The following is a 273624-nucleotide window of genomic DNA, read 5'->3' as shown; positions in this document are numbered from 1 at the left end:
GACCTTCACCCCGTTTGCTTAAAGTGAACTCTTCAGTGGAATTCATAAGTTTTGATTTCTAATTTTTGTTTACAGCATGCATGGCTAAGACTCAGGTTCTCAAGTTAGTAAACCTAAATTCTTATCCTGTCACTGCCACTTACTAGTTATGTGGCCTTGGGCAAATCACTCTATCTCAGCCACTTCATTCGTCAAATGGGAGTGAGAATAGTGCCCACTTCACAGTTACGAGAAGCAAATGAATTCGTGCTTAGGATCATGCCTGAAACACGTAAGCAGTTAATTATTTCAGTTGTTTTGGAATAAAATTGAGGTCCGGAAATAAACCGTGATATGTATGGTCAACTGATCTTTAGCAAGGGTGCAAGACCATTCAATGGGAAAAGAATCGTCTTCAACAGATGAGGAGGCAACTGGATATACAAATTCAAAACAATGCAGTTAGACCCTTACCTCACAACATATACAAAAATTTAAATGTATCAAAGACATAAACTTAGGAGCTAAAACTCTAAAACTCGTCAAAGAAACTGTTGGTGTAAATCTTTATGACCTTGAATTACAATTCTGAGAATCTTTGATGGATTCTTAGATATGACACCAAAAGCATTAGCAAAAAAAGAAAAAAGAGCCTGGGCACGGAGGCTCATGCCTGTAATCCCAGCACTTTGGGAGGCAGAGGCGAATGGATCACCTGAGGTTGGGAGTTCAAGACCAGCCTGACCAACATGGAGAAACCCTGCCACTACTTAAAAAAAAAAAAAAAAAAAAAAAAAAATTAGCCGGGTATGGTGGCTCATGCCTGTAATCCCAGCTACTCGGGAGGCTGAGGCAGGAGAATCGCTTGAACCTGGGAGGCAGAGGTTGCAGTGAGCTGAGATCACATTCCAACCTGGACAAGAGTGAAATTCTGTCTCAAGAAAAAAACAAAAAATAAAAATAGATGAACTAGACATTATCAAAACTAAAAACTTTTTGTTTCAAAAGATACCATAAATAAAGTAAGACCACAGGAAGGGAGGAAATTCTTGCAAATTATATATCTGATAAATAACTTGTGTCTGGACTATAGAAAAAACTATTAAAATTCAAAAATAGGTGAGTGCAGTGGCTCATGCCTGTAATCTCAGCACTTTGAAGGCTAAGTCAGGAGGATCACTTGAGCCCAGGAGTTCCAGACCAGTCAAGCCAACACAGTGAGACCCCATCTCTACAAAAAAAAAGGAAACAGATAAATAAAAATTAGCTGGGTCCAGTGGTACATACCTGTAGTCCCAACTACTAGGAGACTGAATTGGGAGGATCGCTTGAGCCAGGGAGATCAAGGCTGCAAAGAGCCATGGTCACACCACTGCACTCTAGCCTGGGTGACAGAGTGAGACCCTGTCTCAAAAAAAAAATTTTTTTTTAAAGACAACCCAAGTTAAAAATGGGCAAAGAATCTTCAATAGGGACTTCTCCAAAGAACATATACAAGTAGCCAAAAAGCACATGAAAAGATGCTCAATTTGTCTTCAGGGAAATGAAAATTAAAACCAAAATGAAATGCCACTTGACACCCACTAGAATGGCTATAATCAAAAGGATGGACAGCTAGACGCAGTGGCTCCCACCTGTAATCCCAGCACTTTGGGACGCTAAGGCGAGCAGATCACCAGAGGTCAGGAGTTTGAGACCAGCCTGGCCAACATGGTGAAACTCCATCTCTACTAAAAGTACAAAAAATTAGCCAGTGGTGGTGGTGCATGCTTGTAATCCCAGGTACTCAGGAGGCCGAAGCTGGAGAATCGCTTGAACCCAGGAGGTGGAGGTTGCAGTGAGCCATGATCGTGTCACTGCACTCCAGCCTGGGTGACAGAGGGAGACTCCGTCTCAAAAAAAAAAAAAAGGATGAACAGTAACATATGTAGAGGAGGATGTAAAGAAACTTGAACCCTCATAAACTGTTAATGGGAATGGGAAAATTGTGCAGCCACTGTGGAAAATGGTCTAGCAATTTCTCAAAAGTTTATACACAGAGTTACCACACAATCCAGCAACCAGCAGCCACTGCTAGGTATACCCCACGCAAAATGAAAACACACCCACATGAAAAGTATATATATAAATGTTTGTATCAGGATTATTCAAAGCAGCCAAAATGCAAAACGAACCCATAATGGTCATAAACCAATAAGTGGTTGAATAAAAAGTGGTATATTCATACAATGGAATATTATTCAGAAACAAGAAAGAATGAAGTACATATATACCACAATATGGATGAACCTTGAATATATTATGCTAAGTGAAAGAAGCCATTCACAAACGACCAAGTATTATCTAATTTCATTAACAAAAGATCACATACTATAGGATTCTATTTCAATATGACTACATATTGTAGAAAATGTCCAGAATAGGCAAATCCATAGGGACAGAAGTAGATTAGTAGTTGTCTAGGCTTGGCAGATGATGGAGGGTTAGCTAAGGAGTTGCAGGGTTTGGGGGGTGCTAGTGAAAATATTCTAAAATCAATTGTGTTGATGGTGTACATGTCTGTGAATACATTTAAAGCCAATAAGTAGTACACTTTATATGGGTAAACATAGATATGTGAAATGAATCACTCAAGCTGTTAAAACATCTTAAAAATAACAATTATTTACAACATCAAGGGATAAAGAAAGGAATACTATGCTAGCACTAATCAAAAGGAAGCTGGAGTAGCTATATTAATTTCAAACAAAGATGACATCAGAACAAGTAAAATTATCAGGGATGAAGAGGAGCATTAATGATAGAGGTCAGTTCTCCAAGGGGATAGAACAATCCTGGTGTATATGCTCCTAACAATAGTGTCAAAATGCATGAGGCAAAAACTGATAGGACTTGCAAAGAGAAATAGACAAATCCATCATTATATTTGGAAACTTCAACATTACTCCTTCAGTAATTAACAGGTTAAGCAGGCAGAAAATCAGCAAGAGTTGCTCTGGACAGCACCATCAATCAACTTGATCTCATTGACATTTATAGAATACTCATTTCAATAACAGCAGAATACACATTTTTCTCAAGGTCATATGGAACAGTCACCAAGCTAGAAAACATTGTACCTATAACACACTTTAATAAATTTAAAAGAATAGAAATTATATAGTTTAGGGTAGCTGTAACAAAGTACCACCAAGTGAGTGGCTTAAAACAACAGAAATTTATTGTTCCATGGGTCTGGAGGCTAGAAGTACAAAACCACAGTATCACCAGGACTATGTTTTGCTTGAAACCTGAAGGGGAGACTCTTTCTTTGCCTCTAGCTTCTGATGGTAACTGTCACTTCTTGACATTCCTTGGCTTGCAGCTGCATCACTACAACCTCTCTTTGCCTCTAATCATGTAGCATTTCCCTTGTGTGTTTCTGTCTTTGCATGGCATTCCTGCTTTTCATAAAGACTCCAGTAGTATTGGATTTGGGCCACCCTAATGACCTCATCCTAATGTAATTATATCTGTAAAGATCATATTCACAGGTACTAGGGGTTAGGAATTCAATATATGGTAGGGAGGGGGAGGTGGCACACTTTAACCTATAACAGAAATTATACAAACTGTGGTCCCAGACCACAATAAAGCTAAACTAAAAATCAATAACAAAACAGCTGGAAACCCACAAAATATTTGCAAATTAAATTCATACTTCTAAATAATACATGGATCAAGTAAATATCTAGAGGAATTAAAAAAACATTTTGGGCTGGGCGCGGTGGCTCATGCCTGTAATCCCAGTACTTTGGGAGGCTGAGGAGGGAGGATCACGAGGTCAGGAGATCGAGACCATCCTGGCTAACACAGTGAAACACCATCTCTATTTAAAAAATACAAAATATTAGCTGGGCATGGCGGTGGGCACCTGTAGTCCCAGCTACTCGGGAGGCTGAGGCAGGGGAATGGCATGAACCCAGGAGGCACAGCTTGCAGTGAGCCAAGATCACGCCACCGCACTCCAGCCTGGGTGACAGAGCGTGACTCCGTCTCAAAAAAAAAAAAAAAAAGAAAAGAAAAAAGAAACATTTTGAACTAAATAAAATTTGAAATATAACTTATCAAAACCTGTGGAATGCTATGAAAGCAGAGCTTGGAGTGCTTAGCATTCAATGCATGTATTAGAAAAGAAGAAAAATCTAAACTCAATCTAAATGTCTACCTTCAGCAGCTAAAGGAAAAATATTAAACTTAAAGAAAGCAAAAAAAAGTAACAATAAACATTAGAACATAAATCAATGGAACTGAAACAGGGAAACAATAGAGAAAATCACGGAAACCAGAATCTAGTTAAAATCGATAAACTTATAGCTATGCTAACCAAGAAAAAGAGAAGATCCAAATAACCTGTTCTGTGTTCTTTTCTGTGATGGTCAGGTGTGGCCATGAGAGGAAAACAACGTTTGTTATACTCACAGGTTCTAGAAATAGAAAGCATGCCATGTCATATAGGGTTACATGGGGAAGCCTTGGGGTAGTCAGGAGACAGAAAACAGGAGCAAGAGAAAAGCCTGGACTAGAGCCTCTATTGGAGTTTCCACAGGAAAAGCAAGGTAGGGCAGAGTAAACCAATTAGGATTGGCTAGTATGAATAATTTCAGATGGCCTCGTAGTATACAGGTTGTCCTTAGTTATCTGGTACATAGCTCTGCAACGGCTAAGACAGAAGAAAGCCTGTTGTATATGGGCCAGACAGAGGAGGTAAGGCTTCGTATTAGTTTTTTATATATCAAAGCCATGCTCCCTGGCTAAGCCCTTTTGCTTAGCTAAGAATTGGCTTGCCCCAGGAGGGAGCAGTTTTTCCCAAGCCAGAAAGGATTTTTTTTAAGATGTCAAAACATCATAATATACAGAAAATTTAAAAATCTAAACAATACAGTACCAATATTAGAAATGGAATATAAGTCATCATCAGTTGTCCCACGAAAATAAAAAGGATAATAAAGGAATACTATGAACTCTGTACCCCAACATTTAATAAATTAGATGAAATGGACCAATTACTTGAAAGATACAAACTACCAAAACTCATGCAAGGAGAAATAGATAATCTGAGTAGGCAAGGACATTGAGTCAATAACCTTCCAAGAAAGAAATCACCAGTTCCAGATGGTTTCTCTGGTGAATTCTAACATACATTTAAGGAAGAAATACCAATTCTACATAATCTTTTTCTGGAAAATAGAGGCAGAAGGAACACTTCCCAACTCATTCTATGAATCTAGCATTACCCTAATACTAAGAGCAGTTAAAGACATTATAGGAAAACTACAGACTGATATCCCTCATGAATATAGATTTTTAATACCTTAACAAAATTTTAGCCAATATAATCCAAAAATGTCTAAAAAGGATTATGCAACACAATGGAGTGGGATTTATTCTCAGTATACAAGGATGGTTCAATATTCTAAAATCAATGAATTCAGCACATCAAGAGGATAAAGAAGAAAAATTATATGATCATATAAATTCATGCAGCAAAAGTGTTTGACGAAATCTAGCACCCTTGAAGGTACAAACTCTCAGGAAACTAGGACTAGAGGGAAATATTCTCAAGTTGATAAAGAACTTCCACAAAATATCTACAGCTTAATGGTGAGAAACTAGATTTCTCCCTAAGATCAGGAACAACACAAACATGTCCTTTATCATCATTATTATTTAATATTACATCTGAAGTTCTAGCTAGTGCAATAAGACAATAAAAGGGAATAAAGAGTATACAGATAAGGAAGGAAGAAATAAACCATCTTTGTGTAGAGATGACATGAATGTCTATAAAGGAAATTTTTTTAAAAAGGAAAATCCAAAAGAAGAAATAAAACTCTCCTGTAACTAATAAAATGATAAAAATAAAATTTGTGGATTCATAGAATGGACAATACAATAGTATTCAACCTTAAAAAGGAATGAAATTCTGAGACATGCTACTACATAAATGAACCTTGAAAGCATTTTGCTAAGTGAAATAAGCCAGACACAAAAGGACAAACATTGTGTAATTCCACTTATTCAAGGTGCCTAGAAATGGTTAATTCACAGAGACAGAAAATAGAGTTTACAAGGGACTAGGGAGAGAGGAAGTTAGGGAGTTATTTTTTCATGTACAGAGTTTCTGTTTGAGATGATGAAAAAGTTCTGAAAATGGATAATGATTATTAAATTATTGCACAACTTTGTGAATATATTACACTTAATACCACCAAATTGCATATTAAAACATGGTTGACATGGTAAATTTTATGTATATTTTACCACAATAAAAATTTCCAGTAGAGGGGTATCCTATAAAATATCCAACCAGTTCTCCTCAAAATTGTCAAGGTTATCCAAAACAAGGCTGTGAAACTGTCACAGCCAAGAGGAGTTTAAAGAGCCATAACAGCTTTGTAAAGTGATTATATTAGTCTGTTCTCACACTGCTGTAAAAAATACCTGAGACTGGTAATTTATAAAGGAAAGAGGTTTAATGGACTCAAAGTTCTGCTTGACTGGGGAGGCCTCAGGAAACTTACAATCATGGTGGAAGGGGAAGCAGGCATGTCTTACATGGCGGCAGGAGAGAGCAAGTATGTGAAAGAGGAAATGTCAGACACTTATAAAACCATCAGATCTCATGACAGATCACTCACTATCACGAGAACAGCATGGGGGACACAACTCCCATGATCCAATCACCTCCTACCAGGTCTCTCCCTCAACACGTGGGGATTATGGAGATTACAATTTAAGATGAAGTTTGGGTGGGAATACAAAGCCTATCAGCATATCAATGATATACTGGACCAAACCCTAGAATAGGAAAAGACATAGTAAAAAACAAGGAATTCTGAATAAACTTTGGACTTCAGTTAATGTATTAGTAATGTACTAATTTCAACAATTTAACCATATTAATGTAAGATCTTAATAACAGGGAAAACTAGGTGCAGGGTGCATGCGAACTCTCTGTATGATATTCTTAGTTTTTCTGCAAATGTAACACTTCTAAAAAAAAAATCTTTTTTAAAAAAAAAAGTTAAAAGGGGTTTTTTTCTTCAACAAAATTGTGAGCTAGATGATCTGGGACACCCTTCCACTGCACAACAACCAGATTCTGGAAAAAAAAAAAAAATCCTTATCTATGCATTACTGAACTTGAAGAAAGCAGGAGAAATTTCCATGTGTCCTCCTGACATCTCATTCTCCAGATCTCTTCCCCACAAATAAACAAAACCTTCTGATAGTATGCAGTTAGGAATAAAAACATTAAGCTGAGAAAATGCCCAGGGAATTGTATTCAGAAAACAAGGTTTACACCAACAGCAACATGGAAGAGCTGAATCTGAGACCTCTGTGCTAAGTTAAAAACCAAAAGAAGGTACAAGTTGTTTAGACTGGTAGTGCCCCAATGGTCGTAGGAGATTCAAACACAAATCTTCTTCAAGGAAATGTTTCTAGTTAAGCCCACTAGATTCCCAGGTTAAGATTAAGAAAATGTGAGTTCACCATCAAAAATCACCAGACATAAAGGAAGTAAGTCACCATAAGTGCAAAATTAGAAGAAATAACAAATATTCGGACTTTCAAGAAATTCAGATATTAAAATTTTGTCAGCTGTGAAATACAGAAAATCTATTTAAAAAAAATAGAAATAAGGGACAGAATCACAACAATGAGCAAGCAACAAGAGACCATCAGGAATGACCAGGTAAATGTGATAAATAATCAAATAGTTTTTAGATATTAAACATATATTTGTTGAAATGAAAATACTCAGTGAATAGCAGTGAAATACTCAGTGAAAATACTCAGTGAAAATACTCAGGTCGAATAGCAGATTATAAATAGATAATTAGTAAACCATAACGTATCTGAAAAAATTATTCAGAATGAACAGAGAATGGTTAAACAGTACTAAAGTTCGACTGAAAAGATCTGACATATAAAAAATCGAATTTCAAGAAGGACAGGCTTGAAAAATTGAGAAGCAATATTACAAAAGTTAATTCCTTAGAATTTTCCAGAATTTAGGAAAATACAAATATAAGCTCAAGAAGCACAGTGCATCACAAAAAGGATAAATTTTTAAATATATTCCTGGAGCTGTCATATATGCCAAAACACCAAAGAAAAAAGAGATCTTTAAAGCAGCCAAGAGGAAAAAAAGACAAATAACCTACAAAGAAGCAATTAGATTAAAGTAGGTGTTTTAATAGCTACAATGAAAGCCAGAAAGACAGTAAGATAATTAGCAGAATTTGATAATAGGCCCCATTATAATGAAAATTTGGATGGTTATAAATGACCAATTACTCACTCATAATTGGCAGCCTTCTGTCTAGTTCTATTCTCAAACTGGGTAGGATAAACTTCTATCTTCTGAATTGACAGGGTGGGGGATATAGTAAGGCTCGGTGGGAAAAGTCAGCAGTCTATCTCAGGAAACAGGGAGCCTGAGGATGACTCCTTTATTGCCAGTATTCTTATAGCCCTATCTCTTTTGATTAGACCAACTAAATGGGACCCAGCTAAATACGAGATCACTACAGTTGCTGCAACTGTTCTGGAACTGGAAGTCCTAGCCAGTGAGACAGGATCCAGAATTGGCACCATTTGACATTTATTTTGGAGCAGATAGTCACCATCACCACCATGTGATGCCAAACCACAACCAGGATGAGCAAATACTTTAATTATAGAGCCAGACCACTGGAACTTCTAGTCAATCAGCTAGACAGGCTCAGGTGACTCATTTCTTTAATTATCACAATAATCCCGCTCTTCTTTTTATGAAGTTAAAAATATTCATCCTCACTAATCTCATTATGAGGGGATTTTATTGTGTCTTAAAAGTGATCAAAGAAAATAATTTCAGTTTAGAACTGCGCATTCATTCACCAATACTGTATTGCAAGATGAGAGTGAAATAAAGATATCTTTAGATAAATAAAGCCTAAGAAAATTGGGCACACACATATGCCTACCAAAGGCACCTCTAAAGCACGTGCTTTAGGAAGAAAAAATAATACTAGTGAAGTATTGTGAAACACCATAAGAATGGTGAGCAAACAAGATGGTAAACATGCATGTAGGTCTAAATAAATAATTTATCTAAAGGTCCTAGTAATAATAATGTCTAGTTTGTGGAGTTTATCAGAAAAAGAAGACTAAAACATTGGATTCTCATCCAACTGAGAATAGAAGGGAACTTCTTCAACCTAATAAAGGGCATCTCAAAAAACCCTACATCTAACATTATTTAATGATTTAAAAATCAAATATCTTCCTCTTATTGTCAGAAACAAGACAGGCATTTCCACTGTCATCACTATTTATAATTATACTGAAGAACTGAAGTTTCCACCTTATATGACAAGGTCAATCAATTGATAATCTTAGAAATGAAGAAATAAAACTTTCTATTCATAGATGACATGATACGTACTTAGAAAATACCAAAGACTCTACAAAAAATTCATGAAACTAGTTGGCGAGTTTAGCAAAGTTTTAGGATGCAAGGTCAATATACAAAAATTAATTATACTTCTATATACTATACTATCAAATTATATTCTATAAAATTAATTACAGTTTTATATACTACAAAATTTGATTTCCAATTATTCATAATTAGTATGTTCATTATAGTATGAACAATTGGAAATCAAATTTTAACATATAGTACTATTTGTAATATGAAAAGTTTATATGAAATATGAAATGTTTAGGTATAAATCTATCAAAACATGTACAAAATTTGTATGCTGAAAACTGCAAAACATCATCAGAAAATATAAAAGATAACTAAACAGAAAGATATACTGTGTTCATGGATTGGTAGATTCAACATTGTTAAGATGTCAGTTCTCTCCAATCAACATCCCAGAAAACTTTTGTAGAAATTTATCAGCTGATTCCAAAATTAGATGGAAAGACAATAGAATGACTAGCTGAAACAATTTTGAGAAAGAATAAGAATAGCAATGTTGAAGAATTAACAATAACTGATTTCAAGACTACAGTAATTAAGATGGTTTAGTGCTGATAAAAAATGCAGACACATAAAACAATGGAAAAGAAGAGACAGTCCAGATGTAGACCCACAAATTTTAATAAAATGAAATACAGAAAGGATAATTTTTAAACAAATACTGCTGGGATAATTGTAAATCCATATTTTAAAAAAGTTAATCTTGATCCATATGTCATACCATATAGAAAGTAATTTGACAGAGTCTCATAAAGTTAGACATATACTTACAGTACAACACAGCAATCTGAGTAATTACCCAAACAAATGTAAGCTTGTGTCAAACACAAAAGCACATATACTGAATTATTTCACTAATATTAAATTATGGAAAAGGTAAAACTATACTGACTGAAACTAGATAGATGTTTGCCTAGAATTGGGAATGGGAGGAAGGTGCTGACTGCAAGGGGCCACGAGGAACTTCTGGTCATGTTCTATATATTGATTGTGGTCACGAATACATGACTGTATATAAATGCCAAAGCTTACTACACTATACACTTAAAATAGGTAAATTTTACTGTATGTAAATTATTTCTCAATCAAACTAGGGAAAAATAAGTTGGCTAAATTATTCTTCAACCTTCCTCGAATTCAGTTTGACTTACTTGCGTCACTTTTTGACTAAAAGTCATCCATGTCCACCCTTCTTCATACAGTACTGCCTTCTGTATAATCAACTGCTGTTCAGCCTTTATTAAGCGTGCACCACTATTTTCTCCAGAATTTTCTTCCATGCCTCTAAATAACACCCATTCTACAAGTTTTGATGTAAATGTTCAAGCAATTATAATCATATTACTTTTGCTGCTTGCCTGACTGTAAGATGCCTTCTGACTTCAGATATATTAAAATGTGAAAAAAAATGTACATCTTGGAACTGAAATGTGATAGAAAGAACAAGGTTTAAATGCTGGTGAAATAAACTTTGTTATTATTATGTAATAATCTCTTTATCTCCAGTAATGCTTTCTGGTTGTTCACTTTTACCTGATATAAATATAACTAACATGACATTCTTTTGATTTTCCTGGTGTATCTTTCCCCCACCTTTTTACTCTGAGAGATCAACCATACTTTTACAATTAAAGGACTCTAGAGACCTAGTGTTGGTGTTCAGCAGTGTCCATGATGACTGGTGGAGGCAGATAATTAGAGCAGTAACAGTAACTTTAAGATAAGACTTGTATACAAGATACACCTCCAGGGACCCCCAGAAATACTTGGGGGAACATTGCCGAAGTGGCTAATGGCTCTGCAAGCACATGGAGCAAAAGCCAGTGACATCTGAGTATTAATGTAATAATGATTCCTGTCTCTGTCTTCAGTTGACTTAATTCAGAATATATGTATACAACATATGAAATGTACTTAAAAGCCAGGAAGGAGTCTACTAACATGTTAGCCTGGATTATTATAAATAATCAAATCTGCATGTTCTATTTCACTACAAATAACAAATATTATCTTTGGAATATTTAGAACACTAGAAGTAAAATGGGAGAAAAATAAGATAACCCATCTAAAATATAATGGAAAGACTGAGCAATAGGCAGACTGGGAAAAAGGCCTCTAAATTTGGCAAGAAAGAAGTCACTGATGGCCTCAGGAAAGATGTTTATAGTAAAGTACAAAAACTAGGAGCCATATTAGAGGGAAATTAGTGGAAAGCAATTACTCTCAACAATATATTTGAGGAATTTGGTGCCAAGGGGTGTTGTATATTTCTTTTGAATCAGTCCATATCCAAAAATCTAAGGCATAGGCCTGACCAACTAAATTGCCTCATGCTGATTTATTTCTGTATGTCACTTTAAATTTTTACCATGTCATCTCTTTTTATTAGATTTTTTTCACTTTTTGTTAGATTTCATTTCAAATAAGTAATTTTAAATCACAATTTTAATCATGGTCAAAAATTGCTTTTAATATTATTTGATTCCCTTTAAATTAATATAACCTTAAAAGAAGCTCTTATTCACAACTCAGAAGGCTGTAATTCTGAAAAGTATACACTATTAATTCAGAGTACTAAGATGATTTTATATTTTTCCCCAATGGTTTTATAAAAGTATCAGAAATTGTGGTTTTATAAAAATACTGGAAATTGAGTAATAAATGCTATTTTTATTTTTTACTTAAAAATATTCAAAGCTAAATATTTTTTGTAGCATCCTTAGAAACTGACTATTCATTTTTTAACAGACTAGTCACGGCTGTTTTGGGAAGTAATCAAAATCAAAACAACAGCATGTACATTAATTTAATTAAAACAAGCTTATATTTTTATTTTTTCTGGACAAACTTTGGGTTCAATCAGCTGTGGTCATGGTATTGACATCCTAGAAACCTCAGTAGGGCTCCCCGTACTTAAGGGGTGCTTCTGATCTATTTGTACCCTACCTCATGGGAATTCAAATATTTGCTTATCAGTTTTACATAATTCCTCTAAGAATAGGAAAGTCAGGGAAAGACAATTTAGATAGTGCACCAAGTGGGAGAGAAGATGGAGAAGAGAAAATAGCAATTTAAAGATATTTAGAAATGTGTTTTCCAAAGAACTCTCATATAGTATGAAACTACGTATCAGAGCTCAATTTTCATTAACTGACCAAACATCTTATTTCAGAGTTTGGGGGGAGTAACTAAAATTTGCTGCATTAAAAGGTAATTTCTAAAATGTTAAAATAATATATCTCTGATGTGACAACAAATATGTTTGCTGCTTTCCAGTAACCTGATATAAAATATCATCTGGTAAAAATACTGAAAATAACAGAGAAAATAAACAAAAACAGAGGTGCCATCAGCCATTGCACTGTCAAACGAAGAGTAAATTATTTAAATAGGTTTATACTAATTGTAGACAAATGGCAATGCTTGAAATAGAAATACAGGGCCAGGCATGGTGGCTCACACCTGTAATCCCAACACTTAGGGAGGCCAAGGCAGGTGGATCACCTGAGGTCAGGAGTTCGAGACCAGCCTGGCCAACATGGTGAAAACCCATCTCTACTAAAAATATGAAAAATAAAATTAGCTGGGCATGGTAGCGGGCATCTGTAATCCCAGCTACTGGGAAGGCTGAGGTAGTAGAATTGCTTGAACCCAGGAGGCGAGGATTGCAGCCAGTCAAGATCGTGCCATTGCGCTCCAGCCTGGGTGATAGGGCGAGACTCTGTCTCAAAAAAAAAAGAAAAAGAAAGAAAAAGAAATACAGCAATTAACTTCTGGGTGTGCCTTTATCTAACACTTCATTACTCAACACTTTCCAACCCACTCCTGTCTGGGATTCCTTCTAAAATTGCACATGCCAAATTCCTAGAAATGAAGTTCATCCCATAAAGTGTTAAAGTTGTGAGGTTTTTTTTTATTCTTGTTCATTTTAGAATAGCTTTAAGCTCACTTACAGGGATGTCCTTAGACCAAGAGGTTTCTTATGTAATTATCTTGCATCCTCTTCCCACCCAATCTCAAATACTAAAGAGGATCATAATAACATCTAAAATGCCTTGTTAACAAAGTTATGTACTGGGACTTAGAGAAATCAAAAGAAAGAATTTTTGTAGAGAACTCAACTTGATACTTTCTTTGAAATAACATTTTGAATTAAAGAAATACACAATGACAAAAAGTTAGAAGTTTTCTCTTTCACATAGAGGATATTAATCCAATCTTTGTGTCTACATTGAAGATGATTTTTTGAAAGTAGAATTTTTTTTTTTGAGTTCAATATTATGGTAACTGCTAAGTCTGATTATTTATGACATTTGCAAAAACTATAGGTAATGACCTGTAGCTAGGCCTTTTTCTTGCCTAATTAAAGACACAGAGATCAGTCAGGGATTTTCCTGCTGTTCTCCTGCCACACTGGCTGCACTCCAGCTCTTGGGTGGTTTCAGTCCTCTGCATGTGACATAACTTTTTTTATATTCAAGTGGAACTACATACCCTAACTTTTTGAGGGCAAACTGAGAGATTTTTGCCTGCAATAAGATATCTTCTTTAAAGAAGGACGGCATTCTAACTCCCTTGTAATTGCATTTTGTGCTGAAATGTTCAACAGTGATGATTTCCTATCATGACTTCATTATCTTATTTGAGACAGGTTTATTAGATAGGTCTTTCTTTGTCCTTTCCTAGAAACAATAAACAGAAACCTAGCACAAATTTTGGAACAACATTACTTTGGATCTACACATCCCTTGTGTATTGTTATAATGTGAGATTTAACTTTCTTAGAAAGGTACACAAAATCGAGGTAAGACTTACTCTTGAATTATGATTAACATCCACAAATCATCATCTTTTCCTCAAGAGAGGGAAAACATTATTTGTTGTATCTTAAGTGTCTGGGGTTTGGCAGCCTATGAAGGGAAAATTGACCACTGGTCTTTAAAACAGTGACTCTCAGTGAAGCTATGGAAATATTTTGCCATTGCCATTCTTCCACTCCATTGTCTTACCAACTCCATTGCCACACATACTAAAAATACCTTTCTTTAAGCACTCATCATATGTCACATTCTTGCTTGGTCTTGGCTTCAGCTACCTATCAGTTAATTGATTATCTTCTAAAGTAAATTATGTAAATAGGTTTATACTAATGGAAGACACAACAAACCCCTTCCATGACCATTGTCACTTTAGTCAGGGACCTTTTAAAGATCAATACAAGCTCAAGGCCTAGTGAAATGAATTTAAAAAGTATGGTATTTATGGGACCAGGATTGCTGTATTCCCCAGCAGAATGAAACTAATGGTTGAAACTCTAAATTAGGCTAAATTAAAGTTCAGACTCACCAGGTCACAAGGCTATTCTAGATTAAGTGAGTAGAATCTAAAGTTAGTTGGTGTGAAAGGCATTAGAACGTTCCAGGCATCTGTGGGCTCACAATATGGCTGCCTTCTTCTGTAGCCCCTTACCACTAGTGCCTACTCAGCACGACATAAATTTTATCTTAGTTACTAACTTCAAATGCCTTTCCCATTGCTGTTTCTGGAATCCTTAATAGGAATCCAGTCTACTTGGTTGTACTCCAAAATCATCCTATCATTAACAGGCCAAAGGTTATGTTGGACATGTGCCCTTGAACACTGTAATTTGAATATCTGGACATTACACACTTGCCAACAGGGCATCATAAAAAATAACGTATGTATATATTTTGCATATTAATGCAGACATAATATTTAGCAACAAAATATTTAGCATCTATATACCAGACCTTGTACTAAGCATTGGGGATACAAAGACAAATAAACTAGGGTCCCTGGGCTCAGATTCTTGAAAAAGAAATCTACACATAAGTAATTTCACTACAATATAAGTACTATAAGCAAACATGGCATTGGGACCTATGCGAGCACAAGGGAGGGACACCTCACTTTCAACCTAAAGGAGAGGGGAGTAAGGGAGGGTTTCTCCGAGAAGGTAAAGTCTTAACCAATTCTTGACAAATGAGCAGATGTTCTTTAGGTTAAAAAGAGAGAAATGAGAAATGGGGTTCAATTTCTGGTATAGCTTAGTAATTTACTGGACCAACCTATTTGCAGATAACTATAAATCTGGGCACACACACACATATATATATGCACTCACAAGTATATACATGTGTGTGTATATACATACATATACATATATACATGTGTATATGTGCTTATATACATACACACATGTGTGTATACACACACATATGCACAGAAAGCCACCTGTAAGCACTGGAGAATGACTAAGAACAGGCAATTTATGAAAGGAAAATGATACTTGGGTGAAGGGAATAGCATGGGGTGGGTTTCCTATTTTAATAGCTTTAGTCTATTCTAAAGGATAGACTGAGGGAAAGCTGCAGTTGTTACAACAGAGGGTTGCTAAAACACTTATAGAAAACCCATAGTCTTTCAGACCTAAAGAACATGAGAGTAAATTTGGAGCAACTAGACAAGAGAGCATCAGAGAGGGAAATCCCCAAATTATGTATTTTTTTATGTAAAGTCTGCCCAAATCTCTAGCTAACCCCTGAATTACACATGCATGGGCAGATTTCAAGCAGCCTAGTTAATGATGAATATCAGATTTGAGCTGTTTCCCAAGAGATAAATTTTGCAGGTTGAGTCTGACCAAGTTAATTCCATGCTATAACAACTCTTCGGAAGAATACAAGACAATTCATAGTCTCTACAACACAAGCATTCATATTATCTAAGATACAATCCAAATTTACTTGACATACAAAGAAATAATGAAATGTGATTTATTCTCAAAATAAAAAATCATCAACAGAGACTGACCTTGAGAAGGCCTAGATATTGGAATTAACCAACAAGGAATTTAAAGCAGTTACTATAACTACTCGTGGAAACACTGAAAAATTCACTAGATGCGCTGAACAGCAGAATAGGGGTGACAAGGAAATGGTTACTGCACCTGAAGATAGATCAGTAGAAATTACTCAATCTGAACCAAAAATAAAACGAGAAAATGGTTAAAATATGAACTCAGGGACTTCTGAGGCAGTATCAGTAATTCTAATATATGTGATATATGAGTTATTGTAAAAATCACAGGAGGAAGGAAAAGATAGAATGAGGCAGAAGAAACATTTAAATAAATAACAGAAAGAAATTTCCCAGATATGGTGAAATAAGAAGCTAAGTGAACACCAAGCAGTACAAATACAAAGGAAAGAAGCCATGCCCACATGCCATAGTTGTATTTCTGAAAACAAAAGATGAGAAAATCTTGAAGGTGGTTGAAGAAAATTGGCACATAATATACATGGCAACAGTGATTTGAATCATAACTGACCTGTCTTCAGAAATAATAGAAGTGAGCAGACAATAGAACATCTCTAAAGTACTGAGAGGAAAAACCATCAACCCTGAGTTGTTTAACAAAAATTTATGTCAATAACGAAGGAAAAATAGACATTTTTGCATCAAAGGAAACTATGTAAATTTTTCATCAAGTCACTTATACTACAAAGAATGCTATAGAAGTTCTTCAGGCTGAAATGAAATCGACTGTTTCTCTCTGGATGTCCAGGAGTTGGAATCTCAATTATCCTGATTCCTATGATGCAATTTCCATCCCTAACAAACCACTTCCAGGAGTAGGAGCACTTCACAAACTTTCCATGACATAACAGATGTCAATGCAAATTATCTTAATCCCCTCCTTTTATATGAAAAACTCTTAACATTTTAAGATAATTTTATATTCACATTGAGTTCTAAGAAATAATACAGAGATTCTATGCATCTTCACTTAGTTTCCTCCAATGGTGATATCTTGTAAAATTATAATACATTATCGCAATCAGGATATTGACATCGATACAGACAAGGTACAGAACATTTCCACTACCAACATGGATGTCTCACGTTGATTTCTATAAATACATGCTCTGTTCTAACATCCTCTATCTTCTTTAGTGAAATGTCTCTTAAAGTTTTTTGCCATATTTAAATTGGATTGATTTTTTTTACTGTTGGGTTCTATATACTAAGCCTTTATAAAAAGTGTTGTTCGTAAATATTTTCTGCCATTCTACAGCTTGTATTTTCACCCTCTTAACAGGTTCTTTCATGAAGCAAATGTCTTTAATTTTGATAAAGTCCAGTTTATCAGTTTTTCTTTTTGTAGATCATGCTTTTGCTAATAAATCTAAGAACACTTTGCCTGGCCCTAATTCCTGAAGATTCTCACCTGTGGTATTCCTAAAAGTTTTATACTCTTATACTTTATGTTCAAGTCTGCAGTCCAGTTTGAATTACTTTTGTAAAAGGTATGGAACTTAGATCAAAGTTTTTGTTTTGTTTTATTTTTTGTTAGTTTATTGTCTTCCTTTTTTTGCCTATGGGTTTCCAATTGCTCTGGAGCTGTTTGTTGAAAAGGCTATATTTATCCCATTTAATTGCTTTTGCATCTTTATCAAAAAATCAATTAGGCATATTTTTGTGGCTCTCTGGGTTCTCCGTTATATTCCACTAATCTATGTGTCTATCCCTCTGGCAATAGGACATATCCTGATTACTATATATACATAATAAGCATTGAAACTAAGTAGACTTACCCTCAATTTATTTTCCTTTATAAAAAAGTTTTAACCTGTTTTAGTTCCCTTGGATTTTCATTCAAATTTTAGAGTAATATCACTCATATCCACAAAACAACTTGCTGGGATTGTGATAGGAATTGTATTAAATCTGTATATTAATTTGAGAAGAAATGTCTTTATTATGTTGTTTTTCAATTCATGAACACAATATGACTTTTCATTTATTTTGTTCCTCTTTGAAATCTTTCATCAGTGTTTGTACAGATTTCACCATACAAGTCCTACGCATATTTGGTTAAATGTACACCTAAGTATTTTTTTTTCTGAAATACAGAGATTGTAAATGGTACCATATTTTTACTCATGGAACCCAAGTATTCATTGCTAGTATACAGAAATAGAATTTCTTTTGTATGTTTATCTTGTATTTTTTGAGACTTGCTTGTCTCAGTTATTAGATGGAGATTTCTGGTAGATTTCTTAGGATTTTCTATGCAGACAAATGTCATCTACAAATAGTGACAGTTTTATTTTTTCCTGTAAGATTTTTATGCTTTTAATTTCCTTTGCTTGGCTTATTGTGCTGTCTAGAACTTTCCACATTATATTGAATAAGAGTGTATAGAATGGGTGGGGTTGGTTTCTTCTACCTGCAAATGTCCTAAAGAAAAACGTGTGGTTGAGTCATAAAGCATATCCCAAATGTGTTATCAATCAAGATGATTCACTTTGGGACTAAGATGGTAGAGAAATGGGTTAGAAGACTCAAGACTTTGGAGAGGATATCAGAACAGCAAATGGAAGTTGGGCTGACTTAATTCTGGGGCTTTAAGTGTTTCTCTGTGTGCAGAGGTTAGACTTATTTAAAAGATTTGGAAAAGGATAGATGCCATCCTGGGCTCCAGGAAACACCATTTGCAATCCTGCCTCAGCCCATCCCTAGTAAGAGCCAAACACCCATCTTAGCTCAGTCACAGCTAAATTCTGGCAAACTCATAACCTACCTCCTCCTCTGAAGAATGAACTGAGATACCCCAAATCATACTTGAGCTCACTCCCTGCTTCTCTCCTACCTCTCTCAGGCGTCTTCTTCCAATCTCAATTGAAAAATTCACTTTCATTTGGACTTCTTCTTGTCAATTGAGGAACTTCACTATATCTGTTTTCCTGAAGAAACTCTGAGTATTTATGGTGGTTGGTTAAATCTCAAAATATATTAAACTCTATGAGAAGCAAGCATGCAATGTTTATATTAAGTACTCCCAAATTTGTATTTGGCACTGCCATGTATCCTGATTCTCACTTATGGTAGGCACTCCACTCAGCTTAACTGACCAATTGTCCTTCCCAAGTTGTAACCCTGTTGTATTATGAATGCTTTCATATTATGAATCAGAAAGGATGGGGCCCAGAATCCAGCCACGGACATCCAGTGGTTCCTGCAACAACATGCTGTCCAGCTGAATGTCTTTAGAGCAGCACTTCTGACTCCAAGTTGTTCCTTGCCTCAAAGTTATTACTAGCTTATCCACAGTCTGCTCTGTGCTTGGTTCCCTTGTGACAACGATCACCATAATCTGGGTCACGCTATCTCAACCTTTTCCTTATCTTGGTGGTTGCTTTGTCCAGGTTTTTCTTCCACCCACAAACCGGCAACTCTTGCTCTAAAAACCTCTCCTGAAGGGATGGGACTTGGCTGACACCTTCTCTTTAAAAAGCTGGGAAAGAAGCTGGGTGCAGTGGCACATGCCTGTAGTTCCAGCCTATTTGGGAGGGTGAGGTGGGAGGATCACCTGGGCCCATGAGTTTGAGTGTCATTTGGGCAACACAGCAAGACCCCATCTCTTAGGGGGAAAAAGACCAGAAAACACTTTCACTTGAACCTGGGATGCAGGCTTAGAAGCCTCAACACAGTTCTTTAGGCACACATTATGAGTTGCTTGCCATTAGCAATTCCTGCCTTTTAACCTTCCCCTCTTAGGGTTACAGGATTCTCCCCCACCACACAACTATGTCAGAAAATTGCCCTTCATGAAAATTGTCCATTCATGTCTATGCTTCCAAAATATCCATCCTTTTAACCCTCAATCCTTTCCCCACCCCCAATTTCTATTCATTCAGTGGAGGTCTCTTAATCTGGGAGGAAATATGCTCTCCCAGAATATCTGCATTTAGAAGATTATCACTAATGTGTGGAAGAAAGTCAAACAATTCAAATTATATATATATATCCAGATAGATAGATAGAAAAATGAGTAAGTAAATCAATAAACAAAACAAGCAAACAAACAAGGTGAAGATACTGAGTAGACTGAGTTGGGGTAATAGTAACAGTCATTGTGGATGGAGTCTAGGTATTGTGTTAAACAGGGGCAAATAGTTCTGCTAACAAAGACGGATCTAACTTTCCTGTAATTCTGCTTTTTATGATACAAGTGTATTCTTAATTTTTTTAAAAAAGAAGAAAATAAACAAAAATTTTCTCATTAGACTTTGTATACATTGTATAATAGAAGCAAGTGTTTTCCTAATGATTTTTTTTCTCATTTCTCATTTGGCCAAATATCCAAATATGATGATGTCCTACCTAATATGGCATCATTGGAGTATATAATATGCAATTCACCCATTTAAAGTGAACAATTCAGCGGTTTTTCACAGAGTTTTGCAACCATCACCACAATCAATTTTAGAACATTTTTATTACCCAAAAAGAAACCCCGTGCCCATTAAGACTCACTTCCCATTTCCCTCCACCCACCTAGCTGTAAGCAACCACTAATTTCTGTCTCTATGGATTTGCCTATTCTGGAAATTTTATATAAATGGAATTATACAACATAGTCCTTTGTGATTGGCTTCTTTCATTTAGCACAGTGTTTTCAAGGTTCACTTTTGTTGTAGCATTTATCAATCCTTCATTCATTTTTATGGTAAATAATATTCCATTATATAGATATATCACATGTAGTTATCCATTCATTACTTGGCAGAAATTTGGATTATTTCCATTTTTTGGCAATTATGGATAATGCTGTTATGAACATACATGTACAAGCTTTAGAGTGAATATATATTTCCAGTTCTCTTGGGTATATATCTAGGAGCAGAACTGCTGTGTCATATAACTCTGTGCTTAACCATTTCAAGAACTATCAAACTGTTTTCCAAAGTGATTGCATCATTATACATTCTCCCCAGCAGTGTAAGAGAGTTCCAGTTTCTCCACATCCTTGCTAACATTTGTTATTGTACATCTTATGTAGATAGCCATCTCATGGGTGTGAAGTGGTATCTCATTGTAGTTTGGATTTGCATTTCCTGATGGCTAAAGATGTTAAAAGGTTTTTCATATGCTTATTGTCCATTTTTACATTTTCTTTGGATCTAATCCTTTGATCCCTTTTAAATATAGGTTATTTATTTTCTTATTTATTGGGTTGTAGGAGTTTTTGTATATTCTAGATACAAGTTCTTTATCAGATAGATATATGATTTAAAATAATTTTCTCTGACTCTGTGGGTTGTCTTTTCACTATCTTGATGGCAAAATGTGTTTCTAAGGTGTCAGTTCCTTTCATCTAAATTGTAAAATTTATTGATGTGAAGTTGTTCATAATATTCTCTTACTATACTTCTAATTAATACAGGATCATAGTGAAATCCTCTTTTTCTGCTCATATTGGTAATTTTGCCATTTCTTCTTTTTTACTTGATTAGTCCTGCTTGGAGTCTATCAACTTCATTAATTTTTTCAAAATACCAACTTTTAGCATGTTAATTATTCTCTACAATATATTTATCTTCTGTTTTATTGATTTCTGTTCTTAGCTTTATTATTACCTTCTACTTTCTTTAGGTTTGATTTGCTATTCTTCTAATAGTTTATTTGAAAGTTAAAAAATTGGTTTGTAGCATTTCTTTTCTGAATATCTAGATATATTTAAGGCTAACAATTTTCTCTAGGTACTACTTTAGCGTCCTCTGACAATTTTAGGTGATATGTTCAATATCAGTCAGTTCACATATTTTCTAATTTCTATAGTAACTTCTTCTTTGATTTATGAATTGTTTTATTTTTATAAACCCCCTCGGATTTTTCTTTCCTAATCATATGTTTTCTTTTTCATGGCCTTAACTCCTTTCTCCTGCTATGTTACTGTTCTATTTTTCTTGCTTCAGTAGCCTTTTGAAAAGGCAAGTTGGAGCATTATACAGCATCTGAAGCCTTGCAAGATAAATTGTTGCCCTTAGGAAAAGATTAAAATCATCTCTCTGGAGAGCTATGATTAATATTCTCTTCTTTCTCATCTGGCTAACGATGACTTAGGTAACACGGGAGTTTACCCCATTAGGAAAGCATACGTCCTACTGACTGTTGGGAAACAACAGCTGAGAGATTCCATTTTCTTTCTCCAGGAGCTGCCACTTTGGGTACAGCTGCAGGAAGTTTCTTGAATAGACTCCTTAACTAAACCACATTTGTCCTTGTGGGTTGTGTTTCAATCCAACATAACCTTTCCTTATTTTCTTCCATGAAGGCTTTTTTAAAAAGGTCTTTACTGTTCTTTAGTGTAGGGACTCACTGCACTGAGCCAATGTTTAAGTGTGTTTATTTCTGCCACTCCCTGATAATACCAACTTTTCTGCTGCACACAAGAGCTTTTCTTTCTTTTAAATTAAATGTTAAATGCCCTGAACCGTAATGCTTGCTCTTCTTCTTTTTTTTTTCTTGACCACACACAGGTGGATAGAAGTTTATTATTGCAAGCGGCAATAGAAAGGACAATTATTCTTAAGGTTTGATTTTTCAGTAGCCAGTTGTGTTGGGGCTGAATTTTCAAAAAATGAGTAGAGGTAGCCATGTGGCTCATTTATTTACTGGCTATGTGTTCTTTTCACTTAACCTCTCTGAGCCTTAGCTCCCTAATCTGAAAAAGAGGGATAATAACATTTCCTACCTCACAAGCTTATTGTGAAATATAAGAGTAATGAATATGAAGTATTAGGAGAGTGCCTGGCATAGATTAGTTACTATTTTTATGGGACCACAAGAGAAGTACCAACTGATGACGGTGTTAAGTGAAAAGGAAGGAGTGATATTTTAGTTCTTAGCTGGATGGTCATGTCTGAACTTTCAAATTCCACACCCTAGGCTTCATCAAAGGGATTAGCAAGAAATTTAAACTATATCAATGTAATAGAAAAAGTTAACTTATCAAAAAAAAATAGCTGACAAGAAAATTTGAGAACAGCCACATAATATGATAAATTGGGGAAACCAATACAAACTCATTACTTAAACAAAGAACTATCTTTTCCACCTCTATCTCTAAAATCATCAGCATTTTTGCCCATCATCAACTCTTATGTGCACCTAGAACTGACATTAAAAATCTATTAAAGTCAATTTTTTGTATTTATGAGTACATTTTTATATTTTATATCAATGTTTTCGCATATTTATATCCACTCATGACCTTTCATGGATTCAACTTTTTAAATCAGTTATTTAAATAATAATTACTGTTATTTTTCTGCTCAAATGATCATAATCGACCAAGGGAAATATTGCATGGTTTTTTCCCTTCCTTACCTTCCTTCTTTCTTTCTTTTTAGGGTTTCCCCTGAAGTACACTCCCTGAATTCCCTTCTACCTGAATCCCTGTGTCAGCTTCTGTTTCTAGAAAATCCAACCAATGGCACAACCATATTAGGTATGGGGTAGAAGCAGACCCTAAGGGTGGTATTCAGGAGTTGAATCACCCCTGGCCAGCTGTCAAGAATACCCTATTGCTACTAATAGGTTGAGCATTGATAATTCAAGATACGTTAAAGCAGTAAAATTGTTAACACTTTTCAACTGTGGTTGAGTGCAATGGGATCTACTAGAAGGAGATGCACTGGCCTGTGTAATATCTCTGACATTTAAGAAGTATGGGAGGAGGAGTAATCTTAAGGATTGTGGAATTGCATAACTGTTGCTAAGCGCCATGAATGCTTTGAAGAGAAGAAAAGGCTAAAGGTGATTGCTCATCAATTAAAAGCCAGGTATAAAAACTAAATCTCTTCATTGGTATTATTTAGAGAAACCCTCGTCTTCACAGAACCTACTCTTTAACAGTAGCAGAACTTTAGAAAATATAGCATTCCCAACCCTAGCAAGCCCCCTATGCCAAAATCAGGGCCCCAAGATGGGAGTAATAAAACTCCAAGACTTGGGTTAAGAATTCTAAATAGACCTACTTCAGAATGTTGAATCCCAGGTGTGCCTGAAATCCTATGGGCCTGCAGAAATGGCCCACTTTTTTGTTAAAAGATGCATGCTGCTTTGCTTGAAGAATATGCAGATGTTTTAAATAGGCAGATGACTTATAAAACAGTGTTTGACCATTTCAGGATCTGTCATCCACTCCTGTCTTGGCAACCAGATTTGACTAGGGTCAAATCTCAGCATGATAAAGGAGAGGCAGGTCTGATAAGGAAGGAGATGGATGAGCTACAAATGAGCTGCAGGAGTTCAGTAACATATATGAGCAAGAACTAGGAAGTATATCCTGAGGATGTAGAATCAAGGGAAGTAGAGCATAGAGTGGAATAAAAAAGTCTGTTGATCTAGGGGCTCTCCCATGGTATTGGGCTTAACACCCTGGCAAGGATCTTGTTGTCCAGTTCTCATAAGCTGAGATGGATTTTAGGAGCTTGAAAAAAGCAATGGCTTATTTTAAATGAAATGGAAAATTCAACAGCTAACTAATTATGTTCCTTAAAAGGGGAATAACTTTTGAAAGATGTTGAACAAAAGTTCTGATTGAATACTGATAACCAATGATGTATTATGATGATTGTTAGAATAAAAGAGGATGTCAGGTAATAAATAGAGTATTGGCCCAAGTCTACCTCACAGTGAGCCCATTATGTTTATTGACCCACCTAATGGTCATTTTCATGATACCTAAATATATAACTGAAATGGACATACTTAGCAATTGGCAGAATCCTCAATTGGTTTCTTGAACTGTGAACAAAGCTATTACAGCAGAAAACCCCTTAAATTTCCCTTACCATCCCTGGAAGATTGTAAAATAAAAAACAATGCTGATTCTAGGGGGAATGGCAAAGATTAGTACCATACTTAACATGAATGATACAGGCTTAGGGGTACCCATTATATCCCTAAGTAATTATCCACTTTGGCCCGTAAAATACAAGGTGAAGGTCTTAATCTACTTGAGCTGCTACAACAAAATACCACAGACTGGGTGTCTTATAAACAACAGAAATGAACTGCTTGTAGTTCAGGAGGCTGCCAGCAGATTCAGTATCTGGTGAGAATCCACTTCCTGGTTTAGAGACAGTCATCTTTTCACTATGTCCTCACAAGTCAGAAGGGGTGAGGGAGCTCTCTGGAATCTCTTTTATAAGGGCACTAATCCCATTCATGAAGACTCTGCCATGATGACCTAATCACCTAATAATGGCCCCACCTCCTAATACCATCACACTGGGGAGTAGGTTTCAACATATAAATTGGTGGGGAGATGTAAGTATTGAGTCTATACCTGCGAATAATGTCTCAAACTTAACTAAGTAGTAACCCTAATTGCAGCTACTCTACTGAATGTGGTATTTTTATCACAATAGACTAACACAGCCCCTGATAAATGATATGGGGCTATTAATATGGCATACATGTTGTTTTCCATACCTTACAGGCATGAAGAGTATAAACAGTTGGCCTTATATGGGATGGAAAACAGTACAAATGAATGGTTTTGCTCAGGGGCTAAGTTATTCTCCTATTGTGTTTTTTGTTTTTTTTTTTTTTTTTTTTTTTTTTGAAGACAGGGTCTTGCTCTGTCACCCAGGCTGAATTGCAGTGGCATGATCAGGGCTCACTGCAACCTCCGCCTCCTGGGTTCAAGTGATTCTCCTGCCTCAGCCTCCTGAGTAGCTGGGATTACAGGCACACACCACCACACCCGGCTAATTTTTGTATTTTTAGTAGAGTCAGGGTTTCACCATGTTGGCCAGACTGGTATCAAACTCCTGACCTCAGGTGATCCACCTACCTTGGCCCCCCAAAGTGCTGGAATTACAGATGTGAGCCACCACACCAGGCCTGTATTCTCCTATTCTTTTTCATAACATAGTTTGAAAATACCAGGACTATCAGACCCTCCCACAGAACATCATGAGTAAGAAATGACAAGTATTCAGGATGCTTTTATAAAACATATGCACACCAGAGCATAGGGGACACCCCTATAAAGATTCAGGCCTACCACATCAGTGATTTTTTTTTTTTTTTTTTTGAGACAAAGTTTTGCTCTTGTTGCCCAGGCTGGAGTGCAATAGCGTGATCTCGGCTCACTGCAACCTCTGCCTCCCAGGTTCAAGTGATTATCCTGCCTCAACTTCCCAAGTAGCTGGGATTACAGGCACCCACCACCATGCTTAGCTAATTTCTCGTATTTTTAGTAGAGATGGGGTTTCACTATGTTGGCCATTCTGGTCTCAAACTCCTGACCTCAGGTGATCCACCCGCCTTGGCCTCCCAAAGTGCTGGGATTACAGGCCAGAGCCACCATGCCTGGCCAACATTTTTAACAGTCCAGTGGTCTGGGACTTGCTGAAACATCCCCTCCAAAATAAATAATAACAACCATTTCAAATATAGGTTTACAGTTCTCGCGCAAAGCGCCTCAGCCTACACCACTATACAAGGGATCACTGTCTCAGACCGAGTGAGCTATTGTACAAATAAGTTGTGGCAGTGGATCCATGACTACGAGATTCACTAGTCCTGTCATATACTGCACCACCCAAAACCTGCAGGTCTGATAGACAGGTGGAACAGACTTTTGAAAGAACAGCATCATGTGAAGATGGGGAATTACCCTTTAGGATAGGCTTGGCATCTTTAGTCAATGAACATTGAATGGTACTATTTTTCCAAAGAGGAGAATCCAAGTGGCAAAAGTCTTATTAAACTTTAAGCTATGGCTGCCACCTGTTCATTTCAGATTCCTTGTGCCAAAGGACTAGCATGGAAGGAAAAGAGTCTCCATACTGGTGGGAAAATTAACTTGAAAGAAACAGGGTTACTGTTACAAAATGGGAAGGAAAAACCATTTAGGATGTAGCTCATCTACTGGAACGTCTTATCAACCTGAAATAAGCAAAAGGATCAGAATCCAGTTTTAAAGAATTTATTTAAGCAAAAAACTAGGACTAGCCACTTGGGAAACACAGACTTCTGAAATGAGGTCAGTGCTCCAAAATTAAAAGTTAAGGTTTTGTTTATATATGAAGAAAACCAAAAAATTTAACAGGATTACAACATTTTCTACACAGGGCTTGTTTATGAGTTACAGTAAATTAATGAATTAGTTTGTTTTATTTTCCTTTCCAATTTAAAAGGGTGTTAGACAATGTAATAGCCACGAAGTCTTTCTGTGACAGGGGTGAGAGGGAAGTTCATCTATAATGAAGATGAACAGTAAGAAGGAAGGGGTCTTCCCTGGTGCCTTTTAGTCATTTACAACATTTTACAAAATACGGCAAGTAAAAAGGCTAATCTTTAACCACAAAAACCAAAGGTTACACCTGTCTCCGTTACAGTTGCTTGCACAGACTCAGGCCCTATAATCACATTCATTTTTAAGGCTCAAAATAATTTAGTTCCAACAGCTTATACTTTGAATTACTTATTTTCACAGTCTCTTGATAACTCCCCTACCCAGTTTTGATGCCAAATGAATACATGCAGTATCCACAGCCTATGACAGATACGGTAACCAGAGGGTCAGACCCCTCAAGGATAAGCATCTGAATAGCCCCACCAGACAAGCCACTTAGCCCAGCAGAAGTGCAAGTTGAATGTGAAGGGGATATAGAATGTGTGGAAGAGTAGGGAAATAATGAATTATCAGTTACAGCCTCAGGATGAAGTGTAATGTCAGGATTTGGAATTTTTCCCACTAATCTTTTTCTTGCAAATTTTTCCAGGAAAAAAAGACTAACCAGATCCAGGGTAAGTTATTTCCAGATGTGAAATAACTATTACATGAAGCAAGAGAATACAAGCTGTACAAGCGGTAGACTATAGAAGATGTTGTCATGCATTGTTCAGATATCCTCTTCAGGGTTAAAGTTCTTACACCCCTAGCTGCTGGGAGTGTCAAACGCTTGCACTTCACAGCTGAGTCCTCTCCTGGGAATTGCCCTACGCTGAAAGGTAATGCCTTGCCCCAGTTTTCACTCCCCTCTCCAAGGTGCAGCCAACAACCAAAGACTGGCTGATGTAGGAGTATAAGGGCCCAATTCCCTTGCCCGAATTCAGGATAATTCTGAAGGGCCATACCAGCTCCTTGTAGTATCACCTGAGGCTGTTGTTGCACCTGCATTGCAACTCAACTTCTCCAGCTGCCCAATCATTCTCAGATAGGTAATGCTTATCAGACTACTCCCCATTAAATCTCCTGCATTCTAATTTCCATCTATCAGCTCAGGCTGCTATAACAAAGTACCATACACCGGGTGGTGTATAAACAATAGAACCTTATTTCTCGCAGTTCTGGAGGCTGGAAGTCTGAAATCGGTGTGCCAACATGGTGGGGTTCTGGTGAGGGCCCTCTTCTGAACTGCAGATTACCAGCTGGTAATCTGGGAGGTATTACCAGAGAAATATTGGGAGATATTATAACAGGGGAGAAAGAGAACTAGCTAGTTCTCTGATTTCTTACAAGGAAATCTCATTTATGCAGGGACCACCCTCATGATCTAATTACCTTCCAAAGGCCCCACCTTCAAATACCTCATATTGGGATTAGGGATTCAACATGAATGGGGGGTGGGGAATACAAACATTCAGTCTATTGCACCATCTCAGAGTCTATTTCCCAGAAAACCAACCTAAGACAATCACACCCACTGAACAAGTTGAGATTATGGGGATATGATACATAATTTGCCACTGCTACAAACTAACAAATAACAAGTACTCTGAGAAGAAATAAAAGTATTTCAGTGCTACAACTGCACATAGGAGGCCATGATGGTACTGAACTGGACTTTATGCAGGTAAAATCCAAATCAATATTCATAAATGTAAATAAATGCATCCTAAGTTGAGGTAGCAGCAGTATATGAAACACATGAAGTTGAATCCCTGTAACCTAAATGGCTGTAATTTATGATACAATCATATAATATTTTGCATTTAAACTTACATAATATTTCTAAACTACAAAAAAATATGAAACATTTGTGTTTAAATACATGGTACACTGTAACAAATTTTTTTTATTTTTAATTTTTGTGGGTATATAGTAGGTATAAATATTTATGGGTTACATGAGATACTTTGATACAGATATGCACAGTGTAATGATTATATTAGGGTAAACGGGGTGTCCATCATTTCAAACATTTGTCCTTTATGTTACAAAAATCCAACTATATTCTTTTAGTTATTTTTAAATGTACAACTAAATTATTTTTTACTATAGTCCCCTGTTATGCTAGCAAATATTGTCTTATTTAATCTTTCTAACTATTTTTTGTACCCATTAACCATCCCCACTTCCCCCATCCCCATACCCTTCCCAGCCCCTGGTAACCACCCTTCTATTCTCTATCTCCATGAGTTCAATTGTTTTAATTTTTGGCTCCCACAAATGAGTGAAAACATGTGATGTTTGTCTTTCTGTGCCTGGTTTATTTCACTTAATATAATGACCTCAAGTTCCATCCATTTTGTTGCTGCAAATGGCAAGATCTCATTCTTTTTTATGGCTGAATAGTGCTCCCTTGTGTATATGTACCACATTTTCTTCATCCGTTCATCTGTTGATGGACAGTTAGGTTGCTTGTATATCCTTGCTATTGTAAACAGTGCTGCAACAAATATAAGTATGTAGATACCTGTCGAACATAGTGATTTCCTTTCCTTTGGCTCTATTCCTAGCAGTAGGATTGCTGGATCATATATTATCTTTATTTTAATTTTTGAGGAACCTCCAAACTGTTCTGCATAGTGGTTGTACTAATATACACTCTCGCCAACAGTGTACCAGGATTCCCTTTTCTCCCCATCCTCACTAGTATTTGTTATTGTCTGTCTTTTGGATAAAAGTCATTTTAATGGTGTCAGATGACATATTACTCTCCCTATCTCCACAGCTCTGGAGGGAATAGGTAACTGAAGTTAAATGAGGTCATAAGGATTGGACCCTGATCTGACAGCAATAGTGTCCTTAGAAGAAACAACATCAGGGTGAGTCCTATTTCTCTCATGCACATGCTCGCTCTCTCTCTCTCTCTCTCTCTCCTTTCTCTCTCTCCCCACACACAGAGAAAAAAGGTCACATAAGGACATAGTAAAAAGGAAGCCCTCTGCAAGCCAGGAAGAGAGCCCTTACCAGAAACTAAATTGACTAGAACCTTGATCTGAGACTTTCCAGCCTCCAGAACTGTGAGAAAATAAATTTTTGTTGTCTAAGCTACTAAGTCTATTGTATTTTATTATGGTAGCTGGAGCTGACTAATAGAGAGGTATAACAAAAATTATTGCCCTAAAGAAGCTTACACTTCAGCAGAGAATACACTCTGATTGCTTTCTAGAGAATAACTCCATTGCAGCGGAAGTGAGCACCTAAATACTACCTTATCCTAGACAAAATAAAATGATAGTTAAAAAGGTGTTGCAATAAAAATGCCTATGAGGGTCCTGAACCTGTAGCTGTAGCATCAGGTACAGGGCTCAGGGGAGAGTAGTTAATTACAAGAATATGACACAGGTTTTAGAGAGGACATAGCAGAAAGAGTTTTGTCTCTGTTCATCCTGATATACTTCCTTAAATAGGTGATCCTGGCTCCACATTATACACCATGTTTTGACATGGACCACCTACCTCATATTCAACAAACCTATGCTTTGAATTGAACCTACCCATCCTCCAGTCTTCTGACCACTGACTTTAATACTTGTCTTCCAACTTCTCCCCATCTGAAAGATACGATTCACAATAATATTTTCTTGGCCATAACACTGGCTCATACAAACTGGGCTTTTGCCTCCTTATCCTGGGAATTGATCTTAGGACCAATTTTGACTGTGCTCTCACCTGCTGACTCTCTCATTTGGTGCTACCATTTCCCTAAGTTTCTGCTGGGCCCAGACAATTTGATTTTGAGGATGAGAAATAAATTAACAGGAAAAACTGAAGTTTCAACATTAAAACTGAAATAAACATTCAAACCTGAGGAACAGCAAAAGCAAACATGAAAATCTTGAAAGGGTACCTTTTTATTATGGAAAGAAGAATGTGTGATTGAAATTTTTGCACGCTTTGTTCTCTGTGTTCTGAAATCTGCAATCAGAGCATCAGAAGTGGTTGAAATGCCCACTATGATCTGTGATTTGTATTACATAGCTATATTTCTTATTTTGTTGACACAGTTGGTAAGAGTCTTCTGCTTGTGTATCATGGAAAGCATTATCATTAAAAACCCTTTGTTTGATATCTGAATCACTTAGTAATACAGTCTTAGTAATGAGAAACTTTAACTTAGCCATTCAAATGGTCAAGACATTTTGAAAGGGTTTATTGTGGCCAATACAAAGGGGTTGGTCCTGCCTTATGACCTAAGAAATTCTCAAATTTATAGTGATAACAGGGTAATACAGATCGATGATATAGATTTTTAAAATTTCATTTGCGAAACTTCCTCTCTGAGCAATACCGGTGGGATTTTTAAATACTGCTTTAAGCAATTAAATAATTTTCTTTTATGTTCTAAACCTAGGCAAACAGAGACACTGAAGACCTTTAATACAGTATGGATTTGGGCATGTTATGTTATTAGGGTTGTAATAGTGTAGAGTTCTTTAATCTCATTTGTTGAGTAGTCTTTTAACAACTGCATAAATTATTAATTATAAAACTGCACTAATGGGTTTATAACATAATGACATGTGTGACAATAATAGCACAAAGGAGGGAGGAAGAAATGGAACAATATCAGGGCAAATTTTTATATACTATTAAAATTACAGTGGTATTAATCTGAACTTGATTGCTTAAGTTAAGATGTTAATTGCAATCTCCAAGAAAACCACTGAGTATTTCTCAAAAAAAAAGTAAAAGAAACAATAAGAGAATTAAAATTATATGCTAGATACTATTTATTTAACACAAAAGAAGGAAGTAATAAAGGAATAAAGAAACAAAAAAGACGAAAGACATACAGAAAACAAACTGAAAATAGCAGACGTAAATCCTACCTAATCAGTAATTTTATTAAATGTAAGCTAAACACTAATCAAATTTAGTGGACAAAACACTCTAATCAAAAGGCCAAGAACTGTAGAATAAATAAAAACATGATCCAACTATATGCTTCCTATAATATGATGCACTTTAGATTCAAATGTGCAAATAGGTTGAAAGAAAAAGATGATAAAACATATAGCATGCAAACAGTAAACAAAAAAGAATAGGAGTAGCTATATTCATATCAGATGAAAAAAGCTTTAAAGCAAAAAGTGTTAACAGAGACAACGAAGGACTTTTTTAATAATAAAAGGATCAACACATTAGGAACATAAATAAAAGGGTCAATTCAACAAACACGAAACAATTACAAATATATGTGCACCTAACAACAGAGCTCCAAAATACATGAAGTAAAACTTGAGAGAATTGAAAGAGAAATAAGACAATTCAACAATAATAGAGATTTCAATAGCCCACTTTCAATGATGGATAGAACAAATAGACTATCAACAAGAAAGCAGAAGATTTGAAAAATGCTATAAACCAAGTAGACCTAATAGACATCTATGAACACTCTACTTCAAACAGTGATATACACATTCTTCTTAAGTGCACATGATATATTCTCCAGAAAAGATCATATGTTAGACCATAAACAAGCCTCAATAAATGTGTCCTCCAACAAAAATGTAATAAAATTAAAAATCAATATGAGAAAGAAATTTAGAAAATTCTCAGATATGTGTAAATTGAATGACATAATCCAAAATAATCAATTGGTCAAAGATGAAATCACAAGGGAAATTAGGAAATACCTTGAGATGAATGAAAATGGAAGTACAATATATGGAACACAATTAAGCTATACTTAGAAATGTCTAGCTATAAAGGCCTATATTTTTAAAAAATCTCAAATAGAAAGCCTAAATGTCTGCCTTGATAAACTAGAAAAAGGATAGTAAACTAAATTCAAAGCAAGTAGAAGAAGAAAAATAATAAAGATTAGAGTAGAAATAAATAAAACAGAAAATAGAAAAACAATAGAGAAAATCAACAATGCTAAACATTAGTTCTTTGATATGATTCACAAAACTGACAAACCTTCAGCTAGACTGAAAAGGAAAAGAGAGGGGAAGACTTAAATTGCTAACATAAAGAATAAAGAAAGGGGCGGATATCTGCTTACCTTACAGAAACTAAAAGGACTATAAGGGAATGAATAATTGTTTGCCAATGAACTCAGCAGCTTAGATGAAATGAGAATATTCCTAGAAAGACAAACTAGTCAATTTGACTTGAAAATAAAGAGAAAATCTGAATAGATTCATAACAAGATATTGAGTTTGTAATAATAATTAAAAACTTCCCACAAAAATCCCAAGCCCAGATGCTTTACCAATAAATTCCACTCAACTTTTAAAGAATTAACACCAACGTTTCTCAAGCTTTTCCATTAAAAAATAGAAAAGGAGAGAATACTTCCCAATTCATTCATTACCACCATACCAAAACCAAAGATTTCACAAGAGAAAAAAATCTGCAGACCAGTATTCCTTATGAATGTGGATGTTACAACCATCAACAAAATATTAGCAAAACCACATCTGACCATATAAAATATCCAGTATTTGACACCATGACAAACTGGGATTTATTCTAAGAATGCAATGTCAGGTAAACATCTGAAAATCAACTAATATAATACCAATAGAATTTAAGAAAAAACACAGAATCATCTCGATAAACACAGAAAAAATGGACAAATTCCAACAACCTTTCTTAATAAAAAAAACCTCAGCAAATTAGGAATAGAAGGGAATTTCCTCAACCTAATGAAAAACCATCCATAAAAACCCTACAGCTAGTATCAAACTTGATAGTGAAAGTCCTAATGTTGTTAAGATGGTAACACTCCCCCAAATGATCTGCAGATTCAAAATAATTTCTGTCAGAATTCCAGCTGGCATGTTTTATGTAGATTGACAAGCTTATCATAAAATTCATATGGCAATACAAGGAATCCAGAATAATCAAAATAATCTTGAAAAAGGACAAAGTTGAAGGACTCACAGTTTCTGATTTCGAAACTTACTACAAAGCCACACTAATGACAGTGCAGTACTGGCATAAGATTAAATATATAGATCAATGGTAAAGAACTGGGAATATAGGAAAGAAAGTCCTTCTACTTATGGTCAACTGATTTTCAGCAATGGTATAAAATAATTCAATGGCAAAGGTAATCATTTCAATGAATCATCCTGGGACCACTGGATGCCCTTACACAAAAAATAAAGTTGGACCCTTTCCTCATACACTATACAAAAATTAATTCAAAATGAATCATAGGCCTAAATGTAAGAGCTAAAACCATAAAACTATTAGAAGAAAACAAGAGTAAAAAATTCCTTGGATCAGGAATGATTTTTTAGATATGATACCAAAAACACATGCAACAGAAGAAAAAAATAAACTGGACATTATCAAAATTAAAAGCTTTTGTGTTTCGAAGGACATCATCAAGAAAGTGAAAAGACAACCCACAGAATGAGAAAAACATTTGCAAATCATATATCTAATACAGATCTAATATCCAGAATAAAGCACTCTTACAACTCAACAAAACACCAATAATTCAATTAAAGAATGGGCAAAGGATTTGAATAGACATTTCTCCAAAGAAGACAAATAGTCAATAAGCATATGAAAAGATGCTCAACACCATTAGTCATCAGCAAATGCAAACTGAATGACAATGAGATACCATTTCACACCCAATAGGATGACTATAATAAAAAGATGGAAATAACAAGTATTGGCAAGGATGTGCAGAAATTGGAACCCTATACACTGCTGGTAAAATGTAAAATACTGCAGCTGTTTTGGAAAACAGTTTGGCAGTTCCTCAAGAGTTAAATGTGGTTACCTAAAGACCCATCATTTTCACTCCTAGATATATACTGATGAAAACTGAAAATATGTCCATGGACAAACTTGCACAGATGTTCACAGTAGCATTATTCATAATAGCTAAAAGGTAGAGACAACTCAATTGTCCATCAACTAATGAATGGATAAACAAAATATGATATAACCAGTCAACGAAATATTACTAGGCTATAAAAATAAGTGTACTGATCCAAACTACAACACGGATGTACTTGGAAATATTAGACTAAGTTAAAGACGCCAGACACAAAAGGCTATATATAATTCCATTTCTATGAAATGTCCAGAATAGGCAAATCCATAAAGACAGAAAGTAGATTACTGGTTTCCAGAGACTCAGAGACTGGGGGCAGGGGAGAATTACGAGTATATGTTAATGAGTATGAGGTTTCTTTTGGGGGTGATTAAAATGTCCTAAAATTAGACCTTGGTGATTGCACAACCCTGCAAATACACTAAAAACCACTGCACTGTATGATTTAAAAGGGTGAATTTTATGGTATGTAATTTATGTCAACAAAGCTGTTATATTTTAAATGCCTGGCAAACACTGGACATTTAATAAATGTAGGTTGGTTTTATTCCCATCAACCTCAATTCAAATCACAGAGCTGAGGCTATTTCCTGCCCAGAGTTTTACAAACCTTTTATCTCTTCTGTCCTGGCAGTGGCCAGGTGGTACCACCTGGGGATAGCCAGTGAGGGAAATTGGAAACAGCTGTCCAGATTGGTGGGCCAGGGAGAGGAGCTGCAGTAAAGCATGGGGAATCCAAAATTGGGGAACAGATGCAGGCTCTCGTTAGAGGCTGTTTAGACAATAAGCTTGGGGAAAGGGTAGAGGATAAACGTTGAGACAAGAGACCAGTGGCCTGTGATCTGAGGCACCTTAATTCAGTTAACAGCTTCTTATATCCCTCTTTCTGAGTTTCATTAGGCTGCCAACTTGATTTCTTAGAAAGCTAGGGCAGGTGTCCTACTGCCGGTACTCACAGATATTTAGTCATTTTCCTCCCAGGAAGCTGTATTTTAGATAAATACTTATGTTACTGAGCACAGCCAGGAAGAACAAAGAGAGCTGAGATTTTAAACTACCCTGGATAAGAGTGAAAAAAGACTGTTGAAATTTATTGGGCATATTAGCAACGGGTAAACTAAATATAACTGTATTAATGGCCGGTATAATTTTCTTTTAATTTTTAATGTTTCATGGGTACATAGTAGGAGTATATATTTATGGGGTACATGAGATATTTTGATACAAGTATGCAATGCATAATAATCACATCAGAGTAAATGGAGTATCTATCACCTCAAGCATTTATCCTTTCTTTATGTTACAAACATTCCAATTATAGTCTTTTAGTTACTTTTAAAATGTACAATAAATTATTGTTGACTGTAATCACCTTGTTGTAGTATAAAATACTAGATCTTAGTCTAACCATATTTTTGTATCCATTAAATATCCCCACTTCCCCCAACTCTAAACCCCTTCCCAGCCTCTGGTAACCATTATTCTACTCTCCATATCCATTTGTTCAATCGTTTTAAATTTAGCTCCCACAAATGAGTGATAATATGCAAAATTTGTCTTTCTGCACCTGGCTTATTTCACTTAACATAATGACCCTCATTTCCATCCATGTTGTTGCAAATGACAGAATCTTGTTCATTTTTATGGCTGAATAGTACTCTACCATGTATAGGTACCACATTTTCTTTATCTGTTCATTTATTGATGGACACTTAGGTTTCTTCCAAATCATGGCTATTGTGAATAGTACTGCGATGCACATGGAAGTGCAGATATCTCTTTGATATACTGATTTCCGGGTTTTGGGTTTGTTTGTTTGTTTGTTTGTTTGTTTTTGGCTATGTACCTATCAGCCTAGCAGTGGCATTGCTGGTAGTTTTATTTCTAGTTTTCTGAGAAACCTCCATACTGTTCTGCATAGTGGCTGTACTGATTTACATTTCCACCAACAGTGTACAAGGGTTACCTTTTCTCTGCATCCTCACCAGCATTTGTTATTGCCTGGCTTTTGCATAAAAGCCATCTTAACTGGTGTTATCTCATTTTAGTTTTGATTTGCATTTCTATTGAGCATCTTTTTATATGTCTGTTTGCAATTTGTATGTATTCTCTTGAGAAAAGCCTGTTGACATCTTTTGCCTATTTTTAAATCAGATTATTACATTTTTTCTCTTTGACTTATTTGAGCTTCTTATATATTCTGGTTAGTAATCCCTTGTCAGATAGATAGTTTGTGAATATTTTCTACTATTCTGTGAGTTATCTCTTCACTTTGTTGATTCCTTACTTTGCTACAAGAAGCTTTTTAACTTGATGTGATCCCATTTGTCCATTTTTGCTTTGACTGCCTGTGCTCATGGGGTATTACTCAAGAAATCATTGCCCAGTTCAATGTCCTGGAGCGCTTTCCCAATCTTTTCTAGTAATAGTTTTATATTTTGAGGTCTTAGGCTTAAGTGTTTACTCCATTTTGATTTGGTTTTTGGGTATGGCGAGAGATAAGGGTCTAATTTCTTTTTTTTTTTTTCTTCATTTTTCAACATTTTATTATGGAAATTTAAAAGCATACATAAAGCTGAAAGAATTTTACAATGAAGAATTTTACAATGAAGACCTATATATCCACTACCCAGGTTCTGCCATTAGCAATTTATTTATTTATTTATTTATTTATTTACTTTTACTGTTATTTGGTCTGCTTTCTTTAAAAAAATGTTTTTATTATACTTTTAAGTTCTAGGGTACGTGTGTACAACATGCAGGTTTGTTCATATGTATACATGTGCCATGTTGGTGTGCTGTACCCATTAACTCATCATTTACATTAGGTATATCTCCTAATGCTATCCCTCCCCGCTCCCCACACCCCACAACAGGCCCCGGTGTGTGATGTTCCCCTTCCTGTGTCCAAGTGTTCTCATTGTTCAATTCCCACTTATGAGTGAGAACATGTGGTGTTTGGTTTTTTGTCCTTGCGATAGTTTGCTGAGAATGATGGTTTCCAGCTTCATCCATGTCCCTACAAAGGACATGAACTCATCTGACAAGGGTTTAATTTCTTTCTTCTGCACATAGATACTCAGTTTTCCCAGCACCTTTTATTGAAAAGACTATCTTTTCCCCCGTGTATGTTCTTGGCATTTTTGTCAAAAATGAGTTCACTATAGATTTATAAATTTATTTCTGGGTTCTCTGTTCTGTTCCTTTGGTCTATTTGTCTGTTTGCAGGTACCATGCTGCTTTGATTACAATAGCTCTATAATATAATTTGAAGTCTGGTAATGAGATTCCTCCAATTTTGTTCATTTTGCTCAAGGTGGCCTTGGCTATTCTGGGTCTTCTGTGGTTCCATATAAATTTTAGGATCTTTTTTTCTATTTATGTGAAGAATGCCAGTGGTGTTTTCATAGGAATTGCAATGAATCTGTAGATTGTTTTGGATAATGTGGACATTTAAACAATATTGACTCTTCCAATCTATGAACATAGAATATTTTTCCATGTTTTGCGTCTTCTCAATTTCTTGCATCAGTATTTTATAGTTTTTATTGTAGAGATCTTTTACTACTTTAGTCTATTCCTAGGTATTTAATTGTATTTGTAGCTAATGTAAATGGGGTTACATTCTCGATTTCTTTTTCAGATTGTTCACTGTTGGCATATAGAAATGCTACTGATTTGCTTGAGCCACAGGAGTTCCAGACCAACCTGGGCAACATGGCAACACTCCATTTCTACAAAAAAAAAAAAAAAAAAATTAACCAGGCATGGTGGTGTATGCCTGTGGTCTCAGCTACTCAGGAGGCTGAGGCGGGAGGATGGTTTGAGCCCAGGAGGATGAGGATGCAGTCAGCCATAATTGCACCACCACACTCTAGCCTGAGCGACAGAGTGAAACCAAAACCAGACAAAGACACATGAAAGAAAGAAAATTACAGGCCCATATCTCTGATGAAAATTGATGGGAAAATTGTCAACAAAATACTAGAAAACTAAATTAAATGAAACATTAAAAAGATCATTCATCATGACTATGACCATCATGGGATAAAGTGGGATTTATCCCATGAATGCAAGGATGGTTCTACACACACAGATCAATCAGTGTGATACATCACAGCAACAGAATGAAGGACAAAAACCATATTATCATCTTAATACATGCTGAAAAAAATTTGATAAAATTCAACATCATTTCATAAAAACCCTCACAAAACTGGATACAGAAGGAAGCTACCTCAACAAAATAAAAACCTTATATGACAGACCCATAGCTAGTATCATACTGAATGGGGACTGAAAGCCTTTCCTCCAAGATCTGGAACAAGACAAGGATGTCCACTTTGACCACTGTTATTCAGCACAGTACTGGAAGTCCTAGCTAGAGCAAACAGACAAGAGAAATAAATAAAGGGCGTCCAAATTGGAAAGGAAGAAGTCAAAATAACCTTGTTTTCATAATGATTGCACCACTGCACTCCAGAGTAATGCTGGCCTCGTAGAACGGGTTTGGAAGTATTCTCTCTCCTTCTATTTTCTAGAATAGTTTAAGTAAAATTGGTATTAGTTCTTTAAGTGTTTGCTAGAATTCAACACTAAAGCCATAAAATCCCATGCTTTTCTTTGCTGGGAAACTTTTTATTACAGCTTTGATCTCATGACTTGTTATTGGTTTGTTCATGTTTTGGATTTCTTCATAGTTCAATCTTAGTAGGCTGTATGTGACTAGAAAGTTATTCATTTCTTCTAGGTTTTCCAATTTATTGGCATATACTTGCTCATGATAGTCTCTAATGATCCTTTGAATTTGTGTGGTATTGGTTGAAATGTTTCCTTTTTCATCTGTGATTTTATTTGGGTCTTCTCACTTTTCTTATTCTTGATAAAGTTTCATAAATTTTCTTTTCAAAAAATCAACTTTTCCTTTCCCTGAATTTTGTATTGTCTTCATTTCCATTTCATGTATTTCTGCGACTCATATTGTGTTTTGTTCACTTTTGCTTTTCTAGTTCTTTATGACGCATCACTGCGGTGTTTTTGAAATATTTCTTCTATTTTGATGTAGGTACTCATTGCTATAAATTTTTGTCTTAGTACTTATTTTGCTGTATCTCATAGGTTTTGATATGGTGTGTTTCCATTTGTTTCAAGAAATTTTTAAGTTTCTCTCTTAATTTCTTAATTGATCTGTTGGTTATTCAGGAGCACACTATATAATTTCCATGTATCTGTATAGTTTCCAAATTTCTTATTACTAATTTCTAGTTGTATTCTATTGTGGTCAGATACTTGACATTATTTCAATTTTTCTGAATTTTTAAAGACGTGTTTTGTGGCCTAACATATGGTCTACCCTTGAGAACGATCTGTATGCTGAGGAGAAGAATGTATATTCTGTAGCTATGGATTAAGTGTTCTATAAACTTTCATTAGGTGTATTTGGTCTATAGTACAGATAAAGTCCAATGTTTCTTTGCTGATTTTCTAACTGGGTGATCTGTCCAATGCTGTAAGTGGTGAAGTCCCCAACTATTACTGTATTGGGGTCTATCGCTCTCTTTAGCTCTAATAATATTTGCTTTCTATATCTGGATGCTCAAGTTTTAGGTGTGTACCTGTTAACAATTGTTTTATCCTGTTGTTGAACTGACCTCTTTATAATTATACAATGACTTTCATCCCTTTTTATAGTTTTTGGCCTGAAATAGATTTTGTCTGATGTAAGTATAGTGACTCCTACTCTTTCCTGGTTTCCATTTACATGAAACATCTTTTTCTATCCCTGTATTTTCATTCTATGTATGTCTTTATAGGTGAAGTGTGTTTCTTGGAATAGGCAACCAATTATTGGGTCTTCTTTTTTAATCCATTCAGCCACTCCATGTCTTTTGATTAAAGACTTTAGTCCATCTACATTAAATGTTATTATTGATAAGTAAGAACTTACTCCTGCCATTTTTGTTATTTGTTTTCTGGTTGTTTTGTAGTCTTCATTTCCTTCCTTCTTTTCTTTCTTTTATTTTGTGAAAGTGATTTTTTTTTTCTGGCAGTATGTTTTACTTTCTTGCTTTTTATTTTTTGTGTATCTTTTGTAGGTTTGTTTTGTTTTATTTTGCTTTTGAGACAGGGTCTGGCTCTGTTATCAAAACTGGACTGCAGTGGTGCAATCATGGCTCACTACAGCCTTGATCTCCTGGGCTCAAGTGATCCTCCCACCTCAGCTTCTTGAGTAGCTGGGATCACAGGTGCATGCCAGCACACATAGCTATTTTATGTTCACGCGTGTGTGTGTGTGTCTGTGTGTGTGTGTGTGTGTGTGTATGTGTAGACAGTGTCTTGCTCTGTTGCCCAGGCTGGTCTTGAACTCCTGGGCCCAAGCAATCCTCCTGTCTTGGCCTCACAAAGTGGTGGGATTACAGGCATGAGCCACTGTGCCCAGACTGTTGGAGGTTTTCTGAGGTTACCACGGGACTTGGAAATAACATCTTATAACCCATGATTTTAAACTAATGAAAACTTAACACTGATAGCAAAAGCAAAGTAACTAACAAATAAGCAAATAGAAAACTAATAAAAACTCTACAATTTTATCCCCCTGCTTTTTAACTTCTTTCTATTTCTATTTTATTATACTATGTCTTTTAAAGTTGTAATTATTCGTTTTGATTGGTTCTTCTTTTAGTCTTTCTACTCAAGATATGAGTGCTTTGCACATAATTACAATGTTACAATATGCTGTGTTTGTCCATGTACTTACAGCTACCAGTGAGTTTTCTACCTTTAGATAATTTCTTATTGTTCACTAATGTCCTTTTCTTTCAGATTGAAGAACTTCCTTTAGCATTTCTTGTAGGACAAGTCTGGTGTTGATGAAGTTCCTCAGTTTTTGTCTAGGAAAGTCTTTATTTCTCCTTAATGTTTGAAGGATACTTTCACTGGATATAGTATTCTAGGGTAAAAGTTGTTTTTTTATTTTTTTTTTCCTTCAGCACTTTAATGTCATTCCACTCTCTCCTGGTTTATAAGGTTTAGAACGAGAAGTCTGCTGCCAGATGTATTGCAGCTCTTTTTTACGTTATTTTTTTCTCTTGCTGCTTTTAGCATCCTTTTTTCATCCTTGACCATTGGGAGTTTGATTATTAAACGCCTTTTGGTAGTCTTCTTTGGGTTACATCTGCTTAATATTGTATAACCTTCTTATACTTGAATATTGATATCTTTCTCTGAGTCTGGAAATTTTTCTGTTATTCTTCAAGGGTAATAGCTCTTATATTTGCCCTTTCGAGCCTATTTTCTAGACCTTGTAGGCATGCTTCATTCATTTTTCTTTTGTCTTCTAGCCTGTCTTCAAGCTCACTAATTCTTTCTTCTGCTTCGCCAATTCTGCTGTGGAGAGACTAACACTTTCTTTAATATACCCATTGCATTTTTCAGCTCTAGAATTTCTGCTTCTTTTTAATTATTAAATCTCTTCATTAAATTAACCTGACGGAATCTGAATTCCTTCTCTGTGTTATCTTAAATTTCACTGAGCTTTCTCAAAAAAGCTATTTTGAATTCTCTGTCTGTAAGGTCACATATTCTTTTCACTCTGTGTGTGATTTGTCAACCAGGTGCCTTATTTAATTCATTTGGTAAGGTCACATTTTCCTGAATGGTCTTGATGCTTGTGGATATTCTTCAGTGTCTGGGCACTGAAGAGTTATTTGCTGTAGTCTTCACAGCCTAGGCTTGTTTGTACCTGTTCTTCTTAGGAAAACTTTCCAAGTATTCAAAGGGAATTGAGTTTTGTGATCTAAGTATTTGGTCACTGCAGCTATAGCTTCACTAGGGCCAGGTAGAGACTTTTGCTTTACTTTTCCCCAAACAAATGAAGTCTCTCTCTCTCTCTTTCTCTCTCTCTCTCTCTCCCTTTCTTTCTTTCTCTCTCTCTCTCTCTCTATCTCTCTCTCTCTCTCTCTATGCTGAGCTGCTTGGAGCTGGAGGAGGGATGACACAAGCACCCCTGTGGCCACCACTGGGACTCTGCTGGGTGAGACCCAAAGCCAGCACAAAACTGGGTCTCACACAGAGCCCACAGCAACCACTGCCTGGCTTCTGTTTATGTTCCCTTGAGGTCTAAGGGCTCTACAATCAGCAAATGGCAAATCCAGCCAGGCTTCTGTCTAGAAGGCAAATCCAGTCATGCATGGCAACTTCAGGGCAGCAAGCTCCATCTGAGCCCAGGGTGGGTCCAGAAATGTCATATAGGAGCCAGGGCCTGGAGTCATGAACCTTATGAACCTATTTGGTATTCCATTATAGGTTCATCATCCTTATGAACCTATTTGGTGTGTCTGAACTGGCACCCAAGCCACAAAACAATGTCCTTCTCACTCTTTCCTTTCCTTCAATCAAGTAGAAGGAGTCTCTCCTCATGGCCATCATCACCCCAGGGCCCATAGTAAGTACTGCCTGGCTACTGCCGATGATCAAGGCCCAAGGGCTCTTCAACTTGTGGTGAATGCTGCCAGTCCTAGATCTCTACCTTCAGGGAAGTAGGCTCCCTTCTGGTCCAGGGTGGGTCAAAAAATGCCCTCCAGGAGTGAACGACTGGAACTAGGGACCCCAGGAGCCCCCTTGGTGCTGTACCTCCTTGTCGCCAAGTCAATATTTAAGCTGAAAGACAAAGTCTCCTTTACTCTTTTCTCTCCTTTCCACAAGCAGAGTCTCTCCTCATGGCCACTGAAAGCCAACATGATACTGTGTCTCACTCAAGGCTCCTGGTGAGTATGCCTGGCTACCACTGATTATTCAGGGCCCAGGGTCTCTTTGTCAACAGGTGATTAATCCTGCCAGAACTGCGTCCTTTCCTTCAAGGCAGCAGGTTCTCTTCTGGCTCAGGGTGTGTCTAGAAATGTCATTTTGGAGTAAGGGCCTGGAATGGGGGCCTCATGACTCTGCCCAGTACCCCATTGTACTGTGGTTTAACTGGTATCCAAGTTGTAAGACAAAGTCCTCTTTACTCTTCTCTCTTCTTCTCAAATGGAAGTAAGGGGTATCTCCTGGAGCTTCGAGTTGAGCTACCTGGGTTTAGAGGAGAGGTGACACAAGCACTCCCTTGGCCACCCAGCTGGTATCTTGCTAGGTCATGTGTACCCCAAGTCCACTGGCTCTGAGCCTAGAACAGCACCAGGATTTGACCAGGAATTCCAGTCCTTGTGGCCTAGACTGCTTTTCGTGGTTATTTAGGGACCCTGAGTGTTTTCGCCAATGGTAGTAGAGCTAGCCAGAACTCAGGTTCTGACCACTGGCTACATTCTGCACTGTGTTGCTTCTTCTGCGACGGGGCAGTACTGAGTTCCAATGCAAAGTTCTACAATCACTGTGTTCTCCCTTCTGCAAGCGCACAAATTCTATTTCTGTGGCACAGGGCCATTGCTACTGCTGGGGCATGGTGGAGGAGTGGTGTCAGCAATTACAGACTCTCTTTCCTTCTCTCTTCAGTACTTCTTTCATTGATATAATATTAAAACTAGGTACTGTGATCACTCACCTGATTTTTGGCTCTTATGAAGGTGTTTTTTGGATGGATAGTTGCTCAATATGGCATTCCTTGAGGGGGTTTGGGGGGAACAATTGCTGGAACATTCTATTTGGTCATCTTCCTACATAACTTTTAATTGTGATGCAACAATTTATTCAGATAAAAAATGTAATGATGTAATCAATAATGGTAAGCAATTCTTGTAGGAACAGAACTAAAATATATTAATAATTGATTGTTTATTGGACACTGTGTTAAGTACTTTTTCAAACAAGATTGAGAAAGATAAAGCCTAAGAGAGAGCCTAATCTTATGATTGGACAACAGTGGCCTTTGAAAAGCAGTTTCATTAGAGAGGTAAACCAGAGTTGGTAGGATTAAAGAATGAGTGAACATTGAAAAAGTGAAAGTAATGTGTATGGGCTCCTTCTTCAAGTTCAGCAATAAACGAATGGACAGATGAGGCAGCTTGAGGAAATGGCAGAGTAAAAAAATTATAGTAACTTATTTTTCTATTATATAATATGGGCCCAGTGTAGATACTTTGGAAGAACAGAGAATTATAAAGAAAAAATAAAATGGTTTATGAGCTTTAAATAAAAATAAACAAACTACAAGTCTATACTTCCTACATAAGTTCATATCAAAGAAACCTGAATACTAAGCTATTTAAAAGCTAGTATACAATTTAGATTTCTAACTAATCAAAGTATATTTCTATTAAGAATAAAAAAAGGAGAAGTCAAAAAGTGACTTTTTAAAGGGAGAGATTTATTTGAAGAAAAATTGTGGAAGTGGCTAAAGGTACCTGATACTGCTCAAATATTATTTTCCTTGTTAATATCAAGAAACTTTTGTTGCTAGAAGTGGTCTAGAAATTTAGAATGAAAACAGGGTGGTACCGTCTCAAATACTTTTTTTGTAAAGGAGATGTAGTATAAATAAAATAAATTACAATAGCCATAATTGTTCCATGCAGATCATATAATCAACAAGGCAGAAGCAACTTGGTGGGATATTAAAATAGCTGAGCCAATCAGATTGCATGTTCTTGTTATTTGGAACATCCAGACCTAACCAGCGATAAGCATACATTCAGTATTCACGCTTTCATTCATTTTTTAAAAAGTGCCTACTATGTGCAAAATGTTTTCCTAGAGCCTGTGATAGACATAAAGAACTACGGCACAGTAGTTGGCCTCAGGATAGGTACAGTCTAGTTGGAGAAGACAAGACATTACCAAATGCTGTCTTTTAATTTAGAAATTTTGTAGCGGCCAGGCACGGTGGCTCACGCCTGGTATCCCAGCACTGCGGGAGGCCAAGGCGGGTGGATTGCCTGATGTCAGGCGTTTGAGACCATTCTGGCCAACATGGTAAAACTCTATCTCTACTAAAACTACAAAACTTAGCCGGCCGTGGTGGCTCACATGTGTAATCCCAGCTATTCAGGAGGCTGAGGCAGGAGAATCGCTTGAACCAGGGAGGCGGAGGTTGCAGTGAGCTGAGATCGCGCCACTGCACTCTAGCCTGGGCAACAGAGTGGGGAAAAAACCAAAAGAAATTTTGTAGAAAACTAAGCCACCTGGGTAGAGTGTGAGGTACTTATTGTTAGGAGAATATTTGCTGTTATTGTCAAATTCTATAGATTTTCAATTTCAAGGCATATATTTTCAAGTTTGTTGTTGGGTAATAGATAAAAGATGCTTATAGTAAAAATTTATTCAAAATGACACAAAAAAGCATTTGTTTTTATATATCATATATTTGTATATCTTACCAGGACATAAGAGATGCCCTCTTTTTTAAGATATTAGTTTTTACTTCATTAGCTTATTATTTCATTTCCTTCTCAATTTTACCTCTATCCCATGACATGCAATATGCAGCTCTTGGTAGGTACATTCCAAGTCAGCATAATGCTTGGCCAGTTGCCATTTCCTGTTCTCTTTATATAATTTCTACAGTATTTTTTCTAAACATTTTTTCTATGATATAATCTATCTTCCTCTTTTGTTTGTTGTATTTCTTTTGTTGTTGTTGTTTTAGCTTAATCACATAACCCAACAGGGATCAAAAAATTCTTATTTCAACAGCTTCTAATCTTCTATGGAATTCTTCCTAGACCTATGGATTAACATCTATGTTCAATATTCTAATCTACCAAAGAGGAATTACACTGAGCTTAACTTGCTTCTTTCAACCTAGGAGAGCAACTCAAAACAAAAAAAACAAAAGAGAAAAAGAAAAAAAAGTAGAATAATTGAACTCACCAGCTTCTTGATTTAAAATCTTCATAATATAGCTTCCTTATTTTGACAAGAATTCCCTAGATGTTAGACTCACCGATATTCAAATTTAAGGGCAAAAGCATCCCAAAGACAAATATAAGTTACTTTTGAATTACTCAACCTCTGCTTTTCCCAATATAGACAATTGAGTTGACATTATATTTTACACAGTGAAAAGTGAAACCTTCGGCTAGCAATTAACTTTTTATATAACTTTGAGATATTGTAGCCGAAAGAGATAGAGTACAGACATTAATACTTCTTTTTAAATGTTACATTTAAAATACCTTTAAAATTGGGTCATAATGAGTAATTCTTGAAAAATCCCCAGCTAATTTGAATGCCCTAGCTTTAAATAATGCTGAAACACAATGTCTTCATCTTGAAAAGTTGACAACCAAAATGATACTAATTAAAGAAACTTGAGCAATTTTCCTAGGGCTCTAAAATAAAATGGAATCTGAAATTCAGTAACAAACTAAAATGAATGTCACAGAATTAGATAATTAGATTTTAAAAGAAGCATACATGTAATACAGGTAGTTTTACAAGGTATTATATGGAATGTAATTTATGTGAATTTTTAAAAAGATACAATACTGGGGTGCATTTAGCAGCTGATGCTTGTATAACCTGGGCCATGGGGTATACTGAGAGTTGAATTTAAGATGGAATAGAAGGAGGAACTGATCCAGTTATAGGACTGGGTCACAGGGTAGCAAGCTAGTATTCAAATGGCAAATTCACCACCAGTTCAGACCGCATTGAAATTTGGCTCATTCCAGTAGGCAGAGGTATACAGTAGAAAATATGAAGCCAGGAGAGGCAGCAGTTTGGAATTTTAGGAGTAGAAGCGTAACAAAGCCTTTGGTTTATGGGAAAAAAGATTCAGCCCCTCAAGAGCAGGCTGTTAGGATCTCATTCACATGGATTTGGTTCAGTGCTCCTGTTCCACTGGGGAGCTTGAATTCTGAACAGTTAACTAAGGGAAAAATCAAGTCAAATGGCCTGGGATAACACAGAGGAATGAGCAGAAGACTATGGCTTTATGAGACATATGAGAAGCCAGGACTCTCCCTAGGCATACAAAGTAGTAAAATTAATCCCATACTCCAATGGCTCTGGTTTGAATCTGGTAAAATATTGCCTCCTGTAGGTACAAAGGCAAAAGCAATAGCTATGAGATGTCAGGAACCTGGTGAGACTAAATATCAGGTGGAGGTGAACATGCCTTTAAAGGAGCAGGGCCAGTGAAGGCAGAAATTAGTAAGCAGTCTAGTCCTCAAGAAGTTATTCAAGATATAGAAAGGATGGAATACCCAAAATTGAATGGTTTCTACTTGGACACCAGTTTAGCTGGTATATCCAGTTAGAACATCAGAGTGATACCTCCATAAGGATACTTGCTGAGTTATTGTTTTTAAAACCCAGAATGTTATAATAGCTATTAGTAATAGCCACATTCACAAAGCAGCTCTGTGGGCCAAGCACTTTTTGTAAATTATCTATAATGCTCTCAACAATCCTACAAGGTGATTATATTTATAGCTATTTTTACAGATAAGGAAACTAAGACTCAGAAAGGTACAATAAATGGTCCCAGTCACTCAGTTAATAAGGTCAGAACTGTGTCTGTTTCTGGATTCTGTACTTGTTCCATAAAGCAATTGAGAAGAAATATGCTTATATTATAGAATTTAAAACATATAGTTTATTACTGGTTAAGGAAAAAAGTATATTTACATATATATTTAGGCTTACTTTAACATATATATATATAAATGAAAAAAATATACAGGCTTCACAACTGTGATGTTCTCATGTTAACTGGTCCTTTTAAGTTTAGGTATTAGTGAAAGCTTTAGATAATGTCTACCCTTGTCCATCTCTGCCTTGGTCTCTTAGTGTCTGCCTTTTTACCTCCCTAATTGGTGTATAGATACATTACCCCAGTTCCTAAGCTAACCCTAAGTGAAACAGAATTTGTGTTTGAAATCTGCTGATATTCAAATTCCAATTTATATTTCCTTTGTTTGGGTTATACCCAAGGATTACCATGGTATTTCCTCCCAGCTACTCTCAAACCCCTCACATCAACGAACACAGGAAGAGCCAAGGAATGAGGTAATATTATTAGCTAGGATAATAAAAATTAAATGAAAATTATCAAAGGTTCCTTGAGATAGTAAAGAAGTTGATATGGATGCCATACTATTTCTGTTAACAAAGAAGCTTCTTTGTAAAGGAATATTTTAACATTAGAAAATCATTGGCCAGAGATAAAAATAGTACAGGAGATGTAAATATGTGCATTAGATGAGAAGGCTACAGGCTAATATATAACTGATTTCCAAGTAAAATAATGTCAGATGTGCCAACAAACAAAAAACATACATTGGTCATCTGAAGGAAGAAGAGTCAAGGTTAGGAATGAGAGAAAAGTGTTTCTCCCTGATGCTAGAAAGAAAAGGAAGGAAAAGAAAAGAAGCAGGATCAGCTACAATCTGAATGGACAAGCAGACTTTTTTTGTCAGGGCAGGGCAGATAACAGGTCTTAGAAAATGCTCGTGAAAGTGAAACATCTTTTTGACAGTCCATCCCTCCAGCTCCCCTCCCTCCCAGCTCCAATCATATGTACTAGTGGACTGCACTTTACCCAGATGGTCCTAGTCATGGCACCAGGGGTAGTAGAGATAAGACCCAAGCCAGGTGTGAGAGTTTATCCAACTACAAGGAGCAGTGTCTACACAAGACTGCCCTCACTTATGATACCAACTGCAAATTTGGGGGTTCCCCAAACACCCTCATGCTTGATAATTCACTAGAAGGATTCATGGAACTCATAGAAAGTTACTATATTCACAGCTATGGTTTAATAAAGGGATTAATAAATCCAAGGGAAGAGACATGTAGAGTCCAGGAGGGATCCAAATTTGGAGCTTCTGGTCATTCTCCCTGCATGAAGTCATGGATGGTGTTAACTCCTTCCAGCCACACACATGCCTGGCCAGGGAAGCTCACACAAACCTTTGGTAACCAGAGTTTTTACTAGGGCTTGATCACATACTGCCTGCATGGCTGACCTTTTGAGATCAGGCTGATACCTGTAATCTCCAGTCCCTTCTGGAGGCAAAACTGATACTGTGTGGCCCAAAGTCCCACCATAAATTAAATTTGTAGGCCATGTGGTGGCCAAACTACAACCCCCATCCCAAAACATTCTAGAATAGAATTTCTGTTAGGCAGAATATTCATGTTCTAAAGATTCATGTTCTGAACATCACCTCCTGGTAGTTGGGCAAAGGCCAGACCTCTCTGGGAAATTCTTTACTACATACCAAGTCTGTCGGAATTCTTCCCCAGGATTTTTCTTTTTTTTTTTTTTCCTTCTTGTTATTTTTTTATTTTTGGGATGGCAAAGAAGGGACTGTCTTTTTTGTGCGTCTGATGGGGTCTCACTCTGTCGCCCATGCTGGAGTGCAGTGGTGCAATCATGGCTTACTGTGGCTGCAAACTCTTGGTTCAAGGGGTCCTCCCTCCTCAACCTCCTGAGTACCTGAGACTACAGGAATGTGCCACTATGCCATGCTCATTTTTTGTTTTCATATTGTAGAGACAAGGTCTCACTATCTTGGTCACACTGGCCTCGAACTCCTGGGCTCAAGTGATCCTCCTGCCTTGGCCTCCCAAATTGCTGGGGTCACAGGAGTGAGCCACTGCACCTGGCCAAGAAGGAAATGTCTTTGTCATGATCGCTTAGAAGTACAACTTGAGACAGGATTCTTGTGCAAATGACTTATTGAAGGGGTATTCTCAGAAGAAAGCTAACAGGATATGAGGGAAGCAGGATAGCACAGGGAAAGAAACTAAGCAGAAAAATGAGTTTGAAAAGTTGAGATGTAGCCACAGTCTGATCCTACAGGAAGATCTTGGCATGACTACACCTCAAAATTGACCCACCTTGAGGCAAGGGGCTTAGTACCACCATATCAGTCAGCTATTGGGTATCGGCCACCACTGCTTGTATGTCAGGAATAGTGGATTACTTCTCAGGCATTTCTAGGTCAGGCAGCTTCTAGTGGCCCAAAGCATTTTTCCAGAGTTGGGTATGGCTGTGAGTTAATATCAGCCACATTGGCAGCAGCTCAGAGATAGGGACATCTCCTTCTTCCACCACCCATTCTAGATTCCCCTCCCCATTGACAAACATTTCCAGTGGCCTAGGTTTTCCCCGGTAGAGTAGCTCAGACCCTCGTTGCCAAAAGATCTAAGGCCCTTCCCAGGCTGTAGTTGCTATTTTTGCCTGTATACTATTAAAATCAGGCATAGAAACACTAAGAGATGCCCTAGTGGATCACCTGAACACCAAAACCATTTCTTCCTTCCCCTATATATATCAATAGTCCTTCCTCTTCATGATGCTCTCTGCCAGTGTGTTCATTACTCTCTCTGCCTTCCAACTGCCACAGAGGAACAAGAAGCCCAAAGTAACCAGGAAGCAGCTATAGCTTTAAGTTTATAGGTACTCTATGTTCCTCGGTAAGAGGACGCCACCTCTGGAAATACAGACCTGTAGACCCACAGATCCTAAATCTCGAAGAACATGATGCTGCGTGAGGATACTATTTCTGCCCCTTCATTCCTGAACCCATGGGGAACATAGCACCATATAATAATCATCACTTTGACATGTATACAGCATTATGAAGAATAGTGCTCCTTTCTCAGATGGAAGTCATTTCCATGCTAGCACCTCAGCTGAAGCATCTTGAAGCCATGGCACCACATTAGCAAGCTAACAGCTCTGGGTTGTGCTGTTATGTGATAGGACTAAAGGATGCCACAGTCATGTGCCAATTGCTTCATCTCCTTTGCTATGAAGTGGGTCCTTTGTTATAGGACACGTTATGGGGGATCTCATATTAGTAAATTAAATGCTCCATGAGCCCTCTGAGAGTAGAACTGGCTGAAGCACCATCAAAAACAAAGACATACCCATACCCAAGAAAATCACAGTCAGAAAGAATCTTTGCTCTTTCAAATGTAGAAGTTGGGGGGAGTGGGGAAATTGGAGAGATGTTGGTTAAAGGATACAAAATTTCAGTTAGACAAGAGATATAAGTTCAAGAGAGATCTATTGGACATCTTGGTGACTAGAGTTAATAACAATATTGCTAAGAGAGTAGGCTTTAAGTGTTCTTACCACAAAGAAATGCTAAGTATGTGAGGCAATCCATGTGTTAATTAGGTTGATTTAACCATTCCATAATGTATACATATATCAAAACATCATGCTGTATACCAGAAATATATACAATTTTTGTCAATTAAAAATATAAACAAATATAATAAATAGGGGGGAGGAAGTTGTCTTATGTTACCAACTTGCCACCAAGTAATAAGTCTCCCCAAAGTAGTGTAAATGATCCTCTCAACCATCCAAAGTGAAAACAAGCATCGCTGGTCCTTCAGTTTCAAATCCATCCTATGGTCATAATGTAGGTTAATAGCATCCCTTTTTCTCCTACTCAGACTTGCAACATCTCTGATCTAGATCTTTCACATATGTATTTAGAAAAGGGTCTCAATCTACATTACAATCTGTATCAATGAATAACTAAATTAATCTAAAACATCTAGGTGCATCAGGATCATTTCCTTACTTATCAGAAGCTTTACTTCTCCTTATATTTCAACTGAGACTTGGTTTACATTCACCACATGTGCAAAATCTACCTGATCTCACCTTCATATCATCCCCCATGGAAACCAGGTGATAAAGGGAAACATAAAAGCGTATGCTGTCTGCTCTGCCATGACCAAAATGTCCTCTGTCAACCAAGATGGCAGAGTAGAAGATACAGGCCTTCATTCTCCCACAAAAAAATAATGACAGCTAGTCACAAACCAAAATAGCCCAGAGAGGGCTCAAGAGCCTATTAAAGAATCTGCAGCAAGAAAAAGAAAAAAAATGGAGAATAACCACATAGAAATGATTGATGGTTGCTAGGTGTAGTGGCTCACGTCTGTAATTCCAGCACTTTGGGAGGCTAAGGTGGGGGTATCACCTGAGCCCAGGAGTTTAAGACCACCCTGGGCAACATAGTAAGAACCCATCTCTATAAAACATTTAAAAAATTGGCTGGTATTGATTGTGGTGTATGCCTATAGTCCCAGCAACCTGGGAGGCTGAAGTAAGAGGGCTGTTTGAGCCTAGGAGGTCAAGGTTGCAGTGAGCCATGATTGCACCACTATACTTCAGCCTGGGTGACAGAGCAAGACCTGTATTCAAAAAAATTGGGGAGCAGGGCTTGCTGATGAAATCAACATACCTGAGACACCAAGAGATGGCTAGGAGCAAAAAAGAAAGGTAGAGGCTATTGGTATCAGCCATGCGGCAACAATCACCATAATCCCTAACAGTCTGTTCTACAGAAGACACCGGCATCTCTTGCCACTGAGGTAATCAACAGCCATTCCACAGAGGAACCTGAGAGAGGGAGATGTGAGTACATGACCCTCCCTGCACCCCCTCCACCCCCCAACAGACACACAAGAAGCAACTGTTTTTGAACTACATTGGGATAAAAGTTGATACCTTTCCTGAACCCAGGTGTGCTCTGATCCTAGAGGCATAGCAGCTCCATGTGCACCCACTCTCCAGAGCCAGGCACCGTGGCTGTATCAAGTCTGCCCACATCTCAGACACCAGAGACACTGCAATAGTTAGCTAATTCACACTCCAGAGCCAAGCCCTTGCTTCCCATGGCCACACTCCAGAACTGGCTCAGCTACCATAGAGAGCTAGACATCAGCCTGAGGCCAAAGCCTCTGTAACTCTGAGCATGGCTGTGCTCCCATTATTGGCTCCTCAGCTGCTTTACAACCATCTGTGCCTCACATTCTGTTACCAGTGAGGTGGCAGGGGTGCCTGCTCCCTGGGCACCAATGCCATTATCACCCTAGATCCCAGAGCTGCAGTCCATGCATGTCTGTGCTTCAGGTCTCAGCTCCATGACTACTCTATAGGGGTCACTCATCAGACACCAGTGCCACTGCCACTGCAAGTGAGCCCACACATGAGACCCAGTGCCAAGAGAAACCTCCTCAGCCACAACTTCCCCTATGAGAGAAAAAGAAACCAGGAGAACCTTAGCAGCCATTAATTACTACTTAAGAACTGAGCAACCCTCACTGCCACTGTGAATAGCCACAGTGTTAGCTGCTAAGGATTCCTGCAATCTTCATCAACACAACCCTCAGCTGACAGAGCTACACAGACACTATACATTTGGAACCCTCAATGGTGCCAGAACTGCCACACCCTACCCAGCAAGTGCCTTTATATTCCCCCTTCTTGTAGGGGAAGATCTTTCCACAGCAAAACTAACTTATAGAGTCTGAAAGAGGTGACTGCTCCACCAAGTGAACAGACATCAACATAAAACAATAAGAAACATGAAAAAACAAGACCTAACACCAAAAGCACACAACAATCTCCCAGTAGCTGACTCCAAAGAAATGGAGATATACAAGCTATCTGACAAAGAATTCAAAATAATTGTTTAAAGGAAGATCAGAAAACCTCGAGAAAATACAGAGAAATAATTCAATAGAATCAGAGAAACAATAAATGACCAAAATGAGAAATTAAACAATGAGATTGAAATTATATTTTAAAAATCAGAGGAGAATTCTGGAGTTGAAAATACAATGAATGAAATGACAAAAGCAATAGAGAACATCAACAGCAGAATTAAGCAAAAGAATGAATCGGTGAACTGAAACAAAGGTTATTTGAAAATATGCAGTAAGGGGGGAAATGAATAAAAAGGAATGAAGAAAGCTTATAGGATTTATGGGATAGCATCAAAAAAGCAAACATTAGAGTTATAGGAGTTAAGAAGAAGAGAGAGACAAAAGTGTAGAGAGCTTATTTAAAGAAATAACAGAAAGCTTTCCAAATCTGGGGAAATATATACATACGCAGGTACAGAAAGTTAAAAGTCTCCAATCAGATTCAATACAAACAAGACTACACCAAGACATTATAATCAAACTGCCAAAAATCAAAGACAAAGAAAGGATCCTGAAAGCAGCAAGAGAAAAGAAGCAAATTGTATACAAGGGATTTCTGAAAAGACTAGCAATGGGTTCCTCAGCAGAAACCTTACAGGCCAAGAGAGAGTGAGAAAATATATTCAAAGTTTTGAAGGGAAAAAACTCCCAAAAATCCTGTATCTGGTAGACGTATCTTTCAGCAATAAAGCAGAGATAAAGACTTCCCCAGAGAAACAAAACCTGAGGGAGTTCATCACCCCCAGACCTGCCTTCTAAGAAATGCTAAAAGGAGTCCTTCAAGCTGAAAGAAAAAGATGCTTATTAGTAACCCAAAAAACATGTGAAAGTAGAAAACTAATTAGTAAAAAAAAATTCTAGTGAAAGCTAGTAAAAAGAAAGCCAGTAAAAAAATCATCAAAGAAATGCAAATTAAAAGCACAATGAGATATCACCTCACACTTCTTAGAATGGTTATTATCAAAAGGACAAAAGATAAGTGTGGGCAAGAATGTGGAGGAAAGGGAACCCTTGTACACTGTCACTGTTGGTGAGACTATGAATTAGTGCAACCATTATGGAAAATAGTACGGAGATTGCTTTAAAAATTAAAAATACAACTATCATATGATCTAGCAATCTCACTACCGTGTATCCAAAGGATATGAAATCAATATGTCAAAGAGATATCTGTACTGTCATGTTCATGTCATGTTCACAATTGCCACAATATTGAATCTACCTAAGTGTTTATCAATGAACGGATGGATAAAGAAAATATATATATACACACAATGGAATACTATTTAATCTTAAAAAGGAAGGAAACCCTGTCATTTGTGACAACATGGATGGCCCCGGAGGACATTAAGTTAAGTGAAATAAGCCAAGCACAGAAGAACAAACACTGTATGATCTCATTTATATGTAGAACTTTTAGAAGTTGAACTTATAGAAACAGAGAGAAAATGGTCACTACATGAGGCTGATGGGGTTATATAGATTGAGAAGATATTGGTCAAAAGATAAAAAATTTCAGTTAGGAAGAATAAGTTTAAGAGATCTACAAATAACAACATATTGTATATTTGAAAATTGCTAAGTATATTTGAAGTGTTCTCACCACAAAAATTAAGTATATGAGGTACTACGATATTAAATAGCTTTGTTTGGCCATTGTATGATGTATACATATATTAAAACATCATGTTATATGCCACAAGTATATATACATATTTTTTCACTTGTCTATTAAAATAAATAAATTTTTTTAAAAAGTTAAGTTCTTTGCTTTTCACCCAGGAGTCTTGTGTCTTCTGCCAGCATCCCTGAAACTATGTCAGGCTAAGATGTTAGCATGCAAGTAGGGTTAAATATCAGATCCCATAAAAAGTGGGAGAAAGAATGATGGTAGGAAGTTTCTACTCTAGTTGTGGCTAGTATTTAAGTAATTATTATAGCATCCATCCACCTTGAAATTTAATTTTCTTTAACATAATCTTTCTATAAAAAATTCATATTTCTCCTATTGACATAACGTTGATTTCATTGATTGAAAACTTGGGCCAGTGTGTCAAATAAAGAGCATCCTCCTAAGCTACATTACAAAGCATTCTGACATTAAGTAACAGTAAAAACCACTCTGTTCAAATTGGATTTCCCCTATCCCTGAGTTTCTCCCCGCACTATACGAAGGGGATTATATAAATAATTGTCTCATCTGCCTCTGCCTCAGTAGAAATATTAGTGAAATAGTTATAAATATGCCAAATTACATGCAAAACCCAACTAGAAATTTCTAGTAAGCACTTGGGGAAAATGTGAGAACTAAAGATGCAGTAATTTGAACATCAGTCACAAGATTGGCTAAGACATATCACTTTATTTTTCCACATTTCAGCTTTCTAATCCTGAGCTCCCATTGCACTGGGCTGACAGGAAAAGTGATCTCTGCCATTCTTGGGGATATTCTTCTTCTTGGGTTGTACTATAATTTCAGTGTCTTACACAGTGCGAGGGTAAGAAAGGGAACTTAAACAGTTCTCACTGAAGTCTATTCTCCTATATCTAATGGTCTCTACAATTCTAGAAGTGCTCTGCTGCTTTTATGCCAGTTTAGTACCTGGGGATCTTTTTTTAGACTGCCTATGTCTTGTCTGCCTAGATATTCCAAGAGTCATTTTTCTCTGGTTGCTCTCTTTCTCTCTGCTGCTGCCCTAGTGGCACCAGATGATACGTCAATGCCTCATCTCTGGACACCACAGATCTCATTTTCATCCCCTATCCCCAGTCTAAAAAGCTGTTATTTTAGTCTGAGGTAGATCTTTGTACTTTCATGTCTCTTTTGAAACATACCATTTATGCCTAGGAAACATCTCCCTTTCTTTTAACTTTCCATGTAAGTTTTCCTGAGGGCTTACACTTTTGGAATGCAACAACCAAGAATTGTGTACTATTTCTGCTTTTTGTTCATCTGCATACCTCCTCTAAGGTAATGATCACAGGAGAGGGGAAATACAGAGATGAAAACACCATAGATTCATATCTCAAAATAGTTTCCAGACACACAGACTTTATCAGAAGCTGAATAAAGGTGAAGTCATAAAAATTAATCAAATATTTTAAAATCTATTTCATAAAAATCCAGTGGCCTATCTTGCACTTTAAACTGTACTCCTGCCACAAAACTTTTCAAATTATTTCAACCCATGGTGATTTTATTTACTTCTAAACTCACAGGAACTAATTGCCACTATTTTCATTTTGTAGTAATAATCATGTACTACCTTGTCATTTAGTTTGTTCTCCAAGTATACTGAGGTTTCACCTATAATTTTTTACGTTGCCAAACATAAAAATGTAGTCACTACAAAGAATTTGGGGATTTAACTTTGTGCCATGGCAGGCAACTTATTTAAACTAATGCTCACACCGAAAACATCAAAAAATACTGAATAAAATATGTTTTAATTTCCTTAAGAGCACTGGAGAACTGAAAAGATTTTAAGGAACTAGCAGGCCAAAATCCAAGGGAAGGCTGAAATCCAAAGAAAAAAGCTACAACATCAAAGCCACTTTTGGCCTGAAGGCTCCGTCATTCCTGTAAAACTTGAATTTGGTTTTGGCAAACTTGCAGGGTGGTGGAGATAGAAGTCAAATCCCAAACGGGAGGAGAGAGTTTAGTAGAAGATTTTCCCAAATTAAATTGTGGTGCAAAAAGCTATACCCTTAGGGTATAAGGTGTGTACCCAGATGTGATTAAGTTAAGGATCTTGAGATGTAGAGATTATCTCAAATTATCTACTTCCTCTGTTTCCCGCAACACCAGGAGATATCTTTGACTGTTCTCAAAGGCAGTAATTGCCAACCTGGAATTCTATGTACCATAAGAAAATATTTTTGAGAGTGAAGGTAAAGTAAAAATGTTGAGAGACATGAAAATCGAGAGAGTGCAACTAGCACTCCCACACTAACGAAAATTCTAGAGGATGTACTGCAGGCAAAGGAAAGTAATCTCATAGAAGGTGTGAGATACGAAAGGCATAAAGAGCAAAAAAAGTGAATATGGTTGAATTTAAATGAATGATGATTTAAAAGAGATATAATAACATCTTATGAGATAAAGTTATAATATAGAATTAAAATATTCAATAACGTATAAGTGAAGACAGAACATTATACAAAATTGAACTATAAAGCAAGTCTCAACAAATCTAACATGATTAAAATCATATAGCCAATACTCTCTTGCCACAGTAAAATTAAGCTAGAAATCAATAACAAATAAATGGTTAAAACAGACAGACCAAATGGGGGCACTACTTAAGTCCTGTTGGAGAAGATCAGAACTTGGGAAAAAAGGTAAAGCCAGTGGCAGTGAGGATAGAGGGGGAAAAAAATAAAGATATATTTAGAAAGTGAAATAGCTACAGCAATTTAGGATGCATAGTGGATAGTAAGGCCATCAAGTAGGACTGGAAATACTGGTAAAGAGGCACGTTTGCAGAGAGAAATGAGTTTGATTTGTCTACAAGACTAGTCAACAATTATGTTTCCTTCCAGTCTTATTCCTATATATTTCCTTCTTTAACATAATAATAATTATTATTATATTATTTAATATAATTTATATTCCTTATTTTTACTTAATATTATATTACACAGGCATTTTTACATGCTATCACATACACTTGATAAAATGGTAACATAATATTCTTTCCAGATAGTATCATAGTTTACTTAGCCAGTATCTTATTGCTGGACATCCTTTGAAAGGATATTTTGATTAAGTTTTTATACACAAAGTTTTAATAAAATATTTAGGATTACTCCTTTAGGATAGAGTTAAGGAAATTAAGCTGGGCATTGTGGCTCATGCCTGTAATCCTAGCACTGTGGAAGGCTGAGGTAGGAGGATCACTTGAGGTCAGTAGTTCAAATGCCAGCCAGGGCCCCATAGCAAGATCCTGACTCTCTTTAGAAAAACAAAAAAAAATCCCTGGACCTGAACCCAGGCGCACATCTGGATTGAAACATGCCAGGCTCAGAAGATCTTCGTAAAGGCAAGGACCAGACGCGTTCACACAGGAAACGAACCATGTTCACTAAGAAGCAACTGGAAGATCTGAACATCTTGTTCAATGAGAACCCATACCCAAACCCCAGCCTTCAGAAAGAAATGGCCTCGAAAATAGACATACACCCAACAGTACTGCAGGTCTGGTTCAAGAATCGCAGAGCAAAACTCAAGAAAGCCAAAAGCAAGCCTATTCATCAAAAACAAGAACCTCCACAACCGCCAGTACCAGAGGGTGAGGTTACCACCAGAGTCAGCCTGAGAAACGCAGACACACTACCCAGATTGCCCAGTGCTGCTCACCCGATCGGCCTGGTGTACACGGGTCAACGAGTCCCCTCATTCCAGCTCATCCTGTACCCCAGCCTCAAGGTCCCTGCCGATGACTTCGTTGGCCACAGAATAGTCCATTTTGGCTGCTGCCAAGATCCTAACATATATTGCCTCTACCCCATTTTGGAATCCCAAGTTTGCGCTCCAAGCTTCCATGCTGGGTCTTCTGCCTGTTCATCTCTCCAAAGTCGAGAGAGATGATAAATACAAAAAAAATAGATGATAATTACAACACAAAAAAAAAAAAAAAAAAAAAAAACAGAAGAAGAGTAATTACTACATCAAAAGACATAAACATTTTTAGGGCACTTGACACATTGCCAAAATGTCTTCTAAAAGATTTGTATTGATTTACATTTCCACCAGCAATGAATGAAGTCTCATTAATAATATTAGAAATTGCATTATTGATTGTTAAAAATCTGTGTAAGTCATAGGTGAAAAATAGAAAGTTGCCTTAATTTGCAGTTTTCTGATTACTGTGAGGTTAGATATTTTCCATATTTGCTGGAGACATATTTTCTTTTCTGTGAATTCATCCCTTTGTATATCAATTTAAGTCTTAGTGTTTTAGCAAATTTATATCAGCGTTACCAAATTAATTGTGATATTTTTTCTTCCAGGTTTATGTTTGTCCCTTAATTTTAACTGTGGTTTTTTTTTTTTTTTGGAAGGGGATAAATAGAAGTTTTACATATTCACACAGTTAAATATTTATTTTTTTCATTACTTTTTGGCTGTCTCCTAAAAACTTGATAAATATTAACTTTTATTTTTCCTATGTTTTGATTTGTTTCTAGATATTTAACTCCAACCATCTGGAATTTATTTTGATGCTAGTTGTGAAGTGAGAATCTACAGGATTTTTCCCCCAAATTGCTAAACAATTTCTCCAACATAATTTATTGAATAACTCTGTCCTGTTCCATTGATTAAATATATTTTATGTACATTGGATTCATATTATATTCAAGTTTATTTCAGGGCTTTGTTGCACCAAAAGGTATAAAAGGTATTTATAACTGCACAGTTACAATATGCTTTAGTATCTAGTAGATATTTTTGAATACCATATGATAGGATATTATTTTGTTGCTTTCCTTCTAGAAATATTTTTAGTGAGGATTATTCATTGATTGCATGCATTTTAAAACACCAATATAAAGAACTTAAAAAAATTTACAACATGATAACATGGTCGTAGAAATAATGCAAATAGTATAAAGGATATAAGGCAAAAAGAAAACAGCTTTCCCTGTGTCCCTTCGAACTCTCAGTTCTGCTCGTTGGGGACTATTGTTAACATTTTGTTGTATTTTTCCAGAAATTGTATATATATGTATATGTACACACACACACACACACACCACGCAATGCACACACTATAAATAAAAATATATGTTTATTCTCCCCCTCTATTTTTACAAATTGGATCATATTATACATTCAGCCCTCAAATTTATTTTTTTAGCTCACTTTTTATAATAGTAGCAGTTTCTTTATCCAGAATAAACTTTAAAATAACTAGCGCAGTTCCAAAATATCCCACCAAAGTTTTGTCTGGAATTGTATCAACTCTCATACAAATTAACAGGCATATTGAATTTCCTTCACTTTGCAATATTAAGGAAGTGCTTCCTCTGGCCCCTAGGTCTTTGCTAAGGAATTTTCCACATCTACTTCAGTCCCACTTTTCTCCCTTTCAACTATCTAACTCTAAACCACCCTTCAGGTATTATTAATAGCTTAGGATATTTTTTCCCATAAGCCTTTCTATATGTATTTTTCTTGGACTTAGTGTTTTAATAAAAATCATAGTAATTTTAGTGGGTTTTGGAGATTCTAATGGGATTTCTTGATATCTAAGAATATAATGTGCAAATAATAAGAGTTTATTTCTGGTTCACCTTTATTGCACTGACCAGAACTTCCTATGCAATATTAAGTAATAATGGTGATGGTAGACACCCTAGTATTATGTCTACTTTTGATGAATATGCCATTTGGGTCTCACTTTAAAATATGTTATCTACTGGGGGTTTGAAACAAGTACTCTTTACCATGTTAAGAAGGTGACTGTTTACTTCTCTTCTTGCAGAGAATATATTAGGAATGACTTTGATTTTATTAAATATCCTTTTGGCATCTGTTGAGATGATTGTGATGTTTTAAGTGACTTATTTATATTAAGAAATATAAATAATTTTCTACAAATAGAAAAATATTTCCTATTACAGCATCTTGATTACATGCCTAGAATAAAATCCCTTCGGTTCTGGTGGATTAAAAATACATATTGTTGCTTTCTTTTTCTCACAGTTTGTTTAGAAGTTTTTCACCTATGTTAAACAAGAAGGGTTAGTAAAATCTTTTTTATTTGAAAGAAGCATTTAGAATGAGAGAACATCAACATTTAAGAGGTAGGTATTCTCCACTCAGGGTAGAAATGAGAAAGTTATAAATGAAGAATTTGATGTTCTGATTCATGAAAACAGTATCTTGTGAATTTGATTAGCATGAACCAATATAATCTAATCATCCCTGGATGAATCAAGGTCCTCAAACTGCAGATCTTAGGAATGGATGCTATATTTGGGTAGAGCTATAAAGCATAATAATAACCATGAGAACTGAGTGAAAGCAGTCACCCATACCAATTCTCATTACTAAATCCCAGGTCAAAGACCGTTTATAAGGTACAAAAATATTACAAAATTACTTCACAGGGTAGATAATGTAGATTTCTTATATTTTTCAATTATTTGAAATTATATTTTTCAAATATTTCATAATAATATTCAATTATCTGAGGGCTTAAACCAGTGGTACCCAAACTTTTTGCCACCAGGGACCAGCTTCATGGAAGATAATTTTTCCATGGACTGAAGAGTGGGGCAGGGGGTGAGGGATGGTTTTAGGATGAAATTGTTCCACCTCAGATCATCAGACATTAGATTCATAAGGAGCACACAATCTAGATCCCTGGCAGGTGCAGTTCACAGTAGGGTTCAGGCTCCTATGAGAATCTAATGCCATGGCTGATCTGACAGGAGGCAGAGCTTAGGCAGTAATGCTAGCTTACTGCTCCCCTCCTGCTGTGCAGCCCAGTTCCTAACAGACCATGATCACTACCCATCTGCAGCCTGGGGGTTAGGGACTCCTGGCTTAAACTATATACTAACCCCTGTTAACCAGTATCTTTGAAGGAATTTTATTTTCATTTAACTTTAAAAGGGTTCTACTTTTCCCCTCGCCATTCTGCAATCCAAATATATTTTAAAGCACTGCAAATGTATAGGAACGCTTATATTCAAAACTACCAGCAAGTTTCCTAATGCTGAAGACAATATGCAAGTAATTCAGATGTCATTTAACCTTTTCAATACAAGATTTATATCACAGACAATACCTTTCTTACCCATTAGTGAAAAAAAATCCTGTAGCACCTCTTAATTCAAAAGAAAGAAACTTAAACTCATTAAATCCCTCTGAAGTTATGAAGGTCAACTTTGCTTTGGCTTCTGGTTTAAGTCATTTACTGATACCCCAGCACATGGTTGAAATTACTTTAGCAGATCTATGTTAGGCATAACTTATTCATCTGGCTTTACAATAACATTGGTTTTTCTAATTAATACTCAGTCTTAGGCATAAAATCTGGCATGAGAATTTAAATGATTTAGCCAAGGACTGACAGATGTGGGAATCATTCCCAGTTTCAACGATTCTGTTATATACCTCTTCACATAACTTTCTTCAGTATAGCCAATTCTCTGAGATTAAAAATACTATGACAGTTACGTTCTTTTCTATTTTTCTTATGGATAAAGTTTCATTTCCCTATAAACCTATTGGAAACTTGTTAGAATAGGCATAATCTTGACTTCATTTGTAGCAACCACATTTATACATTATTTAACTTGGCTCATGAAATTTATTCCTTATGCAGAGAAGTTATATCTATCATTATCCCTCCAATCTTGGCCTTTGGGTAGAATGTTCAGAAGATACAAGGAAGGGTACCCCTCTCCTAAGGTCATTCTTGATTAATGTACTTATTTTTCGAGGCTTACACAATGTGAAGGTTTAACACTAAAATCAGTAATATCCTTCATTTCCCTAGACCAAAGGCTCTTGTCACATGGCAGCTTAAGCTGTCATCAGCGATCATGGCTGGGGGTGGGGTGGTTGGAGAGTCTCTAGGTCTTCTCTCAATATTTATATAGATGTTCCTCAATTTATGATAGGGTTATGTACAGATAAACCCATCACAAGTTAAAAATGCCATAAGTTAAAATGCATTTAATACAATTAACTTACTGAATATCATAGCTTAGCATTGCCTGCCTTAAATGGCTTATAACACTTACATTATCCTATGTTTGAGCAAAATCCTCTGGCAAAACAGTACACTGTAGAGTATCAGTTGTTTGCTCTTGTGATCATGCGGCTGACTGGGAGCTACAGCATGCTGCAAGCTGTCCAATATTGCAAGAGTCTCATACCCATTTCTACTGAATGCATAGTGCTTTCAAACCATTGTACAGTTGAAAACTTGTAAGTCAAAGCATTGTAAGTTGGGAGACTATATGTAGATATGATGCATTTTTGAAATTTTCTGAACATAAACAATATTTCTGAGTAGTTTGCTTCACTTTAGTAAATTATGCTAAGAAAATTTGTCTGTACTTTGGAGTAAGGCAAAAATATGAATATATACCTTCGTAATGTCGCTCTAAATTACTGTGCAACAGCCCTTTCCAAGAATTACTGAATTATTTAGAGGATTTTATTTTTGCTTGACTTACTCTTTACTCTTGATTAGGGCTTAAATTCCGTAAAATTAGGTGTTAACTTTTAGATTTCTCTCTGGAAGTAAAGGTAATGCCAGTGGTTGTGGTTTATTAAACACTGTATCTATTAGCAAGCTCATTTTAGCTTTCCTTTGACTGATAACTATATACCTTAGGCTCCTCAAATTCTGGTTTGAACCAGTTTCACCATCTTGTTGATTCCTTGATAATGAGTTAAAAAATGTTTGACACATATTCACTACAGCGTCGAGACAAGAGATAAGTCTTAATTTTTAAAAATTTTTCCTTAACTGGTATCCTGTTTAACACAGTTCACTTTTATGGCCAAAGCCTCCTATATGTCATTCTCTTCCCTAGCTCTTCTCAACAAAGTATAAAGGTTGGTGGTTTCCAATAGTTTAAAAAATGAGAAAACTATAAACTCCTGAGGTACATTTCTGTATGCAAACACCAAGTAAAGCAAAAATCCTTGTCACTGGCAAGTACATGCATGCTTTTTTCCCCTTAAAATTAAAAAATACATATATATGTATGTATGTTATCAGCAAATTTAAAATGTCATATCAAACCAATGCTCCAAATGCAGCAATTGGAGGAAAAATAAATAAATGACAAATATCGTATTTTTAAAGACATCAGAGTAATGCAGAAGCAAGGACTAGATAATATTCCAGAGGAGGAAGACTCCTTTTTAATAAGATTTTGCTAGCAATCAATTTTCTTACCCCTAGGATATTTGCTAATTCTAAGCTTGGATTAAGAACTGAACTTGATGTGGATAGAGGGAGGGAAAAAGAAACAGTGGATCTCTTGGTAGTTGAGGTTGTCATGATAGATTGAAATTTTGAGGAACCCAAAACATATGACAAACTTTCCTCATGAGATATTTACTGAATTTTGGGCCTGTGGGGAAAGTGGAAAAGTTCAGCCATAAGCTTCTAAAAGGCAGAATAAATATAGTGTTTAAGAGAGAAAGTCCCATAAGGAAGAACTGCTACAAAAATACTAGCCATATCCCCATAAAGACATTTTCTAGAAAGCAGACACTAAAAAGCTAATCTCAAAATTTCTTAAGGAAAGAAATGAATCTCCCACAGTACCCAAGCTGGGGAGACAAAATATGGCAAACTCAGTCAAAATGGATGATAGGCCCAAAGACACTCCACTGGTACACTGTAATTTACTAAAACTGCAGCCCGCAACTAACCTAATCTTTTTTGGATTGAGGGAATCAGCCTTTCACATTACTTGCCTTGCAGAGAAAAGATGAAACACTTGCTAGTGGAATATACATCATCTCCTTCTCTATGATACTTTCATGCACTATATCTGGCATTACAAGACATACAAGGAGTAAGGATAATATTTGCAATAATCAGGTTTAAAAACAGACAATAGAAGCAGGCCCACAAATGCTATACATATTAATGTTTATCATACAAAGAGATAAAAATGACAATAATAAATATTGTAAAGAACATATACGAAAAAATAGACAGATCGAATAAAAATATTGAAAATTTTAAAGCAGTACCAGAATCTATAATAAAGAGATGAGCATCAGGATTTTAAGGGTGAGCAAAAATGACTAAAGAAGCTTCGTGGAAAGGGGAAACTGAAGAAAGGAAAAGGGAAAAGAGAGAAAAAAAAAAAAAGAAATAGTGTTGGTCCCTCAAGAGGGAGAATTTCTTCCTCAGTGGCAGAGAGCAGAAAGAGCATTTACTGTCTTTCCACATATTGGAGGAATGTCATCTTCCTAAATGAAGGTTATTTGGAGGAATACAGTCATCTCCTTGTTGAAATCTAATCTGGTTAAATTGAGGCTGGTTTCTTTTTTTTTTTTTTTTTTTTTTTTTTTGAGACGGGGTCTCGCTGTGTCGCCCAGGGTGGAGTGCAGTGGCCGGATCTCAGCTCACTGCAAGCTCCAATTGAGGCTGGTTTCTTCAACACATTCTAACTGTGCAAAATTTTTTGGCCTTGGCAATGTAATGTGAGATTTACCTAATTCTCTAATGAAATGAATACATAAGAAAAAAACAACTACTTCGAATTTCATATGGAACCAAAAAAGCCCATATAGCCAAGACAATCCTAAGCAAAAAGAACAAAGCTGGAGGTATCACACTACCTGACTTCAAACTATACTACAAGGCTACAGTAACCAAAGCAGCATGGTACTGGTACCCAAACAGAGATATAGACCAACGGAATAGAACAGAGGCCTCAGAAATAACACCACACATCGACAACCATCTGATCTTCAACAAACCTGATAAAAACAACCAATGGGGAAAGGATTTCCTATTTAATAAATGGTGCTGGGAAAACTGGCTAGCCATATGCAGAAAACAGAAACTGTACCCCTTCCTTAAACCTTACACAAAAATTAACTCAAGATGGATTAAAGGCTTAAACGTAAAACCTAAAAACCCTAGAAGAAAACCTAGGTAATACCATTCAGAACATAGGCATGGGCAAAGACTTCATAACTAAAATACCACAAGCAATCGCAACAAAAGCCAAAATTGACAAATGGGATTTAATTAAACTAAAGAGTTTCTACGCAGCAAAAACAAAACAACTGTCATCAGAGGAACAGGCAACCTACAGAATGGGAGAAAATTGTTGCAATCCATCCATCTGACAAAGGTCTAATATCCAGAATCTACAAGGATCTTAAACAAATTTACAAGAAAAAAAAACAAACAACCCCATCAAAAAGTGGGTGAAGAATACGAGCAGACAAGTCTCACAAGAAGACATTTATGCAGCCAACAAACATGAAAAAAGGCTCATCATCACTGGTCATTAGAGAAATGCAAATCAAAACCACAATGAGATACCATTTGATACCAGTTAGAACGGCTATCAGGAAGCAACAGATGCTGGCGAGGATGCAGAGAAATAGGAATGCTTTTACACTGTTGGTGGGAGTGTAAATTAGTTCAACCATTGTGGAAGACAGTGCAGTGATTCCTCAAGGATCTAGAACCAGAAATACAATTTGACCCAGCAATCCCATTATTGGGTATATACTCACAGGATTATAAATCATTCTAGTATAAAGACACATGCACACGTATGTTTACTGCAGCACCCTTTACAATAGCAAAGACTTGGACCAACCCAAATGCCCATCAGTGATAGACTAGATAAAGAAAATATGGCACATATTCACCATGGAATACTATTCAGCCATAAAATAGAATGGGTTCATGTCCTTTGCAGGGACATGGATGAAGCTGGAAACCATCATCCTCAGCAAACTAACATGGGAACAGAAAACCAAACACTGCCTGTTCTCACTCATAAGTGGGAGCTGAACTATGAGAACACATGGACACAGGGAGGGGAACATCACACACTGGGGCCTGTCGGGGCGTGGGGGGCAAGAGGAGGGAGAGCCTTAGAACAAATACCTAATACATGCAGGGTTTAAAACCTAGATGACAGGTTGATAGGTGCAGCAAACCACCATGGCCCATGTATACCTATGTAACAAACCTGCACATTCAGCACATGTGTTCCAGAACTTAAAGTAAAATAAAATAAAAAATTAAAATTAAAAAAAAGAAGTTTAGAGAAGTCCAAGAAAAATACAAAGGAGACCACACCCAAGAATGTAGTCAAATAGCTGAAAACTAATGAAAAAGAGAAAATTGTAAAAACATTGAAAAGAGACATGTTGCCTTCAAAGAAGCAACAGGACATAAGACTGACTTTTCAACAAAATTTTTGGAAGCCAAAGGCAATAGAATGGCATATGTAAAGTGCTAAAGGAAAATATAACTGCCAACTATAAAAGTGAGTATAGAGTTCTATACTCAGTTAGAACCTCTTTGAAAAATGAAGGCAATTTATTGCAAGCAGAACTACACCATAAGAAAAAAGATACAATTTTTTAAAGCTAAACAAGAATGAATGGAAGCACAGTACTACATGAAGGAATTTAGAAAAGGTACAGTTCAGAAAAGTTAAATCTATTGGTAATACAAGGGAATGTTGAGCACTTAAAAAAATGATAATAAAATCATGTGGGTTAATAAAATATAGACAAACAAAATATACAACAAAAATAGCACAATGGGCAAGAGGCTGACTCACCTAGGTAGAACCAGGAAGACAGGGCCACTAAAAAGTGTGTAAGATTAATTCAGCTAAAAATTCTAAACAAATTGCTAAAGGCTGATGTGAGCTAAAATAAGAGTATAAAATCCTTTGGAGCCATGTACATGACATGAATTAGCGCCTATTCATAGGCTCTTCTCCCTAGGGCTCATGAAGTGTTCATTAGAAAGATTGGGGACAGAGCAAGAGACCAGAAGAAGCATCCAACGAAGATGAGCCTTAGAAAATGGTAGTAGCCAAGTTGTGGGAAAGATATCACGCTATGCTTGGTCCTTTCTCCACTAAGAACAAAAGACCTAAACAACTGGGGTATGGGGTTTGGAGGGGTGGATAGCAAACCATGTCATCCCTAGACCACAAGTGAGCTGGAAGCTGGGGAGGAAAAAACTTCCAACCGCTGGGGGAGGAGCCATGAAACCATTCTGGATCTAGACCATTAGAAATTTTTTGCTAGTACTGGAGTAAAAGGACTAAGAAAGCACCATCCTTAGACACAGGGACACAGGATCTACTGAAGAATGAGGCTAAACTAAGACAACAGGGAATTCCCCTGGCCTTATCAGCAGGAAAATTAAACACCAATAGTTTGCTGTTGGCAAGTAAGATACTTTGGAGAGTGACCTATTCTGAAACTCAGGAACACAGGGAAGGCTAAAACCTGAGGGTGGGATTAGGAACCTCAAGAAAAACTATCCAGCAAACTAACCCTCACCCTAATGATAAAGTAATAGCAGAGGAATGAAGCCAGTAGTACACTGAAGACAAACCCAGCAACAGGAAAACATAAACCAGCTCCACTCCTGACAAGTTTGACACAACCTTCTCCAACATACACAATAATGGAAGAAAAAAAAAAAAAAAAAAAAAACCTGCCTGCCCATTTTCAGGCATAAATATGACTTACCTGAATCTTACTGTTCTACACACTCTCTGGCAATTAGAACATTAGGAAAGTGCTCACTTTGGCAGTACATACTCTTAAAATTAGAATGATACAGAGAAGATTAGCATGGCTCCTATGCAAGGATGACAGACAAATTCATGAAGCATTTCATTAAAAAAGAGAGAAAGAGACATATAAAAGCAAGAAAAAATGAACTCACCGTCAAAAAACAATGCAACAAAAGAACAAGATTCAAGAGATAATGTAGACATTAAAATTATCTGACAAGTAACTTAAAATAACTACAATTAATATGGTTCTAGTGGGAAAAAAATTAACAACATGCACAAAAAGACAGCATTTCAGCAGAGAAATGGAAATTATAAGAAATTAATGAAAATACTAGAAATGAAACATGGTAACAGAGATAAAGATTACTTTCAATGCACTCATAACATCAAGGAAAGTCAGTGAAATTGAACGTAGGTCAATAGAAATTATCCAAATTGAAGAACAAAAAGAAAAATGTGGGAAATTAAAAACGGCTCATAGCACCCAAGAGCTGTGGTATCATATCAAATGGTCTACCCTATGTAGAATGGTAATCCCAGTGGCTGGGGCTGGGGGTGGAAATGACAGATAAAAGAGAGAAACCAAATAAATATTTGGAGAGTTGACATTGGTTGAAGATGGTTAACATTTTTCCAAAATAATGTAAGACATGAAGCCACAGATCTGAGAAGGTCAGAGAACCATAACCAGGATAAATAAGAGTGACAAAAATAAAACCACCTGGATACATCATATTCAAAGTGCTAAAAGTGAAAGATAAAGGGATAATCTTAGAGACAACCAGATGTAAAAAGACATGTTGCATACAGAGCAACAAATATAAGAATTAGAGTAGACTATTCATCAGGAATTATGCAAGCTAGAAAATAATGGAAAGAAATATTTAAAGTGCTGAAAAAATTGTCAAACCAGAATTTTATATGTTATGGAACTATCTTTCATACATAAAAAAGAAATAAAGACTTTCAGACAAATATAAACAGAGGTGTTAGAAAAATTTCTTCAGAAAGAATCAGAGCTAGACAGAAATTTAAATTACACAAAGAAATGATGAAGATAAAAGACTTTTTTCCTTGTTTTAATTGCTCTAAAACATAGCCAACTCTTTAAAGCAAAAAATGGAAAGACTACTTTGGGTTTACAACATGTGTAAAGGTGAAATATAAGAAAATGATACAACAACAGATAGGAGGAGGGAGGAACTGGAGTGTACTATTGTAAAGTTCTAACATTCCATGTGAGTGATGTTATTTGAAGGCAAACTGTGATTAATTAAGGCATGCATTATAAATTCTATGTCAACCACTAAAAAGTCAAAAAGAAGTATAAGTAAACCAATGGTAGAGATAATATTGAGTTTAGAAATAAAAAAAAAACCAATTCGGCCCGGCATGGTACTGTAATCCCAACACTTTTGGAGGCCGAGGTGGGCAGAACACAAGGTCAGGAGTTCAAGACCAGCCTGGCCAGTATGGTGAAACCCTGTGTCTACTTAAAAATACAAAAATTAGCCGGTCGTGGTGGTGCGTGTCTGTAGTCCCAGCTACTCGGGAGGCAGAGGCAGGAGAATTGCTCGAACTTGAGAGGCAGAGGTTGCAATGAGTTGAGATTGCACCACTGCACTCCAGCCTCCAGCCTGGGCGACAGAGTGAGACTCTGTCTCAACAATAACAACAACAACAACAACAAAAACAAAACAACAACCAAAAAAACCCCACCAATTCAAGAGTAGGCAGAAAAAGACAGAAAGAGAATAAAGGACAAATTAAATAAATAGCAGACAACTAGCAAGATGATAGATTTAAATCTGACAATATCAATAATTTCATTTAATGTAAATAATATAAACACAACTAAATAAAAGAGTATGTTATACATTTTTTTAAGTGAAATCTATTGGGAAAACAAAATGGTGCAGCCACTGTGAGAAACAGTTTGGCAGTTCCTCAAAAAGTTAAAAATAGAGTTACCACATGACTCAGCTGTTCTACTCCTATGTATATGCCTAAGAGAAGGGAAAACATACGTTCACACAAAGAGCTGTACATGAATGTTCATAGCAGCATTATTCAAAACAGCCAGAAAGTGAAAACAACCCAAGTGCCTATCAACTGATGAACTGGATAATTTATGTAATACAGTCATACAATGAAATCTTGTTCAACCATAAGGAGTGAAAGTAAGATACATTCTACAACATAGATGAACCCTCAAAACATGCTGAAAGAAGACAGACACAATAGGCCACATATTGCATATTGCATTTATATGAAATATCCATAATATGAAAATCCATAGAGAAATAAAGTAAATTAGTGATTGCCAGGGGTTGGAGCAAGGAGAGAATTGGAATTGACTGCTAACAGGTATGAATTTCTTCTTGGGGGGATGGAAATGTTCTGGGATTAAACAGAGATGACAGCTGTACAACATTGTGAATAGTCTAAAAACCACTAAATTGTACATTTTTTTTTTTTTTTTTGAGATGGAATCTCGCTCTATCGCTCAGGCTGGACTGCAGTGGCACAATCTTGGCTCAATGCAAGATCTGCCTCCTGGGTTCCGGCCATTCTCCTGCCTCAGCCTCCCAAGTAGCTGGGACTACAGGCGCCCACCACTACGCCCAGCTAATTTTGTTTTTGTAGTTTTTAGTAGAGACAGGATTTCACCATGTTAGCCAGGATGGTCTCAATCTCCTGACCTCATGATCTGCCCGCCTCGGCATCTCAAAGGGCTTCCATTACAGGTGTGAGCTACCATGCCTGGCCTAAATTGTATATTTTTAAAATGTTTTAAATCGTGAATTTTATGTGAATTTTTTCTCAATTTTAATAATTAAAAAGAGACCTGACTACATCCTGTCTACAAGAAACTTACTTTAAATGACAAAACAAAAATAGTTCAAAATAAAAGGGTAGAAAGTCGTATGCCATGCAAACACTAATCATAAGAAAACTGGTGTTGCAATATTAATATCAGAAAACACGACTTCAGTGTAGGAACATTTCTGGAGACAAACAGGAAAATTAGCCAGGTGCGGTGACTCATGCCTGTTATCCCAGCACTTTGGGAAGCCAAGGTGGGTTGATCACCTGAGGTCACGAGTTCGAGACCAGCCTGACCAACATGATGAAACCCCATCTTGAGTTGAAAACCATGGCACGAGAACTGTGTGACACATGCACAAGCTTCAGTAGCTGATTCGATCAAGTAAAAGAAAGGGTATGAAGATCAAATGAATGAAATGAAGCGAAAAGAGAACTTTAGAGAAAAAAGAGTAAAAAGAAATGAACAAAGCCTCCAAGAAATATGGGACTATGTGAAAAGACCAAATCTACATTTGATTGGCTTACCTGAAAGTGATGGGGAGAATGGAACCAAGCTGGAAAACACTCTTCAGGATATTATCCAGGACAACTTCCACAATCTAGTAAGGCAGGTCAACATTCAAATCCAGGAAATACAGAGAACACCGCAAAGATACTCCTCTAGAAGAGCAACTCCAAGACACATAACTTTCAGATTCACCAAGGTTAAAATGAAGGGAAAAATGTTAAGGGCAGCCAGAGAGAAAGATCAGGTTACCCACAAAGGGAAGCCCATCAGACTAACGGCGGATCTCTTGGCAGAAACTCTACAAGCCAGAAGAGAGTGGGGGCCAATATTCTACATTCTTACAGAAAAGAATTTTCAACCCAGAATTTCATATCCAGCCACACTAAGTTTCATAAGTGAAGGAGAAATAAAATCCTTTACGACAAGCAAATGCTGAGATATTTTGTCACCACCAGGCCTGCCTTACAAGAGCTCCTGAAGGAAGCACTAAACATGGAAAGGAACAACTGGCACCAGCCACTGCAAAAACGTGTCAAATTGTGAACACCATCAATGCTAGGAAGAAACTGCATCAACTAACGAGCAAAATAACCAGCTAACATCATAATGACAGGATCAAATTCACACATAACAATATTAACCTTAAATGTAAATGGGCTAAATGCCCCCAATTAAAAGACACAGACTGGCAAATTGGATAGAGTCAAGACCCACCAGTGTGCTGTATTCAGGAGACCCATCTCATGTGCAGAGACACAGATAGTGTCAAAATAAAGGGATGGAGGAAGATCTACCAAGCAAATGGAAAACAAAAACAAGCAGGGGTTGCAATCTTAGTCTCTGATAAAACAGACTTTAAACCAACAAAGATCAAAAGAGACAAGGAAGGCCATTACATAATGGTTAAGGGATCAATTCAAGAAGAAGAGCTAACTATCCCGAATATATATGCGCCCAATACAGGAGCACCCAGATTCATAAAGCAAGTCCTAAGAGACCTATAAAGAGACTTAGACTCCCACACAATAATAATGGGAGACTTTAACACCCCACCGTCAATATTAGATCAACGAGACAGAAGATAACAAGGATATCCAGGACTTGAACTCAGCTCTGCACGAAGCAGACCTAATAGACAGCTACAGAACTCTCTACCTTTAATCAACAGAATATACATTCTTCTCAGCACCACATCACACTTATTCCAAAATTGACCACATAGTTGGAAGTAAAGCATTCCTCAGCAAATGTAAAAGAACAGAAATTGTAACAAACTGTCTCTCAGACCACAGTGCAATCAAATTAGAACTCAAGATTAAGAAACTCACACAGAACTGCACAACTCCATGGAAACTGAAAAACCTGCTCCTGAATGACTACTGGGTACATAACAAAATGAAGGCAGAAATAAAGACGTTCTTTGAAACCAATGAGAACAAAGGCATGATGTACCAGCATCTCTGGGATACATTTAAAGCAGTGTGTAGAGGGAAACTTATAGCACTAAATGCCCACAAGAGAAAGCAAGAAAGATCTAAAATTGACACCCTAACATCACAATTAAAAGAACTAGAGAAGCAAGAGCAAACAAATTTAAAAGTTAGGAGAAGGCAAGAAATAACTAACATCAAAGCAGAACTGCAGGAGATAGAGACACCAAAAAACCCTTCAAAAAATCAATGAATCCAGGAGCTGGTGTTTTGAAAAGATCAACAAAGTTGATAGACCGCTAGCAAGACTAATGAAGAAGACAAGAGAACGATCAAATATATGCAATAAAAAATGATAAAGGGGATATCACCATGGATCCCACAGAAATACAAACTACCATCAGAGAATACTACAAACACCTCCACCAAATAAACTAGAAAATCTAGAAGAAATGGATAAATTCCTGGACACATACACCCTCCCAAGAGTAAATCAGGAAGAAATCGAATCTCTGAATAGACAAATAACAGGCTCTGAAATTGAGGCAATCATTAACAGCCTACCAACCAAAAAAAGTCCAGGACCAGACAGATTCACAGCCGAATTCTACCAGAGGTACAAAGAGGAGCTGGTACCATTCCTTCTGAAAATATTCCAATCAATAGAAATAGAGGGAATCCTCCCTAACTCATTTTATGAGGCCAACATCATCCTAATACCAAAGCCTGGTAGAGACACAACAAAAAAGGAGAATTTTAGACTAATATCTCTGATGAACATCGATGCAAAAATCCTCAATAAAATACTGGCAAACTGAATCCGACAGCATATCGAAAAGCTTATCCACCAAGATCAAGTTGGCTTCATCCCTGGGATGCAAGGCTGCTTCAACATATGCAAATCAATAAACATAATCCATCACATAAACAGAACCAAAGACAAAACCACATGATTATCTCAATAGATGCAGAAAAGGCCTTTGACAAAATTCAACAGCGCTTCATGCTAAAAATTCTCAATAAATTAGGTATTGATGGGAAGTATCTCAAAATAATAAGAGCTATTTATGACAAACCCATAGTCAGTATCATACTCAATGGGCAAAAACTGGAAGCATTCCCTTTGAAAACTGGCACAAGATAGGGATGCCCTCTCTCACCACTATTACTCAACATAGTTTTGGAAGTTTTGGCCAGGGCAATCAGGCAAGAGAAAGAAATAAAGAGTATTCAATTAGGAAAAGAGGAAGTCAAACTGTCCCTGTTTGCAGATGACATGATTGTATATGTAGAAAACCCCATCGTCTCAGCCCAAAATCTCCTTAAGCTGATAAGCAACTTCAGCAATCTCAGGATACAAAATCAATGGGCAAAAATCACAAGCATTCCAAAACATCAATAACAGACAAACAGAGAGCCAAATCATGAATGAACTCCCATTCACAATTGCTACAAAGAGAATAAAATACCCAGGAATCCAACTTACAAGGGATATGAAGGACCTCTTCAAGTAGAACTACAAACCACTGCTCAACAAAATAAAAGAGGACACAAACAAATGGAAGAACATACCATGCTCATGTACAGGAAGAATCAATATCGTGAAAATGGCCATACTGCCTAAGGTAATTTATAAATTCAATGCCATCCCCATTAAGCTACCAATGACTTTCTTCACAGAATTGGAAAAAACTACTTTAAAGTTCATGTGGAACCAAAGAAGAGCCCACATTGCCAAGCAAGAAGAACAAAGCTGGAGGCATCACGCTACCTGACTTCAAACTATACTACAAGGCTACAGTAACCAAAACAGCATGGTATTGGTACCAAAACAGAGATATAGACCAATGGAATAGAACAAAGGCCTCAGAAATAACACCACACATCTACAAACATCTGATCTTTGACAAACCTGACAAAAACAAGAAATAGGGAAAGGATTCCCTGTTTAATAAATGGTGCTGGGAAAACTGGCTAGCCATATGGAGAAAGCTGAAACTGGATCCCTTCCTTACACCTTACACAAAAATTAATTCAAGATGGATTAAAGACTTAAATGTTGGACCTAAAAACCATAAAAACCCTAAAAGAAAACTTAGGCAATACCATTTAGGACATAGGCATGAGCAACGACTTCATGACTAAAACACCAAAAGCAATGGGAACAAAAGCCAAAATAGACAAATGGGATCTAATTAAACTAAAGAGCTTCTGCACAGCAAAACAAACTACCATCAGAGTGAACAGGCAACCTACAGAATGGGAGAAAATTTTTGCAATCTACCCATCTGACAAAGGGCTAATATCCAGAATCTACAAAGAACTTAAACAAATTTACAAGAAGAAAATCAAACAACCCCATCAAAAAGTGGGCAAAGGATATGAATCACTTTTCAAAGGAAGACATTTATGCAGCCAACAGACACATGAAAAAATGCTCATCATCACTGGCCATCAGAGAAATGCAAATCAAAACCACAATGAGATACCATCTCACACCACTTAGAATGGCGATCATTAAAAAGTCAGGAAACAACAGGTGCTAGAGAGGATGTGGAGAAATAGGAATGCTTTTACACTGTTGGTGGAACTGTAAACTAGTTCAACCATTGTTCAAGACAGTGTGGCGATTCCTCAAGCATCTAGAACTAGAAATACCATTTGACCCAGCCATCCCATTACTGGGCATATACCCCAAGGATTATAAATCATGCTGCTATAAAGACACATGCACACATATGTTTATTGCAGCACTATTCACAATAGCAAAGACTTGGAACCAACCCAAATGTCCATCAATGATAGACTGGATTAAGAAAATGTGGCACATATACACCATGGAATACTATGCAGTCATAAAAAAGGATGAGTTCATGTCCTTTGTAGCAACATGGATGAAGCTGGAAATCATCATTCTGAGCAAACTATCACAAGGACAGAAAACCAAACACTGCATGTTCTCACTCATAGGTGGGAACTGAACAATGAGAACACTGGGACACAGAGTGGGGAACATCACACACCAGGCCTGTCGTTGGGTGGGGGGATGGGGGAGGGATAGCATTAGGAAAAATACCTAAAGTAAACGACGAGTTAATGGGTGCAGCAAACCAACATGGCACATGTATACATATGTAACAAACCCGCACATTGTGCACATGTACCCTAGAACTTAAAGTACTAGAAAAAGAAACCCCATCTCTACTAAAAATACAAAATTAGCCAGGCATGGTGGTGCACACCTGTAGCTCCAACTAATGGGGAGGCTGAGGCAGGAGAATCGCTTAAACCCAGGCAGTAGAGGTTGCAGTAAGCCAAGATCATACCACTGCACTCCAGTCTGGGCAACAGAGTGAGACTCTGTCTCAAAATAAAAAAAAAAAAGAGGAAAATTACATAATGACAAGCAACCAATTCACCAAGAATATACAAAAAAATGCATAATAATCACACATTTAACAAAAGATTTGCAGAATATAGGAAGTAAAATCTGACAGAATAAAAGGTATTAGGTAAGTCCAAAATTATGCTTGGTGTCTCAGAGCACCCAAGAACTGTGGTATCATATCAAAAGGTCTTTTGAATCAACACTTTTCTCACTGTAATCAATAAAGCAGTATGACTTAAAATCAGTAAGGGATTAAAAAGCCTGAACAACATCATCAATCACCTTGACCCAATTGATATTCATATAATAGGCCACCCACACAAGAGAATATTCTTTTCCAAAAATATGAAACTTTCACCAAGATAGACGATATTCTGGGCCTTAAAACAAACAACAATACATTTAAAAGAGTTCAAAATCATATGAAGTACAACAGAATTAAAGTACAAATAAAGATTTCTGAAAAAATTCCTATTTGGAAATTTTTATAAAATCTCTTCTAAATAATTAATGGGTCACAGAAGAACTTACAAAGAAAATTAGAAAATAGTTGCAATTGAATGAACATGAAAAAATATTGTATCAAAATTATTGGGATGTAGACAAAGCTGTCCTCATAGTAAAAGTTTTAGCATTAATGCTTATATTTAAAAATTATAAAAAGGGCATGGTAGCTCATACCTGCAATCCTATCACTTTAGGAGGCCAAGGCAGAAAAATCACTTGAGGCCAGGAGTTCGAGACCAGCCTGGGCAAGAGGGGGAGACCCCCGTCTCTACAAAAAATAAAAAATAAAAAAAAGCTGGGCCTGGTACCACATTCCTGTAGTTTCAGCAACTCAGGGAGGCTGAGGCAGGAGGATTGCTCCCATCCAGGAGTTCAAGGTTACAGTGAGCTATAGTTGTACCACTCTACTCCATGCTGGACAACAGAGTATGACCCTGTAAAAAAAAAAAAAAAAAAGAAAGAACGAACGAAAGAAAAGGAAATCAAAAATTTCTCACATCAATGATCTGAGCTTTTATCTTAAGAAAGTAGAAAATTTTTAAGGAAAAGTGAAAGGAAAGAGCTAGTACACAAAAAACTGAAAATGACAAAATTGGAGGACTTACTGCAAGATTTCAAGATTTACTATAATCAAGTAACCAAGAGAGAGGGTGATATTGGTGAAAGGACAGACATAAAGATCAGTGGAACCAAGCAGTCCAAATACAGACCCTTATATATATAACCAACTGATTTTTAACAGAATTGCAAAGGCAATTCCATAGAGAAAAGATTGATCATCTTTCTAAACCATAGTGTGGAAAAGAACAACTATTGGAAAAAGAAAACAAAAACTCAACCCATGCCTCATAACATATACAAAAAAATAAGTCAAAATGGATAATAAATATAAATGAAATATTCGAATCTATAAAACTACTACAGTATAATGTAGGATAAAGTCTTTGTGACATTAGGTCATATAAATGTCTCAGAGATTGCTTAGTCAATAATTTTTGTGGACTGTGAACCATAAAAGCAAAATTGATAAATATTTATCCATCAAAATCTTTGGAAACTTTTAAACTTCAGCTCTTCAAAAACCATGTAAGAAAATTAAAGACAAGCAACAGACTGAGAAAAAAAATCTGAAAAACTCTTATCATTTAAAGGTCTCCTATTCCAATATATAAAGCATTCTAAAAACTCAATATGAAGAAATCAAACAACCCAGAGAAAAAACTTTGTGGAAGATTGAGCAGATACTGTATGAAAACAAGGCATGTGGATGACATATAGGCACATAAAAAAGTGTTCTACATGAGTAGTGCTTGGAGAAATACAAACTAAAACCACAGTGAAATTCCACCACACACCTATTAGAATGGCAAACAAAAAACCTGACAATACCAAGGGCTGATGAAGATGTGGCACAAACTGGAATCCTTATTCATTATTGCTGGGAATTCAAAAATGGTGTGACTATTTTGGAAATGAGTTTTCAGTTTCTTAATTTAAATGTATACTTACATGGCACAGCAACTCAACTCAATTTACACAAGAAAAAGGAATATGGGTTCACATTAAAAGTGTATGGGAATGTTTACAGCAACTTTTTTCAAAGTCACCAAAGACTGGCAACAAGTCAAATGTATTATTCATAGTTGCCCAAAAGTGGAAATAACCCCAAAAATGTCTTTCAACTGGTGAATGGATAAACAAATTGGCATATCCATGCAGTGATAAACTACTCATTAATTAAAAACAAATGGCAGAAACAATAACATAAATGAACTGAGATGTATAATTCTACATAAAAGAAGCCAAACACAAAATGCTTCATATTATATGGTTCCACTTATATGATATTTTATAAAGGTAAAACTAGAGGGATAGAAAAGAAGTCAGTAGTTGTCAGGATCTGAGGATATCGGGAAGGACTGATTGCAAAAGGGCACAAACCAACTTGAGGGAAAGATGGAACTGCTCTATACATTGATTGCAGTGGTAGTTACATAACTATGTATTTCTCAAAACTCATGGAATCATCTAGTAAAAATGGTGAACTTTACTCTATGGAAGTTGTACCTCAAGAAACCTGAATTAAAGAAAAACTAATAAAGAAAGAAACTTGAAATAACAATATAATTAACCCCAAGAAAATTAGGAAAGGAAAAAGAACAGATGAGATAAATAATTTAAAAACAGAAGCAAAATGGCAAACGTAAAGTCAATTACATAAATAATTACATGAAGCACAAACGGACTAAGCACACCAGTGAAAAGGCAAAGATTTTCAGACTGTATTTTAAAAAAAAAACCCGTGGCCAGGCGCGGTGGCTCATTTCTGTAATCCCAGCACTTTGGGAGGCCGAGGCAGGTGGATCACCTGAGGTCTGCAGTTGGTGACCAGCCTGACCAACATGGAGAAACCCTGTCTCTACTAAAAATACAAAATTAGTCGGGTGTGGTAGCATGACTGTAATCCCAGTTACTCGGGGGGCTAAGGCAGGAGAATCACTTGAACTCAGGAGGCGGAGGTTGCAGTGAGTCATGATCGCGCCACTGCACTCCAGCCTGGGCAACAAGAGCAAAACTCTGTCTCAAAAAACAAAAACAAAAACAAAAAACATGTGCGTTGTTATCCTTTAAATATAAATACAGAGACTGAGTGAAAGCAAAAGAATGGTAAAGATATTATCATGCAAACAGTAACCTAAAGAAAGTTTGTGGTTATATTAATATCAGACAAAGTCAACTTTAAGGCCAGAAATGTACTAGAGATAAAGGATGGCATTTTATAAAGATCAAGGGGTCAATTCAACAGGAAAACATAACAATCCTAAATTTTATATCCATAATAACCTAGTATCAAGTAATATAAGCAAACATTAGTAGAAGTAAAGGAGAAACAGACAAACCCTTAATCAGTTTAATATACTTATCTCTGGTGTGTTAGATGCAAGAGGATAGATAACAAAAATTAGAAATTATATAGAATATTTGAACAAAATGATTAACCAATTTGACCTACTTGATATATCAATAGGACACTACACCTAACAACTGTAAAATACAATTCTTTTCAAGCACACATAAAATGTTTGTCAAAATAGGCTATATGCTGTGCATAAAACAAGCCTGAACAAGCTTCAAAAGTATTGAAATCACATAGGATATGTTCTCAGACCATGGTGGAATTAGCCTGAAAACCAACTAATAGAAACATGACTAGAAGATCTGAAAATGTCTGGAAATTAAACAAAGCTTTTCTAAATAAACCAGTAGTCAAGATAATGGAAATGAAAATGCAACTCATCAAAATTTATGTGGTGTAGCTAAAGCAGTGTGTGCTGGTTACTGAATTATTGCCTCTCTGCTCCAAATTCCTTGTTTGCCTGTTGTGTGAAAATGGGTTTTGGCCCTTTAAATATTTGTCCTTGCCAGCTGGAACTTTGTCATTAGAGGGCACTAGAAATATACTGCAGGAGGAAAAGGGTGTTTGCTTCCTGGTTCTGGTGTGCTTGCTTCTCCAGGATGCATAGTTTTCCCTAGTACCAAGTTTCTGCAGTTCACAGTGGCCAGCAACACCCAGCAATCAGCATGCAGTTTTGCAGCAGAATGCCTTCACTGAGACATATCCCCATGAATGTCTTTCACTGGCACCCCAGAAGGTGGATTTCCAGCACATTTCGTCAGTACAGCACCATGGCAACTTCTCTGCCATCCAATGAGCCACAGCAGTGCCCTCTACAACAGGGTGTTGATCTTAGGCCTGGGTGGCATCTTCCTTGGGTCGGCTATCTCAGCTCTAAGGGGAGAGGCTGTAACCTACATCTACTATTCTTATATCCTTTGGGATCCTCTTCTTGCTAGCAAATCTCTCATTATGTTAATTACCTGGTACGGTTAATAATTCTTTTTTTTTTTTTTTTTTTTTAAGACAGTCTCTCACTCTATTGCCCAGGCTGGAGTGCAATGGTATGAGCTTAGCTCACTGCAACCTCCCCTTCCCAGGTTCAAGTGATTCCCATGCCTCATCTTCCCAAATAGCAGGACCACAGGTACGTGCTACTGCACCTGGCTAATTTTTGTATTTTTAGTAGAGATGAGACTTTGCCATGTTGGCCAGGCTGTTCTCGAACTCCTGACCTTAAGTGATCCACCTGCCTTGGCCTCCCAAAGTGCTAGGATTACAGGCATGAGCCACAGCACCTGGCCTAATAATTATTTATATTATTATTTTTTGTTGTTAAAATTACTGTGTGGGTTCTCTCTGATTGGATTTCTTTAATTCACAGTGATTAGAAGAAAGTTGACTTTACATGCCTATATCAGAAAAGAAAAAAAATTAAAAATTAATTTTTAAGTTACTATCTCAAGAAGTTAGAAAAAGAACAGAAAATAGAGGGAAATTAATAAAAATGAAAACAGTAATTGATGAAATAGCTGACATAAAATTGAGAAAAATCAACAAACCCAAAGCTTTCTTTTTAAAAGAATATCAGTAGATTTGATAAACTCTTAGCAAGACCAATCAAGAGCAAAAGTATAAATTACCAATATCAGAATGAAAGGGCAATATCCCTACAGATCCTACAAAACTAAAAAAAAAAATCAGAAATATTTAGCATAATTTTATATAAATACATTCGACAATCTATATAAAATGAATAATTTTATATAAAAACATGTCATCTATACTGATAAAAGAAAAATTAAAATAAAAATCAATGTTAAATATATTCTGTCTATAATTTAAAACTTACCCTCAAAGAAAATTTGAGCTGGATATATTTAGTGGTGAATTCTCCAAAACGTTTAAGAAAAAAATATCAATCCTATATAACCTCTTTTAGGGAAGAAAGAAAAAACACTTCCTAATTCATTTTTTTGAAGCTAGAACAACCCTAATACAAAAATACGACAAAGATATTATAATACAAGAAAGTTACAAGCTAATAATTCTTATGAACATAGGGACAAAAATTAGAACAAAGTATTAAATAACCAAATCCAAAGAATATATAACAAGGATAACATATCATAACCAATTTGGTTTATTCTAGGAATAAAAATTGGTTTAAAAAGTTAATCAATATGACTCACTTCACTAAATTATATTCGCTTTTATTTTGTAAATAATAAAATAATAATAAAAGTAAAAATAACTGATCACCTCAATAGATGCAAAAAGGCCTCCAATTAACCACTAGTTCATAATAAAAGTTCTCAGCAAATTTGAAATATAAGTGAACTTTTTAATATGATAAAGTTTATGTACAAAAGGCCTGCTGCTAACATATTTAGTGGTGAAATGTGGAATGCTTTCTTCCTGAATTCATAAACCACTCAAGTATATTTATTTTCATTACTTCTATTAATCATTGCACTGCAGGTCCTAGTTAGTGCAACAAAGCATGAAAGAAGAGTCATGAAGTTGGAAAGAAGTAAGTAAAACTGTCATTTCAGATGACATGGTTGTAAATATAGAAAAATCCAAAAGAATATATACACAATTAGAATTAATCAATTTAGATAAGTCACTGAATACAAAATCAATACATAAAAATCTATTGTATTTGTATGTGTTTGCAAAAACAATTGGTAAATAAAAACTGTTATACAATACTATTAACAATATCATTGGAAAACCTCAAATATCTGGAAATAAATTTTATAAAAGACACGTAAAATCACTAAAGTAAAAATGGCGAAGCATTTCAAAGAAAAATTACATAAGATCTAACTAGATGAATAGATATACCATGTTCATGGATTTGGAGACTTAATATCATAAATTAATTTTATAACTTAAAATCTATTCTTCAAAAGTAACTTTATTGATTCAATGTAATCCCAATCAAGATCCTAATCATTTTTGTGGAAATTTATTAGGGATTTCTAAAAGTTATATGGAAATGCAAATGACCTACAGCAGCCAAGAAATGAAGAAGAATAAATTGTTGGAAGATTTATCATATCAGATAGCATAACTTACCATAAAGCTACAATATTTAATGCAGTGTGGTATTAGTACAATAATAAATACATACACCAAAAGGGAGAGTCTAGAAATAGGCTCATACATATACTTGATGTACAACAATGGTGCCACTGCAATTTTGTAATAATAAGATTTTTTTTTCAATAAATGATGCTGGAGCAATTAGATAATTCACATGAAACAGACTTTAACCTTAATTTACACTACCTACAAAAATTAATACTGATTAAATTATAAACCTTCATGTGAAAGATAAACAGTAATATCCGAGAAGAGAAGTCGATAAATTTTTTCTGTAAAGGGACGGATAGTAAATATTTTCAGCTTTGTAGGTCATACAGTCTCTCTTGCAACTACTTAACTCTGCTGTTGTAGTCCAAAGGCAGCCAGAGACAATACATAAATGAACGAATGAGAATGGGCTGTGTACCAACAAAAATTTATTTACAAAAACAAATGGCAGGTCACATGGGCCATAAATTTTTGATCCCTGCTCTAGAAGATAACAGAATAATTTCATGACATTGGGTAAGCAGTGATTTCTCAAATAAGATTCCCCAAAAACATAAAACATAAAAGATGGATTAATTCAAGTTCTGAGATTCTGTTTATTGAAAGACATCATTGAGAGGATAAAACAGCAAAACATAGTTTAGTAGAAGATATTTGCTATATATGCATATTTATATATGTATTACATATGTTTTATATATACATATAGATGTGTATGTATTTATATATACATATATACTGCATATATATCCAACAAATAACATATCTATAATATCTAAAGAACATCTACAAATCAATAAGAAAAAGGCAAATCAATAAACAAAATGAGCAAAAACTTGAGTAGGCATTTTACAAAAGAGACTATCAATATGAATATAAGCACATGAAAAGATGTTCCATATAATTAGTAATCAGAGAAATCCAAATAAGAATAAACCATAATCAGATATTAGTACATCCCCAGCAAAATGGAGGAAAGGAAAAAGAATGACACAAAAATCAATGTGCAAAAATCGCTAGCATTCCTATACACCAAAAACAGGCAAGCCAAGAGCCAAATCATGAATGAACTTCCATTCACAATTGCTACAAAAAGAATAAAAAACCTAGGAATACAGCTAACAAGGGAAGTGAAGGACCTCTTCAGAAGAACTACAAATCACTGCTCAAATAAATCAGAGATGACACAAACAAATGGAAAAACATTCCATGCTCATGGATTGGAAGAATCAATATTGTGAAAATGGCCATACTGCCCAAAGCAATTTAAAGATTCTATGCTACTCCCATTAAACTACCATCGGCTTCTTCACAGAACTAGAAAACACAATTTTAAAATTCATATGGAACCAAAATAGAGCTTGAATAGCTAAAGCAATACTAGGCAAAAAGAACAAAGCTAGGGGCACCATGCTACCCAACTTCAAACTATACTAAAGGGCTACAGTAACTAAAACAGCATGGTACCAGTACAAGAACAGACACAAAGACCAATGGAACAGAATAGAACACCCAGAAATAAGACCACACACTTAAAACCATCTGATCTTTGACAAACCTGACAAAAACAAGCAATGGGGAACACATTCTCTATTTAATAAGTGGTGCTGGGAGAACAGGCTAGCCATATGAAGAAAACTGAAAGTGGACCCCTTCCTTATACCATACACAAAAATCAACTCAAGATGGATTAAAGACTTAAATGTAAAACCCAAAACTATAAAAACCCTGGAAGAAAACCTAAGCAATACCATTCAGGACATAGGCATAGGCAAAGATTTCATGAAGATGCCAAAAGCAATCACAACATAAGCCAAAACTGACAAATGGGATCTAATTAAACTAAAGAGCCTCTGCACAGCAAAAGAAACTATCAACAGAATAAACAGAAAACTGGCAGAATGGGAGAAAATTTTGCAATCTGTGCATCTAACAAAGATCTAATATTCAGCATCTACAAGGAACTTAAACAAATATACAAGAAAAAACAACCCCATTAAAAAGTGGGCAAAGGACATAAACAGACACACAGACACTTCTCAAAAGAAGACATACATGCAGCCAACAAACATATAAAAAAAGCTCAAATCACTGATCATAAGAGAAATGCAAATCAAAACCACAATGAGATACCATCTCACACTAGTCAGAACAGTTACTATTAAAAAGTCAAAAAATAACAGATGCTGGTGAGATTGTGGAGAAAAAGGAACACTTTTACTCCATTGGTGGGAGTATAAATGAGTTCAACCATTGTGGAAGACAGCATGGCGATTCCTCAAAGACTTAGAGACAGAAATAACATTCAACCCAACAATCTCATTCCTGGGTATATATCCAAAGGAATATATTAACAAATACATTATAAAAACACATGCACATGTATGTTCATTGGAGCACTGTTCACAATAGCAAACACATGGAATCAACTAGATGCCCATCAACGATAGACTGGGTAAAGAAAATGTGGTACATATACACCATGGAATACTATATAGCCAACAGAAAGAATGAGATCATGTCCTTTGCTGGGACATGGATGGAGCTGGAGGCCACTATCCTTAGCAAAGTAACGCAGGAACAGAAAACCAAATACTGCATGTTCTCACTTATAAGTGGGAGCTAAATGATGAGAACACATGGACACATAGAGGGGAACAGCACACACTGGGGCCAATGGCAGGACAGAGGGTGGGAGGAGGGAGAGAATAACAAAAAAAAAAAAAATAAGTAATGAACTACTAGGCTTCATACCTTGGTGATGAAGTAATCTGTACAACAAACCCCCATGATACACATTTACCTATGTAACAAACGTGCACATCTTGCACATGTACCCCTGAATTTAAAACTTTAAAAAAACAAATAAATAAATAAATAAAAATTAGCTTAAATTCAATATTCATCTCAAACTTTTCAAAATCTATTTCATACCTATAATTATATCCCCTTCTAATTTCTAATGCTGATAACTCCTTTTTTAACCGTGGTGAGACATTCCAGACTTCTGATATTTTTTGGTTCTTTTCAAAAAATTATCTCTTAGTTTTATACAAAATTATCCCACCCCAAACCCCAACATTTTATTCATTTTCTTTTTCTTTAGTAATACCCTTGCCTCTACTTTATGTATTTTTTTTCCACGAGCTTTTTAAGCTTTGTACGTGATTTACTTCTAGCCAATCTTTTCTTATTTTTAAAACACGCGTACCTGGCTGCATTTTCTCTGAGGATATGTAGATTTTGATTTGTATTGTTTTCATTGTCATTCTTGTTGTAGTTAAATACACTAGCTCTGAATCATGCTATCTAGGTTCAAATCCAAACTCTGTCATTGATGGATTGTGTGCCCTCAGCCGGGTTATTTAGTATAGCTTTGTGTTTCAGTTCCTCATCTGTGAAATGAGATGATAATGGAATCAGCTTCCCAAGATTACTGTGAAAATAAAAAGATAATCCATGTAGATCACTTAGCATAATGCTGGTTGTATAATAATGTTCAATAATTTTAAGATGTTATCATTTGTAAATAATTTATAATTTCATTTTAAATTTCTTTGTATTAAAGTTATTTAAAGGAGTGGTTTCTATTTCCAAGTTTATAAACAATTTGCTTATTAATCACAAATTTTATTTCAGTATAAAAAATGTGACCAGAATGATTTATCTTGAAATTTAACATTTTGTGTTTTAGCAGCTAATGTTTCATGTGTGTTTGAGGAGACTCTGCATTCACTGTTTATTCATACAAAGTCCTTTATTCCACCAAGCTTCTTTGTTATTCCAATCCTCTCTACCCTTACTTTTTTCCTACTTGATCTATCAATTTGAGATGTGTGTTAAAGTCTTCTAAAATGGCTCTGTATTTTTCATTCCTACTTATATTTCTATCATTTTCACTTTATAGGTTATAAAGATGACATTTGATGTTATATTGTTAGATTTATAAAGGTTAATTATTAGTAGAGCTTCTTATGGAATTGTATATTTCACCAATATGAACATTTTTATCTTGTCAAATCCTTTTCACATTATTCTTTTTTGTCTAACATTAATGTTACTATACTTGTTATCCTTATTAGAACTTGCCTGATGCATCTTTCTACATTTTTACTTCCAACCTTCTTTTTAGATGTCTTTTTCTAAATAACATATAACCAGATTTGCTGTTGATGTTTACCAAATTTGAGATTCCTTTTATTAAAGAAATTGTGTTCATTTGTCATATACTGGAATCACTGATGGCTTGACTTTTTTTCTGCCATCTGGTGTTCCATATGTGTGTGTATGTGTTTATCATACACACACAGCTATACAAAAGTTAAAAAACATAGAGCTTTTAGAACTTACTTCCTATCTCTCCATCATGCTTTGTCCCTGCCATATTTATGTTGCAATCATCTAGAACAGGGATTCGCCTGCCCCCTCCTTTTGTAGTCTTACTGCACATTCATTTACATATTATCTATGGCTGCTTTCACAATACAACAGCAGAGCTGAGTGGTTGCAACAGAGTCTATATGGAACACAAAACTGAAAATATTTACTGTCTGGTCTTTTACAGAAAACATTTGCCAATGTCTAATCCAGATTTTAATTTTATGCTATTAATTTTAAATATATGTCATATTTAGACAAATCATCTAGTATCTTTTCTCTCCACTGATTCTTGAACCCTTCACCTTCATCTTTCTTGGATTCATCATTTATTTTGTTAAAGTTTATCCTATAGTCATCCTTTCAAAGAGATTCTATTGGTGATACACATGTCCTGAGTTTACGTCAAAAATCACGTTTTTAAATTTCTGGGATCATTGCTCCATTTTCATGGATGTAATATCTTGAACCTCTTTGAGGATAATTGTTATATTTGTGATACTTATAAGTATATATTTTACATACAATAATTATACTTTCTCAAAATTATAAAATTTATAAAAAGGATTTGTATTCATCTTTTTTAAATTTATAAACTCTCTTGCCTTAGGTATTATTTTTTCTGAGTTTGGTGTCTCTGCAAACTTGTATTATTCTTGTATTGGATTATTCTTGTACTTTATAAATGAGAATCCCTGTTAGCTCTCTCCTGCTTGATGTGGGTCAACTTGTGCTTATAGGTGAAGGGCAGGGCATATTGCTGGGGAGAGTGTTTCTTTTCAGAGTGAGGAGCCTCCCTGTGCCTCCTGGGGTCCATTGCTACTCTTCTGTCCGTTGGCTCTCAGAATCCACAGGCTCACTACTTTAATCTGTGGACAATTACAACCAAGAGAAGGGAATGTGAGTAGCAGTCCAGCTGCTCCAAATGCAGTTTTCAATTAATCACTCTGGCTATTACCCTAGGATGTCCTATTCATAGAATCTGCTTTCTCTGAGCTTGTAGCATCCCTGAATTTTCTCCTACCTCCTCAGCAATCTAGGGCCAAATGACTATGTATGGCACAGTTGCTCTAGTATATTTTTCTAAAGTTTGATCCCATCTCCTAAAAATTTCTCATACACTTACGGCACTTTTTTGGTCCCCAGTCCTGTTACCAATTAACTTAACCCCCTTTAATCTTTTCTGTCATTCCATAAGATTTGGTAGAGGTAACTTTCCTGCAGGCTGGCATCTTGAGGTACCCTTCATACACAGGATTTTTCAGTTAACTCTTTCAAAACACCATTCAATATACTTTGTGGGTGATAACCTATGTTCTTGCCATTTTTATGTCAAAACATTTAAAAAGATACTCAAAATTTCTTTGACACAGAGAGAAAAGTGAAACTCTACTCCAACAATTCTCTGAGGGGATTTAAAATGATAAAATTTCACCAACTATAGTGGAAAGGGGTATTTAGTCTCAAGTCACTTGCCTTTAACAATACCTTGGGTGCTATTTCATTTTTTTTTTTTTAATGTTCTTTCATGGGGGTGGGAGACACTGATTGTGAAGAGCTGTAATTTTTAGCCACTTCTTCCCCTTATACATTGGGCAGTGATAAGTGACATTTTTAGTCAGATTTGGCTAACAAGCTCATCGTGTTATGGCATTCTACTCTCCTCCCTGCCATACCTCAATTCCTGACTGCTGAGTAGCCTATTCAGAGTACCTCAGGAGCTAACTTCAACAGCTTTAATACTCATTAAAAGAACCCTTCTGAGAGTAGCTAGAAAGCACAAACCCTCCCCTCTAATATCATTTGGGGTTCTGAGTCCCTGAATAGCTGGTGTCATTTGGCTTTCTTGAGGGACCTCAGAAGGGATACATGTTTAAAATTCCTATAAATATTGTGCAAGATTTTTCAACTGATTATGAAGCCCTTCCATTCTTTTTCCTTTTTCAGTTCTGGGGTTGATATTTGGAGGGGGTTAAAGTCAGACACCTCTGTACACTCCCAGAACCCTCTGACATAGCATGTGTTGAACCTCTCCTTGTTTTACGGTTTTTGGGTTTTTTGCTTGGTGTACGCAAAACTTTTTCTTCTTGCCATCCAGTGGTTCCTCTTTCACTATCTGCTGTGTGCATTTCAAACTCGTAGAGTTTGATTGTCCTTCTGTGCTCTGATCAAGGAATTTCTTGCAGCAGCTATCTTAGGTGCAGTGTGGCTTTTAGTGATCGTGACCTGTGCTTTATCAGATTATAAAGTAGTGGCATGTAACAACTAGGCTGCCACCACTTTTGGTTTTCAGGGCTCCTGTCATTTCTAGGGCCCTTATCCCCTGCCATCAATCTCTTTCTTCTCTTCTCCTCTCTACCTCCCAGAAAAAAAGGAAGGGAAATCCATATTTATTTGGCTTTTACTATGTGTAAAGCATTGTGTGGGGTATTTTCAGAAATACTTTTCATTAAATTATCAGTACAATTGAGTGAAGGAGTTATTATCCCCACTTCTACCAATTGGAAAACTGAGGCTCAGAGAAGTGAAGAACTTGCCTGAGATCACAAAAGTGGCAAATGGTAGAGCTGAGATTTGGATCCTAGACTCTAAATCTGGAAGCCCGGGGGAGCTCCACAACGGTCAGCCTCAAGCCTCATCTGCCCAAGAGTGTGGATCTGAATTCAGATAAGAAACTAGAGGTTATAGGAAGCGTGTAGCGGACTCTTCCTTAAAAGGAACAAAGCTGGCCAGAGTACCTTTAAATCTGGAGAATTGTAGCACCAGATGTCAGGCTGAACAGACACAGTTGGCTGCTTGAAAGATTTCTGTAGAGTCATGGAGACATGAATTTTAAGTACGAATTAACTATGTTCTCAGTTCCTGCACTGTTATTATGAATAAGACATTGAGCTTTCTTATTAGCCCGTCCTGCTTTTTCTGACATTCTGCTTTTATTTCTTGACCTGGACAAAAAAAAAAAAAAAAAGCATTTCTAATAGCTCAATTCAACAAACATTCATTGTTTGGCTACTTTGTGGGAGGGACTGTAGTATATGTTGGGGATATAGAAAAGATTAAAAATATACCTCCTGACCAAATATAGTTTGTAGTACTAGAAGTCAGGTAGAGCGAGTGTAGATGCAAGAAACAGGCAAAAAAAACCCTACAATTAGTCTACAATGAGATAGTATGACATAAGCCTGTACAAGGTGCCACAGAACCACAGAAAAGAGTCAGCTAACACAACCTGACTGGGAGTGGGTAGGGAATGGATAAGGGAAAACTGCTGAGAGGATGCGATTCTTGACAAATGAGTGAGCCCTTCATACCAGCAGGACCATAACTTTATGTGTAAGACTCTCTAGGGGGAGGAGAAAATCACACTAAACTAAGAAAGTAATGAAAGTCTTCTCCTGAGTGCCTGAGAAGATAATTCAGTTGCTAGAACTGCACTGCAGCCTAAATGAACTTTTCACACCCCAACTCCCTTTAAGTTTCTATGTCATCACTTGTTATGTCTGTTCCTGGATTTCTGGGTGGTTTTCCTGAATTTCCCCAAGGCCTGGCCAATAATCCTTTCCTCTTCATTTGCACCTGCTTTCTCTGGTGCTCCATCAGGAAATTTACTCAGCTCCTATCATTCCCTGGGCCTACTGCTCCTACCAATACTAAGCCACTATCTTATCTTCTGTAAGCCCTCTGAGCTCCTCTTCACACAGTTTCTGCTTAATCATTGCCTCTTCTGGTTGTTGTCTAATGGTTTCTGAGGTTAGCTTTCTCTTGTGTATCTTTTAGCTACTGTTTTTACTCCCAGCTGCCTAACCTTCTCTCCTTATCATATTCATACTCTCCAAAAAGAGGAATCAATTCGTTAATTACTAATCTCTTCCTTGGGCAAAGGTTTTATTGAGTCAGCTCATAAGCCACTGTCTAGCCAGATTGATTGCTGTAGTGTCAGATGTTGAGCCCTGTTCCAACCAGGGGGCCAGGGTTACAAGAGACAAAGATGGAAGCTTACATCAATAGAGCCAGGCTTGGAGTGGGACCGTGGATATGGCAGACAACCTGAGGCTTTGCTGAATTAGGAGAATGACATTACAGGCATAATTAGAGGCATTTTAAATGGAGAACACAAAAACATACTAACATCAGCTACAATATAACAATGGCATAACTTCAGGAGATGGCAGGGGAAAAAGGGATGAAGAAAAATAGAAATTAATCCTTGGGAATAAACATTTATGTACAAGGAAGAGCACAGAAAATAGATCTATTCTTGGAAAGGAGACAAGTTGGCCCACTTCATAGAAAATTACCTTTCCTGAGATCCACATAAAGAAAATCCAAAGACATCTCCTTCTTCTCAAATATATGAGGAGTGACTTACAGAGTGTGGTAAGTGTCATGGTTCCTTGGCCTAGCCAGGTTGACACACACCCAGCTGTTCAATCATACTCTAAGCTGGTTGTTTCTGTAAAGGGATGTATTTTGCAGATGTGGTTAATTAGCTACAATCCGTTGACTTTAAGTAGATTATCCTAAATAATTTGGGTGGGTCTCATCCAATCAGGTGAAAGGTCTTAAGAGTAAAACTGAATTTTTTTTTCTAAGGAAGAAGAAATTTCACCTGTGAGTTGCTATGCAAGGCATTTTGGCTGCTCTGCAGATTTCAGACTTGCCAGCCTCACAATCACATAAGCCAATTCCTTTAAAATATATAAACATACAAATATAAAATATTTATCTCCTACTAGTTATTCTCTGGTAGAACCTCGCTTTGTAAAGACTACAGCGTGGAAGCACAAACTCCTCAGACTAGCTTCAACAGACTCGGAATTTGGTACCCCATATAACCTTTATCATCAGTTGTTCACTCCAATTAGACCAGTCTCCTGTGTGTCTTGTCATTTGCATGCTCATTTTCCTGCTTCTACTCACACTGCTTTTCCCTTCGGACTTGTCTCCATTCTTTCTTCCACCTTTATAAATCCTTCATTTTACTCACACTCTAGCTCCATCCCAAGTCCTTCACGAAGCTGCTTTTAACTTTAGCTCCTTTTGCTCTTTCTCTAAACTTCCTTAGCAGTTATTAGCTATGCTATTCACTGAAGTTTTTAATCTTATATATCTCACCTACCACTGTCTTTTTTATATAGTATCCACTACTAGGAAGTATAAATTTGCAAGTACAAATTTGGGTGTGCAAGACATGTCACTATTGTTTAAATCAAATTAAATTTACCACAGACTTAAGTGATCTCAGTCTTAATTCTGCTGGAGTAGAAGGAAATCCAATCTCAGTTCTTACTGGGCTTTCCTCTCTTCCTAGTACTGCAGTAGAGTTTGAAAGACTTATGTTGAGCCTAGAAAATGGAAGATGGACTTTGACATCGTCACTGGTTCCTAGAAGCCAGGCAATTCCTGCACTTATGGGCCAAGAAAGGCAAGGGAATCCAGCCTCCCTAATGGCATTATGCATCCATATGAGGTTAGAATATCTTCCGGGGGTACTCTTATTCTCACTACCGGAACCCCAATCTTTGATTTTCTACAATTCGTGGGAATTTTTTTCCTGTAATTCTACCTGCCCATAGACGCTGCTTCTTTCTTTCCTTTATTTTATTTCATTTTATTTTATGTATTTTATTTTTTTTTTTTTGAGAGGGAGCCTCACTCTGTCACCCAGGCTGGAGTGTAGTGGCACAATCTCAGCTCACTGCAACCTCCGTCTCCCAGGTTCAAGCAATTCTCTGCCTCAGCCTCCTGAGTAGCTGGGATTACAGGCACCTGCCATCACGCCCGCTAATTTTTGTATTTTTAGTAGAAACAGGCTTTCACCATCTTGGCCAGGCTGGTCTTGAACTCCTGACCTTGTGATCCACCCGTCTCAGCATCTGTCTTTTTCTTCCTTCCTTCCTTCCTTCCTCCCTCCCTCCCTCCCTCTCTCTCTCTCCCCCAAGATGTGCTTGCCTTTTTCACCCTCTAGCAACGTCTCCTCAAGAAGCAACAAACTTGGAAGACAGATTGCTGGGTACAACTCCAGAAATAACATTGACAGTGCATTCGAAGGAGTCCTGTTCCAGGAGGCTTCATTTAAAATGTGAATGGTGCCCTCTGGAGTTGCCTAAGAGCCCTTGTCAGACAACTGTCTGTCTAGTAACACAAAATTCCTTGAAGCCTGCTTGGAATGGAAGGGAGGGAAAATATAAGGAGCACAAAACCCAATTAAATAGCTCAATAAATTATCCTGTCACACACCTTTTGTTTTTTTCTTGTGTTTTTATTTCACTTTTTAAAAAATATGTATGGGCTGACATATGTAGTGTTCCAATTAGGTTATGAGCTTCTTGAAAATGAGAACACTATTTTATTTACCACTTATTTTTTAATCGTTCTAAGGTCCCAACATAATAACTAGTACATAGCAGGTTTTCAAATGTGCCTTGAAAGGAATGGAGAAATGATCGACTTAGTGAATTACGAGTTATGCCCCACCTGTTCAGACTGCACTGGCACTGATTTCCTCACTGTAGGATAGGCTCTGGTGTCTTTTCATTGTCACTTTTAGTGTTAGGTAAATAACTATAACACTTTTAGTGTCACAATGTAGTGTTTTTCTTTTTCTGCTTCTGTTCACAGCCACTCCTTTCCTGAATTTCTGAGAGATCAAATTTCTACTTGGGACCTTTTTGGCCCAAGTTAAAGTAAACACACTGCCTTTAAAATGTAGGTACATGATATTAACTTGAACCTCCTTTAAGGTAAAAGAATTGAAGGTTACAACATAAACATGTATATGGTACCAACAGTGGAAAATTTCTAAGTGAAATTAAAGCAGGACCTGGCATTCATTTCATCATACTACTCACTTGAAGAGCTGAGTACATTATGTGAACTTTATCCCATTAATCCTTAGAGATAAGCAAAGGGACTTGAAAGAATGACTTGTATAGATAGGGTCACATAGCCAGGTAGTCACAGTGTTAACAGCCTGCTGCCTTGACAGTATTTGAATAGTTAGGCTACTTGACCTTAACACTGGGCTATACATTGTTTTAACGACATAATGACATATTTGTGCTCTAACAGGAGAATTCACATTTTCACAGCATACTTACATTAGCACTCCTGGTATTGAGAACATGTATCCAAATTTGCCAATATTAACTTAGTTCTGAACCCCCCAGCTTCCCTCTTCTGTAATCTTGCTGCTGCTTTTTATTTTTCTCCTCTTCACTCCTTCCCACATCCTCTTCTCTCTAATGCTATTAAAGACTGAAAGAAAGCTCAATCACATTACAGAATTGAAACATATATATATGAGCCCTCCTCGGACTACTTGCACTTTGAAAGACAACAGCTTAGCTGAAAGAAATTATCTATCACTTTCTGCTATCAAGGAAGATTTTGGGGAGGTGAAAAGCCTTCTTTCCTTGTTCTCTTAACATGTAGGTGATTACACTTTCCTTTCAGCTTCTAGAGGAGAAAGTTTGCAATGGAAAAAGACAGAGAAGTAATTATCTCGGGAAAAGAGGATGAGGATTGGGGAAAGAAGGAGAACAGGGTAGAACTTTATCTTTTCCATATCTGGTAAACCACCACACTTTGTGGAAGTGAAATGCATACTTTCAGCACTTAACCAGCATGTACCAATAATGAAACCGACCTTCAGGCCTTCTTTTGACAGAACAATCTTAACTATAATGTAAAGTAACATTTTGTAAAATGGGTTTTTCTCTCCCTCTGCTTCTTTTCCCTCCCCTATACTCATTTAGGATCTGATCACAGAGTCAACACCGGGCTATGCATTATTCCCTCAGCAAACAGTACCCTTTCATGGCTTCACACCAGTGCTCATGTTAGTCCCTTTACCTGAAATCGTCTTCTGTCTGTTGCTCTGCCTATTCAAATCCTATTCATCCAACGAGACCCAATTAAAATGCCAGCCATGATGCCTTCTCCAGTTCTTCTACCTTGAGCAAGACCAATCCCTCCCTCCATTATGACTCCACAACACTAGTGGATATGTTTATATTTTATAACTCATCATCTTATATATGTTAATATGTTGCTCTACTCCACAAGACGTAAACTACTTCAAGTTGGGGCCAGGTCTTATTTATTCATATTTTCTGTGCCTAATACTGCTATATATCAGGCATGATAAATGTATGTACTATAGTCTGGACAGTATAAAATGTTTACAGTTTCATAAAGGAGACAAGGTTTACAGACATAAGAGAGCAAGACAGTATAAGGGATTGGGCTAGGAAAATGAGGGTTAGGTAACTACTAAATTCCACAAATATTTATTCAATAGCCAGGAGTCAGGAATTATGTCCCGGGACTACTAGGATAAATAAAATAGTCATTTCCTTTGAGGTGCTCACAATCCATCTTGTAGATACTCTTTAAACGTGGACAACACTCCCCTGGCTTACCTATCACTTTACATGTTGTTCCTTACAGCAACCCTGTGATGTACATCATTATTTTCATTTTTATGGAGATAGAAACAGAGGGTTTGAATTCCTAGGTCTTCTGACTCCAAGGCCAGGTTTTTCTACCCCACTACATCAGTGTTCCTCAAAACTTTCCTCTGGTGTACACTTTCCCAGTAGAGAATAAATGTAGGCTCCTCAGGGTTGGGATATACTTGTGTGTTATCTTAAAAAGTCATGCTTACTGCCATATCTTACCTTACTTACCAGAGAGTCAAAACGATGCTCAGAGGAAATGAGCCACATTGATTCTGGGTCCTTGAGGGTCCTCAGGACAGGGTTTCACAATCAGAGGAGTCCCAATATGAGAAGCACATGGCTACACTCCTGCCTTTATTCAGGGTCCCTGGGTTTGGCTTGAGGCCACATCCAAAATTTTGTGTAACTTCATCAGATTTCTTAATGTCATAATTTTATTCAGGATTCTCTGAAGACTGGAACAAAACACCCACTGTACTCACAGATGTTGAGTAGTGAGGACTGACCCTTTCCTCCCTGAAAGGATATCTCACTCTAGCAATAAGATCTCCTCAGTCTGATACTATTTGCCACCCCTCCCATTGCTGGTCTTCAACTCCCTGTGGGTCCTGGAAGGCCGGAAAAGGCTTACCACCACACTCCGGTCAGCACCGCCGCTAGAGGGCAGCCCGCGGCTGCAGCTTCGTGAGCCCTCTACTGGCTGCTGGGGTGACCTGGCTCTTTTATGGAACCCATTAAAAACTCTCAGAAGTTGCACTTGGGAAGCCAGCCTGTGTGACACCCGGTAGCGAACTTTTTATAAAACGTCTTGGTTCTCAGCTTCCTTTTCTTAAGGCCTTTGGCAGGCCTCAGATACGTTACCCCCTTGATGAGTCTCCCACTTCCTAAGGATCTCCCCCTCCCAGGGTGTTGCAACTTGGAGTCATCATTCTCTCTTGGCAAGGCAAAAAATTAGAACCTTGGGGGAACTTGGCAACTTTCCTCAACGTGATATAGGGTATACACATACACACACACACGTATATATATACCTACAATTCAAGAATTTTCAGCGTTAATTCCAGTTTCAGCATAGCTTGCAAGCTCTGGAATTAAACTTCCAGGACTCAAATTTTGGCTCCTGCATTTGCTAATTGGGTAATTTTAAGAATGTTAATTAACCTAAGCTTCCATTTCATCTGTAACAGCGGGAGAATAATACCTACATCATACACTTTTGGGGAGGAATAACTATGATAATGTATGGAAAGTGCTAGTCTGGCACATAAAGTGTTCAACAAACATTAGCTATTTTTATTCTTTAAAGCTTCTGTCTAGTGCACACCATGTCTATCAATTTGGTCCAGAAAAATACTGTCTTCACACACCCACATGAAGATATGTATGCAAAATGAATTTCATAAACCACCTATAGTTTCCTAAAGTGGCTAAGCTAATAAAGACCTCAGAGTATGGAAAAGGGGGCTCATTTGTGTGATGAAATTCGTGCAATGGGTAGTTGAAGCATTGCGTAATCCAAGAGGCCACGGTGGGGGTTGGGGGGCGCTGTGTTTCGCACACAGGTGTTCTTTCTTCCCGCACCCCCACCCTCACCCCTCACCACGTGCAAGCATTCAGTGTGAGTCTGCGCCTTGAGTCTGTGGGCCAGGACAGAGGGCACAGTGGACAAAAGCAAGAGGGTTTCAGGCCAAGGCAGGGAACTGAGAACTCAAAGGCCCGGGAACCCAAGCCAATCAGATTCACCATCCACTAGGAGTCTAAAAGGTGGCAGAGCCTCACAGCCCAAAGTCCACGCACAGCAGGAAAGTGGCCAGAGGATCTGACAGGTAGAAACCTGATAGAGACTCTATCAGAAAAGTTAAAGCTGAAGGGCTCATAACACCCACGGGCCCAAAGAAAGGTCAGTGTGAGCTGAACAGCTGTTCCATTTGGTGCCAGAGGCCTTGGCTGTTGTCTTCTACATCCAGGCAGCCTCCCTGATCAGCCCCACCTAGAAAAGCCAATTCTTCTGCTCTTAAAGGAGACTGACTTATTTGTAGCAAATCTATCATTTAGGTATGAATGGGAAGTGGGGGAATGGTGCGGAGTCTGCGGGGGGAGGGCGGGTGTTCAACGGGCTCCAAAGGAAGGAGCTCGTGGCTGAAGCCTGAGCCTCCATGTTGTGAGTACTACATGCGTTTCTTTCAGAGGCAGACAGGGGCCTTGGCTGCAGGGACCCTGACAAGCCGCGACTTGAGCTATGCTTTAGAGCCTGGATTGAATTGGGAGCGGTATAAAGGAGGAGGGAGGGCATGCCTGGAAAGGGGGTGGGGTGGGGTGGGGTGGGGGAGGTGGAGGGGAACAGCATGAGCAAAGGCACGAAGGAAGAATGAATCTGCTGCGCGTTGAGGATGGCATAGAGACTTCCCTGATTGGAGCCGGGAGTTCTTGCAGGGGGATGGAGGCCGCTATGATTGGATAGCTAAAGTGGGGCCAGATTTGGAGGGCTTTGAATGCCCGACCGAGGAGCACTGAACCCAGCTCCTGACTCGCGATTTCCGTTCAAAACCGAATTACCTAAAGGGTGGTTAATTCCAACGTGTGTTCTTCTTTGGGGGCTTCTGAAAAGTCGGTTTATCGTCTTACCTGCTTCAGTTCTCTTCATTTACTCAGGGAGGAAGTAATCCTCACATGTGCAGGGGAGTGGGTATAATGATTTCTCTTCACTTGCTTTGAAGATGCCTCCCCCGCCCCAAATCGCACTTCCACGCCAAATATTATTAAATTTGGTTTCTCCTCCTCCTCACGCAAGTTCTCTTTCTCTCGCCAGCACCTCCCCCACGTTTTCCTGCTCTCCACCAGTCGGGCCCGACTCCTCCCGGCCCCCAGCGGCGCGCTTCCCCGGCCCGCTGGCCCGCGCCGCCCTCCGCGCCGTGCACCCCCCTCCCGGCCCGTCGCGCCCGCGGCCCGCACACCCTGGTCCACGCCCCCCCGGCGGAGCGGTAGGTGTTGTGCAGTCTGCGCCGGGCCGCAGTGCGGCTGCGCGCACTGTGCTGCCTCCGGGGCTGGCAGGGCAGCGGCGGCCGCGGCGGCGGCGGCGGCGGGGCCGGGAGCGAGCGGCGGCGGCGGCGTGGGGAGTGGCGTGGAGCGGAGCCTGGGGCTGCAGCAGCGCGGGGACCCCGGAGTAGAAAGCCCCGGGGACAAGGAAGGAAGGAAGGCCCGGCCGCCAAATCCCTGAGCAACCGTTCTTCTTGGATTTTGGGGGAGCCTGCCCCCCCACTTCGTCTTCAAACACCCCCAACTCACCCCCCACAGCCCCGGCCGCTGACGGGAGGAGGCGGCGGCGGCAGCGGGGGGCTGAGGGGCGCCGCCATGCCTCTCCCGCGGTGAAGCACCCCGGCCGTGAGGAGCCGCTGGTCTCCCCGGTGATGTCCCCCAGGCGGCAGGCGAAAGCGACTCACTCGAGCCCTGGGGTAAAGGCCTAGCTTATCCAGCTTCCTTCCTCCTCCTCCTCCTCCTCTTCCCCTCTCCCTCCCCCTCCTTCTCCTCCTCCTCTCCCCCCCTTCGTCCTCCCCTCCCGGTCTCTTCCCTCACCCTTCCCCGCGCCCCCATCTTTCCCTCCCTCCCTCCCACCCCTCCAGCAGCGATGGCAGAGGAACAACAACAGCCGCCACCACAGCAGCCTGATGCCCATCAGCAGCTTCCCCCCAGCGCCCCCAACTCGGGGGTGGCCCTGCCAGCCCTTGTGCCCGGGCTGCCAGGGACAGAGGCCAGCGCGCTGCAACACAAGATCAAGAACTCCATCTGGTAAGAGGATCCTCCATCGCTGGGGTGAAAAAGCCCAGGCACATTTCTGCTGCAAAGTGGGTGGGGGGCGGCGGGCGGGGGAGCGGAGGAGGAGGTTGATGCTTTCATTGAATGTGGCTTTCCCCCTAGTCGGTTGCACATTTGTAGGACCTCTGGAGGTGTAGGGACTGTGCATCAATCAGCCCCTGTCTCCTTAGCTAAAAAATGCTTTTACCCCCTCCTCAATTGTGAGTGCAGATAAACAAGTTTTTTGGTATTATTTTTTCACTCATTGTAACAGAAATATGGGTCGGAATTAAGTCATATTGCATGATGGTGGCATGAATTTGGAACTGGTGAATGTGAAATGTGTTTACTCCTTTTTGCAGCCGTAGAAGGAGGAAGAAGTGTATTGTGAATTTTCACCAAACAGATATCCAAACAGATATTGTGCGTAAGAATATTAATATGCAGCACAAAACCTAATGTGTCTCTTCCTTTTCAGTTGGGTTAGCTGCTGTTTCTGAATGTTTTTGCCTCCTTTATTCTAATATTAAATTTCTTTTTCAGGGAATTTATTCTTTGCATTGATTTTGAAGAAAGTGCTTCTTTAGTATAAAATATTTTAAGATGGTAGTTTACAACAAAGTGTGTTGGTTTTGTTTTTTTTTTTTTTTTTTTTTGCTTAAAACATAGGGAATCAAATGTCTTGCCATTTGTGTGTCTTTTTAAAAGAAACCATTGATGGAATATCTTTGGCTGTTTTACTTTCTCGTATGAAAATTTACAGTATTTCAGCATTAGATTAAACTCCTCAAGTCTAGTGGGAATCTTTTAATAATTAAATACACCGAGTTAAGTCCATCCACTGTTAGAGCCATTGCAATATTCTTTGAACATGAACTTGCATTGTTTTGTAGGATTCTTCATTAACTGCCTTTTTTTTTAAGTGTAGCAATATTTTTTAAATGGAAAGTAATATTTGGAATTTGTCCTAAGAGATTGCTTTTAATAGAAGTATAAAAAGAGAATTTCATATGGTATTTTAAAAAGCCTTGATTTTGAAAATGGAAATGAAATCTTTGCAGGGCCATCATTGAATATGAGTACTAAAATATCAAAACTCATTTTCTCATTTTGAAAACATATCGTAAAGCAACTGGCATTGCATGTACAGTATTTACACATTTTTAAAGTGATCCTTTTTAAATACAAGATTAATGTTAGTTATACAGTAATTTTCATTATTTTCTTGGCATACATCCATGCCGTCATGATGCTGATATGAAGTAGGTCAGTGCAGGCTTTAATAGTTTCATCAACAGTAGTTGGCAGTTGAATATCTTGCTTTCAGTTTTAATTTTAAAATGAAGTTTAAATATTTTAAAGGAGTATTTTTTTGGCTTTGATAGTAGTCATATTGTGGCAACTTGAAAATAGGTCCGATAAATATGATTGGGGTGTGTGTGTGTGTGTGTGTGTGTGTGACAGAAAGCAGTCTTTATTCTTCAGTGGATACCCTCACCCCCTTATTAAAGCTATAATTTAAGAGATGGTGAATATCTTGCTTACCATCAAGGTTTTCACAAAACCAGTGTTTTTTTTTTTTAACCTCTAGTAACATCATGTAACTTTGTGTTTCTGAAATCATCATTAAATTGAAATAAACATCTTGATTTTTACATTCAGATGTGGCATATCCAAGTTAATGGACTAAAATATTTTAAGAGAGACAAATTTTAAAAGTTGATTTAGTAATGTATATTTTAATTTATTATGAGAACAAGAGGGGAAAGGAATCTTCACTTTATAGTTTTAAAATGAGTTGTAGAGGCAACTGAGTGAAATGTTTAAATAATGATGACAGTCGAGTGCACTTTTTGGTAAATAATGTGTAAATTTAATTATTCTTTGATATTTGCATATCCATTACAGCCGAACTGCTCTGACTTTAACATGAGAAAAACTTCTGAAGTAGAGTGCTCTCCAGTTTTTGGTGCTTGCTCTCAAAAAATAATGGGCAACAAACACGTGAATCCCAAAATATGAAATTTTGTATTTTTGTTTTAAAATTGTAATGGTATACTTAGTAGCATCTAATGTTCAACTTTAGAAATCCTATTTGCAAAAATGATTTTTATATACTTAAAATTTCAGAATAAACATTTGTAGAGAGTAAACAAGATTAGTGAATATATTTAATAGTCTCATACCCCCTGCTCCACAAGAATGGATTTATATTATTCATCAAGTGACTATATAAAATAAAGATATCAAAAGTGAAAACTCCTTTACTACCATATTCTCCTAAGAAATAGTGTATATGTATTAAATTTAAATAATTTTAATAGATGATTGCAGTTATTTAGATATTTCACATTTTTGAGGCAATAATATTATTTTACAAATTATTCTATCACCTGATAATATTCTGAGAGACTATCAGTTTTGTACTACTTCCTGAATCATCCTTTGGTACCATTAATGAGAATTTAAAATTACTCTCAAAAGAAATGTGACATTTAAAAATTATCAAATGGGTTTTGCATTTGGTTTATCATAGTTTCTAAATTACTGGGCTTGCATATCACAAACAAGTCTGTACTTGTCCTCCTACTCTACAAATATAAATATAGTATGTGATGTAGGCCTTTGACTGGACAATGAGTTATTTATCAGTTCATAATTAATTCTGTTTATTAAACTAAAATATTGTTTGATAAAAGTACGCCCATTGAAATATCAGGCATTAAATGAGTCTGGAAAAAAAGCATTCAAAATTGATTGGAAACTATTTCTTAAGAGTTGGAAATATATTTTGAAGGTAATTATAGAAAATAAGTTAGTACAAAATTGACAGTTATGTTTCTATAACACGGTTATGAATACCTTCATCTGAAGTCTAGGTTAACAAGCTTGCATGTTTCTTATTCTTACTCCATAGACAAAAGGTCCAAATCACTGACACTACTCACTAGAAAGGAGATTTGTTAGTAGGCATGTGCTTTAGTACTGAATATGGTGTAAGGTTATTTGTATTTTCTAAAAAGTAGAATTCCAAAATAAGCTTATTGTTGTTTAAAAAAACCAAAAACTAGTAACCCATGTATTTTACCTAAAACAAGGCCACAACCCAACCTAACTGCAAACTACTTTTAGCTTAAATTGCACCCCTCTTTGGTTACCTCAAAAAAAAAAGAAAGAAAGAAATACCAAAGCAAGTTTTCCCTTACGCTTATCTCTCAGTGTCTTCCTAGTTTAGTGAAAATTTTTTAGTGTAAGCAACAATAAACAAATTTACTAAGTCCTTTTATTTACCTTCTTAGGGCAGTTTTACTTGAAACCCTGATAGAATAAAATTGCTATGGAAAAACTAGGATTGAGATGGTTTCTGCCTGTTTGTGAATTGAGATCATACCTACGTGAGTGGGAGTGAATAACATGCATGCAGTGAGGCTGTAACATAGATACAGGTTGATCATCCCTAATCCAAAATCCCCCAAAATTCAAAATGCTCCAAAATCTGAAACACTCCAAAATCCCAAACGTTTTTAGTGCCACGAGTGAAAAATTCCACACCTGACTTCATTGTATCATGCACAAAATTATTTAAAATATTGTATAGGCCAGGTGCGGTGGCTCACGCCTGTAATCCCAGTACTCTGGGAGACCAGGGCGGGCGGATCACCTGAGGTCGGGAGTTCAAGACCAGCCTGGCCATGGTGAAACCCCGTCTCTACTAAAATCACAGAAAATTAGCTAGGGGTGGTGGTGTGCACCTATAAACCCAGCTACTTGGGAGGCTGAGGCAGGAGACTCGCTTGAACCCAGGAGGCTGAGGTTGCTGTGAGCCGAGGTCATGCCATTGCTCTCCAGTCTGGGCAACAAGAACGAAACTCCGTAAAAAAAAAATTGTATAAAAATTCAGGTTGTGTGAATAAAGTATATATGAAACATAAATGAATTTCTTTTTTTTTTTTTTTTTTTTTTGAGATGGAGTCTCGCTCTGTCGCCCAGGCTGGAGTGCAGTGGCGCGTTCTCGGCTCACTGCAAGTTCCGCCTCCCGGGTTCACGCCATTCTCCTACCTCAGCCTGCTGAGTAGCTGGGACTACAGGCGCCCGCCACTGCGCCCGGCTAATTTTTTGTATTTTTTAATAGAGACGGGGTTTCACCGTGGTCTCGATCTCCTGACCTTGTGATCCACCCGCCTCGGCCTCCCAAAGTGCTGGAATTACAGACGTGAGCCACCGCGCCCGGCCATAAATGAATTTCATGTTTAGACTTGGATTATATCCCTAAGATACTCATTACACATATGCAAATATTCCAAAATCCAAAATAATAAATTGTAAGCACATTGGATGCGGTGGCTCACGCCTGTAATCCTAACACTTTAGGAGGTCAAGGTGGGTGGATTGACTGAGCTCAGGAGTTTGCAATGAGCCTGGGCAACACGGTGAAACATCGTCTTCACTAAAATACGAAAAATCAGCCAGGTGTGGCATCGTGCGCCTGTAGTCCCAGCCACTTGGGAGGCTAAGGCAGGAGAATCCCTTGAACCCAGGAGGTGGAGGTTGCAGTGAGCCGAGATCGTGCCACTGCACTCCAGCTTGGGTGACAGGGCGAGACTACGGTTCAAAATAAAAAAGTAAAAATAATAAATAAACAAATCGGAAGCACATATGATCCCAGGCATTTCAGATAAGAGATAGTTAGCTTGTGTTAAACTCGTAACTGAAAATTCAAAAGAAATCCTGATGTTTTATTTTAGAAAATATTCCAATACTGCATTTACTCAAATTCAGGGATTCTTAAAAGAATTTGTTATCAATTACTGTTTTTATTTCTGTAACTTTATTTGCAGGTGAGACCTCATAAACCTCTTCTTAAAACGGTCATATAAGATCTGTCGTTTTGCCCACTTTATGGAAAGAGATAAACAGTGACAGAAGACCTATAAGATTCCACTGATTCCTTATTAGGAAAAATAAGAAAAAATGCTGGGATCAGAGTTCCTTATCTTTATTCAATCCTGTAAAGCATATATACTTCTGTATCTGCTATATTTTAGGCTTAAAATTATAATAAAAGTAGAATTATATATATGATCTATTTTGGATGTTCTCTGAATTCTAGTTAAAACCAAAATTGAAAATTTTTACTTTCTTATGATGATGACAATCAACATCTAGATATTAAGTGATTAATCTCTTGTTTCCATCCTAGTTACAGGGAGCTAAGTTTGGTGATCGGAAAGGTTCACATAGTGATGCCATATTAGTGCTGATTTTCAGTCCCCCATCCTCGAATGTAGTGGTTCAGTTTTATTCTTGGTTTTTGAATCAGGTGGTTTATTAACTCTGTCGAGAAGTACTGTGCCCTCAACTATAGTGGGAAACATGTACTATAAATTCATAACTTTAGAGTTTACTTTAAGTGGAAGTCTGTGATTTTCATTTCGCTTTAAAAATAGAGACTGACTAGCACATCAGCTGGCTTCCATATATTTTTGATTAGTAGGTTGACTTGCTACCTACCCTGAGTTTAGCCTGTGTTCAATACCAAGCACACAAAAGACTTAGAATGCATTTTGCATATCCGTATTGAGCCTAGCTGTGTCCCAATAGGGTTTCTGGTTCCAGGAGGAAGGCAATTCCTTGCTCTCCTATGATTTGAAACTGATAAAATTGTTTTCCCTGTTGACAAAAGTTAATTGCAAGTTAAGCAGTTTCAAGCCTGTTGATTTTCTTGTTCAGGTTGGGTAGCAGATATGTACGTGTGTAAATAATTGACCAATTTGCTCTCTCCATTGAAAGGTGTCTTGAATGATGGCATGTGCAGGACTGATTTGATTTATGTCTCACTGTAAATTTTTGGTATTATTTGGGGAAAATGAGCTTCATAGTGGTAGAAAAGACAGAAGTGTCTTGTTATGAAAGATAGGTTAAGAATTATGTTGCATTACTTTTTCCATTAGAAAATAATATTGCATGCTAAAATTGTACAAATGAAAATTAAAACAAGCCGTATCATTTACTTATATTTGAGGACTTTAAGAACAGTTTGTAAGTACTCAAATGAGTATCTGCTATATACAAAGTATTATGCCAGAGACTGGCATTTGAGGAATGCCCATTCACTTGTAATGTTAACCTTGTAAAATTGACCTAAGCAAAAATATGCAATAAAACTTCTCTTTTATTCAGCTAGGGGACCAGGAAAAGAAGTGACAAGTGTCAAGGTATGCATTGTGGAAAAAGTAGACCTTAGTTTCCTCATTTACAAAATGAGAGATTTGTACTAAGTGACCTTGAAGGTTCCTGAGTTTCTAACTCTGTTACTGAATCAATATTGACAACAATAATAAAACCGTAAGCACAGTGAAAGACTAATTAATTTATCGTAGGCAATCAACAGAACATTTTCATTGGATGAATTATTAGGATTTGTCAGTGTTTCCTTAGGTGTTAGCTGAGGAGGACTTGCTTATTGCTACCTTGTGCAAGGGTTCTGTTATATGAGATTACTGTGCAAATCTTTATTGAGCATATATTACATTTAAAGTAGTTAAGAGCTGTTTATTGTGCAAAAGTAAGGCTATGCAGTAATCCTGGTTGTTGGGGAGTTTACTAACTGCTGGTTGAGAGATTGTAGTAGGGAGGCTGTTTGTGTGCTGCTTTTGTTTTGTCTTCTTTATAAAGAGATGCTCAATGTTTAACCTTATCCCATAATAGTAATGTAATATTTTAAGGTAGTGAATGTCATATTGTAAATTCAATTATATAAATAAGAAAAGTATGTATGCTTTTCAGAATAATTTAGTGCAGCATTGAGCTTCACAGCTGTTTCTCTTCATCTAGGATAGACATTTTAATAAGTAATCGTGACAGAATGTTCTTTGTAAATTATAAAGAACATGTTAGTAAGATGGTTATTCCACATCTCTGAGCAAAGTAGACCACTCTTGTCCAGTGCCTCCTATTCTACCATTCTCTTTCTGTTCAGTCTTTTAGTTGCTTTCTCTTCTGCTTTCTGGAGGGTTCTAAGTTCAAGTTAAAGATGAGCAGCATGGGCCAATAGGAGGAAGAATCTTCTTGCCTTGGGTAGGATAATAAAATAAGGAACAATAAGCACTAAGTCCTTAATGCACTTAGTTGCTGACTATGAGATTAAGATATTTGGCACTCAACCCACAGAAATAAAAACCTTAAAACATGATTTTTCTTTTTTTGTGACTATAGGTAAGCATTTACTTTTTCTATTTCATGAACTATATGCCTCTTATTTATAAGACAAAATAGAAACAAGAGGTTTGGTTAATTATGTACAACCTCTGTATCAGGCATCTATTACTGTAGCTCATATATATGTGTGTGTGTGTGTGTATATATATATTATATATAAGTTGTGTGAGAGGTGAAGTTTTCTATTTCCTTGTAACTGAGCACAAATTGAAAAATGCTGATATTCCTTGCTATTTGAGTCTTGTTTTTTTCCCTGAGTGCAGAGAGTGAAAGGTCAGAAAGTGACAGATTCCAATCTGTTATGTCTTGGATTTTTGGAAGGCATGAGTCCATATGGTACACAGTACCATGTCTTCCAAATAGCCTTATCTAAAATAAAAAAATAAATTATCGGAACCCATTTGTTGTCTAAATTGGGATAGCAAGGGTTTAGATAGCAAAGGATACCTTTACACCCTTTCCAACACAGGATTAGCAAATTGATTTGAACTTGCATGCAAAGTCTGATTGATTAGTGATATTTCTAGCAAGGGCATGGGAATAAGAAGTAATGATACACATGCCCTGTAATTGCCACCCTTTTTCTTTCTGAAGTCAGTAATTTTTAGAATTTGAGCTCTCTTATAGATGAAGCATTAAAACAATGGCTGTCTTGGGGAGGGAGAGTCACTAGGGCTATTGTCTTTCCATTTAGGATGCCTAATTTTAAGGTATAAACCAAGCATGGAGAGCACTTGGGTTTGTGTGTTTTTCTGTTTTTTTCTGTGACTTTTCTATTTTGAGCTCCTGTATTGCCAAGTAGCTACAAGATGAGAACAGGGCACTTTGGGAGGCGGAGATGGGTGGATCACGAGATCAAGAGATCAAGACCATCCTGGCTAACATGGTGAAACCCCATCTCTACTAAAAATATAAAAAATTAGCCAGTCACGGTGGTGGGGCCTGTAGTCCCACCTACTCAGGAGGCTGAGGCAGGAGAATCGCTTGAACCTGGGAAGCAGAGGCTGCAGTGAGCCAGGATCGTGCCACTGCACTCCAGCATGGGTGACAGAGTGAGACTCCATCTCAAAAAAAAGAAAAAAGAAAAAATGAGAACAGGGAATTACTATATGAAGTGGCTGCTTCAGTTTGCGCTATCCATAACCCTTTTTCTTTGCTTCCATTATCTTATTTCTCTGCTTATGTATGTGCTGGTCTGGTCCTATTACCTGCTACCTTAAGAATGTTGTTTCTGCTGATATAAATGTCTAACTTTAAGATCCAGTTCGTGAAGCATGTCTCACGAACCTTTCCTCAACTCCCAGGGAAACAATGATCTAAGTTGTGTAATTTAATATTTTTCAGTAGTTTAGACTGGCCTTACCTAAGATGAGTCCATTTTAGTGAGTTTTTACTGAATTTAAATGAAACACTCTCATTTTCTAATATGTAAAGCTGATAGGAATTTGTAGATCGAATATATCTGAAACAAAGTTATCGCTTGCAGAATCAGTAGTTTACAATATGACAGTAAAATATATTATTTCTATATGGCAACACCAAGAACTTACCATTGTTTTTGCAGTGTGTGTAAATTTTAAAATGTAACTGGATGAGTGTCACTTCAGTGACATCTTGCTTGGAGTAAAGTTGGTGCTTCTGGGAACCTGGGAAATATATTCCAACAAGATGCTTTAGTTAATGTAAGCGAATCACTTCCATAATTTGATTGCAGTCATTAGATCTATTAATATGATATATCAAAGCAATCTATGATCAAAATTTAACTGTCAGATTATTAAATGCATGTCCTTTTTTCTGAAGCAGGAGCTACTAGCAAGCAGCATTTTAGGCAGATTCTACATGTACAGGTTTTTAAGAAGTCGGAAGGTCAAAGATAAATTTTGAATTTATAGAGTCATGACTCATCAGTTGAATTTATCAAAAGTAAATTTTGTTAAATGCAGTAACGGTGTATAAGCAGTGGTATAAACAAATGCAGAATTAGGTGAGGGAGAGACTCAACAAGGACATAATATTTTTACTGGCAAAATTCAGGATAGTGGCCTTAATGAAAAATCAAGGGGTGGGCTATAAATCCAAACACACTTAACAGTATACTTACTTGGTCATTGTTATTCTCACTAGCAGAAATTAGATTCAGAGTTGATGATGACAGTGAGCTTTGCCAATAATGTGAATAAATAGAGGAAAATAGCTTGGGAGAGAATGTGCTTGACTAAGGAATAGGATTTCCACCAACTAATCACAATCCTCTTAAGTTGTGATCTACAAATAGAAGAAAGAATATAAAGTAATAGTAGAGAAGAAAAGGATGTGAGCTGGGTGGGAACTGGGGCAGAGTACCATAGTACAGATTGCCACAACCAATGTCACCTTAAACTTGGCCTTTCACAACAACCTTTCTTCTATGCCTTAGGGCCTTGCCACCTCAAATTGCTTTCATTTACTGTCATTTCATTTACTCATTTCATTTACTCTAATTCTTTTGATAGTAGATATTCCTTCTTTTTTTTTTATTTTTTTAATTTATTTATTATTATTAAACTTTAAGTTGTAGGGTACATGTGCACAACGTGCAGGTTTGCTACATATGTATACTTGTGCCATGTTGCTGTGCTGCACCCATCAACTCGTCATTTACATCAGGTATAACTCCCAATGCAATCCCTCCCCCCTCCCCCCTCCCCATGATAGGCCCCGGTGTGTGATGTTCCCCTTCCCGAGTCCAAGTGATCTCATTATTCAGTTCCCGCCTATGAGTGAGAACATGCGGTGTTTGGTTTTCTGTTCTTGTGATAGTTTGCTAAGAATGATGGTTTCCAGCTGCATCCATGTCCCTACAAAGGACACAAACTCATCCTTTTTTATGGCTGCATAGTATTCCATGGTGTATATGTGCCACATTTTCTTAATCCAATCTGTCACTGATGGACATTTGGGTTGATTCCAAGTCTTTGCTATTGTGAATAGTGCTGCAATAAACATACGTGTGCATGTGTCTTTATAGCAGCATAATTTATAATCCTTTGGGTATATACCCAGTAATGGGATGGCTGGGTCATATGGTACATCTAGTTCTAGATCCTTGAGGAATCGCCATACTGTTTTCCATAATGGTTGAACTAGTTTACAATCCCACCAACAGTGTAAAAGTGTTCCTATTTCTCCACATCCTCTCCAGCACCTGTTGTTTCCTGACTTTTGAATGATCGCCATTCTAACTGGTGTGAGATGGTATCTCATTGTGGTTTTGATTTGCATTTCTCTGATGGCCAGTGATGATGAGCATTTTTTCATGTGTCTGTTGGCTGTATGAATGTCTTCTTTTGAGAAATGTCTGTTCATATCCTTTGCCCACTTTTTGATGGGGTTGTTTGTTTTTTTCTTGTAAATTTGTTTGAGTTTCCTTCTTTCCCTCAGTCTGGCAGCATCGGTTTCATCTTTTATTTTTCTCTCATCCTCGTGTCCAGTATTTTAACAAGTTTCTCAGTTTGCAGTGTAGCTTAAATTTCTCCTTGTCTTCCTGTTTCCACTGCTAATATGGTTTGGCTGGGTCCTCACCCAAATCTCATCTTGAATTGTAGCTCCCATAATTCCCACGTGTTGGGATCTGGTGGGAGATAATTGAATCTTGGGGTCAGTTTCCCCCATACTGTTCTCATGGTGGTGAATAAATCTAATGAGATGTGATGGTTTTATAAAGGGAAACCTCCTTCACTTAGCTCTCTCATTCTCTCTTTTCTGCTGCCATGTAAGATGTGCCTTTCGCCTTCCACCGTGATTGTGAGGCCTCCCTCCCCCAATTGTGAGGCCTCCCCAGCCACATGGAACACAAGTCCATTAAACCTCTTTTTCCTTATAAATTACCCAGTCTCAGGTGTGTCTTTATCAACAATGTGAAATGGATTAATACAGTAAATTGGTACCAGTAGAGTGGGGCACTGCTGTACAGATACCCAAAAATATGGAAGTGACTTTGGAACTGGGTGACAGGCAGAGATTGGAACAGTTTGAAGAGCTCGGAGAGCTCAGAAGAAGATAGAATAATGTGAGAAAGTTTGGAACTTTCTAGAGACTTGCTGAATGGCTTTGACCAACATGCTGATAATAATATGGACAATGAAATCCGGCTGAGGTGGTCTCTGATGGAGATGAACCTGTCGGAAACTGGACTCTTGCTATGCTTTAGCAAAGAGACTGGTGGCCTTTTGCCCCTGCCCTAGAGATTTGTGGAACTTTTAAGTTGGGGGAGATTATTTACGGTATCTGGCAGAAGCAATTTCTATGCAGCAAAGTGTTCAAGGGCTGGCTTGGGTCCTGTTAAAAGCATTCAGTTTTAAAAGAGAAACAGCATAAAAGTTCAGAAAATTTGCAGCCTGACAATGCAATAGAAAAGAAAAACCCATTTTCTGAGAAGTTCAAGCCTGCTGTAGAAAATTTACATAAGTAACGAGGAACCAAATGTTAATCACCAAGACAATGGGGAAAATGTGTCGATGGCATGTCAGAGGTCCTCACAGCAGCCCCTCCCATCATAGGCCCAGAGGCCTAGGAGGAAAAAATGGTTTCATGGGCCAGTCCCAGGGTCTCCCTGCTCTTTGCAACCTAGGGACTTGGTGCTCTGCATCCCAGCCGCTCCAGCCATGGCTAAAAGGGGAAATCTTTACCTAGATTTCAGAGGATGTATGGAAACACCTTGATGTCCAGACAGAAGTTTGCTGCAGAGGTGGGGCCCTCATGGAACCTCTGCTAGGGCAGTGCAGAATGGAAATCTGGGGTTGAAGCCCCTACACAGAGTCCCCACCGGGGCACTGCCTAGCAGAGCTGTGAGAAAAAGGCCACCATTCTCCAGACCCCAGAATGGTAGATCCACCAGTGACTTGCACCATGCACCTGGAAAAGCTGCAGACACTAAACACCAGCCCGTGAAAGCCACCAAGAGAGGCTGTATCCTGCAAAACGACAGGGGCAGAGCTGCTCAAGACCATGGGAACCCACCTCTTGCATCAGCATGACCTGGATGTGAGACATGGAGTCAAAGGAGATCATTTTGGAGCTAAGATTTGACTGCCCCACTGGATTTCAGACTTATGTGGGGCCTTTAGCTCCTTCGTTTGAACAATTTCTCCCATTTGGAATGGGTGTATTTTTCCAATGCCTGTACCCCCATTGCATCTAGGAAGTAACTAGCTTTTTGATTTTACAGGCTTATAGTTGGAAGGGATTTGCCTTGTCTTGGGTAAGATTTTGGACTGTGGACTTCAGAGTTAATGCTGAAATGAGTTAAGACTTTGAGGGACTGTTGGGAAGGCATATTTGGTTTTGAAATGTGAGGACATGAGATTTTGGAGGGGAGGGCAGGGTGGAATGATATGGTTTGGCTGTGTCCCCACCCAAATCTTATCTTAAATTTAGCTTCCATAATTCCTACATGTTGTGGGAGGGACTTGGTGGTTGATAATTGAATCATGGGGCGATTTCCCCCATACTGTTATCGTGGTAGTGAATAAGTCTCACAAGATCTAATGGTTTTATAAGGAGAAACCCCTTTTGCTTGACTCTCATCTTCTCTTGTCTGCCCCCATGTAAAATAAGCCTTTCACCTTCCACCATGATTGTAAAGCCTCCCCAGCCATGTGGAACTGTGAGTCCATTAAACCTTTTACTTTATAAATTACCCAGTCTCAGGTATGTCTTTAACAGCAGCATGAAAATGGACTAATATGACTGCCAAGACCATAATTCAGTACTTCACCATCTCATTCCTGGATTATTACAGCAGCAACATAGCTGTTCTGTGCCCTTGTCCTTTTTCCCCACTGCACTATGCTGTATGTTGCAGTCAAAATAAGCCTTCTTGCTATTTACCAGCATTCAACATCCACTTCAGTCCCTCAGACATCTCACTGTTTGCCTTATATTTTGTGATCCTACTTTCATTCCTGCTTTACATCTTTTTTTACATAATTTCTTTGTCTCTAGACCCTATTTAATTACATCCTTTTTGGGTTTGTTTGTTTGTTTTTTTTGAGACGGAGTCTTGTTCTGTTGCCAAGGCTGGAGTGCAATGGCGTGATCTCGGCTCACTGCAAGCGCCACTTCCTGGGTTCGTGCCATTCTCCCGCCTCAGCCTCCTGAGTAGCTGGGACTACAGGCTCCCGCCACCATGCCCGGCTAATTTTGTTTTTGTATTTTTAGTAGAGATGGGGTTTCACCATGTTAGCCAGGATGGTTTCGATCTCCTGATCTCGTAATCTGCCTGCCTTGGCCTCCCAAAGTGCTGGGATTTGAGCCACCACGCCCAACCATTTAATTACATCTTAACCATTTTTGAAGCCACAGTTCAAGTACTATGAAACATTCCTTAGCTACTGTGGTGCACATTGACCTTTCCTTGACCTCATAGTGTGTAGTGAGTTCTGTACAATTTAGCACTTAATCACTCTTAATTTTTTTCCAATGCTGTTCTAATAAGCTATTTGAAGGTAGGGACAACAACTTTTCACAATTTTATTTTTCACCTGGTAGTAGGTACTAATGAATATATTTTTTTGTTTATTGCATTCTTAGAGGCACTTTTATTTTTTTCTACATATTCTTTCTGTGTTTTATAACATAATGTAATTTTCTCTCAAAACAAGATATTAAACTGATGGTGCATTTTACATAATAAAGGACTGACAGCAATTGATAATTACATTTATGAAACTGAAGTAATCATTTATTGAGAGTTTGTTTTCCCAATCCCATATCTTTCACTATATACCTAGATTTAAAAATAACATATGTTCTAAATGAAAGCCATTGTGTCCTTCATCTAAAAACCACTGAGCAGATGACTACTACATGGTTTAGTAACCTTTCATGACTGAGTAGTTAGGGTTTTATGGACCGATTAGTTATTCTGTATTCCAGGCTAGTTCCCAAGAGATAAACTTGGAATTTTAAAGACCCCTTAACATTGAATTGGAGAAGGCTTCTTTAAGTTTGGTCCTAGCAGAGGGTTTGAGCTAATTTTTTTTAGGAGACAAAACCCAAGGCTAAGGTAACTTGTTTGAGCTACGGCCAAATCCTGAAGGTGACAAAGGAAACCTGTCGGTGAGGGTAGATGAGGAAGGAGGTAGATTTATTTGGGAAGTATGGAAGGAATAGGACTGAAATAGGAAAACAACTGTGAGGGCCTGAAGTGTTTCAAATTCATACAAGTGGCTACCTAAGCTACAGATACAGAGCTTTCTTTCCTTCCTTTCTTTCTGGGTCAGGGACAGGGGTCCAAAGATCTTCCTTTTAAAGACCCTTTCAGCTTTAAAATTGTATTTTATTTTGTGCTACTTGGTTACAGCAGTGGTTCTCAAATTATGACCCTATTAGCACCACCAGGGAACTTGTTAGAAATTTAAACTTGGGGACTCCCCCGCAACCCAGAATTACTATAACAGAAACTCTGGGGTTATAGTCAGCAGTCTTTGTTTCAACCAACTTCCAGGAGATTCTCATTATCTAACTGAAACTGAAGTTTGAGAAACTACTGGATAAGAGGAGTCATATTTTTTTTTTTTTTTTTTTTTTGAGACGGAGTCTTGCTCTGTCGCCCAGGCTGGAGTACAGTGGCTGGATCTCAGCTCACTGTGAGCTCCGTCTCTCAGGTTCACGCCATTCTCCTGCCTCAGCCTCCCGAGTATCTGGGACTACAGGCGCCCGCCACCACACCTGGCTAATTTTTTGTATTTTTTAGTAGAGACGGAGTTTCACTGTGTTAGCCAGGATGGTCTCGATCTCCTGACCTCATGATCTGCCCGTCTCGACCTCCCAAAGTACTGGGATTACAGGCAAGGAGTCATATTCTTAAAAACAAAACAAGCACTTTGGGAGGCCAACGTGGGTGGATCACAAGGTCAGGAGATTGAGACCATCCTGGCTAACACCGTGAAACCCCGTCTCCACTAAAAATACAAAAAATTAACTGGACGTGATGGCAGGCGCCTGTAATCCCAGCTACTGGGAGGCTGAGGCAGGAAAATGGCATGAACCCGGGAGGCAGAGCTTGCAGTGAGCCGAGATCACGCCACTGCACTCTAGCCTGGGCGACAGAGTGAGACTCCGACTCAAACAAAGCAAAACAAAACAACAACAATTAGGCCAAAGTCTCATGTCTCAAAGTGATAGTATGGTAGTCCCCCATTATCTGCAGTTTCACTTTCTGAAGTTTCAGTTACTTGCAGTCAACCACAGACCAAAAATATTAAATGGAAAATATCGGAAAAATTTTTTTGTAAGTTTTAAATTGCTCCCTAGTCTGAGTAGTGTGATGAAATCTTGTGCCATCCTGCTCCGTCCTGCCCTTTAGTCACTTGATAGTCATCACAGTTAGGGGTAATGGTAGTGCTATGCTCAAGTAACCCTTATTTTACTATGTAATTATTACAATTACTTATTTTACTATTCGTATTATTAGTTGTAATTAATCATTAGTTATTGTTTATCTCTTACTATGCCTAATTTATAAATTAAGCTTTATTATAGGTATATATAGGAAAAAACATAGTATATATAGGGTTCTGTACCATCCGTGGTTTCAGGCATCCACTGGGGGTCCTGGAAGGTATCCCTCGAGAATGAGGGGGACTGCTGTATTCTGAGTCATTCTTAAGTCCTCCAAGGTAGAATTCATAATTCCGTAATTTCGATGTTTTTGAATATAATTCTGCTACAACCTCATTTTTAAATTTTAAAGTATTTTAAGTTTACACTTTTCCTCTAAACTAAAATCTTTAGTCTCAGTAATTGTGTATTAAATGAACTGATGAAAAAAGTTTAAACACATAGTGTTTAGTCATCATTATCTTCTTTTTTCTTTAGAGCACTTAGTGTCTTAATCATAGTTATTTTAAGTTCCCAGTCTCATAATTCCAAAATCTGTCATATCTGAGTCTGGTTCTGATGCTTGGTTTGCTTCTTCAGTTGAATGAAAAAGATGGAACATAGTTCCATAGTTCATAGTTCTTAGAATATCTAAGAACTATGGGACAATTACAAAAGGTATAACATAAGCATAATGGGAATATCAGAAGTAGAAGAAAGAAAGGAACAGAAGAAATATTTGAAGTAATAATAACTTAAGAATTTCCCGGAATTAATGACACACACCAAATTCAGGAAGCTCAGAGGACACCAAGCATGGTAAATACCAAACAAACAAACAAAAAAAGTCTAAGCATATTTTACTCAACCTGTAGAAAATTAGAGAAAATCTTGAAAGAAGCTGGAGAGAAAAAAACCACTTTACCTACAGAGGAATAAAGATGAGCATTATATCAGATTTGAACTGAGAAAACACGCAACCTAGAAGAAAGTGGAGTGAAATATTGGTGTTGAAGAAAAAGTAAAACCACCAACCTAGAATTTTGTATCTGGCAAAATTACTCTTCAAAAGTGAAAAAGAAATAATGACTTCCTCAGAGAAACAAAAGTTGTAATTTGTCACGGGTAGACCTGCCTTGCACAAAATGTGAGGAAGTCTTCAGAGAGAAGGAAAATATTGATAAAGGTCAGAAATTCAGATCTATATAAAGGAAGAGTGAGAAGAAATAAATGAAAATAAAATAATGTATTTTATTTTTCTTATATTTACTTGATCTTATAGATAACAGTTCAAAATAGTAATGGAGTAATCATTGAGTATGGCTCATGGATAAGCGAAATGAATGACAACAGTGTCATTCACTGCTGGGATGAAGGAGTTGAGAATACTCTAAGGTACTTGCACTAACCGTGAAGCAGTATAGTGTTATTTGAAAGTGGACTTCGATTAGTCATAAATGTATATTGCAAACTATAGAGCAACCAATAAAATTTTTTTTAATAAAGGAAGCGTACTTGATTGCTAAGAGACTTTAGAATATGGAATCATGTAAAATGCTCAAATAAATTCAGAATAGAAGACAAAAGAGAAATGGAAACGACATGGGCAATGAATAGTAAAAAGTTAAAGATATGGTCCATATCAATTCAATTATATCAGGAATCATTTCAAGTGTGGATGTTTTAAATAACACCAATTAAAAGACTATCAGAGTAAATAAAAAACAAGACTCAACTATATGTTGTCTACAAGTTTATCCTTTACAGTAACCAATTTCATTTTATCATTTAGTAACCAGTTACTTGTAACATATTTCATGAATGTGTTGTAACACTGAAGTTGAGAACCTTTGCAAAATACTATAAGCCAGTGGCAAAGTGCTTAAATTACAGAGGTAAAGAGGAAGTGGCCATATTTGGTGCCCAGTGTTATGTATAAACCACTTAATTTCTTCTACTTAGAATTAATTTTACAAGTAATTATTGAGCACTTTTTATGTGGATTCTAATTTTTTGTAAAATAGCTTGATTGAGATAATTTACATACCAAATAATTTTTTCTCTATTAAATAGATTTGAGGAACCTCTAAACAGAAAGCAAGCTCCTTTTTGTTCTTTGATGGTTGACCACTCCCACTCCCATCCTAGTTTTGGGTGCTACCTTTCTTTGGGGCTGCAGTTTACTTTTGATGTCCTTCCTCAGTAAAGGGTTTCAGCTATTTATAGCTTTCATTATGTTCATAATAATAAGGAAATCATTGGGTACAAACTTGAAAACTAGTGGGTAATTTACATCAGGATCCCACTTTTATTAAATAGTGGGTCTTGACACAATGCTTAAGTATTAACAGTTTTCTCTCTGTATTACTTTCTTATTCCATCTTTGCTTCTAGCCAATTTAAGCCTGGGTTTTCTTTCTCAGCTCCTTTCATCACTTTGTTCTTTTTCCTCCAGCACTGCCTCTGAAATTAAGTGCCCAGTCTTTGGCTTCCTGAAAATGATGATCAGAATTTCTTAACAGTCTCCCTGAACTAATTTCCCTTAGGGTATACTGTTTCTGTTTGTCACTCTTCCCAAAGGTATTTCTTGCTTTTAATCCTTCTGTAGGTAACTTCCCTCTGGGTAACTAGTGTATTCCTGTTGAACACTACACTTGTATTTCCTTTTACTGTTTTCGTTAATCACGAATTCCCCACCTTTCCTGATAGTCACTACAATAGGTAGACTCTTTGGGTGGCCCCAAAATATCTGCATTGGTGAATTATTACATCTACTTTAAAGCTTGTATTTAATGAATATGGATTACATTTTTATCTAGTCTAAAACAAGACACAAAATAATATCCAATAAATTGTGAAAGGAAGTATTTTCTCAACACTTCCATAGTACAGAGTGTTTGTAGTGGAAAATTCAGAACCTCCTACTTTGTCTTCCTGTCTTTTGTTGCTCCTTAAATTTTTCTCCATCCCCTTTTTGTTTTCTTGTTTTTCATTTCTTGTTCTTACCCTTTTCCCGTCCTCTTTTTATCTTTTTTCTCTGTCTCTCACTTCCTTTCTTTTCACATCATAAAAGAAAAATAGTTATTCATATAATTTAGAAAAATATTATGTCTGTTTTTCTTACATTTAGAATCTGAGAAGTTAGCAGCTTTTTATTAGGCTGTTTCAAAGTTTTATTAGGTTGTTTAAGAAAATATGTGATTAACCTTTGATATTAAAAGATAACAAAATCATTTAATAATGTCCTATAGAGGAGGTGTGAGTCAGCAAGCAGGTTTATAGAAGAAAGGGGTTATGCTAGATTGCTTGCTTGCTTGTAGTCTCCAGATATAAAGATACCAAATTTCAACCTGTTGCAGACACCTGTTGAAGGCAGAGAGGAATTAAGCTAGAAAGACAGTTTGAGATTCCTAATTTCTAAAGTGAGATGTGATTGGGATTCCTGACTTCTAACGTGAGATGTAAAATGTCGTGAATTACCTACATTTTCAGCCTATTTGGGGAGAAGTACGATTTATGTCTTGCTTTAAATAATAGAATAAAATCTCTGTAATTGTTTAAAATCAGTTTTTAAGTAAGTTGGAGTGCATATTCCAGCATTAGCAGTGCAGTATAAACAATGGAGAGGTTGCTCAGACAGCTGCTCTCCATAATGAAGACAATGACCTGTGAGGGACTGTAACTGAAACTCAGCAAGAGAAATCCAGTTTTATAAGAAATTGTTTTGGGATTTCAGTTTTACAGTGTTTGTTACTTGTTTATATAGCTGAGGTTACTTGTGTTAATCTTTGCTATGACTTAAAGAGATAAATGGGCTCTGGAATAATTGTGGCACATTAAAAAACAAAACAATTATATTTTGGACCTACATATTTTGGCTGTTTTGGACTACAGTTGTTCATCCCTTGAGTTCCAAATGTAAAAATGTTACATTGAGTAATATCTTGTTTGTTACTGCCATTCTTGTTCTTTTTTTATTTAGAATCATAAGTAGTATTTTTGTTGTAATACTAATATGAATCAGTGATAAAAGAGGCATCAACAAATCAGCAGGAGGATTAAGAAATAGTATTAGTGCAGTTGGTTAGCTGTTTGGCAGAGGGAGAGAATAAATTAGCCTCAACCCCTAACAGTCATCAACAGAATTCCAGATGAATACATAGTTAAATGAAAACAACAGTGGGATGATTTTCAAAAAGTAGGACAAAATAGAAATGAACTTCTGATAGAATGAAAGATTTTCTCTATTAAGTAGAAGAAGACATCTCAGAACAAACAAGTAAAAATAGATATTACTACTTAAAATGAAAACCCCCAAAAAAACTTCGGTGTTTTTTTTCACTTATACTGAATCCCAGTTAAAAGACAGGACAGAGAAAATGTGAATGGTTATGTAGTCATTAAAATGTTTCATGAGTTCATGTAACTACGTTAGTAAATTCTTCTGTTAAAATATTAGTGGGATAAAAAATGCAGTATAGTTGGGCAGTTTCACACAGAGAACTACACACACACACACACAGACACACACACACGCACACAAAATCCTAATCTTAGCAAAAGAGAGTGGAAGAAAAATACACCAAAAAATGTTGCTTTTTGGTAATGTTGGGAGCAGTGATATGGTTTTCAAAATATTTATTTTCTTCTTTTTCATGTGTTTTTTAGCCTTTCTGAGATGAACAGTTTACCTTAAAAATATTTATTTTAAAATTGCTTGCTTACAGAATTAAAATACTTCATAATTTCTTTCCAACTTGAGTTTTCAGCTTATCTTCTCTATCCGCCTTTCTCTTACACACAGTTCCCTTACCAGGAGTGGCACAGTTCAGTTTACAAAATTTTACAAAAATTTTAATGTGAATGCCTTCAACTTGTTCCATTTTTACTACATGGCCCACCACATCTTATTTATATTAGGTCCAGCTGCATCACACATTTATGTTATTTGCCTATCCCTGAAGGATATCCTTGCTTTGAGACCCATGCCTGATAGTTATGGAGGAACTTGGAGTACTTGTTGTTCTGTTAAAAATCTGTCTTACAGTCTTCCATCTCTTTCTTTAGCTGTGGTTGTACCCTTTAGCAGTAATGCTTCCCTTTTCCCTCTGCGTATAGAAAAACATCTTTCAAGACTATGATAAATGCCACCTCAGTTTATGCTTTTGAGTGGTTTTTTTTGGTTCCTCATTTAACCTTGTACTTCCATTATGGCGTTTATCACGGTTTGCATGTACCACATTTTTAAACCATGTATGCCTTTCTCTTCCAGTAGATGTTGAGCCCCTGATGGGCAACAACTGTATCTTATTCATCTTTTTATCTCCCATAGTGCTATGTTACAAATATTTATGGTCTTAACTTGATTTAAATAATAACTTGTCACGGTTTAAATCGCTAGTCAGAAAGGCATTTTAATCCATTTTTACCTATAACACATTTATTCTTGTTTGATGTGTAATCTTAATACACTGTATTTTATTTTTTAAAAGGACATTTATTTTTTACATATTAAAAGCAGACCAGGTGTGGTGGCTCACACCTGTAATCCCAGCAGTTTGGGAGGCCAGGGTAGGCAGATTGCCTGAATCCATGAGTTCATGACCAGCCTGGGCAACATGATGAAATCTCATCTCTACCAAAACAAAAACAACAACAAAAAAAACTAGCCAGGTGTGGTGGTGTGTGCCTGAAGTCCCAGCTACTCAGGAGGCTGAGGTGGGAGGATCACCTGAAACTTGGAAGTTTGAGACTGCAGTGAACTGTGATCATGCCACTGCACTCCAGCCCAGGTGACAGAGTAATCCCTTTCTCAAAACTCATAGACACACACACACACAAACACACACACACACAGCAAAAGCATACTCATTACAGAAAAAATTTTAAAGCATAAAATGTTTTCATCATCTACGTGACATCTACATGTTTCTTTTATTTTTTTCTTTAATAGTTGTTTGTTCTAGTATAGTCTAAACCATGTATATTTTTTCTTAATCATATAATCATTCAACAAATGTTAATTAAGGACTGATGATCAGGCAGATACTCTTTTAGAACTCTAGCGCTAAGCAGTAAACAAAATAATCAAAAATACTTGCTTTTATAAAGTTTATATTATAGTAGAGGGAGACATAACAAATAATAAGTAAAACTATATATGCTCTGTTATATGATAGTAAATTCTCTGAAGAAAAGGAAGAGAATATGGAGTATGTATGTCAGGAAGAGGATTAAAGTTTTAAATAGGTTGATTGATCAGAAGATCACCAGTAAGGTAACATTTGAATAAAGACCTGAATTATGGAGTGAGCCGTGTATCTGAAGACAAAGCATTTATTTATAGTGGTGGAACCTAAATGTTCAACAACAAAAAAAGAATGCTTATTATTTTTAAATTACACCAGGATTTTAATGTATAGCTGTAAAAAGATTCTGTTGTTTATATATAATGTCTTGAGAAAATGCCCACCATGCAATGTTAAATAGGGGAAAAAAAAACTATCCTATTTTAAAAAAAGATTTTATATACATATATATGCAAATATATAAGTAGAAGAAAATATACCCTAAGTAAACAGATACTCTTTGTAGGGCTTGGTTTTTTAATTTCTTGAAGAATTGTTCGTTTTTTCAGTTTTCTTGATTATATATTAAGCTTTAAAAGTATATAAAAATTTATTTTGATACATTTTAACTTCCAGGACCAGCCTTAATGGGGTAAGGGGTGTTAAACTTACCCTCCCTCCATGATCAACTGTAAAAATGGATAAAAGACATGAAGCAACTGGGTTTTATTTGGCATTAGATAGCCAACTATAGGGCTATGATCCTTAGGAGAAGGGAAATCCAATAGGTAAGCTCACCCTGATTATCCAAACTGTAGCTGAGGGAAATAACACCCAAATAGAGACTAGAGGTTTAGTAGGATAGAAGAAACAGTGACTGGAGTGCATGACTGCTGAAGCGGTTGGAATTGTAAGGCTTCTACTGGAAGGAAGAGAGCTGCTTGGAGAAGAAGCTTCAGAAACCTTTGTGGAGATCATCCTGAATCTTTAGCTGAATGCCGAACTCAACATGTGCAGAGCCAGTCTTTTCTGAGAACAACTGCTGAGGCCTGTAGTCAAAAGGAGGTTCTGGAGATTACACAGTGCTGAAAGACAGAATTTCAGACAGCCAAATTGGAGAGGTCTTGTTCAGCACCTTGGGCATTCATTAAGACTTCAGGAAGTCTATACCATAAAGACTAGGGCTACTTTACCCATAGAGTAAGAGCTATTTTAGATCAATTCTAGGAAAGCATAAAGCTAACCGGTAAAAATATCAGGTTAAACTGCCAGTAAATAACTTCATGCAAAAACAAAACACATTTTAAAAGAATTCCAAATGTTCCACAACATAGTACCCACAATGACCAGCTGTATAAAAAATTACTAAACAAATGAAGAAGCAGGGAACTATAGGGGAAAAATTAGAAATAGACCCAGAGATGACAGAGACATGGAATTAGCAGCCAACTATTTTATATTGTCTCTGATAAATATGCTTAAAGATTAAAAGGAAAAGATGGACCCTATCCATGCACAGATAGGAAATCTCAGCCAAAGTAGAGCTCTAAATAAGAATCAAATGGATAAACCTAGAACAAAAAATGTAATATCTGAAGTGAAAAATTCACTGAATATGCTAAATGACAGATTGGAAACTACAAAAGAAAACTTCACTGAAGTTAACCACAGAGAGAAAGAGGAAAAAAGAAATGAACAAGCCTCTGTGACTCATGGGCCAATATATGTGTAAATGGAGTCCCAGAAGAATAGATACTGGAGCAGAAAAATAATTTGAAGGTATGATTATTGAAAGATTTATAAATTTGAAGAAAACCCACATGCCAATGGATTTCAGCAAACACTAAGCATAATAAACACAAAAGAAATCATAGTAGCACAAGTATAATTGCTTAAAACTGAAGATAAAGAGAACATCTTAAAGACAGCCAGAGGGGCAGGAATGGGGAAAACACATGATATACATAGGGAAACAGCAGCAACGAAGACCGACTTCTCATCAGAAATAATAGAGGCTGGAAGACAATGGAATGTTTAAAGTGCTGAAAGAACAAATTGTCAATCTGGAAATTTAAATCAAACAAAAATACATTTCTGAATGTAAACAAAATAGACGTTTTGAGATGAGCAAAAGCAAAGAGAATTCATCACCATCAGACTTTCACTGTAAATAATACTAAAATAAGTCCTTCAGGCTCAAGGAAACTGATGCCAGTCAAAAACTCAGATCAAATGAAGGGGTGAAGAGAACCAGAATTGATCTCTCTGTAGGAGAATATAAATGACTTTTTAAAAGTACTTATTTTCTGTGAAAGACAGTCTTTTGTTTAAAGCAAAAATGTTAACAATGTTTATATCTTGTAGAAGTAAAAGATTGTGAAACAGCACATAGAACGCTAGTAAGACAGATTGAATTGCACTGTTCTAAGATGATGAACTTACAATATTAAGTGAAGGTAGACTGTGATAGATTAAGGATGTATATTGTAATCCCTAGAGCAATTGTCAAACAAAGTGGTACAGGTAAAAAGCCGATAAAGGTGATAAAATGGACTACTAAAAAATACCAGATGAATAATAAAGAAGACACGAAATGAGGAACAGTGGAACAAAGAAAAGAATGATTAAAAAACCAGGCCATAAACTTAATCATATTAATAATTACTTTAAATGTAAATGGGTTAAACCTTATGGTTATGAGGGAGAGATTTTCAGACTTGATAAAAGAGCAAGCTCCAACTATATGCTGTGTACAAGAGATATACTTTAAAGTGTATATTATATTTAAATATAAAGATTTGGAATAAATATAACCTAAGAATACAGCTTACTAGGGAAGTGAAAGATCTATACAACAAGACTTACAAAACTCTGCTGAACGAAATCATAGATGACACAAACAAATGGAAAAACACATTCCATGCTCATGTATAGGAAGAATTAATATTTTTTAAATGGCCATACTGCCCAAGGCAGTTTATAGATTCAGTGCTTTTTGTATCAAACTACCAATGACATTCTTCACAGAATTAGAAAAAACTGTTAAAATTTATATGGACCTAAAAAAGAGCCTGAATAGCCAAAGCAATCCTGAGCAAAATGAACAAAGCTGGAGTCATCACATTAACCTGACTTCAAACTATTGTATAATACAAGGCTACAGTAACTGAAACAGCATAGTACTGGCACAGAAACAAACAGACCAATGGAACCAGAATAGAGAGTCCAGAAATAAAGCCATACACCTAAAACCATCTGATCTTTGACAAAGTCTACGAAAACAAGCAATGGGAAAAGGACTATTCAATAAATGTTGCTGGGATAACTGACTAGCCATATGCAGAGAATTGAAACTTGACCCATTTCCTTATATACAAAAATCAACTCAAAATGGAATAAAAGCTTAAATATAAAACCTAAAACTATAAAAACCCTGGAAGATGACCTAGGAAATACCATTCTGGTCATAGGACCTGGGAAAGGAAAGATTCTGACAGAAGACAAAAGCAGTTGCAACAAAAACTGACAAATGGGACTTAAACTAAAGAACTTCTGCACAGCGGAAGAAATTGTCAACAGAATAGACAACCTATAGAATGGGAGAAAATATTTGCAAACTATGCATCTGACAAAGTCTAATATCGAGAATCTGTAAGGAACTTAAGCAAAAAACAACCCCATTTTGCCAGATGTGGTGGCTCACGCTGTAATCCTGACACTTTGAGAGGCCAAGGTGGGTGAATCACCTGACATCAGGAGTTCAAGATCAGCCTGGCCAACATGATGAAATCCCATTTCTGCTAAAAATACAAAAAATTAGCTGGGCATGGTGGCAGATGCCTGTAATCCCAGCTACTCAGGAGGCTGAGGCAGAAGAATCGCTTGAACCCGGGAGGCAGAGGTTGCAGTGAGCTGAGATCATGCCACTGCACTTCAGCCTGGGCAACAAGAGCGAAACTCTGTCTCAAAAAAAAAATAAATAAAATGAAAATTAAAAATTAAAAAACCATTAAAAAGTGGGATATGAACAGACACTTGTTAAGACATTCACATGGCCAGCAAGCATATGAAAGGATGCTGAACATCACTAATCATTAGAGAAATGCAACTCAAAACCATCCAGTCAGAATGGCTGTTATTAAAAAGTCAAAAAATAAAAGATTATGCTTCCTGATCAGGGAACAATAAAAAGATGCTGGTGAAGCTATCAAGAAAAGGAAATACTTATTATGTACTGCTAGTGGGAATACAAATTAGTTCAGCCACTGTGGAAAGTATTTTGGAGATTTCTCAAAAAACTGTAAACAGAACTACCATATGACCCAGCAATCCCATTATTGGGTATATACCCAAAGAAATATAAATCATTCTACCCTAAAGACACATGTACACACATATTTTCATTGCAGCACTATTCACAATAGCAAAGACATGGAATCAACCTAAATGACAATCCTTGGTAGGCTGGATAAAGAAAATGTGGTAAATACACTATGGAATACTACATAGCCATACAAAAGAGTGAAATTATGTCCTTTGCAGCAACGTGGATGTAGATGGAAGTCATTATCCTAAGCACACTAATGCAGTAAGAGAGAATTAAATACTGCATGTTCTCATTTATAAGTGGGAGCTAAACATTGAGAACACATGGACACAAGAGAAAAACAGACACCAGGTCCTACTTGAGGGTGGAGGGTAAGGGTTAAAAAAGCTACCTATCAGGTACTATGCTTATTGCCTAGGTAACAGAATAATTTGTACACCAAATCCCTGTGACATAGCAATTTACCTATATAACAGACCTGCACATGTACCCCTGAATCTAAAATAAAAGTTAAAAAAGATTTAGAATAAATATAAAAGGAGGGTAAAAACATGTACTAAGCAAACACTAACCATTAGAAAGCTGGAGTGGCTGTATTAATACCAGACAACATAGTCTTCAGGATAAAGATTATTGCCAGTGATAAAGTGGATATTTCATGATGATAAAAGTACCAGTCATCAGAAAGACATAAAATCCTAAATATTTATGTATATGTAATAATGGAGTGTCAATGTATATGAAGCAAGAACTGATTTAACTAAAGGGAGAAGTAAAAGTTAATTTTATAGTCTTGTCAGTTAATAACTAAAATTATTACACTTTTTATATTAAACCTCAGAAGGTATTAATGTTTGTATGTTGTCACTCTTTTTCTCCCAGTGTCATCCTGCTCGCTAATTTTTTGTCTAATTTGATTCCTTCACTCATTTCCATTTGTTTATTCACTGTTGTAATATACATTTATTCTCTAATTGTACAATTTGATCTCTCTGTTATCTGATGTTGGTGTGTAGTGGGAATTGTAGGTTTGTAATAAGACAGACATAGATTTGAGTCCTGGTTTCATTTCTAGATTTGTATTTGTACCTCATTTTGCAAGCAATGTATATAAAGCACAATGTATTGGCACTCAATACATGATACCATTATTATTTGAGAGAGTTTTACTTGTTTTACTATTTTCTGGTTTACTTGGTTTGGATGGAGGTGATTATCACCTTCTTTGTTGCTCACTACATGTGCTATTAAAGTTGACTTTCCACTTTTCCTAATAGAATATCTACTGCCATGCCTCCTCATCTCTAGAGGCCTAGATGATGCCATACAGCAAGCAGTCCCTCTGTATCTGTGGGGAATTGATTCCAGGACACCCATAGTTAACAAAACCAGGGATGTTCAAATTCCTTACATAAAATGACATACTATTTGCATGTAACTACATACATTATCCTACATACTTTAAATCATTTCTAGGCTGGGCGCGGTGGCTTGCGCCTGTAATCCCAGCACTTTGGGAGGCCAAGGTGGGCAGATCACCTGAGGTCTGGAGTTCAAGACCAGCCTGGACAACATGGTGAAACCCCATCTCTACTAAAAATATAAAACATTACTTGGGCATGGTGGCAGGCACCTGTAATCCCAGCTACTCGGGAGGCGTGAGCAGGAGAATTGCTTGAACTCGGGAGGCAGAGGTTGCAGTGAGCTGAGATCGCGCCATTGCACTCCAGCCTGGGCAATAAGAGTGAGACTCTGTATCAAAAAAAAATTAATTTCTATATTACTTATAATACCTAATACAATGTAAATGCTACACAAATCGTCTTTATACTATATTGTTAGGGAATGATGACCCCAAAAAAGTTTGTATGTGTTCAGTGCAGTCACAACCATCTTTTTTTTTCCCTGAGTGTTTTCAATTTATGGTTGGTTGAATCTATGGTTGCAGAACTTACAGATAGAGCTGACTGTGTATCCTTATACCATGCTTGCTGAGTTTTCGCCAGTCTTCCAGGTGGAGAACTAATAAAAAACAAAGATAAAACACAACAGATTGGCTCTATTGAGTGAAAGACTATGGATTACTATCATTTCATGAGTTATTTAGCATTTATGCCTGAATATGTTGCTACCAAATAACGGCTATTCATATCATTAAAACTGTGTCCAATTAAAGCTATAATTAAAGAAATTGTACATATCATGCACTTCAGCTAATGTGTGGTCAGACTTAATAACTAGTACTCAAGTTGTATGAACACTGAATCATAAGTTAAAATATTTAGTGGAAAAGATGTCCATGTATTATGAAGGATATAAAGTCTCTATAAAGCCGATAAAGTGTATGTTTTAGAATAGTACATGCATTCCTTTATGACATCAAGAGAAAGCAATCACACAGATTCATAGTGTGTTACATTCTCAAGACAACTGTCCTGGGCTCTTCAGAAAGGGAATATTATAGAAAAAAAAATGTAATAGCCACTTAACAGTGTATGAACCTAGATTTGATCTGGTTCTACGGGTGAAAGCTCTGTTAGACATTCTTGAGATAATTAGGGAAAATGCGAATGTGGTCTGCATGGTATATTGTGGAATTATTGTTAATGTTTTTAAATGGCATAGTAGAATTGTTATTTAGGAGATTTTGCTTATTCTTATTAGATACATTTGTCTTATTAGGAGATGTCAGGCGTTGTAGTATGTAAAACTATTAAAATAGTACAGCAAAACGAATGTATTATAGTACATATGTGTGTATATAGAAAGAAAATAAATTTGACAATGGTCAATATAGGTAAGGCATATAGTTTTTGGTTGTACTATTCTTTCTGATTTTTTTGTTTTAACCATTTTTATATTAATAAGTTGGAAAATACCTGTAAATACTTGGCAATTAAAAATATACCTCCAAAGAATATCATTGGAGCCAGGCATGGTGGTGTGTGCCTGTAATTCTTGCTACTCTAGAGGCTGACAGGAGGATCACTTGAGCGCAGGAATTTGAGACCGTCTGGGCAACATAGCGAGACCCTATCTATATTTTTAAAAAAAGAAAGAAGAAATCGTGACAAAAATTAGAAAATTCGATAATAATGAAAAGATTCCACATCAGAACTTGTAGTTGTAGCTAATTGACGTTTATAAATTTGTTATTTAACTGGCTTGCACTGGGGGGAAGTTGAAAATTAATGAGTTAAGCTTTGAATTTTAGATAAAAAATGAACAGAATTAACCTAAAGAAGGTAAGAGGTAGAAATTGATTAAATAGAAAATTAAAGTACGATAGAGTCAGTAACATCTAATTTGGTTTCTTTGCAAACTCCTATTAAATGTTCCAGGCTCAGAAATGACAGATCAAGAAAAAAGTAGATGGAAATAATATTAGGAATAAAAATGAGACATAACTATGGATGCAGCAGAGGTGAAAATTAGAATATTATAAGCAGCGATGCCAATAAATTTTAAAAATAGAATGCAATGGATAAATTCTAAGAATGCTTTAAATTACTTCAGTATTAGAAAACTTAATTGCCCTTAACCATTAAGGAAATGGAATTAGTTCTTTAAAAATTGCCCACAAAGAAAATACCAAATCGCCATAGTTTTGTAAGTAATATCTACCCAAGATTATAGGAACAAATAATTCTAATCTTATACAAACTCAGAAGTTAGAGAGGAAGGAATTCTCTGTGGTCATTAAAAAATATGTTTACAATCTCTTGATATTTTGGAGCCGAGTTCTGCTTGCCTCGAGTGTGGGCTGGACCTTAATCATGCAATTCTAACAGAAGAAAAGCAGACATGGTGGTGTGGGACTTCAGAAAATAGTTCATAAAAGGCACTGCAACTCCATTTTCACTCTCTTGAATTGTTTGTTCTGGCAGAAGGCAGCCACCATGTCGTGAGGTAAGAAGCCTATAGAGAGTCCCTTGTGATGAGGTATAAGGCCTCCTGCCATGTGAGTGATCCATCTTGGAAATGATAATGCAGCTCCTGCTGATACCCTGACTGAAACTGCAGGATAGACCCTCAGACAGAACCCACCCACCTCAGTGACTCCTAAGTTTCTGACACAGAAACTGTTAGATAAAAAATGTTTAAACCATTAGGTTTTTGAGTAGTTTATTACACAGCAATAAATAGCAAATATACGTTCCTACTTATTTTGTGAGGCTGGTATAATCTTGGTATCCAAATAGAGTATAAGAATGGCCTTTAATTTTACTATCCCATTAATAAGCATAGGAACAGAAAATCTTACACAAAAATTAGCAAATCGAAGCCACAAATGTATAAAAATGGTAATAACATCTTAGCCAGCTAGAGTCTGTTACAGGAGGGCAAAGTCGGTTCATTAGAAAATCTGTTCATATAATTTACCACATTAACAGATAAGGAAGGACAAGTTATTAAATTATCTAAATTGATGCAGGAAAATAAATAACATTGAATATCTGTTTTATGATAAAACACTTAGCAAGTTAGGAATAGAAGGAGACTTCTTTCATTTGATGAATGGTATCTGCAGACTACAGTAGATTTAACAGTCAGCCCTCTATCCACGGGTTAACCAACTGTGGATTTGAAAAAGGAAATATAAAATGATACAATAATAATACAAAATTTTAAAACATGATATAGCTGTATACATAGCATTTACATTGTATTGATTATAAGTAATCTGGAGATGATTCAACATACATGAAGGTGTGCATAGGTTATATGCAAATATTGTACCATTTGATACAAGAGATGTAAGCATCTACAGATCATCATATCCATGGGAGTCATAGAACCAGTACCTTGATACCCACCAAGGGACAATTGTACATATTAGTGAAAAAGTTGAAGTTAGTTAAAACACTGTCTTTAAAATTAGAAACAAGAAATGTACAGATTTCTTCGTATATTCAGAAGTTTAAAAAATGAGTAAAACTTAATAATTAGAAACTAACTTACCGTAGGTTAGTCTATATGGAAAACTCAATCTACACAGAATTATGAAGATAAATGTAGCAAAAGTCATTTGCATTTCTGTATACAATAAAAATCGATAGTGTAATTAAACATTTTCAATAACAAGTAGGTTCTTGGAAATAAATGTAGCTATAGTTATGTAAGACTTTATTATAGAAGATTTTAAAACCTTATTGAAAGATTTTTAATAATGTAAGCATAAATGAGACACGTTCCATGTTCATTGAAATAAATATCACAGATTTTTTATTTCTTAATATATTTATAAATCAATGAAATTTTAATCAAAATATTTTTCAAAAAACCAGTCTGATTTTAACCGTTAGTAGAAGAAAAAATGGCCTAGAATAGCCAAAGTGCTCCTAAAGAAGAAGGACAAAGTTAGGAACTTGCCATAACAAATGCCAAGAGTTACTACAACTACATTATTATGGCAGTTTGGTATTTGCAAATGGTTAAATAACTGGAGGTGAGGGAAAAGAATTGAGCCTAGAAAAAAACTCATGCATGATGGATACTTGATATAAGACAGAGGTGAGCTTTCAGACAGTGAGAACAATGGGCTGTTAATGGTGCTAAGATCATTGGCTGTCAATTTAGAAAAAATGTGAAATGGATCCAGGTTTACCCCTTGATTCACAATCAATTGTAGGTGACAAGGACTGTAACAGAAAATCTTTAAAAATACTAGAAGAAAATATATACTTGTTTTCACAGGACAAAAGATAGTTTTAGAGTAGAGAGGGATACAAATGCACATATTAGGAAGGAAATGATTACTACATATGTATGTTTAATTTTTTCTAATTGAACTTTTTATTTTGGGGTAATTGTTGATTCACATGTAGTCATAAGAAATAATATAAAGAGAGATCCTGTGTACCCTTTATTACCCAGTCCCCCAGTGGTGTCATCAGCAGATCTGTAGTATCATACACTGTCACAACCAACACATTGATACGGTCAAGACAGAACATTTTTGTCACTGCAAATATCCCTCATGGTATCCTTCTATACCCCTATCCACTTCTTAGCTTTCACTCTCAACTGTTGGCAATCACTAATCTCTTCCCCCATTTCTAAAGCTTTTGTCACTTCAAGAATGTTATGTAGATGGGATCATAAGTAATCTTTTGGGATGGGCTTTTTTCACCCAGCCTAATTCACTGGGTATTCATCCAGATTGTTCTAGTTATTAATAATTTAATCCTCTTTATTACAGAATAGTACTTCATGATATGGATATATCACAGTTTTACCATTCTCTCATTGTAGGATATCTGGATTGATTCGAGTTTTTGGCCCTTCTGAGTAAAGCTGCTGTAGACATTTATGTACACGTTTTTATGTGAACATAATCTGCATTTCTCTGGGATAAATGCTGCATTGCTCTGGGATAAACGGAGAAATGTACAAATGTACAAATGTACTGTACCAAGAAGTACAATTGCTTGGTCATATGGTAGTTGCATGTTTAATTTCTTAAAGGGTAGCAAAACTTTTCTAGAATGGCTGTACCATCTTACATGCCCACAGATAATGTCTGAGTGATCCAGTTTTTCAATATCCTTGCCAGTATTTGGCATTGACACTCTCTAATAGCTGTTCTTATAGGTATATAGTGATATCTCGTTGTGGTTGTATTTGTATTTCCCTAATGGCTAATGATGTTAAATATCTTTTCACGTGTTGTTTACCATTTATACAAACATCTGTACTGTTTATATATACTCTTTGGTGATATATTTTTTTCAAGTATTTTGCATACATTCTAATTTGATTGCTTTTTTTTGCTGTTGAGTTTTGAGAGTATTTTTAACATATTCTATTTTTAACATATACCTTTGTTGGATATACGTATTAAATGGTTTTTTTTACACTGAAGCTTGTCTTTTTTAATTAACTTTTTTAAAAAAATAAACTTTATTTCTTAGAGCAGTTTCAGATTCACACAAAAAAACCAGAAGATCCAAAATTTCCCATACATTCTCTGCCTTCACACATGGATAGCCTCCCCATTATCAACATCCTGCATTAGAGTGGTACAGTTGTTAAAACTGGTTTACCTTCATTTACACAGTGTTACCCACAGTCCATAATTTAGATTAAGCTTCACTCTGGGTGTTGTACATTCTTTGGGTTTCGTCAGATATATAATGACATGTATCCACCAGTAAAGTATCATAAAGAGTAGGTTTACTACCCTAAAAATCCTCTGTGCTCTGACTATACTTTCTTCCCTCCCCTCTAACCCTTAGCAACCACTGATCTTTGTACTGTCTCCATAGTTTTGCTTTTTCCCTACATGTCAGTAGTTGTAATCACACAGTATGTACCCTTTTTAGATTTGCTTCTTTCACTTAGTGTAATATGCATTTCAGTTTCTTTGATGTCTTTTCATGGCTTGTATAGCTAATTTCTTTTTTGCACTGAATAATATTCCATTAATGGATATACTACTGTTTATCCATTCACCTACCAATGACATTTGTGTTGCTTCCAAATTTTGACTATTATGAATAAATTTACTAAAAACGTGTACCAGTTTTCATGTGAATGTATTTTTTTTAATCTCCTTTGAGTAAATTTCATGGAGTGCACTTGCTGGGTCATAGGGTAGGAATGCATTTAGTTTTGTAAAGAAACTGCCAAATGTCTTCCATTTTGCATCCCCACCAGCAGTGAATGCAAGCTCTGGTTGATCCACATCCTTGTCAGGATTTGGTGGTGTCGGTGTTTTGGATTTTGGCCATTTTAATAGGTATGTGTAGTATCTCCTTGGTGTTTTAGTTTGCATTTCCCTGATGACACATGATATGGAGCATCTTTTCACGTGCTTATTTGCCATCTGTACATCTTTGGTAAAGTATCTGTTCAGGTCTTTGTCCCATTTTTTAATGGGGTTGAATTATAAGAATCTTTCTGTATTTTGGGTAAGTCTTTTATCTAACGTGTCTTTTGTAAATATTTTCTTCTCTATCTGTACCTCATCTTTTTATTCTCTTGGCAGTGTTGTCTGCAAAACAGAAATTTTTAATTGTAAGGAAGTCCAGCTCATCAATGCTTTCTTTTATGGATAGTACATTTGGTGTTATATCTAAAAAGTCACAAATGCAAGGTCATCTAGTTTTTCTTCTATGTTGTGTTCTAGGATAAAGTTTTGCATTTTACATGTAGGTCTGTAATCGATTTGAGTTAATTTTTGTGATGAGTGTATGGTATGTCTCTAGTGTTTTTGTTTGTTTGTTTTGTTTTTGCATGTGGATATTCAGTTCTAGCACTATTTGTTGAAAAGACTGTCTTTGTTGTATTGCCTTTGCTCCTGTGTCAAAGATCAGTTGGCTATATTTCTGTGACTCTTCTGAAGAGGACTGTAGAGGATTGATATATTTTCTTTTTTAAATGTTTGGTAGAACTTACCAGTGAACCCATCTGGACCTTTTGCTTTTGGTTTGGAAAGATTATTAATTATTGACTCATTTTCTTTAACAGCTATAGCCATATTTACATTTTCTATTTCTTTTCTAATTTTGCAGATTGTGTCACCCAGGAACTGGTTCATTTAATGTATGTTATTACAGTTGTTGGCATAGAGTTGTTCATGTACTTCCTTTATTATCTTTTTAATGCCAGGGGATCTGTAGTGATGTCCCATCTTTGATTTTCAGCATTAGTAATTTGTGAATCTTTTTCTTTTTTAACCCTTCTTTTCCTAGTTTCCTACAATGGAAGCTTAGGTTATTGATTTTAGGTCTTCTTTTCTAATATATATGTATTCAGTGCTATAAATTTCTTTCTAAGTACTGCTTTTGTTGTTTCTAACAAATTTTGACATTTTTTGTTTTCATTTGAATTAAAGTATTTTACAGTTTCTCTCAGTTTCTTCTTTGACCTATGCGTTATTTAGAAGTGCATTGTTTAATTTCCACATATTTTGGAATTTTTCAACTATCTTTGTTTATGATTTCTAGTTTAATTCCTCTGTGATCTGAGAGGAGATACTGTGTAATTTCTATTTTTAAAAAAATTTGTTAAAATGTGTTTTATGGCCCAGAATATGATCTGTCTTGGTGAATGTTCCATGTGAGCTTGAGAAGAATGTGCTGTTTTTGGATGAAGTGCTCTATATAAGTTCTTTATATCCTGTTGGTGGTGGTGTTGAGTTCAACTATGTCTTTCCTGATTTTGTGTCCATTGGACCTGTTCATTTCAGAAAGAGGGATGTTGAACTACAGAACTCTTCGAGTGTAGTAGTCTATTCTGTTTCTCTTTGCAGTTCTGTCAGTTTTTGCCTTACATACTTAGAAGTTGTATTGTTAGGCTCATATACATTCAGGATTGTTATGTCTTCTTGGAGCCTTCACCTATTTATCACTATGTAATGCCCCTCTTGCTTTGAAACCTACCTTGTCTGAAATTAATATGTTAACTCCTACTTTCTTTTGACTAGTGTTAGCATGACGTCTCTTTTTCCATCCATATACTTTTAATCTGTATGTATACTTACATTTAATAAAGTTGGTTTCTGTCGACGACATATAATTGGGTCTTATTTCTTGATCCACTCTGAGAGTCAGTGTCTTTCAATTGGTGCATTTAGATCATTAACATTCAAAGTAATTATTGATATATTTGGATTAATATTTATCATATTTGTTATTTTCTATTTATCGTCCTTGTTCTTTGTTCTTATTTTTGTCTTCCTCTCTTTTTTGTTTTGCCTTGTGTGGTTTTGATTGAGCATTTTATTTGATTCTATTTTATCTCTTTTATTGATACACTGGTTATATTTCTTTCTTTTGCATTTTTTAGTGTTTGCCCTAGAGTTTTCAGTACACGTTTACAACTAATCCAGGTCCACTTTCAGATAACACTATACTGCTTCACAGGTATTATGAATACCTTATAATAGCAAAATAATCCTAATTCCTGCCTCTGGTTTCTTATATTACTACCATCATTCATTTTATTTATATAGAAGCATATGTGTCCGTATAAAAGCATACATAATTCAGTACATTGTTCCTGTGATTCTTTTGAAGAAATTATCTGTTGAATCAATTAAAAATAAGAAACATTTAAAACTTGATTTTACCTGCACTTTTTCCTTCTCTGATGCTTTTTCTTTATTTACATAGATTCGAATTCTGACCTTTATTATTTTCCTTCTCTCTAAAGAATTCTTTTTACAGTTCTTGCAAGCAAGTCTACTGGCAACAAATTCCCTCGATTTTTGTTTTTGTGAGAAAGTATTTCTTCTTCACTTTTGAAAGAAAATTTTGCAGGTATTAATATTCTAGGTTGGGTTTTTTTTTTTTTTTCTCTTGACACTTTGAGTGTTTCACTCCACTCTCCTTGCATGGTTTATGAGAATCAGATATAATTCTTATCTTTGCTCCTGTATAGGTATGGTATGTTTTTCCTGTAGCCTCTTTGAAGATTTTTTCATTATCTTTGATTTTCTGTAGTTTTGAGAATTATATGCCTAAGTATAGTTTTTTTGTTTGTTTTGTTTTGTTTTTGACATTTATGTTGGTTGATGTTCTCTGGGCTTCCTAGATCTGTGGTTTGGTGTCTGACATTAGTTTGGGGAAATTCTTTTGTCATTATTGTTTCAGAAATGTCGTGTGTTACTCTTTTTCCTATCCTTCTGGAATTTCCATTACACATATGTTATGCCTTTTGTAGTTGTCCCACAGTTCTTGGATACTCTGTTCTGGGTTTTGTTTTCTTTCGTTTTTTCAGTCTTTTTTCTCCTTGCTTTTCAAATTTGGTGGTTTCTAATGAGTTAAACCTCAAGCTCAGATTCTAACCTCAGCTGTGTCCAGCCTACCATTAAGTGCATCAAAATTATACCTCATTTCTGGTAGTGTTTCTAATCTCTAACATTTCTTTCTAGTTCTTATAATTTCTGTCTATTTATTTATATTGCCCATCTGTTCTTGCAGTCTATGTACTTTATCCAGTAGAACCCTTAGCATCTTAATCATAAACATTTTAAATTCCTGGTCTGATAATTCCAACATCCCTGCCACATTGGACTATATTTTTGCTGTTTGCTGTGCTCTTGAAACTGGATTTTGCGTTTTACTGCCTTATAACTTTTTCTTTATAACCAGGTAGGAGTTACTGAATAAAAGGATCTGCTGTAAATAGGCCTTTAGTAATGTGGTAGTAAGGTATGGGAGGGGGAAGCATTCTATAATGTTATCTGGAGGTTTCAGTCTTTCAGAAAGCCTGTACCTCTGCCTTGTAAACTTCACAAGTGCTTCTCAGTCTCTCCAGTGCCCCCTTACTTGGAACAGGATAGCTAAACTGGTCTGGAGTTGGGTTTTGCCTTTTGCCCAGGTCAGTTATGCTCTGATAAAGCAGGATAGGCTCTGGTTGATTCAGTTTCTCCTGAGGGTAGAGTTATTAGGAACAGAATACTTTGGCATATTTCACAATGGTTCCTTTTCTCCTTCCCTTGCCTAAGGCGTGAAAGTTATCTCCAATATTCAGAGGAGGTTTTTCTTAAATATTCACTGGGAAAACCTGGTCAAGCTCTTGTAAAAGTGTGGAGATGCTTGAATATTGGATTCCCCTGGAGTTTATCCCAGACGTGTTCACTCTGAGCCTCTTGTAATTCATCAGTTATAGTTTGTTTCCCTGCTTTGGTACAGATTCTCATGGAGGTTTGTGCTTGTGGGTTTCTGTTCAGGCAACCTACAATTCTCTGCATTTTCCTATTGGTCTCTCCAATTTGGTGGGGCTGTGATATGACCCCTGACCTTACCACTGTGACAAATCCTAAGAAGAGTTGTTGATTTTTCAGTATTTTTCAGCTTTTTTTCTTGTAGGACTTAGTGTTGACTTATAGCTTCTTACATGCTAGACCAGAAACCAGAAATCATAGCTCTTTTTTAAAAAATTAATCTGCTTCACAGTCTTTTGTAGAGCACAAGTCCAATTTATCAGTTTTTCTTTCTATGGATAGTATGTTTGGTGCCAAGTCTAAGAACTTTGCTTCACCCTAGATCTGAAAGAGTTTATTGCTTTTTTTCTCAAATGTTTTGTATTTCTATGTTTTACATTTAAGTCTGTGATCCATTTTGACTTATTTTTTCTGTAAGGTATGAGGCTTAGCTTGATGTTGATTTTTTAAAAATTTGTTTTAATTATAGTAAAATGCACCTAAGATAAAATTTACCACTTTAGTCATTTTTAAGACACAGTTCAGTGGCATTAAGTACCGTCACATTGATTGTAGCCATCAACACTAGCCATGCATAGAACTCTTCATCTTGCAGAATTGAAACTCTGCACCCATTAAACAATACCACCTCATTTTCTTCTCCTTCTAGTCTCTGATACCTACAGTTCTACTTTCTGTCTTAGAATTTCACTACTCTAGGTACCTCATGAAAGTGAAATCTTACAGTATTTGTCTAGTTTGGGGTCTTTTTAAATTTTTAATTTGACATAGTTATTTTAATAGTACATGTATATATTTATGGGTAATGAGATATTTTGATACAGGAATGCAAAGTGTAATAATCACATCAGAGTAAATGGGGTATCCATCACCTCATGCATTTATCCTTTATGTTATAAACAGCCCAGTCATCCTTTAGTTATTTTTAAATGTACAATTATTTTTTACTATAATCACCCTGTTGTGCTAGCAAATGCTAGGTCTTATTCATTTTTTTTGGTAACTGTTAACCATCCCCACTTCCCCACACACCCCCCACTCCCACCCTTCAAGCCTCTGGTAGCCATCCTTCTCTGTCTCTCACTTTCTCCCCATGAATTCAGTTGTTTTAATTTTTACCTTCCACAAGTAAGCGAGATTGTGTACTATGTTTTTTTCTGTGCATGACTTGTTTCACTTAAAATAATAACCTCTAGTTCCATCTATGTTTTTGCAATGACAGGATCTCATTCTTTTTTATGACTGAATAGTACTCCATTGTATATATGTACCACATTATCCATTCATCTGTTGATGGACACTTAAGGTTGCTTCTATATCTTGACCATTGTTAATAGTGCTGCAGTAAACATGGGAGTGCAGATATCTCTTTGACATACTGATTTCCTTTCTTTGGGCTACATACCTAGCAGTGGGATTGCTGGATCATATAGAATCTCTATTTTTAGTTTTTTGAGGAGCCTGCAAACTGTTCTCCATCGTGATTGTGCACCAGCCACTGTGTGCCACTAACAGTGTGTGTGGGTTCTCTTTTCTCCCCATCCTTGCCAGCATTTGTTATTGAGTGTTTTTCTGTGACTGGCTTATTTTACTTAGCATAATGTCTTCAAGGTTCATTTATATTGTAGCATGCATCACAATGTTTTTCTTTTTTATGTCTGTTGAATAATATTCTATTGTATGTATCATATTTTTTTGTCCATTTATCCATCAATAGACACATGGATTGCTTCCACCTTTTAGTCATTGTGAATAGTGCTGCTCTGAACATTAGTGTACAAATGTCTGTTCTAGTCTGTGCATTTATTCTTTTTGATATATACTCAGAAGTGGAATTGCTAGATCATATGGTAATTTTAACATTTTGATGAACCACCATACTGTTTTCCATAATAGCCGGACCATTTTCCATCCCCACCAGTAGTACACAAGGATTCCACTTTCTTCACATCTTCACTAACACTTGTTAATTTTCTGGGTTTTTATATGTTTTTTCTTTTTAATGTAGCTATTCTAATGGATGTGGGGTGGTATCCCTTTTTTTTAACCTGTGAGTGTCTGATTGCTTTAGCACCATTTGTTAGAAAAGCTGTCTTTCCTCCATTTAATAACTTTCATTTTTGTCAAAACGCACTTGAGCATATTTGAGTGAGTTTACTTCCAGGTTCTTAGTAATGCTTCACTAATGTATGCTTCTGTCCCTCTGCTGATAGGAGGGTAATGACAAGCTTCATAAAATGAATTGGGAAGTTTTCTCTCATCTTCTGTTTTCTGTAAAGGAATGTGTAGAATTGGTGTTAGTTCTTAAATGTTTAGTAGAAATCTCTAGTGAAAACATCTGGGCATTTACATTGAATTTTAAAGTTTTGTTAGTCAAACTTGTGTCAAGATAATGAGAGTGAAAGGGTAAAATCACTCTGGGAAGAGAAGTGAGAGAAGATAGTTGCAATATAACTGAAAGAAGATCAGTATTTGAGATAAAGACATTTTACAGATTTCTAAGAAACAAAATTTGGGCAAAAAGCATAATCAGGCATTTCATAGAAAGGAAATATGTTCAAAAACCTACAGAAACTTGTTCAGACTTGTTAGTTCTCAGGGAAAGGCAAATTAGGACAGCCTTTTCCTACCCAATGGAATTGGCAAAACTTGAGTTTTCTGCTACTGGCAATTACAACTATCTGCTCTGAAGACTGAAGTGTTACTCACAACTTCATTTTTCTCTCTCCTTTGGTGATGTAGAAAGAACATTTAATTCAGACTAGGGAGTTGGAGAAATTAGACAGTATTTGTTGGTGTATGTGCTTTGTCTTAAATTTTTGAAACAGTCTCCACAAGTCATAGAAAACTTCCTTCTTAGGGGAAAATACTCATCTTTTGCCTTTATTGTCTTAGTAGACACCTTTATAAGTATTCAGGTGCCTTTTGATTCTAGACAATATGATCGTTTTAGATGTTTCTGTGCTTACTGCTTATTCTCATTGGTCAGTTACTTCTTTAAACTTTGTGCTTTGAGGTTCACAGATTTTTAAGCATGCCTAGTTTGAACTGTAGCAGGTTTAGAGTAAGGTGAGTGTTTGACCCTCACTCCAATTTGATTTCATTAAGTTCCTTTTGTGGTCTGAAGAGCATAAGACTAAAATAAGATTATTTGGGGTAAGATTTTAATTACATTCATATTATATTCCATTGCCATTATTACCTGAATGTAGGTGTGGGTAGATAGTATAGCTCCATAGATCATTGCCTTTTGGTTTTGATCAAATCAAAAAGGTGTTCCTGATCATTTAGTTATTAGAGTTTACCTTAGAATATTGTTAGGATCTAGACCCTCAAAGCTTTAGCCTACAATACTCTCATATTACTTACAAATACTCTGGCACTGATTTTCCCTGGGTTTGTAGGAGTAGCCTTACCTGTGCTTTTACATCAGCATTCCCCCAATGTGGTCTAGTAGTTTCTCAAGATGATCCATGAAAATAAAGTGTTTTTTTCATTAGTTTGGGAAATGATGTATAGGATAGCTCTCCAACCCACTCTCAAATGGATACAACATATGTGAGCATATTCGGGTTCGTGATCAGGCCAGGCTTTGTGGCTCATGCCGGTAATCCCAACACTTTGGGAGGCCAAGGTGGGCAGATCACTTGAGGCCAGGAGTTCGAGACCAGCCTGGCCAACATGGTGAAACCCCAACTCTACTAAAAATACAAAATTAGCCAAGCATGGTGGTACACACCTGTAATCCCAGCTACTCGGAGGCTGAGGCAGGAGAATCACTTGAACCCGGGAGGTGGAAGTTATAATGAGCCAAGATTGGGCCACTGCACTTCAGCCCGGAGCAACAGAGTGAGACTCCATCTCAAAAAAAAAAAAAAAGGTTTTGTTACAGGAAAGTGGTCCCAATCAGACTCCAAGAGAGGGTTCTTGGATTTAATGCAAGAAGTAATTCAGGGCAGGACCATAGAGTAAAGTGAAAGCAACTTTATTAAGAAAGTAAAGAAATAATAGCTCCTCTATAGACAGAGAAGCCCTGAGGGCTGCTGGTTGCCCATATTTGTGGTTTTTTCTTGATGATATGCTAAATAAGGAGTGGATTATTCATGCTCCCCTTTTTAGAACCCCTTATAGGGTAACTTCCTGATGTTGCTATGGTATTTGTAAACTGTCATGGTGTGGGTGGGAGTGTGGCAGTGAGGACGACCAGAGGTCACTTTCGTGGCCATTTTGGTTTTGGTGGGTTTTGGCCGGCCTCTTTACTGCAAACTGTTTTATCAGCAAGGTCTTTATGACCTGTATCCTGTGCTGACTTCCCATCTCATCCTGTGACTTCGAATGCCTTAACATCTGGGAATGCAGCCCAGTAGGTTTCAGCCTCATTTTACCCAGCTTCTATTTAAGATGGAGTTGCTCTGGTTTACACGTCTCTGAGAGTTTCATGATCAGTCTTGTATTATAAGGATAGGGGAACTTAATCCTTAAATTAAAATCCAGTTTTAAACAATATTAAAATCCTGGCTTATTTTATTTAACCCAGCAATTCCTAAATTTACCTGAACGTTAGCCACTTTCTCTGTGGGTTACCTACGTATATTAGGAGGAACAGTTTTCACAAAGTGTGCTTCTAGAATACTGGCGATATGTCACTAATCTATACTAACTTTGCAGTTTTCTATTTGTTCCAGGTTGTCATATGGTTGGCATCTGACGTTTTCAGATACCTTTTATACTTGACAACTGACTCCTGCCTGTGTTACGTTATAATCCCTTACTGACTATAATACATAAATGCCTTATTGTCTGTGCCTGTAGTTCTTGGTTTTAAGTGAAGAACAATAAGATAGTAGCTTAGTCACTTTTTTTTGGTGGGGACGGGGGGGCAGATATTGAGATACTGATCACTTTGCTGTCCTAGTAAAATCTAGAAAGGAATTAATCTGCATATATCATGATTAAGGGCAGTCTCCCCAAGAGATTGGCAGTTTTATATACATTTTAGATGTAAGCCCTGCAAGAATAATAGATGACCTCTTTTGTCTCTGTATGCTCAACTCTGAGACAGTCATTAAACTTTCTTTTTCTTTTTTAGAGAGGTCTTGCTCTGTCACCCAGACTGGAGTGCAGTGCCACAGTCATAGCTCACTGCAGCCTCAGATTCCTTAACTCAAACCATCCTCCTGTCTCAGCATCCCACATAGCCGGATCTATAAGCACACATCACCACACATGGCTTATTTTATTTTATTTTATTTTATTTTATTTATTGTATTTTATCTTATTTTTTGTAGAGGCAGGGTCTTGCTCTGTTGTCCAAGTTGGTCTCAAACTCCTGGCTTCAAGCAATCCTCCTGCCTTAGCCTCCCAAAGTGTTGGGATTACAGGTGTGAGCTATAGCTACTGGCCCAAACCTTTAAGTATAGCCCATAAGACATGCTGTGCCATAGACATACACGGGCCAGTACAGTAGCCACTAGTTACATGTGGCTGTTGAATATTTGAAATGTGGCTAAATCAAATTGAGATGTGTTATAAGTATAAAATACACATTGGATTTCAAAGACTTAGTATGAAAAAGATCTAAAGTATCTCAATATTTATATTAATTGCATATCAAAATGTTAATATTTTTACATTAAAATATTTTACTAAATGTAGTATCTGTTTTTTACTTATTAATGTACTAGGTAATTTAAGATTTCTATAGTTTGGATTATATTTCTATTGGATAGTGAGACTGTAGGTACTTTTCCCATGAACTCTGATAGGTTTCAGAGACTAAGCCTGACTATCCAGGTTTTCATAAAGCTTTCTGGTCTAGGGAAAAATTGTGTTACTTAGCAGTTTTTCTGTGTGGGTGTGTTTTGTAAACTTTTGGCCAAAAAACAAATGATTTCTTATCCATACATCGCTTTGAAGTAGCCCGAAAAGAGATTCCTACATATAATTATGCTTTAGGCACAAGGAGAAAAATGAAAACTCTAGACATTTCTAACTATATCCTTAATAAATTATTTTACCTATTTCCACTAATAACTCTTCTATCTTTAAAAATATATCAGTTTTGATATCTTCCTCTCTAGAGAATCATTTGAATATTGAGGAGATTAATTCATAATTTTTTTATCTCCTTAGCCTTCTCCTTTATAGATTGAAATGCTTTTAGGCTAGATTTTCTTTCCTTTGGTTCTCTTACTGCCTTGTAGAAGAGAATTTTAATATTAACTATCAAATTGGTTTTCGTATTTTTTTGCCTTTAGTTATAAGAAAACTTCTGTGATTCTTGGGTTTAAGTGGAGGACTACAAGACATTGAACTTGGCGACTTTATTTTTTGGATCATATTTGGGATATTGAACTCTTTACCGCCCTAATAAGCTCTTAACTCTAGAAAAGAGTAATAAGTCATATCTTACAAGTATACCTGTAGGGCCATTTTAGCTACAATTTTAAGAAATGTTCTCATATTAATTTATATGAGACATTGGTATAGTCCCTAATCTTCCCATTAGGCACCATTACCTATATATGCCATCTTAATGGAATTCTCATTTTAACTTCAGCTCTCTAAACCATTTCCATTTTGGTTTTCTTTTTTATAATCTCAGTTAAGCACCTAATACCATGGTCTGGTTTAATGCTTTTCAGTTAAAAAAAAAAAAAAAAAGACTTGTACGTACTTAGCATGTCACCTATTAGTGACACCTGAAGTACATTAAAAAAAGTGAAGTCACATCCCCTTATTTTTCTCAGTTTAAAGATCTGCCTTGTCTCTGACACAACTTTTTCTTTTTTTATTTTTTGAGACGGAGTCTCGCTCTTTTGCCAGGTTGGAGTGCAGTGGTGTGATCTCGGCTCACTGCAACCTCCGACTCCCTGATTCAAGCAATTCTTCTGCCTCAGCCTCCCGAGTAGCTGGGATTACAGGCATGCACCACCACGCCCAGCTAATTTTTGTATTTTTAGTAGAGATGGGGTTTCGCCATGTTGCCCAGGATGGTCTCGATCTTCTGACCTCATGATCCGCCCACCTCGGCCTCCCAAAGTGCTGGGATTACAGCACTTTTATGACTTTCTTAATGTAACGTTAGATACTAAGCCACATGGATGTGTAACTTCCTCTGAAACTATGCAGTAGGGGAAGAATTGTTTTCCCCACTGCGCAATCCAGTGATGTTATCATGCCCTGTGTTTTGGCTTCTTTTTAAATGTTTTATATGTTATAAAAACTTAACAAAAAGTTTAAAAAGCTTTTTAAACATTTGAAAAGAAAGTAAAGGCTTAAAATCTCATCTCCCAGAGAGAACAGTCATCCTTACAGATGGGTCACTGTGCGTGCAGCTATCTCATGTTTTCATTTCCTTATTTTTATGGAGATTGTTTCCTGTTCTGTAGACTAGGTAAATTTGCCTGTATTTGGAATCTGCACCTACCTCTGAAGGTTTAGCACTAGAGGGCATTGACCTTTAATTCAGCTTATTTACTGACAATATATAATGTTTCTATGACAAAGGAAGTTCCAAAATGGTAAGACTGGGGCACAAAATGTTCTTCTTGATTAAAATCCCAGTGTAAAATAGAGGCATTATTATCAGACATAATCATAGCATTTTTAACTGAATAATGGAGCCAAATAAAAATCAATATGTGACCTTGAACAAGTCATTTTTTTATCCTAATTTATAAATCAAAGGGTTAGACTAGATTTAGTTTTATGTAGCATTCATTAAGAACCTATTACATGCTTGTTATTACAGTATGGCTTTTTATATAAATGTTGAATCTTTATTTTAAAAATCTCTGGAGGAGATATAGTATGCCTCAGGGGAAAAATAATTCATCTACGTTAAGGGCATATAGCTTGTAGTTGCAGAATTGGAATTCTTCCTGTCAAGACCATGTTTTTGGTTCCTGCTATATTTACCATGGTGTTTCTTACTAGATAAATTTATTTGAAGATCTTTTTAATTTTATATGTGCAAATGCTTTCCTATTGTTTGACTTATTTGAGTCCTGTTGACTCTTTGAGCTTTTAATATTAATATCAACCTGAAAATGCTTGCATTGAAGAAAACTGGGAAAGCACATAGATTGAGACTAAAGAGAGCAGCACAATTTGTTCAGTACTCTGCCTCCCCAAAATATGTATTTTTACAATCCTGTTAGAGCAAATTAGCTATTTTTTAAATATTACAACGGTAAAATTCAGTATTTGGAGCAACCAGCAGTCACATAAGGAAAGATACCAATACGTGGAAGGACAGCAAAAAAGGAAAATAACTCATTAGAAAGCAAAAATGAGTCATTATATTCTACGCTTTCAAATAATAATCTTTCAGTATCACTCAATGGTAGCGTAAGTAAATACTGATTAACAGTGACTCAGTAGACTGGTTATAGTGACTGAATCTTTGATTTACAGCCTTCTCTTGTATATTTTAAGTTTTTCACAGTTTAAATCAACATCAGAAGGTTTTTAGATCTCAGGCTCTAGTCTCTTAGCTGTAGGTCCTACTTGGTTTATTTACTTTTCCTTTTAAAAGGATCTGCTAAGTCCTTCCCCTCTTTTAACTTTTTTTTCTTTGTCAGAGATGGGGTCTTCCTATGTTGACCAGGCTGGTCTTGAACTCCTGGCCTCAAGTGATCCTCCCATCTTGACCTCCCAGAAGTGCTGGGTTATAGGCATAAGCCATCACACCCAGCCCCCTCTTTTAACTTTTCATTGTAATATGTTTTGAATGGATACAAAAGGGGAGACAAGACATTGAACTCTCAGGTCTTTGTTATTCAACTTTAACAATTAGTTTCATAATCTTATTTGTCTGTAACTCTTCATTGGTTATTTTGAAGAGAATCCCAGACATCATACCACATTTACAGTTTGTTTGAATCAGTGTCCTTATAGCTACTGGTGGATATCTCTTAAACTCTAGATCCCTTTAAAAAATTCTTGAAGTTTTTTATTTGTTGAAGAAATTGGCTCCTTTGTCCTGTGGAGTTTCCCACAGTCTGGATTTGCTGATTTTATCTTCATGGTGCTATGTAGCATATTCCTCTTCCCCTTTATTACTATAAATTGGTAGTTAAGTAGAGATATGTTTCAGTATTTCAGCAAGAATACTTTGTAGGTGGTGGTGTGTACTTACACTGGGAGGCTAAGCCCCTTTTTCTCTAATGGAACATACTTCCTTGACTGTAGTGAACTAGATATAATGTTGCTCTAGGGAGAGATGTTTTTCTTTTGAGGGCGTCTGAGGCAAAAGTCATTCCAGGTCCCATTCTTCTGTTTCTTTATACCCTCCACTATGGCACTCCGCCTTTGAACTTCAGGTTAGGAATTGTTGGGAAGAGACTATTACCCACTTGTTGTATGCTCCTAAATTATTTAGTTAAGAATATAGAAACCAAATGACTATTCTGAATAGTAGCAAATACAGTATATCTAAAAAAGTTTTCCCATCTCTTTAGGTTTCCTGTGGTACATGTAGCCACCGTCCCTATGGGAAAGGTTCAGCTAGCATTGCTGTATCAATTTCTGAATGTATCATTGCCCTTTTGTACCTAGGCTTTCTTGAACATTCTGCAAAGACTTAATAAGTGATATTTATAACACCACAATTTTCTGGATTTTGAACTAATTCAGCTCTAGCAAGGCCATATTCTCATCCTGGGGGAGAGAAAGCAGAGTCAGAGCCCAGATGCACTTACCTCTAGCATTCCAGAATCCTGGGAAGCCCATCTTCCTGCAATCCACCCCTTGAATCTGTTTTAATACCCTTTTGACTTGTATGGTTCTAATATATAGTTTATATCAAAGACCATGATCCAAATACTTTTTTCCACACTCCTATCCCTGCCTTGCTTCCCTTTCTCTCCCTTCTCTTTCTTCCATCCTTCCTTTTATTGATCACATGTTTATAATTGCCTAATGTGTGCCAGGCAAAGTGCTAGACTTAGGAAGCAGGTTAACAAGACATAGGCCTTGTGTGCAAGGGAAGGGATGGCCCACTGGGACATTTCATTATCTATATTAAAAAAAAAAGATCACATCACACATAGAATCCAGAAAGACTCAGTCCCCAAATGTGAAAAGCAGAAGTTTAGAAGAAAATAAAATAACATTGTGAGCTCACGATAAGGAAGATTTTTAAAAACACATCAAAAGCACTTTTCATAAAGAAAAATATTTGACTAAATTAACAAAAACTTTCCTTGGACAATGAACACTTAAAAAAAAGCAGCATGCTGCTGATGGCGAGAAGTTATTTGTAACTCAAGTAATTGACAAAAGATTAGTATCTAAAGTATAAAAAGAGCTCCTATTAGTAAATAAAATAATAAAAACAACCACGTAGAAAAAGGGGTAAAGGATATGAGTAGGCAGTTCACAGAAGAAAACTTAGTGGTCAGTAAATACATTAAGGTGTTCAACGTCACTGATAAAGAAATGCGTTTTAAAACAAAATATTTCATACCCATCTGATTGGCAGAAGTCTGTCATTACCAATTTTGGAGAGGATAGAGAGAAATGAGTTTTATACACAGCTGATGGAGTAGAGATTGGCCAAAATTACCTTGAAAGGCAATTTGGCAATAATCAGAAAGTTGAAGATAAACATACTGTAGTGTATGTGCATATATTTGTGTATGTGTCCAAGAAAAAGTCCTGCAATAAGAATAACAAGATCTCCATACCAAATATTTGTTACAATGTTGTATGTTACAGTACAGAGCTGGAAATACCATAAGAGCCCATTATTAAAGAATAAATAAAGCAGTATGTTCAAACAGTGGAATACTGTGCATATTAGTTTGCTAGGGCAGCCATAACAAAGTACCACAGACTTGATGGCTTAAGTAATAGAAATTTATTTTTTACCAGTTCTGGTGGCTTGAGGTCCAAGATCAAGGTGCCAGCATGGTTGATTGCTTCTGAGTGCTGTATCCGTTCCATCAGATACAGCCCTCGGGGGTTAGGGCTTCAACATACAAATTTGGGGAGGGGTCTGGACACACAATTTAATCCACACTTCTATGTAACAGTTAAAATGGATAAACTAGAATGTACCAAAATAGATAAACTTCTAATGCCTATTAAGTAAATATTTTTTTCAAAAAAAAGAATGATACATGCAGCAGAACTTAATGCCTGTGAAGTAAACAAAACTATTATATTGTTTATAGAGATAGTCAGCATTTGTAGTAAATGTATATACATTCATGGGAATAATAACTTCTGGATAGTGGTCACCACTGAGAAAGGAATGGTGGAATGAGATAGGAAAAGATCCCATGGGGACTTTGTCTGTAAAGTTTTCTTCCTTAAGGAAAAAGTTCAGGTTTGTTCAAACTGGCTAGCAGGTACATGGGTGTTATATTATTCTTTATAACTTTCCTATATATTTGGAACCTGATAATATTTTTTAAAAAGCAAAGAAAATATTATATCAATGAATGAAATAATGTTATTAGTAGAAGTTGAATATTCATTTGAGTAATATGATCTAGTAATCAAATATCAGGCACAAATTACCTCATGATAAAGTTCATTCTTCTGGTTGAAATTAATTTTTATGTTTAGAACAACAATAAAATCAATAAATTTTTATAGCATCCTGTGTCAAAAGCAAGAAGTTTACTTTCCATACATAAAAACGTGTGAGCTTTTGAAATGACTCATTTGTAAAGCATTGAATTGCGTATATTAGGGAACTTCTTATAATGTAACACAATACATAGGATATGACATTTTGTTCTAGAGCAGTGACTTTCAACTAGGAACGTGTGGAAATAATGCGGGGCAATTTTGCTTGTCAAAATGTCTAGGAAGCACTCCTGGCATTTAGTGAACACCGTCATATGATTCCAAACATCTTATAATGCATTCGATGAACCCTTAAAGTAAAGCAGGGTGCCATCCTAAAAACATTGGTCTTTGGTTAATTTCCTTTCATGAAAACTAGAGTCTCTAAAAATTCATAAGAGCAGGCAAGCACTGTGAACAATGACTATTTCAAAGGCAACTTGGGTTACAGAGAGAAACAGAACTGATACTTCAAAATCTGTTGATTAGGCACTGGTAGTATCTAAGGGAAGTTTTTTCTTAATTTTATGATCCTAATTATTTTTATTAGGTAAAATTAATAACATAAAAATTAACCACATTAAGTGTGCGATTCAGTAGCATTTAGTAACTTTACAGTGTTATGTAGCCATCACCTCTATCTAGTTCCAGAACATTTTTCATCATTTAAAGGGAATGTGCATTAAGCAGTCACTCTTCATTTCCCCAACCCCAACCAACCACTCATCCACTTTCTATCTCTCTGGATGTAGATATTCTGGAGATTTTGCATACAGGGAATCATACAATATGTGACCTTTTATGTCTGCCTTCTTTCACTTAGCATAAAGTTTTCAAGGTTTATCCGTATTGTAGCATGTGCCGGTACTTCATTCCTTTTTATGGTTGAATAATATTTCATTTTAATAATATGTCACATTTTGTTTATCCGTTCATCCATCGATGGTCATTTGGGTTGTTTCCTCCATTTGACTTTTGTGAATAGTGCTACTATGAACATTCGGCACATTTGTGTAGAGGTTTTTGTTTGCATTCCTATTTTTATTTCTTTGGGTGCAATTGTTAGGACAAGTGGTAATTCTGTGTTTTAGCTTTCTGAAGACATACCACGTTTTTCAAGAGCAGCCAGACCATCGTTCATTCCCACAAGCAATGTACAAGGATTCCAATTTCTCCCCATCCTTACCAAAAGAATCCATTATTTTTAAGAAAACAAAGTAAATGAGTTTAAATGTCTGCATGGTGTGATTCCAAGTGTTTTTTATTTCCTTTTTTTCTGGCTACACCTTTTTAGAATTAGCCACCATTATGACTATTATTATTTTTTAAAAACATATAAAATTTTGTTTTATAGCATATGAGCAAACAAAAGTAAAAGTAAATAGTTTTCATTTAATATAAGCAAGTATAAGGTAAAAATAAGATTTGCTATGATGGACTATGAGCCAAGTCACAACCTGCAAAAGGGATCTGAAGTCAATGTGTTTTTAACAGAATTAATTATTTTATAAGAGTAGAAGCTAAGAGTTTGATTTGTCCTGGCAAGGATAGAATGTAAGAGCTTCTTCCAGTTGTACCTCCTCTATCTCAGATTGTCTTTGGGTTAAATCTAGTATCTGGTATTCACAGATATCTCTGTTTCTACAACACAAGAAATTTGAATCAAGTATATAGGAATTGTGAGTTACTCTGACTTCAGACTTGAGGACTCCAAATAAATGTAAACATAGCATTGAACTTTTGGATAGAGGCTAAACTTGGTGTTGGAAGGGATAAGTGAGAGTCTCCTCGAATATTTTCTGCAGTAAAAAATAGTTTACCAACAATTTGTTGAAATTGGGGAACAGATTCTGAAATGTTTCTAGCAAACAAGTTGTCTAAATGTTCTTTCTGTCATACTGTTGCTTACATTGTATTATATATTGTATGTGTTTGGCCCATGACTGCTAATTTATTTATTGTATCATGTTTTTGTTTGAATAAAGGTAAATATTACATGGTATTTTTGTAACGTATTTCTTTGTGAGAAAGTAGGATTAGACTAAGTTTTAATTTTTAAACACATGCTTCCTAAAATTTGTTATTTCTTTTGTATAGCCCCCCTAGATAAGAAAGCTTTATCCAGCTTCACTCTATAGTTTGATTTACAGAAAACACAATATGCTTTCTCAAGCTATATCTCTGTTGCTTAAATTTTTATCTGCTTTATTGCTGGTGTTTTCCCCCTCTTCCCTACTACTTTATATCGATAACATTCTGGTAATATGACTTGAGATGTAAATCTTGAAAGATTTAGAAGATAAGTAGTTAGCATGTTCCATAAATGTAATAGTTATGATACCACAGCACAATTATGGTACTGATATTTTGTTTTTTAAAATCTAATACCAAAATACCAGACTGATACCATTTAATTAAAATTTTTGTAAAAGTTAAAAATCAGCAAAACTGGAAGTTCAATGCCTGTTTTATCAATTATTAACAACCATCAATTTAAAAAATTAGAAAAATATTAATGTTGAGCATACATTGTCATTTGAACAAAAGTTATTTGCAGATAAAATTAGTAATATCGTTTTATTCAAAACTAAAAAATGGCCTCAGAGGCTGCCCGTCTGCTGGTCCCCACACCACATGTGCCTTCCCTGCCTGGGTCTTGCTGTCGTTGCCACCACGGCACCATGGCTTTCATCACCAGCCAGTTAATGCACTCGGGGTCTTCCTTGTCCACATCCTTGGTCAAGAAAAATCATCATCAAGCCCATGATGGTCATCAGCATCACACAGTTTGCTGCAGTGACCAGCTACACAGTAGTGTTCCTTGACCAGAGGACATCTTGGCAAAATATAAAGAGGGAATTGAGAAAAGCCTTAGGAAAGCGACAAAGAAGTTGTTTGTAGAAAACCCTAAGGCTGGTGATGAATTTGTGAAGAAAACCCTAAGCAGCATATCAACCAGCACAGATGCAATATCCATAGTCCACAGCACAGACTTGGTGGTAGAGGCCATTGTAGAAAATCTAAAGGTGAAAATCAAACTCTCCTAGAGGTTGGACAGGTTTGTTGCTGAACATACAACTTTGCCAGCAACACTTCCTCTTTGCAAATTACAAGCATAGCCAGTGCTACCACCAAACAAGACCAATTTGCTGACCTCCGTTTACTCAACCCAGTGCCCCTGATGAAACTTGCAGAGGTCTTTAAAACACCAATGACCACCCAAAAGACATTTGAATCTTTGGTAAACTTGAGCAAAACCTTGGTAAAGCATCCTGTTTCTTGCAAGGACACTCCTGGGTTTATTGTCAGCCTTCTTAGGATTCAACACCTCATGGAAGCAGTCAAGCTGCATGAATGACTTGACGTATCCAAGGAAAACACTGACACTGCTATGAAGTTAGGAGCCGGGTACCCCAGGGGCTCATCTGAGCTTCTAGATTAGGTTGGGCTGGATTCTGTGAAGTTCATCATGAATGGATGGCATGAAATAGATACGAAGAACCCCATGTTTCAGCCCAGCCCATCCTTGAAAAAGCTGATGGCAGATAAGAAGCTTGGCAAGAAGTCTGGAGAAGGATTTTACAAATACATAAGATGCTCAGCTTCTCTGGCCCTGAGAAGAACCCTTGTGAGCGCTTACCAGCCAGCACCCAAAGTGCCTATGAGAATACTCTTTGGTCAGACATTCCCTCACACAGCACAGTCTATTCGATATGCATTTTGATTGTAATCTATCTGCAGTTATTTTTACACTAGTTACAGTAGTAACAGATTCTACCATTAAGAACTAATTCCCATGTTTAGTCTGTTTATTTCTGTGTACTTTCTGAAAAGCTTTATACTGTTGGTGCCTTGGAACAAATGCTGTCATTTTTGTAAAGAATTGCCTGAATTCATTCTCTCATAAGGGGAAGATACTTGCTCTGAGAGTGAGAGTGAGAGTATATTGTGTTCATTGTTGCCGCGTGGCAGTCACAAGCCATTGGGACAGACAGGGTGTGTCTGTGGAGTGCTGCAGCAAGCAGCACCTGAATCTTGCCTTTATGAGAACATTTTGCCCCTTGCAGCTTTGAGCCTTACCCTACCTTCTGGGCACAACATAAGATGTTTTGTCTCCATTCAACTCATCATCAAGATGCTGCTGCTGCATTGATGGACTTATCTCCATGTGCTTGGGTTTGCAGTAAGAGGTCAGCTTTCCTGGTCATTCAGTTCCATAGATCGTAATAATTACTATCTGTCTGTTTTGGGTATTTTTTCCCCACAAGAAATCAGTGTTGCAAAATTGCCTATAAATGGACTCTAATAAAATACAGTCTTTTAGTCTGTCAAAATTTGAGTTGAAATAAACATGTATAAAATAAAATTAAGAAACGCCAAAATAATAAATGAACATTTAAATTATGAAATACTTAAAAGTCAAATATTATCTACTTTTATTAAGTGCAGGCTCAGATGTGTATTGGTGGTTTATTATTGAGTGATACGTGTATTTTTGTGCATATTTTTCCAGCTGCTGAAAATGCTTTCTTAACTAGTTGGAGTAATGGTAAAAAGAGAGATAATTGCAAATATATTCTTCTAACTCCTTTGTCCATAGGTAATTCCATTTCTTTTTTGATAACTTTGACGTTTTGTTATTTGAAATTTTGTTTACTTGAATTTTCATGTATTTAATTTTTAATCAAAGTTTTAGGAACTTATAATTTATTGACTTAAAAAGATATTACAAAACCTGCCGAGAAAAACCACAGTTACCCAAACCACTAACTCATTGCCTGTCAGAAAGAACTAGGTCCTTTCTCTTCTTTTACATCCCTACCTCTGTCCAGTGACAAACATTGGCCAGAGAGGAAGGGAGCCCTACTAATGGTGAAAAGTCCAGCTTCCCGGGTTATCACAGAGGGTAGAGAGTGATTTCAAAGAGCAAAGAGAAAATAGCCAGCCTAAATAGATTTAATTTCTAAGATGTCTCTTTTTAACTTTCTGAATATACTTTAAAAATATAAGTATACAGTATCAAATTTATGTTTCTTTTTTTTTTTTTAATTTATTTATTATTAAACTTCAAGTTGTAGGGTACATGTGCACAATGTGCAGGTTTGCTACATATGTATACTTGTGCCATGTTGGTGTGCTGCACCCATCAACTCGTCATTTACATCAGGTATAACTCCCAATGCAATCCCTCCCCCCTCCCCCCTCCCCATGATAGGCCCCGGTGTGTGATGTTCCCCTTCCCGAGTCCAAGTGATCTCATTGTTCAGTTCCCGCCTATGAGTGAGAACATGCGGTGTTTGGTTTTCTGTTCTTGTGATAGTTTGCTAAGAATGATGGTTTCCAGCTGCATCCATGTCCCTACAAAGGACACAAACTCATCCTTTTTTATGGCTGCATAGTATTCCATGGTGTATATGTGCCACATTTTCTTAATCCAATCTGTCACTGATGGACATTTGGGTTGATTCCAAGTCTTTGCTATTGTGAATAGTGCTGCAATAAACATACGTGTGCATGTGACCTTATAGCAGCATAATTTATAATCCTTTGGGTATATACCCAGTAATGGGATGGCTGGGTCATATGGTACATCTAGTTCTAGATCCTTGAGGAATCGCCATACTGTTTTCCATAATGGTTGAACTAGTTTACAATCCCACCAACAGTGTAAAAGTGTTCCTATTTCTCCACATCCTCTCCAGCACCTGTTGTTTCCTGACTTTTGAATGATCGCCATTCTAACTGGTGTGAGATGGTATCTCATTGTGGTTTTGATTTGCATTTCTCTGATGGCCAGTGATGATGAGCATTTTTTCATGTGTCTGTTGGCTGTATGAATGTCTTCTTTTGAGAAATGTCTGTTCATATCCTTTGCCCACTTTTGGATGGGGTTGTTTGTTTTTTTCTTGTAAATTTGTTTGAGTTCTTTGTAGGTTCTGGATATTAGCCCTTTGTCAGATGAGTAGATTGCAAAAATTTTCTCCCATTCTGTAGGTTGCCTGCTCACTCTGATGGTAGTTTCTTTTGCTGTGCAGAAGCTCTTTAGTTTGATGAGATCCCATTTGTCAATTTTGGCTTTTGCTGCCGTTGCTTTTGGTGTTTTAGACATGAAGTCTTTGCCCATGCCTATGTCCTGAATGGTACTACCTAGGTTTTCCTCTAGGATTTTTATGGTATTAGGTCTAACATTTAAGTCTCTAATCCATCTTGAATTAATTTTCGTATAAGGAGTAAGGAAAGGATCCAGTTTCAGCTTTCTACTTATGGCTAGCCAGTTTTCCCAGCACCATTTATTAAATAGGGAATCCTTTCCCCATTTCTTGTTTCTCTCAGGTTTGTCAAAGATCAGATGGCTGTAGATGTGTGGTATTATTTCTGAGGACTCTGTTCTGTTCCATTGGTCTATATCTCTGTTTTGGTACCAGTACCATGCTGTTTTGGTTACTGTAGCCTTGTAGTATAGTTTGAAGTCAGGTAGCGTGATGCCTCCAGCTTTGTTCTTTTGACTTAGGATTGTCTTGGAGATGCGGGCTCTTTTTTGGTTCCATATGAACTTTAAAGCAGTTTTTTCCAATTCTGTGAAGAAGCTCATTGGTAGCTTGATGGGGATGGCATTGAATCTATAAATTACCTTGGGCAGTATGGCCATTTTCACGATATTGATTCTTCCTATCCATGAGCATGGTATGTTCTTCCATTTGTTTGTGTCCTCTTTGATTTCACTGAGCAGTGGTTTGTAGTTCTCCTTGAAGAGGTCCTTTACATCCCTTGTAAGTTGGATTCCTAGGTATTTTATTCTCTTTGAAGCAATTGTGAATGGAAGTTCGTTCCTGATTTGGCTCTCTGTTTGACTGTCACTGGTGTATAAGAATGCTTGTGATTTTTGCACATTAATTTTGTATCCTGAGACTTTGCTGAAGTTGCTGATCAGCTTAAGGAGATTTTGGGCTGAGACAATGGGGTTTTCTAAATATACAATCATGTCGTCTGCAAACAGGGACAATTTGACTTCTTCTTTTCCTAACTGAATCCCCTTGATTTCTTTCTCTTGCCTGATTGCCCTAGCCAGAACTTCCAACACTATGTTGAATAGGAGTGGTGAGAGAGGGCATCCCTGTCTTGTGCCAGTTTTCAAAGGGAATTTTTCCAGTTTTTGCCCATTCAGTATGATATTGGCTGTGGGTTTGTCATAAATAGCTCTTATTATTTTGAGGTACGTTCCATCAATACCGAATTTATTGAGCGTTTTTAGCATGAAGGGCTGTTGAATTTTGTCAAAAGCCTTTTCTGCATCTATTGAGATAATGATGTGGTTCTTGTCTTTGGTTCTGTTTATATGCTGGATTATGTTTGTTGATTTGCGAATGTTGAACCAGCCTTGCATCCCAGGGATGAAGCCCACTTGATCATGGTGGATAAGCTTTTTGATGTGCTGCTGAATCCGGTTTGCCAGTATTTTATTGAGGATTTTTGCATCGATGTTCATCAGGGATATTGGTCTAAAATTCTCTTTTTTTGTTGTGTCTCTGCCAGGCTTTGGTATCAGGATGATGTTGGCCTCATAAAATGAGTTAGGGAGGATTCCCTCTTTTTCTATTGATTGGAATAGTTTCAGAAGGAATGGTACCAGCTCCTCCTTGTACCTCTGGTAGAATTCAGCTGTGAATCCATCTGGTCCTGGACTTTTTTTGGTTGGTAGGCTATTAATTATTGCCTCAATTTCAGAGCCTACTATTGGTCTATTCAGGGATTCAACTTCTTCCTGGTTTAGTCTTGGAAGAGTGTAAGTGTCCAGGAAATTATCCATTTCTTCTAGATTTTCCAGTTTATTTGCGTAGAGGTGTTTATAGTATTCTCTGATGGTAGTTTGTATTTCTGTGGGGTCGGTGGTGATATCCCCTTTATCATTTTTAATTGCGTCGATTTGATTCTTCTCTCTTTTCTTCTTTATTAGTCTTGCTAGTGGTCTGTCAATTTTGTTGATCTTTTCAAAAAACCAACTCCTGGATTCATTGATTTTTTGGAGGGTTTTTTGTGTCTCTATCTCCTTCAGTTCTGCTCTGATCTTAGTTATTTCTTGCCTTCTGCTAGCTTTCGAATGTGTTTGCTCTTGCTTCTCTAGTTCTTTTAATTGCGATGTTAGAGTGTCAATTTTAGATCTTTCCTGCTTTCTCTTGTGGGCATTTAGTGCTATAAATTTCCCTCTACACACTGCTTTAAATGTGTCCCAGAGATTCTGGTATGTTGTATCTTTGTTCTCATTGGTTTCAAAGAACATCTTTATTTCTGCCTTCATTTCGTTATGTACCCAGTAGTCATTCAGGAGCAGGTTGTTCAGTTTCCATGTAGTTGAGCGGTTTTGATTGAGTTTCTTAGTCCTGAGTTCTAATTTGATTGCACTGTGGTCTGAGAGACAGTTTGTTATAATTTCTGTTCTTGTACATTTGCTGAGGAGTGCTTTACTTCCGATTACGTGGTCAATTTTGGAGTAAGTACGATGTGGTGCTGAGAAGAATGTATATTCTGTTGATTTGGGGTGGAGAGTTCTATAGATGTCTATTAGGTCTGCTTGCTGCAGAGATGAGTTCAATTCCTGGGTATCCTTGTTAACTTTCTGTCTCGTTGATCTGTCTAATGTTGACAGTGGAGTGTTGAAGTCTCCCATTATTATTGTATGGGAGTCTAAGTCTCTTTGTAAGTCTCTAAGGACTTGCTTTATGAATCTGGGTGCTCCTGTATTGGGTGCATATATATTTAGGATAGTTAGCTCTTCCTGTTGAATTGATCCCTTTACCATTATGTAATGGCCTTCTTTGTCTCTTTTGATCTTTGATGGTTTAAAGTCTGTTTTATCAGAGACTAGTATTGCAACCCCCGCCCACTTTTTTGTGTTCTCCATTTGCTTGGTAAATCTTCCTCCATCCCTTTATTTTGAGCCTATGTATGTCTCTGCGTGTGAGATGGGTCTCCTGAATACAGCAGACTGATGGGTCTTGACTCTTTATCCAGTTTGCCAGTCTGTGTCTTTTAATTGGAGCATTTAGTCCATTTACATTTAAGGTTAAGATTGTTATGTGTGAACTTGATCCTGCCATTATGATACTAACTGGTTATTTTGCTCGTTAGTTGATGCAGTTTCTTCCTAGCCTTGATGGTCTTTACATTTTGGCATGTTTTTGCAATGGCTGGTACCAGTTGTTCCTTTCCATGTTTAGTGCTTCCTTCAGGGTCTCTTGTAAGGCAGGCCTAGTGGTGACAAAATCTCTAAGCATTTGCTTATCTGTAAAGGATTTTATTTCTCCTTCACTTATGAAACTTAGTTTGGCTGGATATAAAATTCTGGGTTTAAAATTCTTTTCTTTAAGAATGTTGAGGCCGGGCGCGGTGGCTCAAGCCTGTAATCCCAGCACTTTGGGAGGCCGAGACGGGCGGATCACGAGGTCAGGAGATCGAGACCATCCTGGCGAACACGGTGAAACCCCGTCTCTACTAAAAATACAAAAAACTAGCCGGGCGAGGTGGCGGGCGCCTGTAGTCCCAGCTACTCCGGAGGCTGAGGCAGGAGAATGGCGTAAACCCGGGAGGCGGAGCTTGCAGTGAGCTGAGATCCGGCCACTGCACTCCAGCCTGGGCGACAGAGCCAGACTCTGTCTCAAAAAAAAAAAAAGAATGTTGAATATTGGCCCCCACTCTCTTCTGGCTTGAAGAGTTTCTGCCGAGAGATCTGCTGTTAGTCTGATGGGCTTCCCTTTGTGGGTAACCCGACCTTTCTCTCTGGCTGCCCTTAAGATTTTTTCCTTCATTTCAACTTTGGTGAATCTGGCAATTATGTGTCTTGGAGTTGCTCTTCTCGAGGAGTATCTTTGTGGCGTTCTCTGTATTTCCTGGATTTGAATGTTGGCCTGCCCTACTAGGTTGGGGAAGTTCTCCTGGATGATATCCTGAAGAGTGTTTTCCAACTTGGTTCCATTTTCCCCGTCACTTTCAGGCACCCCAATCAGACGTAGATTTGGTCTTTTTACATAATCCCATACTTCTTGCAGGCTTTGTTCATTTCTTTTTCTTCTTTTTTCTTTTGGTTTCTCTTCTCGCTTCATTTCATTCATTTGATCCTCCATCGCTGACATTCTTTCTTCCAGTTGATCGAGACGGTTACTGAAGCTTGTGCATTTGTCACGTATTTCTCGTGCCATGGTTTTCGTCTCTTTCATTTCGTTTGTGAGCTTCTCTGCATTAATTACTCTAGCCATCAATTCTTCCACTTTTTTTTCAAGATTTTTAGTTTCTTTGCGCTGGGTACATAATTCCTCCTTTAGCTCTGAGAAATTTGATGGACTGAAGCCTTCTTCTCTCATCTCGTCGAGGTCATTCTCCGTCCAGCTTTGATCCGTTGCTGGCGATGAGCTGCGCTCCTTTGCCGGGGGAGATGCGCTCTTATTTTTTGAATTTCCAGCTTTTCTGCCCTGCTTTTTCCCCATCTTTGTGGTTTTATCTGCCTCTGGTCTTTGATGATGGTGATGTACTGATGGGGTTTTGGTGTAGGTGTCCTTCCTGTTTGATAGCTTTCCTTCTAACAGTCAGGATCCTCAGCTGTAGGTTGTAGCTGTAGGAGATTGCTTGAGGTCCACTCCAGACCCTGTTTGCCTGGGTATCAGCAGCAGAGGCTGCAGAAGATAGAATATTTCTGAACAGCGAGTGTACCTGTCTGATTCTTGCTTTGGAATCTTCCTCTCAGGGGTGTACTCCACCCTGTGAGGTGTGGGGTGTCAGACTGCCCCTAGTGGGGGATGTCTCCCAGTTAGGCTACTCAGGGGTCAGGGACCCACTTGAGCAGGGAGTCTGTCCCTTCTCAGATCTCAACCTCCGTGTTGGGAGATCCACTGCTCTCTTCAAAGCTGTCAGACAGAGTCGTTTGCGTCTGCAGAGCTGCTGCGTTTGTTATTATTTACTGTGCCCTGTCCCCAGAGGTGGAGTCTACAGAGACAGGCAGGTTTCCTTGAGCTGCTGTGAGCTCCACCCAGTTCGAGCTTCCCAGCAGCTTTGTTTACCTACTTAAGCCTCAGCAATGGCGGGCGCCCCTCCCCCAGCCTTGCTGCTGCCTTGCCAGTAGATCACAGACTGCTGTGCTAGCAATGAGGGAGGCTCCGTGGGTGTGGGACCCTCCCGGCCAGGTGTGGGATATGATCTCCTGGTGTGCCTGTCTGCTTAAAGCGCAGTATTGGGGTGGGAGTTACCCGATTTTCCAGGTGTTGTGTGTCTCAGTTCCCCTGGCTAGGGAAAGGGATTCCCTTCCCCCTTGCGCTTTCCAGGTGAGGCAATGCCTCGCCCTGCTTCAGCTCTCGCTGGTCGGGCTGCAGCAGCTGACCAGCACCGATAGTCTGGCACTCCCCAGTGAGATGAACCCAGTACCTCAGTTGAAAATGCAGAAATCCCCGGTCTTCTGTGTCGCTCGCGCTGGGAGTTGGAGACTGGAGCTGTTCCTATTCGGCCATCTTGCTCCGCCCTGAAATTTATGTTTCTTGAATGCAGCGTCTTCCCTTAACCTTTTTGAGGATTAAAGTTTTGTTTTCTTTTTGCATAGTGTTATTTCTTCCAAGTAAGGGTTTCACCCCCTTTTTTCTCTGTCTTTCATATTGAAGAGTTTTTTCCAGTTGTCTATCCATCTGAGTATATTTAAGAGTGCGGCACAAAAAGTTGATAGGAAGCTCTTCACGTGTAAATGGTGCTTCTGCTCTCCAATTCAGTAGGTCTGTAGTGGGACCCAGAAATTTGCATTTTTAACTAGTTCCCAGGTATGCTGATACTGTTAGTCCAGGAATCATATTTTAAGGACCACTTTATTAGGGAGTGCTTTTGTGATTCTATGATCTATGATCTATGGAAGGGAATGGAGGGGAAGGAAACAGCTTGGGCAGAGGGAAGGTTGAACTGCAATGCTGAAGAGTTCCGAAGATAGAATGACCAATCAAAGCTGTCTCAAGTTGGGGGAAGGGGCTGGTCCTTAATATCCCCATGTTGATTAGTGTCTAGATATGGGCTGTCCCTGGAAATTGGTATGACCTCGAGAAGTGATATTTCCTTCAGCGTAAGCAATCATACCCAAGGGCACAGACACTGAATGCTGACAGACACCGAGGGCTTTGTGCTGCACTGGACTGCACTGCACTGCACTACCAGCAGTGGGTCAAAATTCTTTCCTGAAAAGGGAAATGGAGCATTGCATTATGTTGTCTGTACATGATCCTTCCCAGTCATCAGGGAAGCCTCATCCTGAGACAGCTACTTTTTCTAAGTTTTCCTTCATCATGTATTAATTTTACCTACTCTAGAACTTCATGTAAGTAAAATCATACAGAATGAACTTTTCTAGGTGTTTTATATGGCTCAGTATAATATCTATGAGATTCATCCATGTTCCTCTATGTATGGGTTTCTTTTAATTGCTGAGTAGTATTCCATTGTGTGACTATGCCACAAAGTGCTTATTCATTCTTACATTGATATCATTTGCATTGTTTCCAGTTTGGAATTATTATAAAGATGCTATGAACATTCTTTTTCTTCAGCATCTGTTTTGTGGACATCTAGTTTGATTCCTGTTGGATAAATACTTATGGTAGGTTTATGTCTAAATGCTAAACTAGTCCAAGGTGGTTTTGCGTTTCACATTCCCACCATAAATATATGAGAGTTATGGTTGCTTCAAATCCTTGCCAATATTTGGATCTTTGGCATTTTTAATTTAAGCCTCCTAATGGTATTTCATTGCGATTTTGATTTGTATTTCCTTGGTGGCTTGGTTCCTTGAACATCTTTTCATGTGTTTATTGGACATTTTTGTACATTTTTGTGAAATATCTATTCCAGTTGTTTGCTCTTTATTTATTGAGTTACCTGTCTTTTACTACAGAGTTGTAGGAGTTCCTTATATATTCTAGGCATAAGTGTTTTGTCAGATATGTTTTTCGAGTATTTTATTTAGTTGGTGGTTTTTTTACTTTCTTAATTGATGTATTTCAGTGAATGGAAGTTTACTGTTATTTTGATTGGGTCTGATTTATTTTTGTTTTTAGAAACGGTCTCGCTCTGTTGTCCTGGCTGAAATGCAGTAACATGATCAGAGCTCACTGAAGCCTTGAACTCCTGGGCTCAAGTGATTCTCAGCCTCCAAGTAGCTAAGGGCTACAGGCATGCACTACCACGCCTGGCTTTTTAAAAAAAAATTGTAGAAATAGAGTCTCACCGTGTTGCCCAGGCTGGTCTCAAACTCCTGGCCTCAAGCAGTTTTTCTGCCTTGGCCTCCCAAAGCCTTTTTAAAAATGTTTATTGCAGTGGGGCACAGTGGTTCATGCTTGTAATCCCAGCACTTTGGGAGGCCGAGGTGGGTGGATCACCTGAGGTCAGGAGTTCAACACCAGCATGGCCAACACGGCAAAACCCCATCTCTACTGAAAATACAAAAATCAGCTGGGCGTTGTGGCCTAGCTACTGGGGAGGCTGAGGCAGCAGAATCACTTGAACCCTGGAGGTGGAGGTTGAAGTGAGCCGAGATCATACCACTGCACTCCAGCCTGGGTGATAAAGTGAGACTCTGTCTCAAAAAGAAAAAAAAAAAATGTTTATTGCTTCTGTAACCCTAAGAAATCTTTGTCCGCTCTCACATCAGAATATTCTCCTTGTGGTTTCTTCTAGACACTTTAAGCTTCAGCTCAAATTTTTCTGTAGTATGAGGTTTGTACATTTGTTTACAGATGTGTCTAGTTACTCCATCAGAATTTGTAGTAACGATTTTCTTTTGTCCCTTGAATTGCTTTGGTACCTCTGCTGCAAATCAGTTTACTGTCAGTAGAAGTCAGGTATCATTAGTCAGGTTTCATTCATATAACTTTTTCACTGCATGCAATGTTACTTTTTTCTGGCTGCTTTCACAGTGTACTTTTTATCTTTGTTTTTTCATCCTTTTGACTATGTGTGGGTTTCTTTATAATTATCCTGCTTGGAATTTGCTGAACTTCTTGGATCTAGAAGATTGTGTTTTTCTTAGAATTTGGAAAGACTTTGGCCATTTATTAAATATTGTATTTTTCTGTCTCATTATCTCTCCTCTCCCATTGTACATAGTTAGACCACTTAATATTGAACTTTAAATTTCTGAAGCTCTGTTTATTATTTTTTAAAAGTCTTTTCTTCACATTCAATAGACCTATTGATTTTCCAGTTAAGTGGCCCTTTTTCTGCCATCTGATCTCAAATTAAGGCCATCCAATGAATTTTTCATTTCAGACATTATACCTTTTAAGTTCTAGAGCTTCATTTGGTTCTTTTTCATAGCTTCCATTTGTCAGCTGAGATTTCCCTAGGCGAACATTTATTATGACCATATTTTCCTTTAAATACTTGAAAATGTTTATAATACTTGCTTTGAAGTCCTTGTCTGATAATTCTGACACTTAGATCATTCAGGATTTAGTGTCTGTGAGCTGCTGTTTCTCTTGACTCTAGGTCTTTTTTTCCTGTTTGTTCACTATAGTGTATTTTGCTTGTGTAATGGGCATTATGGGTGATGTATTATAGACTTTGGATTCTGTTATTTTTCTCTGATGAGTGTTGAATTTTTGTCTTAGTAGACATCTAATGTGGCTGGATTCAACCCCCAACATGATTTTTTCTGTGACAGGCAGCAGCAGAAATCTCATCTCAGATCCTTTCACCTTCTAGCTGTTTCTCTTTGTGAAGAACCTTGGAGTCTTCCTCAGACTAGGGTCATTCAAATATTAGGTGTAGTTCATATAGAAATTTTGCAGCACTTTCCTTTCTGGGATTTTACCTTTCACTTTTAAGCTGCCTTGGCAACCCCAAACTTTGTCCTTTTTAAGCTAGCAAGACAACAGATTCTACCAGTGCACTTTGGGAGGCCGAGGCAGGTGGATTTCTTGAACTCAGGAGTTCTAGACCAGCCTGGGCAACACCGTGAAACCCCATCTCTACTTAAATACAAAAAGGTAGCCAGGCGTAGCAGCATGTGCCTGTAATCCCAGCTACTCAGGAGGCTAAGGCAGGAGAATCACTTGAACCCAGGAGGTGGAGGTTGCAGTGAGCTGAGATCTCGCCTCTGCCTTCCAGCCTGGGCGAGAGAGCAAGACTCCATCTCAAAAAAACAAAATTATACCAGTACAGTTTTCTCATTTAAGGCTAACTTCCTTCCAGTTGCTACCTGCTTTCGATTACTCTTTTGACTTAACATTTGTTTTTGTATTTTGTCCAGAATGTATAATTGTTATGTGTGGCAAGTTAATTTTAATATATGTTAAATTGTCATTACCTGAAGCAGAACACTGAAGCATTATTTTAATTGAAACAGTTAAAACAAAGTGTATTCAGGTAATAGTTTAGGAAATTATGAAACATCTGCTAAATGGAATTACAAAAAATACATGACATTAAAAATTTGAAGACTATTAGAATATGATTTTGGCAAATTTAAATAATACCCTGGTTTGATTATAGCTGTGTTAAAAATTAGATATGTTCATGAATACATACTGGAGAGAGTATGGGAAAAAAGAAAAGAGTTTATTGGTTGTAGTGGTAGAATTTGGGGCAAGTTTTCAAAAATATTCCATTAACACTGGTATAAAACTATGATGGGTTTATTATACACACATATATGTATAGAAAGGTGTGTATATTATACATATATACACATACACATTTATGTATACAGTTTATATGTATACATATAGTTTATGTATACACCCATGTAGTAAAAGACTCCTGGACAGTATAGTTGAGCTCTTGTGGCAGGATTTTCACCCCACACATGCCGGACATAAACTGTTGATAAGATATATACAGAAAGGTTATTTACATATATAAAGGCTTCAAATCAAGAAAGAGAAATTAAATTCATAGGTGCTAGTAACAAGGAGTCAGGGGAGCTGACTTAAGAAAGGTGGTAAGCAGGAACTAATTCCTAAATGGCCCATAGTGGTTTTCATATCCTCATACAGACCTTAAATGCTGGGGATTGATGTCTTAATGTTCATAGGAAAGTCTAGGCCACATACTCTGTGCTCTCACAAGGTAGTTGGAACTGATCAACTAAAGCATAGAACCTGAAGAGAGATTTTTACCTGTGAAATGGGACTAAAAAGGGAACCCACAGACAGACCCAGGAAGTTTCAGGTAAGCCTGCTGTTTGCCCAGGGCATGTAGAAGGGTAAAATATGAGATCCGGAGCCTTAAGCCTGTATTATAGATGAATGTGGAGTTTGATTTGATATCATAGTTTCCTTTTGGTACAAGAACTCTAAATCAGTAAATCAGTATACAAATATGTCTGGAACCATTAAACCCTTAGAAATTCAGCAGAGACAAATATGAAACTGCTTCTATAACCCACAGGATATAAGATTCCTCTGAAAAATAATCGTTGTGAAGGTAAGTTCATAATTTAAAAATTTCAGATCATGAGAGAAAATAATGCCAATCCAGGTATACAGGACTTCCCTGGAGAAAATATCCTTGCTTAAAATGAACTCATGATTAAATTAAAAAGAATAAATCACATGAGGAAAGGGAGACTGACCACAAATTTCTCATCAGTAGTAAAAACCAGAAAACAAAAAGAAAGATGGTTTGACAACATTAATATACAACAGAGTAGAGCTTAAGACAAAATGGTATTACCGTAAAGGACACTAGATGTTGATAAAAGGAATATACTACCAAGAAAATGTAAAAATTATAGTCTTATTTATATAGAATATAGTCTTAGCAGTATAGTCTTGGAGTTAAGAATGCAAAAATTGACACTTCCAAAGAGAATTAATAAATGTCCAGTCGTAGTTGTCAGAAACTGGTAGATAAAATGGCAACAAAATATTTAAACAGCATAATTAATAAACTTGATTAAATATAGATCTGTATGGAAATCCCTCTAGCAGATAAATAGAGAATACAGATTTTTTTAAAGGATACATAGATTCTTAAATAATATGACTGTGAGTTGGGTCCCAAAGGAAGTTTTCATCATGAAAACCATATTCCCTGGCTGAAGTGAAAAAGTAATTGATTGGTAGTAGATAGTTTAAAAATAAGACATATATATTCGTGGACATTAAATACTAAATTACAAAATATTTAAAATTAAATAACAAAATACTACATAGCAAAATTTGTAGGTTCCAGTTAATGGAAATTTTTCAGGAATAGAAAGATAAAGTCTTTCTTGTGTGTGCTTATTAAAAACAAAGAAGTAAGGGGAAAATGTGTTTTGTATTGAACTTTAACAGCATAAATACAAATAATGCAGAAGAAAAACAAAAAATAAAAACTGATGAGATGTCAAAAAAGAGCTCAATCAAGAAAATTCAAAGCTAGTTTTTTTAAAAAAGATAGTAGATAATAAGCCTCCTTGCCAGATACTGTTCCTTGTGTTGGGAAGATAGTAGTAAGCAAATCATACCAACTTCTTTCTTTATAAAGCTAGTGGGGATGTTGGACAAACAGATAAATGCCAGTGGCAGTAATTATAATAAAGATAAAGCAACGTGTAAAGGACAAGAGAATGACAAGATACAGTCAGGGAAGGTTTCTAAGGAGATAACGTTTGAACCACTGAGCACAGAAAAGTAAGGGAGCAAGTCAGGCAGGTAGCACTTTTGAAGAGTGTTCCTTGGCAGAGAGAAAAGAAGAGCAAAAGCCTTAACTGTCATACTAGTAGGACTAAAAAAAAAAGTGTCTTAAATGGATAGAGAACATTTACTAAAACACATGTTACCAGAATTATTCTTGATTACAGAAAGCTTAGAAATAAATTCTTTAGTGCAGAAACAAAACAAGGATATCTTCTGTTACTGCTACTCTTTATTATATTGGAGATTTTAGCCAAAGTAATTAGATAAGAAAAAGGAGGGGGAAAGAGACATAAAGATTGGAAAGGAAGAAAAATAGTAATTATAAATGAAATGATTACCTGCAAGAGAATCTACATACTATTAGAACTGTCCGGGCACGATGGCTTACACCTGTAATCCCAGCACTTTAGGAGGCCAAGGTGGGTGGATCACCTGAGGTTGGGAATTCGAGAACAGCCTGACCAACATGGAGAAACCCAGTCTCTCCAAAAAAAAAAAAAAATACAAAATACAAAATTAACTGAGCGTGGTGGCGCATACCTCTAATGCCAACTACCCAGGAGGCTGAGGCAGGACAATTGCTTGAACCCGGGAGGCGGAGGTTGTGGTGAGCCGCGATGGCGTACTGCATTCCAGCCTGGGCAACAAAAGCAAAATTCTGTCTCAAAAAATAAAAATCTACATGCTATTAGAACTAATAAAAGTTCATGAAGGTTGCTGGAGATAAGGTCAACATAGAAAACCAATAGTTTGCCTGAACATCAACACACAGATAAAATTCGCAATACCATCTGTAAGTTGCCTGGTACTCTTTCTAACAAAATATTTATTCAGAAAGGAAATGACATTTTAAGGACAGATAAAAAAAAATCCAAATTATCAGTCATCATCTCCCATTCAACCTATAACATTAATACAGTCCAAAAATAAAGTCCTACATAAAGTTTAGGAGGACTTTTGTGAAATTAGAAACCTGATTGAAAAATTCACCTGGAAAAACAAAGGTCCAAGAATTGTCAAGACTGTTTTGGAAATGAACAAGGAGGGTCATGCAATCAAATAACTAGACCTAAATTTTATGGCAGTAATAAATTCAAAGTGTGGTGTTGATTTAGGGATAGATGAGTAGATTAATAATAAAACAGAAAAGGGCCAGAAAAAGATTCAAGCACATACTGAAATTTAGTGTAATAAAATAGTGAATGGGTTCCCAGATGGAAATAGTATATACTGCATATTACACCAGACCATACACCAGAATAAATTCCAATTAAAGATCAAACTGAGAAAAGCTAACTTCAAAACTTTTAGAATAAAATATAGACTGCTTTTAATCTTAGATAGGATTTCTTAAATAAGACATAAAAATAACTCATAAAGGAAAAAAATTATTTGACTAGATCAAAAATGTTAACTTTAATAAAAGTTATTAACAAAGTTAAATATATATAATAGAATTAGTATCCAGAATATATAAAGCTTCTATAATGTAATAAATAGCTCTACTTAAAAATATGCAAAGGATAGGAACCAACAATTCGTGGAGGAGAAAATCCCTATGTCTAGCAGGCAGGTTAAAAGGCACACAGCATTGCTAGTAATTGAGGAAAAGACAATTTTTTTAAAAAATACAATTTCATGTCCATTGGAATAGTAACTTTTTAGTATATATGTATTACCTGTATCATGTATAAATGGCATATATATGCAAGGTAATAAGAAAATAAGAACTATCGTATACTGCTAATGGAAGTATAAATGGATATAAGTGTTTGAGAGAGAAATTTGTTAATATAAAATAAAATAGAAAAAAATCATTTATAAGCCCTAGAAAATTGACTTCGAGATTTATAGCTGAGAAATTCTTACAGGTATATACCAAGAGACATATACAAAGACACTTATGGCAGGCAGTACTGTTTGTAGAAAAACTGGAAGCTACATAATTATCTTTCAGTAGAGGAATAGATGAATAAATTTGATTATTCATTCAATGGGATAATTTTTAGTAGTTAAAATGAATGAACTTCATCTGAGTGTATCAACATGGATGGATCTCAAAAACAATGTTGAGTTTAAAAAATTGTAGAATATGTACAGTGTAATGGAACTTACATAAACATTTAAAAGCTTCACAGAACAGTGTATGTTGCTTATAGATTTTTGTTTAATACAAGGAACAACTCGAAGTAACAACTGGAAAGTTTACACATTGGATTAATGATAGTTGCCTTTGAGAAGGTAGGGAGGGGTATAAGACTAGGCAGAAGAAAAGGGGAACTTAAACTCCATCTATATTGTTCTATTATGTTTAAGTATAAAGTAAAAATAATCAAGGGGCTAAGTGATTCCAGGGCCCTCATCTACCAGAAGGGCTTTCATTTTTCTTTATAACTCTATCCTTTAAAACAGCAGTCCCCAACCATTTTGGCACCAGGGACCAAATTCATAGAAGACAAAAAATTTTCCCATAGATCGAGGGGTGGGGGAGATGGTTTGGGGATGATTCAAACTCATTACATTTATAGTACAGTGTATTTATGTTATTATTACATTGTAATAATATAATGAAATAATTATACAACTCACCATAATGTAGAATCAGTGGGAGCCCTCTTGTTTTTCTGCAGCTAGATAGTGGTCCCGTCTGGGGTTGATGGGAGACAGTGACAGATCATCAGGCATGAGATTCTCATGAGGACAATGCAGCCTTGATCCCTCACACATACAGTTCACAATAGGGTTCACAGGCTCCTATGAGAATCTAATGTTGCCACTGATGTGACAGGAGGCAGAGGTCAGGCAGTAATGCACTCGGCTGCTCACCTCCTGCTGTGTGACCCTGTTCCTAACAGGGATGAGAGTTGGGTACCCCTGCTTTAAAAGGCTATCATTTATATATATGTTTTAGAGCTTTACCAAGCTCTAAGGTAGATAAAGTCATCCTCCTTAGATAACCATCCTACTTAGATAATCCCATAGATTACTGGTACAATGAAAATATATTGAGATCTGTATGTTATAAAATAAACATTTCATTTTCATACTAATTTATATAAAAACTCATTCTTAAGTGGTCCCAGTCTTTACAAGGACTTTTCTTCATCTGGGGGACTGAAATTTTTTTTCATTTATTCATTCAACAGATTTTATTGAACTCCTTACATGTACCAGATGATAACACAGCAATGAGCAAAACAGACAAAGCTTGCTATCATGAAGTTTAAATTCTAGTCAAGGAAGATAGCTGGTAAACAAATTAATAAAATTATAATATCACTGGTGATAAGTGCAATGATGAAAAATAAAGCAGGATGAGAGCTATAGAGAGTGATTGGGAATATTTTATATGGGGAAGTCAGGGAAGAACTGTCTGTTGAAGATAACATGGAGCAAAGTAACAAAGAAAGTAAAGGGAAAAGTTATATGGGAGAAAAGTCCTAGAGGCTGACAGAGCAAGCCAGTGCAGGGCCCGCTCCTGCCATGAAGCTGTCATGGAGGCTGCCTGGCTAGAGCTGAATGAATGAAGAATAGACTAGTATGAGCTTAGACCAGAAAGACAGCAGAGGATTGGGTCATAGTGGGTTTTTATGGCCATGGTAAAGACTTTGGAGCAAAGGACTAATGTCATCTTCAAAAAGAATCACTCTGGCTACTTTGTTGGGAGTAGCCCACAGGGTGTGGTGGTTGGTGATAGGGCAAAGATAGAAGCAGAGAAACCAGTTAAAAGGTTGTTGTAACACCTTAGACAAGAAATAATGACTGTTTGTTTTGTTTTATTTTTTTGGAGACGGAGTCTCGCTCTGTTGCCCAGACTGGAGTGCAGTGGCACTATCTTGGCTCACTGCAAACTCTGCCTCCCAGGTTCAAGCAATTCTCCTGCCTCAGCCTCCCAAGTAGCTGGGACTACAGGTGCACGCTGCCAGGCTCAGCTAATGGTTTTTTTTTTTTTTTTTTTTTTTTTTTTTTAGTAGATACGGGGTTTTACCGTGTTGCCCAGGCTGTTCTCGAACTCCTTAGCCGAGGCAATCCGCCTGCCTTGGCCTCCCAAAGTGCTAGGATTACAGGCATGAGCCACCACTCCTGGCCAATGATGACTGTTTAGAACAAGGTGATGAGAGATGGTTGGATCCTGGATATATTACTTTTTTAGCAGCAATTCTTAATCTATAGATAACTCTCAGATCTCAGAGGAAACTGGGAGTTATTGAGAAGAGAGAAGAATAGCACAAGTTAGGTGCCAATGAATTATAAGCTATACACGTTATCCCAAAAGGAGATTTTAAAACCTCTAAAAATCTTTTGTAGGATTGTGGGAAGGGGAATTCAGTCCCTCTTAACCTACGGTTATTCTTTACTGTTTTTGCTCTTTTTAGTCGTTCTGAACTTTGCAATTAAACTGAATCCAGTCATATTTTATTGTTTAGAAAATGAAATTTGAAATCTGGGTACATGTATAAAATTGTGTTATTGATTGTGTTAAATGAGATTTAAATACTAATTTTTTTTTACATTATAGCTTAGCTGTATGGCTACATACAAAGGCAAATAACCAATTTTGGTTTACATTTATTTGGCTTTATAACTTTTTGCAGAAGACAATTTGGTTTTAACATCTTTTAAAGATTGAGTGTTAACTGTTCCTGAACACTTTGCACGATTTCTTTGCATTTTCACTTTCCTATGTGTTATAACAAAATCCAAAGGTTAGTTGTTTAAATTATTTTATACTGGCTTCATTTGTGTTATATATTAACAGTTCACTTATATTCAGTAGTTCGGTTAAATTGATGTATAGTGGCTTTATTGTATTGTTTATTTCTAAGTATTTTTCTGCCCTCCCAATTTATTACTATATTAGTTAATCTTTTATTATTGCTTTTATGTCTAGGGATTCTTGTTACTGGTGTGTGTGTGTGTGTGTGTGTGTGTTGAGACAGAGAGGGGGGAACAGAATCTTTTATGTATCAAGCCTTACCAGTTACAGATTGTAGTCCATCATTATGACTTTTAAGTGCTAAGCAAATTATTGTCCAGAGTGGCAGGCAGACAGTAAAAATCGTAATTATTGTAAGCTCTGTGCCATACTTGTAAATATAGTAATAAATCTGCACTTATATACAGTTAAAAATTTAATTGTTTATTCAAAACAAACTTAGGAAATATTTTGACCATGCTTTAAGATTAAATTTAGTAAAGTGAATGGGAAATAGATTTTTGTTTGGCTTTGTGAAAAACACAGTTTTAGGCTACAATCCCTAATCTTAATAGGAAGCTGTATTTATTTTTTCATAGTAAGAAAGACTAAATTACCACATCTTTTTGAGAATATTGCAGATAGTTAATAAACTTTTCATTTTACTAACCTAACTTTCTCTTTCTTTTAGCAAAACCGTACAATCTAAAGTGGACTGCATTTTGGTAAGTGAAATAACTAATCTTAAAGTTCTTTTCCAATAAGGTTTTTACCATGATATAAAATATACAATTTTCAAGTAAATATTGATTTTAAATATAATCTAACTCCAGTGAATAAAATTTGATATTTTAATTACAGCCCCCTCAAGTGAATTTTTTATAAGCTACCTAGATACTTTCCTGTATCTCATCAATAATAAAATCACAATCTGAGGTTAATTACGGTTTTGAATCTTAACTGGCTCTTCCTGAAAGATTGCTTAAACAAACAATTAAACTGGATATTTATTTTTCTATTCTAATAACTCTAAGAATTTGTTTAGAGAAAGTTTTTGAAGATGTTTAATGGGTTAGTTTTGTTGAGATAGCGTATTTTTCATGTTTTTGTTGGCACCCTGTAGGAATTAAGCCATAATAATCGTTTAAGTTTAGATTCTACTTATTAGAACTGTAAAAATTCGTTTTCAAAAACAGCTTTTAAGATGGTTAGTTGATGTGTTGGGTTGCCAGCTTTTAAGATTTAAAGCCACAATAATAGGTTATTAGATTGTGTTAGTATAGTAGTAGTTTTTTAGGTCTTCTTTTAAACGTATGAGGGAAGGAGCATTGCAGCTACTGGGACATCTGGAATACTGCTGATTTCTTTCATAAAATCTCTACTGAAAGGATACTCTCTAGGCTTTAGAATATACGAAGGCTCTGTACTATTAGATTCCCCAAATTGTCAGTATAGTTAGTTCTCTTTCCCTACTTGTGAGTTGAGAAGTTCTCTTACCCAAGTTTTGGTCTTGCTTATAAGCTAACCTGACTATGTTGTTGTTGTTGTTGGTGGTGGTGGTGGTCTGTTTCAGTGTCTGGTGCTGAAATAGTAAGATGTCTTATTAGCTTATATTATTATCAGCTTATTATCCTCTAGGTAGCTGAATACATAGGAATAGTTTATAGGAGAAGAGGAAGTTTAATCAGTTCTCTTCACTTTTCTGACCTAATAGCTAGCTAAAAGACGACTTTGTGGAGGTGTTTTTTTTTTTTTTTCCTTTCACTTACTCTTCTTTTTGGGCGGGGTGTTTCTGTGTGGTTTTTTGGTTTTTGAAGGTTTTTTTTTTTCTCTTACAATAACCGTCTGAAGTAGGTAATCTTGTTACCTCCCTTTTACAAATGAAGACACCAATGCTCTGGCATTTCATTCAAAAAATTATTAAAATTATTGAACATCTTCTGTCTGCCAATTTTACTCACAAGGAATACAAAACAGAAAAGACATATTCCATGCCCTTAAGAAATTTAGTCTGTTATAGAGAGATATATTCAAGAGTACTCTTAAGAACTAAAAAAGTGGTGACTGGGGATGGAGGGAGTAACACATTGCCACCAACCTCCAGAGCATTTCCTCTGTCTTCCAACTCTTAAGAGTCTCATTTATGTGTCATTCTGTAATTATTTCATGATTACCATATACTAGACCCTGTTCTTGGTACCATAGTACAGTGGTAAGCAAGACAGACACAGTTCTTGTCTATCTATGGCTACCTACTTTCTTTGCAATACTTAAGATAACTTTGGAGGATTACTCACTTTTTTCTCTTCATTAAGAAGAGGCAGAAGACTGGTATAAATTATAAAATATGACATTTATAAAATACTAAATAAGAACAAAACTCTTTTTAAAGTCTTTTAAGGGTTCAGAAGTTAAAATATAAACACAAAAGTGTTATATTTTAGTGTAAGTTTTAGAATATATGTAAATTTTTACTCAGTAATTTAAAAATACTGTGTTAGGTCCTGGACATACAGTGATAAACAAGATACTAAGATCTCTCCTGTCATGATCCTTTTATTTTATTGGGTGAGGTAGACATTAAACAAGTGAGCAAATAATTAAGCATTACAATTCAGATAACGATAAATGATAGTCCACAATTTTTAAAAGGGAAAGGGAGGCAAGCGATGGTGGGTAAGGTAACCTCAGATAGGGTGGCCAGGAAAAGCTTCTCTGAGGAGATGACATTTGAGTGCCAACCTGAGTAGTAAGAAGCCAGCCTTGAGTCATGATCTCCTGGTGACACACACGAGGTAGAAGGAACAGTAGGTACAAAAAATCTGAAGCTGGGAATGAGTTTGGGGTATTTCAAGAATGTAGGATCCCAGTGTGCTGGAACTTATGGAAGGAAGTAGAGAATGATAGAAAAGTTCATGTATTACATATTTAGTCATGGCAAGTAGTATCCTACGTGCATGGGAAGCTGATTAGAGGATTTTATGCAGAAAATAGTGCAATCTAGTTTTGTTTTTTGTTTTTGTTTTTAATACCCTGGCTGTTGTTGGAACAGTGGATTGTGTGGTAGGGGAGGATATGAGTAGAAGCAGGAAAACTGGTTAGGCTATTGTAGAAATCCAGTAGATAATTCAAGGCTCTTGCTCAGATGATAGTAATGGAAGTTTTTTTGTTTTTTTTTTAAGTAGAGGGGTTTAAGGCATTTTTGGATATAAAATTACTAGGTCTTGCTTGCTGATAGATTCAATGTGGAGGGGAAACAGAAGAGTCAAGGATGATCCCTTTCAGTCTAAAGCAGCTCTTCTAGTATTTCTTATGCCACAGGTTTGTGTGTAATGAATTTTCTTAGTCTGTGTTGATCTATGAATGTCTTTATTTTGCCTTCTGTTTTAAAAGATAGTTTTGCTGGAAATAGAATGTCTGGTTTACAGTTTTGTTTGCTTGTTTTTTCTTTGATTGTTTTGAATATGCTGTTCTGTTGCCTTTTGGACATCAGCCATTAATTATATTAATATCTTCCTGTACTTAAGTTTTCTTTTGTTGGTATTAAGATTTATCCCAGATTCATTCTGTCACTCATTCACTTCTCCTGTCTCTCTGACTTTTTAACAGTTTGACTGTGTATATAGTGGATCACTTTATGTTTGTCCTACTTGGGCTTTGTTGAGCTCACATAGATTAGTTAGATTTGGGATGTTTTCAGCCATTATCTTTCCATATACTTTTTCAGTCCCTTGATTCTCTCCTCCCCTTCTAAAATGCCCATTTCACATATGTTGAAATGATTGATATTATTATTCTCTTCTCTCTGAAGCTCTATTTACTTTTTTCTCTGATTACTTTTATCTGTGCTCTAGTTTCTCTATTAAGATTTCCTGTTGTCTAACTCATTGTCATTGTGTTTTTCTTTGTATGTTTAAACATAGGCTGCCTCATCCTAGCAACACTACTATTCTAACCATGTGGGATAGGTCATGGTAGCAGCCATAAGCAAGAATAATAAAGACTGTCATAGTTACTACTACCTAAAGTTCAGTAGTCATTAATGACTAAACACTTCCCAATATGTTGTTTGCCTGTAGTTGGTTTCGAGAGCCTACTTTCTGACCATTTTGTGTCATTTTATAGTTGTTGGTAGGGAGGATTGACCAACCTCTTTACTTCCTTTTCCAGATATCTCAGTCTTCTCATAAAGATTTTATTATGTTTTCTTCTAGAAGTTTTATAGTCGTAGTGTTTTTCTTTTAGATGTTTGAACCATTTTGTGTTAAATTTGTGTTTGCTTTAAGTTGAACTTCAAGTATTATTTTTTATAATATGGATGGATATCCAGTTGTCCAGCACCATTTATTGAAAAGTCTACCCCTCCCCAGTCACCTCCTATATCAAAAATCATTTTATGTAGGTCTTTTTCTGGACTCTTATTTTCCATTGATTGCTGTGTCTGCCTTTACGACATCACTACACTGTCTTGTTTACTGTGCTTTATAGAAAGTCTTGATATCAGATAATATGAATGGTTCAGATTTTTTTTGGCGTTTCCATAACAATTCCAGAGTTACTTTGTCAATTTTTACTTTTAAAAAAAGTTGTATTTGGATTTTTATTGGGATTACATCGAATTTATAGATCAATTTGGGGACTATTGATGTCTTATTAACAAATTTTAATTCATGAGCTTAGTGTATCTCCATTTCAGTTGGTTCTTCTATATCTTTCAGTGTGTTTTGTTATTTTCTGTTTATAGGTTTTGTACACATTTTATTAAAACTAAAGTTTTTAGATGCTACTGAGTGTGGCATTTAAAAATTTCTGTTATCCATTGTTTTATTGCTAATAGTTACAGTTATCTAGTAACCTTCAAACTTGCTAAATTCACCTATTAAATCTAGTAGCTTTTATGTAGCCTTTAAGATTTTCTACCCACTCAGTCATATTATCTATGAATACAAATAATATTAATTTCTTCTTAATTTATATGCCAATTTCTTTTTCTCACCTTATTGTACTGCTAGGACCTCTGGGAGATAGATGAATAGAAATGTGAGAGTGAATTTCCTTGCCTTGTTCCTGATCTTAAGGAAAAAAACAGTGATTCATTCACCATATAATATGAAGTTAACGTTAGCTTGTTCGTGGACACTCTTCATCAGGTTAAACATATTACTTTTTGTTTCTGTTTTTCTAAGAGGTTGTTTTTTTTTTTTCCCCCCCCCAATCATAGTTACATGTGGATTCTTTCTTTGGACCGAGTCTGGCTCTGTCACCAGGCTGGAGTGCAGTGGCGCTATCTCAGCTCACTGCAACCTCCGTCTCCCAGGTTCAAGCGATTCTCCTTCCTCAGCCTCCCAAGTAGCTGGGACTACCGGCGTGTGCCACCACGTCCAGCTAATTTTTGTATTTTTACTAGAGACAGGGTTTCACCATGTTGGCCAGGATGGTCTTGATCTCTTGACCTCATGGTCCCCCCCGCCGCCCTTGGCCTCCTAAAGTGCTTTGAGATGGAATTACAGGCGTGAGCAACCGTGCCCAGCCACATGCAGATTTTTATCAAACAATTTTTCTGTACTTACTAATAGTTTCTGTTTCTATATTATCACATTTCCTATTCTTTTCCACTGAACTATCTAATCTGCTATAAATCCCATCCAACAAATTTTCTCTTCTAGATCTTAAATTTTTTCAGTTCTAGAAATTCAACTTTTTGTTTTTTTGAGGCAGAGTTTCACTTTTGTTGACCAGGCTGGAGTGCAGTGGCACAATCTCAGCTCACTGTAACCTCCGCCTCTTGAGTTCAAGTGATTCTCCTGCCTCAGCCTCCCAAGTAGCAGGGATGACAGGCACTTGCCACTATGGCCGGCTAATTTTTCTATTTTTAGTAGAGACGGGGTTTCAGCATGTTGGCCAGGCTGGTCTTGGACTTGTGACCTCAGGTGATCCGCCCACCTCGGCCTCCTAAAGTGCTGGGATTACAGGTGTGAGCCTTTGCTCCTGGCCTGAAATTCCACTTTTTTTTTTTGAAGTTCTTTTTTATATCCTCCATTTTATATCTGTCTTAGATATCTGTCCTAAATTCCTTGACTGCTAATTGTAGTATCTCTATCATTTGTTTCTCTGTCATTTTCTCTATCATCTTATCATTTTGTTTCTGTCTTAAATACCTGTCTTAAATTCCTTGATTGCTAATTGTATTATCTCTATCATTTTTGTGGTCCCTTTTTTTTCCTTTTCCTTTTTCTTTTTCTTTTTTTTTTTTTTTTTTTTTTTTTGAGATGGAGTTTCACTCTTGTTGCCCAGGCTGCAATGCATTTCATGACCTCAGCTCACTGCAACCTCTGCCACCTGGGTTCAAGCGATTCTCCTGCCTTAGCCTCCGGAGTAGCCTCCAGAGTAGCTGGGATTATAGGTACCCACCACCACGCCTGGCTAATTTTTTGTAGTTTTAGTAGAGATGGGGTTTCACCATGTTGGCCAGGCTGGTCTCGAACTCCTGACCTCAGGTGATCCACCCGCCTTGGCTTTCCAAACTGTTGGGATTACAGGCGTGAGCCACTGTGTCCTGCCTGTGGGCCATTTTATTTACTGATTTTCATTGCAATTATAGGTCATAATTTTCTGCTGCTTTGCATATCTAATAATTTTTAATTTAGTGGTGAACACTGATTTTTATGGTTTTTGAGCATTTGAGTTTTCTTCTCTTCCTTTAAAGTGTATTGAAGTTTGTTTCAGCAGAACTGGAACATGTGTCAGCCACCTGTAGATCCCTGGTAGCTCTTTGCCCATCTTTTGGAGTTTTTATCTACATATATACAGTTTAGTTTTCAGCTATAGATTCCAAATTCCAAATCTACATAGAGATTTGTGTAAATTTTGAAGCTGTTTCTTTATCTTTCTTCCATATGGTTCTTTGCCACCTCGAACACTAACCTCCTTCTCTTTAGCTCTGCAGTGCTGCCTCGCTTTGCTTAGTTGCTCCTTTCTGCACCACAGTCAAGTTGTCTTCAGATAGAATCGTCTCATTTGTTTTTTTTTCTCTCTCAGGTGTAACAGTCTATGCTTTTTGTTGTCCACTTTCTGAAAACACTTGTTTCCTATATTTTGTTCACATTTTGCGATGGTGGCGCTGGGAGAGTTGCTGCAGTATCAGGTACTCCACTGCAGCCACATGCAGCAGTCTATTAACAGCTATTTTAAGGATTCAATAAAATATATAGGCCCCTTTACACCCTCTGTTTCTTTAGTGATTTATTTTCCACTATTCTCCACTAAACCTGTTTCAGACTTCTTTAGCTCAGGCTACTAACCTCATCTTTCTTTTCTTGCTGCCAGTAAATGATCTTGCCTTCTACTTCTCTGAGAAAATAGGAAGTTGCCTTGTGGTACTCCACCAAATTAATACTATTTCTTGTCCCTAACTTAATACTTGCTCAATTCTATACCAGTTCTTGTCTTCCTTCCCTTATCTCTCAACAGAAGAGTTCTCCTTCTGCCTGTCTGAATGCTGATCTCTCTCTGCCTACCCCCTAGGTCCCATCCATTCCTATCTCAGAATTCATGTCATGATTCATTCTCTTTCTCGTACTTCTTTATTTTTTTATTTTCTACTAGTCTATTCTCATGAATAAATGCTTAATTTTACCCCCATCTTTAAAATAGAAATCCTTCCTGAAACCCACAACCTTTCTCTAGCTACCACTGTATCTTCTTCCTTTTGAAAGAAGAAAGTCAAAGTTTAGTCAAAGTGTTGATTGAACTTGGTCTCATGCCTCACCTTCCATGCAGTTTTGAACCCCAGTAACAAAAATCTTCTAATACCACTCCTCTGAAACTTTTATAAAGGATACCGTGACCCATTACTGCTGAATATCATAGGTAATATCAGTCCCAAATGATAGCCCTTTTTCAGTTCACTCTGTTGACCATTTCCATACACACACTACCCCCTTGTCCTCCCAGTTTGGTACATTCCCGTTTTTAAAATTCCTTAAGATGCCATACTATCCTGGTTTTCCTGTTACATTTTAGGCCATTCCTTCTCACACCCTTCAAGGGCGTCTGTTGCTTTGTATTTTGTCTATATTTGTCCAAAATAATCTCATCTACTTTGATGGTTTCAATTAATCTCATCATGCCAATGACTCCTAATTATATGTCCCCATCCTAAGCTCTAGGCCCATATAATCCAACTCTATATCAGCTGATCAGTTTTATCTGAATGTCACATAGGTACTTCAAACTCAACTTTTCCAGAGCCAAACTCATATCATACCCCCAGTTCTACTATCTGTATTAGTGTCCTATTGCTGCTATAACAAATTAACATATGTTTAGAGGCCGCATAAAATAACACAAAATGATTATTTTAAAGTTCTATGGGCCAGCAGTCTGACATGGGTCTCATGGGGATAAAACTAAGTTGTTATCAGTGCCATGGGTTTTTTGTTTTGTTTTATTTTTTTCTGGAGACCCTAGGGAAGAATATGTTTCCTTGCCTTTTTTAGCTTCTAGTAGCTGCATCTTCAAAGCCATTAATGACTGCTTGAGCCTTTTTATATTGCATCACTCTGACAGGACTCTTTTTTGTAGTCAAATCTCTTTCAGCCTCACTCTTATCAGGATACCTGAGTATACCATTGATCCTACTCAGAGAAGCCAAGATAATCTCCCTATCTTAAGGTCCTTAATTTGGTCCTATGCTATGCAAATTTCCAGGGGTTCAAAGATAGGACATGAACATTTCTGGGGTCATTATTCTATCTATCATACTGTCTTAGTGAATGGTACTCATTCATCTAACCTAAAAATCTAGAAGTCAGTCTTGACTCTTCTTCAGCCTGCTTTACAACTAGTCAGTCACCAGTTTCTATCAGTTCTGACTCCTTGGTTGCTCTGTTTTTGTGTATTCCTACTGCTACTGAATTAATCCAGATCATAATTATTTGAGATACTGCAACTCTTTTTCTGCTTCTAGTCTGTCCACATTGGTTCTCCACACTATCATCATAGTCATCTTTATAAAGTTCTGTTTATTTCACACCTTTGCTTAAAACCTTTCATTGGCTCCCCATTGCTCTGCCTTATGGCATAGAAGATTCTTCATACTCAGACCTCACCTTTTTTGTCTAACCTCATCTTTCTCCACTCTCCTCACAGTCTATCAGCAAGCTGTGGAGTAGAAGAGAATATTTACTCCCTCAATCTGTAAGAGCATTATCCATGGAACTTTCTTTGGTGGTAGAAATGTTTTATATTATATATGCAGTATTCAGTATGGTAATCAGTAGCCATGTGTGGCTGTTGAATACTTGAAATGTGGTTAGTGTGACTGAGGAATTGAACTTTTGTTTAATTTTAATGAATTTGGAGTTAAATAGCCACATGTGGCTAGTGTTAATGATTTGGAAACACAGATCTCGAACAGTGGTTCTCAACCAGAGTCAATATTTGCCCTCTATGCCCCTAGGGGACATTTGACAATATATGGAGACATTTTGGGTTTTCACACTTGGTGAGTTCTACCGGTATCAGATGGGTAGAGGCCAAGGATGCTGTTTCGGCATCCTCCAAAACAGGATGTCGCCCACCCCCGTAACAGACTTATCAGCCCAAAATGTCAGAGTGCTGAGGGTTGAGAAACTCTAATCTAGACTGTTCCTTCTTTTTTTGTAATACGTACTTATATTTTAGGATTCGTCTTAGATATCAACCCCTCTGGAAAGCCTTCTATGATTTCTCAGGTCTGAATTTTATGTTTTCTGTTCCATGATATCCTGTGCTTACTCTTATTTGTGTGATACAGTAACCTTTATGGTAGTTATAATTGGCATTTTTATTTGGTCTTGGCTTCTTGAGTGTAGGAACATATGCATTGGAATATACCCAGAGGCACATGAATGTGATCAATATTTGTTGAATGTATGAATGAATATAAACTAATGAATCAATCATTAAACATATTGCAGTTTAAAATAGGAGTGTTGCCACCTTAAAATTATACCTTTTAGAGAAAATACACTTATAAAATATTTGGAAATAGTTTTAGGAGTCACTCCTGGTTTGCCAGTAAGTAAAGATAACTCGTTCCTTTAGAAGGGAAGAACTTTTTTTTTTTCTGTTTCTGTCATTCTTCCCTTTGCTCCTGCTCTACTCAGTTTAGTATGCCCCTTCCTTCCATACTCACCTGTTAAGAGATGACCAATCTGATCCACCCCCACTCTCATCCCCAGAGTGCTTGTGGGGAACTAAAACTTTATTGCATAAATGCAGGAAGGATTTAAGCAGGTGAAGTGGGACAAATAGACTAGAAACTGAAAAAAAAAAAAAAAAAGGAAAAAAAAAACGACTGACTAGCAGTATAGCAGAGTGGCTCAGAGCTGAGCCTATAGAATGAAACAGAACTGAGTTTGAATTCTTGTCCTGCCATTCTTTTCTGAATTCCCATAATTCTAACCTAACTTAGATGGGTATAAAGAAGGATAATAGTACCTGTTCCACTGAGTTGTCATATATATTAAATGAGATAATTAGTATAAATATAGTGCATAGCACATAAGCACACACAGCAGCTTTAGTTGAAGGTGTTATATGTGTAAATTCATAATGTGGATCAAATTGACTTAATTTCCATAAATATATGTTTCTAAGTCTAAACATTAGTCAAGGATTACATTTTATGTTCATCATCACAGAACTTACTGTTTAAAAATAAATGCTCACCATATGGAATTACTGAGGGCAGAGTATTGAAGTTCTTAAACATAGCGGGTGGAAGATGGAGAAAGTTTGGAATCACCTGGCTAAAGCCATCCAAGAAACTAGAAGGTGTTTACTGTAGAACACTTCATGCTCCCTCCCTCTTCAGGCCTTTGTAGGTGCTACTAACTTAACCAGCAGTGCTCTTCTTGAGTTTCTTCACTTACCTAAGTTCTACTCCTTTTGTTGCACTAACTCAGAAGTTACCTTTTTCAGAAATGTTTATCTACTAGGGCTATGTGTTTATCTGCAGATAATAGAAAATCCTAACTGTAGAATGAAACAACTGGTGGCTTAAAGAAGTAAGAATTTGTGTCACCAAATAAGAAGTCCAAAGTTAGGCATTCAAGAGTATTGCAATAACTGCAATGCAACCAGAGTCCTAGTCTCTTTTTTATTTGCTATGTTATCTTTTGTTCTGTCACATCACTGATGGCCTACTCTACCACTATGCCTTTAGTCCAAAGACTAAGGCAGGAAAAAGTGAGGAAGGGCAAACGGGCTTTCTTCTAGGGAAGCCATCTTTTTATTCAGGACACCTCCTTATATTCAGGAAAACCACTTTTGGAACTTCAACCTCCAGAGTAATGTCACATGGCTGCCCCTACCTACAAGGGGAACTAGGACATATTTTGTTTTCTAATCTAAACCAGAGGAAGAAAAAGAATGTGGTGGTTAGCAACATATGTAGCATGAGACAACCTATTAGTCATGCTGTCCAGTGTTAAGGGCCCCAGCTTTCTTGTACTCTGTGTATATCCCTTTCAAAGCTATTACCATGTAGTATGCTATTGCCAGCTTCATTTGTTTTCTCCTCCAAAAATAAGTTTTGGAAGTAAGGACTGGGTCTTACGTCTCTATATCCATAGTACTTTAACACTGTCTTTTCATGGAAGACACTCAGTAAATATTTACTGGATGGTTATTTACAAACAGTGATTATCAAAAAGTAAGTAAATATGCACATAATATCCCCTAAACAAAGTTTCTTTTTTATTGTTATTGTTAGTATTTATTAATTACTATGTAGCAGACAAAGGCTTCACATGTTTTATCATTCAGTCCTCATAATTTGCCTGTGAGGTTAATATGTCATCATCGTCATTTTACAGATGAAGAAACAGACTCAGACAAGTTTAAGTAATTTATCTAAGGATTTAAAACTTACTTATTGGTAGAGTTAGACATTTAATTCAGATCATCTGACTTCAGATCCCAGATTTTTAAAAACTATGCTATATCATTCTTTACAGATTTTCTCAAGTATGAGTTTATAATCAAGAAAATGTTCCTTAATTTTCCAAATAGAAAGTAATCTGAAATGAAGAATTAAAAACTGGCCTCGTCTTACTGAATTTTAGTAACCAATAATTGTAAATGCAGTCTGTGTTTATAAGCAGGTTGTCTGAATGCCATTTTTAAAACTTACAGTGTGCTCACTAAAGTAAAATAGCTAAAATAATGTTAGATGTTTAAGTTGATTCCAATTGTGAAGACAATATGAAATCTAGAAGTGAAAAATATGAAGTATCTTTTCTAGTTTTAAAGCTATGAAAAATTGTGTCTGTTTATCAGTAAAGACAAATGAAAATATTTGTAGTAGCATAAATATGAATAGAAATTTTGTTAATGTTTTAATGTTTTTGCAGTGAAAATGTAATTTTTAACAATAACCAGCATATCTTAAACTAAATTTCTTACCTGAGTTGTAACACTTTTAGATGTATAATGTCATAATACACTTGTAAAACTGATCCAGTTACATTTTTCATAGTTTAATAGTCAAGGTAACATTTTACCCTTGATATATCCGACACCGGAGCATTACTAGCTAAACCCAGCTGAGTGTAAAAGTTTCTCAGTCTATATTACTGAGTCCCCTTATTTTACTTCAGTTACGTTAGACTACCTGAGAGGTATAGTAGGGACTAAAATGTAAGAGAAATAACCTTGTTTTTCCTTGAGACATCATCTCACTCTGTCGCCCAGGTTGGCATGCAGTGCCATGATCATAGCTCACTGCAGCCTCAAATTCCTGGGCTCAATTCGAGTGATCCTTCTGCCTCAGCCTCCTGAGAAACTGGGACTATAGGTGCACACCACCAAACCTGGCAAAAAAAAAATTTGTTTTTTGTATGGATGAGGTTTCATTATGTTGCCAAGGCTGGTCTTGAATCAACTCGTAGCCTCAAGTGATCCTCCTGCCTCAGCCTCCCATGAGAAATAATTCTTAATATTTGGTGTACAAAAGGCGTAGTCTGCTGAGAATCAACCAAAGGAGGATGGGAAATAGTAGTCCAGTATTTCCCAAAATAATGCTCCTTGGAGTAGCAATTTCATAAACTAGGAATATGTTATGCAAAAGGTTCCATAACCAGGCATGGTAGCTGTTGCCCTAGCTACTCAGGCTGGGAGGATTGCTTGAGGTCAGGAGTTCCAGACTGCAGGAGCTACAGTTGTGTCGCCACAGTACAGTCTGGGTGACAGAGCAAGACCCCATCTCTTTAAACCAAAAAAAAAGGTTCCATAGTCAAGTATGTTTATGAACTCAATTAAAAGATGTCTTAAATGCTGTATCAGCTGCTACGTGTCATCAACCTTATGTGTGCAGTATGTTCCAAAAATTTTTCCCTCTGAATTCCTCTTCACCCTTTTCCTCATACAACTTCTCATGAAACTGGTGTTAGGAAACATAATATTTATGAAATAGTAAGGTCTATAGGGCAAGTTTCTAGAGTAGAAAGAGAAATTACTTTTTACATATTATTCATAAATAACAGGATGTTGAGAACTTCCTGTTTATATTACTGCCTTCAGGTGTATATACCAACAGGAAGCAATCTCCCAACTAATTCTAATGTTTGGGTCCCCTAAATTGACTAGTTTTGCTTTGGAGTTATTAGAAAAAATAAAGTTTAAGAGGGCTCTATATTTTGGTTCCCTTTAGCAAGGCTAATGTAAAATTAAATAACATTTAGCTTGCCAGGAACTCACCTGAAAACAAGAGAAAAATATTTCTATCTCATGGATTCAGTAATTCAACAGCAATCCTAGTAAGATTTTAGAAGTAAGAGTGGACAACCTGGGCTGGTTGCCGTGGCTCATGCCTGTAATCCCAACACTTTCCGAGGCAGGAGGATCACTTGAGCCCAGGAATTTGAGACTAGCTTGAGCAATATAGGGAGATCCCATCTCTACAAAAAATAAAAAATCAGCTGGGCATGATGGCATCAACATGTATTCTCAGGTACTTGGGAGGCTGAGGGATTATCTCTTGAGCCCAGGAGGTCAAAGGCTGCACTGAGCCATGAACGTGCCACTGCACTCCAGCCTGGGTTGCAGAGTGAGACCCTGTCTCAAAAAAAAAAAAAAAAAAAAAAAAAACGGGTAGACAACCTTTGCTTACTTTTTCCCTATCACCTGGCTGCAGAGATCAAAGGCTTAAAACCAGGAATAAAACAGGTTGAGTATTTCAAGTTCATTTAAGTCTGTATTATATACCTTCCAGGAAGAGTGTACCGTCTTATTTTCTAGGGCTGTCTAACGGACCAGTGTTCTAAGAAAGCATTTTTATGTCTTGCCAGCTATTTATAGGTTTAAAAAATATAGTTAGCCTATATTTTTGGTGACTTAACATACCCTAATAAAGCATCTGCTTTACTGAGCGTGCTATGCTCAGCACCTAGAAGGCCAAGTAAACTCACCTGGTCAGAAGTGGAACATGTCTAATGAGTTCCTTGTCGTCGGTAAGTATATGGCTTTCTGAGTTAAGTCAGCTCTACTAGGGTAGGGTTTATTCATGAGAACTGACAAAAGGAGGATTTTCTAGGACTATCCTTAGGAGAGAAAATTTGAAAAATGATGTGGGGTTACCAGAATATCTGTTGCTTCTGGAGGGTTAAGGGTATTGTCACTTTCTGAAACTAGGTAACAGATGCCATCATTCAGATAGTTGTGTAGTGAGTCAGGTTCCTTCCAGGGGAGAAGTCTTAGTGATGTCCTTTTGCAAGGGAATATAGTAAAAAACTTGTAGTTGGTATATTTTAAGTTTTAAACACTGATTATATAATCCTTGAAAACAGGGGTCCTAGGCCGGGCGCGGTGGCTCAAGCCTGTAATCCCAGCACTTAGGGAGGCCGAGACGGGCGGATCACGAGGTCAGGAGATCGAGACCATCCTGGCTAACACGGTGAAACCCCGTCTCTACTAAAAATACAAAAAACTAGCCGGGCGAGGTGGCGGGCGCCTGTAGTCCCAGCTACTCGGGAGGCTGAGGCAGGAGAATGGCGTGAACCCGGGAGGCGGAGCTTGCAGTGAGCTGAGATCCGGCCACTGCACTCCAGCCCGGGCTACAGAGCAAGACTCCGTCTCAAAAAAAAAAAAAAAAAGAAAACAGGGGTCCCCCAGGTACTGGTTCGTGGCCTGTTAGGAACCAGGCCACACAGCAGTAAGTGAGCAGCGAGCGAGCAAGCATTACTGCCTGAGCTTCGCCTCCTGTCAGATCAGCAGCGGCATTAGATTCTCATAGGAGCACAAACCCTATTGTGACCTGAGCATGCGAGGGATCTAGGTTATACGTGCCTTATGATAATCTAACTAATGCCTAATGGTCTAAGATGGAACAGTTTCATCCCAAAACCATCCCCGTAATCCCCACCCCATCCATGGAAAAATTGTCTTCCCTGAAACTGGTCCCCAGTACCAAAAAGGTTGGGGACCATTGCTTTAAAAGACTTTTCCTCTCTACCTTCCAACTCTACTGGCACAGTGTTTATACTCCTGAGGCAAATGATCAAAATCAACAGCCTAAGCTGTGTTCTCTAAAAACTGTCCTACTTTAGTGAGCAGGAAAGCCTATTATGAGATAAACCTTAAGAACCAACTTTCTGGGCACACTTGAGTTGTCCACTACGAAAATCTAAAACCTAAATAAGGAAAAAAAAAAAAATTACGGCAGAGGTACTAACTACCCCATGTGAAAAATCCAATTTTAGCATAGTTAAAATCAGGCAAAGGAAGGCAGTGCAAGCAGTCTGTTGGTAGGAAGTCTGTTCATGTATCATGGTTATCTTTGTGGAATTTCAGTAGTACCTGAATTCTCACCAGGATCCTATTATTTCCCTGGGTATAACCTTCCTAGTCTCATCTACATCTTGGCTTAATGGAATCTTACTGGTATGGCTTGCTTCATATCTAAGTACTGTGTGTTTCACAGATCTTGGATTTTAAAACATGTGATTGCTCAGATACAGCCTGGATGGTAATAACCAATAGGTGTGGTCCAGCAAATCAAGCATCTGGTGCTTACGGCCCTGGAAGGAATCAGCTACTGACCATGTAGATGGACCAGAAGGGCTAAACTTGAGACCCACAGCTGGATCTGTTCCACAAAATTGTTTTGTTTGGCCCACACTGATGTTTTAAAAATTTTGGATTGGTTGCCGTGTTTTAGAATGAGGAAAGTTCACAGAAAAACTTAGGTGTTTGTTTTCTGTTTTCTCTTGAAAACAGGACACTGAGCCCTTGTTTCCACATGACAGCAGTTGAACCTAAGTAGTGGTTATTCTTTTTAAACATGACATGCACTCTTTAGTCCTCTCAGTCCCCACCATGCTTTTACCTCCTCAGATTTTTCTTACCTATGTTCTACTGTACTCATGTGCATTACCTGTCTGGCGTTTGAGTTTGTGGCTTTTGTGTTAGATTATTTGGGGGCAAGGTTATTATAAGAGCTACTCTTTGCAGGGTTGGGGACCCATAATAGTACATATGAGGATAGATAATGGGAAGAAAGCCTCTGTTTTTGTTTCTTAGTAATATGGAGTCTTTACTGTCAGTTCCTGCTTTAGTTGGCCATTACAACATCCAGTCAATAGAAAGCAAAAATAGTATATAACAAAAAATAATGATAACGATTTTGAGTCTCTGCTATAGATCAGCCACTGTGTAAAACGTGTTGCCTTCTCACTTTCCTATGAGACTATCCTTGATGACTCTATTGTAGATTGTGGTTTAACATACCCTCCCAACACTTTTTCTTCATAGCATTTGTCATCATCATGTAACATATGTTTTACTTTTAAATGTTATTGTCTGTCTTCCTGTTACTAAAATATATGATAGTGCCTAGAGCATAGTAGGCACTTGATGCTAGATGAATATATAAATGAATAATCTTGTTTAATTTTTAAACTTTCCAAGTCTGTCCCATGGTTTAGTGTTTTAAATCAGAAGCCAGTTTTCTTCATGTACTTGCTGCTAAAGTGTTCCTGAGAAACAGACCTACTATTAGAATGGGGCCTTCTAAGAGAGAGGACACACTCCCAGCAATAAATTTGAGTAGTTCACTCCAGCAGTAATTCTTAACAATTACTTTCCTGCCCTCCAGAGATATATGCTGCATCTGTGAGGGGTTATGGGTGTGGAGTACGCCATTCCAAAAAATTATCTTCCCTTTACAGGAGAAAGCATGCTTTCTCACCTCAAATCCTTGCTTTAATGAATGCTAAATGGTGACCAAGGTCAACTCACCGACCCAGACTTGATCGAAACTAAAAATTTTGTTTGCAATATCTAATTAAAATATATCAAATAAATAAATAACAAAAATTAACCTATTATGACTTAAAGGCTCATGGGTAGAAGATCAGATTTATTTTGTTATACAGCACTGGAGTTACTGTTAGTAAGATTTATCTCAGAATCTTATTTTTTCTTTCTATTCACTTAGTGGAGAAGAAATAGGCAGTTTTCAAAATGAAGAGCATGTCTGTGCAGAATTTACTTGAGTGGGAAAATGTGGCAGTGGGGCCAGATTTAAATAGCTTGCTTGGTTTTGTTTAGTATCACAAAAAGAAATGGTTTATGTAAGGCCATGCCATGTAAAGTATTTTGAACCTTTTACCCTTTCCTTTTTTTACATTAAACACTTGAGTTATTTTACCCTCCTTTAGTATGTGAGAAAAACATAGTTAATGTTTTTGTTTTTCTCTCCAGTGGAGTCCAGTGGACTAAATTGCCACTGAGGCACAAAAAAATGAGTTCTGGTAACTTTTGTGTTTCATAATTATGAACAGTGCTCTAACCACTGTCAGCTAGCTTTCAAATTTATTACATTGTCTCAAGAATAGGAAAAAATATGATGATAATTTCTCATCATTACCGAAAGAAACACAATTTTCCTTAATATGTTTGTATTCAAAGAATGACATAATACACAAAAGTTGCTATGATGGAAACAAATGAATTCTTATAGTATTCTAATTTTTCTATCTTTGCATTTTAAGTCATTTCAAACTTGCAGAAAAGTAAACTCTAGGGGAGAAAAGAAGGAAAGGTTACTAGGAACAGAGAACACAGGCACTAAAGAATTGACTTTTCCTGTCAATGGCCTACCTCTTTGTTAAGGCTGTAGCTTTGTAATCTTGAAGAATCCAGTAGAAGTTCAGTTTTTTGAAAGCATCGTGGCAGCTGGACTGTCAAGTACCATCATTTTTTTACATGCTGAAAAAAGTTAAAAACACAGTGACTAGAAAGATCTAAACCTTATCCTTCTTGCTGATACCTCCACCCATCCCCACCTGCTAGTAGAACCGTGGGATCTTTTCAAATAGCACACAGAAACACTGGTAATAACCTTGCCTTCTCCTGAGTGATTCAAAGTGAATTTAGGGGAATGTTACATGATGATCCTGTGATGGTCAGTTTTTGTAAAATTTAACAATGGGAAGAAGTGTTCTTAAGATGGCTCTCCTTTAAATTCTATTTCAAGGGGACTCAAATCTTTTGGCTTTGGTACCCTTTGGCTGTTTGAACCCTGGTTCCTACTATGAGTGTTTTAGCAGCATGCCCTTGTCTAAGCATTTCATTTGTTTCTTACTTTGGCACTTATGTAGCCAAAGATACCATGATACTATGGTACTTTCTACCGTGTTATGCATTATCTCAGTTTCAGAGATTCAGCTTCCTTTTTTACTATTAAGTTCTAAAAAATTCCTTGTGGTTGTGTTTCTTTCCTGGATTTATATTTTGATTTATCATCAATTTATGAGCTCAGTTTCTTAAAAGTATTAAACAGGCAAATATAAATAGCTAAGAAAACCAAAATATATTTTAAAGCACATTCATAAAAATTACCAGTTTAGATACAATGAATGTCCCTACTTTTTTCTGTTATAATGTAATGTAATCAGTTCTTAATTTTATGTGCAGAAACTTCTCAATATTAAGCACAGAATCTATTTAGTAATATTTTACATGTCTATCTTGGAGTAAGAATTTGTCAGTGCCAATGTTGCAGCCCCTTGGGGCTTCTTAATATTGGAATTTCTCCAGGCTTGATTATAGTTGAGGGAAGTTGAAAGGAAATTTTTTCATTGTTTAGCTTGTTTTTAGATGGCAGTAAATTCTCTAGGTCATCCAACAGGATTAGGGAGATAAGCATTGTGAGAAACAAGTTTTGGGTTTTGCTGACATTTGCTTGTCAGCATTGCATCACTTTTCCTTAACTGTTCTCTAAGTACCAATGTCTTTCAAATTGACTCAGATCATATTCCTTATCTTTGAGCAGAATATTTTGAACAGAAAATTAAGCCATTTTCATTTATATACCCAATTCAGTAGGTTTATAAATAAAAGGGCAAATCCTCACAATAATACAAGTACAGTAAAAATTACTCTTCTCATTTGATTTATATTTTCTAGAACTGAGAATAGAAAAACAATTTCCTCTTACACTGTTTATAGCAGGTAGCCCTTGAAAGAAAATCACTTATCCCTACCACCCCCAGTGGTCCTCATAACAAGTTAGGAACCTGAAAATTGCTGAAAACTGAGAATTCTAAGCAACAAGCATGGCAAATAGAGTCCTCATACCTGATCTTTTTCTCTATCTTCCTTACTCAATCCTGTGGAAGAACTGCTGAGGCCTGAGAAAATATAATATCTGGTATGTTGATTGTTTCCACAAATTTAAAGAGACTACAGGATAAGCTTTATACTTTCTCCCTTTTGATCCTTCTGTCGGTGATGCTGGTGAAGAAGAGTCCTTTTAGAAACTGTTCCTGAATCAGTGTCGCCTGAGGGGGAAAAATTAGAATTTTTTTTTTGGAATTTTGTTTTCAAAGCTTAAAAAAATCAAGGGCAGACAAATTCAAGCATAATTATTAGTGTATTTATGTTCCTTTCATATATGGTAACTCAACTAAAGAAAGAGTTAAACTTGATTATTTAGGTTTCTGGAATTTAAGCTGACTATTCCAAATACAAAGTTAAATTAAAGCATAAAAAAAAAACCAAAAAACTTTTTACTGTTATCAGTCTGAAAAGAAAAGTTTCATGGACTGATTATGGACATGATACCCTGATTGGTCATCTTCCACCAGAACTCAGTTATTGTAAAACTGGCCAGTATTTTGGAAGGTGTTTATAAGTCTCAACAAGCATTTCTGCTAATTCTGGAAATAATGATCCTCAGATACAATTTCACCATCAAAGATTTGCATGAAAGCTCCTCAGTGAAGTACTAATTGTCATGCTCTTTATAAGCATCACCCCTTCCCCAGTTTTTTAACCTTGCTTAAAAAAACCAGACCGAACAGAGTAACATGAGAGGGAACATTGTCATTACAGGAAACAAATCAGTACAGATTTCAAACAAGGGAAATCACTATTTATTAACATTTGTAAAGTTGTGGCTTAAACCTGATGCTTCACTTTTTCACAGTGGTCCCTAAAAACAGGAGCAGATCTCTCCATTTAGACTACTTTTAAACTGAATACTATGCCAATAAATAATGAAAACATAGTTCCTTACCATCTGCTTAAAGGTCTTTAAGTTCTGGTAATAAGACATTCAAAACTCACTCTGGTTCTCTGCAGTCCATCTGGTATGTATTGACAGTTCAGAAACAGATGTCCTGAGCAAACAGGAACACCAAAAAATTAGTATTTGCAATATAGAATATTGTTTCAGGAATTTATTTATCACAGAAGAGAAATGAAAAGTTACCCATTTTGTTCCCAGCCAAACCTGGGAAAAGTTATTTCTGATCTATTCTGCTTAGATTGATTATTGATTTCTCTCTAGTAGCACAACTGTTGTCAGAAATACTTACTAACTTCAATTTTGTGTCAGTAGCTCAGGAAAAAATAGTTTCTGCCCTTTTCTGCACCCACCCTAAGGAAAGCCAGTACTTGTGTAACATAATCTTCAATGATGAGTGACCAAGTCTGATGGTCACATACAAAATCTGAAGGACCCTTGCTCTTGTGGTATTCCAACCAAGCTAGTGGAGATTACCAGGCTAAATAAGTCCTGAATTTCTTAAAGATGCCTTACCTACTCCCAAGTTCATTGAAGCCTTATTCACAATACCTAAGATACGGAAGCAACCTACGTGTCCATCATCAGATGACTGGATAAAGAAAATGTAATTATATATACACAGTGAAGTAGTATTCAGCCTTAAAGTGGGGGAACTTCTGTTATTTACAACAACATGGACTAACCTGGAAGGCATTATGCTAAGTGAAATAAGCCAGGCACAGAAAGACAAATACTGCATGATCTCATTTATATATGGAATCTAGAAAGGTTGAACTCATATACATAGAGAGTAAAATGATGGTTACCAGAGACTGGGCGGTGGCGGGGAGGGATATGGGAAGGGGAGATATTGATCAAAGGGTAAACAGTTTCTGTTAGGAAGAATAAGCTTTAGTGTCCAACAGAACGGTGTCTATTATAACAATAATGCATTGTATATTTCAGAATTGTGAAAATAGTTGTTTTTTGGGTTTCGGGGGTGGGTTGTTTTGTTTTGTTGATACAGAGTCTCGTTCTGTTGCCCAGGCTGTAGTGGCACAATCCTGGCTCACTGCAGCTTTGACCTTCCTGGGCTCAAACAGTTCTCCCACGTCAGCCTCCCTACTTAGTAGCTGAGACAACAGGTATGCACCACCACACCAGCTAATTTTTGTATTTTTTGTAAAGATGGGATTTTGCCATGTTGCCCAGGGTATAAGAGTAGATTTTAAATGTTTTAGCTACATAAAAAATATGTGAGGTGATGGATTTATTAATTAGCCTGATTTAATTATTCCACATTGTAAATATATAGCAAGACATCACAATGAACTCCATAAATATTTACCATTAATATTTAACAATTAAAATTTAAAGGGCCAGGTGTGGTGGCTCATGCATGTAATCACAGCACTTTGGGAGGCTGAGGCAGGAGAATCACTTGAACTCAGGAGTTTGAGGCTGCAGTGATCTGTGATTGCACCACTGCACTCCAGCCTGGGCAATAGAGTGAGACCCTATCTCTTTAAAAAAAAAAATTTTTTTTTTTACTTTAATGTTTTAAATGCCTTACTTTTTCACATTGAAGATTCTATACTTGTTGATAGAATTTGAATTGTAAACTCTTCTGCCAAAGATCTGATTTTAAGCAATTACATATTTTTAAAATAGTAACATTTACATAACAATACCTAAGTTTTATATCACAAAAGTTATGAGCATTTTGTCGCTGTGTTTTATATTTTGAAACTGATACTAAGCTTAAAAAGTTTGCCTAATATTACAAAGCTAATGAGTGGCAAATCTGGAAATCAGATCTGGGTCTTCTAATTCTATATCCTATACCTTACCCCACTATAGCTTACTGCTTGATATAGATATCAATTTCAAGTAACAGCTGCTTCATTCATCTATTTTATATATATGTCATATCCTTATTATAGATCTTATGTAATCTGGGTTATTCTTTATTATTAATTTATCAGTAGGAGACTTATTAACCTCAGATTTATAAAAGCTTCATCAAAGCTACTTTTATTACTCTGCTAATCAGTTACTGGGTGATATTTTTATATGAAAAGTCTCTATGACATAAGTTCTAGAAGAGTCAGTTAATTATACATTTTGCTATATGACAATCTTAAGGATAAATTGTTAGGTTTTTTTCAAGGCCAGGTGCAGTGGCTCACGCCTGTAATCCCAGCACTTTGGGAAGCCAAGGTGGGCAGATCATGAGGCCAGGAGTTTGAGATCAGCCTGACCAACATGGTGAAACCCCGTCTCTACTAAAACTACAAAAATTAGCTGGGCGTGGTGGCATGAACCTGTAATCCCAGCTACTCAGGAGGCTGAGGCAGGAGAATGCTTGAACCTGGGAGGCAGAGGTTGCAGTGAGCCAAGATTGTGCCACTGCACTCCAGCCTGGGCGAGAGAGCAAGACTCTGTCTCAAAAAAAAAAAAAAAAAAAGTTAGGTTTTTTCCTAAATTAAATACCAACTCAGAGAAAGACATTTTCATATGCTAAACATAAAAATGGCATTCTTTTTCACCTGTAATAAAGAATCCCATGATACAGATGTAGCATGAAAAATCAGTAGAGAAAGTGTGAAATACTCAGTAAGTGCTACTGGGACAATTTTTAGTTAGGTCCCTACTTTATATCTTACAGAAAAATAAATTCCAGAAGAATTAAAGGCCCACACATGAAAAACAAAATTTTTAAACTTTAAAGAGAAAATATAAGATACTATCTTTATGACACTGAAATAGGGGAAAATTTCAAAAACAAAGACCAAAAGCTCAAATTATGACTGAAAAGATTGATATATTTGACTGCCTGAAAATGACAAACGTCGACATCACAAGACTTCAAAAACAAAATGAATAGACAGGTTACAACTAGGAGAAGATATTAGCAGCACTTTAAACCAGTAGAGAATTAGTATCCAGACTGCCTGATAAATATCCCCATATTTAGATGAGCAAAAGGAATGAATGGGCAGTTCCTTGAACAGTGTGGTTCTCCAAGTGTAATCCTTTGACCAGCATTAGCAGCATCACCTAGGAGCTTGTTAGAAGTCCAGGTGCTCAGGTCCCCACTTCAGACCTACTGATTCAGAAACTCTGGAGTGGGGCCATGCAGTCTTTGTTTTAACAAGCTCACTACGTGATTCTGGTGCATATTAAAATTTTAGAGCTACTCTGTTAAACTCAAATGATAAATAATATGAAAAGATTCAGTCTCATCATCGATCAGAGAAGTATAAAACAATGAGATACCTTTTCATACCCATAAGATTAGCTAAACTTTAAAATTTAAGTTTTAACAAGAATGTGGAGAAACAAATTATAGTATTGCTATTAGGAACATAAATTTGTATAAGTTTTAGAGAGCAATTTGAAAATACCCAATAAGGTTGACTATGTACATTCTTTGTTACCAGATACTTGTACTTTTATATTACATCCCTTAGGAAAAAACTCACACAAGGCCACAAGAGTCACAAATAAAGGATTTCCATTACAGCACCATTTGAAATAGTGAAACTTTGCTATAACGTATTGTCTTATCAGTAGAGACATGAACAAACTGTAGTTTTGTTTCATAGAATACTATTTCTATATGTTGTTAAATAGATTAAGTCCAAGATCAGAAGCAAACATGGCAAAAGGTTAGCATCTTGTAAATGTGGCTATTGATGCATGCATGCGCACATTCTCTACTGTGTTTGAAATACTTTGTAGTTTTAATTTTTAAAAATTAAATGAGATATTAAAATATTAAGAGGGTTTCCATTTGGCTCAGTCTTATCTTTCAGGATTCTGCCTCAAAGGTGGATAGAGTTTGAACAAACCAGGATCATTATAGTTGAGGGTCGTGACCAGACACTGGAAAACATTTTTTCAAAACAATCAGTAAATGCAGATTCATTGAAGATAAGCTACCTGCTTTCCTGAGTAAATGCTGTGACCCAAAGTAGAGGAACAGACTGGCATATTGCAGGATCGTGTGTAGTAAACTTATTAGAGCTGACTTTTTAACCAGTTTTTTGATTTTTTTAAAAGTAAAAGTTAACTGGAAGAGAGCATGAAGGTTGTATATTCTAAACTGGTGCTTATAAACTGTTTTTTAGCCCATACCCCATTCTGATAAATGTAATTATATTCTTGGTTAATATCATTTGAAATTCAAAATAAGTTAAATATTCTGTTCTAAAAAATGAATGAATGAAAGCCTTTTTGATTATGGGGAGGAGACTTTTTCTTGTTTCCACATTTTTTAAATATACTTTAAGTTCTGGGTTATATGTGCAGAATGTGCAGTTTTGTTACATAGGTATGCATGTGCCCTGGTGCTTTGCTGTACCTATCAACCCATCACCTACATTAAGTATTTCTCTTAATGTTATCCCTCCCCTAACACCCCACCCACCAGCAGGCCCCAGTTTGTGATGTTCCCCTCCCTGTGTCCATGTGTTCTTATTGTTCAACTCCCACTTATGAGTGAGAACATGCGGTGTTTGGTTTTCTGATCTTATGATAGTTTGCTGAGAATGATGGTTTCCAGCTTCATCCATGTCCCTGCAAAGGACATGAACTCCTCCTTTTTTATGGCTGCATAGTATTCCATGGTGTATATGTGTCACATTTTCTTAATCCAGTCTATCATGGATGAACATTTGGGTTGGTTCCAAATCTTTGCTATTGTGAATAGTGCCACAAGAAACATACATGTGCATGTGTCTTTATTGTAGAATGATTTATAATCCTTTGGATATATGCCCAGTAAAGGGATTGCTGGATCAAATGGTCTTTCTAGTTCTAGATTCTTAGGATCGCAATACTGTCTTCTGCAATGGTTGAACTCATTTACACTCCCACAAACACTGTAAAAGTGTTCCTATTTTTCCACAACCTCTCCAGCTTCTGTTGTTTCCTGATTTTTTAATGATCACCATTCTAACTGCTGTGAGATGGTATCTTATTGTAGTTTTCATTTGCATTTCTCTAACGACCAGTAATGATGAGCATTTTTTCATATGTCTTGTGGCTGCATAAATGTCTTCTTTTGAGAAGTGTCTGTTCATACCCTTTGTCCATTTTTTGATGGGGTTGTTTTTTTCTTGTAAATTTGTTTAAGTTCTTTGTAGATTCTGGGTATTAGCCCTTTGTCAGATGGATAGATTGCAAAAATCTTCTCCCATTCTATAGGTGGCCTGTTCACCCTGATGATAGTTTCTTTTGCTGTGCAGAAACTCTTTAGTTTAATTAGGTCTCATTTGTCAATTTTGGCTTATGTTGCCATTGGTTTTGGTGTTTTAGACATGAAGTCTTTGCCCATGCCTATGTCCTGAATGCTATTGCCCAGGGTTTCTTCTACGATTTTTATGGTCCTAGGTCTTACGTTTAAGTCTTTGATCCATCTTGAGTTGATTTTTGTAAAAGGTGTAAGGAAGGGGTCCAGTTGCACTTTTCTGCATATGGCTAGGCAGTTTTCCCAGCACCATTTATTAAATAGGGAATCTTTTCCCCATTGCTTGTGTGTGTCAGGTTTGTCAAAGATCAGATGATTGTAGCTGTGTGGTGTTATTTCTGAGGCCTCTGTTCTGTTCCTTTGGTCTGTATATTTGTTTTGGTACAAGTAACATGCTGTTTTGGTTACTGTAGCCTTGTAGTATAGTTTGAAGTCAGGTAACATGATGCCTCCAGCTTTGTTCTTCTTGCCCAGGATTGTCTTGGCTATGTGGGCTCTTTTTTGGTTCCATATGTAGTTTCAAGTAGTTTTTTCCAGTTCTGTGAAGAAAGTCAGTGGTAGCTTGATGGATATAACATTGAATCTATAAAATACTTTGGGCAGTATAGCCATTTTCAGGATATTGATTCTTCCTATCCATGAGCATGGAATGTTTTTCCGTTTGTTTGTGTCCTCTCTTATTTCCTTGAGCAGTGGTTTGTAGTTCTCCTTGAAGAAATCCTTCACATGCCTTGTAAGTTGTATTCCTAGGTATTTTATTCTCTTAGTAGCGATTGTGAATGGGAGTTCACTCATGATTTGGCTCTCTGTTATTGTTGTATACAAATGCTTGTGATTTTTGCACACTGCTTTTGTATCCTGAGACTTTGCTGAAGTTGCTTATCAGCTTAAGGAGATTTTGGACTGAGATGATGGGGTTTTCTAAATATACAGTCATGTCATCTGCAAACAGGGACAATTTGACTTCCTCTCTTCCTATTTATATACCCTTTAGTTCTTTTCCTTGCCTGATTGCCCTGGCCAGAACTTCCAATACTGTTGAATAGGAGTGGTGAGAGAGGGCATCCTTGTGCCAGTTTTCAAAGGGAATGCTTCCAGTTTTTGCTCATTCAGTATGATATTGGCTTTGGGTTTGTCATAAATAGCTCTTATTATTTTGAGATATGTTTCATCAATACCTAGTTTATTGAGAGTTTTTAGCATGAAGGGGTGAATTTTATCGAAGGCCTTTTCTGCATCTATTGAGATAATCGTGTGGTTTTTGTCATTGGTTCTGTTTATGTGGATTGGGTTTATGTGGATGGATTATGTTTATTGATTTATGTGGATGGATTACGTTTATTGTTTAGGCGGATTGATGTGGATGGATTATGTATATTGATTTGTGTATAGTGAACAAGCCTTGCATCCCAGGGATGAAGCCAACTTGATCATGGTGGATAAGCTTTTTGATGCCCTGCTGGATTCGGTTTGCCTGTATTTTATTAAGGATGTTCATCAGGGATATTGGCCTGAAATTTTCTTTTTTCTTTGTGTCTCTGCCAGGTTTTGGTATCAGGATGATGCTAGCCTCATAAAATGAGTTAGGGAGAGTTCCCTCTTTTTCTGTTGTTTGGAGTAGTTTCAGAAGGAATGGTACCAGCTCCTCTTCGTACCTCTGGTAGAATTCAGCTGTGAATCCATCTGGCCCTGGACTTGTTTTGATTGGTAGGCTATTACTGCCTCAATTTCAGAGCTTGTTATTGGTCTATTCAGGGATTCAACTTCTTTATGGCTTAGACTTGGGAGGGTGTATATGTCCAGGAGTTTATCCATTTCTTCTAGATTTTCTAGTTTATTTGCATAGAGGTGTTTATAGTATTCTCTGATGGTAGTTTGTATTTCTGTGGGGTCAGTGGTAATATCCCCTATATCATTTTTTAGTGCGTCTATTTGATTCTTCTCTCTTTTCTTCTTTATTAGTCTGGCTAGTGGTGTATTTTGTTGATTTTTTTTTCAAAAACCAGCTCCTGGATTCATTGATTTTTTTTTTTTTTTTTGAAGGGTTTTCCATGTCTCCATCTCCTTCAGTTCTGCTCTGATCTTAGTTATTTCCTGTCTTCTGCTAGTTTTTGAATTTGTTTGCTCTTGCTTCTCTAGTTCTTTTAATTTTAATGTTAGGGTGTTAATTTTAGATCTTTCCTGTTTTCTCTTGTGGGCATTTAGTGCTATAAATTTCCCACTTTAAATGTGTCCCAGAGATTCTGGTACGTTGTGTCTCGTTCTCATTGGTTTCAAAGAACATCTTTATTTCCGCCTTCCTTTTGTTATTTACCCAGTAGTCCATTCAGGAGCAGGTTGTTCAGTTTCCATGTATTTGTGTGGATTGGAGTGAGTTTCTTAACCCTGAGTTGTACTTTGATTGCACTGTGGTCTGGGAGACTGTATGTTATGATTTCCCTTCATTTGCATTTGCTGAGGAGTGTTTTACTTCCAATTATGTGATCATTTTAGAATAAGCGCGATGAAGTGCTGAGAAGAATGTATATTCTGTTGATTTGGGGTGGAGAGTTCTGTAGAGGTCTATTACATCTGCTTGGTCCAGAGCTGAGTTCAAGTCCTGAATATCCTTGTTAATTTTCTGTGTCATTGATCTGTCTGATATTGACAGTGAGGTGTTAAAGTCTCCCATTATTATTGTGTGGCAGTCTAAGTCTCTTTATAGGTCTCTGAGAACTTGCTCTATGAATCTGGGTGCTCCTGTATTGGATGCATATATACTTAGGATAGTTAGCTCTTCTTGCTGCATTGTTCCCTTTACCATTATGTAATGGCCTTCTTTGTCTCTTTTGATCTTTGTTGGTTAAAGTCTGTTTTATCAGAGGACCAGCATTGCAACCCCTGCTTTTTTTTGCTTTCCATTTGCTTGGTAGATCTTCCTCCATCCCTTTATTTGAGCCTATGTGTGTCTTTGCACGTGAGATGGGTCTCCTGAATACAGCACACTGATGCATCTTGATTCTATCTAATTTGCCAGTCTGTGTCTTTTAATTAGGGCATTTAGCTTATTTACATTTAAGGTTAATATTGTTATGTGTGAATTTGACCCTGTCATTATGATGCTATTTGGTTGTTTTACCTGTTAGTTAATGCAGTTTCTTCATAGTGTCAATGTTCTTTACAATTTGGTATGTTTTTGCAGTGGCTGGTACCGGTTATTCCTTTCCATGTTTAGTGCTTTTTTCAGGACCTCTTGTAAGACAGGTCTGGCAGTGACAAAATCCCTCAGCGTTTGCTTATCTGTAAAGGATTTTATTTCACCTTCACTTATGAAGCTTAGTTTGGCTGGATATGAAATTCTGGGTTGAAAATTCTTTTCTTTAAGAATGTTGAATATTGGCTCCCACTCTCTTCTGACTTGTAGGGTTTCTGCTGAGAGGTCTGCTGTTAGTCTGATGGGCTTCCCTTTGTGGGTAACCTGACCTTTCTGTCTGGCTGCCCTTAACATTTTTTATTTCATTTCAGCCTTGGTGAATCTGACGATTATGTGTCTTGGGGTTGCTCTTCTTGAGGAGTATCTTTGTGGTGTTCTCTGTGTTTCCTAAATTTGAATGTTGGCCTGTCTTGCTAGGTTGAGGAAGTTCTGGAAAATATCCTCAGGAGTGTTTTCCAACTTGGTTCCATTCTCCCCGTCACTTTCAGGTATGCCAATCAAACATAGATTTGGTCTTTTCACATAGTCCAATATTTCTTGGAGGCTTGACTCATACCTTTTTTTTTTTTCCTCTAATCTTGTCTTCTCAGTTTATTTCATTAAGTTGATCCTCAACTGATATCCTTTCTTCTGCTTCATCAATTCAGCTATTAATACTTGTGTATGCTACATGAAGTTCTCGTGCTGTGTTTTTCACTCCATCAGGTCATCTGTGTTCTTCTCTACATTGGTTATTCTAGTTAGTAATTCGACTAACCTTTTTTCAAGGTTCTTAGCTTCCTTGCATTGGGTTAGAATGTGCTGCTTTAGCTCAGAGTTGTTTGTTATTACCCACCTTCTGAAGCCTACTTCTGTCAGTTCTTCAAACTCATTCTACATCCAGTTTTGTCCCCTTACTGGCGAGGAGTTGTGATCCTTTAGAGGAGGAAAGGCGTTCTGGTTTTTGGAATTGTCAGCCGTTTTGCACTGGTTTTCCCCAATCTTTGTGGATTTATCTACCTTTGGTCTTTGATGTTTGTGACCTTTCAGTGGGGTGAGTGGATGTGCTAATCCTTTCTGTTTGTTTCTTTTCCTTCTAACAGTCAGGCCCCTCTGCTGCCAGTCTGTTGGAGTTTGCTCGAGGTCCACTCCCAACCCTGTTTGTCTGGGTATCACCAGCGGAGGCTGCAGAGCAGCAAATGTTGCTGCCTGTTCTTTCCTCTGGGAGCTTCAACCCAGTGAAGCACTTGCCAGATGCCAGCCAGAGCTCTCCTGTATGAGGTGTCTGTCGGCCCCAACTGGGAGGTGTCTCCCAGTCAGTATACACGGGGGTCAGGGACCCACTTGAGGAGGCAGACTGACTCTTAGCAGAGCTCGAACGCTGTGCTGGGAATTCCACTACTCTCTTCAGAGCCGTCAGGCAGGGATGTTTAAGTCTGCTATAAGCCACTGACTGTGGCTGCTGCCTGTTTTACAGAGATGCCCTGTCCAGAGAGGGGCAATCTGGCAGTCTAGTCACAGCAGCCTTGCTGAGCTGCAGTGGGCTCTGCCCAGTTTGAACTTCCCAACAGGTTTGTTTAGCCTGTGTCTGTAAAACTGTCTCCTCAAGCCTCACCAATGGCCGACCCCTCTCCCTGCACCAAGCTTGACCGTCCAGGTGCATCTGAGATTGCTGCTGTGCTGGCAGTGAGAATTTCAAGCCAGTGAATCTTAGTTTCCTGGGCACCGTGGGGGTGGGACCCGCTGAGCCAGACTACTTGACTCCCTGACTTCAGCCCCTCTTTTCAGGGGAGTGAACAGTTCTGTCTCAGTGGCATTCCAGGCGCCACTGGGGTATGGCAAAAAAGACAAAAAAAAAGCTCCTGCAGCTGGTCTGGTGTCTGCCCAATTGGTCACCCAGTTTTGTGCTTGAAACCCAGGGCCCTAGTAGGGTAGTCACCAGAGGGAATCTCCTGGTTTGCGGGTCGTGAAGACCATGGGACAAGTGCAGTATCTGTGCCAGAGTTCCTCAGGCTTAGTCCCTCACAGCTTCCCTTGGGTAGCGGGGAAAATTCCCCGACACCTTGCACTTCCCAGGTGAGGTGACGCCCTACCCTGCTTCGGCTCACCCTGGGTGGGCTGCACACACTCTCCAACCAGTCCCAGTGAGATGAACCAGGTACCTCAGTTGGAAATGCAGAAATCACCCGCCTTCTGCAACAGTCTCACTGGGAGTTGCAGGCCAGTGCTGTTCCTATGCGTTTTCACATTTTTATCTGTATATGTAAAAAGTATTCTGCCGGGCGCGGTGGCTCATGCCTGTAATCCCAGCACTTTGGGTGGCCAAGGCGAGTGGATCACGAGGTCAGGAGATCGAGACCATCCTGGCTATCGCGGTGAAACCCTGTCTCTACTAAAAATTACAAAAAATTAGCCGGGCATGGTGGCAGGTGCCTGTAGCCCCAGCTACTTGGGAGGCTGAGGCAGGAGAATGGCGTGAACCCGGGAGGCGGAGCTTGCAGTGAGCCAAGATCCGGTCACTGCGCTCCAGCCTGGGGGACAGAGCGAGACTCCATCTCAAAAGGGGAAAAAAAAAAAAGGATTCCTCAGTTTTCTCAAAAGTGCTAGAGGAAAACAGTTTATATTAATCAGGATGACTTAGTCTATGCTGTTGTAACTAAGATTGAAATATCAGTGGCCTAACTACAAAAATGTATTTTCATTCGCATTATATGCAGCAGAAATCACTGAAGACCGCTGTTGCAAATAGTCCCTCAGAACCAACACCGACAGGAAGGCCAACATAGCCTCACTGGTGCAACACACGGCTTCCAAGATACCACAGAGGGGGAAATGGGATGGGGTGACACTTTTTTTTTTTTTTTTTTTGAGACAGAGTCTTGTTCTGTCGCCTAGGCTGGAGTGAGGTTGCACAATCTCATCTTCCTGCAAGCTCCACCTTGCGTTCACACCCTTCTCCTTCCTCAGCCTCCCAAGTAGCTGGGACTACAGGCGCCAGCCACCATGCCCGGCTAATTTTTTTCATATTTTTAGTAGAGACGGGGTTTCACGCTATTAGCCAGGATGATCTCAATCTCCTGACTTCATGATCCACCCACCTTAGCCTCCCAAAGTTCTGGGATTACAGGCTTGAGCCACTGCCCCTGGCCAACACATTGATTCTTAACTATGTCAGCTGAGTAGTGAATTACATCACTGTGATCAGATTCATCATAATCACATGACTACAAGCCATCTGCAAAGTGGGCTGAGAAATGTGGGTGAACTGATGGAATACTGTCTCTGTCCCATGTTTTCTTCACCACTACACTTGCACCTCATAGAAAGAATTAGCTTAATGTTACTAGTTCCTAATGTCAGTATTTTTTATCAGCCAAAGTTTTAGAAGGGAAGTGGGTTGAGTGGCAGGATTCAAACACCAAACTCCCCCTTCAACCTCCAAAAGCAAGTTGATCTTATACTATGCCTTCATTTTCCCCTTGATCACATAATATAAAAATGGATGTTGAATCTGATTGTTTGCTACAAGCTTTTCTGTGCAGAATTTGAAAGGTCAAAGTACCATTAGTTATCATTAAGTTTGTAGCATTGTTGTGCTTTCATAGCTAAAGGTTCAGAAAAACCGTCATCTTAAATCTATGCTTATGAAAATGGGATGATGACATGCAAGGTCGGCTCACTTGCTGGGAATGACCAAGAATATTTTACCAAAATTCTCCAGAATTGTTTCCTGGAATGTGTTTGACATATAAATCAACCTTGAGTTCAAAGATTCCTTTTTAATACCTTTTTGCAAAGATTGAAGTGCATGAGAAAGAGGTCTTTTAAGTTTTCAGGCAAGATCTTCAACTGCAATAGTATGAAATTATCAGCTACCTCATTCAAATAACTAGAATAATATTTGAGGTTCCCCCTAAATTTGAAACTGTTTTCACTAGCTTTTCTTTGAGAAATTCTTCATCTCAAGAAAGTGAAGACTTTTAAGTCTATCAATGTTGTTTGTCATTTAAGTTTCACTTGGAATCATCAGATATGTTTTCCAAATGTGCGAAGCTCTGTTAAAAATTAGAGTTTTTATTGTAGTAAAATATACACAACAAAATTTACCATTAGTGATATTGATTACATTAACTGTGTTGTACAACTACCACATCAATCTAGTTTCAAAACCTTTTCCTCACCCCAAAAGGAAACCAGTACCCTTTAAGCACTCATCTGCCTCTGGGAAACACTAAGCTGCCTTCTGTCCCTAGGGATTTGCCTATTTTGGATATTTAATATAAATAGAATCACATGATATGTGTATGGCTTCTTTCACTTAGCACAGTGTTTTAAAGGTTCATCCATGTTGTAGCACGTATCAGTACTCCATTCCTTTTATGGCTGAATAAAAAATTATAATTTTTAAAGTTTATGAAGTTGGTCTTTTCTCTGGTGCTCCAGAAATAGAATACCAATATGATTTATTTTGTAAATCCAGCCAAAGGAATTTCTTTTTGACCACCAATGAATTTCGACATAGAACAGAAAACTTTTAATTCTTATCATTTAAATCTTCACAAAGCATATCAAATAATCTGATGTTTAACATACTTGCCACATGATACTCTTGCCTTGATAATCAAGCAAGGTTAGGGTCTTCTCCCAAACCAGTGAGCATTGTTTTAGAAGCCACTAATTAGCAGTAGATGACACAATATATCCAAAACCAGAAATCTTGATGGTGACCCCAGCCTTGCTGGACTGAAATGCCATCACTATACACTTGGGTCATTTTTTGGGGGGGTTGCTTTATAGAATTTTGTTATTATCAGTTTTCATGCTACTCTCCAAATTTTTTCTTCTATGTGTTGTACCCCATGTGGTAATCAAAACAGTAATTGAACAGTTACAAGTTTTCATTGTTTGAAAAAAATTAGGACACTGACTTTAATCTTTTTCAAAACCTTTTTTGCCATCTTCTAAATTATCTCTTTGGTGCTTAATACTAGTTTAGAACATCTTCTGAAATTTCTTCTGTGTTCTGGGATCTCTTCTCTATTCTTTTTTCCAGTATCTTTAAAATTCAAAAGCTATATAGAATCCAAGGTTTCTCCAACAATAGGAGATTTTTTTCTTAGTGATCAAAAATAATATTTTTACTACATTTTCTCAGACATGGCTCATAATATTAGGTATTTCATTATTAAAATCTTCTCTGAATTTAATATGATTGGCATTGTTGTGATTAAGTGGGTGATGTTAATAATATTTGACAGTGGTTCATGCCTAGCACCCCAGCACTTTGGGAGGCAGGAGGATCACTTAGTCCAGGCAGGCATTCCAGACCAGCCTAGGCAACAATTTTGTAGCAACAAACTACAAAAAGTAAATTAAAAAATTAGGTGGCTGTGGTAGCACGCACCTGTGGCCCCAACTACTTAGGAGGCTGAGGTAGGATGATCTGTTGAGCCCAGGAGTTTGAGGCTGCAGTGAGCTATGATTAAGCCACTGCACTTCAGTCTGGGCAACATAGTGAGACTCTCATAAAAAAACAATTTGACAGAAAAATATCGGGGGAACCTGCCCCCGATAATTCAACATGAGTCCTTTTCTATTTTCCCTAAGTGTCAGCCGGTCTGAGAAATAAAGGGAAAGAGTACAAAAGAGAGAAATTTTAAAGCTGGGTGTCCAAGGGAGACATCACATGTGGGCAGTTTCCATGATAGCCCCCAAGCCACAAAACCAGCAAGTTTTTATTAGTAATTTTCAAAAGGGGAGGGAGTGTATGAATAGGGTGTGGGTCACAGAGATCACATGCTTCACAAGGTAATAAAATATTACAAGGCAAATGGAGGCAGGGTGAGATCACAGGACTGGGGAAAATTAAAATTGCTAACGAAGTTTCAGGCAGGCATTGTCATTGATAACATCAGGAGACAGGGTTTGAGAGCAGACAACCGGTCTGATCAAAATTTATTAGGCGGGAATTTCCTCGTCCTAATAGGCCTGGGAGTGCTACAGGAGACTGGGGCTTATTTCATCCCTTATCTACAACCGTAAAAGACATACATCCCCAGAGTGGCCATTTTAGAGCCCTCACCCTAGGAACACATTCTCTTCCTCAGGGATGTTCCTTGCTGAGAAAAAGAATTCAGCGATATTTGTCCTATTTGCTTTTGAAAGAAGAGAAATATGGCTGTGTTCCACCGGCTCTCAGGCAACCAGACCTAATGGTTATCTCCCTCGTTCCCTGAACATCACTGTTATCCTGTTCTTTTTTCAAGGTGCCTAGATTTCATATTGTTTAAACAATTTGTGCAGTTAACGCAATCATCACAGGGTCCTGAGGCGACATACATCCTCATCTTACAAAGATGACGGGATTAAGAGATTAAAGACAGGCATAGGAAATCAGAAGAGTATTGATTTGGAAAGTGATAAGTGTCCATGAAATCTTCACAGTTTATGTTCAAGAGATTGCAGTGAAGACATGCGTAAAAAATTATAAAAGTATTAATTTGGGGAACTAATAAATGTCCATGAAATCTTCACAATTTATGTTCTTCTGCCATGGCTTCAGCCCGTCCCTCTGTTCAGAACAGAAAAAAATTTCAGGTTTCAGGAACCATATTTAAGACACATTAAAGTGGGGCGACATCAGAGGTAGGAAAACCAGCTGGTTAGACACTTTAGAAATTTAAGTGTCATTAAAAATTCATTAAGGGCAAGAACTGTGGTGGTGGTGTGTTGTTCATATGTGTTGTATTGTTCATTCTTTGTATAATTTGTGATATACAGTATAGGTTCATAGTTATTTTATGCCACTTGTGGAACATAGCAGAAAACATAAGTAATGGATAAGCAAATGAATTATCCTTATTGTTGAAAGAAAGACAGCTGAAGACCTAGACTACTGTGGTGGCAGTGAAAAATCAAAAGACTGGAAGAAGATGGGGCATAGTGTTAGAGGGCTAAATAAAGGATTAATGTGGAATGCACCAACAAAAAGAGAGTTAAACAGACTCCAAAACTGAACACTGTGGAAACTAGAGAAAAGAAGGTGATGATACGTAGCATTTAAGAAGGGAATGTGTGTTTGTTTTCTTTGAGGGGAGAGCTACACAAGGGTATAGCTGATATCATTAGGTATTGGAGCAAGAGCTCATTGGAAAATACCTATAGGCTATGGGATTTTAAAAATGTAAATGGGAGCTGTTTGCATGTGATTGATTAAATCATTACGTAGATGGATTCTAAGATTAAATTTTTGTGGATGTCTTCTGATGAGACTAAGAATAAGCCCAGTTATATCATTTTAGGTTTTTTCAAAAATTGAATCTCTGTTTAAACTGTGCTTTATTAAGAATAAATTCTATCAGGAATGCCAGTAATCTGTCCACATTTTTCATTGCAATGGAGTTTTGCTTGAATTAGGCTACCAGAATTTTACTATGAATATTTTTATTATGATAGGATTTGTGGCACATTTGAAGCCATTATGGCAAACTCAATTTAGAAGAAAGTTATAAAGAGGAAGGCAAAAATTATTTTAAAGGTTACATTTAGAGACAAAATGACATAGTTGCAGGACAATAGCAATAGAAAATCTTACAAGTTGATTCTCTAAATAGCAGCCACTGTTGGCAAGCCAACAAATAATCACATCTGTAAGGTCTGGAAAGAGTTACTGGTTTTATTTCATTGTTTTTAACCTCAGTTCCATCCACAGGTAACAGTAGCACCATCAGTCACATGTTCTAAATATTTGAAAATTGGAAAAGGATTCTAGAAATTATGTCATTCATTTTATAGTTGTATGGAAAATTTGCTGTAGCACTGAAAACCTCATAGCCAGTTAATGGTTAGACAAAGACTAATTAATAAATATTTCTCTTGATTCCTGGTCCAGTACTTGTCCTACAATTAGGACAAATAAAACCCTCGTTCTTTAAATGTGATTTTTTTTCTGAGCCTTGGTCAATAATTTTATTTATGCCCATGATATAAGAACTAATAGGTAAGTACCATTTTCTTTTATTAACATTTGTATATGTAGTACATTTATCAAATAACCTAATTGTATTATTTTAGTGATGAGAAAAGACAAATGATTCATCTGTCTTAAATTTAAACAGTCATTATTTTTAGGGAGATGTTAGTAAATTTTGTTTGGGGAAAAATGAGTGTTTTTTAAAAATGATCTTTCTTTTTAATCCTTTGTAAACAGCAAGAAGTTGAGAAGTTTACAGACCTAGAGAAACTCTACCTCTACCTTCAGCTGCCTTCTGGTCTCAGCAATGGAGAGAAAAGGTATATCTATTCTTATCTTTGCTATTATTATGCTGTTTACAGGATGTCCCTAGGATATATGTGAGGTGTGTATGTTTTGGTTGTTATGGTTTTTGCAATATTCCTGAAATCATTAGAAAACATACTGGCAAAACAATACATCATTTTAGTCTTTGATGATATTTGGTTAAGTATTTACTTGCAGTTTTTGCTAATTTATTTGTGCAACTGGGTAAATGCTATGACATGCAATTTGGGTTTGTTTCATAGACAGATGAATATATGTTTATGCAGTGTGAGGGATTGTGAAAATTGAACAGAAAACCAAAGAATAAACAGATCAGTATCATAAGGAATAATGTACAAAAGTTTTTTTAGGTACTATCAGGTAAACACATCATAGAATCTAAAACAGAAATTAAAGTGAAATTGCCTGTATGAAGCATGAATTCATAAATGTAAGGTGTGTTAAGTGCTTGGGGTATTACTATAGTTTCATCATTAAAAATTATAGAAAATGTGGAGAGAAGTTGTTCATTCAGTCATTGTAATTTTTAAAAGTTTCCTTAACCTTTTAAGTATTTCTCAGAATTCATTTCATTCATATAAATTATGCTTATTCTATTTTTTTAAAACTGTATATAGAAATAAATGAAATGAAAATTATTTGAGTTTTATCTTTTTTTCCCTCAGACCAAATTTATAACTGTTTTAATCATGTTATGTCCTAGATACTTGCTCAGTGTTTTTGAAATAAATTATTCTTACAGATAGCTGAGATGGATGTCAGAATCAGTAGAGCAGCTTCCCTTGTCCTATCTTTGGTGTCCATTTCGGTATTTATTTATAAGTAATACTTCCATATAGTAAATCTTACAATGTTTAATGGATGTGTCAGCCTATGACAGCGGGCCTGGCTTTAGGAAGGATTGTAGGGGGAGATTTGTCTGTTCAGGAGCTCTCTGGTGCGAATTCCATTCTGGAGCATAGAATGCTTTAGTAAATTTCCAAGTAGTTATATATTTATATATATATGTGTGTGTTTATGTATATTTATATATATGTGGATATATGTGTGTATATATGTGTATATATATATTTGAGAATGCTGAGCAAATAGAAATAAGCAATTTTTGTATAATTTTGTTTTAAAATTTGATGATTTGGTAAGTGTAGGCAAATGAACAGGCAAGTACATGAGCAAATATCCACTTAAATGTGATATTTGACCAAAACAAATACTTTGTCAGTGCTCCATCACCTGCATAGGGAGGGATGGAGCAGGGCAGTAACTTCAGTCTTATACTAGCTGTAGAAAACAGCTTACAGGCCGGGCGCGGTGGCTCAAGCCTGTAATCCCAGCACTTTGGGGGGCCGAGGCCAGCAGATCACGATGTCAGGAGATCGAGACCATCCTGGCTAACACGGTGAAACCCCGTCTCTACTAAAAAATACAAAAAACTAGCCGGGCGAGGTGGCGGGCGCCTGTAGTCCCAGCTACTCCGGAGGCTGAGACAGGAGAATGGCGTAAACCCGGGAGGCGGAGCTTGCGTCAGTGGAGATCGCGCCACTGCACTCCAGCCTGGGCTACAGAGCGAGACTCCGTCTCAGAAAAAAGAAAAAGAAAACAGCTCACAACGATAGCTGGACAATTATCTACTAGAGTTCCTAAGTTTGGTTTGGTCGTTTATAGTGTATTTGCAAACAGTTCTTTAGTGGAAAATTTAGGCCTTGCTCAAAAATTATTAACGAATTGCTGTCTGGTCAGCTAAAACATGTTTTTATTCTATTAGTGATCAGAATGCCATGTCATCTAGTCGGGCACAACAAATGCATGCCTTTTCCTGGATTCGGAATACCCTAGAGGAACATCCGGAGACTTCACTGCCCAAGCAGGAAGTCTATGATGAGTACAAGTAAGTACTATGTGTAATATGGCATGCTGATATATTGAAGAGGTAAAATACTATACTTGGCCATAGTGACTTGTTTTATTATTGGTGAATATCAAGCTGGTATATGGGAATTACACTTAGAAATCTCTTAAGATTCATTTCAGCTCTAAGCTTCTGTAGTAGCATGTGTAATAAAGGACAGGATTAATGAATAAAAGGATTTCTGTAGAATTCTTCAGGATAACAGGAGGGAGGTCGGAGAGTACAAGGACAGTGGTATAGGATTGGTGAATAAAAGGATTCCTATAGAATTTTTAAGTATGATAGGAGGTGTATATCTGGGGTTAGAGAGTGGAAAGCAATAAATAAATCAATACTTAAGGAAAAACTAAAACATGATTTTTCACTTGGACTTTTTAAAGGCCGTTTTCATGAATCTAAAAGTCTTCTAATTCTTCTCCATACCAAAGAATATTGTATATTATTTATCAAGGACAAGAGAGTTCAGTGACTTGCACATATTAGACACTCAAATTAGGTTGCATTTACAATTTATTTAAATCCAGGATACAAAAATATAGAGGCTGATGAGCCCTTTGGGTTAGAAAAAGGTTAATAGGTGCTAAATATAGTCTCATTTAGCATTTTTATAATTGATTTGGAAGGAGGAATTTATTCCAGCAGAGTAAATAAAACCAAATTTGGGGGCATATTGAAATGTCAAACCGACAAGCATTAATGTGTTGTACTTACAAATTTGGGGGGGAAAGTGTCAAATAAGTGCTATTGCTAACCAGTATAAGGTAACGCAAAGGAAATTGTACTTACTGAGATTATTGGTATCTATTCACAATTCTTACTACCTCACCAAAAGAAATATAATGGAGCTAGAAGAAAGTCTAGATAAAAATATCTGAAATGATCAAGAGAACAAAGTTAAACTGAAGAACTCTAGATTTATTTTCTCTTTATAAAGGTTAAAACTGAGAGTGCATGTGATCCAACTTGTTCATTCATTCAGTCTACAGCAATCCATTGAATACCTATATGCCAGACCCTGTGATAAGTTCTCAGGATACAATTGTAAACAGACACAGCCCTTGCCCTTATTAAGCATACACATACACACACAGACACTTAGAGTAAGCATGGATTCTCCATTAAATTCAAGTTAGTTAAAATAGAACCCTCTGAAACTTCAAAGCAGCAAATTTGAATTCAGTAAAAGGTTATAGAAATCAGGTAAATTTGTATGATACGTTGAAACTCTGGATTGAAGATCAAGAGAATAGATTCTGTCATTAAACTTGTGTGAGGTAGGCAAGTATTTTAACCAGTCTTTGTCAGTTGGTTCATCTATAAAATGAGGCACTTGAAGATGTACGAGGTTTCTTTTTTGTTTGTTTGTTTGTTTTTTGAGGCAGGGTTTAACTCACCCAGGCTGGAGTGCAATGGAACGATCACAGCTCACTGCAGGTTGAACTCCCACCCCTACCCCCCCAGGCTCAAGCAATCCTCCTGCCTCAGCCCTCTGAGTAGCTACTACTATAGGCACGCATCACCATTCCCGGCTAATTTTTGTTTTTGTTTTTTGTAGAGACGGAGTTTTACCATTGCCCAGGCTGAGGTTTCTTTTAGCTCCAAAATTCTAAAAGTTTTCTGAAGTAGGGAATGTTAAAGGACTAATTATCCAAAGATGTCTTGCTGGTTTTCCAAAGGGCACATTGGGCAAATAAATGTGTGACGTTTCCATAACAGACTAATGAGGGAATACAGGGTATTCATGTAGTTTTTGAAGTGATGACTTTCCTCTGCACCATCCTTCGTATTACCTTAGAGACAGCATGCTGCATTTGTGGAAGGGTGATCCTGGCCCATGAAAGCAGTCCTTATATTCCTGAAAGTTTTCTGCCTTTGGCAAGACATGGTTATGTTTTCCTATAATATTTGAATTTTTCCTTGAAATCTTTTTCATAGATTCCCATCAATTCTTATGATTTTTTTTTCTAAAAAAAGTTAAAGGATTTTTTAAACAAAAGAGACCCAAAACATCACATTGTTTGGGAGTAGTGAGAACTCCAATTTTGAGCAATTAATTTACAGTTCAGTAGAGAGCAACAGAGATAAAAGAAAGTCATTTAGATAGGCTACAGTTTAAAAAGGCATTAGTAGGTAAGGGAGAGTTTTTATAATAGCATGATTAGGAAAGAAATGCCAGTGTGTTCATGGAATTGGAGATAATTATGCTAATAATAATTAATAGCGTACTATACACAAAATATCTGAGTCTGGGCATTTCAGTTCAAAAAATTTCACTATTTCACTTATTTATTGTAGTATTCCCCATAGTATTTCCACATAGTAGGCACTAATTTCATAATAAGAGTGATTAGAGTGGAACCTGATCCCTGAAAGTGATAATAAAATTTGTGTTGTAACAGACCTTGTAGGTCTTCCACTGTGTTCCTATCCTCTTTTTATAGATGAAAACCTTGAAACCTAGAGAAGTTAAGTGACTCTACCAGTGTAACAAAACTAGTGAGGGGCAGATCTAAGACTAGAACTCAGGAGTTCATGTGTGAGTTCATAATAGGTTAAGAAGGTATGCTTGTTAAAGTTGAGTAATATCAAATTGAGTGGGTAGAAAACATTGGACAAGTAGTTAGAAATACTGCTTATATTATTTGGCCAGGACTTCCACTTAGTGTGGATAATAAATAAGCTGTTCAGAGTATGAATTAGTTTACATATGGTTAGTATACATGGGTACAAATAATATGGTTATTGTAAGAGACATAGCATAATAACATGACATGTTCTAGGAAGAAAGAATGTTGGTGTTTCCATAGAATTATAGCATGTAGAAGCTTCAAGTTGTTCTGTTATTTGATTGTACATTGCCTAAAACCATAATTTGCCATTTAGATTTAAATAATTTGAAAGAGATTAAAAAATGTAGAAACACTACAGAAAGGCAAAATGTAGATCAAAGTATTAGAAAATAGTTAAAAGTTTTACAATTTTGTTGTCTAAAGACAACTAAATAGAATATAACTATATATTTTAAGAACAAGAGTTTTAAATCACAGGAGAGATTTCAGTTAGACACACAATCATTAGGCACTCATTATCCTGTTTAGAGTGCTTAAATGAAATTTCCCGAATAAAAACTTAACATAGAATGATCAGTCTTAAACTGATTCTGTTCTCAATATTCAATGAAAGAAATGATGTTATTAATATGAAGTATCCTTTTAAGTTATTCCTGTTGTGTATGGACCCTTTTATAATTCATTTCAGTGTATTTAGATGTATTTGTGTGAAAATCCTTTAATAGTCATTAAAAGTAAAATCCCTTTGAGGAAAAAAATGAAGATGTAATCTCAGACAGTAAAGACTGGCTTCTTTTAACTGTGTTTTCATGCTAAATTAAGATAATACAAATAAAAAGCTTTAAGGAGCTTTCAGTATGCAAAGACAGTTTAATTTACAAATGATTTTGGGCTTTTTTGTTTGTTGAAGCTTTTGAATTCTAATATTTATGTCTTCAGGAAAATTATTAGTGCATTGATTTTTACACTGTTTTTCTAATTGTAAAATGTATATTCATCATGAAAGTTTGGGCAAATAGTTATAAATGTATAAAGAAGAAATACAGCACCTGTAATCTCACTATCTGAAAATAACCATCTGGTTTTATTTCCTTAATAGTTTTCCTAATGCCTTCTTTAATGTATACATTTTGTTATTTAACCAAATTTGGCCCCACTGTTTATGCAGTTCTTGGGTGAGAGGGTAGTTGCAAACAGTAATGCAGTGAACATCCTTGGCTGTATAATGTAAATTATCAAAATTGGGATTGCTGGCTAAATATTGTTATTTATTATTCACTAAATGCATTTCCTTCTGATATGTTTGTTCTAGCCTTTTACATGTCCATTTCTTAATGATTATAAATCTTTATATATTAAAGACATAAATATTAAAACATAAATGTTTTTTCAAGATTGCTGTTTGTTAATTTTAATTTTTAAATAAGTAGTCTGATCTGTACACTTTTGTCACAGCTTGTAACATTACTATTATGCTTAGAAAAAACTTCTCCGTGCCACCAGCTGCTGAATACTCACATATATTTTTCCTAGGCACTTTTTCATTTTATTCTTTATATATAAGCCTTGAGTCTATCTGTGATTTATTTTAGTGAATGCTATTAGATAAGGTACTTACTTTAATTTTTTCTAAATGGTTAACTAATTATCCCAGCTTTTTTATTGAATAATTTTTCTGTCTTAACACTAATCTATAATGTACCTTACTAAAGTCTTCTGGATTCAGTTTTCTTCCTTTATGTTCTCTGTTCTTATGGTAATACTCTACTACTTAGATATTTTAGCTATTACATGTTTAAATAGCTGACAGGACCAATATTTCCTCCTTATACCTCTTTTTCACAAGTTTTCTTGGTTTTATTTTCTGACCAGTTAATTTTTTTTTATAGGAAGTTGCAAATCACTTTTCTGATTTTAAAAAGGAAACTCTAAGGGGATTTTAATTCAAACAAATTAACTGAAAATTTTAGAAAAAATTAACTACAGACTAGAAATATGTTTCTTAATTTACATGTTTCTTTCATGCCCTTCAGTAATGTTTTGCCTTTTTTCCCTCAATTAAGTTCACTTACTTTCTCATTTAACATATTCCTTGGTAATTTCTATTATTCATATTGTAGAAAATGTTTTACTATTTGTTTTGGTTTATAGGAACTTCCTAGATTTCTGTTATTTTTACGTTGTACATCTTATATTTACTGAATTTTGTTTAGTCCTTATTTTTCAGTTGTTACTTTTGACTTTTCTAGGTAGTTTATGCTGTGTATCTTCTTCATTGTCTTTACTTTGTTATTACATTTAATAGACTTTCCTTCCACTTTTGCATATAGCAGTGATAGGCATCATTTCCTCTTACAGTAAGTTCACCGATGTTAAGTATGTATCACTTACAGTTGACCAAGACTTTATTTTCTTTTTTTGATTGAATTGAATATTCATTAAATATTTTGGCATCCAAGTGAGATTATTTTGCAGTGCTTCTTATTTGACCTGTTGATGTGATATAGTTTATAAAGATATTACTTAATATAGGCCGGGCACAGTGTCTCATGCCTGTAATCCCAACACTTTAGGAGGCCAAGCCAAGAGGATCACTTGGGGCCAGAAGTTTAAGACCAGACTGGGCAACAAAGCAAGACTCTGTCTCTACAAAAAATTAGCCGGGCATGGTGGTGTTGCCCCGGTATTCCTAGCTATATGAGAGTCTGAGTTGGAGGACTGCTTGAGCTCAGGAGGTGGAGGCGGCAGTAAGCCATGATCGCACCAATGCACTCCAGCCTGGGTGACAGAGTGAGATCCTGTCTCAAAAAAAAAAAGATACCTAATACAAACTTTTATTTCTAGAATGAATGTCCTCCTCATGTCAAGATGTGTTATCTTGTAGTGTACCATTGAGCTGTTTTCAGGTATATTATTTAGGAACTTTGCATCTATATTCATAAATGAATTTGGTCTGTAATTTTCTTTCTTTTTATGCTATCTTTGTCAGGTTTTGATATCAGGGTTAGGCCAGCTTTGCAAAATGAATTGGAACTCTTTCCCTAATTTTCTGTGCTCTGGAACAGTTTATATAGCATGGGACTTATTTGTTCTTGAAAGTTTTAAAGAACTCAACTACAAAACCATCTAGGCCTGGAGCCTTTGTTGGAGGTAATTCTTTGACAATTTTTTGTGTTTTACACTGGTTAGGTTTTTACTTTATTCGTTGATTTTGGTCATTTGTTTCTCTCATAAATTTAATATATTTTGTATCTTATATGCTTTTTGATATTTCTAGTTTTGTACATTGAATTTTCCTCTTTTTTCAAATTTCACTTAGCCTAATTTTTTTTTATTTTTATTTTGTAGACAAGTAAAATCTGATATGTTTTATTTTCTTGTCTGTTTTTTTTTTTTTAATTTATTAGGTGCTTTTATTTTTGTTCCTTCTAGTTTTCTTGGGTTTTTTTCTTACTCTTTAAATGGAATGCTTAACTTTGTTTTCATTCTTTCACATTTAAGATAGGAACATTTATATCTATGAATTTGCCTCTCATTATAGTTTTGGCTATATTCCATTTGATATGCATATGAGTTGTTATAATTGCCATTATTTTCCAACAGTGTGGAATTATTGGTTTGCTTTTTTCTTTGACCTAAATTAGAAGTTTGTTTTCTTTTTAAATTTTTCATGTGTTTGAGGGTTTATTTCATTTTGTTTTGTTTTACACTTTCTTATTTTTAGTTTTATTAAATTGTGGTCAGAGAATGGGGCTGAGTTTCTGATATTTTTATTGAGATTTACTTTCAATCTAACAAATTATCAATTTTTAAAATATTTTGAATTCTCTTTCTATAGCTCTTTATATTCCATTGATTCCACTAAATCAACTTTTTAATATTTTTCAAATTCTGCAAAAAATTCTTTTTGTCTGTTTACTCAGTTGAAGATGAGCAATGTGTTAATCTCTCACAAAAATGATGTGAGAAATTCTTCATCACAGTTCCTTGCTGTATTTTTTATGAGTTTTGCTTTACAAATGTTAGGACTGTTTAACACAAAAGTTTCATGATTCTATATCCTTAGTAGAGTTTCAAGAAAATTAATTTTAGCCAAATACAAGTACATTTAAGAAAATTAACTATATTACAGGATAGAGAGTCTTCAGCTACCATTTACAAATGGCTTAGGAAAATCTTTACAAATTGTATCCTGAGAGAAGCAGCCACATGTTGTACCATGGCCAAAAAGATAAACCATAGGAAACACCATCAAAAAAATATCAAAACCAGAAATGTTCCACCCTTCTACAAAACCATGATAATGCCAGATACCTCAGCCTGAACTATGCCAGGCAGACACTGCAAGATCTTTATGAATTCCTAGTTTTAGGAATACCATTACTTTTTTTAGATCTCTTCACTTTGTATTCATTGCCATCATCACCTACCCTGGGGGACCGCTTTGTTTTCAGGGCAGTGTCCTCTCCAACTTCCTGTTATAAAAATTTTCAGACATAATAGAAATGTTAAAAGTATATTGTAAGATATCCATATTCCTAAGTGTTTCACATAGGTTCAATAGTTTTTTTCCTATACCATTTGTAAGTAAGTTGTGGATATGATATTTCTCCTGAGAATAAGGACAATCACTTTTATAATACTTTGATTACATCTAAGAAACTTAACATGAGTTCTATATAATTCATCTATTACCTGATTTGGAGCCTTTTTTTTTTTTTTTTTTGAGGTGAGTCTCACTCTTGTCACCCAGGCTGGAGTACTGTGGTGCGATCTCAGCTCACTACAATCGTTCAAGTGATTCTTCTGCCTCAGCCTCCCCAGTAGCTGGGACTACAGGCATGGGCCACCATGCCTAGCTAATTTTTATATTTATTGTAGAGATGCATTTCACCATGTTGGCCAGGCTGGTCTTGAATTCCTGACCTCAAGTGGTACACCCACTTCGGCCTCCCGAAGTGTTAGGATTACAGGCGTGAGCCACTACGCCTGGTCCTGTTTTTAACATAGGAAAAAATAAGTTACTCTTCTGATCCATAAACATGGGGTATCTTTTTGTTTACTTAGATCTTTAATTTCTTTCAAGGATGTGTACATCTTAAACTTCTTTTGCTAAATTTATTTCTAAATATTTTTGATTGAAGTGGAATTATTTTTAATATCATTTTTTGATTAGTTGTTGCCAACATATAGAAATAAGAATGATTTTGTATATGTTGCTCACCTTTATTAGCTCTAATTATAGGTTTTAGTGTATTTCTTAGGATTTTTTTTATATATTTCATCTGAAAATCGAGATAATTTTACCTCTTCCTTTCTAATCTGGATGTCTTCTCATTTATTTTCTTGTCTGATTGCTGTGGTTAGAACCTTTAGTATAATGTTGAATAGAAATGGTAAGAATGGACACCCCTTCCTTGTCTTTTGCCTGAAGAGGAAAGCTTTCAGTCTTTTGCCATTAAGTATGATATTATCTATGGGTTTTTATAGATAGCCTTTGTTAGGTTAAGGAATTTCCATTTTGTTACTAGTTTGTTGGATATCTGTCAAACATTTTTTCTGCATTCTATTGAGATGATTATATCAGAGGTTTTTTAAATGAACCAAATATAGTGTATTATTATTTCTGTATGTTGTACCTATCATGCATTTCTGGGGTAAATCACACATAGTCATGACATCTAATCCATTATGTATGCAGCTGGTTTCAATTTGACAGTCTTTTGTTAAGGATTTTTGCATCTGAGGGATATTGGCCTGTGGTTTTCATTCTCAGAATGCTTTTACCTGATTTTGGTGTCGGGATAGTGTTGGCCTTAATATAATGAGTTTAGAAGTATTCCCTTCTAAACTATGAAAGAGTTTATGAAAGATTGATTACAATTCACCAGCTAAACCATCTTGGTCTGGGCTTTTCTTTGTAGGTACTTTTTAAGTTACTAATTCAATCTCTGTTACTGGTCAGGTTATCTATTTCCTTTTGAGTCTATTTTAATAGTTTGTGTTCTAGAATTTGTCTCTTTCACATATATTATCCAATTTGTTGTCATACAGTTTTTCATAGTATTCCCTAATAGTACATTTTGTTCAAAGTCAGTAGTAATACTTCTTTTTCATTCCTGATTTTAGTTATTTGCGTCTTCTCTCTTTTTTTTTTTAAAACTTGGACAGCTGAGCTAAACGTTTGTTAGTTTTTTTTGTTTGTTTGTTTTATACTTTAAGTTCTAGGGTACATGTGCATAACGTGCAGGTTTGTTACATATGTATACATGTGCCATGTTGGTGTGCTGCACCCATCAACTCGTCAGCACCCATCTACTCATCATTTACATCAGGTATAACTCCCAGTGCAATCCCTCCCCCCTCCCCCCTCCCCCTGATAGGCCCCGGTGTGTGATGTTCCCCTTCCCGAGTCCAAGTGATCTCATTGTTCAGTTCCCACCTATGAGTGAGAACATGCGGTGTTTGGTTTTCTGTTCTTGCGATAGTTTGCTGAGAATAATGGTTTCCAACTTCATCCATGTCCCTACAAAGGACACAAACTCATCCTTTTTTATGGCTGCATAGTATTCCATGGTGTATATGTGCCACATTTTCTTCATCCAGTCTGTCACTGATGGACATTTGGGTTGATTCCAAGTCTTTGCTATTGTGAATAGTGCCGCAGTAAACATATGTGTGCATGTGTCTTTATAGCAGCATGATTTATAATCCTTTGGGTATATACCCAGTAATGGGATGGCTGGGTCATATGGTACTTCTAGTTCTAGATCCTTGAGGAATCGCCATACTGTTCTCCATAATGGTTGAACTAGTTTACAATCCCACCAACAGTGTAAAAGTGTTCCTATTTCTCCACATCTTCTCCAGCACCTGTTGTTTCCTGGCTTTTTAATGATTGCCATTCTAACTGGTGTGCGATGGTATCTCATTGTGGTTTTGATTTGCATTTCTCTGATGGCCAGTGATGATGAGCATTTTTTCATGTGTCTGTTGGCTGTATGAATGTCCTCTTTTGAGAAATGTCTATTCATATCCTTTGCACACTTTTGGATGGGGTTGTTTGTTTTTTTCTTGTAAATTTGTTTGAGTTCTTTGTAGGTTCTGGATATTAGCCCTTTGTCAGATGAGTAGATTGCAAAAATTTTCTCCCATTCTGTAGGTTGCCTGTTCACTCTGATGGTAGTTTCTTTTGCTGTGCAGAAGCTCTTTAGTTTAATTAGATCCCGTTTTTCAATTTTGGCTTTTGTTGCCGTTGCTTTTGGTGTTTCAGACATGAAGTCCTTGCCCATGCCTATGTCCTGAATGGTATTACCTAGGTTTTCTTCTAGGGTTTTTATGGTATTAGGTCTAACATTTAAGTCTCTAATCCATCTTGAATTAATTTTCATATAAGGTGTAAGGAAAGGATCCAGTTTCAGCTTTCTACTTATGGGTAGCCAATTTTCCCAGCACCATTTATTAAATAGGGAATCCTTTCCCCGTTTCTTGTTTTTCTCAGGTTTATCAAAGATCAGATGGCTGTAGATGTGTGGTATTATTTCTGAGGACTCTGTTCTGTTCCATTGGTCTACATCTCTGTTTTGGTACCAGTGCCATGCTGTTTTGGTTACTGTAGCCTTATAGTATAGTTTGAAGTGAGGTAGCGTGATGCCTCCAGCTTTGTTCTTTTGACTTAGGATTGTCTTGGAGATGCGGGCTCTTTTTTGGTTCCATATGAACTTTAAAGCAGTTTTTTCCAATTCTGTGAAGAAAGCCATTGGTAGCTTGATGGGGATGGCACTGAATCTATAAATTACCTTGGGCAGTATGGCCATTTTCACGATATCGATTCTTCCTATCCATGAGCATAGAGTGTTCTTCCATTTGTTTGTGTCCTCTTTTATTTTGTTGAGCATTGTTTTTCAGTTCTCCTTGAAAAGGTCCTTCACATCCCTTGTAAGTTGGATTCCTAGGTATTTTATTCTCTTTGAAGCAATTGTGAATGGGAGTTCATTCATGATTTGGCTCTCTGTTTGTCTGTTACTGGTGTATAAGAATGCTTGTGATTTTTGCACATTAATTTTGTATCCTGAGACTTTGCTGAAGTTTCTTATCAGCTTAAGGAGATTTGGGACTGAGACAATGGGGTTTTCTAAATATACAATCATGTCATCTGCAAACAGGGACAATTTGACTTCTTCTTTTCCTAACTGAATACCCTTGATTTCTTTCTCTTGCCTGATTGCCCTAGCCAGAACTTCCAACACTATGTTGAATAGGAGTGGTGAGAGAGGGCATCCCTGTCTTGTGCCAGTTTTCAAAGGGAATTTTTCCAGTTTTTGCCCATTCAGTATGATATTGGCTGTGGGTTTGTCATAAATAGCTCTTATGATTTTGAGATACGTTCCATCAATACTGAATTTATTGAGAGTTTTTAGCATGAAGGGCTGTTGAATTTTATCAAAGGCCTTTTCTGCATCTATTGAGATAATCATGTTGTTTTTGTCTTTGGTTCTGTTTATATGCTGGATTACGTTTATTGATTTGCGTATGTTGAACCAGCCTTGTGTCCCAGGGATGAAGCCCACTTGATCATGGTGGATAAGCTTTTTAATGTGCTGCTGGATCCGGTTTGCCAGTATTTTATTGAGGATTTTTGCATCGATGTTCATCAGGGATATTGGTCTAAAATTCTTTTTGTTGTGTCTCTGCCAGGCTTTGGTATCAGGATGATGTTGGCCTCATAAAATGAGTTAGGGAGGATTCCCTCTTTTTCTGTTGATTGGAATAGTTTCAGAAGGAATGGTACCAGCTCCTCCTTGTACCTCTGGTAGAATTCAGCTGTGAATCCATCTGGTCCTGGACTTTTTCTGGTTGGTAGGCTATTAATTATTGCCTCAATTTCAGAGCCTGCTATTGGTCTATTCAGGGATTCAGCTTCTTCCTGGTTTAGTCTTGGAAGAGTGTGAGTGTCCAGGAAATTATCCATTTCTTCTAGATTTTCTAGTTTATTTGCGTAGAGGTGTTTATAGTATTCTCTGATGGTAGTTTGTATTTCTGTGAGGTCGGTGGTGATATCCCCTTTATCATTTTTTATTGCATCTATTTGATTCTTCTCTCTTTTCTTCTTTATTAGTCTTGCTAGCGGTCTATCAATTTTGTTGATCTTTTCAAAAAACCAACTCCTGGTTTCATTGATTTTTTGGAGGGTTTTTTGTGTCTCTATCTCCTTCAGTTCTGCTCTGATCTTAGTTATTTACGTTTGTTAGTTTTGTTAATATTTTCAAAAACCAATTTTGGGGCTTTTTTTTCTCTAATGTTTTTATATTTCCTATTATATTTCTTTTCACTAGAGTCTTTATTATTTCCTCCTTCTGCTTGTTTAGGAGTGAGTTTTCTCTTTTGTTTCTAGTTTCTTAACCTGAAAGATTAGGTTATTGATTTGACACCTTTCTTGTCTTTTAATGTAGGCATATGTCCCTATAAGTTTCCTGCTAAGCACTTCTTTGACTACATCCCATATATTTTGATATGTTATGCTTTCATTTTTATCTCAAGTATTTTCTAATTTCTCTTGTGAGTTTTTTGATCCATTGATTATGTAGGAATTTAATTTTCACATACTTGTGAATTTCCTTTTCCTTCAGTTATTGACTTCTAGCTTCTTTCCATTATGACCAGAGAAAATATATTGTGTGATTTCAGTTCTTTTAAATGTATTGAGTATGATCTATCCTGGAGAATATTCCATATGCACTTGGGAAGAATGTTTTTTGTGCTATTGTTGGGTGGAGGAGTGTTCTGTAGATGTCTTTTAGGTCTAGTTGGTTTATAGTGTTGATCAAGTCATCTGTGTTTATTGATCATCTGCTTATTTCTATAAATTATTGAATTGGAGCACTGAAGTCTCTGTTATTGCTGAACTGTCTTTTTTTTGTTTTATGTATTTTGGAGCTCTGTTGTTTGCTGCATAAAAGGTTATGATTGTTACAGCTTCCTGATGAATTGGCCATTTCATCTTAATGTCTTTGGTAACAGTTTTCTTCTCTGATATTAGTATAACCACTCCAGTTCTCTTTACTTTAGCCATGCTATATCTTTTCCTGTTCTTTTATTTACAGCCTATTTGTGTCTTTGAATGTAAGTATATATCTAGTATATAGACAACATATAGTTTGATGGTGTTTTATTTTAAATTCACCCTGCCTTTTAACTGGAGAATTTAATCCGTTTACATTTAATGTAATTACTGATAAACAAGGTTTACATCTGCCATTTTGTTATTTGTTTTCTATATGTCTTATGCCTGCCTTTGTTCCTCTGTATCAGGTGGGGTCCTTGAGGGAATCCACCACACAAGTGAAATAATGACAATTGTTTGTGATGAAGATTTGCAGAACACTCCAACTACTTTATTTCAGTGAACACAAGACTCCACTGGGAATAAGCGGTGTTAGTTTTCAAGGTTCCTAATGGGGAATGAGAGATCAGACTAGGGCAAGTTAAAATGGCACAAAGCTATTCTTACTGTAGTTGAGCCATTTTTCTTAAATAAATGCTCCCCAGTTTGCTGCAGGTCTTTGGTTAATTTCCAGAGGTTTTTCATTGTTTTATGGAGGAGTCAGTTTAGGAATTTTACTCTGCAATTCACTGATATCAACATACTAAATATTTTAAATCCCTAAATGTTGGTGGATCAGATAATGGTCAGTTCTAGTTGCCATGCTTTATTCAAAATTAACTAAAATGATCCAGTAAATGAAATAGCCATTTTAACCATAAGAAATAAAAACTATAAAAACATAGAAGATTAAAGCCTATATAAAGACTTTCTTATGGTCTGTAAAAAGCATAAACTATCAAAAAGACTCCTTCCAAATTGTATTTAATGTTTCCCTCTGCTACAGAAGAAAGCCCCAAAGCATTTATTTTTCAGGGGAAGAAGGACTTATACAGGGGAGAAAGATTGGACTTGGAAAGTAGCTATATGTATATAAATTTGAGTCCTAATTTATTTAGACATATACTGGGATTTGTATCCATGAGGAAGTCCTTAACCTTTAATGTTTGCCTACTATCCTTTTGTAAAATGGAAAAATATGCTTTTTTTAAGATTAAAAACTGTATATATGAACTAGCTGAAAAAAGCCATCAAGAAAGTAATCCCATTTTTGTTAGCCCCACACACACACACACACACAAGAAATCCTCAGAATACACTTAACCAAGGATGCAAAAGACCTCTACAATGAAAACTAAAAAACATGGATAAAAGAAATTAAAGAAGATACAAATAAATGAAAAGACATCCCATGCTCATAGATCAGAAGAATTAATATTATTAAAATTACCATACTACCCAGAGCAATCTACAGATTGAATGCAATTACTATCAAAATACTGATGGTATTTTTCACAGAAATAGAAAAAAAAGACCTTAAAATTTACATGGAAGCACAGAAGACCCAGAATTGCCAAAATAATGCTAACCAAAAAGAACAAAACTGGAAGGCTCACATGACCAGACTTCAAAATATACCACAAAGCTGTAGTAACCAAAACAGCATGGTGCTGGCATAAAAGCAGATATATAGACCAGTAGAACAGGATAGAGAATCCAAAAATTAATCCACATATCTACAGCCAACTGATTTTTGACAAAGACACTAAGAACACTCATTGGGGAAAGGACAGTCTCTTCAATAAATGGTGCTGAGGAAACTGGGTATACATATGCAGAAGAATAAAACTAACCTCTTATCTCTCACCCTACACAAAAATTAACTCAAAATGGATCAAAGACATAAATGTAAGACCAAAACTATAAAATTAGCAGAAGAAAACGTAGGAACTTCAGGACATTGGCCTGCGAAAAGATTTTATGAATGTGAGCTCAAAAGCACAGGCAACAAAAGCAAAAGTAAACCAATGGGATTATATCAGACCAAAAAGCTTCTGTACAGCAAAGAAAACAATCAACAGAATGAAAAGAAAACTCACAGAATGGGAGAAAATATTTGCAAACTATTCATCTAAACAGGGGATTAATATCCAGATCATTATATACAAGGAAGTCAGACATTTAAGCTGTGAAGAAAAATCTGATTGTTAAACGGGCAAAGGACATGAGTAGACACTTCTCAAAAGAAGACATACAAATGGCCATAGGTACATGGAAAAATGCTCAACATCACTAATCATCAGGGAAACACAGATAAAAACCACAATGAGGTATCATGTTACCCAGTTAGGATAGCTACTTTCAGAAAGACAAAAAATAACAAATGCTGGAGAGGATGCAAAGAAAAGGTAACACTTACACAGTGTTGGTGGGAATGTAAACTAGTACAGTAGTACAGTCACTATGGAGAACAGTATGGAATTTTTTTTTTTTTTTTTTTTTTTTTGAGACAGAGTCTCGCTCTGTCACCCAGGCTGGAGTGCAGTGGCATGATCTCAGCTCACTGCAAGCTCCACCTCCTGGGTTCACGCCATTCTCCTGCCTTAGCCTCCCAAGTAGCTGGGACTACAGGCACCCACCACCACGCCCAGCTAATTTTTTGTATTTTTAGTAGAGATGGGGTTTCACTGTATTAGCCAGGATGGTCTCAATCTCCTGACCTTGTGATCCACCCATCTCAGCCTCCCAAAGCGTTGAGCTTACAGGCATAAGCCACCACGCCCTGCGGATGTTTCTTAAAAATACAGAGAGGTGTACCAAGATGGCAAATAGAAACCTCCACTGATCATCCTCCCTGCAGTAACACCAAATTTAACAATTATCTACACACAAAAAATATATAAGAACCAGAAATCAGGTGAATGATCATAGTACCTGGTTTTAAGTTGAAAGAGGCACTGAAGAAGGTAGAAAAAAAAAGTCTTGAATTGCTGAGACCACCTCTCCCCCATCTCCCAGCACCTGTCACGGAGAATGAGTCCACTTGCAGGAGGGGGAGGGCAGTAGTTGTGGAACTTTGCATTGGAACTCAGTGCTGCCAACAGTGGGCAAAACTCAGCTGGCTCCCGTGGAAAGAGCATTCAGACCAGCCCTAGCCAAAGAGGAAATCTTTCATCCCAGTGGTTGGAAATTGAGTTCCCACAAGCCTCACCACTGTAGGCTAAAGTGCTCTGGAGTCCTAAATAAACTTGAAAAGCAGTCTAGACCACAAGGACTGCAGTGTATAGGCAACTCCTAGTGCTTTGCTGGGCTCCGAACCAGTGGACTTGGGGGGCATACCACCTAGTGAGACACCAGCCAGAGTGGCCAAGGGAGTGCCTGCATCAGCCTTCCCTCAACCTGAGGCAGCAAAGCTTGCAGCTCTGAAAGAACCCCTTCCTTCCACTTGAGGAGAGGAGAGGGAAACGTGCAGAGGACTTTATCTTAAAGCTTAAATACCAGTTCAGCCACAGTAGTATAGGATACCGGGTAGAGTCTTGAGACCCCATTTCAGGCTCTAACTCCCAGATAACATTTCTAGACACACCCTGGGCCAGAAGGGAACCCACTCTGTTGACAGGAAGGACCCAGTCTTGGCAGGATTCATCACTTGCTTACTAAAGAGCCTTTGGGCCCTGAATAATTAGCAGTGGTAACGAGGTAATACATGCCAGAGGTCTTAAGTGAAATTCTGAGACATGCTGGCTTCAAGTATGACCTAGTGTATTTACAGCTGTGGTGGCTACAAGGCAAGACTTCTGCTTGGAAAAAGCAGAGGGAAGAATAAAGCGGATTTTGTTTTGCTGCTTAGGTGCCGGCTCAGCCACAGTGGGGAAGACCACCAAGAGGGCTTTTGGGGTCCACGATTTCAGGTCTTGGCTCTTAGATGGTATTTGTCGACCTATGGTATTTGGCTCTTAGATGGTATTTCTCAAATAATCAAATTTATTGTTTATAATCAGATTTCTCAAATACCATCTAAGGATGAGAAATATTTGAAGGGTAAGTCCCAGATTTGAGAGCATTCACCACAAGCTGACTGAAGAGCCCTTGGGCCTTAAGTGAACATTGGCAGTACCCTGGCAGTACTCCCTGTGGGCCTGTGGTGGTGGACTTGGGGAAAGACTCCTCTGCCTGGGGAAAGGGGAAGGAAGAGTGGGAAGGACTTTGTCTTGTGGTTTGGGTGCCAGCTTAACCATAGTAGGATAAAGCACGAGGTAGATTTCTAAGGTTTCTGGATCCAAATCCTGCTCCTGGATAGCATCTCTGGACCCACCTAGGGTCTAGGGCAACTCACAACCCTGAAGGCAAGCACAAAAGACTGACTGGCTTCACAAACTGCTGATTGTAGAGCCCTAGGGCTTGCGTGAGAACATAAATGGTAGCCCTGTAGTGGTAACAGTGAGCCTTGGGCAATACCCAGTGCTATGCTTGTTTCAGACCTAACCCAGCACAGTCCCAGTAGTGATGGTCACAGGGCTGCTTGTGTCACCACTCCTCCAGCTCCAGGCATTTCAGCCTAGAGAGAGGGAGAGACTCCATTTGTTTGGGAGAAAATAAGGGAAGAGAACAAGAATATCTACATGCTAATGCACAGAATTCTTCCAGACCTTATCCAAGACCATCAAGGTGGTACCTCTGTGAATCTGGAAGAACCACGTTACTGAACTTGGGATGCCCCCAGATGCAGATACCTCTGCGGTGGCCAAAAACAGATCACAGCACAAAACTCCCTTCAAATACCTGCAAAGTCTTTTCCAGTAGGATGGGTACAAACAAGCCCAGACTGTGAACACTACAGTATCTAACTCTTCAGTGTCCACACACTGGTGAACATTCACAAGAATCAAGACCATTCAGAAAAACATGACCTCACCAAACAAACTAAATAAGGCACCAGGGACCAATCCTGGAGAGACAGAGATATGTGACCTTTCAAAAAGAGAATTCAGAATTGCCCTTTTGAGAAAGCTCAGATAAATTCAAGGAAACACAGAGAAGGAATTCAGAATCCTATGCAATAAATTTAACAGAGATCGAATAATTTTTAAAAAGCAAATTCTGGAGTTGAAAAATGCAATTAATACACTGAAGAATGCATCAGAGTCTCTTACTAGCAGAACTGATCAAAAAGAAAGAATTAGTGATCCTGACACAGGTTATTTGAACACACACAGTCAGAGGGAGAAAAAAAAATAACAACAACAACAAAAAATGAAACACACCTATAAGATCTAGAAAATAGCCCCCAAAAGCCAAATCTAAGAGCTATTGGCCTTAAAGAGGAGGTAGAGAGATAGGAATAGAAAGTTTATTCAAAGAGATAATAACAGAGAACTTCCAAAACCTAGAGAAAGATATAAATATCCAAGTACAAGAAAGTTACAGAAAACCAAGCAGATTCAACCCAAAGAAGACTACCTCAAGGCATTTATAATCAAATCCCTATCTGAGGACCTTGATAGACCCCTAGCTCTTGCCCTATACAAAAAGGTCAAGGATAAAGAAAGATCCTAAAAGCAGCAAGATAAAACAAGCAAATAACATACAACGGACCTCCAGTACATCTGGCAGCAGACTTTTCAGTGGGAACCTTGCAGGCCAGGAGAGAGTGTCATGACATATCTGAAGTGCTGAAGGGAAAAATCTGTCACCCTAGAATAGTATACCCAATGAAAATATCTTTCAAACAAGAAGGAAATAAAAAGATTTTCACAGACAAGCAAAAGCTTAGGGATTTCATTAACATCAGACTTGGCATACAAGAAATGCTAAACAGACTTCTTCAATCTGAAAGAAAAGGCTGTTGAGCAATAAGACATCATCTAAAGGTACAAAACTCAGTGGTAATAGTATATACACAGAAAAAAACACAGAATATTATAACACTGTAATTGTGGTGTGTAAACTACTCATAGTGGGGAAACTAATAGATGAACCAATCAAAAATAATAACTACACAACTTTTCAAGTCATAGTACAATAAAATAGAAACAACAAATTTTTAAATGGGGAGACAATATTTGAGTATAAAGGTTTTATTAGTACTCTTTTGGCATGTTTATGCAATCCAATAATTTGTCATCAGTTTAATACATTGTAAGATATTATCTGCAAGCCTCATGGTAACCTGAAATCTAAAAACATACAACAGATATACAGAAAAATAAAAAGTGGGAAATGAAAAGGCATTTCATAAAATTCAACATCCCTTCATGATAAAACCCTCAAAAAACGGCATAGAATGAACAGACCTTAACATAATAAAAGACATATATGACAGACCCACAGCTAGTATCATACTGAAAGAGGAAAAACTGAAAGCCTTTCCTCTAAGATCTGGAACATGACATGGATGCCCACTTTCACTACTGTTATTCAAATAGTGCTAGAAGTGCTAGCTAGAGCAATCAGACAAGAAAAAAGAAAAAGATGGCATCTAGACTGGAAAGGAAGGGTCAAATTATCCCTATTTATAGATGATATGATTTTATATTGGAAAAAACTAAAGCCTCCACCAAAAAACTGTTAGAATGGATAAATTCAGTAAAGTTGCAGCATACAATATCAACATACAAAAATCAGTAGCATTCTTATCTGCCAACTGTGAACAATCTGAAAAAGAAATCAAGAAAGTAATCCCATTACAATAGCTACAAATAAAATTAAATACCTAAGAATTGACTTAACCAAAGAAGTGAAAGATGTCTACAATGAAAATTATAAAACATTGATGAAAGAAATTGAAGGGGACACAGAATGTAAAGGCGTTCCATGTTCATGGATTGAAAGAATCGTTATTAAAATAGTTATACTACTACCCAAAGCAATCTACAGATTGAATGAAGTCTGTATCAAAATACCAATGATATTCTGCACAGAAATATTATAGAAAAAACTATCCCAAATTTATATTAAAAAGATCCAGAATAGCCAGAGGTATCCTAAGCAAAAAGAACAAAACTGGAGTAATCACATTACCTTCAGATTATACTGTAGAGCTGTAGTAACCAAAACAGCATGGTACTGGCATAAAAACAGACACATAGACCAATAGAACAGAATAGAGAACCCAGAAACAAATTCATACATCTACAGTGAACTGTTTTTTGTGGGTTTTTTTTTTTTTTTTTTTTTTTTTTGGAGATGCAGATGCAGTCTCACTCTGTCACCCAGGCTGGAGTGCAATGGTGCAATCTCAGTTCATCGCAGCCTCTGCCGCCTTGGTTCAGGCAATTATCCTGTCTCAGCCCCCCAAGTAGCTGGAACTATAGGCCCGCACCTCCATGCCTGACTAAATTTTTTTTTTTTTTTTTTTTTTGTATTTTTAGTAGAGATAAGATTTCACCATGTTGGCCAGGCTGGTCTTGGACTCCTGACCTCATTTGACCCACCAACCTCGGCCTCCCAAAGTGCTGAGATTACAGGTGTGAGCCACCGCACCCAGCCAGTGAACTCATTTTCAACAAAGATGCCACAAGCATACATTGGGGAAATGTATGGTCTCTTCAATAAATGATGCTGGGAAAACTGGATATCCTTATGTAGAAAAATGAAACTAGACCCCTATCTCTTGCCCTATACAAAAATCATATAAAAGTGGATTGAAGACTTAAATCTAAGACCTCAAACTATGAAACTACTGTAAGAAAACAGTAGGGAAACTCCAGGACATTGCACTGTGCAAAACTCTTGAGCAATACCCTACAAGCACAGGCAACCAAAACAGAAGTGGACAAATGGGATCACAGGCAGTTAAAAAGCGGCACAGCAAAGAAAGCAGTTAACAAAGTAAAGAGATAACCCACAGAATGAGAGAGATTATTTGCAAACTCTCCATCTGACAAGTGATTAATAACCAGAATATAGAAGGAGCTCAAACAACTCTATAGAAAAAAAAATCTAATAATTTGATTTAAAATGGGCAAAAGACCTATATAGACATTTCTCAGAAGACATACAGATGGCAAAAAGACATGTGAAAAGGTACTCAACATCATTGTTCATTAGAGAAATACAAATCAAAACAACAATATTTAATCTCACCCCAGTTCAAATGACTTTTATCAAAAAGACAGACAATAACAAATGATGGCAAGGATGTGGAGGAAGGGAAACCTTCATACACTGTTGGTGGGAATATAAGTTAGTAAAGCTACTGTAGAGAATAGTTTGGAGGTTCTTCAATAAACTAAAAATAGAGCTACCATAGGATCTAGCAATCCCACTGCTAGGTATATACCCAAAAGAAAGGAAATCTGGATATCAAAGAGATATCTGCACACCCATGTTTATCACATGGGATAACCGAGATTTGGAAGCAACCTAAGTGTCCATCAACAGATGAATGGATAAACAGAATGTAGCACATATGCAAGATGGAGTACTATTCAGGCATAAAAACAGAATGACATCATATCATTTGTAGTCACATGGATGGAACTGGAGGTCATTATGTTGAGTGAAATAAACCATTTACAGGAAGACAAACATATGTTCTCACTTATTTGTTGGAGCTGAAAATTAAAATAATCGAACTCATGGAGATAGAGTAGAATGATGGTTACCAGAGGCTTGGAAGGGTAGTAGGGGCATGGTAGTGAAGTAGGATGGTTGATGGATACAAAAACATAGTTAGATGGAATGAATAAGATCTAGTATTTGATAGTACAACAGGGAGACAATAGTAGAGAATAATTAAATTATACATTTTAAAATAATGAAAAGAGCCAAAATTGACTACATAATTGAAAGTAAAGCACTCCTCAGCAAATGTAAAAGGAGAGAAATTACAACAAACTGTCTCTCAGACCACAGTGCAATCAAAGTAGAACTCAGGATTAAGAAACTCACTCAAAACTGCTCAACTACATGGAAACTGAACAACCTGATCCTGAATGACTATTGGGTACATAAAGAAATGAAGGCAGAAATAAAGGTGTTCTTTGAAACCAATGAGAACAAAGACAGAACATACCACAATCTCTGGGACACATTTAAAGCAGTGTGTAGAGGGAAATTTATAGCACTAAATGCCCACAAGAGAAAGCAGGAAAGATCTAAAGTTGACACCCTAACATCACAATTAAAAGAACTAGAGAATCAAGAGTAAACACATTCAAAAGCTAGCAGAAGGCAAGCAGTAACTAAGATCAGAGCAGAACTGAAGGAGATAGAGCCACAAAAAACCCTTCAAAAAAATCAATGAATCCAGGAGCTCGTTTTTTGAAAAGATGAACAAAATTGCTAGACCACCAGCAAGACTAATAAAGAAGAAAAGAGAGAAGAATCAAATAGACACAATAAAAAATGACAAAGGGGCTATCACCACTGATTCCACAGAAATACAGTTGGCCTCCCTGAAGAGACCAATAATGGACTCTGAAATTGAGGCAATAATTAATAGCCTACCAACCAAAAAGAGTCCAGGACCAGACGGATTCACAGCCAATTCTACCAGAGGTACAAGGAGGAACTGGTACTATTCCTTCTGAAACTATTCCAATCATTAGAAAAAGAGGGAATCCTCCCTAACTCATTTTATGAGGCCAGCAGCATCCTGATACCAAACCCTGGCAGAGACACAACAAAAAAAGGGAAATTTAGACCAGTATCCCTGATGAACATCAATGTAAAAATTCTCAATAAAATACTGGCAAACCGAATACAGCAGCACATCAAAAAGCTTATCCACCATGATCAAGTGGGCTTCATCCCTGGGACGCAAGGCTGGTTCAACATATGCAAATCAATAAACGGAATCCAGCATATAAACAGAACCAAAGACAAAAACCACATGATTATCTCAATAGATGCAGAAAAGGCCTTTGACAAAATTCAACAGCCCTTCATGCTAAAAACTCTCAATAAATTAGGTATTAATGGGACGTATCTCAAAATAATAAGAGCTATTTGTGACAAACCCACAGCCAATATCATACCGAATGGGCAAAACCTGGAAGCATTCCCTTTGAAAACTGGCACAAGACAGGGATGCCCTCTCTCACCACTCCTATTCAACGTAGTGTTGGAAGTTCTGGCCAGGGCAATCAGTTAGGAGAAAGAAATAAAGAATACTCAATTAGGAAAAGAGGAAGTCAAATTGTCCCTGTTTGCAGATGACATGATTGTATATTTAGAAAACCCCATTGTCTCAGCCCCACATCTCCTTAAGCTGATAAGCAACTTCAGCAAAGTCTCAGAATAAAAAATCATTGTGCAAAAATCACAAGCATTCTTATACACCAGTAACAGACAAACAGAGAGCCAAATCATGAATGAACTCCCATTCACAATTGCTTCAAAGAGAATAAAATACCTAGGAATCCAACTTACAAGGGATGTGAAGGACCTTTTCTTTTTTTTTTTTTTTCTTTTTTTTTTTTTTTTTTTTATTTATTATTATTAAACTTCAAGTTGTAGGGTACATGTGCACAACGTGCAGGTTTGCTACATATGTATACTTGTGCCATGTTGGTGTGCTGCACCCATCAACTCGTCATTTACATCAGGTATAACTCCCAATGCAATCCCTCCCCCCTCCCCCCTCCCCATGATAGGCCCCGGTGTGTGATGTTCCCCTTCCCGAGTCCAAGTGATCTCATTGTTCAGTTCCCGCCTATGAGTGAGAACATGCGGTGTTTGGTTTTCTGTTCTTGTGATAGTTTGCTGAGAATGATGGTTTCCAGCTGCATCCATGTCCCTACAAAGGACACAAACTCATCCTTTTTTATGGCTGCATAGTATTCCATGGTGTATATGTGCCACATTTTCTTAATCCAATCTGTCACTGATGGACATTTGGGTTGATTCCAAGTCTTTGCTATTGTGAATAGTGCTGCAATAAACATACGTGTGCATGTGTCTTTATAGCAGCATAATTTATAATCCTTTGGGTATATACCTAGTAATGGGATGGCTGGGTCATATGGTACATCTAGTTCTAGATCCTTGAGGAATCGCCATACTGTTTTCCATAATGGTTGAACTAGTTTACAATCCCACCAACAGTGTAAAAGTGTTCCTATTTCTCCACATCCTCTCCAGCACCTGTTGTTTCCTGACTTTTTAATGATCGCCATTCTAACTGGTGTGAGATGGTATCTCATTGTGGTTTTGGTTTGCATTTCTCTGAAGGCCAGTGATGATGAGCATTTTTTCAAGGAGAACTGCAAACCACTGCTCAACAAAATGAAAGAGGACACAAACAAATGGAAGAACACTCTATGCTCATGGATAGGAAGAATTGATATCGTGAAAATGGCCATACTGCCCAAGGTAATTTATAGATTCAGTGCCATCCCCATCAAGCTACCAATGGCTTTCTTCACAGAATTGGAAAAAACTACTTTAAAGTTCACATGGAACCAAAAAAGAGCCCGCATTGCCAAGTCAATCCTAAGCCAAAAGAACAAAGCTGGAGGCATCATACTACCTGACTTCAAACTATACTACAAGACTTCAGTAACCAAAACAGCATAGTACTAGTACCAAAACAGAGATATAGACCGGTGGAACAGAACAGAGTCCTCAGAAATAATACCACACATCCACAACCATCTGATCTTTGGCAAACGTGACAAAAACAAGAAACGGGGAAAGGATTCCCTATTTAATAAATGGTGCTGGAAACCTGGCTAGCCATATGTAGAAAGCTGAAATTGGATCCCTTCCTTACACCTTATACAAAAATTAATTCAAGATGGATTAAAGACTTCAATGTTAGACCTAAAACCATAAAAACCCTAGAATATAACCTAGGCAGTACCATTCAGGACATAGGCATGGGCAAGGACTTCATGTCTAAAACACCAAACCAATGGCAATAAAAGCCAAAATTGACAAATGGGATCTAATTAAACTAACGAGCTTCTGCACAGCAAAAGAAACTACCATCAGAGTGAACAGGCAACCTACAGAATGGGAGAAAATTTTTGCAATCTACTCATCTGACAAAGGGCTAATATCCAGAATCCACAAAGAACACAAACAAATTTACAAGAAAAAAAAAAAAACATCAAAAAGTGGGCAAAGGATATGAACAGACACTTCTCAAAAGAAGACATTTATGCAGCCAACAGATACATGAAAAAATGCGCATCATCACTGGCCATCAGAGAAATGCAAATCAAAACCACAATGAGATACCATCTCACCCCAGTTAGAATGGCGATCATTAGAAAGTCAGGAAACAACAGGTGCTGGAGAAGATGTGGAGAAATAGGAACACTTTTACACTGTTGGTGGGATTGTAAACTAGTTCAACCATTGTGGAAGACAGTGTGGCGATTCCTCAAGCATCTAGAACTAGAAATACCATTTGACCCAGCCATCCCATTACTGGGTATATACCCAAAGGATTATAAATCATGCTGCTATAAAGACACATGCACACATGTTTATTGCAGCACTGTTTACAATAGCAAAGACTTGGAACCAACCCAAATGTCCATCAGTGATAGACTGGATTAAGAAAATGTGACACATATACATCATGGAATACTATGCAGCCATAAAAAAGGATGAGTTTGTGTCCTTTGTAGGGACATGGATGAAGCTGGAAACCATCATTCTGAGCTAACTGTCACAAGGACAAAAAAACACCGCATGTTCTCACTCATAGGTGGGAATTGAACAGTAGGAACACTTGGACACAGGAAGGATAACATCACACACCGGGGCCCGTTGTGGGGTGGGGGGAGGGGGGAGGGATAGCATTAGGAGATATACCTAATGTAAATGATGAGTTAATGGGTGCAGCACACCGACATGGCGCATGTATACATATGTAACAAACGTGCACATTGTGCACATGTACCCTAGAACTTAAAGTATAATAAAAAAAAAAAAACAGAAGAGTATAATTGGATTGTTTGTAACACAAAGAATAAATGCTTGAGGTGATGGATACCCCATTTACCTTGATATGATTATTACACATTGTATGCCTATATCAGAGAATCCCATTTACCCCATATATATATGTATATACCTAATATATGCTCACAAGAATTTTTTGAAAGAAAGGAAAGAAACAAACAAACGAACAAACATACTATCCTATGATCCAGCAGTCCTACTACTGAGCATTTAGCCAAAGGAAAGAAATCTGTATATCAAAGAGACATCTAACACCCCCATAGTTTACTGCAACACTATTCATTGTACCCAAGATAAAGAGTCAACCTAGGTGTCCAACAGATGAATGAATAAAGAAAATGTATATATACACAATGGAATACTGTTTGGCCAGTAAAAATAAAATCCTGTCACTTGCAGCAACATGAATGGATCTGGAGGTCATTATGTTAAGTAAAATAAACTGGGAACAGAAAGTTAAATACTGCACACTCTCATATGTGGATTAAAGTTCATTTCATAGAAGTAAAAGTAGAACAGAAGATACTAGATGCTGGGAAAGGAAGAGAGTGGTTAAAAGATACAAACTTAGAGCTAGATAGGAGGAATAAATTGTATAGCACTGAAAGATGACTATGCTTAACAGTAGTGTATACTTTCAAGTAGTGCAGAGGATATTGAATGTTCCCAACACAAATAAATGATAAAGGTTTAAGATGTTAGATATGCTAATTACCCTTATCTGTTCACTGAACGTAAGTCTACACTTTAGCTTTTTTAAATTCTTAGTTTCAAAACCACATGCTACTCTTCTCAGTTTTTTTTCATATTCTTTCCTCTGCATGAAATAAACCTGCCTCACCCTCCACCCACCCTAATACCCATATGATTAAATCTACTTGTTCTCTAAGGCCCAGTTTAAATCTACTTTCTCCATATAATATTAGATCCTTAGTTCTAGCTCAGGCTTGGCATTTTATTTACAGTACTCTATGTAACTTTTATGGGAAAGTAACATACACACAGAAAAATATACAGATAAGTTTACAGCTTGACAAATCTTTACAAAATGAATACCCTCGTTATTACCAGCATCCAGATTCAGAAACCAAACATTGCCATAATCCTTCCTGATACCCTCTTATATTCAACTCTCTTTACCAGCACCTCTGTCTTGTCAAGGGTAACTTCTGTCCTGGCTTCTAACGCCACAGGCTAGCTTTGCTTGTTTTTAAACATTACATGAATGAAATTACACAATATACTGTATTTCTTATCTGACTTTTTTACTCAGTATTTGTACAGTTTGCACAACTGTACAATGTTTGTAAAAATTATGCATTTTAGTTCATTCATTCACACTGCTATTTAGTATTCCACTTGTGAATAGACACCATAATTTCTTAGCTCATGCTACTGTGTACAGATATTATCCTTTTTTCCATTGTAGTTTTAACTTGCACTTCCCTGATGACTAATAAAGTTGAGTGCCTTTCTTATATGTTCTTGGGCCAATTGGGTATCATCTTCTGTGGAGAACCTATTTAAGTTTCTGTCCTTTTTTCTCACCTCTTCTATACATTCATTAATGGTAGGTAACTACATCTCACTCATTTTCTCCTAACACAGATTCTATAAGAATGTCATACTGTTTACATTACAGCTGTATGTATTGATTAAGATATTATGCAGGAAATTAAAATTGAGGGCTGATCAGTGTTCTTCAGAAGGAACTTTTGAAAATGTTGTAGTGCAGCCAGTCAACAAATATGTATTGAGTACTCATTCTACTTGAAATGCTACCTGAGTCATCAGTAAAGAACCACTTATTTAACTACAAACCATCTTACAAACCATTTTACAAACCATCTTTACCTCTCTCTTCCTTAGTTTTCTCATCTACAAAATGGTATGATTACATCAGATGACACTAGGGTCTCTTCGCTTTTTTGTTTTCATGTATGCAACCTTGTGAAAATTTTAATTTATCCTTTTACTAACATGATTTCAGAAATGTTCCCAACTATTGAAGAACTAAGTGTAGTAAAATTGGATCTGGATGGAAATGCAAAGAGAGATGGTTACTCGGGAATTTACTGGGTCAAGGCCCCTTCTTTCAATGTTTGTTAATTCTTAATCTATAGGTAGTTACTGTTGATAATCATAAATCTGAACATTTTATATGCAGTTAATTTTTTCTTTTTTTTTTTAATTTTTTTGAGATGGAGTCTCACTCTGTCGGCCCAGGCTGGAGTGTGGTGGCGCGATCTCAGCTCACTGCAAGCTCTGCCTCCCAGGTTCACACCATTCTCCTGCCTCAGCCTCCTGAGTAGCTGGGACTACAGGCACCCACCACCATGCCCGGCTGTTTTTTTAATATTTTTAGTAGAGACGTGGTTTCACCATGTTAGCCAGGATGGTCTCAATCTCCTGACCTCGTGATCTGCCCACCTCAGCCTCCCAAAGTGCTGGGATTACAGGAGTGAGCCACCGCGCCCGGCCTATATGCAGTTAATTTAAAACAAAGGAGACCTCAGGCAATCCAAAAACGAAATTATATATACAAAGAGAGCTCATACTATATGTAGAGTATGATCAGTATATTTATCACATATATATATGTGTGTGTGTCTTTGCTTTTAAAATAACAATCCAAATTCATCAAAAGAATAGTCATTTTTTAAAAGCCTGAATACACTAAGCAGACAGTCCCAGTTTCCCCCTCCACCACACACGTGTCAACTCTAAATCTTTCCATGTGTGTGGATTTCTGTACTGTGGATATTTCATATAAATGGAATCATACAATAAAAAAAGAATAGCCATTTTAGCTGGGCGCAGTGGCTCACCCCTGTAATCCCAGCACTTTGGGAGGCTGAGGTAGGCAGATCAGCTGAAGTCAGGAGATGGAGACCAGCCTGGCCAACATGGCAAATCCCTATCTCCTGTAAAAATACATAAAAATTAGCTGGGGCATGGTGGCTTGCGCTTGTAATCCCAGCTACTTGGGAGGCTGAGGCAGGAGAATTGCTTGAACGCAGAGAGGCGGGGGTTGCAGTGAGCCAAAATCATGCCATTGCACTCAAGGCTGAGCAACAGAGCAAGACTCTGTCTCAAAAATAAAATAAAAATTAAAAAAGAATAGTCATTCTTTTTTAAATGGCTTCTTCATAGGCCATGAGAACTCAAGACCTTAAGGTTTACTTTTTACTGTGATTAAGTAAAGACACAAATTTCTTTTTAAAATCTTAAGGATTTATTTATCAGATGACTTCATAAACCATGGGATTTTTATTAGTAATTTTTAAACTTCAGGTTAAGATTCTTAACCTGTGAATCATGATTCACCATGACTGAATCTTTTTTATAGGATTGTTAGCCAAAATGATGGAAAGGTAAGGCAAGTCCTAGTTAAGGAGGTCATACATGATAGTTTTTTATATGTACATAATTTAACTCTTCTTTAGTTTTGACTTCAAGCAAAGTTATCCTTCAGATATATTGTTCATTGTGTAGTTTCCACAAAAAAGGCATTATCAGTGAGTTTCAAAGGTGATATATTAGTATGATCCTAGTCTAAGATCAGCTTACTAGTACTACTATCATTGTTCTGCATACTATATCATTGTTCTGCCCAAAACACACAACAATATGAAAAAGATAAATTTCTTTTTTTTTTTTTTCTGGAGACAGAGTCTCTCTGTTGCCTAGGCTGGAGTGCAGGCATGATCTCTGATCACTACAACCTCTACCACCTGGGTTAAAGCAATTCTCCTGCCTCAGCCTCCCAAGTAACTGGGATTACACGCGCCCACCACCATGCCCAGCTAATTTTTTTTTTTCTGTATTTTTAGTAGAGACAGGGTTTCACCATGTTGCCCAGGCTGGTCCTGAACTCCTGAGCTCAGGCAGTCACCTACCTCGGCCTCCCAAAGTGCTAAGATTACATGCGTGAGCCACCACACCCAACCGAAAAAGACCAATTTCTTTATGGTTAGGGTCAGGCACTTTTGAAGAGTTTTCTCTCCATAGTCTTGAGATCTATTTACTCCTTAAAAATAAGAGAAGACTACAACAACTTTTCTACTTTCTAAGGCTCAAGATAATTAGGTATTTGACCATATTACTTTTACCTCATTTGTCTTTCAGATTATCTAGCAAATGTTTTGATTAACACTTTTAAGCAATGTAATTCTACCATGTCTTTGGGACCTCCCAAAATTCCCATATACTTTATTATCATTTATAATACTTGGATACTAAGACTCACTAAAATAACATTATGGGTCTAGGTAAGTCAAGAGTCCTTTTAATAGAAAATTGATAATTCTTAATATATTATTTTTATAAATATTAGGAAAAAATTTTAATGATGTAATTTTGGTTACAATACAAGCATTCAGTTTGCTTTTTTTTTTTTTTTTTTTAATTTTATTTTACTCTACTCTCCGGGATACATGTGCAGAACGTGCAGGTTTGTTACATAGGTAAACATGTGCCATGGTGGTTTGCTGCACCTATCAACCTGTCACCTAGGTATTAAGCCCCGCATGCATTAGCTATTTGTCCTAATGCTCTTCCCTCCCTCGCCGCACCCCCACCAGGCCCCGATGTTTGTTGTTCCCCTCCCTGTGTCCATGTGTTCTCGTTGTTCAGCTCCCACTTACTAGTAAGAACATGCAGTGTTTGGTTTTCTGTTCCTGCATTACTTTGCTGAGGATGATGGCTTCCAGCTTCATCCATGCCCCTGCAAAGGACATGATCTCATTCCTTTTAATGGCTGCATAGTATTCCATGGTGTATATGTACCACATTTTCTTTATCCAGTCTATCATTGATGAGCATTTGGGTTGGTTCTATGTCTTTGCTATTGTGAATAGTGCTGTAGTAAACATACATGTGCATGTGTCTTTATAATAGAATGATTTATATTCCTTTGGGTATATACCCAGTAATGGAATTGCTGAGTCAAATGGTATTTCTGGTTCTAGATCCTTGAGGAAGCTCCACACTGTCTTCCACAATGGTTGAACTAATTTACATTCCCACCAATAGTGTAAAAGTGTTCCTATTCCTCCACATCCTTGCCAGCATCTGTTGTTTCTTGACTTTTTAATAATCGCCATTCTGACCGGTATAAGATGGTATCTCATTGTGGTTTTGATTTTCTTTTCTCTAATGATCAGTGAAGTTGAGATTTTTTTCATATTTTTGTTGGTTGCATAAATGTCTTCTTTTGAGAAGTGTCTGTTATGTCCTTTGCCCACTTTTTGTTGGGGTTGTTTGTTTTTATCTTGTAAATTTAAGTTCCATGTAAATTCTGGATCTTAAACCTTTGTCCAATAGGTAGATTGCAAAAATTTTCTCTCATTCTGTAGGTTGTCTGTGCGCTGTGATAATTTCTTTTGATGTGCAGAAGCTCTTTAATTAGATCCTATTTGTCAATTTTAGCTTTTGTTGGAATTGCTTGTGGCAATTTCTTCATAAAATCTTCTCCCATGCCTATGTCCTGAATGGTATTGCCTAGATTTTCTTCTAGGGTTTTTATGGTTTTGGGTTTTACATTTAAGTCTTTAGTCCATCTTGAGTAAATTTGTGTATAAGGTGTAAGAAAGGGGTCCAGTTTCAGTTGTCTGCATATGGCTAGCCAGTTTTCGCAGCCCCATTTCTTAAATAGGGAAATCTTTCCCCATTGCCTTTTTTTTTTTTTTTTCTTTTGGTCAGGTTTGTCAAAGATCAAATGATTGTAGATGTGTAGTCTTATTTCTGAGGTCACTATTCTGTTCCATTGATGTGTGTTGTTTTGGTACCAGTACCATGCTGTTTTGGTTACTGTAGCCTTTTAGTATAGTTTGAAGTCAGGTAGCATGATGCCTCCAGCTTTGTTCTTTTTGCTTAGGATTGTCTTGGCTATGTGGGCTCTTTTTTTTCCATATGAACTTTAAAGTAGTTTTTTCTAATTCTTTGAAGAATGCCAGTGGTAGTTTGATGGGAATAGCATTGATTATTTTGGGCAGTATGGCCATTTTCTTGATACTGATTCTTCCTATTCATGAGGATGGAATGTTTTTTCATTTGTGTGTGTCCTCTGTTTTTCTTTGAGCAGTGGTTTGCAGTTCTTGAAGAGGTCCTTCACTTCCCTTGTTAGCTGTATTCCTAGGTATTTTATTCTCTGTAGCAATTGTGAATGGGAGTTCATTCATGATTTGGCTCTCTGCTTGTCTATTATTGATGTATAGGAATGCTTGTGATTTTTGCACATTGATTTTGTATCCTGAGACTTTGCTGAAGTTGCTTATCAGCCTAAAGAGTTTTTGGCCTGAGACGATGGGGTTTTCTAAATATAGGATCATGTCGTCTGCAAAGAGAGACAATTTGACTGTCTCTTCCTGTTTGAATATCCTTTCTTTCTTTCTCTTGCCTGATTGCCCTGGCCAGAACTTCCAGTACTGTGTTGAATAGGAGTGGTAAAAGTACATTCTTGTTTTGTGCCGGTTTTCAAAGGGAATGCTTACAGCATTTGCCCATTCAGTGTGATTTTGGCTGTGTTTGTCATAAATAACTCTTATTATTTTGAGTTATGTTGCAGCAATACCTAGTTTATTTAGAGTTTCTAACATAAAGGGATATTGAATTTTTTCAAAGGCCTTTTCTGCATCTATTGAGAGTGTCATGTGGTTTTTGTCATTGGTTCTGTTTATGTGATAGATGACATTTATTGATTTGCGTACGTTGAACCAACCTTGCTTCCTAGGGATGAAGCTGACTTGATGGTGATGGATAAGCTTTTTGATGTGCTGCTGGATTCAGTTTACCAGTATTTTATTGAGGATTTTTGCATTGATGTTCATCAGGGATATTGGCCTGAAGTTTTTTTGTTGTGTCTCTGCCAGGCTTTGGTATCAGGATGATGCTGGCCTCATAAAATGAGTTAGGGAGGAGTCCTTCCTTTTCAATTATTTGGAATAGTTTCAGAAGGAATGGTACCAGCTCCTCTTTGTACCTCTGGTATAATTTGGCTGTGAGTCCATCTGGTCCTGGAATTTTTTTTTGGTTGGTAGGCTATTTATTACTGCCTCAATTTCAGAACTTGTTATTGGTCTAGTCAAATACTCGACTTCTTCCTGGTTTAGTCTTCGGAGGGTGTATGTGTCCAGGAATTTATCCATTTCTTCTAGATTTTCTAGTTTATTTGCGTAGAGGTGTTTATCATATTCTCTGATGGTAGTTGTATTTCTGTGGGATCAGTGGCGATATCCCCTGTATCATTTTTATTGTTTTACTATCATTTTTTATTGTTTTATCTGTGGGATCAGTGACAATATTGCCTGCATCATTTTTTATTGCTATTTGATTCTTTATTCATTCAGTATGCTTATAGTTATTAATTACAATAAAAATACCTCATCTGTTAAAGGGATTAGTGCACCTCTCTGTGCAAGTTCCTCATCTATAAAATATGTTTAATAAAACTACCTGTCTTAAGGTTGTTGAGAGGATTAAATGATTTAACACAAAGAAAGCTCTCAAAAAATGTCAGGTATGGTTAGGTATCCCATGACTATATTTTAGCACAAATCTTTTGTGATTCATTGTTTATATTTTTGTACCATTAAACAATGTTTACCTTTAACTTGTACAATTAAATTTGTGTCATGAATGAATATTAAAGACTGAATTGTTACCATGGATTTTGAGTGATGTGTTCATAGTTATATTGAATATTAGGCTTAATTTCAGGCTTAAAAACATACTTTTAAATAAGAAGCAAGAGAAAACAATTATTTCATTTTTAAAATGACATTAGAGTGTTAGTGATTGCGTGAACAGAACATTCTCTGTTCCTCACCCTTTTTTGAGTCTTGCATAAGTATAATCTGACGCTGAGTTAAGAGTTAATTGATACCGTATCTTGTATGGTCAACCTGCAGTTAAAGTTATTAAGCAAGAAAATGAGATGTAAACTAACTAAGATCTCCACACGGCCTGGAATGACCAATGGTTTGTTATATAGCACAAAATTATGAATAAATATTATGTAAATACTAAATTAGATTTCTAAAAGAATGATTGAATATCTGATTCTTTTAAATCAGAGAAAATCAGGGGAAAGGTGTCCTATTGAAATTCTTTTTCTTTAAAAATTATAACCACTGAAAATTGGATAGGCCACCTCACAATAAAGAGTCCTCCCCATCAAAGAAGTGTTCGTATTGAGGTAACCCATCATTTAGGAGTATGACCATTTCTACATCTGGCAGGAAGTTGAACTATACAACTTCTGATTTATTTTTTCAATTCTAACATTTCACAAAATTAAAGAAATTGAGAATCTATTCTAGATATTGTTCTTGTTTTTACATTGATGCCCTCTTTATTTTCTGTTTGACATGAGTTATCAAAGCATAAAGTTTTGAATCATAGGCGGTTTTCTTCTGACATGATTCAGGAAATAATTTGAGCTATTTATATGTCTACAAAGTACTTTTATCCACCAGAGTATCTGACAATAGGTTGTTATAATTTATCCTTTCAAAAGGTAGAGTATCAAAAACCAGATGGAATTGGATGATTTTGTGAAATAACCACACAATATAAATTGTATTTGAAAAACAAATTTGGCATTGGTCATCTAGATACCAAGAAAGACAAGAAACTTTTTATCTGAGGGACATGAGCTCTTTTAAATTACCAGGCCCAGTGGGGGCATTAAAATGTGAAAGTAGTCATCTCTCACTCCCCTCCTTGAGCTAAGTAATCTGTCTGCTGTATGGACTTTAGACTGTCACAACCAAGTAACCATTAAACTAACCTAACAATGCCATATGCTAGGCACCATAATTCATACCCTATAGTTCAACAATGTATAGCCAATTACTAATCAGTTATGTCTGTATACCAATGAGAATTCTTGACAAACAACTTTTGTAATTGCCCCCTCTCCTAATTTGTCCTTTTTTCTTTATAAACATGAGCCTCTCCTTCATTCTCTGGAGCACTTCTCAGCATTTCCCAACCTACAGTCTTCAACCTTGACCCAAATAAACTCACTATATTAATTTTGCTCACTTTATGTCTTTAGGTCAATGATACTTAACATTACTTCTTTTGCCAACCTTTATCTTACCCCTTCTGCCAAAGTAAAAATTTTGGTTTACTAATATAATGAAAAAAAATCAAAATCTGAAACAGAGGGAGAATAGAATGGATATATTCTCTCTCAAATGTCTCATTACACTTCCTCTCTTTATTTGATTTCAGTTTTTTAGGTCCATTTCTGCCAGTGTTGTCCTACAAGCCGGGGCGGGTGGGGGGGGTGGGCAATGTTTCTTCTTTGCTGTTTTAAGTCTTTTAATGTGTTTGTTTAATGTTTATTATAGTTTTATATACAGATGGGCTTCATATGACCCATAAATCTTGTTCCTGGTGCTGAAAATACACTGGTTAATCCAATAGATATGGTCACTGCCCTGCTTGAACTTAGTGTGATGGAGAAGACAAATAAATTCACTGTTATGTAATTGTAACTCATGCGAAGAAAAGAAACAGATTACACTGATAGGGAACATGATGAGGGTACGGCATGAGGACACTGCTTTAGTCGGAAAAGATCCTTTCAAAAATCATAAAATTTAAGCGGAGACTTGAAAGATAAGAAAAGTAATGTTCCAGGTGGAGGAACCAACATGGGTCAAGTCCCTGAGGTGCAAAAGAGCCTCATTCTAACTTTCTTTTTGTGCCAGTTTGAACCATAAACAACTAATTTAACTTGCTTCTGAAATTGTTATGATTTGATGCAGCTCATTTCAGCACCCAAAAGTAGTTACCTCTTCACTTTGTACATTCAACCTTGCAAGACCCCCTGAGCCCTCAAAGTATCAAATTTAGTCTCAATTTAAATATGAGGCTGCTAATACTTCCTGTATAGGAAACTTTCAGTACACATTAGTTCCCTTTCTTCTCGTTGCATTGTTAGTGATGTGTTTGCTGGGCTACTCCTTCCTGTCTAACCCCCAGGGGTATGGAGGATTTGCTGTGGGAATAGGGAAGCGACAAACAAGAGAAATACCATTGTCTCCAGACCTACCCCTATTCTTTCTGTATTAAGGCTCCCAAGGGTCTCTGCCTCCTCTTGAGTCTCTCCCAACTTAACTTCTTGAGCTCAGGTCAGTTTAGGGATGTTATCAGGACATTCAGCAATCTACAAAAAGACCCAAGTCCCGGTTTCCATTACACCCTGCCCACCATGTGTTCCAGTTGTTTTCATTTCTTTTCTGTATGACTTCATCAAGAAGCTGTCCTGGTTGATGCTAAATGAGAGGTGAGGCGGGGACAAAGAGAATTACTCTGGCTTCCTCTTCATTCGTATTTCCCAGGTAGTGGTTCTCCCAAAGGCCTTGGTGGCCAGAATGAGGTGTGGCCTTGGTCTGCTGCTGAACTGGTAGAAGATTGACATTTTACTTGTGATTGGCAGCTCTAGAGAAAAACAGAATACCTGATTCCAGTAGTAGTTAAGACTTGGTGTGTCTCCTGATCCCACTTGAAGTTACTGTCTTACAAAGTAACTTTTTTCCTGGCAATACTAGGGATAGTGGGGGTGGAAGGAGGGGGACACTAGGACCTTTGGAACCTCTCCCTGTGCCTGTTTTTTCTCTTATCAGTAAAATGAGAGTGTTGGTGTATTCGTAAGGTCCCTTTTAGTTCAAACATATCACATTTCTAAATTTTAAACCATCTAGTAGTATTATCTCTGTCTGATGTGCATGATATGTATATTGGAAATCATCCCAGTATGTGAGCCTGAAACGTATGTGGAACCTTACAGTCCTACTGGCTGAGCTGGATATATTCATTTATGAGCGCTGGTTGGGATTGTAATTCAAAAACTTTGTACCAACAGTATATCTACCTGCAAGATTTGTGAATGTTATTGAAAGTAGGACTGTATACCCTGAGGGTGAAGCCAGCTAACTAAACCTGAGTTAGCATGCATCACCAAAGAGTGATGATCACAGATGTTGTGGTAAATGACTTGAAAGATCCTTTGCTTCACTTTGTCAAAAGAATCAAATTGTATTGAAATAGCACCCCGCAATATAATTCTGAATTCTGTCACTCTAAATTGGTCCTTCCTTCTTTTGCAGGAGCTATTGTGACAATCTTGGTTACCATCCATTAAGTGCTGCTGATTTTGGAAAGATCATGAAAAACGTCTTTCCAAACATGAAGGCACGTCGTTTGGGCACGAGAGGCAAATCTAAATATCCTTTACCAGAATGGTTTTAGTAATATCTCTATGTTCTCACTTGTTATAGAACATCTGTTGTTGTAGTTCAACTGGCAACTTTATTTAGAAATAAACTTCAAATTAAAGCAACTCAAAAGCATTTAGTAGAATAATTGCAAATGTAACTTTCACAGGTATTCATCACACTATGAGAGAAATAGCAAATAATGGTTTATTCATAGATTAGAATTGTGATAGATTTTACCTTACTCTATCAATGTAAAGTGTTCTTAATGGTCTGATCTTCTTTAACAGTAAGAAGTTTTGAGGCCTGCTATATGTTCAGCAATTATATGAATAAAAGTGGAAGAAGATACTAGCTTATCATCTTTTCTTCCTTTAATTTATAAACATAGGGGATCTCCTTGGCAAAAAAAAAAAAAAAAAAAAAAAAAAAAATCTTATGGAACTTTAACAGAAACACTAATCTTTCAGTACAAATATTTTTCAGCCTGTGTTAAAATTAAAGCCAGAGTATAGAAAAGGTCCTTGTGATGGAGAAATACTTAGGAGCCAACAGAAGTAAGGACATTAAAATTAAGAATTCATTATAGTTCTTTCTCCTTTTAGAAGAAGATTGTAAAATAGAGGATCTCTGTATCATATTAGGATTACATCCATTTTCTCCCTCCTTAGCTCTTGTCCTTTTTTCAGAGCATAAAATGGAGGGGAGGAGAGAGGAAGGGGAAGGGAAGAAACTTACTTTTCTAAAATGGTTCCAGGTGTTCTCTAACCACTTGTTGCATGATCTATTCTTGCTTCCCAAATGCAAACAAAAATGTTTTGATGTGTCCTTGGCATGTTACAGGTGATAATCCCGTATGTTTCAGTGGAAAAAGAGAAACGAAAAGGTTAAAGCCCTTGTGACACTATTAAGAGTTGTTTTTGTCCCAGTGCCCTGGGCTAAAGTTTCCCTTCCCTGTGCCAGGTTTCCATCTGGCTATTCCTTTCCTTCTGACCTGTTTGTTACTGGTGGCTGGCACAGCATATTAGGAACATTTATTCATAAAATTTATAACAGATGAGAATCCTTTCATTTAAGAGAGTAGTAGTTAACATTCTGAAAGGGTATTTCAGTTTCAAAAGAGTAAAAGTGTCCCAAGTTTTTAATATTAAGGTTTCTCTTACTGAAGAATTCAGAAAGTAGATGTTATATATCATGTTGATTTTATTCTCATTTTATATATGGTTACTTCTAAAGTGTTACTGGTATAAGCAATTCATTTAATTTTGAATATTTGGACCTTAACTGTGTATTACATATTGCTACAGTGGACTAAGAAAAAAAGCTTTTGTTCATATGCCAACACTGCCCAACCTTGACTTTCACAAAACTGGAGATGGGGTAAGAATTCAGCCTTTTCTTTTTAATAAGTAAACCTTTATATCAACATTAAAATGCATCCTGCAAAGTCTCATTTGGTTAAGGCTAGCAACTGTGCCTTTTACAAATAATAATAAAAAAAAAATGACACAGTGACTGAAAAATGTTAGTGTATATGACCTATGTCAGCATGAAATTTGGGGGAACAAAGTTTCAAAGTTACTGATTTCTTGATATTTCCAAAATATATATTGACTGTATGTGTGTATAGTCAAGAGGAAAAAGTCAGTCATCATGTAATGTTTTATAGGAATTTTAGAAAAAATATGTGGCTATTGGCATAGTTTTATTGACATTAGAAAGATTCAAAATATCAGTCTTGTATGTTTAAAAACCATTTAAAATGTTATATTCGCAAGGCTGCTGATTGCTGTGCACTAGTGGGTATGAGTCCCTTATTTGCAGAGCTCTTGTATGTCTGCCAGTGGGTCAATTCATGCTACTTTAACGCACAGCTTTAGATTGTATCTTCTAGTTAAAAATACGTATCTTTAATGTGCTTCAATTTAATTTCTCTGGTCTTTTACAAGTTAACGTTTCCTTTTTTCTTTGCCTAGTTGGAAGGAGCTGAACCTTCTGGGCAGCTTCAAAATATTGATGAAGAAGTTATCTCTTCTGCTTGCCGTCTTGTGTGTGAGTGGGCCCAGAAAGTGTTAAGCCAACCATTTGACACTGTCTTGGAATTAGCCCGCTTCCTTGTAAAAAGTCACTATATAGGCACCAAGTCAATGGCAGCTCTAACTGTAATGGCAGCAGCACCAGCAGGTACGACATTACTGTGAACAAGCCAGAAACTGACAGGTATTATTGTATTTAGAATTGGTAGCAAAAGAAGAGTTAGATCAAAGAACTTCATCCTTTTAGTACTTGTATGAGTTCACTCTTACTCCACTGAACACTAAATTCAGATGGGTTTGTTGAGCCAAGAAAATAATAATCCTTTCATTATAAAGCTTAATGCTATGTTTCTATAGATTGCTTTGCTGGCATATAAAACTGTAGATTCCCCAGCTGATATGTTATTAATTTTTCCATTGCTATTTTTACATTTACAGAATGTGTTTATATATACTTTTATATGTACAAATATGTGTATCTAAATATTAGAAGTAAAATAATACGATTAAATTTTTAAATTACTTGTTAGATTCCTATTCCAAAAACTAATGCTTATAAATAAAATTATCTTTCCACACTGTGACAGGTAACTTAGTCTCAAAAAAAAAAAAACACTGTACAAAGGCTTACTATAAAATAACGAGTGATATTTTTTACTGTGCATTCATATGACTATTTTTATTCAAAGATGAATTTTTGGAATCGACAGTTTTGGGAATTGACAGTCTTGTTAGAATGACTCCCTCCTAAATTAATAGTTGTGTAAAATATCAGTTCTGATGAATTTTTAAAAATATTTCAGTTATACCTTATAAACCTAGAGTGGATAAATTATTCTAGAAAATTGTGATGTCTATTAAAAATGCAGTGATATAGTGATCTGAGACTTATTTTTCCAAGGACTATCCTTCTAAGTGTTAATTCTAAATATTTTAAAATCTACAATAGACTTATCCTGGCCAGAATTACAGTCTCTTAATTAACTTCACTTCTTTGTTTAGTATCTTTTACACATTAATAATGAGTCTGTTTTCTTCTAATTTTACATTTAGTATGTGGGATGTATATGTGTGTAACCTCTCATTTTGTGGTCAATTGAAGACCCATTTCAGAAAAATAATGTCATATAGTTTTTCCTGTCTACATGTAAACTGTATGACCTAAATCTGTTTATTCATTATACTGACCAGCAGGAGAATGCTTGACCAGCCTTATTGAGCTAAATAGCTCACATATGTTACCTCATTTAATTCCCCCAGCAGTTCTGTGAGATAGGTGATATTTATTCCCAATTTATAGACTTGGGGAGGTCAATTAACTTGTTCATGGGCACGTAAGTAATGGAGCCAGGGTTTGAATCCTGATTTTTCTGTCTACAAAGCCCAGCTTCACTCAATTATGTCATAATGTCATATGGTAGAGTAAGCTTTAAAAGGAGCGAACCCTTCAGTTTGCTCTGCTCTCTTTCTTCTATCCCTGCCGACATCTAGAAGAGAACTTCAACAGATGGAGGATTTAGGAGGTATCATGGGGAAAAGAAACATCTCTTTCCTATTTCTCTCATTTGCAAAGTCTAACTGAGGGAAATATTGAATGAATTGAATGAATGAATTTTTAAGGCATAAGTGTAAATAAAGGTGTGAGTTTTTTAAACAAAAGTACTAAAAATTACATATATAAAAAAGAGACTCCATTTTTGAAAGCAATCAGCCTGAGAGGGTAAACACTTTACCAATTGTATCATTACTCAGAACATTTTTAGAATGTCTCTCAAAATTTTGATCTTAGCCCCTTACTATATTTTTCAAAAAAGACCTTTGATAGTAGACTAATTTTCATCCTTTGAAGGTGAATTTGGTTTTTTATAAATATAGTCTCCATATTAAGAACAGGTTGTGTTACAAATGTCCTTTTGTAAGTCAGCTGCTTGGAACTCATTCCTATCTAAAAACCCTGGCAGGAAGGTAAGACAGCCAATTTGTAAGCCATTGGCAGAGGCTCTCTGGGGTGCAGGTGCTGAGAAGCCAGAGCTGAGGCTTGGGGTCAGGAAGGGGCAAAACAATTCGAGCTGGATTTGAGAGGAAAAATCGTGATTTTTAAAAGGGGCTGGGGGTTCAACAGATCCTCATCATTATCAAGTGTGGGGAGAGAGTTATAGCTTCCTCATTCTCTATTTCCTGCTCCCCACACCAAGTTGTTGTTGTTAACTAGAATGATGAAAAGCAGAAATTGAGATGGGGAAAAGAAAAGACTTAAAGGCCAAGGTGTACCAGCAGGATAGTTGTTCCTCCCCTTTCTTCTCTTCATTGTTTTTATTGCCCGCAACTTACTTTCTGATGATCTCAATGCCACGCCCTAAATCTGAAATGAGCTTTTTAAACATTTTAATTTTATTATATAATCCATTTTTCCTAAAATTTGTATTTTGCTTATTTTGTCAGTTTTTTTCAGTCTTTATCTTACTGTTTTAAAGGTTTTTGCAGTGACACCTTTTTGGAATATCTTAACATTAGTCTTAATAAGAAATTCTGCTTCTTAATTTCTTCTAGGTCATACTGGAATAATTGTATAGTAGCAATATAATAATAATGCCGATTTCCATGAATTTCTGGTAGAATTAAAAACTGTTTTCTCCATATAAATTTTTTCCATTATGGGGAGTGGCTTCAGCAAATATGTATGGAATTATTGAATGCCCCTCAGGGGCTAAATATTAAAATCATGAAAATACATGTATTTATTTCTGATTAGAAATGGGGGAGGGAAATTTACTGACCTTTGAGAAAATGTAAAAATGCTGTGTTGGCATTTATCTTAGCTTCTGCACATTTATGATATAGCTACTGTGTTTAAAATCCTGTTGTTGATTTAACTGAAACTGTCACCTGAGCTGAACCATATTGTAAGATGACAAAGCTATATTGACAATTGTTTATAAATTCAAAGTCTAATGCTTTATACAGAAATTGTGAGTTAAAATTTTGGTTGCTTTGTCCAGTAGATGGCTACATTTTCAAAGAAATTCAAAGGAACCTGCCTTCTATAAAGGAGAGTATTTATTTTAGCTTTCCTTTCTGTTTATTTTCAGGAATTAAAGGAATTACCCAGCCTTCTGCTTTTATACCGACAGCTGAAAGTAATTCCTTTCAGCCTCAGGTGAAGACTTTGCCATCTCCAATTGATGCTAAACAGCAGTTGCAACGGAAAATCCAGAAGAAGCAGCAAGAACAGAAACTACAATCCCCTTTGCCAGGAGAATCCGCAGCAAAAAAATCAGAAAGTGCTACAAGCAATGGAGTAACGAATCTTCCTAATGGAAATCCTTCAATCCTTTCTCCTCAACCTATTGGTATCGTTGTGGCAGCTGTCCCTAGTCCCATTCCGGTAATATAATTAAATAGTATTTGGCCTTATTGGGATGGTGGGAAATCAATTGTTTATTTAAAAGTGGCAGATGAAAAGAAGGCAAGTACAAGTGTAGCCACAAACTGGTTTTGTGACTACAGGAAGATTCCCCTTCAGTCTTTCAGTCAGGATGTATATTGTTGATTACAAAGTAAGCTATGAAACATTATTGAAAATATAAAGATCCAAGACATACAAAGTATGCACATAACCACTCAGAGCTTTATGTAAGAGTTCTCATTTTTAGAGTTGTTTCATCCCTGGCTGAGCCAATTTTTTTTTTTTTTTTTTTTTTTTTGAGACAGAGTCTTGTTCTGTCTCCCAGACTAGAGTGCAGTGCCGCAATCTCAGCTCACTCCAGCCTCCACCTCCTGGGTTCAAGCAATTCTTCTGCCTCAGCCTCCCGAGGAACTGGCATTACAGGCACTCACTACTACACCCAGCTAATTTTTGTATTTTTTGTATTTTGTATTTTTAGTTGGCCGGGCTGGTCTTGAACTCGTGATCTCAAGTGATCCACCCGCCTTGGCTTCCCAAAGTACTGGAATTATAAGTGTGAGCCAACCCACCCAGCCAAGCCAAGATAATTTAATTGCAAACTTTATTTAAAAGTTAAACTTTTTTACATTCAGATGGAGCAAAATTCTATTGTGTAATAATAATACTTAAATGTAGGCCTATCCATGGCTTATCGGATACAGGACTAGAACCTTGGCCAAATTCTTTAGCTAGTTTATTAACCTCTAGTTGTAGATAAGGAAACAATCTCCTGTTTTTCTATCTCACACAACTGAGGTTATGATGAAGGGACTTTTTAAAATGAGAGTAAGTTGGTACTTTATGTTATTATTGATGATAATATTTAGGAAATATTTTATCATTTTTCTTGTTCGTATTATCATCATGTTATTAAAATATGAAATACATGGTAACCACACTGTTCACTATAGGGCAAACTGGGGTAGATATTAGTTGTATCGTATTTGCAGTGGTTTAGTTACAGACGTTTAAGGTAGACACATTTATAAGACAATTTCCCCTATGAGTGAGCCATCTTAGCATAGATTCTGGTAGGTAACCTTTACAGTTATATGTTTCTTCAAGATTTTATGTCTTCTTCCTGTAACCCCCTTAAATCATTGTTTCAGGAAATATTCTTCACAAGTGTGAAGCTTTTAGTCTTGTTAACTGAAAAGTGACTTAATGATGTTCTTACATATTTTTTAATTATAATGCGTTATGGTTGCATTTGTTATATTTATGTGTCTGATTGTGTAGAACCTGGTCTAGAACTCTCTTCTAACATAGGAACTTTTTTCTTTTTAACATTAACATTTAATGAATGCCTTAAAAGTATATACAGATACGTGAATTACTATTTCCATCTAGACCTGTTAAATCTGATTTTTTGCTGTCTTTTAACAGGTCCAGCGGACTAGGCAATTGGTAACTTCACCGAGTCCAATGAGTTCTTCTGACGGCAAAGTTCTTCCCCTCAATGTACAGGTGGTCACTCAGCACATGCAGTCTGTGAAACAGGCACCAAAGACTCCCCAGAACGTTCCAGCCAGTCCTGGTGGGGATCGTTCTGCCCGGCACCGTTACCCTCAGATCTTACCCAAACCAGCCAACACCAGTGCACTCACCATTCGCTCTCCAACTACTGTCCTCTTTACTAGTAGTCCCATCAAAACTGCTGTTGTACCCGCTTCACACGTGAGTTCTCTAAATGTGGTGAAAATGACAACAATATCCCTCACACCCAGCAACAGTAACACCCCTCTTAAACATTCTGCCTCAGTCAGCAGTGCTACAGGAACGACAGAAGAATCAAGGAGTGTTCCACAGATCAAGAATGGTTCTGTCGTGTCACTTCAGTCTCCTGGGTCCAGAACCAGCAGTGCGGGGGGAACATCTGCTGTGGAAGTCAAAGTGGAACCCGAAACATCATCAGATGAGCATCCTGTACAGTGCCAAGAGAACTCTGATGAGGCTAAAGCTCCCCAAACACCTAGTGCCCTTTTGGGGCAGAAAAGTAATACAGACGGAGTACTGCAGAAACCTTCAAATGAAGGTGTCATTGAAATAAAAGCAACTAAGGTCTGTGACCAGAGGACCAAATGTAAAAGTCGCTGTAATGAAATTCTGCCAGGCACATCAACAGGCAATAATCAGAGCACTATCACTCTATCAGTTGCTTCTCAGAACTTAACTTTCACCAGCACCAGTTCACCATCTAATGGTGACTCAATCAATAAAGACCCTAAATTATGCACTAAAAGTCCAAGAAAACGACCGTCTTCTACATTGCAAGAGACCCAGGTGCCTCCTGTAAAGAAACCAATTGTGGAACAGCTTTCAGCAGCTACCATAGAAGGGCAGAAACAAGGCAGTGTTAAGAAGGACCAAAAGGTTCCACATTCAGGGAAAACAGAAGGTTCAACAGCAGGTGCTCAGATTCCTAGCAAGGTATCAGTAAATGTCAGTTCACACATAGGAGCAAATCATCCCTTGAATTCTTCTACCCTTGTTATCAGTGATTCAGCTTTGGAACAGCAAACAACTCCGTCATCATCTCCAGATATAAAAGTAAAACTTGAAGGAAGTGTCTTTCTCTTGGACAGTGATTCAAAGTCAGTTGGCAGCTTTAATCCAAATGGATGGCAACAAATCACTAAGGATTCTGAGTTGATATCTGCCAGCTGTGAACAACAGCAAGCTATCAGTGTTATGACAATTCCTGAGCACTCTGATATCAATGACTTAGAGAAGTCTGTGTGGGAATTAGAAGGAATGCCACAGGACACATATAGCCAGCAGCTACATAGCCAGATACAGGAATCTTCTTTAAGTCAAATACAAGCACATTCTTCAGATCAGTTACCTCTGCAATCTGAACTGAAGGAGTTTGAGCCTTCTGTTTCCCAGACAAATGAAAGCTACTTTCCTTTTGATGATGAACTTACACAAGATAGTATTGTGGAAGAGCTGGTGCTTATGGAGCAGCAAATGTCAATGAACAATTCTCATTCTTACGGCAACTGTTTGGGAATGACCCTTCAGAGTCAGTCAGTAACTCCAGGAGCTCCAATGTCATCTCACACCTCCAGCACCCACTTCTATCATCCAATCCACAGCAATGGCACTCCAATCCACACACCCACACCTACACCCACACCCACTCCTACTCCAACCCCAACCCCAACCCCAACATCTGAAATGATTGCGGGATCTCAGAGTCTATCACGGGAGAGCCCTTGCTCTAGGCTAGCCCAGACTACACCTGTGGATAGTGCTTTAGGAAGTAGCCGACATACACCCATTGGTACTCCACATTCTAACTGCAGCAGTAGTGTCCCCCCCAGCCCTGTTGAATGCAGGAATCCATTTGCATTTACTCCAATAAGCTCCAGTATGGCATATCATGATGCCAGCATTGTCTCAAGTAGTCCTGTGAAACCGATGCAAAGACCCATGGCCACACACCCTGACAAAACCAAGCTTGAATGGATGAATAATGGGTATAGTGGGGTTGGTAATTCATCAGTTTCTGGCCATGGTATTCTCCCAAGCTATCAGGAACTAGTGGAAGACCGTTTCAGGAAACCTCATGCTTTTGCTGTGCCTGGACAGTCTTATCAGTCTCAATCCAGACATCATGACACTCATTTTGGTCGGTTGACTCCTGTCTCTCCTGTGCAGCATCAAGGTGCCACTGTAAATAACACCAACAAACAGGAGGGTTTTGCAGTCCCTGCCCCTCTTGATAATAAGGGAACTAATTCATCTGCCAGCAGCAACTTCAGATGCCGGAGTGTGAGCCCTGCTGTTCATCGCCAACGTAATCTTAGTGGAAGCACCCTCTATCCAGTATCTAATATCCCACGATCTAATGTGACCCCCTTTGGAAGTCCAGTTACCCCAGAAGTTGTTTTCACAAATGTTCACACAGATGCATGTGCCAACAACATAGCTCAAAGAAGCCAGTCAGTTCCATTGACAGTCATGATGCAGACAGCCTTCCCAAACGCTCTTCAGAAGCAAGCAAACAGTAAAAAAATAACCAATGTTTTGTTGAGTAAACTTGATTCTGACAATGATGATGCAGTGAGAGGTTTGGGAATGAACAACCTGCCCTCTAATTATACAGCCCGGATGAATCTCACTCAGATTTTGGAACCTTCCACTGTTTTTCCTAGTGCCAACCCACAAAATATGATTGATTCCAGCACTTCTGTTTATGAATTCCAAACACCATCTTACCTCACCAAAAGTAATAGCACCGATCAGATCAATTTTTCTCCTGGAGATAATCAAGCACAATCAGAAATTGGAGAGCAGCAGTTAGATTTCAATAGCACTGTTAAAGACCTGTTGAGTGGAGACAGCTTGCAAACCAACCAGCAGCTGGTAGGTCAGGTAGCATCTGATCTCACTAATACTGCATCTGATTTCTCTAGTGATATCAGGTTGTCTTCTGAGCTCTCAGGCAGCATCAATGATTTGAACACTTTAGACCCAAATCTACTGTTTGATCCAGGTCGTCAGCAGGGACAAGATGATGAAGCTACACTGGAAGAATTAAAGAATGACCCATTATTTCAACAAATTTGCAGTGAATCCATGAATTCTATGACTTCATCAGGTTTTGAATGGATAGAAAGCAAGGACCATCCTACTGTTGAAATGTTGGGTTAAATTGTGTTTTATAATATGTAGCACACTGTATCTAAAGACATATGTATTGTATTTGTCTTAATGGAAGTGCCTCCCGCAGCAGAAATACTATTAATTGTGACATTTTAAAAGCGTTTGCTGCAGAAGTGGTTTCTTCAGTAGGAAATGGTTAGACTTGCCTCAGTTCTTAACAAGTGTCTAAAGACAGTAGGCTGTAGAACAACAAGTATTAGGTTTTAAATTTTATAATATGCCCCATTTATTCACATTGATTGACTAGCCAGCTGTTACAAGAGCAGTCAATCTTTATTTTGTATAAGTTTCATTTCATCAGATGATCTGCACAGAACTCAGAATAAACCATCAATTTTAGGTATAGGCTATTTTGTTGTTGGCATTATCTTTTAGATATAAAATCATAGCTAAGGTGAACTGTAGACAAGAAAGTCTTCCTTGAAACAGGGACAATATTCAGGTTATTATAAAATATTTAGGCTTGAAGCATAGAGCTACTGTAGGATGAAAAATCTCTGTAGGACTTTCTGGGGCTTCAGTACCATTTACACCCACGATGAAGGGCTTAAATAGAAAATAATGGAAAATTAAATATTACTTTAAGGAAAGCAAAGCTGCACTAAAATTTTTAAGAGAAAAAAACAAGTAGCCATTTATATTTGTGACCTTGCATTATTTTTAAATGTTGATTTTAATATGGAGCTAGCACACATAGATGCGCAGGCACGCACACACAAAACAAGTAAATGTAACTCCAGGCATTTGTAATTTAATATAATAAATACAAGCATGTTAGAAAAATGCTTTATGTTTTATTATTTGTTAGTTAGGGGAATGAGAAGGAAAACAAAAGCATTCTCTTAGTTTCATCACAATGGCTGCATGTACATACTGAGATTCTAATTGAGATTTACTTTGAAATTTTTCGTTAAAATATTCCACCATAATCAGTTTTTTTCCTCTTCAACTGAGTGACTCCCTCACTCCTGAATATAGTAATGTAGTTTGATCATAGGATCTCTTTGAAAAACAGGAAGGAGGATAACATAAAAAACAACAAAAAACATTTCACCACCTAAGGTCTGAAGCCACAAATCTTTATATCTCTGATGAAACAAAGGGGATATCAACAGTACTTGAAGAAGAGGAGCATTTTATTACTTGCTTAATTTATTTATTGTGATAACCACAATTGCAAAATAAGAACTCAGGATTTGTTTTAAAATGTTTCTCTCTATGGCTCCCATTTTGTTTTGTGAATAATTATTTATGAGTTGCATGCTGACACAAACCTACTCACTGGTTGAAAGCTCCATTTAAGTGAGTTTCAAGATCACTTTCAAAGAGATTGTTAAATTGCCATTGTTTTTAAAGCTAAGGTAAAACCATTTGCTATGCTACCTTGAACCTAGCTAAGCTTTCCTTTACCTTAGTAAGCCAATCAGAAGACTACAATCAATGAATATTTAGCAAATGTGCTGAAGGGTTTAATAAGGTTTTGTTGTTCAATAAATTTGCAAGGTAGGGTATTAACATATTTTGATAAAAAATGGTGCTAGAGTTGGCGCAGAGGTTTATATATTGATATGTCTTAGTTACTGGCATTTGTGTGTGTTTGTTTGCTGTTATCTTGATTTCATGATTTGTTAGGCATTTTTTTCTTGATGCTAGTTATTTCTTCACTGTACATTGAGACACAGCACTACTGCACACCAAAGTATGCAATACCCAAAGGAAACTGTGTGATTTCTTCTAACAAATGATGGGAGCCTTTCTTTATGAGATACTCTGAAAAGGAGATTTTGAGGCCATTCTAATCCCTTGTTTACATTATTAGCTTCCTACTAATATAAAAATAATGGAAATCTTTTTTGATAAAAATATTAAGACTGGAGGATTTTTAACCCCTTGTACAGTATTGCAGCAAACTCTTTAAATTTGGTTGAATTCGTCCAGCAAACTTTCTGGGGTTCATATATTGCACTAAATTTGTTGAACCTGTGGTAGGCACATCTCTTAGGATAAATGCAACCAATACAGTCCACAGATTAAACTTTTTAAATGTGTTTCATTATGAAAAGACAAAATGTCATCAAAGTGACAGATAAAATTGTCTTATGTAGCAATGTGCATTGATCTCAATGAGATATTTCTATTATTCTCTTACATGAGAATATTACAGCAGGAAGAATTAAGTTTAGTTTGCTTCACCATGTTAATACATGATCACAAAATGTGCATGAGTGTTACTGACTTATCTTGTACAGTACTAGGATTCCTGTAACCACTCTTTTTTTTTTCTTCGCTGTATTGAAACTGGTTCAGTGTTAACCAGGCAAACATAGTTATTCACAGGTTATTTACTTTATGTTTACTAATTCTGCTTAGTTATTGTTGAATATGTTCTGTTCCAGATTATTTTTATTGTTTTGATGTTTAAAACATTTTGCATACTGTTTATCATAAGACTTCATGAAGTAAATAATTTTGCATATAATTGCAATAAGCACTGACTTTTGAACTGAAAAGAAGGAAAGTGTTTTTTGTGCAGTGCATCTGAGGTTCATATAATAGTCTTGTACTATAATGTGCTTTACTACACGATAAATGACAAAAACAAGCCCTGTTTCATGTTTCATTTAGTGCAAAAAGTCAGATTTCCCCAGTGTTTTGTTGTCTGTTGTACCTGCTGAAACTACAGTAGTTGAATATTGCAGTAGCATTTCAGTTCTCTTTTTTTATTAAAAGTGCTCAAAAATTGTTTTTTAAATGTTTTCAAAAACAATTAAAAACATTTTATATTAAACTGACTGGATCTGAAGGTGTTTTATGGGACATATTTTATATAGGCAACACATTTTTTAAACAGACCCAGTGTTATTCTTCCTTTGATGTCATGAACTTTAGGGAGTGAATAAAAATCAGCAGAAGGCAGAACAGAGTTGCTGATCTGCTGTGTGCTATTAATCCAGAAGAATACACAGATCTTATTTCACTCATCAAAACTCTGCTGTTCACTTAGGATTATTACCAATGAATGGTGCATGGCACAGAACTTTATGTTGTCCAAAAAGCCATCTTTTTCTCTTTCACATAGTGTTTATTTTTAAATGTTAGCCTATGGAGTACCTAGGTAAGTATATTTCTGGAGCTTTGAATAGAAAATGAGAAAAATTTAAAGCATAGCTGTGTTCAGAAGCAGTATAGACATTTCCAAGTACCAGAAATAACAGACTGATAAGTGTAATTTGTAAGCCAGAACCTGGGCTATCGGTCTGGAAGCAGACCGAAGTAGCCAGAAATGTCAGCTCCTGCAAAGTAATGAAACCAGGGTCTTGAATGGAGTTTCCTTACTCTTGAAACTGAGAAACAACAACCACCAGTGCCTGGGACTGTAATTTATATTGTAGACAGATCTTGAGTCAAACAGCCTACTCCTCTGTTTACATAGATCTTTGTAGATCTGTGATAGTTCCACTGTCACCACAGATCTGGAGCCCTCAGTTTGAACAGGTGGTAGAAGCAATTACAAAAGGAAAGGAGTGGAGATTAGGAAGGGATAGGTAAAGAGCAGGAAGGCTCCCATGCAAGCTGAGTCTGCAAATCAAAATTCAAAAGTACTTGAAGAAAATGAAACTAATCCTAAGAAAGGCAATCACTTGAGAAAATGAAAGTAATGAACTACCTAGATAGTACTATAAAATAAGTATGTTAGGATCCTCAGTGCTCAATGACATGGAAGAGTAAAATGTCAGAGCAGGCAAACATAAGAACCAGTGCATAGAGTCAACCAGTAAGAAATTCTGGGGGTGAAAATACTGTATAACACCTGAGGTGATTTTGGTTGCAAGTAATTTAAAACCCAACACTGGCTTAAACCATAAGGACACTTACTTTTCGCTTAATAATGTTGGAGATAGGAGGTTCAAGGATTCATTGAATGGTTTATTGTTTACAGGCACTGGATCCTGTTTTTCTGTGTTTCTGTTCCATCATCTTCAGCTTTGCTTTGCTGTGTCTTTTCCCTCATGGTCACAAGATGACTGCCACAGCTCAGATGTTATACCCTCATAACATCCCAAGCAGGATAGTAAGCAGTTCTCATAGCCTTTTATCAGAGAGAAAAAAATCTCAGAATCTTCCATTAAGCACTCCATACACACGCTCTATTAGTCTCATTGTATGAGACAAAGGCTCACCCTAAGGCCAATTACTTAGCTTAGATCCTTAATGCGTTACAGGTAAGAGAGGGGCCCATTTCCTGGAGCATGTAGTCATTCATCTTAAATGAATTCCATCACCTAGGGAAGGTATTAGGGACTTGCCCTTTGGGAGGCAACCAGTAGCAGTCACTGCAAAAAATAGCTAGGTAAGATGTATAAGATATTGTACCCACCTTTAAGGGGCTTACAATCATAAAGAGTTAAGTACATGTTCTTTGTTAAGTGCCAACAATATGTATAATACACAATGTAGAAGAAAAGAATTTGAAATCTTCTGAACTAAGTATAAGTTTACTGGTGTTAACTGTTAACTGGTATCTTGCCTTCCCACTATGAGCTGAAAAATCAGGTATTATTGAGTATCAAATGCAAGTTGCTTCAGCTCCTACAGCATGAGACCAAACTTTTTATTTTGTTAAATCTGAAGTACAGATTTATTTTGACATGCATTGTTTAAATGAATTTTTAAATAATTAAAATTATAAATTTATGGATGGGATCACATCAATATTTCACAATCTGAAATTTTAAAAATATGTATGCCAGTCCTGTTACTATAATCTGCTTAGAAGAACGAACGAAAACAAAAAGACTACATTTTTCAAGATTTGATTTTTAAGAAGTACTTAATTCTTGGAGAGGAGAAGATAGTCATATAAATAAAATGTTATCATGAGAGTGATATTACTGTGGTATATAGAGTATTTCTTTGCATTAGACCCAGTGTTAAATAGTTTGCATATATTCTCATGTCCTCATTGTAACAATTTTTAGCGAATCTTATTTTTCAGGTGAGAAAATTTAATTCAGAGATTAACTGGTGGAGGTAACATAATAACAGGAAGAGCCAGGATTATCTTAATTTCAAATCCTACTTCATTCCATTATGCTATAAAGATATGTGTTCACAGTGTACCTACTGCAGTTGTGTGATCTGGTTGCTGCTTTGAATTTTTCATTCTGGTTTTAAATTTAGAATTTTGATTTTTGTGGAGTTCTTTATTTCTTTTTAACCTCCCATCCTTACATGTCAACGATTCTTTTTCATTTTTGTTGCTTTTAGATTTACCTGTAGTTTGTAACTTTCCTCCAAATTACTTGAATCCTTTTCCCTCCCTTCTCTCCATAGAAATACCCTGATGTATTAGGAGAACGAAGATTTAATTTTGTTTTCCACACAGCTTTTCAAGCACATTTCATAGAGTTATACTCTAGTCATATTTATATTTAAATCACTTAAGATTTCATCAAAATAAAAATGGGACCTTTTTTAAAGAGATGATAAAGTGCCTAAAATATGTCAGTCTCTGTACAAGGTGCTAGAGAAGACACCTGCCATTTTGAAATTTTGCAATATAATGAAAAAGACACAGTGAATGTCTTTGCAGGATTCAATGAGGTCACTATAGCAGAGGTGGATATTTATCAGTAGTATGCATTCTCCCCTTCTTCCTTACTGTAAAAGTCCTTGATTTTTAGCTGAGCACACAGCCATCTGACCAAAAGGCTACAGCTGCCAACTTCCCTTGCAGTTAGGTGGAGACATTTACCAAGTACTCAAAGAGATGTAACCAAAAGGTTTGGGTGCTACTTCTTTTGCAGTGTTCTTGTCCTTCCTCTCTGCTGGCTGGAATGCAAATGTGATGGCTATAACTCAAGCAGCCCTCCTGGACTTCATGTTAAAGACATGCTGAGTATGACTGAGCAACAAGATACAAGGAGCCCAAGGCCTGATGACTTTGGGAGGGAAGCTGCCCAAGTAGTCCTGAATGCTTACCTCTGGATGTGTTTTACATGACAGAAATAAATTTCTTTCTGGTTTAACTCACACTTATTTTGAGTCTATTTTGAGTCTCTGCCACTCAACACAAATCCCAATTCTAGCCAACATAGCTGCTAGAAGGTTTTAAGCAGGATTGGGAATGTTAGAGTCACATGGTGATTGCTAAAACCATCATGGATGCCCTACATACCCTAGGAAAGGCAAACTGCATCTCTTTTTCATTGGGATTGGTAAATCAGGAGAGGATTCTAGAAAAATACCCTTTCATAGCTTTGGAGGTTGGGGGAGGCAGAAATAAGAGTAGATGAATTCTAAGCTGCTGATAAAATTGAAAGGCAATATAGCATTCTGGTCAGACCTAGGTTGAAGTCTCAGCTCTGCCAATTATAACCATGACCAATTATAACCATTCAAACTTACCTGAATATTAGTAATGATATCCATCTGGCAACCATTTCTACTGCTGTGCCACATGGTTCTGGCCTGTTCGTTATTTTTGCCGACATTTTGAATGAACACACACTAAGCTTGCTGTGGCAAATGTAGATCGGCTTGCTCAATTTCTGTTCCAGCTTCCTCCTCGTATGAAGGAGCAGGAAAACCAACAACTACATTTTCTAGGCTTCCTCACAGCTAAGTTCTGGATATGAATTACATTTCATCTATTAGATTTATTCTTGAAAGATCTGAAGGAAAAAAAAATTGAAGCAGAAGCCATCTTCCTACTTCTTTTTGGTGACTTTTTCTTGCAAGCAAGCTCATGGAGAGTCTTTTAGCTGCAGTGTTCTAGAGTCTATTGTGATTCTTAGGTTTGAAGATTCATGTTCCAGTGCCAAATCACCAATTTTGTGAATGTCAAGAGGTGGTCAAGTGCTGTAGTGATGGTACCAACAGTATCAGCAACTTCCTAGTGTGGCTTCCTGCTCTCCGCAGTAATTTCAGAGACAAACTCAAGGGTGATTCCCCTGATAATCAGCTCTACTGTATCGTTCCAGGAGTCATTCCTGGAGGTAGTCTACTACCTTACAGTTTTTCCACTTACAGTTGTCCCTCAGTATCTAGAAAGGGATTGGTTCCAGGATCCCTAGGGATAACAAAATCTGCAGATGCTCCAGTCCCTTACATAAAATGGCAAATGGCATAGCATTTGCATATAGCCTATCCACATCCTCCTGTATACTTTAAGTCATCTGTAGATTACTTACAAAACCTAATGCAAGCCAGGCATGGTGGCTCAGGCCGGTAATCCCAGCACTTTAGGAGGCTGAGGCAGGTGGAACACTTGAGGTCAGGAATTCGAGACCAGCTTGGCCAACATGATGAAACCCTGTCTCTACTAAAAATACAAAAATTAGCCAGGCATGGTGGTGCACTCCTGTAATCCCAGCTACTTGGGAGGCTGAGGCTGCAGAATTGCTTGTACCCGGGAGGCGGAGGTTGCAGTAAGCCAAGATTACATCACTGCACTCCAGCCTGGGCAACAAAGAGAGATTCCATCTCAAAAAAAAAAAAAAAAATGCAGCATAAATACTATGTAAATAGTGGTTATACTGTATTATTTTTATTGGTACATTTTTCTTGTTGTATTATTTATTGGGTTTTTTTCCCCAAATATTTTCAGTCTGTGGTTGGTTCAATCTACAGATGAGGAACCCATGGTATCAAGGGCCAACTGTATTTATAAGCACTTAAACCTCTGTATTAAATCCTTTTCTGTTTAAAATACCTAGAAGAAACATTTTCTACACTCCACCCTGACTCATAACATATGCCTATGGGCTAGGAGTCAAGAATATCTTAGATCCGGACCTGGTTCTATTATTCTTTTACCGTCTCTGCACTTTAAGAAATAATGGGCCGGGCGCGGTGGCTCACGCCTGTAATCCCTGCACTTTGGGAGGCCGAGGCGGGCGGATCACGAGGTCAGGAGATCGAGACCATCCTGGCTAACACGGTGAAACCCCGTCTCTACTAAAATACAAAAAATTAGCCGGGCGCAGTGGCGGGTGCCTGTAGTCCCAGCTACTCGGGAGGCTGAGGCAGGAGAATGGCGCTAACCCGGGAGGCGGAGCTTGCAGTGAGCCGAGATCGAGCCACTGCACTTCAGCCTGGGTGACAGAGTGAAGACTCCGCCTCAAAAAAAAAAAAAAAAAAAAAAGAAATAATGATCCCTGTCCTAGTTACTTCCCAGAATCTTGTGAATCTCCGTGAAATATGACAAGATGTTGTAAACCCTAAGACTAAGAGGTTATAATTATAAATACCTGTGTGAAAGAACAGACATTTATCTGAGAGTGGGAAAAATTACTGTCCTTCTTAGCACTTAAATGTTATATTTTACCTGAAGCCTCCCTCTATCCCCACCACATACACATCTGTCAGAAGGTAAAGTATAAATCTATATTCAGGTAAAGCACTGAACTTTGAATTAATGGCAATAAATAAGAAGTATTAGTAAACATTTTAATTTAAGCCAAGCTATTTATATCTGAGCATATTTGTTTAACTGATATCAACATACATTATTTGAAACATGAGACCTCTTATATTTGGACTTCATGTGTTTGAAACACACAGTATAAATTTCCTACCACAAACCCATTCCTAGTTAACATATCTCTTTTCTGAATTCTTCATAGTCTTAGCTCACCTTCATAACAGTTCTGAGATTGCTGCCTTAAGAAGTACTGGTAATTTTTCACAACTGATAAGCCAAGTCCCTGTTCCTTTGGTTTCTATGACTTTGTATTCTCATTCACCTTCTACCTCTCAGATCCTTCATTCTCAGTTTCTTTCAGGGACCAACTTCCTCTACCTGTTATTTAAATATAAAAATTCTTTGACATTCTGTCATTTGTTCTTCTCTTATTATTCTAGTTTCTCTCCCTAGTCATTTCAGAAACTCCTACAGCTCTATTGATGACTTCCAAATCTAAATTTTAACACTTGACCTCTCTATTTACTTCCAGTCTCAAAATCTAAATGCCCAAACTGAAATACCTTCTCTTATTCTCCAACCTTCTCCACTTCCTATTTTCTGTTAAAAATGTTATCAATTGCAGTTACCAGTTGAAAGCTCATGTGGCCAGGCATATTGGCTCACGCCTGTAATCCCAGCACTTTGGGAGGCTGAGGTGGGTAGATCACTTGAGGTCAGGAGTTTGAGTCCAGCCTGGCCAATATGGCAAAAACCCATCTCTACTAAAAATACAAAAATTAACCAGGCGTGGTGGTGGGTGCCTGTAATCCCAGCTACTTGGGAGGCTGAGGCAGGAGAATTGCTTGAACACAGGAGGCTGCGGTTGCCATGAGCCAAAATCACGCCAGTGCACTCTAGCCTGGGTAACAGAGTGAGACTCCTTATTAAAAAGAAAAGAAAAAGAAAAGAAAAAAAAGAAAGCTCACATGCCCTTTCCTTCACCCTTTCCTAAACATCAAATGAGTTTCCAAGTCCCATACTTTTGAGATACATATCTATTTCTTCCTTCCCCTCCTGACCCTGCCTTGGTTGATGGATTAATTTCTCACTTGAAATAGCAAATTATTTATAACTTCTGTAATAATTTCTATACAATGCCATCATAGCAATCCTTAACTCAAAAACCTTTGATATTCAGAAGTCAATAGCCTTCATAGATATAAGCAATGCAAGAAGATACAATGCAAGAGAAGACCCTTTTTATGCTAATAACAGAAAAGATAAAATATCCAAGCATAAACGTAAGAAATACATATTAAAATCACCTTTAAAACACTTCTACTGGCCAGGTACGATGCCTCACACCTGTAATCCCAGCACTTTGGGAGGCAGAGGCAGGTGGATCACATGAGGAAAGGAGTTCCAGACCAGCCTTGCCAACATGGTGAAACCCGGTCTCTACTAAAATTACAAAAATTAGCTGGGCACAGTGGCAGGTGCCTGTAATCCCAGCTACTCAGGAGGCTTAGCCAGGAGAATCGATTGAACCTGGGAGGCGGAAGCTGCAGTGAGCCAAGATCACATCACACTCTAGCCTGGGCGACAGAGTGAGACTCCATCTCAAAAAAAAAAACAAAAAAAAAACAAAAAAAAAAACCTCTTTTACTGATAGGCCCAAGGTAGACCAGAACAAATGGAACAGGAAAACATACTTAGATAAGAAGAGTCAACATCATAAAGATATCAATGCACCCCAGTTAATTAATACATTTAACGTGATTCCCACAAAAATGCCAATTCTTTTCTAGAGCTTGAAAAATTGGATATACATTAAAAATGAGAACATAGATAAGTATAGCCCAAAAAATCTGAAAAGAAAGGAGTGTCTGAAGAGCTAGCCCAACAAGGCATTACATATAGCGTCACATGGCAAAAATGCCCTATAAGTAAAGTCAGGCAACAAATGGCAAACTAGGAAGAGATATTGCAACTTATATCACATGCATATCCCTTTATATCCATATTAGGGGTAATATCCCTAATATGGAGAGAAGTCATAAAATGGTGGGAGACAGAAGGCCAAATCTAATAGAAAAATGGACAAAGATATTAACAGACAGCTCACAGAAAAAGAAATGGTCATTGTGTCAGAGGTGTTCAAACCAGAGCAACTCCATCTTGAACAGGGGCTGCCTGGGTTAAATGAAGCTGAGACCTGCTGGGCCACATTCCCAACAGGTTAGACATTCATAGCCACAGGATGTTTACGGTTAAAAGAAACAGGTTAATAATGTTAAAGGAACACATTAACAAGGTTTACTGAATTGACCCAGGACTTAACAGACCCAGGATATAACAGACCGAGGAAATGTCCTGATGTCCCAATATCTTAAAAACAAAAGCACTTTTAGTTTAAGAATAAGTTTTGCTTTCAACATAGTAATATAGAGTCTTGCAGAAGACAGCAGTTATACAAAGATGAGCAATCTTTGTGACAAACCCTCGTAGGAGAATACATCTCCCCATGATTTTTTGCTTTGTTTTCTTATGTACAAACAAGCATTGCACCTAAGGCGAACATGGTCCTCCTCTTGCCTTTGGGAACGCCCTGCTCTGTCCATGGAGTACTATTCTTTCTTCACATTCTTAATAAACTTACTTTCACTTTACCCTGTGGACTCACCCCTAATTCTTTCTTGCACGAGCCCTCTCTTGGGGTCTGGATCAGGGCTCCTTTCCGGTAACACTTAGACATGAAAAAAAAAAAAAAAAAAACGCTCAATCTGACTCATAATAAAAGAAATACAAATTAAAACTACACCAAGATACCGCTTCTCACTTAGGTTGGAGAAAATCTAAGTTTGACACCATCCTCTGTGGGAAACACTGTGAAACACAGGCATTCTATATTGTTTTCTTGCACATTTCCTGAGGAATTTTCTAGACAATAAACTTTGGACATCCAAATGACTAGAGAGAAGTCAACCTAAGGACTGGCACTGAGCATTAAATACCTATTGTAAAACTAAGACTACATGAGGTTTAAAGAGGAGAGAGTACATACTACGTACTGGACACATCATCTGAAAATGTAGAAACAACTAAAGAAAGTGGAAAGCGCCTATGCAAATAATTTTTTAACTTTTTCGATACGGTGTTGATAAAATAGGTGATTTCACTGAGATTGTTGTATACGTAATGTAGACAATGCAAACTAATTGTGTGATATTCTAGTTTTATAATTCTTAGGTCCCTGAGAACCTGGATTCTCAGAAGAAAGGATATGCCTGTGTAAGAAAGAAGTTTGAAGTAAAAACCCTGCAGTCCTGACTTTGAATTCCAAGTATCAGCCTGAACTCATGGAACATCTTGGTGTACAAAAGCAAGGAAACTTCCAAAGACTACAGAGGTCATGTTAAAAAGACTCAAGAGCCAACTTGCAGAAGCTACCACTGGACACAGATGGGACAATGTAAGCTCAGTAAGGATGCCAACTTCAGCAGAGTAAGGCTGATAACTTCAGCAGACCACAATACTTAAAATATGTCTAAGTCTATGAGTTTTAATGAATAAAAAATTAACTGCTCACCTTTTGAGGATGATAGGTAACCAACTTATTTTAATTGATAAAGAAAAAGAAACAAGTATTTATCCCACCTTTCCTATGTGAGCTGGACCACTGGATAATGAAATAATAGACAAGGCGGGCTGCTCTAGTTAGAAATATTCTAGTGTCCCAGCACTTTGGGAGGCCGAGGTGGGTGGATCACTTGAGGCCAGCAGTTCAAGACCAGCCTGGTCAACATGGTGAAACCCCATCTCTAATAAAAAATAGAAAAACTAGCTGGGCGTGTTGGTGTGCCCCTGTAATCCCAGCTACTCGAGAGGCTGAGGCAGGAGAATTGCTTGAACCTGGAAGGCGGAGGTTGCAGTGAGCCAAGATTGCGCCATTGTACTCCAGCCTGGATGACAAGAGCAAGACTCTACCTCAAAAAACAAAAAAAGAAAAAAAGAAAAAAAGAAAAAAGAAAAGAAAAGAAAAAGAAATATTCTAGCTAATGAATGAGGAAGGAATGACACAATAGGAATATCACCATTTTTCAACCCCTAATGAATTGAGTTGAACTAGATGATGGGCATCAATAGCTATTAAGTTGGCACAAAAGTAATTGCCATTACTTTCAATGGCCAAAACTGCAATTACTTTTTTTTTTTTTTTGGAGACAGTCTCGCTTTGTTGCCCAGGCTGGAGTGCAGTGGCGCAATCTTGGCTCACTGCAACATCCATCCCTCTGGTTCAAGCAATTCTCCTGCCTCAGTCTCCTGAGTAGCTGGGATTACAGGTGCATGCCACCACACCTGGCTAATTTTTGTGTGTTTTTTAGTAGAGATGGGGTTTCACCATGTTGGCCAGGCTGATCTTGAACTCTTGACCTCTGATGATCCACACACCTCAGTCTCCCAAAGTGCTGGGATTACAGGTGTGAGCCACTGCACCCGGCCCAACCACAATTACTTTTGTGCCAACTTACTAACATTACAGGCAAAGACTTCATGTCTAAAACACCAAAAGCAATGGCAACAAAAGCCAAAATTGACAAATGAGATCTAGTTAAACTAAAGAGCTTCTGCACAGCAAAAGAAACTATCATCAGGGTGAACAGGCAGCCTACAGAATGGGAGAAAATGTTTGCAATCTATCCATCTGACAAAGGGCTATTATCCAGAATCTACAAAGAACTCAAAGAAATTTATAAGAAAAAAAACAAGCAATCCCATCAAAAAGTGGGCAAAGGATATGGACACTTCTCAAAAGAAGACATCTATGCAGCCAACAGACACATGAAAAAATGCTCATCATCACTGGTCATGACAGAAATGCAAATCAAAACCACAAGGAATTCAAGGCTGCAGTGAGCCAAGATCATGCCACTGTACTCCAGCCTGGGTGACAGACCAAGACCCTGTCTCAAAAAATAAAAAAGATACACTGTATCATAGGGGTACAATTAGTAAAATCAAGAGTCTGAAAAACTCTACAGAGCAAACAGTCCAATTTGAAGAAAATGAAAAGCAATGGAAGAGGAATCTGTAGATTAAAAGACACTTAAAAAGTTTTGTGGGACGGGTGCAGCAGCTCACACCTGTAATCCCAACATTTTGAGAGGCCGAGGTGGGTGAATCACAAGGTCAGGAGATCGAGACCATCCTGGCTAATGCGGTGAAACCCCGTCTCTACTAAAAACACAAAAAATTAGCCGGGAGTGATGGCACGTGCCTGTGGTCCCAGCTACTCAGGAGGCTGAGGCAGGAGAATCACTTGAACCCGGGAGGCGGAGGTTGCAGTGAGCCGAGATCACGCCACTGCACTCCAGCCTGGGCGACAGAGTGAGCTCCGTCTCAAATAAAGGAATTAATTCAGTAATTAATTAATTAAAAGTTCTGTGAAATTTCATATTAAACAGGTGAAACCAAACTAAAATGTTTATGGATGCACACTTGGGTGATCAAATCCTGAAGAAAAGCAAATAAATGATTACCATAAAAGAATAAATGGGCAAACAGAGGGCTTCTGGGGTGGCTACCGCAGTGCTGGTTCCTCAACTAGATGGTGGTCACAAGGGTGTTTGCTTACAATAATTAAGGTAACAATTTGTTCTATGTGGCTTTCTGTATCTGTTACCTTTTGCCGTTTTGAAAGGTTATTTTTAAAAAAGAGAAGTGGTATCCTAGAAATGGGCAATTATTAGAAAATTTGCCTTTTCTGTATGTCAACTGTTTTTAGGATAACCAAATACTTTATCTGACACAGGGAAATTTTTCTTTAATGAAAGATTCCAAAGCCAGACACCGTGGTTCATGCCTATAATCCCAACACTTTGGGAGGCTGTGTGGTGGGAATGTCCTTTGAGCCCAGGAGTATTAGACCAGCCTGGGCAACATAGCGAGATACTGTCTCTAGAAAAAAATTTTAAAAATTGGTTGAGCGTGGTAGCCTGTGCCTGTAGTCCTAGCTATTTGGGTGGCTGAGGCGGGAGGATCACTTAAGCCCGGGAGCTCGAGGCTACCGTGAGCTACGATTGCACTACTGCACTCTAGCCTGGGCAACAAAGTGAAACCCAGCCTCAAAAAAAACAAGACAAGAATAATGTAATGTATGTTTCAATATAACTAAAATAATTGGAATGTCCGTAACAAAAAGAAATGATAAATGCTTGGGGTAATGGACACACCAGTTACCCAGATTTGATCATGACACATTGTATGCTTATATCAAAATATCACATATACTCCATAAATATGTACAAATACTATGTATCCATAAAAATTAACAATAAAAATAGTGCCAGGTAGTAAGTGTGAAGAGAATGA

General features: G+C 36.9%; 2 protein-coding genes, 1 non-coding gene and 1 pseudogene across 4 annotated transcripts; all 4 read left to right on the top strand.

The window, feature by feature from the left end:
- Positions 1 to 59519: 59519 nt before the first annotated feature.
- On the top strand, positions 59520 to 60360 carry LOC140710378 (divergent paired-related homeobox). Its single transcript, XM_073011952.1, has one exon. The coding sequence runs from the start codon at positions 59777 to 59779 to the stop codon at positions 60350 to 60352; it is 576 nt and encodes a 191-aa protein (XP_072868053.1). The 5' UTR covers positions 59520 to 59776; the 3' UTR covers positions 60353 to 60360.
- Positions 60361 to 70046: 9686 nt separating this feature from the next.
- LOC119628159 (U6 spliceosomal RNA) lies at positions 70047 to 70154 on the top strand. Its single transcript, XR_005244471.1, has one exon. It is a non-coding gene; the product is annotated as a U6 spliceosomal RNA (small nuclear RNA).
- A 30528-nt stretch (positions 70155 to 100682) lies between these two features.
- On the top strand, positions 100683 to 264884 carry RFX7 (regulatory factor X7). 2 transcript variants are annotated; one of them, XM_073012186.1, is made up of 10 exons: positions 100683 to 100998; positions 101170 to 101332; positions 173595 to 173628; positions 210093 to 210175; positions 211948 to 212070; positions 248586 to 248706; positions 249993 to 250073; positions 250670 to 250877; positions 253819 to 254114; positions 255561 to 264884. In XM_073012186.1, exons 2-10 carry the CDS (start codon positions 101172 to 101174, stop codon positions 258831 to 258833), a joined length of 4380 nt encoding a protein of 1459 aa, XP_072868287.1. In that variant the 5' UTR covers positions 100683 to 100998; positions 101170 to 101171; the 3' UTR covers positions 258834 to 264884. The 2 variants fall into 2 exon arrangements, with proteins under 2 accessions (XP_072868287.1, XP_072868288.1); XM_073012187.1 differs by having other exon boundaries at positions 101167 to 101332.
- On the top strand, positions 144719 to 155820 carry LOC103245574 (hydroxyacyl-coenzyme A dehydrogenase, mitochondrial pseudogene; annotated as a pseudogene).
- Positions 264885 to 273624: the final 8740 nt, after the last annotated feature.

This window comes from Chlorocebus sabaeus, chromosome 26 (assembly GCF_047675955.1).
Source record: "Chlorocebus sabaeus isolate Y175 chromosome 26, mChlSab1.0.hap1, whole genome shotgun sequence".
Classification (NCBI taxonomy): Eukaryota; Metazoa; Chordata; class Mammalia; order Primates; family Cercopithecidae; genus Chlorocebus; species Chlorocebus sabaeus.
This window is presented reverse-complemented; position numbering and strand designations above follow the sequence as displayed.

Excerpts from the sequence above, each read along its gene's own strand:
- RFX7 (XM_073012186.1), top strand. The coding sequence starts at position 101,172 with ATGGCAGAGGAACAACAACAGCCGCCACCACAGCAGCCTGATGCCCAT. Across the intron at positions 101,333-173,594 it reads AAGATCAAGAACTCCATCTG|CAAAACCGTACAATCTAAAG; the intron begins GTAAGAGGATCC and ends TCTTTCTTTTAG. Across the intron at positions 173,629-210,092 it reads CTAAAGTGGACTGCATTTTG|CAAGAAGTTGAGAAGTTTAC; the intron begins GTAAGTGAAATA and ends CTTTGTAAACAG.
- LOC140710378 (XM_073011952.1), top strand. The coding sequence starts at position 59,777 with ATGCCAGGCTCAGAAGATCTTCGTAAAGGCAAGGACCAGACGCGTTCA.